We start from the raw sequence: 239,979 nt of genomic DNA, 5'->3' as shown, positions 1-239,979 counted from the left end.
GCCTTAAGCAAGGCATCACTGGCTCGTTTGGAGTCCCCCAGTCAAGGCATGTATGAGAAAGCAAACAATGAACAACTAAGGTACCGCAACTATGAGTTGATGCTTCTCATCTCTCTCCCTGTCTGTCCCTCTCTCTTCAGCTAAAAAAAAAAAATAAAACAAAAAACTCCCTTCCTCCCATTATTTTATATGCCTGGTGTAACAAACTAAGTATGCTCTGACAAGTACCCAATTCTAAAACTACTAAGAGGCTTGAATGTGAGGAAAGGTTGGCCTCAGAGACTTTTAAAGGGGATCACCATAGAAGGGAAAGTATTTTCAAATATTGGTGTCTGTAGGATCTGATTTCTGGATTAGACATCAGGCAGTGATTGGTCAAGGGAAGAGCAGTTGTGAAGTACTGTGACTGTAGGAAATACTAGCATGCTTTGTCCTGTTGTCTTAGCAGGACCTTTGGCTCAGTCCTGTTTTTCTCAAGAGGTCATCCTCAGTTGGCTCCATAGAAAGAAAGCTCTTGGAAAGGGTGGGGATTTGCCAGGGTCAAGGACTTAAGTAGGTTTCCTGGTTATAGGGGAGCCTGGTTAATATGGCATGTGGTAATCACAGGGTTTGGGTCTTGAAAACCAGTCATCACTCTGGCCAACGTCCATCCTGAAGCTGATTCTTCCAGGCTTTCTTTCGGCACTCACTTCTCCAACCGGTTCTTAGGTTCCATGTGGCAGGTCCCTTCATTCTCGGTTCAACTTCTGAGAGATGGGATTGTTCTAAGATAAGTCAGGACATTAGGTGCTTGTCTTTGCGCTAGTGTAACTTCCCCCAGTGTCTGGAAAGTGGAAGTCTCTCCTCACCACTCAGCTGGCCCTTGCACTAGAATCATCACCTCTATTTTTCCTTCTCTTTTAATACACACCTAGAGTCTTTCTTTTATGGGTCTTGAGGATTTCCATACAGAAATCCTTGATCTGCAGTTCTCTCTCCTGCCTTCTGGTTGTTGTGCTTCTTTGAACAAGGAGTATCTTTCATCAGTTTGTTGGATTTTTATAAATACTGCTTTTGTTAAAACCTCAAATGCTTCTGCTCTGTTCTGAATGTTTGTGGCCCCTCAAATTTATGTGTTGAAATCCTAACCCCTAAAGGGGACAATATTAGTAGGTAGGGCCTTTGGGAGGTGCTTTAAGTCATGAGGATAAAAACTTCATGAATGGGATTAGTACCTTATAAAAATAGGCTCCAGAGATAGTCCTAACCCCCTTCCACCGTGGGAGGACAATGAGAGGTCTGCCACCTAGAAGAGGGAGCTCAATCATGCTGGCATCCTCGTCTCAGATTTCCAGCCTCTAGAACTGTAAATAGTAAATTTCCGCCTGACCAGGCGGTGGCGCATCAGATAGAGCATCGGACTGGGATGCCGAGGACCTAGGTTCGAGACCCCGAGGTCGCCAGCTTGAGTGTGGGCTCATCTGGTTTGAGCAAAAAGCTCACCAGCTTGGTCGCTGGCTCGAGCAAGGGGTTACTCAGTCTGCTGAAGGCCTGCGGTCAAGGCACATATGAGAAAGCAATCAATGAACAACTAAGGTGTCGCAATGCGCAATGAAAAACTAATGATTGATGCTTCTCATCTCTCTGTCCCTGTCTATCCCTCTCTCTGACTCTCTCTGTCTCTGTAAAAAAAAAAAAAAAAAAAAAAAGTAAATTTCCTTATAAACCACACGGTCTCTACTATTTTGTTACAGCAGCCTGAATATTCTAAGCTTAAATTTTTACAGATGTCAGAGACTATAAGTATTTGTGGCTTCATTTCTAAAGTTTTCATTCTATGAAATACTAGTTACACATTCCAATAATAACAATACTACTAATAATACCTAATATTTATTGAATATGCACTATGCACCAGGAACATACAATGTCTGTAAAGCACTGTTAGAGATTTCTCCAGAGAAACAGAACCAGGAGGATATATATGAATGCATAGGTTTATTGTGAGGGATTGGCTCTTGCGATTATGGAGACTAGGAAGTCCCATGATCTGCCATCTGCAAGCTGGAGGCCCAGAAAAGCTGGTGTTCCAGTCCTCACCCACAGGCCTGAGAACCAGCTGTGTGAGGTGGAGTGGGGGAAGAGGTTACTGATGGTGTAAGTCCTGGTCTGAGTTCGTAGGTCCAAGAACCAGGAGCACCAGTGGTGTCCTGTCCTGGGAGGTCAGGAGAAGATGGATGTGTCCCAGCACAAGCAGAGAGTAGATTTACTCTTGCTCTGCTACAAACAGACTTGTTCTACCGAGTCCATTTAGGCCCTTAACAGATTGGATGATGCCCACCTGCATTGGTGAGGGTGATTTTTACTCAATCTATTGATTCAAATGTTAATCTCTTTCAGAAACACCCTCACAGACACACCCAGAAATAATATTTTGCCAGTTTATTTGGGCATCCCTCAGCTCAAAGTTGAAATAAAGGTAGCCATCACAAGCACTTATGAGGCAGATAGTCTTCTAGTCCCCATTTTACAGAAAAGAAAACTGAGGCTCAGGAGGGAAAGGTAACTTGCCCACGACCATAGAGCTAGCAGGTCAAGAAAACTAAGGATGGAATCCAGGTGGTCCAACTCCAGTCCCAGTCATCCTTTTACAGTGTTGCCATTGTCTTTTTTCTTGTCCTACTGGTTTTACAGTTTTTAACTGAATATTACCTCCCTCACCTTCTCCCCACTCCTCCCAATACTGTCTTTTTCCACTTAAAGCCAAATTCCAGACAAAGTCTCCTCAGTCCCTGCTGAAATGCACTCCATCTGGATTTAAGAGTGCATTCATCTGCTCTTTAGATTTTGATCCGAAGAGCCAACGCCTGTTCTTTCACAGCACCTAGGTCAGGGGTTCTCGGTCTTTGGTCTGCATAAGAATAACTGGGGAGGAGGGTACTTTTAAAAGCCAGATTCCTGTGCCATTTACAGAGATTTTGAAGTGGGTGTAGGAGTGCAGGGGATCTAGGCGTCTCCCTTTTTTGCTGGAAGATTCTGGTGCAGGGGACCTTCAGATTGGTCATATTTTTAGGAACACTGGTAAGTCAAATATTCACTTCTTTTGGTTTCCTTTCCTTTCCGAAGTGCCAGCCTTCAGCCAAGGGAGAAACGCTGGCAATGAGACCAGTTTGTTGCCCTCAACTCCTGGGAATATTTTTTAGTCCTTGTCTAGTGGTGTCTCCTCCTGAATCAATAAGAGTCCTTTGGTATGTGAGCTTCAGAAAGCTGGATGGCTCATCTCTGCCCTGAGACACAGCAGGGACCCCTCCGACCTGCTCCTCCTCATCGGCATCAACCCTGCCTGTGCCCTCATTCTGCTCCTTAGCAGGAACCCATCCATCACCAGGACCTGACCCTTCCCCCTGGTGGGTCCTGGAACAGATTTCCTCACAGTTACTAAGATTGGTACATCCTGGGGTGTTGTGACCTCTTCCAGGAGATGAGATCATTTCACTTTAGAAAAAAAGTTAATACTTGTAATGCCTTCATCAATTTAGTTTGAACCTTCCTGCTTCCCTGGAAGCGCAAGCTTGCTCTTGCTCCTGTTCTTCCCGTCCTGTGTGCCTGTGCACAAGCTTTTCATCCTCCTGTCTAGAGACTCCTCATCCTCTGAAACTAATTCAGAAGGAGGATTGTACAGGAAATAGACCCGCCATACTAGTCCCAACTGCACTGCAGCGGACAGACTGCTCTCCACTCCCTGATCAGGGCGAGGGCTTTCAGGGGAAGTTCAGACCAGAGTAGCCCTAAGCCTCCATCCTGAGCACACTCTGCTGTATCAGCATCCAGGCCAGGACAGATAAAAATAAGTACTTTTCTATTTATTGAGCATTTACTGAGTATTTATTATGATAGGTTCTCAGGAAGGTCCCTTCCATGGCAAATTGAAACTCTGGCACTCCCATGAGTTTTTCTTCTCAGGGGAGCAGATGAGATGACCAGAATGTGACCAGGGCCTGTGGTCTTTAGCAAGCTTCACAAAGATCTGTGTGCAGAGAACATAAAATCGGGTGTGTTCAGATGACCTCTTCTGTTTAAAAATCTGTTGCTGCTTGGTTTTTCCTTTCTTGCTTTTTTCTATTGGAAAGTAGTATCGAAACTTGCCCCTTGATTTCTCAGTAAGGTTGTAGAGCAGGCCCTTCCTCCCTGTCCTTTTCATCAGTGGTCTGGTTGCCCTGTCAGGGACTCGCTGTTTCCTATGGTGGCTCTAACCAATTGTCAGAACTGTGGTGATTAAAATAACAAATTAGTAGTAGAGCGTTGGCTTGGTGTGCAGGAGTCCCGGGTTCGATTTCCGGCCAGGCACACAGGAGAAGTGCCCATCTGCTTCTCCACCCCTCCCCCTCTCCTTCCTCTCTGTCTCTCTCTTCCCCTCCTGCAGCCAAGGCTCCAATGGAGCAAAGATGGCCCGGGCGCTGAGGATGGCTCCGTGGCCTCTGCCTCAGGCGTTAGAATGGCTCTGGATGCAACAGAGTGACGCCCCAGATGGGCAGAGCATCGCCCCCTGGTGGGCATGCTGGGTGGATCCCGGTCGGGCTCATGTGGGAGTCTGTCTGACTGCCTCCTCGTTTCCAGCTTTGGAAAAATGCAAAAAATAAATAAATAAATAAAATAACAAATTAATTCTTTCACAGTTCTGGAGGCCAAAAGTTCAAGATCAAGGTGTCAGTATTCAAGGTGTCAGTAGCACCAGGCTCCCAGTAGAGGCTTTGGGGGAGAATCCACTCTTTGCCTCTTTTAGTTTCTGGTGGCTGCCTGGCATTCCCTGGCCTGTGGCCCCATCACTGCAGTCTCTGCCTCGGCCTTAACATTGCCTTTTCTGTTTGCCTGTCCAGTCTCCCCCTGCCCCCCTCTTAAAGGATACAAGTGACTACAGTTAAGGCCCAATGGGATAATCCAGGATAAATACCTCTTCTCTAGATCCTTAACTTCATCACATGTCTTACCATGTAATGTTCACAGGTTCTGGGGATTAGGAAGTGAATATATCTTTGTGGAGGCATTTTTCTGCCTACCACACAGGTAGGGAAGTAGGTACCCTGTGTTGTTAGCTACCAAAGATCGAGCAAGACAAATCCACCCCATGTCCCTGGACCATCCAGAGAATGAAAGAATCTCAGTTAGCAGAAGGCAGAAAAGAAGTGAACCATTGGCATTTGATAGGAAATAAAGGATAAATAAAAATATTTTGTATATATTTCTGTATCCTGATGTCCTGTAATTTCTTTTTTTTTTTTTCTTTTTTTTTTTTTTTTTTGCAGAGAGGGAGGGAACAGACAGACAGGAAGGGAAAGAGATGAGAAGCATCAGTTCTTTGTTGTGGCATCTTAGTTCTTCATTGATTAGCTTGTTCATTGATTGCTTTCTCATATGTGCCTTGACTGGGGGGCTACAGCAGAGCAAGTGATCCCTTGCTTAAGCCAACAACCTTGGGCTCAAGCCAACCACCTTAGGCTTCAAGCCAGCAACCTTTGGACTCAAGCCAGCCACCATGGAGTCATGTCTATGATCCCAAGCCAGCGACCCCATGCTGAAGCTGGTGAGCCTTTACTCAAGCCAGATGAGCTCGTGCTCAAACCAGATGAGCCCACGCTCAAGCTGGTGACCTTGGGTTTTGAACCTGGGTCCTCCGTGTCTCAGTTTGACACTATCCACTGTACCACCAGCTGGTCAAGCTGATGTCCTATAATTTCTTAAGTGCTATGATAATAAAATAAAAATCTTGCCTTGGCCAGGTAGCTCAGTTGGTTAGAGCATCATCTCAAAATATCAAGGTTGTTGGTTTGATCCCCAGTCAGGGCACATACAAGAATCAATGAATGGATGCATAAATAAGTGGAATGACAAATCAATGTTTTTCTTTCTTTCTCTAAAAAATGAATCAATAAAACATTTTTTTTAATTAAAAAATAAAAATCTTATCTAGGCTACAGAAGAGAAGCACTGCTGATTTTAGAAAACCCTAAAATAGTGCTTTTCATACATTTTATCTTCATTTTATCCCCACCACAAGTGACTGTGTTCATTTTACAGATGAGGAAACCATAGCTCAGAGATGCTAAACCTGTCAGTGGTCAGACAGTAACTGGGATCTAACACAGTCACCGTCCCCACTCCCTGACCCCAGTACATCCTGACCCACCAGATCCCTCTGCCCAGAAGACCTGAGCTCATAGAAGCAAAAATGTATTGACCTCGATTTAGATTATATTTCTTTAAATTACCAAAGTTCAAAGGTGCTCTACCTATTCTTTCTTTTCTTCTCCAGAGGAGAAACCAAACTAAGTTGAGAGAGTTTTAAGGACTGAACAAACTCAATTTGTAAATATAGGTAAATCTAAGCAAATCTAGATAAATTTAGGTAAGTCCTTATTTAACCTTGGGATGAGACAGGGAACGCTTATCAAGACAGCAAAGGTAGTCGCCATAAAGGAGAGGACTAATAGATTTAACTACATGAAGATATCTATCTTCTGCAAGCTAATAAGGCTATCTACAGAGCAGAATTTATCTTCAGGGTCTTCCTGAGTGAAAGCTGACTGACTGTTTAATGCCTCCAGCTAGATATCCTGACTTGGACACTGCTATGGTATATAAGGCTCACCCTGTGTCATTCTTTGTTCAGTGTACTACCTGTGCAGCCATATACACAGTAGCCAATAGTTATGCTCTCATGTTGTCCCAAGTAAAAGATGGACCCTAGCCCATAAAAATTCCCCTTTACAATAATAACACACACACACACACACACACACACACACACACACACACACACACACACACACATAGATCTCAGCTTGTCCTCCATGGAGTTTCCTGGGTTACATCAAATCTCCAACTCCTCATACTCTGCTCTCCCTCTCTTCTTTTTGGGTCTGATCCCAACCATAACTCCAAAGGAGAGAAGGTAGTCAGAAATATAAGACAGTAGTGATGCTTAATATGTATACATCTTGAAAGTCACAGCTGAGGTTCTTTATAGCAAGAAACAGAACCATACTTCAAGTTACCCTAAGCAAAATGTGAAGGGATTCACTAGAAAGAAACTGTATGTCATTTGGGTTCTTGGCTGCTAGCAGTAGCCACTGAGGCAAGAGAGGATTGATTACAGGAGAGCCTTGGTAAAAGGACTCAAGACAGCAGGAGCCACTGCTGCGATTCTTCATCCTACAGCAGGAAAAGGCTGGTCACTGGCTGTCACTGCAGCTGCCACCTCTGACTTCCTGAAACTCCTCAAGGACTTAGAACAAATCCTGGGAGAGCACCCAACTGACTGAGTTGGGGCCATGCTGCACAGTGATGGGGAGAGGGAGGCCCTGGCTCCCAGGCTTCCAGAGAGAGAGAGAGGCAGGCACTTCTGCTCCCAAAGACTACTCACAAAGAGTGGGAGGAGTGTTTTACAAAGGAGAGGTAGAATGCTGAGAGCCGAAAATGACAGCCACCTCCAAGGCCAGCTCTTAGAATTCATGGGGAGAGAGATTCATGAGGAATGGGATCCAGGAACAACTTTTCTCTCCGTTCCTTCCACCTCAACTCCTGCTTATGATCTCATTTTTTTCTGACTGCAGACTTTCTCCCTTCATCATGCATGTGGCTCCTTCTGAGTTCCCAGTTTTGTTCATCCCAGCTCCATCCTAACACAGAGGTTAGCATCTCTCAGTCTCAAGCCCAGATTTTTGGGAGAGACCATCAGATTGGTTCAGCTTGAATTATATATTTTTCCCTTTACCAGGAAGTGGTCTCAGAGAACATGGTGGTTGTCTTTTTAAAATAGAGGACACCCCAAACATGTCTCACATATGGAGGAATAAAGTCAGGGTGCATCATTCTCACTAGGACTCATTTCTGTACAGATGGGGCTCTGTGCATGAATAGTTTGAAGAGAACCTGCTGAGTGATAAGTGATGTAGAGAAGTTGCAAGAGGAATGTTTAACCAATAAAGAAGACTGATTCTTTTCAAAGCACTTCTGTCACACTATATTTGCAAGCAGCTAGGTGCTTTTTAGATAAAATTTTAGCTCTGCCTTACAACAGGATCATGTTATTTTATGCATCTGAATAGAGCCAAACTGTACCATTATTTGGGCTTTCTCCTTGCCCTTCTTCCCAATGAAATTAAATTTTATTCTCTACTCGGTGCCCTTCTCTAAAACTTGAATCTGACAAAACCCTAGTCTAGTAGCTCAGTGGGTTGGAGCGTTGTCCCGACATGCCAAAGTTGTGGGTTCAATCCCTGGTCAGGGTACATATAAGAATCAACCAATGAATGCATAAATAAGTAGAACAACGATTCAAAATTTCTCTCTCCCTCTCTCTCTCAAAAAAAGAATAATAATAAAACTTGAATCTGACAAACTCCTGCCACATACAGTTCTCCCTTTAAGTCTTGGTTAAGTGAATGGGTGAATGCATCAATTAGTCGATCACTTCATCCAAGCCAAAGGTTTTTTCTCCAACACATATGGCTAAGTGAGACAGCAAGATATTTGATCTACTCCACCTGCTCTGTGGAATGCCCCTCTTACTTCCTCCAGCTTTATTAGCTCCATCCCCAAGTCACCATAGGCCAAGTCACCATCACGTCTCACCTTGACCTTCTGCTGTAGTTTCTAACCGGTCTCTTTGCCTCCACTCTGACCCCTTGCATTTCATTTTCCAAAAAGCCGCCAGAAAGAACTTGTGAAAAGTAAATCAGATCTTGTCATTCCTTTGGACTTAGCAGGCCTTACTTAGGTAGCTTCCCCACAATTGTTTCTGTATAGCCTCACCTCCTCCAATCCTCTATCTTCCCAATCTGCACTGTGGTCACAGTGTTCTTTCTTTCCTCACTCTGTCCGGGACCTTGACCTAGAGCACTCCCTTCCTTCTCTCTAGAACATGCTTGTCCCCTGCCACAACCTCAGTCTTGTCCAGTGAACTCCTATCTGGCCTTCAGATCTCATCTCAAATAGCTGTTGCTGTCCCCGGACCCCTGCTATCTGTTTTCACATCCACCCATTTTCTGTTCCTTATTACACACAGAGGTTTGTAATGGTCTGTGATTGGCTTGACTAATTCATAAGAATCAGTTCCTCCACTAAAGTGAAAACTTCCTGAAGTCAGGGACTATATTAGTTTTCTCAAACTGCCATAACAAAATATCACAGACCAGGTGACAATAGAAATTTATTTTCTCACTGTTCTGAAGGTAGAAAGTCAAGATCAAGTTGTTGGTTGGCAGGTCTGGTTATCTTCTGAGGCCCCTCTCCTTGGCTGGCAGATAAGTGTCTTCTCTCCGTGTCCTCACATGGTCTTTCCTCTGTGTGAGCACATCCCTGGTGTCTTTTTGTGTGTCCAAATTTCCTCTTGTAAGAACACCATAAAATTGGATTGGAACCCACTCTAACAGCCTTGTTTAACTTAATCACCTCTTTAAAAGCCCTGGCAGTTAGGGCTTCAACATCTGGATTTAGGGGAACACAATTCAGCCCATAACAGAGACCATGTTACTTGTGCTCCCCATTGTGTCTCCATCCTTCAGGATGGTGACTGGCATGTTGTAGGACTTGATACATACTTGTCAAGTGAATGATTAAATTAACTCATCCCCTGTCCCCACCCCCCCATCATACTGTGCTAGAGGAAAATAAAAGAGGAGGCACAGATTGCAACAGGAGAACCATAAATGACCACAGGAAATGTTTGCCATCCTAATCTTAAAATGACAGACCCCTCAGGGAGTGTTTCTCTTAATGCCTCCTTATGGGGCCAAACCAGCCACCTATCTGCAGCGGACTCTTTCTGCCCTGGGTCCCTGTGCCACCCCCTGGGCTGCTGAGTGTGTGTGTGTGTGTGTGGGGGGAGGGTTGCTGACAGTTGTGCACCCATTCACGTAGCTCTCTTTAGAAGGTGAGTCACCCAGCTGCTGGGAGTGCGGATCTACACAGCTCTGGGAAAGCAGTTCAGGAATGCATGCAAGGACCTAAAAAAAGGCATGTCCTTTTCCAAGGCTAGAGTCTAATCTGAGGAACTAGCAGAGGGGGACTGAGATGGGTTTCTCTCCCAGTTTTTATATAAAACATGGTTTTTTAGTATTATAATAGTGAGAAACTGGGAAGAGCCTAAATGTGTAACAATGGGAGAAAGCTTTGTGAGTCCTAGCACATTCATATGATAGAAAGTTATATAGCTACTAAAAATACTGTTTATAAAGAATTTTTAATGATGCAATAAAATGTTACATGAAATAGCAGGACAAAAATCTGATATAAATTCTTTAATCTACGTGCACAGGGAAAAGCCTGGACTGGTAAATACTCAAATGTTAGTACTATAGATTTTCTTGACTCAGAAATTTCTTTCTCTTATGCTTTTTGTGTTAAAGTAGCATGTGTGGCTTTTACAACCAGGAAAGACTGGGGGAAAGTTTCAAAGGCAGCTGGCGCTTCTAGTCAATGAAATTCCTCAGCCGGCGCTTCTCCGTGAAAGCGCCTGCCCAGCGCCTGCCCCCCAGCCTGTTCCCGCTGTCGCGCTTCCTACCCAGGGGTGGCTCCGCGGGAGGGTGCTGGAATCCCTCAGCCGGAGAGGGTGACGAGTTTAGCTTCGCGCAAGCCGGAGGTGGAAGGTCAGGGGCGGGGCCGATACCCGCTTCTGTCCCGGAGAGCGATCTGGATTGCTCCGGGCACCCACAGCCCTGGGCCAGCCCTGGGCCATCACGGCCGCCGCCCAGTCCGCTGTTGCATGGCCAGGTGCAAAATGTCGTGTCATTGGGAGAGTCTGCGGCCGGAGCATTGAATTACAGCTCAGCCGAGCCCGGTGAAGGCGGTGGAGGTGGGAGATGAGCAGACGCTCCTGTTCTCCGTGGGCGCGCTGACCAGCGGGGGAAGGGCGGCGCGGGCGGGGACCCACATAGCCCCCTGGAGTCGCCCGGGCTGGCCTGCTCCTCTTTAAGAGCAGTAGATCTGAGAACGGAGCCCGTGAACCGCCCTCTCCAGTGAGGGGACCCACGAGTGCAACTCGGCTCTCCACGACCTTCCCCAGCCTCCGCGTCCTGCGCGTGCAGGGCCCTAACTCGTGCCAGTCATGCTGAGGGTCTTCATCCTCTATGCCGAGAACGTCCGCACCCCGGATACCGACATCAGCGATGCCTACTGCTCCGCTGTATTTGCAGGTAGGAAGGGCCTGTGATCCCCGCTGGCCTGGAGGGCGGGGTCGGGATCGGGACGTCGCGGCTCTCGCTCCAGGAGAGCTCCGGGATGCGAGAGACAAGACGCCGCGCCCCGGTCAGGCTGACTTTGAAGGTTGCAAAGACACACGTCCTCGAGGAGGGGCAACTCAGGGGGAAACTGAGGCAAGGAGGGAGAGGTGGCTTGAGCGGGGCCAGGAAACTGAGCCTGGGTTGGGATTAAGGTGGGCCTGGAAGCGAGGCCAGCATCTCTCTTAACAGAGGTGTTTCCAGGCTGTGGGCTGGAAGGCACTGTGCGGCCCGGCTCCCCAGCTCTCCGTCCGGGAAGGCTGGGTCCCAGGCCTATTTATAACCCAGCTGGCTTCCAGCGGCCTGGGCCTGGCGCTCTGCTCAGCCTTTGCTATCGGCCACAGGCTAGGCTGGCAGGCATGCAGCCACCGGGGGTAGAGGCACCGCCCACCAGTCCAAGGGTCTTATCCTGGGTTTGGGCAAAGGACAGTAGGAATTTATCAGCTGGAACAGCTGCCACCAACACCAACTTCTAAGGATTTTCTCCGCCTACCCCAACACTGGAGCAAGTGGGAACTTGCTATCTGGGGGTGGGACCCTCACCATCAGGTTGGGCTTCCCGGAGCGGGGAGCCTGCTCCCCTATCAGATTGGGGTCTCTCACAGGATGCTCTCCACATGATTATGACGACTTTTCTTTCAGGAGGTGAGGGCTGGGTTCTGTCTGCTTCTTTTTGAACCCCTCAGGGTCAAGCCACAGCTGGGGCTTCACAGCTGGGTCTTTGGGTTTGGAGATACTGAGGGAGAAAGACCAGAGACAAGCGTCTGAGAGCTGCCTCTCCACCCACCCCGTGCATTCCGCTCAGCCTCCATTACTGTCATTCCCCTTCTCCCTGGAGATCTGGCTACATACCAGGCCCCTGGAAATCATAGTATCAGCTGATCCCTGGTCATCCAGCAGAACTTCCCTTTCAGTTTCCTGAGCTCCATGGACCTACCTGCTCCCAGATGCTCGTGTGCACATGTGCTCTCAGACACACGCACATCTGGGGTTGTGTGTAACACTTGTGATGTTCCAAGTAGACACTCAGAAAACGCAGGCATGTGTTCAAAACAGCACACAGAGGTGTCGACTCTCTCTCTCTCTCTCTCTCTCTCTCTTGGATGTGAGATTTGAGGCTTCTTGAGGAGTCTCTGAATGGCCTGTGGCCAGGAAAGCAGTCTAGACCAAGAGGTGGGACAGAGGAGGAATCAGAGGTGACACTCCAGCTGTGTTTTTTCCCCCCTAACTTGCCTCTTTGACCTGTTCTCCACCAGTTTCCCACAGCTGCCGGTGGAAACAATCTTTAGCAAGGTGTTTCTAGGGGAAGGGCAGGGCATGCATGGGGCCTCCATACTTCCTGTGTTCTCAGCTCTGGCGAGGCCAGGCCAGTGGTTCACCTGAGTGGCCCAAACTAGCAGCCTGGCTGAGGGCCCTGGACTCCACCTTGCACAACTCCAGAAAGCGCCATTTGCTCTGAAAATATCCCTATGGCTGAGAAGAGGGAGAAGATTCTCACACTGTGGAGGGAGGACAAGGCACCCTGTGAACTAATCAGCTGTCTCTCTCTCCGACACCCCTCCCCATCACCATCCCTCGGGCTGAGCAGGCTTTGTAAATAGTACCCTCTGGAGCTGTCCTGTGTACAAATGAACCCTGAGGGGGGGCCACCTTAGATCTCCTGTCTCTGTTCTTAAAGGTCTTGTTTCTTCTGGGCCCAGATTTTTCTCCTGCTTCCCTGATCACAGCCCCCCCTGTAAAGCCAGTAGCCAAGGCCACCATCAGAGCTGCCTGGCCTGTGCAGGTTCGCATTTGATTTGGACAGACAGTAATGAAACAACAGAGCCAAGAACTGGTGGGCCATTACCTTTAATCCTAGCTTGCACCCGGCGGGCAAGTAAAAACACACACTGGGCTCCAAAACCCACTCATTCAGTGCTCACAAAGCTACTGACTTACCCGAGTTTCCTAGAATCAAAGGTTTCTAGCTCACTAGCCGTATTCACCTCTGTTCCCCATCTCCTCTCTGCACAAACTGGCTTCTCCTTTAGCATTCTGCTATCTCGGCTGCTTCTCTTCTCCTCCATGTGGCCTTTATCTGCTCTTCTTTCTCTGCTCTCTCCTTTAATGCTAATCTCAGGAACTGAGAGAGAGCAAGCTCCCGGTCTGCCCCCATTTTATAGTGTAGAAATCAAAACCTTTAATCCAATATACAAATAAGGAAGACTCTGATACAAAGTCACTTATCTGAGGCATAATGGGATTCCTCATGAGTGTACACCACCCCACATCAAAAAAGGGTGGGAAAGGCTTAGTCCTAAAACCAAACCCCAGGCTACAAGGATCCTGCCAGCCCACAGCCCACCCCCAACATACATTAACACAATCACGCCCATCCCAAGCAAGAAGGGCAACCAATATTATCACCTGGGCGACAGGCTTCTACGTGGGCAGTGCCATCTTTAACAAAGTGAGCATAATATATTTTATCTGCCCAACACCCCCTCACCTTCCGATCCACCCCCCACCCCCAGTACACACACACTTATCTCATATTTTATGGTTCCCCTACCCAGGCCAGGCTCAGAACCCTAGCAGAAGAAAAGGAAGAATGAATAATGAATGGGGAAGCAAGTTCTAATCCAAGAAGTACTTCACCCACAGGAAGTACCGATGGTGTGGTTCCTCTCTTGTCATTTCAGCCTCAAGGGCTGTCTGTGGAATAGTCTCCCCCACCCTCTATCCACATCCCTGTCCCCTGACTGAGCCCCTCCCCTCCCCTTCCTGATCTCAGTCTGCGATTCTGCCCTTGTCCTGCTGCTTGGGCTACCCCCTTCCTTGGGGAGAAAGGAAGTTCTCTCTGCTGACTGAGTGCTCCCAGCACTCAGTGGAGGGGGCTGGTTGGAACACCCACTCACAGTTAACACAGTCATGGTCAGGCCATCATGGGGAATGCAGTCCCCCTCCCCCAGCCCTGGCCACATTCCACCTCCTGCACTAGCCAAGCTCTTAGCTGATGTCCAAATTTGGCCTCCCTGCGGCATTCAGTCCTGCTCCCAGCCAAGGCCAGGTTGGTGAATGATTACAGCGAAGATTCTGGTCTTAGGGACACACTACCCAGAGCAAAACACCCTTCTGGGAAGCCTTCCTCACCAGCTGGCACTGATCTGGCCTCCCCAGGACCTTTAGGCTTGGGCCCATAAAGCCCTTCCTTCAGCTACCTGATTATAATATCCCACAATGACACCTCTTGGCTCCTCCGTGCATGGAGAAATCCATTTCCTGATTATAACAACTTTGTGGGGCCTGTGGACCAAAAAGGACCCACAAACTAAACCTGATAAGCTCGTGGCAGCCCTTGCAAACTCAGAGACCAAAAGGAATCACATAGAATGGTATAAACATAAAAATTCCTAACTAAAAGCGAGTCATGTTGGTAGTCATGTCCTAGGTCTATAGCTTCCGTGACAAATGTCAGTCTTTACCTTAACTAAGCCTGTTTATTGCCTTTTTGCATCTAAGATAACATATTTTGAAATGTCACAACCCCTCAGGGCACAACCTTTCCCACATACCATCTCTATGTGCTGTAAATGTTAACTGTTAACTACTCTGTCCTCACCGGTGTAAAAGAGATATAAGCCTCTTCAGTGGATTCTATCCAATCCTAGGACACTTCTCCCACCCCCTCAACCCCGTTGCTTTCTTCTGCCTCCCTAATCTACCACTAGTGAATTTCATGTGACCCTCCTTACGACTCTTTCTTTGATTCTAATGTATAAAATAGCTGTAAAATCGCCTTTAAAATGAAGCATTTTCTCAGTCTGTTGAGATTTTGCTTCCTTGCAATTCTCCTCAGTTTGTCTCAAATAAACTCTATTAAATTTTTTCTTAAGGCTGGACATTTTATTGTAGACAGGTCCAAGGGCAAGGATAGTATTTCCCTTACCAGATGAGCAAACAGGCCCAGAGAAGTGCAGGGGGGCCTGGCTAAAGCAACCCTCCCCTCCCCCCCATCAGTCTTTCTGTTGCTATCAGCATCCATGGCTCATGGATGAGAAAGTGCTTTGGAACTCTGGTCTTGTAGTGCGACTGGTTAGAGCAGTGGTAGTCAACCTGGTTCCTACCACCCACTAGTGGGCATTCCAGCTTTCATGGTGGGTGGTAGTGGAGCAACCAAAGTATAAATAAAAAGATAGATTTTAACTATAGTAAGTTGTTTTATAAAAATTTATTCTGCCAAACTTAGTGAAAATCCAACATAAAGTACTTGGTAAGTAATTATTATTATATGCTTTAACTTGCTATAACTCTGCTTTATAAATTTTATAAAGTAAAGTTACTTCCCTACTTTATAAATCACCATTACTGTGGAACTGGTGGGTGGTTAGAAAATTTTACTACTAACAGAAATATAAAAGTGGACGGTAGGTATAAAAAGGTTGACTACTCTTGGGTTAGAGCATCATCCCAATGAACCAAGGTTGCCTGATTCCCTGTCTTGGCACATATAAGAATGAACCAATGAAAGCATAAATAAGTGGAACAACAAATCAATCTCTCTCTCTCTCTCTTTTTCTTTCCAAATATCAATTTTAAAAACTTTTCTTTTTTCTTAAAGTGCTTTGGAAAACATACCATGTGTTGCCCATACCTGGGCAAACCCACAGCCAGCACAGAGGAGGGCTATACTTGTGATAGGGGGAACTCAAGAGTTAAAGTTTTAGCTTGAGTAATGGTGGCTTTGGTTTTATGATCAATGGGCTTAAAGGTTAATGCAGGTAGAGGCTTTGTCCCAAGAGCTGGGATGCCTGAGAGCCCACATGACTTAAAGTGATCTGCAAGTAGTCCACCTTTTGTGCCCCAGGCAAAGCTTTTGTGCTTTAAGACCTGCTGATTATGATCCAATTAACTTTGAATGTGATCTGATTAACTCTCTCTTGAAAGTCTAAAACTCTACAGAGAGAGAGTCAGATAGATAGGGACAGACAGACAGGAACAGAGAGAGACGAGAAACATTAATCACTAGTTTTTCGTTGCGCATTGCGACACCTTAGTTGTTCATTGATTGCTTTCTCATATGTGCCTTGACTGTGGGCCTTCAGCAGACCGAGTAACCCCTTGCTTGAGCCAGCGACCTTGGGTCCAAGCTGGTGAGCTTTGCTCAAACCAGATGAGCCCACGCTCAAGCTGGTGACCTCAGGGTCTTGAACCTGGGTCCTCTGCATCCCAGGCTGTTGCTCTACCACTGCGCCACTGCACCACTGCCCATTCAGGCGAAAGTCTAAAACTCTTATCTACCCTTTTCTTCTTTTTTTAAATTTTTATTAATTTTAATGGGGTGACATCAATAAATCAAGGTACATATATTCAAAGAAAACATGTCCAGGTTATCTTGTCATTCAATTATGTTGCATACCCATCACCCAAAGTCAGTTGTCCTCCGTCACCTTCTATCTAGTTTTCTTTGTGCCCCTCCCCCTCCCCTTTCCCTCTCCCTCCTCCCCCCCCCATAACCACCACACTCTTGTCCATGTCTCTTAGTCTCATTTTTATGTCCCACCAATGTATGGAATCACGCAGTTCTTGGTTTTTTCTGATTTACTTATTTCACTCCATATAATGTTATCAAGATCCCACCATTTTGTTGTAAATGATCCGATGTCATCATTTCTTATGGCTGTGTAGTATTCCATAATGTATATGTGCCACATCTTCTTTATCCAGTCATATATATATATATTTTTTTCTTTTCTTTTTTTACTGTGATTAAAGCCTTTAAGCAAACTCTTGGCCAATACAACAAGAATCCATAAAAGAGTAGTGTCCTTAACATGTTCACCAAGTCCAAGTTGGCACCAACATCATTCCAAATCCCTGCGAATGCAAACCAACCCCAGTTCAGTTCATTAGGAGCTATCACAAGGAGCAGGAGTTGAGAAAAAGTCCACATCCAGGAAAAGTCCGCATGGCACTGGAATTGTTGTCACAATTCTATACTTTGCAGCTCACGTCCAAGTCCCAATGACCGCTGCTTCTAGCTGGTAATGATTCAGGTAGAGTGGAAAAGCCATCTGCAGCATGCGTGGAGATGGAGCCTCTGTTCTCCTCTGTCTGGAGAGATGAGACCAGGGTGCTTTTCCCTGGAGCTCTGCAACTGTGGCGTGGTAAAGAGAACCTTGGGATACACTAAGCAGTCTCAGTGTGGCTTCTTCAGTGTTCCTTGGTTGAAGAGTCCTCTTAGTTTAGTCCAAAGTTGGTTTTTCCAGATGAGAGTTCTTAAAATTAGTTTGTAATCCACTTTGGTTCTGGGAGGTGGGAGTTGGTACGTCCGCCTGCTCCATCGCCATCTTGTCTTCTCTATCCTTTTCTTCTTCTTATAGAAGGGTTGGCTTGGGATAAGGGTTTGTGAAGGCTTTGGGTACATGACCTCCATGTCCTCAGTTTGCCAGCCATCTGAATAAAGCACCCATGAAAGATTCAATCCCTGATTGTACTTATTTGGCTGAATTGGTGACAAGCAGCATAAAGGCCGATATTTCCGGTTTCCCTTTGGGTACCTTGCATGGGGAACATAGTATAAGACAAATGACCAAAAGATGGAGGATTCTGATTTTGAAAATGTATTCATCGCAAGGAGAGAGAATGGATATTCGTTAATCGTAAACAATGTACCATTTTCAGATGCTGTTTAAACCCTCACAACAATCTTATGAAAGAGATGTATTAACTGATATTGTGCTTACTAGGTGTCAGGCACTCTTCTAAATAGAACGCACTTACTGTGAGCTATATCATGTTCCAGTTAAATTTGTGTAAAGTACTTATATGTGGATGCTTAATCATTCTAGCAACCATATATGGTAGCAACTATCATCACTTTTATTTTACAGAAGAAAAAACTGAGGCACAAAAAGGTCAAGTTATACATTGGTAAGTAGTGGAGTTAGGATGCAAAACCACACAATCTGGCTCTAGAGCCCTGTCTTTACCCACTCTACCATCTGCCTGTGGTTTTAGCTCTGATTTACAAGAGACAAGCAGTAGAAAGGGTGGAGGCAGGATTTGAGTCCAGGTCTAGCTCACACCCTAGTCTCAGTCTGCGGCTGTCTGCTTACTCCTGCCATATCTCACACACTGTGTGTACTGCGACTTACTCCCTTTCTCTCCCAGGTGCAGACGGCCTCATTCTCATCCTCTGGTCTGGAGGACGCTTTCTTAGAGGGGTCTCCGCCCTTCTGCATCACACTCTCTGGATCTCATGGGACCATTCAGTCACCAACTGGCCCAGAATGCTCCCTCTAGGCAGTACCCTCATTCCAGGCCACCTCCCAGGCTCTGACAGGGCCATTGTGGCTGTTCAGGGTCTGATAAGATGAGGCCAGGACCATGGGTCATGGGGCACTAAGATGGGCACTGCTGTGGGAGTGACAAGTATCCTGAGGCCTCCAGAAAGGGGAGAATCTAGCCTCAGCCCCCAAGCTTAGCCAGTCCAGTGTCAAGTTGGATGGAAGGGCTCAGGGGTACAGACAGGGGTACAAGGTCAGCCTTGGTCACATTCCCATGAGATGAGAGCTTCAAACAAGGAGAGAAGGATGATAGCTGAGAGTATTGTCTCTGGACCCAGACTGCCTAAGATCTTAGATTGGGAATCCCAGCCTTGCTACTTTCCAGCTGTGTGTCTTTGGGCCAGTTACTTAACCACTCTGTGTCTCAGTTTCCTCACTTGCGAAGTGTTGATAATGATAGTACCTGCTTCATAATGGTTCTGAAGAGTTTGTGTTAATCTATATAAAGCACTTTGAATAGTGCCTGGCACTCAGCACATTTTAACTCTTATATTTATTGTAATTACTATTACAGTTAACATGTATTGTATACATACCAAGAAATCACTGCACACATCCAAGAAGTCTTTCACTATCTTTGTTTTTGCCTGGCCAGTCCTAACATCAGCTCTGTTTGCCCATCCACTATCTTACCAGATTGGGCACAGTGGGCTAAGTGGGGAGTGTGCCCCCAGGGACTGTGGTCCTGTCTCCTCTGGCTGCCCCTCCTGGAGCAGCCCCTTCTGAGCTGAAGGCATTTGTCTACCTGTGGTTCTCACTATGGTTCTAGGACTTTCTTGGAATAAATATCCCCCTGGTGACTGGGCCCACAAACCTTTTCCCTTCTCCCCAGGTCAGACTCACGCTCTTTCTCTAATACGTGAGTGCTAGTTTCTTTTCAGGTTGATTCAATAGAATGAAATGTTACCAGGAAGAACTCTGACATTGTGCACCTATTGTGCATCAGGCACAGTGCTGGAGGGCTAGTGTTTGGTTTAACCCTCTCAACACCTCTGTGAAAATATAATTCTCTTGATTCCACAGAAGGGGAAACAGACTCTGAAAGGTCAAGTCACATGCCTCAGATCACACAGCTAGAACAGGGTGGATGGTGTGGAAGCCTAGAATTATGGGATGGTTCTTCCCTGACAGTCACATAATCATGGCTGTAGCCAGACTCACTACTTCTGTGCTTTCTACACCCTTCGTGGACATGTAGGTGCCCTTTGATTCCACTGGTGGGATGGATTGGGGTATTCCGAGGACACGTTTTTTAGTGAATGTGAGGGGGGAGAGGGCAGAAAGATGTATTGGAATAAAGATGTATCTGAATAAAGCACCCATGAATCTAGGAATCCACACTCCTAGAAGGTTTGGAACTTTGGCAAATGTGCCCTGAAGGGATCCTGTAAACTCACATGCATGATGTTCACCTCAAGGTTGATGGCACTGAGCAGAAGGGCAGGGTCTGTTTGCTCCTTGGACACCCCATGCCAGGCCCCGGGAAAAAACAGACCTGAGCCAGAGAAGGCCAGGTGGCCCAGCTCTAACAGCAGAAAGGGGCCCTATTAGAAGTAACTCTTCCTTGACTGTCAGGGAAGTAGATCCCCAAGTAAGTAACAGGATAGGGGTCACAAACCCATATGCTTGTGGGAACCTGGCAGGCGGCATAACTTAGATAAAGCCAGTGGGAAAGGCACATGCGTAATGGTGAGCTGTGGCAGGTGCCGTGACTTGAGAAGGCACGCCCCACCCACAGGTGCCGGGTGAATAGTGTGTGCATGTGAGTTTACAGGCAGAGTTTGGGCCCATGTGCCAGCTTCTCTGATTTTTCAAGAGAAGCTAAAATCCAGATCTGTATGGGAAATCTCCTAATGTTTAATTTAGGTACAATATCGTTATAAAACATGTTGGTCAAAGACAATAAGTCGATAAACTGGATGTGTTCCTGGGGGCCACCAGGCAGCGTCTGAGGCTCAGTGTTTCATTTAATCTTGGAGACCTTGGCCTGACCTGTGGTGGCGCAGTGGATTAAGTGTCGACCTAGAATGCTGAGGTCACCGGTTCAAAACCCTGGGCTTGCCTGGTCAAGGCACATATGGGAGTTGATGCTTCCTGCTCCTCCCCCTGTTCTCTCTCTGTCTCTCCCTCTCTCTCTCTCTCTCCTCTTTCTCTCTAATAAAAATGAATAAATAAAATATAAAAAAGTAAATAAATAAATAAATAAAAATAATAATCTTGGAGACCTTGACCCTAAGCTCTCTGGAAAACAGGCAGCCAGTCTTCTCTCACTGGGATTATTAGCAGTACCTACCCATGATTTCATCGATGGGCTGATGGGGGAGAGCTTTAGTTCCCTCCTTACCTCTGTTAGCCCTGAAATGTCATTGTAATTAAAATGACATCTTAAATGAAAACTGGGCTTGCTATGCAAACTCAGCTTCAAAACAGGTCCCTTAACCCCCTTGCTGCACAGCGTGAGTTGTCAGTGGTGGCAGGGATCTGCCCTTGTCTGTGGGTTTAGGTGGGACACAGACCTGGCTGTTAGTAAGCGCTGACCAACGATGGTGTGAACACAGTAGTCTCTCTCAGTCATGTAATGTGTAAGCACTCCTGGTTGGTAAAGTTCTGACCCACAAGGCTGTCAAGAGCCCCAGGCCCTTCTGTCTTTTTGTGCTACTGTCCTCGTGCTGACAACATGTTTGCTGATGGCTCACCATCATAATCTATATTGTAGCAAGGCAGGCATTCCCCGTCCTTGTGAAGACACAACCTGGCAGTCACATACAAGCCTTCTGCTCACATCCTATTTGTCACCACTTGTTTTCATGGCCACATCTAGCAGCGATGGAGGCTAGGATATTTAGTCTTTCTATTTGGGTGGCCATATGTCCAGGTAAAGCTCTATGGAAAATGTCTGTGGAAGAAGGAAGAACATATGGGAGGGGGACAAATGGAGATCTCATGCCCAATTTCCATGAAAGCTGCATTCCTGACACAAGTGCCTGTGGGAAGAAGCCCCGTGGTGTCCTCAAGGGAACAGATCAGGGAGGATTCCAGGGCGGTGAACAGCAGCCAAGGTAGGAAGTTGGAGGTTGGGATGGAAAACAGGCCCCAGGAAGTGACCAGGAACCAGGCCACCGGCTGTTGCATTTCTGGTTTACAGAACAGGTGTGTGGACCTCCTGTTGCTTGAACACAAGCCAAGTGTTTTTAAAAGTCCCTTGGAAGATTTTCTGGAAATGTTCAATATGTACCCTACAGATTTCCTGCACTGACTGACAGGTTAGAACAGGAGTTGGGGGCAGGATGTGTTGTGATGGGGGAAAGGAGCAAAGCCAGGAATCACGGACAGTAAAAAATTATCCCAGACCATCATATTCAAAATGCCCCCTAGGGGGCAGTACTATCCTCTTCAAGAACCTCTGGCTTCGCCTTATCTTGGGTGGAAGGAACACTGGGAAGTCCAGTACAATGTCCACTACACCAATCCCAGGGGGGCCCTTGCTATGCACTGGAATGCTTGGCTGACTGAGGCTGCCATGGTCTGTCCCCTTATTGACTGACTCTACAGTCTAGCCAGACATCAAACAAATTACACTAATAGCTATTCCTTTTAATTGTGACGGTGCTAAGAAAGAAAAGGGCTGCTTTGTGTTTGTGTTTTTGTTTTTTTTGCCATGGGGAGCAACCTAGATCAGGAGATCAGAGACAGCTTTCCAGGGACGTGATGTTTAAGCTGAAGTCTGAAGGATGAATGAGGGTGGCCTTGTAAAGAGAATGGGGAAGTTGCATGGTGACAGTTACTAGACTTACCATGGTGAACACATTGTAAGGTATATAAATGTCAAATTACTACGTACACCTGAAACTACTATAATATTGTATGCCAACTCTATTTTTAGAAAAAATTAGAGGGAGGAAGGCAGTTGCAGGCGGAGAGGGCAGTAGAGCTTCACGTTGGGGAGGAGCTCAGCATAGGACAGAAACAGAAGCCACTGGAACTGGCGTTGAGAGTGAGGGGCTGAGTGGCCTATCCCCCTGGGTGAAGAGAAGGACCTGGGGTGTAGCCCGAGAGTCTGGAAAGCTTTTGAGGTGTTTTCATCCGGGTGGTGACCTGATCATTTTTGTTTTAAGATCACCTGGCTCCAGTGTGGATAATGGACCAAAGGTGTCTATCTCATTATGGAGGTGGGCAGGGTCACCCATGGAGAGTGAGGAAAAAGAGGGCTCAAGACATTCAGAGAAGGCACAACCTTTAAGGCTGAGTAGAGGACAGCATTAGATTTGTCACTGAGTGGGTGACAGTGACCAGTATTTAGTGCCCCAGTGCCAGTGGGCCTTAGTTAGGAGTACAGATAATTAATTCATAACAGGAGGGAAGGAAAAGGATTTGGGCCCAGAGGTGCATGGGAGCCAGGAGGCTGGAAGCCTGAGACAGTTCTCTGCTCTGTAAATAGGAGGCAAACAGGGTGAGGAGGAGGATGGGATGCTGTAGGTTTGGGCAGAGAAAGTATGAAGCAGTTGTCTAGGAGAGAGGGAGACTGGAAGAGGTAATACAGCATGATTGCCAGGCCGCCACCTGAGCGAGGCGTCACACATATCAAGTGATGGGGCAGGTTACCTGTGTTATTCTCCAACTCCTTTAGCGGTTAGGGTGCAGGGGAGCAGTAGGCAGAGGTGGGTTTCACCAGGCTATGGTTTTGCCACATGAAAATGCTGGAATCTCAAAGTAAGAGAGGAGGAAGGGCGCTGAGTTTTGGTGCAGCAGAGTCATAACTTGTCACTGAATTTAGGCTGAGAAAGGAGGTCAGTGAGGACTTGGGAGGTAGACCTGTCCGGTGCTGAGTGCTGGAGTGTAGGGGTAGAGAGGTGAGACGCCAGGGCCCCTGTGGTCAATAAGTTCATCAGCTGGAAAGGAACGATACATAACGCGGGAAAACGTGCTGTCACCACCCAAGACTCACGCTATAGTCAATTTCCCCAACGTCGGGGCGAGGGAGCCTAGAGATTGCTGTAGGAGATGACGCCAGGGACCGAGTGGGCAGAGGGTGGACCCTTGTACTCCAGGAACGCAACATAATTTGGACACAGATTTCTGTCTCCGGAGATGAGCTACTCCAGACTGCTCTGAAGAAGGCACAGAGGCGGGTTCGCGAGGGCTCGAGCCTTGGAGTCTGAGCGCGGGGCTCCCAGCAGCCTGACGGGCTGCCTGGGCTCCAAGCAGGGGAATGGGGCTGGCGGGGCTGGACCGCCGGCTCAGAGGCTGGAGCCCCCGACACAGCGCGCGCTCCATCGCTCCGCGCATTCCACGCACTCCTTCGGCGCTCGCGCCTATTTGCAGTTTCCCGCAGACACATTTTTCCCCCCTGAAGCTGGGTCTCCCCTTCTCCCGCCGTCGCTCATTTCTCCTTCCTCGTTATTTGCCAAGCGCCCCCGGCTTGCTGGCCGCCCAGCGCGCAGCGAGGAGGAGCGCAGCATTTGCGCCCCAGTGGGGAAATCGCACGGAGGCGTATGGAGCGCTGGAACCTGGGCTGGGCGGGCAGCCCGGACGCTGGGGGCTCCCGCGAGCAAGGCCGGCGTGCGCCGTTTTCAAGCTGCCGGGCCAAGCTGTAGTCCCGAGTCAGTGGCGCTGTCATTCCGGACGCGGTCGGGGACCCGCGGAGGGGGCGCCAGAACTCCAAAAGGCGCGCGTCTGACCCCTGCCCCGCCCCGCCCGCTGTGGGGAGGGTACGCCCAGTGAGTGTCCGGTTCCTCCCTGAGGCCTTTCCCAGGCCTTGGGACCTCTCCGCGGAGGCTCAGAGAAGGCGACAGGTTCCGTTTGGTGGGTGTCTGGGCTCGGTGCTCCCGCTCCCGTCCCGCCCTCGCGCCTCTGCGCTCCCCCGGCGCCCAAGCCATGCTGTGCTGCCTGCTGGTGAGGGCCAGCAATCTTCCTAGTGCGAAGAAGGACCGGCGCAGCGATCCGGTCGCCAGCTTAATTTTCCGAGGTGAGAGTCCGTGGCCACCGCGCCCGCGCGCAAGCGCGCCCGCATCATTTGACTCTCCGCATTCACCGCGGCGTCTGCGGCCCCAGCTCCAGCACTAATCCTTGTCCAAGACATAGTTTTCTTCCTCTGTCAGCAGGGACGGAAATCTCAGCCAGGTCTTCTGCCGAGAGGGTGAGGAGGATCAAACAGAGCACAGTAAATGCCCTAGTGGTCTGAAATTTTGGAAAGTGAATGTGATGTAATATGTCAACAGTTTCTACTTTTCTAAGACCGATACCTAGAGGGAATAAAGTGGGAGCCCTTGCTGGGGATAAAGATAGGTTAGAATAGGGGTAAAGGGTACAGAGAGGAATCTGGGTGTGTACGGTGTGCTTTGAAATCTTTATTTCATTCATTCTCTCACCTGTCTTTATTGAACACTGGCCATACTGAATCCACCATGTCTCAACTGGGAGTAAAAGGAACAGAATAGGCCGGATATAGCCTTTATACAAAGATTTCGAGGAGGGTGTCCGAGGATATTTTTTAAAATTCAAAGAGCCTAAGTGACTACATGTGGTGTTTAGGCAAGAAAAGGTCTCTCTCTCTTTTTCTTTGTGTTTGGGGCAACAAAGGACTTACAACCCCCCTCTTACCGGCTACCTTTAACCCCATATTTTAAAGCTGTCATTCCTATGGGAGAAGGTGTCTTAGGAAGGGAAAGGAAAGAGGAAAGATCTGTCAAAATTAAGAGGAGAAACAATGGCTGTGAGTCAGAACCCCAGTTCTGCAAAGAAAGATAAATAAGGAGAGACAAGAGAGTTTTCCTCTTATGAGGATTCATATCCTGTGGTTTTGTAGAATTAAAAATATGTGTATCACAAAACATGGTCAAACCTAGAGTAAGAAATGGCTGGTGGTGTTTTCATGGGGCTTGGAAATAATAGGGGCACTTTTAGCTTTGACCCATGACTTCCATCTGCTCCCCAAGCACCCCTCCCCCAATACTAACAACCACAGATGAAAAACAGTTTGGCAAAGTGAGAACTTTGTGCAGCTTTAATTCTTTGTTATGGGATAATTTACATTGAATTTCTCTTTTGAGAAGTGTGAAATGAAAATTTTAGAAAACTGCTGTTTTCATTATTTGGTGACATTCGTGGGTGCCCACTATGTAAAGCCACTTCAGAACAAGATTCCTAGTTCTCTCTAGTCCACCAGTGCAGTCTGCCTACACTGTTCTGTGGGGCCACCACTGCCTGGAAAAGAAGTTACAAGGAACCCTGAGCCCAGGGCCTTACATCAGCCTAGTTCTCTTGGGTGCTTTGGAACTCTTTTGGGTCTGTTCACAGCTGTCCTTCCCTGGTTCTGTAACAGTCTTCTGGTAGCTACTAATCTCATTCTGCAGGAAAGGAAATGGAAACCTGGGGAAGTTAAATGATGCGTCCAGGTCAGTGGTTGGAGTGGGCAGTGCCCTTGAGTCAGGTAGGTGACTTCATAGGTAATCTATTGAGGCCCCTCTTGGTTGTGGCTCTGGGCCAGGTACCCTGAGTGTGCAGCTGCTGTCCTCTCCCACCCTTTATGATGCCTTACTATATACGCACTGACAAACCTCAGGCAAAATCGAAATATAGTAGAATGTGACATATCCAATTGTTCCAAGTCCATTCATCTTTCAGAGCCCCGCCTGTGGCCATCACACAGTCTGGGGCAGTGGTTTTCCTGCTTGCCTGTGCCCGAGAATCCTCTGGAGGGTGTGCTTCAGAGACAAATTCCTGGGACCCAGCCGGAGAGGTTCTGATGCAGCAGGTCTGTGTGACCTGAAAATCAGCACTGATCACCTACTTGATACAGGTGGTTCCATTTTGGAAACATAACTTAAGATACATTGATGTGAGATGTGGTGAAAGGTGAAAATAATGGGATACCCCAGCCCTTCCCAGGGAGAGTTCATGTTGGAGTTTGGGGCTGAGCTGATGCTTAGGGAGGAAGGCCATTATAATCAGACCCAGAATTTATGATTGTCTAGACCGGGGTACTCCACCCTGGCTGCACATCAGAGGCATATGTGGAGCTTTAAAAAAACTCACTGCCAGCCTCTCTGTTCTCTCCTTTTTTTTTTTTTTTTTTTTTAATTTATTTTTATTTTTATTTTTTTTTCATTTTTTTCTGAAGCTGGAAACAGGGAGAGACAGTCAGACAGACTCCCGCATGCGCCCGATCGGGATCCACCCAGCACGCCCACCAGGGGGCGATGCTCTGCCCATCCTGGGCGTCGCCATGTTGTGACCAGAGCCACTCTAGCGCCTGAGGCAGAGGCCACAGAGCCATCCCCAGCGCCCGGGCCATCTTTGCTCCAATGGAGCCTTGGCTGCGAGAGGGGAAGAGAGAGACTGAGAGGAAGGCGCGGCGGAGGGGTGGAGAAGCAAATGGGCGCTTCTCCTGTGTGCCCTGGCCGGAAATCGAACCCGGGTCCTCCGCATGCTAGGCCGACGCTCTACCGCTGAGCCAACCGGCCAGGGCCTGTTCTCTCCTTTTTTGAAGCTAAGTCTCTAGAGGAGGGGCCCAGATAGGGGTGTTTCTAAACAATTTCCAAATATGTCAGATGCGCTGTCAGGGTTGAGAACCCCTGAGCCCAGCCCCCTGGTGGCACAGATGGGGCTGGGGCCTGGCAGAGCAGCCAGCCTGCACTGTGGGCTTGGCTCCCCCAGTGGCCCCAAGTGCGTGGGCCTGGCTGGCCCCACTCTCCATGCAGTTGTTTCCCCAGCATTCCAGCCTCGGATGTAATTTCAGGACCTGCCTCCCAAAATAGACTATGAGCTCTGGAAGGCCTGACTCCAAGGGTTCTTTTTTGGTTTTCCTGTCTCAGGGCTTCAGGGTAGAGGTGATTAATAAATTCATTTCATTCCTTTGTTCATGTATTAATTAATTAGTTAACTAAAACTACCATGAGTGCCTGGGCTGTGGTAGATATTTTTGACCAATTGTCTTAGTAAATGAGCAGCTTCGTTTCCTATAACATTTAGTGATCTGTCCTTTCTTCTGCCCCACCCATTTTCTGCCCTGTAATGTGACTATTATGTTCCTCTCTTCATGCATTTAGTTCACTGAACACATATTTATTGAGCACCTACGGTAGGTGCTATTCCAGGTGCTGGGATGCATCCAAGAACAAAATCAAATCCCCGTTTACTTGGAGCTCAAATCTTATTTCCTTGACCGTTGGATCTCCTGTGTCCTTACTTGGTGAATTTCTATTGGCTTCCCTGGGCTCACCAGCCAGAAAACTGAGTCACTACTGCCTTTTCTCTCTCCCTCATCCCTCCTCATGTCTCTCCAGTTAACCCCACCACAATTCACTTCTCTTCTTCTCCTCCCTTCTATCTCCTGGCAGGGGGTGTCTCTAGACTTTGGGCAGAAGTCTGGGGAATCTTACAGAACTGCTTGATGACTGAGACACACCTGAGGGCAGACCTGACTCACCTATGTAGAGATGGTGGGCTGAGGAAGCATTGAGAAGCGGCTTGAAAACATTGAAAATAGCCTTCTTCTCTCTTTAGTGAACATAATATATACTCAGTCTATAAAAGGAAATATTATAGAGGGGCATGAGGCAAAAGTAATAAGTGGCCCTAAATCCTGGCCCATTGAATTAATTTATTAATAATTTGATATATGTCCTCCAAGATTATCTTTTCAACTGAGGAGATTTTGTTCCTTAGGGGACATTTGGCATTGTGTGGAGACATTTTGGGTTGTCATCACCATGTGTGTGTGCGTGCATATGTGTGTGAGCTACAGGCACCTAGTGGGCAGAGGCCAGGGGTGCTGCTAAACATCCTACAGGGCTCAGGACAGCTCACCATGCCCACACACAATAAATATCCAGCCTTAAGTAGTATTAGGGCCAAAGTTGAGAAACCTTGATTTAATGAATAAATTATAAAAGACATATTCATTTATATCACCCAGATTAAGAAATAGAATTTGTTGGTCCCACCCTTCCCCCAGAGGCTGCTGATCCCTTGCCTTTCTCTCTAAAGTAATTCCATGTCAGATATCTTCTTTCAAATGTTTGTCAATTTACATTCTCACTCAGCAGTGCACCAGGGGCATTTTCCTATGTCAGTAGGTATTCTTCTCCACACCTTTTCAGATGTCTGCATAGTGGATGCACCATAATTTGGTTATTCAACTTCTTATTGATGCATATTTAGGTTATAGCAAACTTTTTATATTTATAGTCAAATTATATTAAAATTATACTGTCACTGTGAGAATTATCCTGGTGTCTAAATCTTGGCTCATTTATTTAATTATTTCCTTTGGGCAAATACCGTAACTGGCACTGCTGTGTCACAGGCCATGGGTTTAGGGCTTCACTGCATTTCCCAAATTGTCCTGAAAATCTGTTTCAACTTCCCTTTCCCATCAGCAGAGTGGTGGGATTGTTTTTTCAGAATCCTGCTAACAAGAAGCATTATCATGCAAATCTAATAATTTCTTAGGTTCAATAGCATTTGTGACATCTCAAGCTTATTACCTATTTGAATTTATTTTTACTGAATTACTTTTTTTTTGACAGAGACAGAGAGAGTCAGAGAGGGGGACAGACAGACAAGAAGGGGAGAGATGAGAAGCATCAATTCTTCATTGTGGCACCTTAGTTGTTCATTGATTGCTTTCTCATATGTGCCTTGATCAGGGGGCTACATCAGAGTGAGTGACCCTTTGCTCAAGTCTGCGATCTTGGGCTCAAGCCAGCAACCTTGGGGTTATGTCTATGATCCCATGCTCAAGCCAGCAACTTTGCGCTCAAGCTAGTGAGCCCGCACTCAAGCCAGATGAACCTGCACTCAAGCCAGCGACCTTGGGGTTTTGAACCTGGGTTCTCTGTGTCCCAGTCTGATGCCACCACCTTTTCAGGCTGAATTACTTTTTAATTTACTCATTTTGAGGGGGTGGGTGTTTGTCTTTTTCTTAATTAGTTGCAAGTGCTTTTTATATTTAAGAATATTCAGTTTTTGTCATTGATGTTTCAAATCTCTCCCTCAAGTCTATCTAATTGGCCTTTTGAGTTTCAAGATCAGCCCTCTCAGAGTAAATTCCACCTACATGGGTATATCGACTGGCCACATCTCCTTCCTGGATGCTCCTTTCCTAGAAAGTGTGGTTTCAGTTAGGATTTAAAGCAGATTTTTAAAAAATTTTTATTTATTTACTTTTTACAGAGACAGTGAGTCAGAGAGAGGGATAGACAGGGACAGACAGACAGGAACAGAGAGAGATGAGAAGCATCAATCATTAGTTTTTCGTTGCGCGTTGCAACACCTTAGTTGTTCATTGATTGCTTTCTTATATGTGCCTTGACCGCGGGCCTTCAGCAGACCGAGTAACCCCTTGCTGGAGCCAGTGACTTTGGGTTCAAGCTGGTGGGCTTTTGCTCAAACCAGATGAGCCCGTACTCAAACTGGCAACCTCGGGCTCTCAAACCTGGGTCCTCTGCATCCCAGTCCAATGCTCTATCCACTGCACCACCACCTGGTCAGGCCTCAGTTAGGCTTTAGGAGGAAGGAGATGGAGTGGGAGTTCTTGAGGGTGAGAAGGGCGGGGCTTCTGCTGGGTAGGGTGGGAAATGACACTTCCCAGTTCTGGGGGCCCAGGCCTGAGTCAAGGCAAAGCCTACCCTTTTTGTTGGGGGGTCAGTGCCGAGACGTAAGGCAGACTTCACTTCAGCAGCAGCCCAGGCTAGCTTTCCTCCTTTCAGCCGCCTCTGCCTCTGGTTGTCTGTTGCTATCTGAATTTCTATCACTTTCTCTGTCTGCTGGGTATTTTAATGAAGTGTCAAGAGAGTGCCCAGTACAGAGCAAGTCCTCAATAAATATCTGAGGAGTAAACGAGAGGTTGCGTTGAGGCTGCCTGCAGGATCACGAGGCATAGTGCAGCTCCCGACAGTAGGTCCTTTCCCCTGGGCAGAAACAACCTGTCTCTCTCTGGAGGTCCAGAACACCCCATCTCCTCTCATATCTTTTGTGCGCTCTCTCTCTCTAGGTGGACGGCACCACCAGCCCGCCACGCACCCCTGTCAGAACCTGAGACATCCTCTCCTACTCCCCTACCCTGTTCCCAACCCAGACACTGGCATAGAGCCCGCCACAGAGCCTGTGTCCTCACATCTCCCAAGGTGGGCCCTGGCCAGGTGACTCAGTGATAGAGAGTGGTCCCAGTGTGCCAAGGTTGTGAGGGCACAAGGAGAGACAATGAATGAATGCACAACTAAAAAATGGAACAACTGGCTCTGGTTGATGGCTCAGTGGATAGAGCATCAGCCGGTATATGGACCTCTCGGGTTTGATTCCCAGTCAGGGTACACAGGAGGAATGACCATCTGCTTCTTTCCCCCTCCCTTTCCACTTTCTTTCCCTCTTCCCGTCCTGCAGGCAGTGTCTTGATTGGTTCAAGCATGGCCCCTGGTGCTTAGTTGGTCTGAGCGCATTGGCCTCAAGTGCTAAAAATGGCCCAGTACCCAAACATTGGCCCCAGATGCAGTTGCTGGGTGGATCCCATTCAGGGAGCATGTGGGAGTCTGCTTCACTATATCCTCTCCTTTCACCTAAAAAAAAAAAAAAAATGAAACAACTAAAGTGAAAAAATGAGTTGATGCTCCCTCTGTCTTTCTCTTCCCCCCTTCCCCATCCCCCCCCTCTCAAATCAATAAAAAATTTTGAAAAAATTGTAGTAAAATGTACATAACATAAAATTTACCATCTTAACCATTTTTTTTTTTCAGGGACAGAGAGAGAGAGTCAGAGAGAGGGATAGAGAGGGACAGACAGACAGGAACAGAGAGAGATTAGAAGCATCAATCATCAGTTTTTCATTGGGACACCTTAGTTGTTCATTGATTGCTTTCTCATATGTGCCTTGACCATGGGCCTTCAGCAGACTGAGAACCCCTTGCTTGAGCCAGCGACCTTGGGTCTAAACTGGTGAGTTTTTTGCTCAAGCCAGGTGAGCCTGTGCTCAAGCCTGCAACCTTGGGGTCTTTAACCTGGGTCCTTCCGCATCCCAGTCCTATGCTCTATCCACTGTGCCACCTCCTGGTCAGGCACCATCTTAACCATTTTTAAGTGTACAGTACAGTGGCATTAAGTACATTCATATTGTTGTGCAACCATCACCATCATCCCTCTCCAGAACTCTTTCAAACTGAAACTCTATACCCATTAAATAATATCTCCTCATTCTCTCCTCCCCAAACCCCTGGTAACTGGCTTATTTCACTTAGTATAATGTCCTCAAGGTTCAGCCATATTGTAGCACGTGTCAGAGTTTCCTTCTTTTATAAGACTGAGTAATATTCCATTATATGTACAGTTCACAGTTTGCTTATCCATTTATCTGTTGGTGGATGCTTGGATTGCTTACACATTTTAGCTACCGTGAATAATGCTTCTATGGACATGGGTGTATAAACCTTTCCTTTTCACAAGGCTTCTAGCACAATCTCTCGAGCAGAGTAGCTGAACTTCTTACATGGGCATTCAGAGCTCCCAAAGGCATGACAGTAGAAGCTGCTGGCCCTACTTGGAGCCACAGGGCTGTCTCAGGTCAATGTGGAGGGGCACTGTGCAAGGATGCGATTGCCAGTATGCTGGTTCAGTGGGGCCATCCTTGGAAATATCCGGTCTTCTCCCCTGCATTTTCAGCTCCAGGGAGCAGGGACTGCTTCTCTCTCAGCTTGGATATGAGGGTAGGGTGGCTGTGGCATCTGCCCCCTTGAATTAATCCTGCCCCCAGCATAGTACCAGGCATGTAACAGGTATGCAGAAATATTTGTACACTTTTGTTACCATCATTCCCCTCATGAAAGTCAATCATTCACATACTAGGGACAGCAACTCACTATGTTTCACTTCTTGGCACCTTAAAGTTATTTTCATTGTGGTAAAATATACATAAAAATTACAATTTTAACCGCTTTTATTTTTTTTAATTTTTTAATTTTTTTATTTTTTTTCTTCTGAAGCCGGAAACGGGGAGAGACAGTCAGACAGACTCCCGCATGCGCCCGACCGGGATCCACCCGGCACGCCCACCAGGGGCGACGCTCTGCCCACCAGGGGGCGACGCTCTGCCCACCAGGGGGCGATGCTCTGCCCCTCGGGGGCGTCGCTCTGCCGGCGACCAGAGCCACTCTAGCGCCTGGGGCAGAGGCCAAGGAGCCATCCCCAGCGCCCGGGCCATCTTTGCTCCAATGGAGCCTTGGCTGCGGGAGGGGAAGAGAGAGACAGAGAGGAAGGAGCGGGCGGGGGTGGAGAAGCAAATGGGCGCTTCTCCTATGTGCCCTGGCCGGGAATCGAACCCGGGTCCCCTGCATGCCAGGCCGATGCTCTACCGCTGAGCCAACCGGTCAGGGCCTTAACTGCTTTTAAAGGTACCATTCAGTGGCATTAAACATACTCACATTGTGCAACCGTCACCACTATCCATCTCCAGAACCTTTTTATTATCCCAAACTGAGTCTCCATACCCATTAATTAATAACTCCCCATGGCCCCTGGCAGCTTCTATTCTACTTTCTGTGCTTATGAACTTGACTATTCTAGGTAGTTCATTTAAGTGGAATCATATAATATTTGTTATTTTCTGTCTGACGTGTCATTTAGAATAATGTTTTTAATGTTCATCCAAGTGGTAGCGTGTATCAGAACTGCCTTTGGCTGAATAATATTTCATTGTATGGATACCCCACATTCTGTTTATCCATTTATCTGTAATGAACATTATCTGTCAATGAGAAATGGACCAATATTTCTCAGCCTTTCCTTAAACCGTCCGTTGACAGGCATGAAACCCTCCCAGTGACAGACTGTGGTGTGCACCCTCAGTGTTCAGCTCTGCTTTAGAGTTTGTCTTCTCTGCGATCCCACAAGCCCCAAAGAGCCCATTGTCATCAGTGCTACAAAAATAAGCTTTTCTGTCTGTTCCCCAAGTGTACCATGACCTTTATGATTGAGTTGGGGGGCAGGGGTCTGCCCTATCCTGTCTGTTGGAGATTGGCAGCTAGTCAGGTGTTTTCTTCCATGCTGTAACCCCTGTATGGGTTCAGGCCCTGGCGGGCTAACAAGCACATTGGACCACTGAGAGGTGTCTGCCCCCACAAGATGGACCTGAGGCCAAGGCCACTGTGGGACACAGAACCCTGGCTACTAATGGGTAGACTTTACCAGGTGGGGAGCAGAAGGGCAGTGAGGTGTCTCTTTATGCAAAGCCATGGCCACACCTGCCACGTCAGTGTCGGGATATACGTGGGCTTCCTGCTCAGCCAGGCGGCTCCCAGCTCTGGCTGGCGCAGGATGGTCTGGCTTCTTCCCTTTCTCTGAGGCCTTCCTCAGTTCCCCTCCCTCAGCCCATGGTCTTACCGGAGTGGCTTCAGTGGGGGACCAGAATGGTGTTCTACATCTTTCCTGCCACACGACTTGGCTCTTAGCACTCAAAGGCCAAGATGGTGATTTCTTTGTTCTCTAGTTCTCTTTGGACAATCTTCCTTTAAGGCAATATTTTAAAAGTTTTTGGACTGCTACATGCAACAAGACTTACATTTACATTAAGATATAGCATTTATATATAAATATATACATGAAATTATAATAAAAAGTTTCAATAGTACTTTTCGGATGAAAGATGTACTCTGATGTTTTCTTCTTAGGTCTGTTCTGTCGTTAAAAGGAGATATCAGTCAACTCATTCAATTGATGTCATGGCCCTCTAATGTGTCTCAATGAGTAGTTGAAAATCACCACAAAGCATCAGTGGGGGGAACTCTGGTCAAGGAGTCTGAGTTAGAGTTGTTTCGTTGGCGTGGGGAATCAGGTGTAGAATTTCAATAGCAGACAGAAAAGTAGGTTTCTTCCTCTTCTCTGAGTCCTTTGGTCTGGAGGAACACCCACAGCTTCGGCATGATTCTTGAGAATGCCTGCTGGCCTCCAGTTCTGCGGCGCAATCTGGGGACAGGGCATAGTTCTTCCCCCTGCCCTGAACCCCAGCTTTGAGCTCTGAGCTCTCTTGTATATTTAACTATTGAGTCTGTTAAATTACATGTATAAAACCATATCACTTAAGGTCAAAATTAATTGGCAAGGACAGGACAGGTCTAAAGTCATGATGAGGAAGGAACCATTTTTTTTTAAACGGTTTCCTAATTAGCAGCTTGCCTTCCTTTTTCTTGGCGCCTGTAAGTCTTGTGATTTTGTGCTATGTTCATGTTTCTTTGTTGTTCCTCTTCGGGGCTGTAGTGCCCATCAGTAACCCCTCAATGTTAACCAGAGGGTCCCAGAGTTGGCCCTTCTAACCAGGACTTAGTGAAACCTTATTGAGGGCCTTTGTTCTCGTCATCTTCAGGGGAGGCAGGAAATGGAAAATTCTTAAAAGACATCTGCACAGGGCTTGGCACACAGACACTGCTTAGTTAATACTAGGCAGGAGCACCAAGAAATGCTTCCAGCTGGACCACTCAAGAGAAGCTGCAGATGGAATTTTTCATGTTACTTCTGTAGAGCAGAGGAAGTTGAAGTAGGGGAGGGGAAATAGGCGCTTAATAGCATCTTATGTCCTTTCAGAACCCCATAAAGAGGACCCATTAATTTGTTGCCAAGAGAGCTGAGGCCTAGAGGTGTTATAAGCCCTACCTAATGTCACACAGTAGTGGCTATTTGAATGACTTCAAAGCCATGGGATTATTGCCTGCTGGAGCCACACCAACAAAGCCCACAGGAAGATTTAGAATGGTTCAGCCAGGGCAGACCTGGACCAGTTTTTGGGAAGATAATTGGTGCCTCTTCAGGGCACCCCTCTTACTGTGCTTCCTTTTACCCCCTCCATTCATTGGTGCAGTCATACCTTTTTTTTTAGTGAGAGACAGAGGGACAGACAGACAGGAAGGGAGAGAGATGAGAAGCATCAATTCTTTGTTGTATCGCTTTAGTTATTCATTGATTGCTTTCTCATATGTGCCTTGATGGGGGGGGGGGGCGGGTAGGTGCTCCAGCAGAGTGAGTGACCACTTGCTCAAACCAATGACCTTGGGCTTCAAGCCAGCGACCTTTGATCTCAAGCTAGTGACCATGGGTCATGTCTATCATCCCACACTCAAGCCAGTGACCTTGGGGTTTCGAACCTGGGTCCTCTGCATCCCAGGCCAATGCTCTATCCACTGTGCCACCGCCTGGTCAGGCTGCAGTTATTATACTGTTAATGCAGTCTTATGGCGTATTCTGAGAGCAATGATTCTATCCTCTGGTGAGGAAGTGAACTTGCAACCAACTTGTGGAAGAAAATGACCCATTCATTCAGTACCTAATTTCTGGGGACCTCACTGTATACTGGGGTTAATAATGCTAAAGCCTGGCACCTGCCCTCTGAAGTTCACAGTCGAGTTGGGAAAACAAACATGCTGCTGTCTGGTACATATACTCACAGCTTACAGCCATCTCTGGGAAAGTCAAGAGAGGCTTATCAGAAGAGAAAGTGAGCTTGGTATTGAAGAATCCGTAGGAGTTCACTAGATGCATCAGAATGGGGCACAGAGGGGAGGGGGAAGAAACTTACATTTAATGAGTACAGTATGTGCGGGGCAACCAATCATCCTATCTTGTCTAATTTTCACAGCAACTCTAGGGCGGCATTATTATAATCTCACAGATGAAGAAACAGAGGCTAAAATGTTTAATAAATTTCCTAAGAGGTTTTTCAAGTGTTGTACATGAACCCCTGGGAAATCCCCAAGACTCTGAGCAGGTTAGCAAGGTCATAACTATTTTCACAATAATACTAAGATACTATTTGCCTTTTTCACTGTGTTAAATCTGCATTGACAATGGTGGAAGGTGAATGGTTCGTGCCTTAATACTAATGAAGGTGTTGGCACCAAATTGTACTTTTATTCACTCTCATCTAATTACAGTTTTAAGAAAAGCCAGTTTTGGCCTGACCAGGTGGCAGTCAGCCTGAGATGCTGAGGACCCAGGTCCAAAACCCCAAGGTCACTGGATTGAGTGTGGGCTTATCAACAAGACCCCATGGTCGCTGGCTTGAAGCCCAAGGTCACTGGATTGAGTGTGGGCTTATCAACAAGACCCCACGGTTGCTGGCTTGAAGCCCAAGGTCACTGGCTTGAGCAAGGGGTCACTGGCTCAGCGGGAGCCCTCTGGTCAAGGCACATATGAAAAGCAATCAATGAACAACTAAGGAGCTGCAACTATGAGTTGATGCTTCTCATCTCTTTCCCTTCCTGTCTGTCCCTCTGCCTCCCACTTCTCTCTCTAAAATAAAAAACAAACAAACAAACAAAAAACAAATTAAAAAACCAGTTTTGTTGAAGAATATCCTTAATAAGGCAGTGAAATTATTAATTTTATTGATCTTGATCCTCAAGTACATGTGTTTGTAATAGTTTGCTGTTGAACTGGGAAGTATGCATAGAGCATGTCTGCTACACACTGAAAAATGATTGTTGCAAGAGAAAGCATTGTGTGCCTGCTTGAGTTGCAAGCTGAGCTAGCCATTTCCCCAGCCACAAAATACTGTTTTTACTTGAAACAGAGCCTGAAAAACCATAATTATTCAGATGAAGGCATTCGACAGACATTTTCTTGAAAATGAATGAGTGAGCCTGTCACTTCCCCAAATCCTTCCCCAAACCTTGCTTGGGCCCTTGACACCTCTGCTCTGAAGCACGCTCCATTTTCTGCTCTGAAACGTGCCAGGTGGGGCCGACTCCTCAGGAGGCTGCACTTCCCAGAAACCAGACCAGCCCTGACACTGCTCAGCTTCAGGGAAGCCTCAGGGGTCCTGGAAGATGTTTCCAGAGGCTTAAGGGCTTTCCTGGTCCCCTCTGTAGAAGCTGGACAGGACAGTCCAAGTGGGGACCAAAGGCTTCTCACAGGAGACTTGCATGCACAGGTGGGGTGGTTGAACCATGTGATCTTTAAGATCCAACCCACATACATTTTTGTGTCTGGTGAACAGTTTTAATCATCCATTTGAACACAGAATTATTTCTGTTCTGATGCTTAATGGAAGAGTAGGACATGCTTAGCTGCTTCTGTGCCTCTCGTCCACGCTCTCGTACCCGAGGCTCCAGAGGAAGCGCTCTGTCTGTCATCTGGGGCACCGTGGGTCCGATCTTTGCAATCGTACTGCTAATTCTTCTTGTTGTCTACCCCAAACCATTCTGCATCAACCTTGTCCCAGCCCTCAGGAGCAGATAGAACTGCCTTGGGACAGACCCCGTCGAGACCAGGGTAAACTGGATTTTTAAAAAAAACAAGATAAAATTTACATACTCTAAAATTTACCATTGAAACTATTTAAAAGTGTACAATTTAAATAGTTTTTAGTATATTCACAATGCTGTGCAACCGTCATCACTATCTAAACACAGACTATTTCATCACCCCCAAAAGAAACCTCCATTAAGCACTGACTCCTTATTCCCATCTCTCCCAACCCATGGAAACTACGTATGTGTGGATTTGCTTATTCTAGTCATTTCATATAAATGGAATTATATAATAGGTGGTGGTGAATGACTTTAATAAAGAACAATATTCTCTATGAAGATATATATATATATATTTTTTTTTTGCGACAGAGAGATACAGAGAGAGGGACAGACAGAAAGGAAAGGAGAGAGATGAGAAGCATCAAGTCTTTCTTTGTTGTGGCATCTTAGTTCTTTGATTTCTTTCTCATATGTCCCTTGACCGGGAAGGCTATAGCAGAGCGAATGACCCCTTTTTCAAGCCAGCCAATTTGGGCTTCAAGCCAGTGATCTTTGGGCTCAAGCCAGCGACCATGGGGTCATGTCTGTGATCCCACTCTCAAGCCACTGACCTCGTGCTCAAGCTGGTGAGCCCATGCTCAAGCTGGCGACCTTGAACCTGGGTCCTCCACGTCCCCGTCCAATGCTCTATCTACTGCGCCACCATCTATCTGGTCAGGCAAGATCATTCATTCTTAGAGTCAGAAAAGGTACAACTGAAAATTTTTATTTAGGAAGTTAGGAGTAACAATAACAAACTCATTAGAATGAGTCAGCCTGGGTTATTTTCCTTTTAAAAACACCTTTCTGATGGGGCTGCTGTTTCTCCATCCGAGAGTTGAGGGACAGAAGTCGTGTGATTGGCTCTGGGCATTCATGCAGACTGGCGGGTTCTCAGGGTAGCTGCAGGTTTTGTAAGGTTCGAGTGAGCGGCAGTGCGTGTCTGAGAAGCCGACTCTGATTCGATGGGCGGTGCAGTGGTGGGATAATCTCTTACTCCCTCTTCGTGTCTCTCCTAGGTGTAAAGAAGAGAACCAAAGTCATCAAGAACAACGTGAACCCTGTGTGGAATGAGGTATGCGAGTGTGTTCACCCTGCCTCTCTTCTGCTCTCTGTGCTGCAGCTGCCTCTGCAGGAACAAGTCAGAGGGCTTGCGCAGGAAGGTGGCTTTCTCAGTGATACTGTCAAGGAGGGGACAGACTGGTTATTCAGTGTGCCACCTAAGTAAATCCTCCTGCTACTTGGAACCTGGGAGGATGGTTGGTGGCCTGGCGTGCAGGTAGACAGAGGCATCTTACCTGTGATGTGGGTGTGGCATGGGGAAAAGTAAGATGTCTTTGTTCCCTCCAGCTCTGGTCAAGCAGGGAGAGGGTGTTTAGGGGCTCTCTTGCCTGCTTTGTCTCCCTTACACAGGTCATTCTCCCTGACCAAATCCTACCTCTTTCCCACCGCCCTCCCAGATTCACCAGGTCCTCCTCTGGCTCCTGTTGGCCCCTTGCCCTTAACTGGCTCCCTGTATTCACTTCCCTGGTGGTCCCTGGGAAGCCCTGGATGCCTTGTGTGGGTGGGGTTGGGATGCACAGGGGAGCCTTTGCTCTGAGGAAGGTCCTGGGGCCTTTGGCTGGGCCTCCCCAGTATGGCACTAACTCATGCTGCCTACCAGGGAGGGGCCTGGCTTCTGGATGAGCACGTTGATCTTGATCTCAGAAAACCCTGCAGGATCACTGGGCATTTCCCCCCAGCCGTGCTTCTAGGCCTGGTGATTGGTGGAATTGAACTGGGGAGGGGTAATGGGAGTCTAGCCGCCTCTCTTCTGCTGCCTTCAGCGCTCACCGTCACTTTGAAGCTTTGGAACCCTGCCATTCATGTATTCATTCATTCACTCACTTATCTGTCCAACCACCAGCATCACTTATGGATGCCTGCTCAGAGCCCCTGCGGGACCAGGGTGGACCAGACAGTCTCTTCTCCTAGGTGGGCCACAGCTGAAGATGTCTTTTTTCCTTTTCTTCCAGGGCTTTGAGTGGGATCTCAAGGGTATCCCCCTGGACCAGAGCTCTGAGCTTCACGTGGTGGTTAAAGACCATGAGACGATGGGGAGGAACAGGTAAGGTGGGCAAGGGCTCTCTGTGGCTCACAGGTACAGGTAGGATTATGGTGGACATATATTCCAGAATCTAGGTCCCGGAGAGCTGGTGCTTCAACTCAGCATTTACTGAACACCACTTCTCCTGGGCCTGGCCCAGTGGTGGCTGTTGGGGAGTGACCTGGCTGCAGCCTCAAAAACTCAGTCATGGGTAGACCTGAGAGCTGCCAGGCTGCAGGGATGGAAGAGGGGCCAAAATCAGGTGTGCACGTGTTTGCACAGACAGCCTGTATCCAGGGAATGGGGAGGAGAAGGCAGTCTGTGTCCTGCTCCAGCCCAGGGCGCCTGGGCGTGGTTCTCTCTCCTGGCCCTGTCCAGACCGGTGAGGGCAGCAGCACACTGCAGGAGGCAGGCAGGCCACTGCGGGGAGCTCTCAAGGAAGGCTTTATGGAAGAGGTAGGCCTTGAGGTGAGATCTGTGGTTTGGAAGTTAAAACAATAATAATGGTGTTTTTTGTTGTTGTTTCACATAGGTAATGGGGAGGGTTTCCAAACAGGGGGAATAGCAGGAGCAAAGTTGTGGTGCAAAAGCAGGCTCTCTAGGCTGGCAATGGGTCCCTTCTCCAGTCATTGAGCTCCTGAGCCTCTATGGGCTGGTGGTAGGGGTGGGGGGTGCACAGGACCAACAGCATGCAGACTGATGGCCCTGTTGGTTGTGGGGTAGCGTGGCTTGGGAGACGCAGCCTGTGAGGCTGCACAGCCTTGTTGTCAGGGGTTCAGCAGTCCCTGGTGGGCACGGTGGGGTGCAGGTGCAGCTGTGTTAGGTGCTAGTAGGGGTGGGTTCATGCTCTTAGTGCCATTTACTGAGACCAAGCATAAGGATCAGGCATGATGGCCTTGCTGTTTTGTGATCTGCTTACAGGGGAGCCTTTGTTTGGGAACTGGGTCAGTGATGTCTGAGTCCTGGGAGGCCTGGCTGTGTTACCTTGGGGTGGGGGAGGAGAAAGAGGGAAGGAGGGAGGATTCAGAGACCTGGGGAAGGTTGACAAGGGTCTCAGGCTCCAAAACAGTTGGAAAGTTTGAAATCTTAAAAAGCTTGGAAGTTTCTCTGTGAGTCTGCTGGCCATGGGTACAGGGCATGGTATTGTGTGGAGTGTGGGGGCACTTTTGCTGGGCCTGCTGAAGGTGAGGCTGCAATGGGTGGGGGCCCAGGGCCTCAGCAGCGCTATTTGCACAGGAGGCAGAGGCTGGAATCAGCTCACACTAAGCTATCTCAACACAGGCAAACATTTTGTAGAAAACATGACAGCCTCTAACAAACAAGAATGGTGGATCTGCAGGTCAGGAAAGGGGTGACGCTGAGCACTGGGTGGTCCTGGAAGGCATCCTGGAGGAGGCCACACAGCCTGACTTAGAGGCTGGGGGTAAGCTTTAGAGAGGTGAGAAAGGGAGGGCATTCATTCTGTGTCTGGGTACAAAGGGCAGCCAGGCTAAGGCCATATAAGTGGGACTAAGTCACATGACATATGAGCCCAGTGAGAAGGGAACAGTGGGCCCAGATTGATAGTGGCCTCCAGCACCAGGCTGAGGATAATATTAGCAAAACCACAACAACTGATGTTTACTGAGAACCTAGTTAAGTGTCTGGCCCTGTGCTGAGTCCGTATATACAAGGTCTTTTCTTTTTAATGAAAATATTTTATTTATTGATTTTAGTGAGAGAGGAAGGGAGGGAGGAGGAGAGAGAGAGAAAGAGACAGAAACATCAATCTGTTCTTGTATGTGCCCTGACCATAATTGAACCAGAAACCTCTGTGCTTCCAGATGAAGCTCTAACCAACCGAGCTATCTATCCGGCCAGGGCTGTACAAGATCTTTCTTAATCAGTTATGTACTACTATTATAATTATCATCATTACAGATGGAGAAGCTGAGGTTCTGAGAGATTGGGTAATTTTCTCAAAGGCTAGTGAGCCTTACTGGTGGTGGTACAGTCGTCAGAGCATTGACCTGGGATGCTGAGGTTTCATGTTCGAAACCTTGAGGTTGTCGGCTTGAGCATGGGCTCATCTGAGTGCAGGGTTGCTGGCTTGAGCCCAAAGGTCACTGGCCTGAAGCTCAAGGTTGCTGGCTTGAGCCCAAGGTTGCTGGCTTGGGCAAGGGGTCACTCACTCTGCTATAGTCCCCTGGTCAAGGAACCTATGAGAAAAGCAATCAATGAACAACTACGATGCCTCAATGAAGAACTGATGCTTCTCATTTCTCTCCCTTCCCAGGTGATTTGTCCCTATCTGTCCCTCTCTCTGTCTTTGTCACACACATACAGAGAGGCTAGTGATAGTAGAGCTGTGATTAGAGGGCTCATCTGCAACATGCTCATAATCATTGTGCCTCTCAGAGGCTCCTGGAAGCCCCAGGAGGAGGCGGGGACCTTCTGAAGAGTTCAGTTCCCTGATGCTGGTGTGGAGAGAGAGAGCTTAGCGGGGAGAGGAAGGACAGTCTGGTTACTACAAGGCATGTAGAGGAAATACATATTTCATTTTCATTGTCAGATTCAGCGTTTTACAGAGCCTGTGTAGAGATTTCTAAGACCATGAAGTCAGCATTAGAGCCGGGGTCATGGACATATGTTTGATCAGTTCAAAGGTCATGCTGATCTTCAGGGTGACACCAGACCAATGCCACACGTAGGCTGTCCTGATGCTGTGGGTCAGAGGTCACCTCAGAAGCCAGCCTGCATTGCACATTGGGGCCCTATTGTTGGCCCCTGTGGTTGTCCTTTAGCTGCTGGAGGGAAGCTCCCTTTCAGAAAACCAGTTCCCAAATGACTTGTTCACTTCTTGGCCAGTGTGCTAGTAATCAGTTCCTCAAACATCAATTTAAAAAGCAAAAGCAAATTCATGTAAGTTCCCAATTTACCAGAAACTTCTTTCTGATAACCATTTGAATATAATTTTTGACTTTTCCAAACATTTATCTCAATTTTGCATTTTTGGCAATTAAAAATTAAGTATTAACTAAGCCAAATTTAAACTTACAGTCATAAATATCTGAAGAATTTCAGAGGTTGCCCAAACAATGCTGTCATGTGTGCAAATGATAGAATTCTGGCTCTATTGTAGAAGCCCGGGGCGGGCGGGACACAGCTTTGATAGCAGTTTGCTTGAATGTTAGAGCCATGAGGCGAACCTGCTGGAGAGGGCTGGGCCGGCAGGATACCTGCACAGTAGTTCCATGATGCCTCCACAGTTAGACCTCACAGTTCTTTCACCTTACACATGAAATGTGAGGAAAGAATCCAAGATTAAAAAGTCGAAAGCTACAAAAAAAAACCCAAAACCAAAACCAGAAAGTAACTAACAAGAGTAACCCTGTGACATTTTTCATTTTGAAAGAGAGAAGAGAAAAAAACTCAGTGAACCCAATTCAATGAACATTGTAAATAGAACACCTACTGACTGACCTCCAGCTGTCACTATCTGGTCAGGAAGCAAACAGGGAAATAGTAGGTGTGACAGTGACTTTTGTCATCTGATTGTCCTCAGGGCTTCAGTGAGGTCCCATGGGGTCACCATGCAGCAGCCCCGTTCATTTCTGGGAGTATTGGGTGTGTGTCCTGTGAGTTCGCGGTCCTCCTTGGGTCTTCTTCTGGGCAGAAGGACCACAGCCCTCCACTGTCATGTGCTCCTGCGGTCTCCCTCTGTCTGGCCTCCTCTCCCTCTTCCCAGCCTCCTTCCTCTGGCTCTGTCTGCTTCTAGAGCAGCGGTTCACAACCTGTGGGTCGCAACCCCAGCGGGGGTCGAACGATCAAAACACAGGGGTCGCCTAAAGCCATAAAATATGTATTTCTGATGGCTTTAGGCAACCCCTGTGTTTTGGTCGTTCGACCCCCGCCGGGGTTGCGACCCACAGGTTGAGAACCGCTGTTCTAGAGTTTCCCTCAGTGCAGTGGTTCTCAAAGTGTGAGCCAGGGTGCGCTGGTGTGCCCTAGAAGATTTCCAGGTGTGCCCTATGGTATTCCAGAGAAATATGTGCCTGTTGGGGACCAAAAAAACCAACAGGGTTTTTGGAGTTTAAATTTTGGGGGGACAGAGGTGTGAGGAATTGGCTATAAGCTGACAGTCTGCCCAACTCCCCACTCCACTTGCCTGATTAGGTTGCAAAAGGCTGTTAAGCTGTGGTGCTGGATTGTTTACACTACCCCCCATGTTCCCCAGAAAGACTGGAGGCAAGTTTCTTATATCCTTTGTTTGGTGTAAAGTTTAGATGATATGTATGGTGGGGGTTTTCTGCACTCAACACAATTAAGAGTAAAAATAGAGGAATTCTTCAATGTATTGACGAGGAAATGAGAGTTTGCCTTTCAGATATGTGCCCAAACATTGAAGAAATTGCTAGGACATATCAGGCTCATGTTTCTCACTAAACACAAGAATGAAAAAACTTAACACATTCATACGGGGACCTGCCGAATTTACCAAATCTTACTAAGAATGTATCTATATATATAAAAAGGTAACTTTTTTTGTAGTTTTTAATTTTTTTAACCCCTCTTTTTTATGAATTCTGAAAAGCATAACTCAAGAAAAGTAACATAAAAATATTTTTTAATGTCAGAATAAATTTAATTGTCATATTTATTTTGTTTAATTACCATAAAAGCATGCTTGGACTTTATATATATATTTTAATATTTGACTTAATTATTATAACATATTTCTCAGAAATTTGTATATAGTGTGCCTACAATTATTCATAGGATTTTAAATGTGCCCCGACTTCAAAAAGTTTAAGAACCACTGCCTTAATGCCTTGCTTACTCTTTAGACCAGGGGTCGGGAAACTTTTTGGCTGAGAGAGCCATGAACACCACATATTTTAAAATGTAATTCCGTGAGAGCCATACAATGACCCGTGTATGCTATGTATTATCCAATGAAAATTTGATGTCCTGGAGGACAGCTGTGATTGGCTCCAGCCACCTGCAACCATGAACAGAAGCGGTAGAAAATGAATGGATTGTAATACATAGATAGACAGGGATAGACAGACAGGAACGGAGAGAGATGAGAAGCATCAATCATCAGTTTTTTGTTGCGAAACCTTAGTTGTTCCTTGATTACTTTCTCATATGTGCCTTGACCATGGGCCTTCAGCAGACTGAGTAACCCCTTGCTTGAGCCAGCAACCTTGGATCCAAGCTGGTGAGCTTTTGCTCAAACCAGGTGAACCCGTGCTCAAGCTGGCGACCTCGGGGTCTCGAACCTGGGTCCTCTGCATCCCAGTCTGACGCTCTGTCCATTGCGCCACTGCCTGGTCAGGCAGAATGTTTTATATTTTTAACATTATTATTATTTTTATGAAAGATTTGTCTGTGAGCCAGATGCAGCTATCAAAAGAGCCACATCTGGCTCACAAGCCATAGGTTCCTGACCCTTGCTTTAGACTCAAAGTCTCTCACTTTGCTTCTTTCCCCTTCTCATCCCCCTGTCCTTTTAGTCTTTCTCTCTACCGAGTCCCCTCCTCCTCCACTCTCCTCTTTCTCCGTAAGGCTTTTGGGGCATTGGACACTTCTGCATTTCTTCTGATGGCTGATGGCAGTTTTGGGTAACTGGTTCTACGAGACTGGTCTGCTGGCCTGGAGTGGGATCCTGGGAAGCCTCAGAGGGGAGTCTTAGGCTGGACCTGCCTCCTGGCTGCTCAGCACTCCCCCCAGCCTCAGCCCGAGGGACCCCACCGCCTACTGCAGGGGTGAATAAACTTCGTGTTGATAAAATCAGATTTGGAATGTACATAAAAGGCAATGCTACTCTTATGGATGGGAGACAGTCATGGAAAACCCAGCTGGACTGAACAACTAACTTCCTGTTTACTCTGGGCTGAGGAGGGGCGGAGGTGACCCTGGTCCCTGACTGGCTGCTTTCAGCCCCAAGGTTCCTAATCCAGCTACATCAAATCATGCCTGGCAGCTTTTACAGCACCACTGTCTGGACCCACCTGAGGATCTGATTTAATTGGCTGGGGGCAGGGCCTGTGCATCATTACAAACTCCCAGGGGTTGGGTATTTCTACTGTGCAGCCTGGGGGGAGGCCCTTCATCTCATCTCCAGACAAGATCTACCCAAGAGAACTTGTTGGCTAATGTAACTGAGAAACTGAATCTTAAATTTTATTTAATTTTAATTAATTTAAATTTAAATAGCTAGCGTGCTTTGTGGCCCTTTGTGTTGGATGTGCAGCTCTAGATTTTTGGAATAGCATTCCAATTCTGGCTGTGTGTTAGAATGACCTGGGAGCTTTAAACTAGATCAGAGTCTGGGCTCTGCAGCAAATGGAGTAAAGGACAAACTCACGTAGGATGCAGGCGTGAGCACTTCTTGACACTGTCCAGGGTAGGCCAGTGTGCACCTGGGTTGAGCACCCACTGCCTTAGAGCAGTTCTCAGAGGCCAATTAAGGTCAGTTGAGGCCCGGGCGCAGAAGAAAATATCGGGCCCCTTAAAAAGAGAGAGACAGGAAAAATTAAAATACATGTTAACCGTTTTTTAAAAATAGATAAGAAATATCATGTACTATTAATGTTAAAATTGCACATATAAAACCAAACTTGGTATCATTAGAAAAAAGTGTAAAGTTGGGGTTTTGCAGGTCCCTTCAGAAGTCGGGGCCCAGGGCATGCGCCTGGTGCACCTGCCGTTAAACCAGCCTCTGGCAGTGCTGGCACTTCTGCAAGGAATTGCTCCCAATTTTTTTCATTGACTAACTAAGAAATAAATATACTCTGTCATCCTGGTAATAGCTTGTATATGTAATTGTTGGTGGAAATAATCACCATACAATAATCATGGCTAAAACTGCACATGATATAATTGTTAAGGGAATGAAAACCAACTGGAGAATCTTGTTGGCAACTGTAAACGCTGACCTGAAAAAATGGGAAATTTTAAAAAATATTTTTGTATTTTTTCTGAAGTGAGAAGCAGGAAGGGATAGAGACAGACTCCCTCATGTGCCACACCGGGATCTACCTGGCATGCCCACCAGGGGGTGATGTTCTGCCCATCTGGGGCGGTTGCTTCGTTGCAACTGGAGCCATTCTAGCACCTGAGGTGGAGGCCATGAAGCCATTCTCAATGCCCGGGGCCAACTTTGCTGCAGTGGAGCCTTGGCTGTGGGAGGGGAAGAGAGAGACAGGGGGAAGGGTGGAGAAGCAGATGGGCGCTTCTCCTATGTGCCCTGGCTGGGAATTGAACCCGGGACTTCCACACGCCATGACGATGCTCTACCACTGAGCTAACTGGCCAGGGCCAAAAATGGGATTTAATAGAAATAATTCTACAAAAGAAAACTCAGAATGGAAGGGAGCTTTATTTAGCTTGGTGTGAACCAGAAATAAATAAATAAATATTTTAGCTAAATCTGTGTTGGGAAACTTAAACAGAAAATAATTGTTATCAATGACAATGATTTTGGTAAAATAAAAACAAAGATTAAGAAAAAAGGAGATTTTAATTGCATTGTTTAGAAAATGTATCAACAAATTAAATTGGCTTAATTTGTTCTGGAAAATGCCTTTCCAATGAAAATTAATTAATGTGTGTGTATTTTTTTTTAATTAAAAAAATTTTTTTTTTTTTTGTATTTTTCTGAAGCTGGAAACGGGGAGGCAGTCAGACAGACTCCCGCATGTGCCCCACCGGGATCCACCCGGCATGCCCACCAGGGGGCGATGCTCTGCCCATCTAGGGCGTCGCTCTGTTACATCCAGAACCATTCTAGTGCCTGAGGCAGAGGCCACAGAGCCATCCTCAGCACCTGGGCCATCTTTGCTCCAGTGGAGCCTCAGCTGCGGGAGGGGAAGAGAGAGACAGAGAGGAAGGAGAGGGGGAGGGGTGGAGAAGCAGATGGGCGCTTCTCCTGTGTGCCCTGGCCGGGAATTGAACCCGGGACTCCTGCATGCCAGGTCGACGCTCTACCACTGAGCCAACTGGCCAGGGCTGTGTGTATATTTTTGATTTAAATGTTTGGCAAATGTAAACATGGAAGCAAAAGTTTCTATAGGGCCAAAGCACCAAGGTCAAAACGATGCTCACTTTGACTGCAGCAACTCGCTGGCCCAGACCTGACTAGGCCCAGGGCAGGGTGGACGGCTTCAACAAAGAGTCAGGATACTGCCTGACCAGGCGGTGACACAGTGGATAGAGCATTGAACTGGGATGCGGAAGGACCCAGGTTCGAGACCCTGATGTCGCCAACTTGAACACGGGCTCATCTGGCTTGAACAAAAGCTCACCAGCTTGGACTCAAGGTCGCTGGCTCGAGCGAGGGGTTGCTCGGTCTGCTGAAGGCCTGCGGTTCAGGCACATATGAGAAAGCAATCAATGAACAACTACGGTGTTGCAATGAGAAACTGATGATTGATGGTTCTCATCTCTCTCCGTTCCTGTCTGTCTGTCCCTATCTATCCCTCTCTCTGACTCTCTCTCTGTCCCTGTAAAAAAAAAAAAAAAAAAAAAAAAGAGTCAGGATACTCAGTTAAGTGTGAATGGCTCCAATATTGCATGGAACATACACTGAGAAATGATTCATTGTTTATCTGGATGTAAACTTAACAGGGAATTCGTATTAGATCTGACAAGCATACCTCAGAATGAATGTGTGCTCAGCCCCCTTTCCTTTTGCAATGGCATGGATGGAACTGGAGATTATTATGCTAAGTGAAATAAGCCAGGCAGAGAAAGGCAAATATCATATGATCTCAGTTATATGTGGAATCTAATGAATAAAATGAACTGAGGAACGGAATAGAGGCAGAGGTGGGGTCACCGGGAGCAGAGGGACAGCTGTCAGAGGGAAGGGGGATAAGGGGATGGGAGCAGAGAAGGTGAAGGGATTAGTGAAATTATATATACATAACACAGAGATACAGATAACAGGACAGCAACTCCCAGAGGGAAGGGGGGAGGGAGTTAGGGGGAGGGGAGCAAAGGGGGTATAATGGGGAACACGGGGGTGGGGGGTGAGGGTGTTATATTGAGTGGGACACTTGAGTCCATGTTAACACAATAAATTAAAATAAAATAAAATAAAAGAAGTATAGAAGGAGACCTAGATTTACACCAAGAACCAGTTGGGAGGCACTACTGCTTTTAAAGAAGCTTTCACATAGGTATTCACAATAGTGTTTTCTTTGGAATAGTGTGAGCCACTTGCAACATTTTAATGACCCGGTGACACTATAAAGTGGGGCATTGAGGGGTTTCTCACCTGCACACAGAGCCTCCTTGCCAGCCTCACTTTCCCCACAATCTGTGTCGTCAGTCGTGGCACCTGCACTGGCCGGGGGCCCAGCTCCGGAACCTCCTTCAGTGCCACTGCTCCTTCTCTTTCCCCCTGCAGCTGCTGTGCCTCCCACCCCTATGCTGGGCTCTGTGAGCTGGTCCAGTGGAATGAGGGTGGACTCTGGCCAAAGCTAGGGTGCCATCTCAACAGCCGTGGGGCCTCGAGCGGGTCACCTAAGCTCCCTGAGCCTTTCTTCCTCCTTAGGGAGTATTGAACCAAATGCTAAATCACATCCAAGGGACCTGCCACAAAGGGCTGCTCAGGAAACGTGGTTCCTTTTGGTACATCCTCTTTTCCTTCTCCTCTTGTGCTGCCCTCCTGCTGACCCCTGCTGCTTCAACTCCCACTGATTCAACCCTTTCCCGTCAAAGGCTCCTTTCAGCCAGCTATGGTTTGAAAAGGGACTAATTCATACTGAAGTGTTGGTGGCAGCCTATGGTTCAATGTTTTGCTCCTCTTAGGAACCCAGTGGATGCTGTTTTAGGTGCCAGACTGCTTCCCCTGGTCGGCAAACTGCGGCTCACGAGCCACACGCGGCTCTTTGGCCCCTTGAGTGTGGCTCTTCCACAAAACACCACTTGCGGGCGCTACCTCAGTAAGGAATGTACCTATGTATATAGTTTAAGTTTAAAAAATTCAGCTCTCAAAAGAAATTTTAATCGTTGTACCGTTGATATTTGACTCTGTTGACTAATGAGTTTGCTGACCACTGGGCCAAAAGAATGCTAATGGTGAGTGTCAGGCACCCTAACAGGTTATGAGGAAACACCTTGGGAATGGTGGGCCTTCCTGGCACAGGTGACTATCACCCGTTGGGCTGTCACTGAGCCTGGAGTAAGCTTTGGTGCCTCCAGGGTGGATGTGGGGGTGTCCGGGTGCCTCCTCGACCACGGGCTTAATATTTTGGGGGATGTAGGCATTTCCAGGAAGGAACTGAACACGAATCTTAGTCCTCTTAATAAGAGGACCTTCATGCAAGAGATGCCTGCAGGGGAGTGTCACAGATGACACTCCAGGTCTGGTCAGTCAGTGTCACACCTGGAGTGTGTTGATGTGGCCAAGGGGTTCCAGCCTGGTAGCAGCTGGTGGTCTCCATCCCCCAGGCTGTCCATCAGAGCTGAGCAGGGCAGGGCAAGGCAGGTGGCCTGAGAGGAAGGGTCAGAGGCCTCTCTCAGGGACCCCACTCTCCGTAGTGAGTCTCACCTTGGCACTGTCTGTGACTTGGACCTCTCTGAACCTCTGTGTCCAAGGCAGTAACAGTACATACACTGCAAAGCTGTTACAGTGTTTAAAATGAGATAATGCATGGATATCAAATGCCTACTCAGTGCTTGGCACATTGAAGGCGTTCAGTAAGTGGGAAGTATTGGTCATAGTAGGATCACAGTGATGTACATACAAAAACCACACCTATGAATATGACACTGTGCTCAGGCCCCATGTAGACATGTGGCTAGACCTGAGTGCATACCAGCATATTGTATACATATAGGCACACACATTTTTTTAAAAAAACTAAAAAACCCTACAAACATTAAAAATTTTAAGTATTTTTATAGGCACACATAAGCTCCATTCATGAAAAAGTGCAATTCTCTCACCGTCCTCCTGTCTTCCCCTTCCTTCCAGTGGTGCAGTGTTAACATTTTATTATATAACCCTCTGTACTTTTCCTAAGCATGTGCAAACATCTGTTTACATACATTTACTTATACAGAAATGGAATCAGGCTCTTCATATTGGCCTGCACTTTGCTTTCTGTCACCTCATGAACCTTTTTCATCAGTGTGTACTGATAACCCATGTTAAACGGTTGTGTGTATATTTCACTGAGTAGCCTTATTGACTACTATTTAGTTACTTTCCAATTTCTTGTTCTCGGATGATTAACTATTGAACATCTTTATCCAGACGTTTCTATGTCCTTAGTCTATTTCTTCTTTCAGACAGGTCTTTAGACATGGGATTACTGGATCACAGGGTAGGAGCATGTAACATTTTCGTAGTTTCTACCAGATTACTTTTCAAAATGTCCTAATTTATGTCTACCCACAGAATGAAAAAAGTGCCTGTCAATTATTTATTTTTGTTAGCACCATGGGAGGAAAAGTCGTTATCTTATCATTTGTGTTTCCTTGACTACTTGTAAAGTTTAGCATCTTTCCGTGTATTTATTGCCTGTTTGAATTTCTTCTTCTGCAGTTACCTATCCTTTTTTGAGTTGCTTGTCTTTTTCTTAGCCATTCTCAGTGGTTTGTATATTTAACCCTCAGTCTATTTTATGTGTGGAGGGTATTTTCTCCCTGCCTGTCATTTGTCAGTTGCTTTATGACAGTGTCATTGCACATGGAAATGTACACTCAGATGAGTGTGTGTGTGCGTGTGCATGTATGCACTTACACACTTAAAAAGGCAGAGAGGTGGTTTGCTGTTGTTAGAAGTTGGGGAAATAAGGCCTAAAGTTCCGCCCTTGGGATTCAGCACAGCGGCTGGCAGCCCCCCTTTCTGGTATCCTGGGGAGGCTCTTTTGGGCACAAATATTTGCAGCTCACCGTCCCATTGTTCTCAGCCTGCTCGGAAGTGCTGACCTTATCCTTATTTTTCCAAGGATTTTTATAACTATATTTTGTCCTGGAATCTATCCAGGGAATCCCTGGCTTTCAAAATAGGGTTTATTGTTGTTGTTTTTTCTGTCTTCTCTGGATTGAAGTGGAAAATTATTTAGTTACCTTTGGGCAGCCCCGGGGAATCAAATATTGGTGGGAAGGCTGCCAGAGGCCAGGGGGGGTCAGGGGGTGGGAATGTCCGGCTAACCCTCATTTCCTGTCTCTCGTGGCCAGGCATACATGGCTGAGGGCTGGAGGGCTCACCGGTACTTAAACCTCCCCTGCTTGCGTGCGTATGTGTCCGGCTGGGACACGGGCTCTCTGACTTTCCTGTCACAACTGACACATTGAATTTAACGAGAGGAAGGGGCGGCTGAGTCAGCGATGAATGTTTCTACCTGTTTTTGTTTGATATGTCCTTTTCTTAGTTTAAAAAATAAAGAATGAGAAACTGACCTGTGGAAACCCTCTGGAGCTTTTTAAAGAAAATAATTGTGAAATTATAGAAAAATTGCAAAAACAGAATTAAAATATCCATATATTATTTACTCAGATTTACTTATTGTTAACTTTCTATCCATTTGCTTTATGATATTTTCTCTCTTTCCCTTCTGCCTCCTCCCCTCCTTCTCCACCCTCCCCCCTTTCTCTGTCTCTCCTCTTTGGAGATAAGTTATATTCATCATGGCCCTTTATCCCCAAATACTCCAGTGTATATTTCCTAAGGATAAGGATATTATTTTACATAATTAAAGTACACTTATCAACTGCAGTACATTTAACCCGGTTGCCACACTTTAATTCGCTATTTTTATCAATTGAACAAATGTCTTCCGTAGCAATTCACTCCCCTCTGCCCCCAGTGCAGGATCTAGTCTAGATTCCCATATTAAATTTAGTCATCATGTTTCCATGGCTGCTTTTAATCTTAAATATTTCTGCAGCGTTTGTCTCTGTTATGGCAATTCAAATTTTAAAATAATACAAGACCCCAATTTAAAAAACTGGAATGTTCCTCATTTGAGATTTGTCAGATGTTTTTCTCGTGATTAGATCAGGTTACTAATTCCTGGCCAGAATAGGTCTTAGGTGTGCTGTGCCCCTCAGGACCTGGGGGCACATGCCGTCACTCACTGGTGGTCTTCATTCCTATCACCTGGTGAGGTATTGTCTGATTTTCCACTGTATATTTCCTGTTCTTTCCCCCAACTTTGAAGTCAAAGAGACACTTTAAAACACTGCAAATACCTTGCTTCTCATCGAAATGTGCCCTAGATGTGGCACCGCAGATGATTCTTGCCTGAGTCGGTCTTCACCAGGCTGGTTTTCCATTGCCAGCACTCCCTGCACGTTTACCAGCCTGGGCTGTGTGAGCCTTTTCTGCAGGAGGCTCTAGAGGTGACATCTGTCCAGCTCCACTGCTGTCATGTATGGATCCTGCCCTGTGCACTCATCACCCATCAGCAGGTTGATGACCTCTGGGTCCTCAGGCCAGGAGCCTCATCTCCATCCGTGCAGGACAGTGCTGAAGTCAGGAAAAATCTTCTGTTAGAAAGTTCTTCCTGTTATTGAGCCTCAGTTTTCCTTCCTGAGATTTTGAGGGTCTTATTTCTATTCTACCATCAGGAATGACCAAAAACTAATCTAACCTCTTCCATATGATAATGTTTCAAGTCACGAAATAATGGAGTTCTCACAGGATCGGTGGGACAGGAACATGCAGAGAAGGATGGGAAGGTGATGAGTGGGGTTGGGAGGAAAGGAACTGACATTGACCAAGCCCCGTTTGTGCTCCAGGCACATGTAGTGGGTTAGGTAAGTCAACTTGGATTTTACAAAAAGGCTTACAGGTGTTGAAGCTCCAACAGTGCAGGGGTGGTTGTCCATTTTGTTCAAGCACGCACCCCCAGTATTTGCCTGGCCCATGTTAGGTGCTCACTACATATTTGTCAAATGAATAGATGACTTTTACAGATGAGGAAACAGGCTCAGAAGGATTATATAGCTTGTGCCCAGCCACAGAGCTGTCAAGAGGCAGAGCTGGCTTTTAAACTCAGGTAGGATGACTTGAGCACTCTTATTCTTAATCATTCAATGATAAAAATTTACTTTTGGAAGATAGTTGAAAGGAAGGATGTTTCCAAAGTGTTGCTGTAGGTTGAAAGGGACTGTTATGAAATGCGGGGAGTGAACCAAGGCGGGAAGATGATGGCTGCATGTTCTGCCACTGGGGTGTTCCATGAACCCAATAGAATCATAGCGGTATGTCACCTTCCTTGGGGGGACTTGGGGGGGGTTTGTCTTACTGTCACGTCTTTGTCAGTGTCCATCTGAGTGGCACCCATGTCTCTCAGCTCTGGCTCTCTAACACGGCTCCTCGCAGCCGGGGCTCCAGCACTCTCTGGGCTCCTGCGGCCTTTCCTCTTCAGCTCCCAGCATCATGGCGTGGGGGAAGGCCTTGGGTTTCTCTGCCGGCATGGAGACCACTTTCAGTGGAAGAGTTGCTCTCTTAGGGTCCTTTGGCTATCCAGAGAGAGGCAACCCTGTCCATGGTTTCTGGCTGGTTTCTCCAGGCATTTCAGCCAACTGCCAAGTTGCCAGATCTGGACTCTACCTAACTGGACCCCTGTCTCTTTCAACTCGGTTCCCTCTCCTCAGGGCCCAGCCTTCGAGGCCACCGCCTGACAACTCCGGTGCACAGTGCGGGCTACTAGAGCTCCAGTCTCCCCATCATATGAGAGTTTTGCCCATCTACAGAGTACAATTAGTGAGCTCTAAGAAATGACCATTTACCCCTAATCTTCCCAACAAAGCATTAGCAGACTTGTGACTTAAAATATAGGGCTTTTCTAATTATTATTCAGCTTTGGTGAGGCCAACAGATTAGGAGATGATTGCCTTTGGAAATCTTATTGGTTCCAATTCCCAAGAGGAAAGGACCAGCCATGCCAGGCAGGGCCACTTGGGAAGCACAGGGTCAGCCAGGAGGCAGAGGAGTAAGAAAAAATGTGGGAAGGAGCCTTCACTTGGCTCCTGGGAAAGGACTTGCAAGGCCGGGTAAGAGAGTTTAGGATTGGCTAGTTTCAATAATTTTGGCAGGTTCTGGAATGTAGTGGCTGCCTGGAACTGTGTGGTGCCTGGCCCTGGCGTGATCGGGGCAGGGAATAGTGCCCTGGAGTATAAGAGCCCACACTGGTGGGGCTGTGGGCCTGGATTGGCTGGTCTGCATGTGGAAGTAGCACGTGCAGGTGCATCATTTACTGTTTCTAGAAACTGGCTAGCCCTGGGAGAGGCAGCCTCTTCAGGGTCAGCAGGCCTCAGACATCAAAGCATCAAAATACAGAAAATAAGTCATGGTTGATACAGCTTGGATTTGATTTTTTTTTTCTTTTTTTTTTTAGAGACAGAGAGAGAGTCAGAGAAAGGGACAGACAGGAATGGAGAGAGATGAGAAGCATCATTCATTAGTTTTTCATTGGGACACCCTAGTTGTTCATTGATTGCTTTCTCATATGTGCCTTGACCGCGGGCCTTCAGCAGACCGAGTGACCCGTTGCTCGAGCCAGCGACCTTGGGTCCAAGCTGGTGAGCTTTGCTCAAAGCAGATGAGCCTGCCCTCAAGCTGGCGCCCTCGGGGTCTCGAACCTGGGTCCTCTGCATCCTAGTCCGAAGCTCTATCCACTGCGCCACCACCTGGTCAGGCTGGATTTGATTTTTTAAAGAGTTGAACCAGATCAAATTTATAGGCTGGGTTCCTTTTTCTAAGGATAAAGCAACCCAAGGACCTTTGTGTTTCTTTCATTTTGTGTTCATGGGGCTCTGAGTTGTCCCAGGTGGGCTGGCACGGGGTGCGTGGCAAAGCCTTGAAATAGGATCTGCCTGGTACTTGTGTGAAATCAGGCAGGTCAAATGCCTTTCTGAGTCCCAGTATCCTCATTTGTATGGTGGATTGATCAAGGACAGTGCCCGCTCCACAGGGCCTAGTGCCAGTGAGATCGGTGTATGTAAAGCGCTTGGAACTGTAGCCAGTACACACTTGGTCTATAGGAGGAAAGTTGTTCCTGGAGGTAAATTCCACGCCCATCAGGGGGCGTGTTTTGCTAGATATACTAAATAAATATATTTTTGAATGAATAAATGATAAGATTTTAAAGGTTTTATGTTTCATTTTTAAATTTAGTTTTTGAGTTGGTAAAAATTTAAATTTTATTTGTTACCAAAACAAAAACAATAAGAAAAGAATGCAGCAGAAATTCTCCCTGTCATTTCTGTCTCTCATCTGCCTGGGTCTCACCCCTCCCCCACAGGTACCACTGTTCTTATTTTCTTATCTATCATTCCAGAATTTTTATATAATTGCTTAATCACCAATATAGAGTCTGACTTTCTTCTTTTTTCACACAATAGGTAGCATATATATATATATATATATATATATATATATATATATATTTTATTTCTTTTTTTTTTCTGTAGCTGGAAACGGGAAGGCAGTCAGACAGACTCCCGCATGCGCCTGACCGGATCCACCTGGCATGCCCATCAGGGGGCGATGCTCTGCCCATCCGGGGCATCGCTCTGTCGCGACCAGAGCCACTCTAGCGCCTGGGGCAGAGGCCAAGGAGCCATCCCCAGCGCCCGGGCCATCTTTTTGTTCCAATGGAGTCTGGGCTGCGGGAGGGGAAGAGAGAGACAGAGAGGAAGGAGGGGGGGAGTGGAGAAGCAGATGGGTGCTTCTCCTGTGTGCCCTGGCTGGGAATCGAACCCGGGACTCCTGCACACCAGGCCGACGCTCTACCACTGCGCCAACCGGCCAGGGCCAGCATATATTTTTTTAAATAGTTTTTTTGTATAATGGTAAAATATGTATCACAATGATCATCTTAACTATTTTTAAGCTTGTAGCTCAATGGTATTAAATACATTTACATCACTGTGCAGCCATCACCACCACCTATCTTCATAACTCTTTTCATCTGTAAAACAGAAGCTCTGTACCATTAAGTAGTAGCTGCCCACTCTCCTGTTTTCTCAGCCGGTGGCCACCACCATGCGTTTTTCTTTTTTAATTCAGTGAGCAGAGGAGAGGCAGGGAGAGACTCCCACATGTGCCCTAACCGGGATCCACCCAGTAAGCCCACTAGGGGGTGATGCTCTGTCCATCTGGGGTGTTGCTCCAGAGCTTGGCAACCGAGTTGTTGTTATCTTCTTCTTCTCCTTCTCCTTCTCCTTCTCCTTCTCCTTCTTCTTCTTCTTCTTTTTCTTCTTCTTCTTCTTTCTTCCTCTTCTTCCTTTTCTTCCTCTTCCTCCTCTTCCTCTCCTCCTCCTCCTCCCCCCCCTCCTCCTCCTTCTTCTTTTGACAGAGACAGAGAGAGTTTCAGAGAGAGGGACAGATAGACAGGAAGGGGGAGAGATGAGAGGCATCAATTTTTCATTGTGGTGTCTCAGTTGTTCATTGATTGCTTTCTCATATGTGCCTTGACCAGGGGCTCCAGCTGAGCTAGTAACCCCTTGCTCAAGCCAGTGACTTTTGGGCTCAAGCCAGTGACCATGAGGTCATGACTATGATTCCACACTTAAAGCCGGCAACACCATGTGCAAGCTGGTGAGCCAGCGCTCAAGCCAGATAAGCCTGAGCTCAAGCCAGTGACCTTGAGGGTTAAAACCTGGGTCCTCTGCATCCTAATCTGATGCTCTATCCACTGCACAACTGCCTTGTCAGACCCAAGCTCTTCTTAGCTCCTGAGCGGAGGCCATGGAACCATTCTCAGCACCTGGGACCAACTCGCTCTAATCGAGCCATGGCTGCAGGAGGGGGAGAGAGAGAAAGATATATATATATAAAGAGAGAGAGAGAGAGAGAGAAGTAAGAATGGGGGAGTGGAGAAGCAGATGGGTGCTTCTCCTGTGTGCCCTGACTGGAAATTGAACATGGGACATCCACACACCAGGCTGATGCTCTACCACTGAGCCAACTGGCCAGGACATCTTTTCTTTCTTTCTTTTTTTTTTACAGAGACAGAGAGAGAGTCAGAAAGAGGGATAGGCAGGGACAGACAGGAACGGAGAGATGAGAAGCATTAATCATTAGTTTTTTGTTGTGCGTTGCGACACCTTAGTTGTTCATTGATTGCTTTCTCATATGTGCCTTGACCGTGGGCCTTCAGCAGACCGAGTAACCCCTTGCTTGAGCCAGCGACCTTGGGTCCAAGCTGGTGAGCTTTTTTTGCTCAGCTCAACCAGATGAGCCCGCGCTCAAGCTGGCGACCTCGGGATCTCTAACCTGGGTCCTTCTGCATCCCAGTCTGATGCTCTATCCACTGCGCCACCGCCTGGTCAAGCGCATCTTTTCTTTTTTTACTACCGTGCTTTTCATTACTCTAAGTGTTGGTAGCATATCATACACACTTTTAGCACTTTAAAAAAAGAAATGTAGTAATATATCTTGAAGATTTTTTGTATAAAAGTCTATGGTAGCCCTGGCTGGTTGGCTCAGTGGTAGAGTGTCGGCCTGGCGTGCAGAAGTCCCGGGTTCGATTCCCGGCCAGGGCACACATGAGAAACGCCCATCTGCTTCTCCACCCCTCCCCCTCTCCTTCCTCTCTGTCTCTCTCTTCCCCTCCCGCAGCCAAGGCTCCATTGGAGCAAAGATGGCCCGGGCAATGGGGATGGCTCCTTGGCCTCTGCCCCAGGCGCTAGAGTGGCTCTGGTCGCGACAGAGGCTCTGGTCGCGACAGAGTGACGCCCCGGAGGGGGCAGAGCATAGCCCCCTGGTGGGCGTGCCGGGTGGATCCCGGTCGGGCGCATGCGGGAGTCTGTCTGACTATCTCTCCCTGTTTCCAGCTTCAGAAAAATGCAAAAAAAAAAAAAAAAAAAAAGTCTATGGTGTTTTTGTTAACCACTGTCACCCCAATAAATTCAATAAAATGAAAAAAATTTATATTAACCCCCCCAAAAAAGTGCATGGTGTACTTCCCACTTTCCACGGCTTGACTGTACTATACTTCACTTACCCCTCTTCCATGGTGGGCATTTGACTTTTCTCCCATGGCTTCTTCTTACAAAGTGTGATAGAAAATGGCCCAATGTTTTAAAATAAAATTGTTTAGATTTCTTTGTTTTTTATTAAAATAAACTTACTTGGCCACCTTAATTCATACCCTCCCACTTAAGGCTCAGATTTGGAAGCCACCACCCCAAGAATCCATTCCCTACTGCCCTGCTGGACCGTGAACTTCGGAATGGATTCTTTTTCCAGGGAGGAAAAATGTGTGCCCGGTCAATAGGGAAACCACTTTGATCTCTTCTCTCCCCTCTGCTAATTCCTGCGTCATGCTGTCTTTGGAACTGCAGCAGCTCTTTCAGCCCCTACACTTCTTCTGCCCCCCACATTCCAGGAGCCCCAGAGGGCAGACCGCCAGGAGGGAGTCCGGGTCTGTGGAGGCTGGGTGAGCAGTGGCATTTTTCTCTGAGTAGGCTGCAGAGGGTAGGGTCAAGGCCCGTGGGGGTTTCTGTACAACCAGCCAGGCTCTGCACACACCCAGAGCTACAAGGCAGCCTGTGCAGCACCCTGGGGCCCCCCTGCCTTTTTTGAGCCCTACTGAATCCTGTCTGCCACCCGTAGCCACTGGTTAGTGCCTACTCAGAGTGGGGCACTCCTGATTTGGAGGGCCTCTGAGCCCTAGGGTCTGTGTCTTACTTACTCTTGATCTCCAGATGAGGTGGGAGTCCTCTAGGTTCTGGGCCCTCCCATAGTCCCTCCTCTCCTCCCCCAGGCCTCCCTCCCAGACCGATCTGTGCCGCCCCATCAGGGGCAGCCTTCTCCTGAGGCTTTGGGACTGATAGCCGCCCCCCAGCCCTTCCTTCTGGGGGAGTGGGGACTGTGAAGCCACCCAGCTCCTCAAAGGAACTTTTAGAGTCTATGGCAGGGGTGGCAGATGGGGGCAGTTCACAGCTCAGAGAGACATTTAAGGGAGGAAATAACAACAGTTCTTCATGGACTGGCAGGGGTGGGGCGGGCGCTTCCTTCTGCATTTCCTTCCATTGTTCCTGCCCCTCTTCCTGGAATTCTCCTGGGGGTGGGGAGGGGGTGCTGGGCGGGCTGGGTGCCAGAAAGGGAGGCAGAGGAGGCCTGGCTTTGCTCAGGCCTCAGCGTGTGTGGCTCCTGACCAGGCCTGCTGCTCCCTCTGCTCTCCGCTGCCCTGGGCTGACCCATCAGGGAATCTGGGGACTGACTCTCCAGGCAGGCTCCCTAAGATGAATTGAATTGCTCAAGCAAGTCTCTCCACTCTGCTGTCTTGGTTTCCTCATGAAGGACAAGGTGACTCTGATTGCCAGTGTCACATGAATACATGGATCCTCCATACCCACTGTCAGGTCTTTTTTATAATGCCTGGGTCCTGAGGACACTTCAGGCAACACACTGGTGACAGATATACCCCCTCCCTCACTGGCTAGGGGATGGAAACACTTGGGAGCCCTAGCTTAGTGAACTGTGGTATAAGTTTGTTCCATACTGATAAGATATATTACAGAAAACAGTCCAAATTCTAGAAAATGTGACGCTACTAGCAATGTTCTCTACTAGAACCCGGAAATGAGTATTAATGAACATCTCAGTTTAGTTCTTTTTTTTAGGAAATGTTAGAAAAATTGGCCTTGCCCTGGCTGGTTGGGTCAGTGGGTAGAGCGTTGGCCAGGAGTGTGGACATCCCAGGTCCGATCCCTGGTCAGGGCACACATGAGAAGTGACCGTCTGCTTCTCTTCCCCTCTTCTCCTTTCCCCATTCCAAGTCAGTGGCTTGACTGGTTTGAGCATCAGCCCTGGGCGCTGAGGATAACTCAGTTGGTCTGAGCATTGGCCTCAGGCACTGAAAATAGCTCAGTTGATTCAAGCATAGGTCCCAGATGGGTTGCCAGGTAGATCCCAGTTGGGGTGTATGTGGGAGTTTGTCTCTCTATCTCCCCTCCTCATACTTAAAAAAAGTCTTGAACATATATCAGGCTATTGCCGTGTTAGCAAGGGAACCTGTGAGGTAACCAAGAGTCTACTGATTCCAAGAGGGCTGGAAATGGAGAGATTTTATTGTCCAGAAGCTTAGATAAGTAGCTCGTTTGCTTACTTATTTATCATGGTAAACCATACATGAAAAAACTTACCATTTTAACCACTGTCAACAAAGCAAAGTGTTATGAGTTTATTTGAACCAAGTTTTGAGGACATGCCCAGAAATAAAATCTCAATGAATTGAGAAAATGCTCCGGAGAATGACAGTTTTGCAGTCTCTTGTATACACTTAGAATTAAAGGAGAAAATGTTAGAAACATACATGAAATCCATTGGTGATAGATTAAGGAGGTGGAAGAAAGCAAGTGGGGAAGTTTCTAGCATTGGATAAAAAGCAAAACAGAGAAACACTTCTACATTGGTGGGTATGGAATAATCAACAAGAACGTGTACGGCACATGGAGATCGGATGCAGGGAGCAGATAACAATGAAGTGTTCTGTGGTTTTAGTGTCTGGGGTTGTGTCTTCAAGGGGTAGGAAAAGAAAATTACTCTAACAAGTTAGATCATGGTCCCCATACACCAAGGCTGTGGGTCCGATCCCCGGTCAGGGCACATGCAAGAATCAATCAATGAATGCATCTTCTCTCTCTCTCTCTTCCTTCCTCTCTCTCTAAAATAAATGATAATAAAAAAATGACATGTTATCCTAGATACATAAGAAAGGTAAACAAGGCTTCATTATGGTAAAGACTGACTTTTGTTAAGGAAGTTGTAGGCCTAGGATGTGACTACCCGCTTTGACTTGAGCTTGTCAGGTTTCTTACATAGCACCCTTTTTGCTCACACCATTTAAGCGTACAGTTCAGTGGCATTAAGCACATTCACACTATTGTGCTATCACCTCAATCTATCTCCAGAACTTTTTAAAATAAGGTTTTTATTTAACTTGATTGAACTTCACCTCTACTTTCTCTATCCCATGTTAAACATCTTACTTTTCAACACACTCATTACTTTTCTCACAATATATGCCCAACAGTCTTGAGGTAAGAACACCAGAGTGGCTGACCTGTGGTGGCGCAGTGGATAGGGTGTTGACCTGGGATGCTGAGGTCGCCCAGTCAAGGCACAGTCCTGCTCCTCCCCCTGCCCTATCTCTCTCTCCCTATCTCCTCTATCGAAAACCAATAAATAAAATCTTAACAACAACAAAAAAAAGAACACCAATGCTATCACTAAGAATATAATTCCTGAGAACAGTTTAGGATATTTTTGCAGTTCTTTTTGTCCTTAGTGATATATAATCAATAACTGTTTTAAAGTTACTAGCTAAAGTGACTTGATACCAATGTTGCTTTTGATTGTTTAGGGATTTGTTTTCTTCAGAACTTTTTTGTTACCCCAAACTGAAACTCTGTGCTCACTAAAAAATAAGTCCCCTTTCCGCCTGTCTACCCAGCCCTGGAGAACCATTATTCTACTTCCCATCTCTGTAAACTTGCCGGTTGCAGGCACCTCATATAAGTGGAATTATACAATATTTACCTTTTTGTTTCTGTCTTCGCTTAGCATAATGTCTTCAAGGTTCATCCACATTGTAGCCGATGTCAGAATTTCTCTCCTTAAGTTTGAATAATATTCCTTTCTTTGTATATGTCACATTTTGCTTATCCATTCATTTGTTGACAGACTTTTGGGTTGCTTCCACCTTTTAGCTATTGTGAATAATGCTACTATGAACGTGGGTGTACAATTATCTCTTTAAGTCCCTGATTTTAATTCTTTTGGGTAAATACCCAAAAGTGTTGCTGGATCATATCGTAGTTCTATTTTTGACTTTTAAAGGAACCACCATACTGCTTTCCACAGCGGCTCCACTTGTTTTTATTCCTACTAACAGTGTACAGGGTTCCAAGTTATTCACATTGTCACCAACATTTGTTGTTTTCTGGGGTTTTTTTAATAGTAACCATCCTAATGGGTGTGCTGTTGTAAGCAGTCAGTTTTAAAAATTAGTTTATTATGTCAGGATTGAAGTTTTATGTTGTGAAGTCGTAAAAACCCATATTTAAATCAGTAGGTACAAAGACCAAAAAAAGAAAGGTCTCAGATAACAGCTGTACTATTTATACATTAGGAATAAAATTAAGACACAAATGATGAAAGGACACCTGTGGCTGTTTCTTATTTGTGTGCAGGTAGCATGCAGAAGTTCAGTGCAGGCACCAGGCTATGACTGTGATTGACACGGGCTATTTGCAGCCCCTGAGGGCCATCTGCCACTGTGGAATGCAGTTTTCCCATTTCATAGCTCAGGGCAGTGGTTTTCAGTCGCTGGTCTGCCAGAAATTTTGTGGCTCTCCACGAAAGAGTTAACCACCCTGATGTTGTGTGAAGATTATGGACCCAATGACTATAGACTCTGTAATCTTCATACAACATCAGAACTTTTGTGGACCGGCATAAAATTTCTGACGTACCAGCAGTTGAAAAACATGGGCTTAGGGAACATAACCATTTCCCCCGACACTTTTTGCAGGGTCCCTTTACTGATCATCACATGGTAAATTACTCTATCCTAAGAGCCTAACCATTTATGGGACCCCCTTCCCTCAGTCAGAGAGGTGGCCTCAGCTGTGTGGGCTGTGGCCGTCCTAGACCTCTCTTGGGAGTGGGGCACGTCTCTCCTACCCCAACTTTCTCTTCCCCCTGTTTGAAGGCAGGAAAGTCTGTTTGTTCTTCATTTATGATCATTGTTGGCCAGGCTCTGGGAAACCAGTATAGATAGCTGTGTTAGCATGGCCGAAGTAGCTGCTTAAGTGTGGGATCACTGCAGATGTGATAGTGGAGAAAGTGCCTCTGCTTTCAGGAGATGCCAGTCTGGTGGATTGTTGAGGTCTGATAGTCAAGACAGCCCTCATGTGGGGCACCCAGACAGAGAGGAGGGTGGGGCTGGGCCTCTGGGGAGGGGCCTAAAGGGGTCAAAGTTGACCTTGGGGGAAGGGAAGGTATCCTTTGTCTCTCCTGTGCAGAGAGAGGGGTCCGGCCTTCCAGGGATGGTGCACAGGGTGACTGGGGGAAGGGGGAGCTTTGATGGGTCCTAGGTGACTCTGGTTTGTTCTAGGCAGATCAGCTTTCCTGGGTGGTGGTGGTGAGGATTATGAAGATGATGGTGGGGGAAGAGCCGGGCACATTAGACTAGTTTTCCTTAGTCCACTTTTTCCTCCTCTCAGGTTCCTGGGGGAAGCCAAGATCCCACTCCGGGAGATCCTTGCCACCCCCAGTCTGTCTGCCAGCTTCAATGCCCCACTGCTGGACACCAAGAAGCAGCCTACGGGGGTAAGTGCTCATGGGGCCTCTGCCTCAGGCCAGCTTCTGGACTCAGGGTGCCTGGAGGGCTCCGGGGCGGAAGAGATGGGAGGGGGAACAAGAGGGAGCCCAGCCCCACCTGAAGAGCTCGAGTCATCTTTGCCTCACACCAGCTTGGCCTGCCCCTGCGTCCCTTCCTGCGGTTGGTTTTTCACTAGAAATTGATGTCTTCCCAAGCTTCCCACAGCCTTGGTTGTGCCCCCACCCCAGTCTCCCTGGCAGCCATTTCTCACCACCCAACCCCCTTCTTCACATCCAGAATATCTGACTCATCTGGGTCATAGATTACAAGGGAAAGGAGACAGACAGACATCCCTCTCCCTTGTCACCGGGACCTATCAGACTCCCTTCCTCTCCTCCATTGTCCTCCCCCAGCCTTCCCTGTGCTCTCCCCATCCCTGCAGACAATTCCCAGCCCTCATCTCTGGCCGTCTGTTATTTTTAGTAAGCTAAATATACCCTGAAGGGCTCTTTCTTCCTGGTCTGTAGAGTTCCTGACCTTCCCTCTGGGTCAGCCTCCCAGGATGCACTGGGGGAACTATCGATTTGGAAAAACTTCTTCCCCGTGACGCCCACAGGGATTCTGGACTGAATTCTTTCAGACGGAGTGGGGCTACCTTCCTCCATGGAGTGTGTGTGTGTGAGTGTGTATACGGGGTGCTCCTGGCTGCCTTGGTGAGTCAGAAGTGGCCAGTCTGGGTAGAGCGCTGAATGGCATCACTACTGGCGCCAAGACCTAGAGAAAGAAGATGACTGACTGACGTCACCCAGTGAATTGATGTCCAAGTGGGGACGTGAATCTGGAGGTGCAGCTACTACACTCTCAGGGGTGGAAGGGACTTGAATAGACTCCTGGTTTACTTCCCTCCTGAGGCAGGAACTTTTTCCTGAGGAGTGTTAGGCCAGTGAAGGCTGGGGTGCTTACTGCACAGGTTGATGCCTCTTCCCAGGGGAATCCATTCCTTTCTCCACCTGTACTCACTGGTAGGACACTCTGGTTCAGTGCAGCGTTCAGTCAGCCTGTCTCCTGAACCTCCTCTTGACTTCTCTTTGCACTCTCCAGCCTCCTAGTTCCTAATTGTTTCTAGTTCCACCTTCCAGCATAGGTGTGTGGGTTTTCCCCCTATACCACTAAGCAATTCTCTGACACGACCTGGGTGTCCTACAGTTCAACTCAGTTCTGACCCTACCTCCCTGGGGATAGCGTCAGATTACCCAGGGTAAGGGCTCAGTCCCACAAGACTGCCCCCCAACTCTCAGATGCCAATCGCAAGTCCAGGTCGTCACTTGTGCTTCTGACCGACTAGTGATAGATTGAAAATTACAACAGCGTCTAGGGCCATACCACCCTGAACGCGCCCGATCTCGTCTGATCTCGGAAGCTAAGCAGGGTCGGGCCTGGTTAGTACTTGGATGGGAAAATTACAACAGCTCCGTCCTTGGGTTCAGTTAATTTGCTAGAGTGGCTCACAGGACCTAGGGAAACTTGTCACTTACTAGAGTACTGGTTTCTTAGAAAAGGGACGAGCCAGATGGGAGAGGTACGTAAAGCGAGGTGCAGGGAACGGGCTGAGGAGCTCCCTGCCTCTGCGGGTGCACCGCTCTCCCCGACCTCCGCGTGTGTGTTTACGGGCCCAGAAGCTCTTTAAACCTTGTCCTTTTGCAGTTTTATGGAGGTTTCATTACACAGGCATGATGGATTAAATCGTTGGCCATTGGTGATTAAACTCAATCTCCAGCTCCTCTTTCCTTCCTGGAGCTTGGGGTGGCTGGGGCAGGGGCAACGAAGGGACAGGGAGAACATGGGGTTGGAAGTTCCAATGCTCTAATCACATGATTGTCTCCACTGACCACCAGCCCCATCCTTAGATGCTTTTCAAAAGTCACTTCATTAATGTAATGAAAGACATCTTCATGCTTTTATCATTAGGAAATCCCAAGGGTTTTAGGAGCTCTGTGCCAGAAACAGGGTGTCAGACCACATGTATATTTCTTATAAATCCCAATAGCATATCACTGTAGTTAAGAAGGACTCCGGGGACCTCTGGAACACCCCTCAGGATGCCTGGAAAGGGCTGTGGCTAACTCTAAAGGTGTAAAGCGCTAATGGAGAAATGGTAGCATCCAGGCAGCTGGTGAGAGACATTGGAATCAGGGAACGTGGATGGTGCTTCTCCATCACAGCTCAGGGATGGGGCTCCCACTTTGTTGTGGTCTGGCCCTCAGTGCCTCCAGCCAGGGTTTGACTTCCTGGTTGAGCTGCTCAAATGTTTCTCCACTCCAGCTCTATGTGCATCCGTGACACCGGTGGTTCCTGCAAGTTTTGCACCTGCTCCACCCCAAGCTCAAAGGCACATCTGCCCCCTGAGACAGTGTTTCACACTTGGTCCCTGTCCATGGGGCTGAGTCAGGCTGGTGACATTCCAGAGCCCTCACCTCTCCTCCTCTCAGTCTTGGTTCCCATGATCTGTCTGCGCTTGGCTCACCTGCTAGGAACATGCTGCTTTCTGTATCCTGGGTTGGGATTCCTGGTTGTCTGCAGAGCTTGTCAATCTTTCACAACCATGTCTCCAAGAAGGGTATATGCAGACCAGAAGGTGATGGATAGGAGAAGAAGGCTGGGCCCTGCTTGGTTTAGCCACCACTGAGCACAACTGGGAGAGATGGGGCCTCTCTCCCTGCTGCCCAGGAGGCAGGTCTGGCCTGTGGGGAGTGTCCAGGACCATCTTCTAGTCTCTGTGACAGCACTAAGTCACAGTGCAGCCCCAGGTATGTCCCAAGAGCCTCTGAGCTGGGGCTTCCTACCTGGATCTGGGGCTAGCACAGAAAACCGGGGATATGACAGAAGGGACAGAGAGACCTGCCAGAAGCTATAGATTCTCACTGGCCTTTTATTGCAGCTGATTTCTGGGCTGAGTCCAATGGACAGAGCATGCCAGGCGTCCCCAGCTGGGTGTAGCTCAGCTTGCCTCAGAGGGCCACTGATGGAGGAACCTGCTGATGGAGTGGTAGAGGGCCTGTGGGATCCTTAGAAAACCTTGGAAGGGGGGAGCTGCTGCAGGCTGGGCATGGACTCCGTTGGCCTGTCACTCAGTGTTCTCACCTAAGTCCCTTCAGATGTAGCACAGTGGGCTGCGTGCCATGAGAAGATGCCAAATCTATCCTCAGACAGATTCTAGACTGAAGAGGAAAACACTGTCCCCCTGGGGGAGTCTCCGGCCCAGGGGGGTGTGGACACACATGGAGGAAAGAAGTAACATGCTCCCAAATAGCTTTTGAGAGAGAGCAGCTTGCTCGTTGGGGTACGGCTACCCCAGGAACGTGGTGTCGGCATCCTCACAGCCTTAGCAGCCAGTGTCGGATCAGAAGGAACCCATTGGATGACGAGAACACATGAAACCTAGTGGGTCTCAGAGCCAGGAGGGCTCTGTGTGTTGGGAACAGGGGCCAGAGGTGGGCAAAGTGTTCTGGTGAACTTGAGTTTCCTTCAAGCAGTTCAAAGATGCTGCCACCTGCCCCCACCCCACCCTCTGCTCAGCTCAGGGCCACATTTTACCCTGCCAGCTTCTGGATACTGTCTGAGGGAAAGGTAAATACGATCCAGGCACATAAATGGAATTCTTGTTCATTCTGGAAGTGGGTGCCAGGGAGGTCTACATTAGGTTTTTTCCGAGTGCAGTGTTGGAATTGTAGCCCAGGAAGTAGGCAGCAAGCAGTGGGGCTGAGCGTGGTGGGGTGGGGGAAGGACCCCAGAGCCTGGCCGCATAGCCTGTAGGAGGATCTGAGGAGTTGTCCCCTGTCTTTGCCTTTGCTTTCTTGGACCCTTCTAGCCTGGGGGCCAGACCGGACCCTCCAGAATTCCGTGATATTGTTGACTGTGACCCCAAGATGGCAGACATGGGTGACCGAGGTTCCTGGTGCAGGCCAGCATGTTTTTCTGGACACATGACTGACTGATAGAGGTCTTGTAATAGGATGTCTGCATAGTGGTGCTGGAGTGGGAGACATGAAGAATGGGGCCCATCTCCCTGAATTTAGTGTGTATTTTCTCTGATAAGAACTTTCTCCTACTGATCCATAACACAACCTTCAACACTGATAAAATTAACATTGAGATTGCACTACATCCACTGACATTATTCGAATTTCATCAACTTTTTCAACAGTGTCCAATTAAGGACCATGTGTTGTGTTTGTTGTTTTGTCCCTGTAGTCTCCTTCCCTCTGAGTATTCATCAGTCTCTCTTTGACTTTTCTTTCCTTCCTTCTTTCCTTCCTTCCTTCCTTCCTTCCTTCCTTCCTTCCTTCCTTCCTTCCTCCCTTCCTTCTTTCCTTCTTTCCTTCCTTCCGTTTTTCCTTCCTTCCTTCCTTCCTTCCTTCCTTCCTTCCTTCCTTCCTTCCTTCCTTCCTTCCTTCCTTCCTTCCTCCCTTCCTTCTTTCCTTCTTTCCTTCCTTCCGTTTTTCCTTCCTTCCTTCCTTCCTTCCTTCCTTCCTTCCTTCCTTCCTTCCTTCCTTCCTTCCTCCCTCCCTCCCTCCCTCCCTCCCTCCCTCCCTCCCTCCCTTTCTTCCTTCCAGAGAGAGAGAGGGAAAGAAAGAGAGATGAGAAGAATCAACTCATAGTTGTGTTACTTTAGTTGTTCATTGATTGCTTTCTCATATGTGCCTTGACCGGGGGGCTACAGAAGAGCAAGTGACCCCTTGCTCAAGCCAGTGACCTTTGGGCTTGAGCCAGCAACCATAAGGTCATGTCTATGATCCCATGCTTAAGCCAGTGACCCCATGCTCAAGTTGGTGAGCTGGTGCTCAAGCCAGATGAGTCTGCACTCAAGCCAGCAACCCTCTGCCTCCTAGTCTGACACTCTACCCACGGCGGGCGCCACCACATGGTCAGGCCCAAACTTTCTTAACTAGAGCATTTATTAGTTTGATTGATAGAAAGGCTGCCCCAGGAGGCCTGCTGGATTTGGGGTTCCAGGGAAGGCTCGGCCAGGCCCCCAGTGGCCTAGGAGCTGCGAGGCTGGAGAGCCTGCTGCTACTGTGCCTTTTCTCCAGGTTCAGGCGCCCCTTTGAACAGGGGTGGGGCCAGGTGGGCGGGGGCACAAGGCAGAGCTCCCTCATCCATGTGAATGATGTGACCAGTCACTCCCCTCTTGGCTGGTCAGAGCTGAAGCAGCTGGACGTGAGGTGGGGTCAGAGGTGCGTCTGGGTGGAAAGAGCAGAACATCCTAGAGCAGAACAAGGCTGAGCTCTCTGTGGAGACACCGGGTGGGCCGGCTCATGACTGAGCAGAGTGGTTAAGGGAGCTCCTTCCTGAAGACAGGAAAAGTCATGAGGGAGAGGCTGGAATGCTGAGTCACTTACAGAAGCTTATGTTGTGCTCTATCAACTCATTTAGTCCTCACTGGGCCCCGGGAATGGTGCTATTGCTATTACTACCCCAGTTTTATAGAGGAGGAAACAGGCACAGAGAGGTTACAGCTTTTGCCTAAGTTTGCACAGCACCTGGGTGTGGAACCTGACTTCAGATTCTGTGCGCGTGACCACCTGATGAAGCTGATGGAGCCCTGGGAGTGGCTCTCCTGCAGACCCGACCCCTGTCAGAGCTCTCTTCTTCGGTGGAGGGAATGATAGGAACAGGAAAGACGGTGGAGGGCGCTGGTCTGAGACCAACAGCGGACCTGCTGCCCCACACCCCCCTCTCTTCCAGGCCTCGCTGGTCCTGCAGGTGTCCTACACGCCGCTCCCTGGAGCCGTGCCGCTGTTCCCACCCATGACTCCTCTGGAGCCCTCCCCGACTCTGCCTGACCAGGATATGATGGCTGGTGAGGAGCCCCGTCACCTCACCTCGGCGGGGCCCAGGGGAGGAAGCCCAGCCAGCACTCCGAGCCTGGGGGTGGGCCACAGCCAGGCTTCAGCTGCATGTGCTGCTTTCCCCAGGTGGGGGGAGAAGAGAGGGCACTGGTGGGTGGGAATCCTGGGAGCTGCCTCTGCCACGCAGGGAAAAGGCAGGCAGTGTGCTCCCGTAGGCGTCACTAGGATTAGTGTGAGGATGTGCTCCCCCCTCCAGCTGTCCAGGGCAGGAGCTCTGCCTGGGCTGGGTGCTCGGCACCGTGTGGCTCCAGATGGGTGGGTGCTTCAGAGAACATGCCTGGCTGGGATGGGGTCCGCTCCAGCCGATACCTGGGGCCCCACCCTCCCCCAGTGCCCAGTGCTTCCATGCCCTGCACCTAGCCGGCCTTTGGTGATGACATATGACAAAAGAGCTGGATTTCCCTTGAAAGAGCTTTGGGTTAAAGACAGGGAACATGAACTACAGTCTTGTCCTTGACACCAAGTAGCTGTGTGACTTTGCTCTTACCACTCTCCCTCTCTGGGCCTGTAGTTTATCAGTTGTGAAAAGAGCATACAATTAGTGAAGTCCCAGAGTTGCTTCAGCTCTCTTCCCTTGCCTCTGCTGGGCTTCTCAAGGGAGGACCAAGCCCAGGGTGGCGGGCTTACCAGTGGTGGGCCTGTGTGTCCAGTCTGTGGGAGTGGGCAAGAAGCTGCACAGATGGGCGGGAGGGGTGTGTGTCCCACCCAGGGGAAAGGGCCTACAGCTTCTGTCATGGTGAAGAGACTCAGAGGCAAACAGACCTTAAACCCGAGTGGCCCGTCCTCATGTGCGCTCAGCCTGCCCCGGGGCCCAGCCCTGGGGGCCCTTGTGAGGAAGGCAGAGTAGGGCCCATCTTGGTGAGGCTTGCACCATCTGAGCTTGGAGATGGGGGTCACTGTGGACTGGGGTATAGGCTGAGGGGGAGAGGGGGTGTTCCTGGTGACAGATGGTGGAAAGCCCTGGGGCCCTGAATGTTCTGGGACAGCTTGTGAGGTGGCGTTGACAGAGTTAGGTTCATGCCGTTCAGCGGAGTCTCTTTGAGGTGACCAATCCCCAGTCCTGCCAGGAAGGTGGTGAGAGGGACAGTCCCCTACAGACACGGTGTCTGTTCCCGAGCTTTGTGTCAGCTGGGGTGGGTAGGGAGAGCGGGGCTGGGTGGGAGAGGAGCTGGGCTGGTTCCCACACCCCACTCCCTCTTCCCCTCCTGGGGCTGTGCCCTGCCATGTGCCAGGTGGGGGACAGAGCCGGGCCGAGACTTGGTCCCTGCTCAGTGACAGCACTGTGGACACAAGATACTCTGGAAAGAAGTGGCTGGTCCCCACGGGTGAGACACAGCCAGTGCTGTCCTGATCCCAACCCTATTATTACCCATAACCATCTCATTGCTGCCCTCGTCAGCTCACAAGAGTGAGCCGAGGTGGTCAGAGGGGTTCATCTTGCAGCACATTGGGGAGGGCGAGGGCCATTCTCCTTCCTTCCTGCTGACTAACTGGACTGACTGCCCCCACATCTGAGCTGTTGAAGCTTCTTCTCTTCCTTTCTCATCCATCCTGGCTCATTGGCAGGAGAGGGAGAGGGGCAAGGGAGGGGGTGGTGGGTATTGATATCCATGCACTTTGGATCCTCCATTACCAAGGCTGGATCCCAAGGGCAGGGCCAAAGGGACCCAGAAGTCATTGGCACCCTTTCCTCCCAGACACAGGAGAGGAGGACACAGAGGACCAGGGGCTCACGGGGGATGAGGCAGAGCCATTCCTGGATCAGAGTGGTGCCCCAGGCCCGGGGGCTCCAACCACTCCGAGGAAGCCAGCTTCCCATCCTCCACCATACCACCCTGGCAGTAAAAGGAAGAGAAGTGCGCCCACACCCAGGAAGGTGCTGTCAGACAAGCCACAGGACTTCCAGGTAACGGGCTTTCTATGACCACAGTCTCCTCCTTGCTAGTGCCAGGTGCCTGCTTGTCTGTCTAGCCTCAGGAAAAATCCCTAAATCGCTTCTGGGGGAAGTCTGTTTTTTCTGGGTCCTGAGAAGATGCAGAGTGTACCCATCTCGGGGCTTCACAAGTTCACATCTTGGGGCCCCAGAATAAATCTCTGTCCACTCTTGGTTTTGCTTTTAAAAAGGGGGGGGGTGCACTGTAGAGATTCAGCTTACCTTCGTACAAATTATTTATTGATTTGAGAGTTAGAGGAAGGGGGGAGAGAGAGAGACATGGGGGGGAGGGAGAGGGAGAGATAGATTTGTTGTTCCACTTATGTATGGATTCACTGGTTGATTATTGTATGTGCTTTGACCAGGATTGAACCCGTAACCTTGGCATATGGCGACAATGTTTTATTTTTTATTTTTTTATTTTTTTTGGTATTTTTCTGAAGCCGGAAACGGGGAGAGACAGTCAGACAGACTCCCGCATGCGCCCAACTGGGATCCACCCGGCACGCCCACCAGGGGCGACGCTCTGCCCACCAGGGGGCGATGCTCTGCCCCGACCAGAGCCACTCTAGCGCCTGGGGCAGAGGCCAAGGAGCCATCCCCAGCGCCCGGGCCATCCTTGCTCCAATGGAGCCTTGGCTGCAGAAGGGGAAGAGAGAGACAGAGAGGAAGGAGGGGGTGGGGATGGAGAAGCAAATGGGCACTTCTCCTATGTGCCCTGGTCGGGAATCGAACCCTGGTCCCCCATATGCCAGGCCGACGCTCTACCGCTGAGCCAACCAGCCAGGGCAGGGACAATGTTTTAACCAACTGAGCTATCTGGTCAGGGCCAGATTCAGCCTGTCTTTACATCTGTTATCTGTTTTTCAACTAGAGTTTATCTGGCAAGTTAGCTCCTACTGCTCAAAGTGTGTGGTCCTTGGACCAGCAGCACAAGCATCAGTCATGTGGAGGCTGGTTAGAAATGCAGAACCCCAGACCTGCTGATTCTGAATCAGAATCTGCATTTTAACAAGATCACCCAGATCTATGCAGCTCTGTCTGTCTATCTTTCTCCTCTGTGTATCCATGGCCTTGCTTATTGCTGTGGATTTTTCTGAAAGTCTGTGAAACTTCAATTTGTTCAAGCTCTTCAGAGAATAAAACTAATATTAACCCTTTGATATATTTTAATTCAAAACTCTTATTTGCTTTTTAATTTTGATCCTTTGCTTATTCCTTTGCTTTTCTATAAAATTTCTCATTTTGACATAGTTGCATTTAGTGATATTTAACTCTTCAGAACTACTTTTAAAGTTAAAAATAGGAAACAAATTTTCATCAAGTGCAACAAATTGTAAAAATATATTTTCATTCTAAATCATGGTAATTTAGGTGAAAGTGCTAGCTATCAGCACTATGTTTGCCTGAAAGACAAAAATTTAACTTATTTTTATTATTCCTCATATTTTTTTTAAGTGTGTGCATGCGCAAGACAGGGACAGACAGACAAGAAGGGAGAAGGATGAGAAGCATCAGTTCTTTGTTGCTGTGCCTTAGTTTTTTGGGTTTTTTTTGCGAAAGAGATCTTTTTTTTTTAATTTTATTTATTCATTTTTAGAGAGGAGAGAGAGAGAGGGAGAGAGAGAAACAGAGAGAGAGAAGGGGGAGGAGCTGGAAGCATCAACTCCCATATGTGCCTTGATCAGGCAAGCCCAGGGTTTCAAACTGGCGACCTCAGCATTTCCAGGTCGGCGCTTTATCCACTGCACCACCACAGGTCAGGCAGCTGTGCCTTAGTTGTTCATTGACTGCTTTCTCATATGTGCCTTGGCTGGGGGGCTGCAGCTGAGCCAGTGACCCCTTGCTCAAGCCAGTGACCTTGGGCTTCAAGTCAGTGACCTTTGGGCTCAAGCCAGTGACCATGGGGTCATGTTCATGATCCCATGCTTAAGCTGGTGATGACCACGCTAAAGCCAGTGACCTTGGGGTTTTGAACCTGGGCCCTCAGCATCCCAGTCCGATGCTCTATCCACTGCGCCACTGCCTGGCTAAGGCTTCCTCATGTTCTTATTGCCTTTTTTCTCCTCAGAAAGTTAATATTTTTATTGTAGAAAATTTGGAAAAGGTGGCAAAAAGAAGATAATTAAAATCACTTACCTACCTTTCCATTGTTATTAATAATATATTCTATAGCTATTTTTAAAAAGTCAATCAGTATATAAATAACTGCTGATTAGAAATTAGAACCAGTAAACATATTATTTTTTAATGAAAATTGTTTTAGTATTTTAAAATTTCGTATTTGTAAATATTTTACCAAAATTTGGAAGCAGATATTTTTGAGACTTTTGTTTACTTACAGTTCAGTGGAGACAACTTTTAATTTATTTCTTAGAATGTGAGACAGCATTGAATCTTAAAAAGGATAAAGAGGGACCACTTAAGTATTTGATTTTGATCTCTGAAGGAATTGTCAGTGAAGAGTTGTTCAGGCCACTTCAAAATATCAGCGTCAAAGGACCTGAGGTGCTGATGGCTACACGGACCTGGGGCTGGGTCCTTGATTCCGTCCTGGGATTTAAAGCTGGTATCTTACCTGGGGTAGCTGGCAGCTCTTAAGTGACACAGTGGGATTTTATAGGCACAAGGGACCTTGGTTGGAAAATAGGTTTTTACAAGGCTCTCCCAATTCTTTTTTAATACCCTTCCCAAAAAGCCAGCAATGAGGACGATCCCCAAGATTTCTGACAGTTTTGGGGCGGGGGACGGGGGTAGGTGCTTCTGAGCACTTCTGCTTCCTCCTGCTCATGCCCGCTCCTGGCTTTCAGATCAGGGTCCAGGTGATCGAGGGGCGCCAGCTGCCAGGGGTAAACATCAAGCCTGTGGTCAAGGTCACTGCTGCCGGGCAGACCAAGCGGACCCGGATCCACAAGGGAAACAGCCCACTCTTCAACGAGGTGGGAGGCACTGCGTGTCCGGGCTCAGGCCTCGGAGGGCCCTCTGAATGGGAGCGCACTTTGGGTGGAGGGTGGGCCAGCTCTTGAATAGGCTTTCTGAGGAACTGGAGAGCCAGTTTTAGCTCTAAGTCCTGCCTGGGGCTCCCACAGCTCCACATCCCTGTCATCCTGTAGGGCCAGCCACTCACCCTGTCCCTGAGATGGCAACCTCTGTGAGGTCAGGGGAGGAACATCTCAGAATCTGTCAGGTCCCCAGAGTTCAGTGCTGGCCTGAGCTCACACCACAATTTCTGTGTGGACCAGACCTGAAGGCTGGGGCTGACGGCTGACCCTCTCCCTGGCTGGGGGATCAGCAGGCACTCACTGTCCCCCATTTTTCCTGAATGAACAGACTCTTTTCTTCAACATGTTTGACTCTCCGGCGGAGCTGTTTGACGAGCCCATCTTTATCACGGTACGTTTGGGCACTCAGAGCGTTCTCTGTGGGCTGTGTGTGCACACGCAGGCCTGTCCTTGTGAATGTGTGTGTGCGAGAAGCCTGGGGGCTCGGGGGATGGGTGATGTGGAATGCTCACCCCAAAGCTCTGCTGGTCACAGAAATGCCTTCAGCAGTTCAGCTGGAGGCAGCAGCCGTGTGGGGAGACCCCACGGCTCAGCGCCCCAGGCGTCTCGGGTCAGGGTTCTGAAGTCATTCTTGCAGTGTCACAGTGGTTTTCATCTCACAGTGTTTGTTTGTGTGCCCATTTCTGGCCAAGATTTTTCTTTCTCAGCTCTTTGCTCCTTTCCCCCAAAAGGCGATAGAGTTTCTTAGTTAAAAGGATGGGCTCCAGAGCCGAACTAAGTGCTCTCTCTGCCTCTGCCATTTAGGGGTTGTGTGATTCTGCACAAGTCCTGTGATCTTTCTTTCTTTGTCCCTGTTTCTTCATCTGTAAGATGGGGGTAATGATAGCATCTATTGTTAGGGTTCCTGTGTGGGTTAAACACGGGTTAGCACAATATCTGGAATAGAGTACGGGAGGGAAGAGCTATTGGGTTGGGCCCTGTGTAGGCCAACATTTACTTTTCTTTTTCTTTTTTTTAAATTTTTTAAAATTTATTTATTCATTTTAGAAAGGGAAGAGAGGAAGAGAGAGAGAGAGAGAGAAGAGAGAGAGAGAGAGACAGAGAGAGAGAAGGGGGAGGAACAGGAAGCATCAAGTCCCATATGTGCCTTGACCAGGCAAGCCCAGGGTTTCGAACCGGCAACCTCAGCATTTCCAGGTCAATGCTTTATCCACCACCACAGGTCAGGCAACATTTACTTTTCAATGAGAGTTTTCATTTATCTTTCCCTCCAGGTGGTAGACTCCCGTTCCCTCAGGACTGACGCTCTCATTGGGGAGTTCCGGGTAATTGTCTATTTTCTTTGTAAGCAGTCAGTTCTTGCTTTGCTTGTCCAATTTACTAGAGGCTCTGTGGATAGTGCACTAGATTAGCACTCCTGAGATCCTGTCTGTCTTGGTCTGTATTGGTGAAAAATAATTAACAAAACAAAACAAAATTTCCCAGCCCAGAATTCCTCTCCACAAAGGTAGCAGGGAAAGAGAACATTTTTTTTTTTTTTGCTGAATAATCGTTAAACCAGACTGTGACGTGCATCATAGGCAAACCACTAAGTGATTGTAGAGACAGAAAGAAATCTTTTTATTTATTTATTTTATTTTATTTTTATTTTTTTATTTTTTTACAGAGACACAGAGAGAGTTAGAGAGATAGACAGGGACACAGACAGGAACGGAGAGAGATGAGAAGCATCAATCATCAGTTTTTCATTGTGAAACCTTAGTTGTTCATTGATTGCTTTCTCATATGTGCCTTGACTGTGGGCTTTCAGCAGACTGAGTAACCCCTTGCACAAGCAAGTGACCTTGGGTCCAAGCTGGTGAGCTTTAGTTTTTTTTTTTTTTTTTTTCTCAAACCAGATGAGCCCGCGCTCAAGCTGGCGACCTTGGGGTCTCGAACCTGGGTCCTCCGCATCCCAGTCGGACGCTCTATCCACTGCGCCACCGCCTGGTCAGGCAAATCTTTTCACATAGCCAAGCAGATAGAACCCATTCCATCCATGCTGTCAAGATGAACCGTAACTAGTCCTCAAATAAGTGGCCTTGACAGCACCCTCGGACACATATTGTTCATCCTAACTTGACCTGGTGGTTGCAGTGACCATTTGTGTTAGTTAATTGACTTTGTTCAGAAGGAAAAACAGAAAACATGCTCACATTTTTATGCCAGAAGGTAGTTTTACAACTTGGAGCAAAGTGTGCCTGAAGTTAGGCCCTGCCCTTCTCACAGAGATGGGGAGCCTTGAGCATGACACTTCTGGGTCATAAAGCTGACTAAAGGCTTCTTTAGTTTCTAAAATGATCCACTTCGAAGAGACAGAGAAGGTGCTCCCATTTATAAGTTTTTAAAGTAAACATTCTGACAAAAAAAGGAAAGAGAAATGTCTTCCCTTATTTCCAACAGGGATAGTTCAGCTTCTTATTTTTAATTTGTATGTGCGCTGACAAGTGGGCCGGCAGAGGGCGGTCCGCGTTGAGGCAGCGCTCCCCCGAGTTCTGACCTTCTGACCGCCGCCGTGGCCAGTGTGACACTGGCGCTCCTGCCTGAGCTCACCGTTGCTCTGGGGTGAGAATGAGCTCAGCGGTGCAGGGAGGGAGTCGGGGCGGGCAGTGGAGAGGGGGAGCCTGCCCCGCTCCTCTGTCCCGGACAGCTCGGAAGGGAACAGGCCCTTGCGGAGAACCGAGGACTCACTGTACAATTCAGCTCACAGGCCTGCTTTCACACGCCACCGAAACTACAGATACCAGCCACGGAGACCTTCCCTGAGTGCTGTGTTAGTGTAGTCCTGATTGATTTTCTCATGTTTGCATCTTCTTGAAGTAATCATCAAATGGAAAGGAAGGGCATATTTCAACCTCCCCTGCTATCCAGATAAAATATGGCCCCCTTTGCTGGCAATGAAGTTCCTAGATAGAAAACGAAGTCTTGTTTCCTGGGGAAGCAGTTTTAAAATGGGTAGGCTTGAGCCTGAGTCATTCTGTAACAGTGGGATCTTAATTACATTTGGACTTTGTAATTTTTGAAACATCTCTGGTTCTGAGAACCCACAAGTTAAGGTAAAAAAAAATTATTGTTTCTAATTATAAAAGTAATCCATGATTTAAAAAATATATTTCGTAGGACAGCTTTAGGTTCATAGCAAAACTGAGTGGACAGTTCGGCGTTCCCCTGCTCCTCCCCCAGTCTCCCCCACTGCCCACATCGCACTCATCCATGATCTTTGAAATAGAAGATTATAAAATACAGAAGAGAATAAAATGGAAATGGAAACCACCCAGATCCACCACCCAGAGAGAGCACGGTTACAGTTTTGTTGTGTTTCCTATCCTCCTTTTCTGTGCACAGATATACTTTACCAAACTTCAGTCAAAAGGTATTCAGCTTTTTTCTCTCTCACAATTTGTAATATCAAATCATGAACGTCTCCCCAGGTCTCCAGATGTTCTTGAAAACATTTTTTTTTCGACGCTCTAACTGGCTTTATTAAACGATTCATGAATTGGCAACACCCCACCTAGCAACCAGAGGGGCACTCCCTTCACAATATGGTTTTTAATGGGATGATATAATGCACCACTCCAGGGGCAAGAGGTTAATGTGTGTTTTCTCTGTTTGATTTCAGATGGATGTGGGTACTATCTACAGGGAGCCCCGTGAGTCGCATTTCATCACTTTGGCCATGTCCTTGCATTCTGGGTCTAGAGGCTGCTTGGGGGGCACCCACGTGGCACATTCACGGTCCTCCCTGGGGTTTTAGGATGTAGAGGTGGAGCTTGATCCTGGAGGTGAGAGCTGCAGGAATGAGGGCAGGCAGGCTCTCATCTCCCAGGGAAACAGGCCCTCAGGTAGACCCTCACGAGGGTCTCGGCTGGTCCGGTCAGGGATACTAAATCTGGAAGACCCCAAGCAAAGGTGTCTGGAGGCTGGGGTCACCTCACACAGGGGTGAGTCAGGTTGTTTGGATGACAAATATAGGATTTCTCCACATCCTGGTTTCTGCTTTGCCCTCTTCGAGGTAAATGGCCTCAGGTCTGGCTTTGGCAGCCTCTTACAGGAGTTTCTGTTAATAATTCTGACTCAAACATCTTTGCCCACTGCAAGTGTCCTTTATTGTAGAATTTGAGACCTGCCCCCATGTCCCAGGGTACGAGTAATTTATCTAACCCAAATGTAGTCTGCCCTAGACTCCTGGATGCGGTTGCAGACTTGGGTCCTTCCAATTCTGTGATCACCGATGGGTGCTGTCTCGCTTAGGACATGCCTATCTCAGGAAGTGGTTGCTGCTCTCGGACCCCGATGACTTCTCTGCTGGGGCCAGAGGCTACCTGAAAGCCAGCCTGTGCGTGCTGGGACCCGGAGACGAAGCGCCTGTGAGTGTCTTTCCCTGGTCCTCCTCGCGCACCTTCCCCGGGTAGTGGAGGACCAAACAAACAGACAAGCAAGCAAACAAAACTTCAGTTTGTCTGACTGAAAAGAATACATGGTAATCCTGAGAAATGTAGAATATGTGGAAAAAAGTATAAATAAAAATGAGTCACTCATAATTCTACTACTCAGAAAGAGCTGTTATTAATATATTTTTGCATATCCTCCCAGAAGGATATATGGGTGTATTTTTCTGTTCTTAATAATTTTTTATTGAGGTCTAATTGATATTTGTATATATTGTGAAATGATCACCATAATAAGTCTAGTTAACATCTTTCACCTCACATAGTTACAGAAGAATCTTTTTTCTTGTGATAAGAACTTTTAAGATACAGTCTATTAGCAATTTTCAAATACACACTACAGTGTTATTAACTGTAGTCACCATGCTGTATCTTGCATCCTGGTGACTTATCACTGGAAGTCTATACCTTTTGACCATCTTCCCATTTCCTCCACTCTCCCATCCTCTGTTTCTGGCAACCACAAGTCTATTGCGTATTTTTCCTTTTTGCCAATGTAAGATTATTTCAGGAACAAAAGTTATAAGTTGGAGGTGGTAGAATGAGAAAGGGGTTTAGAGTTGGGGAGGTAACAGCATCTTTGTGTGTTTGGAGAGAGGATAAAGGTTTGGAATAGTTGTTGTGGGAGAGGAATGAGACATCATTAGCTATAAACAGGAGGATTTCTGAGCAGACATAAGAGCGCCTACTCTGGGCTGGAGAGTTTGTGGCACAGCCTCATAATACTCAGAGGCCTAGAAGCAGAACAGAGGTGAATGGATGTTGGAGGTGTCAGGTGTGGCTTAAGGCAGGACTGGTGGAAGCACAGAGCTGAGTTGGCCAGGGCATCTGAACACGGCTGATGGCTCTGGGCAGGGAGAATGCAGAACAGGGCCTAGAGCTGATGAAGGGAACAGAGGATAGTGAATGCACATTTACAGAGAGCCTGCTTGTGTGCCAGGCTCTGTCTCTCTGCCGGATGTCTCACTCTGTGTGAGTTGGGGTGGGAGGAGGTGGGCTGGTTGCAAGCTGTCTTCTGGGAAGGGTTTCAGCGGTCAAGATTTTGTTAGAGGAAGGCTCTGTGTGGTTGGAAGTTGGAGATATGACCGTGCCCTAGCAGCTGAAGAGAACAGGAGATTAAGGTGCTGTTGGTGGAGGACCAGGAACTGTGTTGGTGAATGGCTTGTCCACATGGGTGTTGATTATCTTATGGGAGAATTGGAAATCAGAGAGACAAGTGGTGAGGCAGGCACTGAAGTCATCAAGGGCAGGTGAGCACGTGACCTCGGCCTGGTTGATAACAGCAGTGAGAGCTGGGGGAGAGAGCGGTACATGTGGGTTGTGTGGACTTCCGGAAAGGAGAGGTGGGGTGGTGGTGGGCAGCTGCAAGGTGCGGCCCTCTCTTCCCAGCCTGTGAGGGCCAGGCCGAGGGGGAGAGACAGGAGGGGGAAGCGGATCCCCGGGGGAAGGGTGGTGGGAGGTGGAGTTGCCCAGGGAAAGCCACGTGTGATTGTTGAGGCAGAGGGCAAGTCCTATACGGACCTCAAGGATGGGAAGCTGGCTCATGACAAAAGCTCAAGAATCCGCAGCGGCAAGGTTAGGAGAGGGAGGAGCGGGCGCTCTGCAGGACCGCGGGCGCTCAGGAGCACCAGCCCCGCCCCAGGGCGCTTGTCCCGCCCTCTCACTGCGCTCCAGCCCTGCCCCTCTGTAGCCCATCTCTCCGCCGCTGTACTTCCTGCTCCTTCTATGTGGCATCTCTGAATCTGTTTTTCGTTTGTGAAACAATCCTTCCTCCTCTTCCTATTAGTTGAAACCTTGGTTTTCCCTGATGAAGCCACTCCTCTTAGAGCCAGCTCGGGGGGTGAGGAGGGGCTGAGACTGGAGGGGCAGCATCTTCTGGTTTCTCACTGCAGCTGTCCGACCACGGCAGCCCTTCCCCCCACCCCTTGTGGCCCTCTGGGCTGTTACGCACCCTTGGCGGAGCTGGTCCGGGAGGGTCCTGGTTTGTGGATTTTCATCTTTGCTACGAGGTGTGACAAGTTCTCACTGATGAGCCATCGACATCTGATCTTACTGCTTTTAAGATCCAGAGCTCGGAAGTCCCCCTCTCCACCGGTGTCTTTCTGCCTCTTTTCCTCGCTCACCCTGCTGAATGACACTTCTTCCTCACTGAGGTTACAGGCCCCGACCCCTCTCAGTGTCCCAGTCAGTCCACCAGCTCCCTCCTGCCACACTCTCCCCTCCAGCCTGGACCCCATGATCCTAAATCTCACTATGTGCTCATGAGCTCCTCGGTCTCCTGCATCTCTTGTGCCCCTACTTTTCCTACCACACTGTCCACTCCAGTCCTTGGTCCGTTTTGGTGGCAGAAGTCACCCAGCAGTGCTAGTTGGCATGGGTGCTGCCAGTGTCTTCCTTTACTTGGGTGCAGTGTATTCCTGATCTCATTCTGCACGGTGGCTGTGTCTAAACCGTCCCCTCCCTCCTGAGCTCCAGCCTCAGCCTCCCTTAGAGAGCCACAGCTGCACGGCAGTGGGGACCCGGGCTCCTGGACCTCCCTCGTTCTCTGCTCCTGCCCACCTTGCTCGTCCTTCACCCCCACTCTGCCGCCTGCTTTGCCATGTGCTCGCACCCTCTGCCATCTCACTCTACCTGCCCTTCCCGGTCTCTTTCCTTGTTATGATTGTCTCCACTGCCCATATGAGGAGGAGGCTCAAAGGGAGGACCCTACCTGGGATCATGCGCTAGTAAGCGGCAGGGTGATGCTTGCCTTTCTTCAAAATGCACCATCTCCGTGCTGTTGGTTGAGGAAGGAAAGACGTTGTTCCAGGGAGTGCTGTGAGGAATCACATTTGGTCTGTGTTGTAGCCCGAGAGAAAGGACCCCTCTGAAGACAAGGAGGACATCGAAGGCAACCTGCTCAGGCCGATCGGCGTGGCTCTTCGAGGAGCACACTTCTGCCTGAGGGTCTTCAGGGCTGAGGACTTACCACAGAGTGAGTCTGGTGACTTCCCTGGGACTAAAGCCCCGGATAGGCTGGGGACCCTTGTCTGGGCCACATCAGCTCCTTGGAGGGAAAGAGATGGAGGGCTGCTCTCTGCTCTCTCTGTGCTTCCCGACGGCCTGGCTTCCTCTTTCCTAGAATCTACTAGATCAGGGCCCAGCCCAGCTCTCCCTGCGCTGTGTCCTTTGGGGAAGCCTCAACCCCTCTCTGGGTTTCCCAAGGGTTTTTACTGTTCTGAACAGAAAAACAATCAGAATCAGTGAAAAGTAATATAAATGCTGGTAGAGTCACAGATGCAAGAAATCTTAAGACGAATAGCTGCTCCGGTGCCGTGTTGCACCCCCTCGGCCTGGCTTGGCTGTTCGGCCTCTATGGACCCATTTTCTTAGTTCTCACTGGGGAGTTAGTGTCGTCTGGACTCTCTGTTCTGTGCTCAGGGCTGGACCTCATTGATTTGCTTTCCTCCTTGAGGAAGCCCAGCCTGCACGTCGGCAGACCCTGGACTGGGGAAGCAGTCACTGAAATGTTGGAAGGGCTCGGTGTCTTCACAGATGAAGAACGGGTGTCCGACTTGCCTCGGACTGTCCTGGTTTTAGCACTGACAGTCCCATGCCCCAGGGAACCACTCAGTCCCTGGCAAACTGAAACAGTGGGTCCCTCCAGTGTTGCATGTCCTCATCCTCCCAGGAAGGCCAGTGTGGCCACTGCCTGGTTTCTCAGAGTGGCTAGCTCTGTATTGGCCCCATCCTGTGTGCTCAGTAAATGCTGGGGGAATTACAGCAGATCCTCGAATAATGTCGTTTTGCTCAACGTCTTTTGTTATAATGTTGATGAGGTGCCATGCGAACTTAACTCTTGTTTATATCAGTTTATGGTAAAATTGGCGTTGTTATATGTTGGTTTGCTTATAGTCACAGAACCTATTGATGACGTTAAGGGAGGACTTATGTATACTGAATATTCTAGAACTATGGGTATCAACCCAAGCTGCATGTTAGAATCACTGGAGGAGCTTCCAGGTACAGACACCTGGGCCCCATCTCCAGTGCCTCAGATTGACCTGGTTTGGGGTAGGGCTCGAACATTGGTAGTTTTGCAAGGCCCCCGAGGTGGTTCAGTTGTGCTGTGGATTGGAGGCCACTGGGCCACTGTTTTGGAGTGTGGCGTGGTGGCATAAGCCAGTTGCTGTTCATGACAGAGTCAGTGAGAACACAGGCTACTTGGATCTCTGTTTACAAGTTTTGCATAAGTTAATTGTTTGAGGGTTTCTGCTTTGGCTAATGACATCAATAAATTAAATGGGTTCCTCTGTACTTATCTGAACCAAAATCATGGGGAAAGCTTTAGATAAGTAATGGGTACTAAATGGTCATTAAAATGCATGCTTAAAAATATTCTGCATTTGCCCTGGCCGGTTGGCTCAGTGGTGGAGCGTCGGCCTGGCGTGCGGGAGTCCTGTGTTCGATTCCCGGCCAGGGCACACAGGAGAAGTGCCCATCTGCTTCTCCACCCCTCCCTCTCTCCTTCCTCTCTGTCTCTCTCTTCCCCTCCTGCAGCTGAGGCTCCATTGGAGCAAAGATGGCCCCGGGCGCTAAGGATGGCTCTGTGGCCTCTGCCTCAGGCGCTAGAATGGCTCTGGATGCAACAGAGCGATGCCCCAGATGGGCAGAGCATCGCCCCCTGGTGGGCATGCCGGGTGGATCCCGGTCGGGCGCATGCGGGAGTCTGACTGCCTCCCCGTTTCCAGCTTCGGAAAAATGCAAAAAAAAAAAAAAAAGCGGCAGGGTGATGCTTGCCTTTCTTCAAAATGCACCATCTCCATGCTGTTGGTTGAGGAAGGAAAGATGTTGTTCCAGGGAGTGCTGTAAGGAATCACATTTGGTCTGTGTTGTAGCCCGAGAGAGTTTTAATCTGCATTTAATGATTAAAACTACACAGAGTGAAGCTGATGAGATTCCAAAGGGAGCTGGAGAAATAGAAATGTTTGCTTTGCTGAAGGTGAAGGTGCTCTATGTTTAATTCTCTGCAATGTTGCTTACATATAAATAAAACAAAATATGTGGGTAAATAGGACATAAGTATTTGTTCATTGTTATCTGTTGTAGTCATGTAGACATAGCGAGACTATGATCTTTAACTCTCCCTCTGCTTTCTCATGCATATACATATGTGTGTTATAGATAACACATCAATATGCATACATTCACGCGTACATATCTATCTATCTATCTATCATCTATCTATGTGTCTCTATATGTAAATATGGCTAATTTAGAAAAATATTTGTTTGGAGAAACATAGATTAAAAATTCATTAAAAAAAGAATAGAATTGACTTGTTGGTTAACCTTTGGTAAATCATTGTGCTATTGGATATAAAGAAAAGTGTCAAACAGATGCCTGTGGTGGGATATTATTATAAAACTTCCAGTTTTCTTCTGGGTGTTTACTGCCCTTATTGATGTAGATTTCTAACCAATCAGTTGGCGAACCTGTTCTGAAAGACATCGAGAGCAGGGGGGGGGGGCAGTGACCACGTGTTGGGGTCTGGGTGAGGAAGTAGTGCGGGGCCTTTGGGAGCTGCTGTCCTGAGAGTTTCCTGGGTGCCATGGAAAGTCGGGGGTTTGGAGGCGGGACAGCAGATGGGCAGTGACCAGCATGTCTTTCTCTGTAGTGGATGATGCCGTGATGGACAACGTGAAGCAGCTCTTTGGCTTTGACAGTAACAAGAAGAACTTGGTGGATCCCTTCATGGAGGTCAGCTTTGCAGGGAAAATGGTAAGGAGCAAAGAAGCGGGAAGGTTCTCAGGGAAGGGCAGAGTGTAGGACAGGGTGCAGACTGCTGTCCTAGGCGACCCCCATCAGAGGTGTGCGCGCAAATGTGGCCGAACGTGGGACTCAGGGTGGCACTCTCACAGACCTAGCTCTCTGGGCTGCAAGGCTCACGCATGTGGATGGTCTGCTTGCGGTGTCTGAGATTGATGCATATTTGTGAAGGGACACAGACAAGACAGATGGACAATGCATAGATACAGGAATATTTGGGGGGAAATTAAGCAACTACATGGAAACTAAATATGAAGACAAAGATAGGAAAACTTTAAAAAATATGTAATAAAAACATAATGATTATTTTTGAAACTTTGTGTGTTGGAGGTAGAGCAGACAAAGTCCACTTGGGCGGGGCCCCCGGGATCACTCATGCATTCCTCTCTTCCTTGCAGCCCACCTTCCTGCCCAGAGGCAGGGCGGTCTCTCTAGTCCCTGTTGATTTCTTCTTGGGCCCTCCCTCCATCCCACCTCATAGAGGATGGAGGCCCCCAGCACTGGCCCCTTCCAGCTTCAGCCGTCACCTCTCCACAGGAGGACGCCCACAGCTCTCTTTAACTCTGACCCTCTCTACTGCCCCAGACTTCTTGTGCTTCCTTCTGTATCTCTATCTGCTGCCCCTTGGGCCCTTTAAAAGAGTCATGTTCTGCCCCAACCTGCCCACTGCCAGGAGCCTCCATCCTAACCAGGTACCACCATCAAAGGCAGAAAACGTGGGCTTGCATTGATTTTTGCCTTTTAAAACATCCCTACATCAAACATGCCACTCCTAACCCTCGACCTCAAACATGTCCGGGGGCCCGTCCCTTCTCTCTGCCCCCGTAGCCACTGTCATCTCCTCCCAGGACCTCACAGCAGCTTGGGGTCCCTGCTGTTGTTCAGGCTCTCCCAGTAGAAAGTCACCAGAACACTCAATCTAAAACATAGCCCTGTGTGTACAGTAAAGCTCAAAACGCATAACCTGGCTGACCAGGTCCTGCCCAGTCAAACTTTCCTCATCACCATGGTCAATATTAGCCCACGTGGTCTTTGTGGGAGTGAGAGAACAGCACACCTACTGGACAGATACAGCACTGCAGCTGGACTCGGATCATGGAGTTGGGAGGGCTCTTGTGAGGGTATTATTAACTTAAAAATAAAAAGGGCCTTTCAAAGTGAGGGGGGGGGGGAGTGAGAGGCAAACACATTTTTATTTGAGAGCAATAAGAATAGGTGTTTGGGAAGCTCTGATTCAGCCAGAAGCCCACATAATGTTCTGATCAGGAGACAAAGGCAGGAGGTCTTTATGAGGAAGGGAAGGGAAACAATTGCATTAGTAGAAGGGAGGCGTTTCTTTTGCTACAGATATAACCTATGATGCTGATTCTAAACTGTTTTAAAATTTTAGTCTGGACTGATGTCCAGTAGTCACAATAAATGCTTTCTTGCACTATTGTAAACATTGTGTTGGGACATAAGGTTGCTTATACCCAGTCTAAAGGTTAATTTGCCCAGTTTTAACAATCCAAGGTTTGAGGTGTTATAAGACATGCAAGGCAGTTGGCACGGCAGCTCTAGCTCTATTTTAAAGTGTCTTTGTTTATATTACTGCACAGACCACGCAGCTCTCTCTGTGGCTGTGTGTCCTTTCTCATCTGCCCTCTCTCTCATTTCCCCACGTGGTCACACCTCTCACCCTTGCTCATGCCTGTGCGCCCTGGTGCCCTTCCCGACCTTTCCCCCCCAAATGTGCTGCATCTTTCAACGTCCAGCTTCCCACAGCTGGGGACTAGTTCAGACCCCAAGCCGCCACACGCATGGCCCTCTTTTAGCCTGTTTTCCATTCTCTTCCCATATTTGTTAGCATCTGTTTCTCCGACCTGTGTGGAAGTAAGAACCGGCACTTATGGACTCCAGCAGCTCAGAGCAGAAACTGGGGTGGAAGGGCCTGGAAATGTGGGAAAATGACACACAGGTGGGAGCAGACTCTGCCCCTGCTCAGCTCCCAGCCCCCCTGTGGAGGAGCCTCGGGGCTGTGAGCCAAGTTCAGGGCGTTGTCAGGGTGGGGTCTGCACCCTCCCAGGTCCTGTCAACCTTTCGAAGAGTTCCACCAGGGCTAGGTGGCTTGAGTCGGATGACGTGGGGGTTGGTGGGAAAATTGGAACAGGGAAGAGGAGAGGGCTGAGAAGTGAGTAGGGTGGACAGAGGGTGGGGCCCTGCAGCTGACACCTCCTTTGCTCCTGAGGCAACCAGGAGATTTAGGACAATTGGAGAAGAGTCAAAAAATTTAACAATAAACACTGGAAGGCAGGGGTGTGTGTGTGGAAGTGGTATGGGTTCCCATTCACAACACTTTGTAGTTTTCCTTTTGCTGCATCTCTCCCTAAATTCATATTGGAAAGAAGCAGGGTCTGCCTGACCATCCCACCACCAAAGGGACCCCTGAACTCCAGGAATGGAGCCTGGGGGGCAGGGGGCGGGGCTCATCGATGAGGCGCAGGTGTGGTTCCAGGACTGGGACAGGACCTGGAGCCTGGTGGCAGGGGGCGGGGCTCATCGATGAGGCCCAGGTGTGGTTTCAGGACTGGGACAGGACCTGGAGCCTGGGGGCAGGGGGCGGGGCTCATCGATGAGGCTCAGGTGAGGTTTCAGGACTGGGACAGGACTTGGATACTCATAGTTCCTCCCCCTTCTACCTGATGTTCAGGCTGCCTGTTTTTATTATTGATGTACATATTTGTCAAGGAATTTTGAAAAAAATACAGAGAAATTAAATTCAATTACTTGAAAAGCACCATACAAAGTTCATGTTTGGTGGCTTTCTGGATTTTTCCTTATATATAAATGATAGACCTTTTTCTTATTCTTTACTACTTTATTAATTATTTTATTTATTTATTTATTTATTTATTTATTTATTTATTTATTTATTTTGTATTTTTCTGAAGCTGGAAACGGGGAGGCAGTCAGACAGACTCCCGCATGCGCCCGACCGGGATCCACCCGGCATGCCCACCAGGGGGCGATGCTCTGCCCATCTTGGGGCATCGCTCTGTCACAACCAGAGCCATTCTAGCGCCTGAGGCAGAGGCCACAGAGTCATCCTCAGCGCCCGGGTAAACTTTGCTCCAGTGGAGCCTTGGCTGCGGGAGGGGAAGAGAGAGACAGAGAGGAAAGAGAGGGGGAAGGGTGGAGAAGCAGATGGACGCTTCTCCTGTGTGCCGTGGCTGGGAATCGAACCCGGGACTCTTGCACACGAGGCCGACACTCTACCACTGAGCCAGACGCCCAGGGCCTATTCTATTTTTTATTTTAGCTCTTTATTTTAAAACATAAAGAAAAGTTGGAAGCATAGTTCAGTAAACATTCGCCCACTGGTATGAGCTCCACTTAAATAAGTTTTAACATTTTGTGGCATTTACTTTCTCTCTCTTGAAGGAGATACTTTTCTTTTCCTGGCTAATTTATTTGAAACCTAGTTGTTGACTTTGCCTCTAAAGACTTTTAGCATGCATCTCCTGAGAAAAAGTAAATTTTTTTTAAAATAAAGTTTTCCAGTGATTTGAGAGAAAGAGCAAGAGAGAGGCATCAACTTGTCTCACCTAGTTGTTCTATTTAGTTGTGCCTTTGTTGGTTGCTTCTCATATGTGCCCTGATCGGGGATCGAACTCGCGACCTTGGCCCACTGGGATGATGCTTTAGCCAGGACCAAAGAAAATTCTTTATAACTACAATAACATTATCACACCTAGGAAATAATAATTATTTCCTAATGTTGTTAGTTACCGGTACATATAGATTTTCTCTGATTATCCCCCAAATGGAATTCGTGCTTTGCTTTTGGCTGTTACGTGTCACAGTCTCTTCTGTACATGTCTTTCACACCTCCCCACCCCAGTGTTTCTCTCCCCATTACATTGAAATGTTGAAGAGCCCAGGCCATTTGTCCATGTACTGAATTTGTCTGGTTGTTTCATTTTGGTGTTTAACTTGTTCCTTTGGGCCATGTACTTCCTGTAAACTGGAATTTCGGTCTCGAGACCAGATTTGATTCAAATGAAATACTTTGGCAAGAACGCATCATAGGTGATGTTCCATGCATCATGTTGCATCACACCAGGAAGATGATTGTTTGATTACTTGGTTAAGGTGGTGTTTCCAGATTTCTTCCTTGTCAAAGTACATGCTCCTCTTTGTAGTTTGCAAGTAATCTGTGGGTGACAGCTTGGAGCTATGCGGATATCCTGTTTTCCTGCAACCTCTTACCTAATATTGTATGCAACCTTGACCTCCATGAACTTGGGATTGCAAAATGGTGATTTTCCCATTATCATTCCTTCTGTTTATCAGCTGGCATTTTTCTGTTAAGAAGAACTTTCTTCCCCCTCTGCCTTTTTGAGTATTAATATAGGACCTCAATAATTTTTATTAATTCTAAGTGTTAAAATCAGTCATCATGGGGGGGATATATGAACAGTCCTGAAGTTGACCATGGGAAGTTGACTCCCCATGCCCAGTCTAACACTGTGTCTCAGTGCAGATGTATGTGGGAGAGGTGACTTGGATTGTAAACTCACTCACAGTGAGGCCTAAGTGCTCACTGGGGTCCTTAGCCAAGTGCAGTTTGCGTGTGGGCTAGGGATCAGGGTCTGATGCCCTCTTCCTGGCTCAGGAAGGATGGTGACAAGAAGGCGGGAAGGAAGCAGGAAGTCTTGCTGTACACTCTTGCAGGACACTTAATCTAAGGACTGGGACCAAATTTTCCAGTTTGATAGATGGGAAAGTCATGTTTTGAGATGGTTTTAGTCCACATTCCCAAGGATGGTAGGATGCTTTGATGACAGTTACAGCCAAGACCAACCTGTCTTCAAATTCAGTGGCTTTCTTTGGAGCTAGGTCTCGGAGTGCTGGGGCCTCAGGTCGGTCCTGGGTCCTTGTCAATGCTTTTATCCCCCTATGTCTCCTGTTCTGAGATGCCCATGGCTGGTATTGGGGTTTTTTCCTCCAAATGTCTGAGGAGGGTGAGGGAGGTAGGAAACCTGGCCAAGGTAAGGGACTGTATATGTAAAGCTGATTGGTGGCTGGGCTGATGTGAGAAGCTGCAGCCTCCATTTCCCCTCTAGAAGGTAGAGGCTTATGAAGGAGGTGCTTGAGACCTGCCCTCTTGAAAGCTTTAGCCTGATGGTCCCAAGCCTCTGTGTTCCACCTCCCTTTCACCACATCACTTCGTTGTGGTTTCCTCCACACTTTCTCTGCTGTCCTTACTTCCTGTCTCATTCTGCCTGTCTTTCTCTCTCAGTCTGCTTGTCTCTCACTTTTTCCCATTTCACCTTAGTGTCTGATGTGCCCACCCACCCTTCTGACACTTTCTGCATTTCCTTTTATGGACACTTGGTGGCACTATTGTCTAAGATGTGAACCATACCTGATTTGGCCAAGCTGCTGGGGGGAGGAGAGAGAGAGCGAGAGAGAAGGAGAGAGAGAGAGAGAGAGATATACAGAGATAGAGATGTGTGTCTGTGTGTAGATACTTGGAGGGCAGAGTGACAGGCTTTAAAACTTCTTTTTCGGCCCTGGTCGGTTGGCTCAGCCAGGGCACACAGGAGAAGCGCCCATTTGCTTCTCCATACCCCCCCCCTTCCTCTCTGTCTCTCTCTTCCCCTCCTGCAGCCAAGGCTCCATTGGAGCAAAGATGGCCCGGGTGCTGGGGATGGCTCCTTGGCCTCTGCCCCAGGCGCTAGAGTGGCTCTGGTCGCGGCAGAGCGACCCCCCGGAGGGGCAGAGCGTCGCCCCCTGGTGGGCAGAGCGTCGCCCCCTGGTGGGCGTGCCGGGTGGATCCCGGTAGGGCGAATGCTGGAGTCTGTCTGACTGTCTCTCCCCGTTTCCAGCTTCAAAAAAGAAAAAAAAAACACAAAAAACAAACAAACAAACAAAAATTTCTTTTTCTATGAATACAAGAATAAAACCTATTAATTGTAAAAAAAAAAATTTTTGAAAACAATCAGAGAAACCCAAGGAAAACAAACAAAGAAAAAAGAATCGTAGTTTGGTACCCTACCTACACTACCCTGGAGACAACTACTACTGTTAACATTTGTGTGTATTTCCTACTATGTTTTCCTTTTTGTAGTTCTCACTCCCCCTGTTGGCTTTATGCCCCCCCATCCCTGTAAAGAAAATTGCATTCAGGTTACAGTTGATTTTCATTATTTGCAGATTCTGTATTTGAAAATTTACCCATTTGCTAAAAGTGGTTGTAACTTCAAAATCAGTGCTCAGGGCTCACGAATCACCTGTGCACAGGTGCGGAACGGCAGCAGGTTGGAGTGGGCTGACCCAGGTGTTGTCGGCTGAGCTGGGACAAAGTGACGTCTGCCTTATTGTTCCAGGTCTCATCCTGTAAATGTGTCCCTTTCTTGGTCTATTTGGTGACACGTTTTTCGCATTTTATTGGCGATTTCACTGTTTAGAACAGCCCCTAAATGTAGTATTGATGTGCTTTCTCCAGTGTTCCTAAGTGCAAGAAGGCAGTGAGAGGCTTCACAGAGAAAATCCATGTTAGATACGCTCCGTTTAGGCATGAGGCACAGCGCTGTGGACCGTGAATCAACGTTAATGAATCCACAGTACATGTTAAATAAGATGCCTGTAAACAGAAACCCACATAACACAAAGTTCTGTATTGATTAGTTGATAAAAATGTTGTGAACCTAACTAACCCTGTATTTCCCCTAGGAGCAAAGGTTCAGCATTCGCTAATTAAGTGTTCTTGGTGACTTAAAGAACATGTAACTACCACTAATAATGAGAATCAACTGTACCTATGCAGAATGGTAAACTGCTTTTCTCATCTAATATTTCCTTAGGTTATAAATAGCCTTTGAAATCAATTAAAAATTATTTGATTGATTTTAGAGAGAGGGGGGGAAAGGAGAGAAACATCGATTTGTTCTTGCACTTATTTATGCATTCATTGGTTGATTCTTTTTTCTAATGTTTATTTTTATTGATTTTAGAGAGAGAAAGGGGGGAGAGAGAGAGACATGAACATTAATTTGTTTCTGTATGTGCCCTGACAGGGGATCCAACCAGTAACCTCTGCTCTTTGGAGTAGTGCTCTAACCAACCAAACTATCTGGCCAGGGCTTTTTTTTTTTTTTTTAAATGTTTATTGTTATTGATTTTAGAGAGAAGAAGGGAGATAGATAGAGAGAGAGACATTGGTTGATTCTTGTATGTGCCCTGACAACGGATCAAATCCGCAACCTTTGCAAAGCTGGATGACACTCTAACCAACTGAGCTACCCGTCCAGCGACCTGAAGTCAATATTTATAATGACTGTATACTGTTCCATTAGATGGAATATAACATAATATTTAACCTATTTTTGGATATTCTTTTATGTTGTTGCAATTTTCCTCTTTTATATATAAACAAAGCTGTGACAAATCAGTGTACAGGAATCTTTGTCCACACTCTGACTGCTTTTCCATAAGGAAGTTTCTAGAACCTGGTCAGAAGGCATGCTATGTTTTAGTATTTAATGAAGGTGGCCAAAATAGCCCTCCAGAAAATTTGTACTAATTACACTCCATCAGCAAGTGAAGGAAGGTTTTTAAAAAAATGGCTTAGAGAAGAGAAGGAGAAGAGCTTGGTGTTGCCTTGGCTGAGTGTGGGGAGTGGAACAGGGTGTGGGAAGGATGTCGGGGACTTTAGGCCCAGAGGCAGTGCTGGCCTGGGTGTGGTCCTGGGGCCAGCTGTTACTCAGGTTCCCAGGCCCGCCACCCAGTGGCTGTCTCAGAGGCAGTCAGGTCGAAGTGCTTCCCTTGCTGTGAGGAGGTCTGCGACTTCCTGCATGGCTCCTGGGAGTTGGGGACGGCGCGGCCTTCCTGCTCCAGGGATGGTGTTGGCAGGGTCTCTCAGCTGTGTCTGCTTCAAGAGTTCTTTATTTTTTACTTTTAAAATTTTGTTCATCTAATTTTTGAAATTTGTAATGCATTGATTATATATCTATATACATCTATTGTCTATCTCTCTCAGTCTATTTCTCTGTCTAATCTATCATCTATCTGTCATCCATCAGGACAACTCTCTCTCATTCTGCACTCCTCCGACAGCTTCATTTCATTTCCTGCCGGGCAGGGCAGAGCAGCCGCTGTGGTCTGTGCTGCGCGTCACTCTGCTTTCATGACGCACGTGCGCGCGAGTCGGCCTGTACATTCTTACCTTTTATTTTTTTAACACAAATGTTTGCACATTGTATTTACTATTCTGCCCCTTACTTTTTCATTTTCCCGTTTTTATTGAGATCTATAATTGACATACAGAACTGTATAAATTTGAAGCCTACAGTGTAATGACTTGACTTAGATTGTGAAATGATGATCACAATAAGCTTAGTTAACATCCATCATCTCATACAGATGCCACACCCTAAAAGAAAACAGTGTTTTTTTCCCTTGTGATGGGAACTCTTAGGATCTACTCTCTTAACAACTTTCAAATGTACTACACAGCCGTATTAATTATAGGCTGCATGTTGTATGTGACATCCTTGGTACTTAGCTTTCCAATGAGTGACTTGGAGATGGTTTTATATCATAGAGCAGTTCTCAGTCTTTTTAGAGCCACGTAATACTCCATTGTGTGGATGGACCACCATTTATTTAACCCATTTTTTATACCTACCGCCCACTTTTGTATCTCTGTTAGTAGTAAAATTTTTTAACTGCCCACCAGTTCCACAGTAATGGTGATTTATAAAGTAGGGAAGTAACTTTACTTTATAAATTTTTTTTATAAATAAATTTTTATTTTAATGGGGTGACATCAATAAATCAGGGTACATATATTCAAAGGAAACATGTCCAGGTTATCTTGTCATTCAGTTGTTGCATACCCATCACCCAAAGAGAGATTGTCCTCTGTCACCTTCTATCTAGTTTTCTTTGTACCCCTCCCCCTCCCCCTCCACCTCTCCCTCCTTCCCTCCCCCTGCCCCCCGTAACCACCACACTCTTGTCCATGTCTCTTAGTCTCGTTTTTATGACCCACCAATGTATGGAATCCTGCAGTTCTTGTTTTTTTCTGATTCACTTATTTCACTCCATATAATGTTATCAAAATCCCACCATTTTGTTGTAAGTGATCTGATGTCATCATTTCTTATGGCTGGATAGTATATGGTGTATATGTGCCACATCTTCTTTATACAGTCTTCTATTTTATTTTTATTTTTTGCAGTGATTAAAGCCTTTAAGCAAACTCTTGGCCAATACAGCAAGAATCCATAAAAGAGTAGTGTCCTTAACATGTTCACCAAGTCCAAGTTGGCCCCAACACCATGCCAAATTCCTGAAAAATGCAACCCAACCCCAGTTCAGTCTGTTAGGAGCTGTCACAAGGAGCAGGAGTCCAGGAAAAGTCCGCATGGCACTGGAATTGCTGTCATAATTCTATACTTTGCAGCTCACGTCCAAATCCCAATGACCGCTGCTTTTAGCTGGTAATGATTCAGGTAGACTGGAAAAGCCATCTGCAGCATGTGTGGAGAAGGAGCTTCTGTTCTCCTCTGCCAGTCTCTGTGTGGCTTCTTCAGTGTTCCTTGGTTGAAGAGTTCTCTTAGTTTAGTCCAAAGTTGGTTTTTCCAGATGATAGTTCTTAAAATTAGTTTGTAATCCACTTTGGTTCTGGGAGGTGGATGTTGGTACGTCCGCCTACTCCAGCGCCATCTTGTCTCTCCACTACTTTATAAAATTTATAAAGCAGTTACAGCAAGTTAAAGCATATAATAATAATTACTTACCAAGTACTTTATGTTGGATTTTCGCTAAGTTTGGCAGAATAAATCTTTATAAAACAACTTACTATAGTTAAATCTATCTTTTTATTTATACTTTGGTTGCTCCGCTACCGCCCACCATGAAAGCTGGAACACCCACTAGTGGGTGGTAGAGACCAGGTTGATTACCACTGATTTAACCCATCTACTATTGGTAGACACCTAGACACCTGGGTTAGTCCAAATCCTCGTCTGCACAAGTCATGCGCAGTGAAGACCCTCAGGCGTTAGCTACTCTGCACATGCGCAGGCATTTCTGTAGGAGAAATGTCTAGAAGTAGAACTAGTCAAAGGGCATTTGCATTTGTCGTTTTGATAGTGGCCAGTTGCCCTCTGGAGGGATCGAGTTTCCACAAAGCCTTGCCAATGGAGGACAGCCAGACTTGAGAGATTTTTACACACCTGACAGATGAGATGTAGTATTTTGTTCATGTTACTTGGGTTTCTTTCACTACGAGGGAGGTCGAGCATCTCTTTATGTGCTTTACAACCCTTTGTAAACACATTCCGGAGAGCTGTGTCCCACTCTGCCCGTTGTTTTGTCGGGTTGTTGGGCTCACTTCTCTCCGTTTGGTCTCCCAAGAGCTACATCCTGGCACCCATCCCTGCCCCAGCCTTTGCCTGGGCTCTTCTCACAAGAAGCGGGGAGGGTGGGGACAGGGGCTGGCACTGGGGGGACTAAGGATAGACACTCTTGGCTGCACCATTGCCTCACGGAGGGACTGAAACCCCTGATCTAGGTCAGCTGCTCATTAAATGAGACAATGCATGAAAAATGCTTCACACGATGCCAGGCCCACAGTAAATGCTCTGAAAAGGCTGCTCAATATTCGTATATGTAGGACATGCAAACCAACAGGACCTATATATCTGAAACTGAGTCTTTACCTGCTGCCCCACGAGGGTACCGGATGGCCTGAGCTGGCTAAGGGGCCTGGCGCCACCCTGGGACTCCAGGGCAGAGCAGAGCAGTCGAGTGGCTGGTCTGGACCCAGTTTCCATCTCTGCCAGGTTTCTTGTTTGTGGAAAGCCAAGCCTTCAGAGCAGGGCTGACCTAAGGCAGACTGTGGCTTATGGGGTTTGTATGCTCACTTAGTTTCCCTCTTTCTCAGATGCTGTTGCATGGCCCTGGGCCAGCCCCTCAGCTCCCTTCTCCCCCTTCTCACAAGGCCCTGGGCCAGCCCCTCAGCTCCCTTCTCCCCCTTCCTTCCCCCATCTCTAAACTCCTAGGGCTCACAGTCTGCCAAAGGGGCAGGTGATCTGGGCTGATGGGCAAAAGGGACTGCCTCAGGCTGTAGGGTTCATGGGAAGCCAGTCTGGGTTCAGGGCTCCACTCTTTAGGGTCATGGCCATAATGGGAGATGGGAGAGGGGGAATTCCAGCCAGAAATATGAATTAAGGGTGAAGGGCTGTGGCATTCAGACAATCTGTTCCCAGCTTTGGATCTGACGCCTCCCAGCTCTGGGTCTGACCTACCATTGAGCTTTGTTACTGCAAAGATTCCCTGTGTCTGGGCCCACTGCACACGGCCCCGGGCATCAGGGTCTTTTGTCCAGTGTAAAGCCAGCAGGCAGGGCCAGGGCCACTATCAGAGCCGCCTGGCCCATGCAGGTTCGCATTGGATTCGGACAGTCGGTAAAGAAATAAAGGAGCCAAAAACTGATGGGCCATAGCCTTTAATCCTACCTTGCACCCGGCGGGCAAGTAAAAATACACACTGGGCTCCAAAACCCAGTCACATTCAGTGCTCACAAAGCTACTGATTTATCCGAGTTTCCTAGAATCAAAGGTTTCTAGCTCACCAGCCTTCTTCTCCTCAGTTCCCCATCTCCTTCCTTATCCCAGATACAAACTCTACACAAACTGGCATCTCACTCAGCACTCCGCCATCTTGGCTGCTTCTCCTGGCCTCCTCCACGTGGCCTCCTTTAGCTGCTGGCTCTACTCTCTCCGCTCTCTCATGCTAACCTCAGGAACCAAGCGCCAAGTCCCGTTCTGCCTCCATTTTATAGTGTAGAAATCCAAACCCTTAATCCAATATACATAATAGGGAAGTCTCTTAATACAAAGTCACTTCTCCGAGGCATGATAGGATTGTACCACCTTACACCAAAAAGGGTAGGAAAGGCTTAATCCCAAAACCAAGCCCCAGGCTACAAGGATTCTGCCTGCCTTTAGCCCACCCCAACACACATTAATATCACCTGGGCAACGGCCTCTTTAACAAAGTGAGCATAATACATTTTATCTGCCCAACATCCAGCATGACAGAGAATGGCCACTGGCTGAGGTCCCCAAAGGAGTCAGAGTCCCTGCAAAGCTCCATCCACCTCTGTGTTTTATAGCTCTGCAGCAAAATCCTGGAGAAGACGGCCAACCCTCAGTGGAACCAGAGCATCACGCTGCCCGCCATGGTGAGCCTCGCCCCAGAAGGCCCAGCCCGGGGGTGGGGGGGCCCGGGCTGCTGGCCTCCTCCGCATTCCGCCTGCATCCCAGGCTTCTGATTCTTCAAAAGAACTCCAATACCAACTTGCATCTCTTCTCTCTATAGTTTCCCTCCATGTGTGAGAAAATGAGGATTCGTATCATAGACTGGTGAGTTCTGAGCCTCAGGGTCTTTAGAGGTGGCTGTCCTCTCCTCAGGGGTCACTGGGTCCTTGAGTTTCCTTCAGTTCAGTCAGCACACAGTGGGAGAGCGTTTGGGTGACTCAGTTGCCTCTGGGGGAGGCAGAAGAGGAGAAGGTGTGGGCCATTCCCGGGAAGCTTACTCACAGACCTGCTTGGAGGCAGATAGGAGGACAGCCAGGTGGGACTGGGAGGGCTCCAGGAGCCCGAGATTTCTGAGGCAAGGAGGGGCCAGGAAGTCTTCCTGGAGCGGGTAGCATTTTGATAAGGACAAGATAAGGGCATTCCAGTAAAGAGGGGATCATAAGCAAAGGCAAGGAGGCTGGAAAGAGCAGAGCTTCTGGGAGGTGGGGCGTGGGGAAGGCGGAGCGGGAAGCTGTGATGCCCCTGGGTAATTCGAATGGGATGAAAAGGTCTCCAGGCTGGAAAGTGGCAGGGATGCCACTGTGGGCTTGCAACAATTGGGGGCAATAACCGCACGGACCTTTCAAGAAAGGACTAATATCTACCACTTGTTGAGCACCTATGACAGGCCAGGCTCTGTGCCCAGCAAACGGTTTGTGTGCACAGTCTCAGCTGATTCTCAGCTTGACTCCTTTGTTACAGATGAGGAGGAAGGTTTGCAAAATTGAGCGATCTGCTGGAGGTGGCAGCTGGGAAGTGCCCAGGCTTCCTGGGGAGAGCTCACACTCTGAACCTGTGGGCTGTGCTGCCTCCTGATGTGTTGTGGTCTTTCTCACACCTGAGGGGCACTTAGGAGTCCACACACTGATCTCCAGGCTTGAGAGGGAGAGGGAGAGAGAGAGAGAGAGAGAGAGAGAGGGAGAGAGAGAGAGAGAGTTGTCCTTTCTCTGCCCCCAAAAAGTCTTGGCTGTGGGTTCCCAGTGTGTTGTCCTTTGGTCTCAGGCCCAGGGCACCCCCAGCCAGGAGGATAATGAGAGACTAGGGAAAACCCCCAGGCCACAGAGCCATTAAAGTGAGTGCCAGTTCCCCAGGCCCAAAGAAAACAGCTTGTGAGAATTAGAGAGGAAGGGAGAAGCCAGGAGGGCCGGGGGGAGAGGCCTCTCGGGCCCTGACCGCCGGTATGTTCCGCGGGGAAGCGGTCTGGGGGAGTCGGGCTTTACGTCCACAGATGATCTCTTCATCTTAGCTCGCAGTGTGTGCACACGCACATGTGTGCGCTGTTGACTGGGGGCAAGCACTGCCTGTGTCGGTGCATGTGGACGCATGTGTGCATGCGTGCACACTGGCGTGGTTGCCTCGTGTGTGCGGGGTCGAGCTTTGCCTGAGCCGCTGTGAGCTGTGTCAAAGGCATCAGCATACTGTACAATCCAAACACATTACAGAATCTGGTGGTTGCATCTCTGGTTTGGGTTGAAGTGGCATTTTTATTGTGAGTCTATTTTCAGACTCGCTGTATTTTCCAAAAGCAACCCCAAGCCCCAAAACCCAACTGTTGGCCAGAAAGCATTCCGCTGCTGCAAGGTCCTATCCAGAACAGTGCTTTCTTCCGAGAAAATTCAGATAAACTTGTGTTATTACCTGAATCCTAGAAATATGATCTAGACCATATGGCCGTTTCTCTGTAACTTAATCTTCTATTTGTTTCTTTAAGAATTTCTTTTTTGTTAAAAAACAACCCCCCCCCCCAAACTACCCTCCTCCGCTTCAGCTGAAAACAAAACCTTTTCGTTCTCTTTCTCTCCTTAGCAGACTCAGGTAAGACCAGAGGCAGAAGTCCCATTCCTCTCCAAGCACTGCCTCTTCTAGGGGTTGGTCACGGGGGCAGTTGAAAGGTGTCCTCACAGTCCGTTATCTGGTGTCGATGATCTCACTGTAAAACGTTTAAGGGGATTTTAACTTTCCAATTCAGATGAGCATCATTTACCAGGAAAAGTGATAGAGATCTGTGACGACAATTCATTTTTCCTTGTATAGCCCCTGCCCTGATGGGAATATTTAAAATGGAAGCTTAATCACTTCCCTGGGAAATAGCAAGAGGAAGGGCGGGGCAGGCAGCAGAGAGCCAGTGTGGATGTAAGAGGATGAACACCACCCTGCCAGGTGTCCTTCACCACGGGCCTTGGGCGTATCAGCACCCGGAGCCGACATATGGGAAGCGGGGAGAGAGGGCCTTCAGGCTCTACGAAAAGAGGAAAGATGTACCCAGGAAACTTCCAGAAGGGGATAGGTCTTGCTCAGCCCAGCGTTTCTCAACCTCAGCGTGATGACATTTGGGTCAGAAATGTCTTTCATGTGGGAGACTGTCTTACGCACTGTCGGATGCGGAGCAACAGCTGTGGCCTCTCTGTACACCCCTCACCCCAACACCAAAATGTCATTGCCTTTGGGGACCCAGATCACTGGATTGAGAGACCCTGGTGTAGCCTGACAAGGGAGTGGCAATCAAAGCCCTGCTTTCTATGCAAATTATTTAACCTTCTAAACAGCTTTCTCATCTGGAGTTGAGACAAATTGTAGTACCTACCTCATAGGGCTGACATGAGCCAGGTCACGTGATAGCTTGCGCACAGTGTGTGGCTTCAGGAGGTGCTGTTACTTTATATTGCTATCAGAGGGCGGGTGTGGGCCTGCACGGGGCATTGCTGACTGAGGGGTCCACCAGTCAGTGACTATGTGGTTGGGAGGGGGAAGCCCGACAGGCTCCCACACCACTCAGCGCACTCTGTGCCGTGCCACACCAGAGCAGGAGACAGCACACCAGGCCTAGTTCTGGCTCTAGTCCAGGCTGACCTTGGACAAGGACCTTCCTGGTTCTAAGTCTCAGTTTCCTCATGTGTGCAACAGAGATGATAACCAAAGTACCTGTTTTTTAAGGTAGTTAGGTGGATCCTGAGAGATAAAGGACGCTAAGAGTGTTTGTCACATAAAAAGCCAGATACAAAAAGAAATAAATAGTGCATGATTGTTGGCTAATTCAAGACCATGGCCTTGGAGATAGTGTCTTCCTGGTTACTTGGCTTTTTCCTTGGTCTGGATATTTCTTGAGTTCCCAGAGCCTGGCCCTCCCTGGGTCTGGGGGTCTGGCTCCCTGAGTAGCCCGCTGCCTCCTGCCTCTGGCCTCCTTCTTCTCACCTGCAATGTCCCCAAAGACAGCCAGGCTGGCAGCCCAGTGTTGGCTTGATGATGGGTGCTGACTGTTGTTGAAACGGACCAGTTTCCACCTGAGGAGGCCTGAGCAACACTTCCGGTCTCTTCTTCCCTGGGATTCCCAGGCCTCGGTAACACACCCAGTGTGAAAACTGGGACCCCTAATGATGTACAACCAAGGCCATTTCCTTCTGGGTGGGATGTACTCTTCAATGCCCTTCCTGTTCAGATCCGTTCTGTCCCCTCTTCTAGGGACCGCCTTACCCACAATGACATTGTGGCCACTACCTACCTGAGTATGTCGAAAATCTCTGCTCCTGGAGGAGAAATAGAAGGTGAGTTCCCCCTCTGTTCTGCCCTGCAGTCCCCTGTGCTCTCCCTCGTCCCCCCCTTCCCTTTCATACCTCCAGTTTTGCGAGGTTGCAGGAAGGGGAAGATTATAAGGTCTTTGCTGCCCATTTCCTAGGAAGAAGGGCTTTGGTCAGTGAGAGAGATGGGCTTGTGGACGTTTAGGATTCTCCACACCTCAGAGGGTGGCTGCACTGCCGGTGGGACGGACAGAGAGGACAGTTCACCCCTGCAGAGAGCAGTGAGGGCGGCAGCGGCACCGTCCATGGGCTGTTACGTGGGCCGACTGTGCTCTAGCCGTGTCTATTTTGAAATAACTTTCATTGGTCTGTTAAAAATAGTCCATGACCATTTCATAAACTTTAAAGGAACAATCTGAAAGAAGATTATAAAAGTTACCTATGAAATTACCCATAAACCTACCCTCTATCCAGCCTACCTTGTATCTAGACAGGTACTAACTTGATATTCTGGGACCTTTTTGTATATATGAATGCACTATACCTACATGCACAAAAAACATTGTTTTGAAAACATTTTTCAATTGCTTTGAAAATTGCTTTCTGTCACCTGGAAATACAACATAGGTGTTTATTCATGTTATTAAATATTCTTCTAAATGAATACACATGTTCCATGTATGAATGTACCATAATCCATGTTAACTAGCTGATGTTGAATTGTTTAGGTATTTTCTAATTTTTCCACATTATAAACAACTAACTTTATATTGAATATTTTTGTAGCTGACTAGTTCACAATTTTCCTTTTGGAGTAATGCCTAGAAGTGGAATTGTTGTGTTGTAAGGATTTGAACATTTTAAAGCTTTTGATATATGTCAACGCTGCCCTTAATTTAAAAAGACTGGACTAATTAATCACTAACATAAACTTATTTTGCTGCCCCATTCACCAACACACAGAAGAATAATAACATTAAAACAGAACTTTCTTAATTTGATGGATGAATTTCATTGTTGCTTTGATTTTCATTTTATTTCATTGATAGCTGATGAGATAATGCAAATTTAAAAATACTTTAATAATTATATATATTTCTATACTTTATTCTGTTCTGTTGTAAATTGCTTGTTCATGTTCATGTACATATATCTGATGATATGACTGTCTTTTTCTCATTTTTTTTTTTTTTTTGCTTTTGTATTTTTCCGACGTGGGAAGTGGGGGAGAGGCAGACAGATAGACTCCCGCATGCTCCCGACCAGGATCCACCCGGCATGCCCACCAGGGAGCAATGCTCTGCCCATCTGGGTCATTGCTTCGCTGTAATCGGAACCATTCCAGCGCCTGAGGCAGAGGCTATGGAGCTGTCCTCAGCGCCAAGGCCAACTTTGCTCCAATGGAGCCTTGGCTGTGGGAGGGGAAGAGAGAGATAGAGAGAAAAGAGAGGGGGAAGGGTGGAAAGCAGATGGGCGCTTCTCCTGTGTGCCCTGGCTGGGAATCAAACCTGGGACTTCCACATGCTGGGCTGATGCTCTATCACTGAGCCAACTGGCTAGGACCTTTCTCATTGTTTGTAAGAGTTCTGTATTGTATAGATGTTAAGTTTTCCTTGTTGTAAATATGGTGAATAATTTTTTTGTCAGTTTTATTTTACCACTTAATAGTTTTTGATGGATAGAAATTTAAATTTTTTTATGTTGCAAAATCTGTTAATTTTTTTTTTTAGTGCATAAGGCAAGAATCTAACCTTGCTTTTTTTCAGAATTGTTCTTTAGTGATACCAACACTATATATTGAATAATCTATTCTGCATATTTGGAAATACTACTTTTATCCCTTACTAAATTACTAAATGTATTCTTGGGCTTGTTTCTTGATTTTCTATTAGCTTTAATTGGTATGTGTGCTTATTATTAGGTTTTGGTATCTAGATTATGTTGGCTCTGCAAAATTAATTGGAAAGATTTAAAGTCTTTTCTAATGTCTGGAACAGTTTATATAACATAAGAATATAGTCTTTTGAGTGTTTGAAATAATTCACCCATAAAACCATATGGGCTGGGTGACCTTTTTGAGTGAATGTAATACTAGAAACTTTTAAGTTTCTCCAGGGATCATTAGTATTTTCAGTTTGTTAGTTTTACTAGAGTCAGGATTTTTTTTTTTTTTTTTTGAGAGAGAGAGAGAGAGGAAGGGAGAGAGATGAGAAGCATTAACTTGTAGTTGTGGCACTTTAGTTGTTCATTGATTGCTTCTCATACATGCCTTGACCGGTGTGGGGGAGCCTTCAGCTGAGCCAGTGACACCTTGGTTAAGTCAACGACTTTTTGGGCTCAAGCCAGCAACCATGGGATCATATTGATGATCCCACACTCAAGCCGGCAACCCAGTGCTCAAGCTGGTGAGCCTGTACTAGAGCCGATGAACCCACACTGAAGCCAGAGACCTCAGGGATTTGAACCTGGGACCTCAGTGTCCCAGGTCAACACTCTATTCACTACACCATCGTTAATCAGGCTATAATCAGTTTTGATAATTTGTATTATTTTCCTAGAAAAGCATTTATTACATTGAGGTTTTCTAATTACATGGTGTTGTGCAGATCAATACTTAAAACAATTCTCTATTTGTGACGTTTTCTCCTTTTTTATTGCTATTGATATGTGTTCGAGTTTTCTTTTTTTTCTTCTTCACATAATTAGTCTTGTTAGAAGTTCTTTTCCCCCTAGTACTTTATTGAATATTTCAAGGAATCAGTTTTTGGATTTATTTATCAATTCTAATATTTTTTCTAGTTTTTAATTCTCTCATCTTTTTTACTCTTTTCTTTAACTCTCTTTAAACTTATCTTGTTGTTTTCTATTTCAGCTTTCTAGTTAACTTCTTGTGTTTATTTTCAGTATTTCTTATTTAAATAATGTAAGTATGGTTTCCGTCCCAGGTATCATGCTTTTGGCCTTCAGCAAACCCCAAGGTTATATTTAATTCCATTTTTTACTTTTCTTCTTTACATCTAAACATTTCATCTACTTTGAATTTATTTTGGTGTGCTTTCAGAGAACAGTCTGGTTTGATTCCTTTATGGATAGTCTATATTTTCTAACTAGATGCTGCTTATAGGAATGTATCTTTTTATTTTTATGGTAGTTGAAAAAACTACTTTGATCTATCTAGATGCAGGACTCTTTATTGAATTTTTTCCTGAGACACGGTGAATTCTTAGATCTGAGTTGAGGAATCATTTCTTCTAATGTTACAACACTGCGGCTGACAGTGGGTGGGGGGTGGGGGTGGGGGGAAGAGCTGGAGTTCCAGAACCGGGAAGCTTAGGCTCCAGTTCTACTTCTTGGTAGCTGAGTGAGTTGCTCCAGGCTCCTCTTACCAGTCTTGGCAGAAAAGTTTGTTATAAGGATCCAGTGAGATTGTAATTATAAAGTTCTTAGAGCATCTGGTACACAATAAATCCTAAAGCAAGGTGTTGTGTTTAGTGTCATTATTATTGGCTTTCTGCATCATTGATTTTTTTCCCTGTATTAATTCTGATTTTTTTTCCCAGTGTTAATTTTGCTTTTTATGACTTTCCTTGTGGTTTAAAATTGACTATCACATTTTTAGTTTCTTGTCATGCCTTCCTTTTCCTCTATCATTCCTTTGAGTATTTTCTTTTCCCTCTTATCTGTTCTCTCCCAAAAGTTTTGCTTTGTTCCACAAAAGCTATGTCTTCTTGTAGTCTATTGAGGATTCAAAATGTCTTCCTGAGAATTTCAGGTGAATGCTCTCCTGAATCTTACAGATGCTGTCTCCCTGGTTGGCACTCTGTTATTCCTCCTCCCCCTTCTACTCTCTAATGAGATCTGTTCAGTATTGCTGTCTTTCTACAGACGGGGTCATAGGTCTCTGTCCATCCATCATGTCAAGATCTTTACCCAGACAGGTTAATATGCCCAGTTTCTGGAAGACTCCACTTCGTGCTCTTGAAGTTGCCCTTCTTCTAAGTTCTCTGAAATGTAAAAAAAAAAAAAAGAACTTTTAATTATAGAAAATTCAAGCACTCATAAAAGTAAAGGATTGTATAATGAATTCCCAGGTGGCCTCTGTCAACTTTAACATTTAGCTACTGTCTGCCATTCTGATTTCATTGTTGAGCCTCGTAATTAGTGGAATACATAAACACTGCCTCCCAGAAGGCACTGCTATCAGGGCTCCTCCTGTCCCAGCCCCCCACCCCCCCCCCCACTGTGGGAACTGCTGTCCTAGGATGTGGACCCCCTTTTCTAATGCTGTTCAGACAATTTCTGAGAATTGGTTGTAGGAAGATTGGAGGTAGGGAGGCAGTGAGTGCATGGTAAGGGTGGGGTGGGGAGTGGGTATTCTGACCCCTGCCACAGACCGAAACTCCTAATATGGAAGAAACCTCTTTTCCAGTTTCCTGACCTGTGTGGTCTCGTCTCTGTCTCTGAATCCCTACCAGGGACAGACCCTGGGGGAGAGACAAATTGACCTTCTGACTGTTTTTCCGACAGTTACGGTTTCATCAGGCTACAGCTGTGCCTGCCATCAGCCACCTGAGTGAGAGTTTAGATCCCTGATCCCCCCATCAGTCTTCCTTCTGGTGGTGATAATAGCCTTGATCTTTTTTCAGGGTTATGAGTATTTTAATGGGAATGTTGAGAAAGATGTTTATTCCGCCACTAGATGGCGCTCAAGCCATGGGCAGCCCAGTGCGGTTCAGGGAGACATTCAAAAGCCGACCGCCGTCTCCCACGGATTGTTTTGGGACTAAATGAGAATCTTCCTGCAACCAGTTAACCAGTTTTAAATGTGCGGTGAAATAGCCTGATCTCTGTAACAATAGATGAGTTAAACTTACTGTTCAAACTGGAGCCGTTCTGCATGGCTGCCGGGATGACCCTTCCCATCCCACTCAGAGGCGTCCCTTTCTGGGGCCCTGAGGTGAGCGCTTGCCTGCTCCCTGCGGACCTCCTCCCACGTGTCCCGAGGCCACCTCAGAACACATCACTGCACATTTCAGTTCAGCTCTTTGTCCTTTTTCTTCACGTTGCGGTGTTTTAGCACGGCAATGCATGACACTATTTTGTCACTGCTCTCAAAACCCAGACTAAATCGAACTGTGAAAACGGGTTCTTTCTCTGTATTTCACCAGATTATTTGGTCCAACCAGGAGTTTTTGTGTTCTTGTTTATTTCCAATGAGGACAGGAGCTAACACTAGCCTCTTAAGCACTTCTGCCCACAAGTTTGCCTGGGCACACTTAAGTGTTCCTTGGACCCGGTGTTCCAAAGCATTCAGTAAGAATGTTGTTTTCTAAAAGGGACTGCTTTCCTTAGAAGCTGCAGTTGTTTCGAACGGTAATGGGCACACGAAGCCCGTACACCTACATAGGTTCTTCTATAATTTTATACATATGAAAGTCATGCTACACGCTTGTGTCCTACAGTTTTCCCACGGCGAAGAAATCTGAAGTTAGTTTCCTTTTGTCTTTGGAACGTAGGTGATAATGATTTCCCAGCAGTTCTCGGTTTCTCCTCCCGCCTGGCCTGGCGCAGGCTGGTGTCAGGCAGCCAGAGCGTGGGTGTGGGAGGTGTGCCGAGAGGCAGAGGGAGCAGGCAGGCTGGCCGCAGGTAACCGCCTCGGCCTCTCCTGGAGACACGGCTGTCCCCCAGGACTGTCTGGGAGCTGTGATGTGGTGTTCGTTGGGCTGGGAGGGCCTGCTCTTGGTCTCCCCTGGCTTCCCCCAGGTGAGAGAGTTGGGCTGGGCTGCTCAGGCCACAAAACTGGGAGTATTCATCTGTGTTTTGGGGCTTCCTTGGGCTAAAGGAAAACACGCCAAAACACTTGTGTTTTGGCAGAAGGGTATAAGGACTAAATAGAAGCATTGTCTTGGGTGCCTTCACTGGTCACTCTGACCATGACTTTATGAGCTGTCTGCAGACATGAGGGAAAGAACCTGGGGTGATCCTCAGCACCTGGAGACCTAGGACCCTGTCCCTAAATTAAGAATCATTGGCCTAAGTTGTCCGCAGGGCTATGTCTTACAAGGTGCCCAGCACTGTGCCTGGTTACATCTGCTGGAAAAAAAGAATGAATGAAGGGAATAATGAGAGGTACTGTTAGTAAGTAGGCTAATCTGCAGCCACTCTCTTGGTCTTCCTGGTCACCAGAGACAAGTGTTGGTCAGATGGCTGGTGGGTTTAGGGGACAGTTGTGTCTAGGCTGGGCACCTGTTTGCAGCAAGGATCCAGTCAGCTTGTAGGTGGGAAGGCGAGTTTGTCTCTGCAGCAAGCACATGGGGTGGTGGTGGTGGTGTCAGATTTATCACCTTGGCTTCATTAGCCTGAGATAACTGGCTAGGCCTCTTTGTAATAATTTAAGAAATGCTTAAAATGGAATCTGTGTGCTCTTGGTGGGCCCCGGCCACTGCTGTCCTTGGTGTTGTAGCTGGGTCCAGGTCAGTTCTCTTGCTGTTGCTGAAAGCTTGCCCTTGACCAGAGAGGCCTGGCTCCCCCACTGATGAGAGTCTATGCCTATGGATATAAAAATGGCCCTGAATTCTGGTTTCTACAGCTGACTTCTGCCAGGCCATGTTCCTAGCTGAGGCCTGAGTCCCAGGGCCTCAGGCCCCCTGAAGCTGGGCATCACCTTCCTTGCTGCCATCTGTGCTCAGCTGGTCAACCCTGTCCTCACACCCAGACTTCCAAGTTCCCCTGCTTTTTCTTCTTCACTCTCTTTCTCTGTCTTTGCTCATTCTCCTTTCACAGTGTTTTCCTGAATGAACGCTTGGCTCTTAGCTGCAGTCATGTAGCTATGGGAAAATAGTCAGAGACGTTTTTTTTAAAAGGAGACCAATAGGTAAGGCTGACCAATGAATGACAATAATCAGAAATTTCACCAACCATGTCTCCAGGCTTGGTCATGACACCAGACTTAGTTACACTTAGCTGGTTGGAGGAGGAGATGGGGAATATTGGAGTGTGGAAGGGGACTTGAGAAGTACCTACTCTTTTGGGGGCATCTTATAACCGCCTGGAAGTGAGGAATGGAGTCCAAGAGCCTGAAAGTGTGCCAGAGAATCTCCTTCCTTGATTCTCTTAATAGACATTAACAGCATTTAGGGACATACCTATGTGTGTAGAACCTTCAGCTAGTGGACAGCATCTGTCTCTGGGTTTCACTGGAAGATGCAGGTGCCAGAAGCCAGGTCCCAGTGCTCACTGTTGTGAAAATGCAAGTGCCCTCAGTGGCAATACTAGAAATTGCCACTAGATGGAGATGTTGTGCCTTGAAATGCCACCTCTCCGGGAGCTGGGTCCCGAGTGTCAACCTGCCTGTTGGGTGGAGTGCTGGGTGTGCCTGGCTGCCTAGCTCTGGCCCTTTCGTGCTTCCCCCACCCTTTCTTTGTGTCTGTACTTTGTTTCCCTCACTTTTCTGGCTATAATATGGAAAAGCACATTTTTTTTTTCTGGGTTAGTTCTTGAATGTATTGAGTCAAGTTTTGGGTCCAATTTTCAATTGGCAAACAGAACACACAAATGTGCAGGCAGACACCAATGTGGAGGGCCGGAGGGCTCACCATGGCACTGGGGGCTGTGTTTGGCTGGGTGGCTCAGTGATGACTTAGTTGGTGATAAATTCACAGCTGGGCTGGGAATAAGGATTCAGGCCACATCTGTTTCCCACACGGGAGCTGTCTTTCCCTCTGTCTGTCTGCCAGCTCTCCATCCACATGCCTGTTCACGTAACCAGACCTCCTTCCAGCCATGCCCATCCTAACCCCTTTTCCATTTCTTTACGCTTCAGAGGAGCCTGCAGGTGTGGTCAAGCCTCCTCCAGCCTCTGACAGTACGTGCTTTGGGGACAATGAGGAGGGGGTGGGCCTGGGGATTCTGCTGGAGGGAAGAGGGTGTTGGTTGCTGGGCATTTTTGATTTGCCTAAGGGGGGTCTGAGATTCCCCACCACGGTCCCCTAGCTTACCTCTGACTATGCCTCTCAGTATTGGTTGAATATGCAAATTGCTCAGAATGCTTTAAAGGCCATGCCCTCCCACTCCCCAGACCCCTTCCTAAAGCTGCTGGGCTCCAGCTAATGCTCAGAGGAGTCCACCGTCTCAGGCAGGGAAGGGGAGGGGCCTGCGTGGGTGTCCTTGGTGGGGCAAGGGACATCTTGAGGACCAGAAGAAGAACAGGGTGAGCTGAAAACTCTTGAAGTTGAAATTTACAAGGTAAATTGTAATTGAGATGATTGTTACAAACCATTAACAATGCTCATGTTCCATCTGCCTGGGCTTCCCACCTCTGTCTCAAATGCCGCAGCCCTGCCTGTGTTGCGGACTGGAGGGAGGGTGGCGATGGACACAGGGTGGCCCCTGGCTCTGAGGGAGGCATGCTGTTACTTGGAGAGTTTCTTATTTCTCAAGCCCTGTCCCTGCCCCCACCCTGCCCCCTCACCAGGGGCTCAGCATTCACAGCTTATGTCCTCGAGTCTGGCTCAAGCATTTCCTGGCCGAGGCCGTTTATTTTGTGCTCACCCTGCCCTGCCCTGCTTGTGTGGATTGGATCTTCCCAGATAGCTCCTGTCTCCCCTCTCCCCTGCACCCCTCGCACCTCCCACCCCCAGGGTTCTCAGAAAACGGCCAGTGGAGTCCCCTCCTGGGAAACTTGGCTGTCAGCTGGAAAATAATGACATTAACAAAAGAGGGCCCCTAAAAAGAATGCTGTGAAGAGATATTCTCTGACCTTTAGTATAATTCTTCTGACTCTCCTCCAACCTGCTCCACTGAAAGACTGTTCTTTGGACAATGCAGGGAGGGGGAGAGGTTCTAGCTCGAGTCAAGGCTATTAGGTGGTCTGTTGCAGGGGTGGGGAGACATGTGCCCAGGGCTTGCCTTGTGGGGGGACACCTACCTGGACCCCCTCCCTGGTACCCTGAGAGATGTTCTGGGGCTGCTTTTGTGTCTCTCCACACTCATCTGCGGGTTGGAGAGGGGATGCAGGATGGGGTGTGATCTGAGAGGGGTGGGACAGGGGAGCAGCCTGGCCCCAGCTTTATGTGCTGGCTTAGTGTCCAGACTTTGAGGTGATCTGGGGTCACGCCACATATGAGTCATGAGTTCCTTTGCATCCCTGAGCTTCAGTTTCCTCATCTATAGAGTGAAATCACAGAAATAATAAAAAATCTCCACATGTTGGTATTGTGGTGAGGACTAAAAGGACTTATGGGGGACAATGGGAGCCATCATCAGCGTCATTGCTTTATACATGTATGAGGCTGTGCCCTCCCCTGTGCAGGGCACTGAGGCCCAGGGACGGGCTCAGGCTGAAGGCGGCTGGGCTGAGCACTAAAAGCTGCCTGGGCCAGCTCCTCTGACCCTGCCTGTGTTCCCCAGTGGACGACCGTCTGGGCTTCCTGCCCACCTTTGGGCCCTGCTATGTCAACCTCTACGGCAGTCCCAGGGAGTTCACCGGCTTCCCGGACCCTTATGCAGAGCTCAACACTGGCAAGGTGAGCCAGCCAGACGCTCCCTTTCCCTTGATCTCCAGGCCTATGGGAGGGGCCTTCCAGCCTGGCCTGGGCAATATCTGGGGCCCGCCTGGACTGCAGGGGCCTGACACGGCTTGAACGGGCCCCGGGACGGGCAGCCACCTCCTCAGAGAGCCCTCTGCCAGGCCCGTCCTGGCCCCTCCCTCCCGCCTCCCTCCCACTCCTCTCCCTTTGGCCTCTCCTTCAGGGCCAGCGTGATCCCCTACTTTCCTGTCCCCTGAGGGGCCCAGGGCACCCCCATCTGTCTCAGGTTCTCTGTCTCCTCTGGCTGGGTCAGAGTCTGGTACTGACCATTGCGGCGGCTTAGCCTGTCACCCGAACTCCCTGGGCATCGTTTCCTTACTGGCAGAGTGATGGGGGTGGCTCAGGGAAATAGCAACCTCAGGGCCGGATCAGGTCCCTCTCCTTCTCCTCCTCTCCATCACCCCTGCTCCCAGTGATCCAACCTTCCCTCCCAGGGGGAAGGTGTGGCCTACCGAGGCCGGGTCCTGCTCTCCCTGGAGACCAAGCTGGTGGAGCACAGTGAGCAGAAGGTGGAGGACCTCCCTGCAGACGACATTCTCCGGGTGGAGGTGAGGGCATGGCTCCCTGAGGCATGACAGTGGTGGCCGAGCGGGGCTGGCCTCGAGGTGTCACGGTGGAGGAGGGCTTAGCTCCATCCACACTCACGTCCCATCGCCTTTCTGGGCCTCAGTGCCTCAGCTGGGAAGTGGGAGTAACCACGTAACTCCCCTGCCTCCCCGAGGAATGTTCAGATACTCAAAAAGGATAAATAAAGGCTACTGCTCACAAAAACTAGGGGATATTTTATCACTTCATATTCATTTTGAAAATCTCCTAATTTTTATGAGCAGTATATTTTAAGTCTAGAGCTCAATACAGTCTGAGATGCTATTTTATAACAATAATGTAAGAATAACTAACACTTATTAAGCACTCACCATGTGTCAGGTGCTGTGCTAGTGACATTCCCATGTCACTGAGTCCTCCCAGTGCCCACGAGATGGCTACCGTTAATAACTCCATTGTACAGATGAGGAAACCGAGGCTCAGATGTATCAAACAACAAGTAGGCGAGCAGCTGCGTGGAGGCTGCAGAGTGGTTCAGACTTCCGGGCTCTGCTGTCAGAAGGCGCTCGTTTTGGTCCTGCCTCGACCACTTACCAGCTGTGTTGGTTTCCTTACCTATAAAGTGGGGGTGATAATCATACTTACCTCATAAGATTGTTGTGAGGGTTAAATTAATTCATACTCATACGCAGTAAGCACCCAACCAGTTAGCTGTTACTACTATTTACATCAGGGGTCCCCAAACTATGGCCCGCGGGCCTCATGCGGCCCCCTGGGGCCATTTATCTGGCCCGCTGCACTTCTGGAAGGGGCACCTCTTTCATTGGTGGTCAGTGAGAGGAGCATAGTTCCCATTGAAATACTGGTCAGTTTGTTGATTTAAATTTACTTGTTCTTTATTTTAAATATTGTATTTGTTCCCGTTTTGTTTTTTTTTTACTTTAAAACATGATATGTACAGTGTGCATAGGGATTTGTTCATAGTTTTTTTTATAGTTCGGCCCTCCAACGGTCTGAGGGACAGTGAACTGGCCCCCTGTGTAAAAAGTTTGGGGACCCCTGATTTACATCATCCAAAAACCTGGTTCGGTAACTCCTTTCTGCTTTCCATGAAGGGGATCCTTAAGTCTTCTTGGTTCTTGTGACGGGCGCTGCCCATGGCCTCAGCCCCTGCCTGCTGCCCAGAGGGGGAAATGAGATTCCTTCGTCCCAAGCGCGTGGCCATCTGTGGGCCCTGCAGGGCTGCCATGGGGAGGCCCTGAGTGGGTGGGTGGGAGCTCCGGGCAGGGGCCTAGTGGTTATAGCCTTGGCCCCTTCCGACCAGCGCATGCAGAAGCCCAGGCTTCTTGGGGTGGTGGTGCCATGGCTGCTGGTTTGGATTAAGGAGCAGCATGGCCTTGGAGGCGCAGACCTTATTAGAGGAACGTGGCCAAGCACACAGGCCTGGAATGAGTTTTCTCAGTTAGTAACCAAATCTGGGCGCTGTTGCTTAGCTGGACCATTTGCCACCCATCTGTCCAGCCAGGATTTACTGGGCGACGGTCACAGCCAAGGCCTGCCAGACATGTGACCCCTCTCCACCCCGGTGTCTCCCTTCCTCCTCCCTGTGACTCTCTGGCCGCCCTCTCTGTTTCCAGAAGTACCTCCGGAGGCGCAAATATTCTCTCTTCGCTGCCTTCTACTCAGCATCCATGCTCCAGGATGTCGATGATGCCATTCAGTTCGAGGTCAGCATCGGGAACTATGGCAACAAGTTCGATACGACCTGCCTGCCGTTGGCCTCCACCACCCAGTACAGCCGGGCGGTCTTTGATGGTGAGGCCAGAGGCCGCGTGCCTGGATGGAGCCCAGACCATGGAGAGGGGCCGGACCCTAAGTCCTGCTTCCCATTTGAAGTTGCCAGAGGTCCCCTGGTGGGCTTGGCCTGGGCAAACCTGCTGGGAGGGGCTCCCTGCTGTGCTCCCTCCCCTCTTACCTCCCAGGGGTCCCTGCTGCCAGGACCGACAGGTTGGTCTCCCGAAACTGGCTGTAGTTGGCTTTGATTCTGACCTACGGTGATCAGGTATCACACAGGCGCCATGGGGTTTGGCGTAGAGATTGTGGAGAATGCACGTTTCCCAGCAGCCTTCCCTCTGTTTTGACGTGTTAGGAGCCTGCACAAGAGCAGCAGCTAATTCAGTGCCTTGTCTAGACCTGTGGTTGTCAACATCAGGGTGGTTAACTCTTTCTCCGACTGGCATGAAATTTCTGGTGGACTGGCAATTGAAAATCACTGGTCTGGACACTAAGGAATACTGGCCCCAGGAATGTGTCTGAGGGAGTTCTTAGTGGGAAGAGGGAGCAGGTGCCTGAATCCATCTGTCCCCTCTGTCCCCTTCCCGCCCGCCTTCCACCCCTGGCTCAGCACCAGGCCCTCTGTGTCCTTCCAGGGTGTCACTATTACTACTTACCCTGGGGCAACGTGAAGCCTGTGGTGGTGCTGTCATCTTACTGGGAGGACATCAGCCACAGGATTGAGGCTCAGAACCAGCTGCTGAGGATTGCTGACCGCCTGGTGAGTGGAAGCAGCCCTCCACATGCACACAGCCTGGGCCTGCACTCCCACACGGTGTGTCTTCAGACTGGCCCCGTGGGTGCCCTTCATGGCATCTGAGGTCCCCTGTGGTCCTAACAGCGCCAGGCCTCTGGTCCTGTCCTGCATCCTGGGGAGAGAGGAGAGGGAGTGAGAACTGTCTGGGGAAGCCGTGGTCTGATGGAGAAGACAGCGCAGAGGAAGGGTGGAGGGGAACCAGGCGATGAGCACCAGGATGGAGCCCCGACCCATTCATTCATTCTTGTCTTGAAGGCCTTGGACTTTCACCACATGGAAGGACTTGTGCTGGAAACTTCTAGATAGAAGTTAGATATGAACAAGGAGCTGACCTGCCTCCAGGGAGTCAGCTTAGTCAAGGAGAGCCGAGGCTCACCCATACAGAAGTCCTGAGCTTAAGTTCAGGTGGTGCTCCCATGGGTCCAGGAGTACCAGGAGGAGAAGGGACCAGAGGAGGGAGAGTGCTGAGGAGCGTCAGGAGGGCGTCTCAGAGCTGAGGAGGCAGGAGCCCAGCCCGGCACCACCACAGTGGCCCAGGGCAGAGTGCTGAGGACTGGAAGGAGATGCCCTGGGAAACCATAGGACTTGGGCTAAAGGACCTGGTGGTCCTTTGGATGGGGCAGGACGGAGGGTTCGGAGGAGTGAGCCTGGTGGCTGGGAATTGGGAGATTCGGAGAGAGGTCAGGTGGTGAGCCCTGGTTTTTCCTGTGACCAAGGGTTTGCCTGTGGAGGCTGGGAGCAGCAGGCCTGGTGCTTGGCCAGAGAGAGTGGAGGGAAATCAAAGTAGGCAGAAGTGTAGAGGTCAAGGGCAGGGAGCTGGTGCTCCTGGCAGTGGCCCCAGGCCGTTTCTGTTTGTGCATGGGTGGAGGCTCACCCACAGGCACGTGCCTGTGGGAACGTGGAGGAGGCTGGTGTGGCCATGCTGCTGGAGCAAGTGAGGAGCAGCGTGTGGATGGAAGGGGTTAGAGAAGCTCGGGCCTGTCTGCGGGTGAGAGATGCGCACAGTGAGAAGGGAAGGCGGGCGAGGAAGGGGAAGTCTGGGGTGTTGGGTGGCTGGGAGAGGGTACAGGCGCCGGCCGAGGGCCGTGGTGTCCACACCCTCCCTGAGACTGACAAACTACGAGGTGCAGGAGAATCTGGAGTCGATTCCTTTCAAGTTCAGACTCCGACCTCTGGATCAGCCATTCTCTCATAGGATGGTCCTTGAGGGTGGGAACTCTGTTCTTTCCAGGGCCTGTCCCCCCACTGGCAGCCCGAGGGAGGCAGTGGGTGGGGCGGGGCGCGGGGGACAGAGGGCAGTCCTTGGCCTGATGGCTGTTGTGGGGGAGGTCTCTGCCTCCCAGCTCAGGGCCGAGGACCATGACAATGGCTGGAGAAGTGCTCCGTGGAGGACAGCAGCTGAACCCCTGGCAGGGCCCGGTCCTGGGGCTCTGTAGAGGCAGGGACTCTGTTACTGAGGGTTTCTGATGCTCCTAAAAGGAGGAAGCCATGGCCTGAGCCTGGCTGGGGGAGCGTTTGGGAAGGAGAGAGCCTCCTAGGCAGTAACCAGAGGGGCTCAGATGTCCCCTGTGAGATGGCAGACCTGGCTTCAAGGGGCCTGTGAGGAGCGAGATCCACTCCTGTTGTCAAAGCCTCCACACAACACCTGACCTCTGTGTGGCCACATTTGGAGCCCTGGGCTTCAGAATTTGAATCAGTTTGGTGTGGGAGGCCCTGGAATGTTCAGGGCTGGCTGTGGAGACAGGCCTGGGGCTGGGGTCCACTGTGTACCTTCTGTCCGGCAGTCACCATTCCGACTCTTGCCTGCCTGTTCCCCAGGAAGCCGGCCTGGAGCAGGTCCACCTGGGCCTGAAGGCGCAGTGCCGCACGGAGGATGTGGACGCCCTGGTGGCTCAGCTGATGGATGAGCTCATTGCAGACTGCAGGTAGGCTGCCGGCCCCCACGCCCACGCTCCTGACTCCACGAGGCCCTTTCCCTGGTAGTGTTCGTGTGTGGCGGTGAGCAATGGCACGTCTCCCCAGCCATGCCTGGCCAGCAGTCCAGCCCGTGCTGAGTCCAAAGGTGGCGGAGCCAGTGCGGGGAGTTGCAAAGGTGACATTTAGAGCAGGTCATAAATCTCCCTGCAGCAGCGGCAGCTGTGGGCTCTGGGCCGCCCGGCTCACCTGAATGGGGAGCATTGTGTCTCTGATCCCCGACCTCTTATTTCCCTGATGGAATCTGCAGGAGGAGCTGGTGGTGGGGGGGGAGGACCGGTCCCTGCATTCCTCCTTCCCCCAAGGCCATGTCAGGGACCATGGTTTCTGCTTAGCCTTCTACTGACATAGCTGATTGTCAGGAAAAAGGGGCCTTGGTTGATGGAGAACAGGGACTCTGAGAAGCAGACAGGTACAGCTCAGCATCTCCTTTGCTGCGGGGGATTTGGGGACCACTACCCACCTGCTTTGAACCTTGGTTTCCTCATCTTTAGCCCAACATTGAGAATCACTGATTTGTCATATCACATGAACAACGTGCCTGGCTCTTAGGAAGTGTTCAATACATGGTAGCTATGATCATTATTAAGAAGAAGCAATGTCAGGAGACTTAGGTTCTTGTCCCATTGATCAGCTCTGCAGCTTTGGGCAGCTTCACTTCTCTGGACCTCAGTTCTCTCAGCTGTTAAATGGACTGAATAGAGTTGTCTTTCTACTTTCCATGGAGTTAAGTGTGAACATATGCAAATGTGTTCTATGTCCCCTTCTAACTTCTATCAGTCCACCCCTGTTGAAGGTATGAGACTGGGTCACCATCCCGCCTGGTGCAGTGTCCTTCTAGTCCTTTGTACCTCAGTTGGGAAGTATGTGTTTACCAGACCAGGCATTTCCCCAAAGAACCGCCCCCCTCATCCCCTACCAGTGGTGGAATTGCAGACCGGTCTTTCACTCATTCCCCAAATGAGAGCTTTAGCCCTCATGTGACTCATGCAAAAGTGAGCAAATAAAGTCAAGTGTGTTGGGGGTTGGAGGCATGTGCTGGAGGAGCCCAGAGCAGGTGCATGTAACTCAGATCTAATTCGGGATGCTTCCTGGGGGAGAAGATGCCCGATGAGGATTCCAAAAGAGAAGGACTAAGAGTCAGCCTTTGGAGAGAGGATCACCCAGGCAAAAGCTGAGAAGCCTGCAGTGTCTGCTGCTTCCGAGAGAGGGTGATCACCAGGGATACTCAGACCCAGATGGGACAGGCCTCAGGGTTCTGCTAAGGTAAACTCAGCCCTGGGACCATCTGTGGTTCAGATGCTCACTCTGGCTGCAGTTCCAGGGGTGGGCTGGGGGTGGGGGAAGACTGGGCAGGGCATCTCCTAAGGAGGGACACTGGGAAGGGTGGGGGCCGAGGGAAGCAGAGGGCAGCGTGGACCGTTCAGGAGGCATTAGGATGACAACAGCCTCAGAATGAGTACATTCTGTGCTAGGAGCTGTTCCGAGAATTTTACACAGATGAGGAAACCAAGACATGGAGAGGTTAACTAATTTGCCCAGATTCATAACCCTAGTAAGTGGCCAACCCCCTTGGTGCTGTACTGCTCTTTAATGGACAGGACTGATGGTGGCCTGGGTGCGGGGGCCCAAGGATGGTCAAGAACGACCCCCTGGCTCTGGCCACAGCAGCTGGGTAGATGCAGGGCCATTCCTGTAGAGGTCAGCAGAACAGCAGCCTTGGGGAAGATGAGGAGTTTGGGGCTGGCCACGTGGAGTGGGAGGCGCCTGTGGGATGTCCATCTGTGATTTGGAGGTCAGAGGACAGAGTGAAGCTGAGGGGCACACATGGATGGCGAGGGCCTCAGAGTGACTGGCTGTATCCCATTGGCCTGGCAGTTGGGGTACAGAGGGTGGACCAGAGCTCTCTGCTCATGACACACGTCATGACCTCGGCAGGTCTGAGGTGCCTGAAACATCTGAGATGAGTGGGACCCAAGTCCTGGGTTGCCGTTACTGCCCTCTCAGGGTTCTTGGGAGGATTTGGCTAAAAACGCTTCTGCTAAAGCCTGGCCCCTTTAAGTCAGCCTTCTCAGAATGAAAGGGGGCCTCGGGTCTTCTGGGGGGGGCACTAGTTTCGAGTCAGGAGCTTTGGAGGAGGTGCTCATCCTCTGGGGAATGCACAAATAGCTCTTCGGGAAGGAATGCCAGTCATCAGAAGTGATTCCTGCCCTGGCTGGTTGGCTCAGTGGTATAGCATCGGCCTGGTGTGCAGGAGTCCTGGGTTTGATTCCCAGCCAGGGCACACAGGAGATGTGCCCATCTGCTTCTCCACCCCTCCCCCTCTCCTTCCTCTCTGTCTCTCTCTTCCCCTCCTGCAGCCAAGGCTCCATTGGAGCAAAGTTGGCCCAGGTGCTGAGGATGGCTCTGTGGCCTCTGCCTCAGGTGCTAGAATGGCCCTGGTTGCAACAGAGCAATGCCCAGATGGACAGAGCATTGCCCCCTGGTGGGCATGCCGGGTGGATCCCTGTCAGGCGCATGCGGGAGTCTGTCTGACTGCCTCCCCGTTTCCAGCTTCAGAAAGATACAAAAAGAAAAAAGAAAAAAAAAAAAGCGATTCCTTCGGGCACTGCCGGGGCCACCAACAGCCCTGGGGCCACAGCAGGAGGCAGCCTCTGAGCATCATCACGGCTCTCAGGTGGGGCAGCCAGGTGTGGCGTTTCCAAGCCAGCTTGCCGTGTTGACCGGTCCTCAGCCAGCCCCTGCCCATGCCTCCAGCACGAGTGTCCTCTGTTCCACCAGACCTTCTTCCTGCCTCATCTCCCTGGGCGTCCCTCTCCCCCCACGGCCAGTGGTGTCCACTCTGTTCTTCCAGCCCAGCCCTCTCCTCTCTAGGCTCGACCACACACATCTCCACCTGGACGTCCTGCTGTCACTTCCAGTTCATTCTCTGTGATCTTCCTAAAACTGTGCCTGCCACCTCCATTTCAGACCTGTGGTGTCTTCCAGTTAGGAAAAGTCCCAGCTCTTATCCTTGTGGACAGGCCTCTCTGTCCCTACTTCCTGCCTCACGGACCCCAGCAGTCCCACCCCTGCCCCTTCAGAGCCACCCTGCACGTTTCCTCCTGCCTGAGGCTTCGTCTTGAGCGTATACTACTCTTTCTGTTGGAACACCCTTCCTGATTTGTTTTTGGCCTATCTGTTGCTGGCCCTGACAAATGCAGCTAGGGGCCACTTCCTCCAGGAAGTACTCCTGACTCTGAGGCTGCTCAGTCAGGACTCCCTGAAGGTAGGGCTGGACTCAGCCCTCAGGAAGGACCGGCAGAGCTGTGCTCATGAGGAGTGAAACGAATGATCTGAGGCCAGTTCATCTTTCTGGCTGGACACTGCCCCTCCTGGTGCTGTCCCTGGTAAAGGCACTGCTCACAGAAGGTACAGGCAGCAATTTTGTGAGCAGCCCAGCTCCGTCACCAGCCTGTGCTGGGCCTGTCCACCACTCTCAAGTCAGCCAGGGTTGGCAGGCAGCTGCCCTGCTGTGGGCTGGGGGTACAGTGTCACCCAGCCTCTTCCGGATCTCCCTTTCTTTCCATACCCCGTGCCTTGTACTTTTCTGGGGGCAGAAAAGGTCCGTGAAGTCTTGTTGGTGGCAGTCACGGGTCGGGGCTGTTTCTCGAGGAGTCTTGGCTGGGCTGGTGGCCTCTGTGAAAATCTCCCTCTGGTGGTCTGTATGGCAGCCCCTCCCCACTCCCGACCGTGGCTGGAGCATAAATCACTCTGGTTGGCTGAGCTCTCCGTATCCCACTCCAGACCCTCCTGCCCCCGCCCTCAGGCCCACTCAGGCCTCCTCTCCAGGCAGGCTGCAGCCAGGACTCTGGCCCGGGCCCCCCTTTCCCCACGAGCATGCCCCTCCGCCAGTGCGAGCCGGCTGGGGATGGAGGCGGCTCCTCTCCTGGCCTGGGGCAGCCCCATCCGCGGCACCCTCGGGGCAGTAAATATTATATTACTACAGGGTGTGCAGTACGTGACCTGAGACAGGTCCCGGGGCTTAAGTTTCCTGAGATGGAGTTTGCGTACTGCTCCCCCCACCCTAAAAATTCAATTAAAAAAAATAACAGGAAAAATGTAGTGCGCCGAGGGCCTGCCAGAGTGGTGTATCTGGCGGCGGCGGTGCCGCTGCGCTCCGGCGGTAATTGGTTCTGCATAGCTCGGGGAAATTGGCAGAAAAATAAATCAGCCGGGAGCCGGAGTCGAGACGCTGCAGGGAGGGGAGTATGAGCTGGGGGGGCTGCAAGTGGTGGGAGCAGAGCTGGCGGAGCGGGTTTGACTGATGTCCTGTTTGGGAGTCAAGGGCTCAGCGGAGGTGGGGCAGCCTCCCATACCTTCAAGCAGGGATAATCCAGAGGGGTCCTGCTGGTGAGGGAGGGCACCCGCTTCCCCCGCCCACCCCGTCCTGCAGGACCCTCTGCCTGTACTGACTGACCTTGGAGGGTTGGTGTGGCAAGGAGAAGCCCTGTGAAGTACTCTCCGAGAGCCCAGTGGGATGTGGGGTCAGAGTTCTTTGCCTCCAAGCAGGATGGAGTTTAAATCCAGCCCCTCAGTTGGGGTCTAGGCTTGTTGTTTCTGGGACTGTATGTCCCCCCCACCTCCTCTCCAGAGGCTTCCCAAATGAAGGGCTCTAAGAGGGGTGATGTGGGCCGCCCCGAGTCGACACATCTGTATTGCTGGCTCTGGGCCTCCCCACAGCGTCTGCAGTGGCTTGTCAGGGGTCCATAAATTTCCTTCTTGAAGAAAGTGTGCGTACAACAGAATAGATTCGTTTCAGCCAAGGGCAACTTAGTGCTCGGGCCTCTGCTCTAGGAGGATGCAGGGGGAAGGGAGGGACCCACCCGGAACTTCAGAGCAGAGGCATGTGGCCCAGTGTGGTGTGGAAGGCTTCCTGAAGGAGGTGAGGATGGAGCAAGTCGCATGAAGCTGACTGTACACGTGGGATCAGGCTGGACAAGGTACCCAGCAGGCTGACTGGGGCCTATGTCAAGGGGGCCTGTGCACCACATACGTGCGTTCGTGCCTGTGTGTGCCTAGACTTGGGTGTACAGTGAGCTCTTGCTCATCAGGGACATCCCATCTGTCCTCACAGCCAGCCTCTGGGCAATGTCCAAGCGACACCGTCCGCCACCTACCTGGACCAGTACCTGTACAAGCTGCGCACCCGTCACCTGGCTCAGATCTCTGAGGCGGCTGTGGCCCTGAAGCTTGGCCACTGTGAGCTCCCCGCTGCTTTGGAGCAGGCCGAGGACTGGCTTCTGCGTCTTCGTGCCCTGGCAGATGAGGTAGCTAACCTTGAGAGGCGCCTTCCTTCCTGCCCAGAACATCAGAATGGGGAGGGATGTGGGGACTGTCTGGACCATGATCCATCCCTGGCTCCACTGCTCAGTGACCTTGGGCTGGTGACTTAACCTCTCTGAACCTCACTGTCCCCATTTGTAGAAGGAGGAGAGAGGAAGCATCGGGAAACTGGGTGTTGTGGGGCCCAGCACAGAGCTTGGTGTGTAATAGGTGCTTAATAAATGTCCCCAAATGTGCAAAATAAATGCTGCCAGAGTATGTCAGAGACAGAGCTGGGATGAGAACTCAGGCCAGTTGGCTCTAGGTCTAGATCTGGAGCCTGCTTTCCCAGGACCCACTCCCCCATGCTGACCAGCATCTGTCTGCTCCTGTCCTCCTGGATGCCTCCGAGCCCCAGGCCTGAGGAGACTGCATTGGCAGCAACTTGGAGTCATCATACCTAGTCCGAGAGGAGAGGCTCCTGTGTGTCTTTAGGGACTACCTTTTCCCCACCTGCTCCAACCCCACTCAGATCAGATACACCCACCCAGCTCCTTGGGTAACCAGGCAGGTCATGAATTTGTCCAGAATGAGGACAATGCTCCACTCATATGTCACAGGCAATCAGCAGCTGCCCACTCTAACCAGAGCCATGTGGGACCCCCAGGGAGGGGGTGGTGATAGTAGGAAGGGTCTTCCCAGAAGGAGTGTGCGGAGAAGGGTAGGGCCTGCAAGGGGCTTCTGGAGGAGTGAGTTGTTGAAGGGGAGAGGGAGTCCCAGGAGCTGGAAGGGATGCCCAGGAAGGAAGGCTGCCAGAATTTTGGTCCCCTTGAGTCAGTTCCTGAGCAGGGTCTCAGACATATAGGTAGCCACATGGGGGAACACCATGTTGCCCAACCCCAGGCTGACGATGGCCATGAATTATCTTCTCAGACTAGTCAAAGCATGCCTCCTAAAATCATCGCCCAGACTGACCCCAGAACTCTCAGCACAGATTGTGATAGGATTTAGAGAGGTTCAGGTCAAACAGGTGCTGATGACTGTATGGGAACCCAGAGAGACTTTCTCAGATTTGAGTGTGCATCAGAATCCCTGAAGGGCTCATTAAAACAGCTTACAATCCCCCCCTCTCCATCTCACATATCTGGGGAAGAGCCTGAGAATTTGCATTTCTGCTCCGGGAACCACATTTTGGGATCCCTGGTGTAGTGGTTAGTAAAACATATTTGGAGTCAGAAAAATTCCGTTCCTAACCTCTTAGAGCCTGAATTTCCTCACATGTGAAATGGGCTGCCCTTCTCGGCATCCTGGGCTGCTGTAGGGAGTAGGTGGAACAGCCTGTGAAACGCTGAGCCCGTGCTCCAGGAGCCTGAGCCCTGGTCAGAGACCCCCTCCTCCTGGTGCGCTTTGGCCACCATTCTTGGAAGTTGATGGACCATCTCTGCTGTGTGTGAGCTGCGAGCAGCTGTCACTCCCAGCCAGAAGCTCTGAGACACAGGGGGCTTTCACTTTCAGTTTTGTTTTGAGCGAGTCACCATTTTCAAAGCCCACTGTCCACAGGCCCAGAAAGAGTCAGATCCTAAGGCCCCTGATGTCAGAGGGAGCAGGAGTGAGTTCACGCTGGGAAGGGCACACCTTTCTGTGGGTTTGCTGCTGCTCTTAGGGATGAGGAAGGGGGTTCATCTTAAGTGCGATGTCATCTTTCGGGTCAGATGAAATCCTCCCATGTCAATGCCTGAAGCATCTCTCTACCCTGTGTGTGGGGGTGGGGTGGGGTGAGGAATGAAAGAACTTAAGCTCTGGGCTCCAGGCAGGAATGTCTTTTCCCAGAAAATGTGAACTCAGCTCAGTGATTTTTGGCAGGGCAACCTCATGCCCTGTCCTGGGGGCTCATGGCTGCTGAAGACAGAGGTGCCCAGAAGAAATTGGGAGGTCAAAGGGGCGGCTGGGGGGTGGGCAGCTGAGGGACAGAGCCAGGGTGGTCATGATGATGGGCTGTGAGCTGTGGGCCCAGGCATGTCACTATCCCCACTCTGACTTTCACCTTCCCGCCAGCCCCAGAACAGCCTGCCCGACATCGTGATTTGGATGCTGCAAGGAGACAAGCGAGTGGCGTACCAGCGGGTTCCTGCCCACGAGGTCCTCTTCTCCCGGCGGGGCGCCAACTACTGTGGCAAGAACTGCGGGAAGCTGCAGACGATCTTTCTGAAAGTAAGTTCTTTCTCCTCAAGTCATGATCACATTCTCCCATCCCAAAGCCTGTCCCCATCCCCCCCCCCCCCCCCCCCCGCCGCCCCTTCTGTTTTCCCTCTGGTTCTGACTCTGTCTCAGAGTCCTTGGTCTCCGCTCTTGGGAGCGGAGGGCTCTAGGTAAAACTACTTCCCTTCTCCTCTTTCTCACAAAGTTCTCTAGACACCACACACCTAGTCTAGAAAGTTAGCAGGTGAGGGCTGGAGAGGCTGCCCCGAGGCTGGGCTTGCTGTCCCAGGCAGGCTGCTGGTAGGGGGTCCTCAGCAGTCTGCCCTCACCCCCCACCCTCAGCCTCCCAGAGCCTGGCACGGACCTCCTCCACACCCTGCCTGACTGCCTTTCATTCTTGCTGGAGGCTCACTCAGGTTCAAATTCCTTTCTGTGGGAAGGCTGGTGTCTGGGCACCAGGTGTGCCTATGGCTCAGCCCCACCAGAGAGCTGAGAGCAAGTATCCTGCATTCCTGCTCCCTCTCCATCTTCTCTCCATCTTCTCTCAGGGGGCTCACTAGCCTTGGGGTTGGGCAACAGGGAAGTGAGTGGGTACCTGGGGACCCTCTGTTCTCTCTCTGGGTTAACGCGAGGACATGGTGCCAAGGCTGCTTTGGTTGGGGTATCATGGCCGGTGGTGAGGATATAATTTGGGGAAACTCTTCCCTGTGCCATGGCTGCCCTGGCCCAAGGAGAGGGTGTGTGTTTGGACGGCTGTCATTGAGGCTGTCCTGCTAGAGGAGGAGTGGCCTTGGGGAGCAAGCTGACCCCTGACCACTTACCATTCATTCCAAATGGTTCTGTTGGCCTTACAAACCGCCTGGCGTAACCCTTCCCCTCCCTGTGTCTTTTTGTCCATCCACACCAGGACCAGCTCCCACCTTATCTCTTCCAGGAAGTCATTGTTGACTAACCTTTGCCTTAAACCTCCGAGTGGCTGTTGGTCAACCCATTCATATATTAGCCAGTCCTTGTCGCTGCCCGAGGTGGGTAGAGAGGACGCGTTACAATGGCACAGCGTGAGTGGACAGGTTGCAGTGCGGGCTGTAATCCTGTGTGGCCCGAGCCAGATTCCCTAATCTCCCTGAACTGCTGGCTGTCTCCTCACCGGTACAATGAAGGGCAGGCTGCCTACTCCATAGGTTTTGAGAATTGAAACTAGGATCAGTGAAGGTTAGTGTCTCTTACTTCTTCTCTTGTCCTTGTGAGCTCCCCTGCTCCCTGTGGAGAGGAGGCTCTACTAGGACCACGACTGGGGTCAGGGATGTGCACGTGCGGTAATTGATACATCAGATGAGAGGCCAGTTTTGCCTAGAAAGAGGCGGGGTTTGTGTCAGGCACTGGGCCGCTCCTCCCACCTGCTCACATGCCACTGAAGGCGGGCTCCCTTTGCAATCTTAACCTTCAGCAGCCTTTCTTTTCCCTGTCCTAAGCCAGCTACTCACCTGGTAGGGCAGAAGGGACAGGAAGTCAAGGGGCTGCCGCATCTGGCAGGGTGACCCAGGGATGGCTGTCTGGCTCAAGTGGAGGTCTTGGAGGGCGCCTGGTGGACGTTCTCCAGCGAGCTGAGCTCCAGGCTCTGACCTCTTGGCCATGCAGCTTTGGGGAAACGCAAACTGCAAAATTTCCCTGATTCCAAGAAAAAAAAATAAAAAAAAGATATAGAATTGTTTCTCGAAGTCTTCCCCACTGAGTTTATGAGCCCCGCCAGTAGCTCCTGAGCAAGCTGTACAAAAATGTTGGCAGCAAGCAGAGACCAAGAAAACATTGGTGTTTCTTAACTTAAACCAAAGTTGGAAAAAATGAGCACGAGCAGAGAGGGAGAGGAGCCCCAAACTAGACATTTCTTTATTTGCTGTTGCTATTTTGGGTCCGGCAGGCTGGCCCCGTCTAGGGGAGGGCTGGGGAGAGACTGGGGGTGGAGGGGAAGGGGGGCCAGGCATTCCTGCCATCTCCCTGGGGCTGGTGGTTTAGAGGGGAAAAGGCTGCTAGCCACCCCAGGGAACAGGACAGCTGAAGGGAACAGTCACGGGGAGGTTTCGGGGAGGGGGGTGACACTTGGGTCACGGGCTCCTCCAGGCGTCACCAAGGATGAACCAGAAGCAGAGAGGCAGAATGAAGCGTGAGGCTGTCGTGGCTTTGGCATGACACCCCTTCCTGATTCTCCCACCTGACCGGGGGTCTCTCTCCAGGCCTCCAGGTCTCCTTTATCACTGAATATCCCTACCTTGGCCTCTCTTTCCTTTTATTCAACCCATCAAAACTACTATGTCTCATTCTGTCTCAGAGGAGATAGTCTTCCAAGCTCATGCACACAAAGCTTAGGTCAGTGGTTCTCAAACTTTTTGAAGTCGGGGCACATTTAAAATCCTACAAATAATTGTAGGCACACTATATACAAATTTCTGAGAAATATGTTATAATTAAGTCAAATATTAAAGAAAAAATATAAAGTCCAAGTGTGCTTTTATGGTAATTAAATGAAATAAATGCAACAAAATTAAATTTATTCTGACATTAAAAAACATTTTTATGTTACATTTTTTGTTATGCTTTTTAGAATTCGTAGAAAAGGGGTTAAAAAATTAAAAAAACAACAACAAAAAAGTTATCTTTTTATATATATAGATACATTCTTAGTAAGATTTAGTAAATTCAGCAGGTCCTGGCACGAATGTGTTAAGTTTTTTCATTCTTGCATTTATGAGAAACATGAGCCTGATGTGTCCTAGCAATTTCTTCAATGTTTGGGCACATATCTGAAAGGCAAACTCTCATTTCCTCGTCAATACATTGAAGAATTCCTCTCTTTTTACTCTTAATTATGTTGAGTGCAGAAAACCCCCACCATACATATCATCTTAACTTTACACCAAACAAAGGATAGAAGAAACTTGCCTCCAGTCTTTCTGGGGAACATGGGGGGTAGTGTAAACAATCCAGCACCACAGCTTAACAGCCTTTTGCAACCTAATCAGGCAAGTGAGGTGGGGGTTGGGCAGACTGTCAGCTTACAGGCAATTCCCTACACCTCTGTCCCCCAAAAATCTAAACTCCAAAAACCTTGTTGGTATTTTGGTCCCTAACAGGCACATATTTCTCTGGAATACCATACGGCACACCTGGAAATCTTCTAGGGCAGTGGTCCCCAACCCCCGGGCTGCGGACCAGTACTGGTCCATGGGCCATTTGATACCAGTCCGCAGAGAAAGAATAAATAATTTACATTATTTCTGTTTTATTTATATTTAAGTCTGAATGATGTTTTATTTTTAAAAAATGACCAGATTCCCTCTGTTACATCCGTCTAAGACTCATTCTTGACACTTGTCTCGGTCACATGATACATTTATCCGACCCACCCTAAAGGCCAGTCCGTGAAAATATTTTCTGACATTAAACCAGTCCGTGGCCCCAAAAAGGTTGGGGACCACTGTTCTAGGGTGGACCAATGCGTCCTGGTGCACACTTTGAGAACCACTGGCTTAGGTACTTAATACATTAATTACTTACCCTAAGGGACAATGTATTTTTCCAAGTGTAAGCAGCGTCTGCTCCCTCAGGCTATATCTGGCCCTTGATTTCAATCAAATGGTGAAGTAATTGGGGAGAATAAATTTTTTATGTGGGTTGTTGTGGTTCTATTTTGGCAGAGCTTCTGAAAGTTTTAAGCTAAAGAACAGTTGAAGACTAGTGAATAGTGGTTAACATGCTGATATACACTTGAAAAGGTAAGGAAGTCAGATAATACAGTGGTTTCTAACCTTTTTGGGGCCACGGACCAGTTTAATGTCAGAAAATATTTTCACGGACTGGCCTTTAGGGTGGGATGGATAAATGTATCCCGTGACCAAGACAAGCATCAAGAGTAAGTCTTAGATGGATGTAACAGAGGGAATCTGGTCATTTTTTAAAAATAAAACATCGTTCAGAATTAAATATAAATAAAACAGCAATAATGTAAGTTATTTATTTTTTCTCTGTGGACTGGTATCAAATGGCCCACGGACTGGTATTGGTCTGCGGCCCGGGGGTTGGGGACCACTGAGATAATACACTAATAACCAGCCAACAAAAGCCCCAGAAAAACAAACAAACAAACAAACAAACACCAACTGAAAACAATGGGGGAGGCTTTTACCTCTTCACCTTCCAGACCTGGAATATTATTATACTTCCTTTAGAGACTTGTTCTAGAACTGCTCTGTCCAATATGGTAGCCACATGTGGCTATTTATTTATTTACTTATTTAAGTGAGACGAGGGGAAATAGAGAGACAGATTCCCGCATGCACCTCAACGGGGATCTACCTGCAACCCCCATCTGGGACCGATGCTCAAATCAACTGAGCTATCCTCAGCTCCTGGGGCCGACGCTTGAACTAACTGAGCCACTGGCTGTGAGAGGGGAGGAGAGAGAGAAGGAAGAGATGGAGAGGAAGAGAAGCAGATGGTTGCTTCTTATTTGTGCCCTGACTGGAGATCGAACCCAAGACGTTCATATGCTGTGCTGACACTCTATCCACTGAGCAGCCAGCCAGGGCTTATATGTAGCTATTTAAATTTAAATTAATTAAAATTAATAAAGCTAAAAATCTAGTTTTTCCATCACACTAGCTACATTTTAAGTGGTCACTTGCCGAATGGGGCTAGTGGCCACCATAGTGGACCATGTAGATATAAATCATTAACATTGTAGCAGAATGTCCCACTGAACAGCACTTTCTAGAAGAGAACAGAAATGAGGATGTGGTGGGAGAGAAGAGAATGGGGGATCCTCTCTGCAGAGAGCACATAGGTGGGGAAGATGCAGTCTTCTCCTTTGGTAGGAAGGAATCTTGGCAGGTGGGGAGAAGGTATCCTTATCACATGCACCTCTTCCATGAAATTCTGATAAGTCCTTCAACAGGGCACACACTTGGTAGGGTGTCAGGTTTGTATGCCCATGCCTGGAGGCCCCCTCAAGTTGGGACGTGCTGAAGGGGACTGTGGTTTTCTTTCCTTCTCTGCCACCTAGTATCCAATGGAGGGTGTGCCCAGGGCCCGGATGCCAGTGCAGATACGGGTGAAGCTCTGGTTCGGGCTCTCTGTGGATGAGAAGGAGTTCAACCAGTTTGCTGAGGGCAAGCTCTCCGTCTTCGCTGAAACCGTGAGTGCCTGCCGGCCCACCCCATGCTGCCTCAGCTCCCAAGCTGCCACTGGTCCCCCTCACTTCTCTCTGCTTGCTCTCCAGTATGAGAATCAGACCAAGCTGGCCCTGGTTGGGAACTGGGGCACAACGGGCCTTACCTACCCCAAGTTTTCTGACGTGACGGGCAAGATCAAGCTACCCAAGGACAGCTTCCGCCCCTCGGCCGGCTGGGCCTGGGCTGGAGATTGGTTTGTGTGTCCAGAGAAGACGTAAGTCATGGGCAAGGAGGGCTTGGGGACCCCTCTGCCCCAGCCTCTTCTTGGAAAGGCCTTGGTCCTATTCATCCCTCTGCCTGCTCCCACCACCCATACCCTCATCTTAGAGACCTCCCCCCCCCACTCCGAGCCTTCCCAGAACGGGGGGCTCACTAGGCAACATTTCTTTCTGGAGGGGCTCTATCAGCCAGAAGCTTCTTTATTATCAAACCAAAGTTGGCCCCCATTAGACTTTGCATCCGACTTTGCTTCTGATGGCTGCAGCCTTCCCCTCCAAGGTAGCATGGAGAGAACGTCCTCCTCCGTGTGTGAGCGCCTCTCAGGCCTGGGCTCCTTTCCTTCTCAGTGTTTCTCAGCACAACATCCTTCTCCATCTCACTGACATCTCTGTCTCTTTCTCCTCTCATTTCCAGCTTGGTTGCCATTCAACAACTCTTTTTTTTTAAACTTAAGATAATTGAAGTATAATTTATATTATTGCCAAGTACTCAAAGATTAAGTACACAGCTTGGTAGCATTTTCCATTTCTCCAGTTCTCTACTGAGCTTCAGCTGCCCTCAGGCTTACGTGTCTTCAGTTGATCCTCCCTTTTCTTTCTTTATCTGGGAGGTGATGTAGTGTCCGGGAGTGTCCCTAGGTCTCCCCTGTCTTCCTTCTCTCTTTCCCCTTGACTCTGACCCCTCCTCACTCTCTCCTCTCTATCTGCCTTATTGTGGGTGGGGGTGAGGCTGACGCAGAAAGGTTGGCCCAGACCTAGGGCTGCTCTGCTGGTGGTTGTGCGGGGGTGGGGTGGGGGTGGCGCTTATCAGCAGAGGTGCTGACTGTCACCTGCCCTCAGCCTGCTCCATGACACTGATGCGGGTCATCTGAGCTTTGTGGAGGAGGTATTTGAGAACCAGACCCGGCTCCCTGGAGGCCAGTGGATCTATATGAGTGACAACTATACAGACGTGGTAAGTGGGTGCTCCAGGGCCAGGTGAGCTCTGCTTTCTTGGAGTTTTTGTAAATTTGGGCCCAGGAGGGACCTGTGACTCAAAGCAGAGCGGGACATTTTCTCCTTGTTTCAGTGTCCCCAACCTCTATGCTCTGGTCGCCAGTGGGACAGTGTGAGGTCCGGCTCGGATAGAACACTGATCCTGAGTCACACCTGGGGCTTTGAGAGTATATGTTGTCAAGTAGCATCTTTTCGGCTTCCCTGATCATGTCTGTCTCTTCTCATGCTTGCCTGTCCTGTGTTGCCCAGAATGGAGAAAAGGTGCTTCCCAAGGATGACATTGAGTGCCCACTAGGCTGGAAGTGGGAAGATGAAGAGTGGTCCGTAGACCTCAATCGGGCTGTTGACGAGCAAGGTGGGTAGCACGTGAGCCTGGGGAGCCCCACCCTGGTGAACGCACACAAGGTATGCTGGTGAGGACAGCTGAGTGCCGGGCCCGCCGGCCTGGGACACTGGCTTTCCCTGAGCTCCTTTCTCCGGGGACTTCCTGGGTTAGCTCTCACTTCACGCTGCAGGCTAGAGCCAGTGGCTGCTTGGGAGTCTGTGAGCATGTTCCAAATGAAGAGCTATCCCCTGGAGAGGTGGGTCGTGGCTGTGCTGTGAGTGATGGGTGCCCTTCCCCCAGGCTGGGAGTACAGTATCACCATCCCCCCGGACCGGAAGCCGAGGCACTGGGTCCCTGCTGAGAAGATGTACTACACACATCGGCGGCGGCGCTGGGTCCGCCTGCGCAGGAGGGACCTCAGCCAGATGGAGGCACTGAAGAGGGTGAGCCTAGGGGTGGGGGGTGAGGTGAGGTATGCACAGACACACACAGGCATGCCCAGGACATGCACAAGGCACATGAGTTGACTCAAGATGCTCACAGATAATACCTAGCACACACACGGATCACACTCAGCACTTGCACAGATGCTCACAGACAGAACACATCCAGACAGACCCAGAAGATGCAGAGACATACCTACAATATGTCTGTGACTGGGTGTCCCAGAGGCCAGGCCTGAGACAGGATTTGCTACCTGTGGTTTACTGAGGCAGTGCTCAGTTAGCTTTGACTGGAGCTGGGGCTTGGGGAGGGCAGACCCTGGAGCACCACAGAATCAGCGTCACCTGGAGGCAGGGGGCTGCTGGGGGTGGCCTGGGGCACGTGCCCTCTCTGGGAGCCTGTGCCCTCTCTGGGAGCCTGCTCCCTCAGCACGGGCACTTGCTGGGAGGAAGGGGCCGTGGGAGCTGGTGGCCGCCCCTTCCCTGGCAGCTGGGGATGGGTGCACTGTGAGTGCATCCGCTGATGAGGAGGTGGGCGGGCTTCGTCAGGATTCCCCAGAGGACATGCACACAGCACACACAGACACTCTCACGGCAGTGCACAGATACCCACGGGACACGGGAAGGCACAGAGTGAGCCTGTGTGAGCACACGCAGTGCCTGCCCCTGCTCCCGGAGCCCCACGGGTGCCTGTGTCCGCACAGCCTCAGATCGCCGCCCGCCCCCTGGCCCTCTTGGTCTGCGTCCTTCCTTCCCAAGCACACATTAAATTTTGTCCCAAGAACCAGGTCTCCCCCAGCCCAGGAGTAGCCTCTGTCAGGATCCATGTCCTTTCCTCTCTCTTTGGGCACAGAGAGATCTAGAGACAGATGTCCCTGGGTCCAGGGAAAGGCACGGCTCTTGGGCAACCAGCTGTTCCTGGTGCCATGAACGAGACAGACTTCACTCTTCATGAAGGGGACCCCAGGGGACAGAGGTGAAGCCTTGCCAGGCAGAGTGCCTAGCCCTCTCACCACCAGCGAACCTCCTAGACAGGGACAAAGCTGGCCTCTGGGACTGGCGCTGGTCACTGAGCTCGTGGCCCAGACCTGAGCCAGTGCCTGAGAACAGTCCCAGGTCACTCTTTCTTAGGAGCCAGAGAGGAAGGGGTTTCCAGGGCTCCCTCCAGGCTTGGTAAAGGGTCCCCTTGGAGGAAGAGCTGCAGATCTCTCCTTGGCTGATGTAGCCCCAGCCACGGGAAAAAAAAGCAGAGGCTGGAAAAAAAGGTCTTCATTTTGCCTCTAATTGCAAACCCACTTCCATTTTTATGAGCTGGGATGTGAAGAAGAAAAAGGAAATGATAAAATAACCTTAAATTCATGAAATCCACCCCAAATCCAAATAAACAAACAAACCTGAAGTCCAGTCATCACTATTCAGTCTACCTTCCCTTCTGGCTCCTCACTTCTCCCCACAGCATAGGGAGTATCTTCACCTCCTGATATTTTGACCCAGAGCTCTATCACTGCAGAAGCTGCTCAGAGCACCCCTTCCTCCAGGCAGCCCTCTCAGGTTTTCCCACCTGCACTGTGTTGGTGTGAGGTGGGTCAGGAATTGTGGAGGACAGGAAGGGCATAGCTGGAGCGGAGCCTGGGATTCCCTGCAAACTGCCAGCAGCCCCTGAGTCGGCCCTGTTCTCCCCTTGCAGCACAGGCAGGCGGAAGCCGAGGGTGAGGGCTGGGAGTACGCCTCGCTCTTTGGCTGGAAGTTTCACCTGGAGTACCGTAAGACGGATGCCTTCCGACGTCGCCGCTGGCGCCGCCGCATGGAGCCGCTGGAGAAGACAGGACCTGCAGCTGTGTTTGCCCTCGAGGGGGCTCTGGTACGTCCCTGTACCCAGCCCACTGGGCCTGGGTTGGGTGGGGTGCGGCTTGGGTTCCCAGGGCTGTTCAGGGCTGTTCAGGAAACGGGCCTCAGGACAGAACTTTGGATGTAACATTGACCAGGCATTATGGCTTCAGTTCCTTAGGGGTTGCATGTGAAGAAAGTGGACATGAGTCTTAGTGTCCTCCCACAAGTGTCTTTTTTGGCACCAGAAGACCTGCTGCTTCTTTGCAAAGTCAGGATGGGAGCAGGGGGAGGGGGCCTCGGTCCTTCGATGAGGCTGGCTGGAATGGGATGGGCTGGGGAGGCTTTGGCCTAGCCCATGGGAGTAGCCAGGGAGGTCTAGTGACCCCTGAGTGTCCTTTTTGGACACGAGTCCACCTGGGACAGAGGCCATTGCACTGGCATCCCCAGGAATTTGGGGAGATGTGTCTCCAAAGGTGAGCCCAGGTCAGCTGTCCTGCTCTAGTGTGTACTTTCTGGAGCCAGTGGGACTGTGGTCAGCTCCAGGTTACCCAGCATCAGCATGATGCATTCCCCCAAAGAAATGAGCAGACCCTATTGGACATTCAGGGCCAGGATATGGCCTGTCCCCTGCTCTGTCAGTCTGAGGTTCTGGGAGGTGGAGTGAGATGCCCAGTGAGACACCCGCTCTGAAATCCAGCCACCACTGCTCACCCCCCTGGGGGAGGGGCATTTGGGTTGTGCCTCTGGGAGCAGGTCTCCCCAGCTGTGCTGGCTGATGGAATCTGAGGCTGTTCATGTGCAGCCAACTGTGTGTGTGCATGTGAGCGTCTGGTCAGGGTGAGGAGCTGTGGGTCTTGGCGGTGGGCCAAGGCAAGGTACCCATTTGTAGGGCAGCACAGCTGTTAAGGGCTGGGGCAGAGCTGGCGTTCTGGGACTCCCTTTGCCTTGTCAGACACAGGGCAGGGCCTGGCAGTGGTCATGTGGCTCCATCTGTGGGACCAGGGGCATAAAGACCGGCAGACCTAAGAATCAGGGCCAGGCCTGAGGAGGCTGGGAAGGCACCCTAAGGAACCAGGACTTGTTTTCATCAGGTGGAAACTCAGCTCAGATGCCGAAAGAGAGAAGAGAGGTCTCAGGGCTCAGATAGCTGGGAAGAGCACAATAGGTGGATGAAGTATTAGGCTTGGTGAGAAACAGGTTCACAGAGTGTCCCAGGACTCCATGTTTCTGACTTGGTCTTCCTGTCTGGTCTTATTGTTACACTGGCTCCTTCCATGTGGTAGCAAAGATGGCGCCTGTGACAAAAGGCTGACATCATCTTTATAGCCAGCAAAGCCTCGTGGATAAAATAGCTCAGCTCTCCCGGCAGCCTCTGTTTTCCTCACAGCTGGAGACGATGAGGAGAGGAGAAAGCCACTTTCTTGGTAGGGCCTGTTAATAGTCTTGTGTGTGGCTGACCGGCCCCTGAGTCTGGGTGAGGATCAGAATGTTCTGATTGGCCATGCTGGGTCAGGTCCCTTTTCTGTGGTTGACAGCACCATCAGGTTGGAGAGAGGAAAAGAAAACCCCAAACAGTGCTGGGCAAAGAGCACAGATGACCGCGGGACTCTGTCAGTGAGCAGCAGGGAGCAGTGTGGGCTGCTGAGTGGAATGCACTGGTCAGAGCTGGGCTTTAGGCCCATTAATCAAGTAGCTGTAGAGGATGGTTGGGAGGGAGATACTCCCATCAGGCATCTTGATTAGAGACCCAGGATGAGGTGGGCATCTGGGATGGGAGCAGTGGGACCAGAGTGGGAAGAGGTGGTGTGGCAGGGTTTGGGGAGGAAAGGGTCAAATGGGTCTCAGGGGCTCCACTGGATGGACAATGGGGTGACTCCCATGGCCAGGCCATGGGGTGGGGTGGGCCTGGGCAGCGATGAGTTCACGGTTGGCCCTGGCAAGTCTGACACACACGGTGACTTGCTGTGTGAAAAAGACGGATGTGGCGGCTGCCTGCCAGGCGGCTCGGGGCAGGGAGGCTGGGCATGGGGGCTGGGCGTCCGTGGTGGTGGGGCCAGGAGAGAGTGCACGAGGCCAGAGGAGCTTGACGATGTGTGGATGGAAGTGTGGGTAGGCTCCGGGGCTGGTGGGATATGGGGGAAGAAGACAGCAAGGCTGGGAGACCCCCTGCCGTGCCTTCATGGCCTGGTGACAGAATGAAGTGGGGCATTTCCCAGAAACAGAGAAACCAATTTGTTTATTATTTCTGTGGAAGAAAATGTCATGAGGGAGGATTGAAATCAAATGTCAAGTCAGCAGAACTGAGAAGAAGGTGGTGGGTTGTGAGTCCAGTGTGACTCACCTGTGACATATGGAAGGAACCACCACAGCGAAGCCGTTAGTCTGGGGAACTTGGCTGACTTAGAGAACCAAGGCAGACGGTGGGTGGACGTGCTGCAGCCGTAACATGTAGTTGGAGGGCTACCGAGTTCTGAGTGGTCTTTAGGTATGGCCGGCATTTAGGCAGGGAGGGCCCTAGGCCCATTTGGCAAGAACTGTTTGCCCACCTCTGTACTTGAGTGAATTGAACCTTCTCTGCACACACACAAGCACAGACACATACATATATGCATACACATGCACACATGCATATACATTCCCCTTCCATGGTTATCTTTACATGCTTCCTTGCCAGGACCAAGGCCAGCCTGGGCTCCCATCCCTGAGCTTGCTGTTCTTTGTCCTGGAATGTACTGATGCCCAGTAAGGCAGAGGGCAAGAGTCCACGCTGTGTCATGTGGGCAGACGGTTGGGTTTCCTGGGTGCCAGGACTCAGCTACTGTTCCAGGCACTGGTCTTTGCCCACTGGCCACCAATGCCTGTGGATTCACTTGGCGGGAGTGGTGGGATGGGTGAGGCTTCTGAGTGGTGCAGGTTTGGTTCCAATTCTGCTCCTTCCCTTCCTAGCTGTGGACGAGTCATTTAACCCTTTGGTGACTCTGTTACCTCATCATGAAGGTTACTGCCTTCTATGGTGTAAGGATTGATGTATGTAAATAAGTGCTTCTCAACCCTAAAGGACACAGAAGCCATCTGGGGATCTTGTTAAAGTGCACACTCTCGATTCAGTGTCTGGGTGGGGCCCGAGAGTCCCCATTTCTTTTTTTCTTTCTTTTTTTTTTTTTTTTTTTTTTTCATTTTTCTGAAGCTGGAAACAGGGAGAGACAGTCAGACAGACTCCCGCATGCGCCCGACCGGGATCCACCCGGCACGCCCACCAGGGGCGACGCCCGAGAGTCCCCATTTCTAATAAGCTTCCAGGTGATGCAGTGCTGCTGGTCCAAGGACCACCTTTGAGAATCGAGAATGTAAACTACACAGTGCATCCTGAAGAATGAGGGAGGTGGTCGCATTGCCCCCTCCCCCACCCCCACTTGGATGACTTTCTGAGAGAAGCAGGGTGTGTCCATTCTTGGCTGAAGGTGTGTGGCCAGGGTCCTGGAGAGGGAGGCAGGGGAAGATGACATGTTCTCTCTGCTCCTTGGTGGGAGAAAAGTGTTCTTTACTTCTAATGACCCCTAGATCTGATGGTGGAGGCCTGGCTCAGGGGGAACACCTGTCTGATTAGGAAGAGAGGCATTCACAGGTGAATATAAATAAACCCAGTGGAATTTGCATCTTTGAAGCACAAGGGTGCAGAATAAGTCATTCCAGAGTGACAGTGTCTAAGAAGGGAGGCTTTCTGGAGGAGGACAGTGGAAGGACTGTGGATGGTGGCCAGGTGGCTTTCCTGGTAAGCTGACATTTCTGGGTTTCTCGGCCCAAGGACCAGGCCCGTGGCACCCCTTGCTTACTACCTCCCCTCCCCTGGCCCACGTGTTCACCAGCAAGCTGGGTCGAACTTGCCAGCTCTCTTCCTGAAGACGTCGCGCTGGAAGGCAGGCTCTGTCTGCTCATTAGCACGGGCAGCCTTTCCCTGAAACCTTTTGCTGGGGCCAAGCCTGGCTCCCTCCACAGAGCAGGAGGCCCTGGCTCCGTCTGCTAATCGTCTGCTGTCTCCATCGTGAGCATTATTTTATTTTCGTATTATTCTTTTTCCAGCTAATATCCTGGCATTCCCAAAGACACCGGGTTTCATAATCTCCCTGGCGTTCCCAAGGAGCTGGGAAGTGGAGCACAAAGCTGCTATTATAGCGAGTTCCATCCAGCCGCTCTCTCCTTGCCCCACACCCCTTGCTGCCGCCACTGCGGGCTCCCACCCAGTCACCCCCTCCTGATGCCACCGGCCTCTCTGGGAATTCTGGTGACGGCTGCCGGGATGAGCTCACAGAATCCGTTCTGTCGCCCTTGCCCTGGGCCTGCCCTCCACGCACAAGGATTTTTCCAGAGCCCGGTCTCTGAGCTTGGCCCTGAGTGTCAGGAAGGGTTTTCTGAGACGCCTGATCCTGGGCAGGGAGGGAAGGAGATGGAGATTTGGTGATTTGTTCTCGTAGCCTTTGAGTTTCAGAGCTGGAAGGAACTTCCGTGTTCGAAAGGTGCTCTGCACCTGGCTTTGCAGCTGCCGGAGCCTCTTAACATGGGATGCAAAGCTGTGGGTGTGCTGTGTGACTTGTGTGTGCACACGTGTCTGATGTGTAAGCACACATGTCATAGTGTGCACGTGTGTGTGATGCGTATGTGCTGGTGTGAGCATCGAGCATATGTGTCTGTGATGGGAAATCCTGGTGGAAAGTCTGTAGTTTTCTTCAATTTTAAGGGGGATCCAGGACCTCAAAGAGGAGAGGGCATTCTAAAGTCCATTTTACCATGCACCAAAGATCAGGCTGCGAGCTTCCTATACATTGTCTCATTCTCTTCTCACAATGATCCCCAGAAGGCTGGATTCTATTATTACGCCCATCTTTATAGTTGGGGAGACTGAGGTTCAGAATCATACTGAACGGTAGCCACTAGCTGTATTTGACTATTTAGATTTACATTTAAAGTAATTAAAATAAGGAAATTCAGTTCCCCAGGCACAGTGGCCACATTTCCTCAATAGCCACACCTGGCTGCCACGTTGGACAGTGTAGTTATAGTTACAGAATAGTTCCATTCCTGCAGAAAGTGTGTTGGATAGTGCTGCTCTAGAACAACATGGAGCTCCTAATGTTACCCCGGAAGAAACTGACACCTGAGCAGGGGTTTGCCCAATGGCACAGCATGAGTCAGTTCTAGAACCAAGGCCAGAACAGCGGCTGCTCTGCCCTCTGTCCCCAGGATCTCCCCACTCCTATTAGCGTATAATGTCCTTGGGCGGGGTCCTAGGGAGGGCCCTGGGCACCTGGCTAGAGCCCTTGGCTGTAGCCATCACCCTCTTGTAGCCAAGTGGCTTGGCCTCCCTGGAGCCGTCCAGCAGCTGGAGGGGAGCTAGTACCCAGCCCCCCTCCCCCCCAGAAGCCAGGAAGCCTCCAGTTGGTTGGCAGAGGTCTGAGTGGTGACCGGAAGTGAAGAGGCTGTACAGAGACAGGCACTCCAGGCCCTGGCCAGGGGGCGGGGAAGGGCAGCTGGGAGCCGAGTGCTTGGAGGGGGTCAGGGAGAGGCTGATACCAGAAAGGAGTAAAGTGAGATTTGAACTGAAAAGGAGAGATGTGGGTGCAGAGGGAGGAGCCCTCTCTAGACCTGGATGGAGCCCTGCTGTGTGGAGGGCGCCTAGAGTGGTTCCCAGAGTGGCCCTCTGAGCAAGGGCAGCACCGGGAGGTGAGAGGGCTTTGCCTGGTTAAGTAACCAAGGCCCTTGGCAAGGTCAGGTGGCTCTGGGTGTCCCTGGGCTCTCTTGAATATGAGCGCCTGTTCTGTAGTTGGCATTGTGCTAGCAGGGCAGCTTAAGGGCTAGCTGCCCTCTCAGGCAGGGGCCTCCTTGCCCCTCCTGCTCCCCCACATAGAAGAACATTTGGGTAATTCCTCTAAATGTACACACCCTGGGTCTGTCTAGCTCAGGGTTTGGATACTGATGTCTGAAGGGCCCAGCTACATATGTGTCTGTGCGACATGGGAGTGTCTGAGTGGATGTGCTGGGTGCCCCCACGCATGTCATTGTATGTGCATGACAGTCTGCATCCAACATTCCTAGGGTGAGCTTCTCATGCATTGTCTGGCTGGGGACACTATTAATAACCATGCTGGAAAACAGTTGGGCTGTTCCTGGCAAACTGGGACACACAGTTACCCTAATTACTGAGGCATTCTGTCACGGATAAAACCTGCTGGAGCGCTCCCTGCAACCTCCACAGGCGAAAACGTGGAAGCCCTTGAGGGACACGTGCACAGACACTCGCGCCAGCCCACACGTGGCATCGTGGATTCTCCAGGTTTCCTGATTCCACTCCCGCTCCCCAGGAGCCAGCCGGTAGTTTTGCAAGGAGTTTAGCAGCTGCTTCCAAGTCTTGGCTCCAGCTGTAAATTAAATGGGGTTGCACCCTCAGCTGCTATTCCACTTAAGGTTGCAATCAGCCCCAAGTAGGAAGGGAGATCTGTGTGTTCCCAAGTTCCCGCTTTGAAAGGGTTCCCCTCCTCTGGCCTGGCCTGCTGGCCTATGTGGGGTTTCCCTGGACGCTGAGGCCAGAGTAGCCCGGCAGGGACATGGGCCCCGTGCTCCCCAAGGCCCTGACTTGGCACTTGGCCCCGTCCTGCCCAGTAGTCCTGTTCAGGTTCTGAGTTCCGTGAGGACGCAGGAACTGGAAAGAGCCCTGAGGGGGTGCCGGCAGACCCCTGGCTCTGCCAGCTAATTGGCTGTGCTACCCTTGGGAAGATTTTAACCTCTCTGGGTTCCAGTGTTTTCACTTATCAGGTAGAAGTGAAAACAACATAACAAAAACAATCTCCCCTTATAGAGCAGGGCTCAGTGCACCAGGGCCTCAGGCCAGCTCTGGCCTGTGCCTGTTCATGTAGACTGGGTTTCACCCACACAGCCGTGCTCCTCCGTGAGTGAGTGCGCGGTCTGTGGACGCGGCCTGCTGCGGTGGCAGCTCAGTGGTTGCGGAAGAGACCAAGTAGCCTTCAACCGCCAAAGTGTTTACTCTCTGGCCTTCCTGGACCAAGCTGGCCAGCTGTCCTAGAGCACATGCTCTGTGTCAGCATCGTCCTCTTTCCTGTTCCTGTATCATCTCACTTAGCCCTCGCGGCAATCCTAAGAGATGGGTTTTATTCGTAATCCCATTTTGCAGGTCAGCAAACTGAGGCACAGAGAAGACACATAATAATTATTCTAGCTGTGTTTTCACATGTGAGTATTGTGAAAAATCTTATGGATAATGATGGGGCAATGCAGTGTGTAGCACTCTACCATGGTGTTCTTGGGCTGTCCCAGCAAAGACCAGAGTGAGGAAGAGATCCTGGCAGGCCAGCCTAGGGCTGTGCAGGTCAACGTTTAACAACAGGCTCTCCAGAAAAACCCCAGACAACAAATTCAGCCCTGGTTTGTAGCATTTGTTCATTTCCATGGTGTAAATATCTCTGCCAATCCTCTTCCATGCCAGCAATGTGACACCACTGATCGTGGAGATGGGGAGAGATGGGCAGAAGCCCATTGTACTGTACACCCCACGGACATACTAGACATAACCTCAGGAGCAGGATCGCAGCACAAGGTAGTAAAATAATTAGGAAGTGATGTGTTTGAGTATTTATCACCTTTTTGTAGAAATCATTTCTGTAGTTATACATTTATATCATTTAATTTTTACAAATGGCTGTGTTTAACAACTATCTTGCAAAATGGCTGAAACTTTAATGATCTGTTCTCATGAGCCATGTAAGTGGGCTCCAGTACTTACTGTGCGGGGGTGGGGTGCGGGATGGGGTAGCGGGTGGGGCCGAGATCCTGTTTATGTGAGAGAAGACATGGGGCCTTTCGATAGCAGCTCCCTTCCCAGGAGCTGTCCCCTGTGTTCTTTGGGTCCCTCATACACAGGAATTGAGTTCTCCCCATAAAGCAAGGAGGACAGCTGCCCCCCCCTCCCCCATGCACATCTACTTGACTGTGCTGGCTGGGGAGGGGAGTGCCCTGCTGGCCCCCAGGATACTGCTGAGGCTCTGTTTTTCCCTTCCCTACTGCCATGGTTGTGGCTGCTGGGGCTCTGTCCTCTGCCAGCTTAGCCCACTGCTCAGCCTGTGTCCTTTTGTGTCATCTACCTCGGCTCCTGTCCTTCTGTCCTCCTCCTGCCTCCACTTTATGGATGGAACCCTACCTCTAGGCCCTGGGCGGGGCAGTGCGCCCGTGCCAGAGGGAGGAGGTATGTGTATGAGTGACAGCTGGTGGTGCCCAAGGAACCTCAGACACCGTAGTGGCCTCGTGCTGGTCTTGGGTTCAGTTTAGGCCAGTTGAGGAGTTCCCTTCACAGACTGCTTGCTTCCCTAGAACCTGCCCACCTCTTCACAATGTGGTGGCCACCCTGAGGTTCTGGGGCAGATCCATCAGCAGGCTAAGGTAGGCTTGGTTATGGGCTCTGGAGACCCCTGGAGGAGCCCCATGGCATCTGGGAGGGAGAGAGTCCCTCATTTCTAAGCTCAGGTTCCTCCAGGAGCCGTGGCTGCCAGCTGGGAGGCAGCAGCTGGAGGCTACCCAGTCCCCTGGGCCAGCGGCAGGATCCCTTACACAGCTAGCCCCGAGGCACAGTGCACGGCCGCAGACCGCGTGGCTGCCAGCCCCAGCCGGGAGTCTCACTGACATGAGCTATGGAGGCAGGAATGTGACTGTGGGAAACCCAATGCCCTGGGCCTGGCCCTGGGCTGAGGAAGAGTGTGCCTATGGAGTGGGAGTGAAGGTTGGGTGGGGGGAAACCAGAGCATCAGCCTCCCCTGCAACCTGGCTCTGCCCAGGGCTCCAAGAGAGAGCCAGCCCTCTTTCCTGGCTGTGCCTACCCCGGCCCCTGGTCACCCTTCTAGCCAAGCCTTTCCCCTAAGCTCAGGGGAAAGCACGCAGCTGCTCTCCCTGTTCTAGTACCCTCCTCTTGCGCCTCCTCCAGGGAGCCTTCCTGAATGGGATTTCCCAAGGGCCCACCTCAATCCATTTCACTCCACAGATGGCCCCACCCTGGGGTGCAGTGAGTCCACGTCTCTTGTCTTTTTTGTAGTGCTGTCAGATCCTGAGCCTCCTTGAGGGTGGGAGGGTGCTGTCTGATGCACACTTTCCTGTCCCTTTCCCTGGGACCCTAGGACTGAGTGCTGCATTCCTGGTTTAGGGTGGGGAATGCTGGGGACTTAAGTCTTCAACTGGGTCCTAAATGCCAGACACTGCGCTGCGCGCAGGGGTTAAAGGAGCATGTGTGTTCTGACTATACACATGGAGAGATGGATGCAGGGGAGAGGCTAGGAGAGGCTGGGTTGGGAATGCTGATACAGGCAGGGCAGTCAAGGAGGTGTCAAGACCTCAGTGGTTACTGAGCTGAAGGAAGAGCTCAAGTTAGCTTATCAGGGAGGACACTCTGGCTGGAGAGAAGAGCCCGTGCAAAGGTCCTGTGGAAGAGAGAAGATGATAGAGTCCAAATTTACGGAAAGCTGAAGGGAAGACAGTAAGGAGGGGAGGGTATTGTTTAACACGAGATGGGAGAGATGAAAGAAGTACACTGACACCATTAATACCATTTACTGAGTGCAGGGACCTGCCAAGGCCAGTGGGTGCATTTTATTTTTTACCAGTGGGTCTCAACTGGGGTGAATTTCTATTCCCTACCCTGCCCCTAGGGGACATTTGGCAATGTCTGGTGATGTTTTTGGTGGTCACAACTGAGGGCTGAGGGGATGCTATGGGCATCTGCTGGGGAGAGCCCCTGGGTTCTGCTAATCATTCCAACAATGAACAGGACAGCTTCTCACAACAAATAATTATCTGTCCCAAAATATCCATAGTGCCAAGATCGAAAATACCTGCATTTTTAATAGTCCAATGTACTGGGTGTTACCATGATTGTCACTTTACAACAAGGAGAACGAGTTTTAGGAACTAAACTTCCTTGTGGCACCCAGCTCTGCTCCCCTGACCCACAGTGTGAGTCCTGGGCAACCAGCAAGCTCCTAACTCCTGGAGACTCAATTCAAAGGCCGAGGCTGCTGGGAGAGAGAGCCGGCTTCCCGTCTGCTCCCAGGGTCTGAAGGGGATTCGTGGAGAGCTCAGGTCCCTCTAGGAGAGTCAGAGGATGTGAAGATGTTGGCCAGCTGTGACGGTGGATTTCTGCCCTGGGTGGGAGCCAGGGCAGCCACAGGACTCTGTTAGTGGCTGTCCCTCAGCCCACCTCCTGTCTCTCCCTGATTCTTTCCAACAAACCCTGCCCATCTCTGTGAGGTGGGGGGAGAAAGGAGGGAGGAGGCAGGTCCTCACTTGGGTTGGCAGATGGGGTAGGGGTTTGGGGTGGGGGTGGCAGAGGGCCCTGTGGAGTGGCAGAGCCGGGTGGTGGCGGAGGCATGGGTGGCTGCCCGTCCTTTGGAGGTAGGACAGATGGAGAACCCCTGGCAGGGTAAGGGGCATTCCTGGAGAAGACACCATACACCGCTTTGAAGAATGGTCATTCTCAGTGCCAAAGCCTGCTGTGGGCCAGGCACTGAGCTGGGCCTGAGATACCTGGCCTGTGCCTTTGTGGAAATCCCAGGGAAGGGGACACCTTTTCTGATCGCAGGCGGCAGCCCTGCCCTTGGACAGAGACGCAGAAAGTGCTGCCAAAGTCTTAGAGGCCTTTGGTGGGAGTGGCGCTGATGGGAGACCCTGGGGGAGGCCATCTAGAGGAGGTGTGAGGTGAGTGCGGATGTGCCCCGGCAGTGATTTGCAAGCAGGGAGGTCCCTGTAGGCACCTGGAGAGAGAGAAGAAATTCTGGGGGCTGTGGAGGGCAGAGGCGGCCTCGCTCCTTGTGCTTGCTCCAACTACTACCTTTTGGGGGGCACACGTGTGCTGCCTGGCTAAGGTGAAGGGGCTGCAGAGTCCTGGGTCTTCCACCCCACTCCAGCCGAACCTCCCTCACCCCCACCAACGTGCATTGAGCTGCATGTGCTACGCGTTGTTGCACCCGGGGGCTGGCCAAGCCGTGTCCAGCGTCCTGAGTTGCTTTCCTTGGCGTGCCTGCACCTCACGCCTGCAGTGGCCTGCTGGGCCCCCCAGGTCCAGCCCTATGTGTGGCCTCGCAGACCCTGAAACCGGGAGCCATTAGCTGCTGGACTCGGTGCGTGCTCTGGCAGGAAGCCAGTGTAGCACAGCCAGGCCAGCCGCCTCTCCTGGTTGGAGCCCTGGACACTCGGGTCCGCACCTGCCTGGGCAGGGGCGTTAGGCATGGGGGCCTTTGGGTCTTTCTATAATAGGCTTCCCTGTTTGCAGTATGATACCTCTCCCTCTTCTCTTGCTCTAGTGTGTGTGTGTGTGTGTGTGTAGAGACTGATTGTTTGATTGATTTTGATTTCTGCCTAGGGCTGTGGCTTCTGAAATGTTCACTTTTCCAGCTCTGAGAATAATTTTGAACAAATATGGTAGATATGAATACCACCCCTGAGCACAATTACTAATTTTATAGTGTATGACTCATCCTCCCCTGTCCTGCCTGTGCCTTATTTCTCTCATAAGATGGTCGGTAGCAAACATTTATTGAGCAATTATTATGGACCAAGTGGTATTCTAAGAATAACATGTAATTTACCTCCTTAATAATCATAGCCACTCTCTGAGACAGATACTGTAGAAATATTCCAAGTTTACAAAGTCACACAGCCAGTAAATGGCAAGGCCAGAATTGGAATCCAAGTAACTTGGTTCTAGAGCTTGTGTCAAAGTTGTGGCCAAAGGAAGGGGCCATTGCATCTCCTTGTTGCAGGTGGGGGCACCCTGTGGTGGGAGCCAGAGCCTGCCCCGCTGTCAGAGAACCTCGGTGAGTCCCCTGGGAGATGCACATGTCTTTCCTGCGTGCATGTTTCATGTGCCCCTTTCAGGGACGGGGCAGAAGAAGGCTGGCCTGCCCTTAGGATGCATCTTTGTTGACCCAGAGTGACCAGGCAGGACTGGGGTGTTGATGGCTCTTCTGGCAATGGGATCAGGTGTGATTCTGGGCCATCCTTGGGGAGTGTGCCCTGCCCGAAGCTGAGGACTGGGTTTGAAGGAAGTACACCTTGGTGTTGGGTGGCGGACATGGGACAGGTCACTGAGGGTGTGACAAGGACCCTTCAGATAGTGAGAGCCACAAAAAGATTTGGAGAGCCAAATGGTGACTGTGGGTAATGACACTCGTTCTGGCTCTTGAGTGTAGGCATATCGGAAGTGTGAGGGCCAGCATCCAGGGACCCTTCCTGGACAAGGGGACTGGGGCTAGGCCCCAAAGGTGGGCATGGTTTGCAGAGGAGGGGCCCAGAAGTGGCCATGTACTTTGTATTTGGAGGCACGGGGTAGGGGGGGGGATGGGACTGGGTAGTTCCAGAGTCCCCTGCGAGAGGCTCAGGTTCCTGGGAAATGTTTGTAGGTGGATGGGGATCCGAGCTGGCCAGCAGAGTGGCCCTGGGAAGTAGCCATTCTGGGTGGGCCTAAGAGGGATGAACAGGTCATTCAAGGGGATGTCAGGGTTTCCTTTCAAGGGTATGTGTGCTTGTGAGTTGGGAATAGGGACTGGACAAAGAATGGAGCAGGTGTGGGGGGAGGGGCGAGGGAGCTGGAGAAATCTGAGTGACAGCAGAGGGAGCAGGTGGCGTGGGAGTGCCGCCCAGCTTCTCCCAGCCCCTCCGCTGCGCTCCTAGCCAAGGAAGGCTCCTGGGCTTGATGTCATAGGAAGCCAAGTCTGGGAGGTTGGGCTGGGGTGTGACTGGAGCATTTTCTATTCTTGTGTGGCCCTTGGTCACTATGGGGTCCCCAAGTCCCCCAAACTGTACAGGACCCCAATGAGGGGTGGCAGTGTGGCAGAGGTGGCAGTGAGGGTATCAGTGCATCAGGGAGGTGGGCATTGGTCCAGGGGAGGGGGTTTATTAGCAAGTGGTTAGAGCCCAGGGCTAATGAGGACAAGGGGAGGGAAGTGACTGTCTAGCTTTATGGACAGACTGGTTTCTGAGCCTGGGTATAGACCTGCACTGCCTCCTGCTCATGTCCCTGCCTCTGGCCTCAGCCTGAACCTGGGGACCCGGCTCAGTGCCTGTGTGTCCCTGGCACCAGCACTGTCCCAGTCATACAGAGGTGGACCAAGATGCTAGATAAGGTTCTCCAGACTTTGGCTCTTCTTAACCCATCCCACTGGGCAGACCACTGGATTTTCCCTGCGATTCTCTTGAAAGTTTGTCCTTCTATCACTCCAACCTTTTGGACTGGAATAACTCAAACTTCCATTCTGGCTTGTCTGGTGTCCCCTAAGGAGGGAGAAAATTTCCCTGTGGACTTGATACTGAAGTCTGTGGACTGTAGGAGGGGATGAGCTACCCTAGAGTGAAGTTAGCGGCTGATGGCCCAGCTCGCAGCTGCTGAGGGGCTGTCTAGAGCTCTCCTGACTGGGGAACTGGACTTTCTGGGTCAGTCTCCCTGTCACTCTCAGGCCTGGGGTCAGAATCTGTTGTGACCATCTCTGTGTCTCCAGGGCGGCGTGGTGGATGACAGGAGTGAGGATTCCATGTCTGTCTCCACCCTGAGCTTTGGTGTGAACAGACCCACCATTTCCTGCATCTTCGACTGTAAGTGATGCTTCGAGGTGACTCTAGGGCAGGGGTCCCCAAACTACAGCCCGCGGGCCACATGCGGCCCCCTGAGTCCATTTATCTGGCCCCCGCCGCACTTCCGGAAGGGGCACCTCTTTCATTGGTGGTCAATGAGAGGAGCATAGTTCCCATTGAAATACTGGTCAGTTTGTTAATTTAAATTTACTTGTTCTTTATTTTAAATATTGTATTTGCTCCCATTTTGTTTTTTTTACTTTAAAATAAGATTTGTGCAGTGTGCATAGGGATTTGTTCATAGTTTTTTTTTATAGTCCGGCCCTCCAACGGTCTGAGGGACAGTGAACTGGCCCCCTGTGTAAAAAGTTTGGGGACCCCTGCTCTAGGGTGATATGGGTGTGTGTGTGATCTTACGCTTCTGTTTCTATGGGGCTATGTGGTCAGGTGTATATGTGGGTCTGTGCAAAACTGAGTCTGTGTGTGTGTGCTTTTTGATGAGTCACTGTCTTTTGGTGTGAGTGTGTGTATGTGTGTGTGTGCAGATGCACATGCCTGTCTATTTATGACATGTGTATGTCAGCTCTAAGCTTCAAGGGCATTTAAGATCTTCTGCATTCTGGATTCTCCCATCATCCATTTAGCCTCTTTCCCTTCTCCTCCTCCTCTACTCTCTCTCTCCAGCTCTCTCCAGGCCCAAGGACATTACTCAGGTGTCCACCTTTGAGCTGCAGTCTATTCTGACTCTGAGTGGTTCACTTCTGCAGAATGTGACATGTGTAATTTCTATCATTCAGCCCCTCTGTCTGCCGCCCTTCCTAGGGACAGACTCCACCCTTTCCTCTAGCCCCAGCTCTTAGCCACCTCCAGCCCCTCACCTGGTATCTCTGTTTCTTCCTTGGTGCAGACGGAAACCGCTACCATCTACGCTGCTACGTGTACCAGGCCCGGGACTTGCCCGCGATGGACAAGGACTCTTTTTCTGGTAGGTGGAAGAAAGGCAGAGAGCCGGGGTCAGGGACTGAGAGCTGGGCACTGAGCCGTTGGGCCTTCGGACCATAGGGAACATAGCCCGGGCTTGTCCTGCAGGTGGAGGGCTCTGTTTGCTGGGAATGTAGCAGTGGCTGTTGTTGCCAGGGTCACTGTGGCTTCCTAGTTGTCAGGTGGCTTGCTTGACCCTCTGCAGGGTTTGGTTTTACTGACCATCCTCTCCTGAAAGCCACTCTGGCCTTGGCCCGCAGGGCACCCTCTCTCCTGGGTCTCCTGCAGCCTCCTACTGCTCTACCTACTCCTACCCAGGTGCTTCACAGCCCTCTGAGTTCCCAGGAGTCTATCTGTGTCCTCTTCTCTGGGCACTGGGGCCCCCCTTTCCCCCAGCTTTAGTGACAGCTCATGTTAGGGAAGCTTTTAGTTCCTAGGAGCCCCTTATGTCCAGCCACATCTTAGGTACCCCCCAGGATGCCCTAGGAGCCCCTCATGTACAGCCACGTCTTAGGTCCCCCCTCCATACCCCAGAGGCATCTCAGTTCATCCTGTCCAAACTGAACTTATTTTTTTTTTTTGTATTTTTCTGAAGCTGGAAACGGGGAGAGACAGTCAGACAGACTCCCGCATGCGCCCGACCGGGATCCACCTGGCACGCCCACCACGGGCGATGCTCTGCCCACCAGGGGGCGATGCTCTGCCCCTCCGGGGCATCGCTCTGCCGTGACCAGAGCCACTCTAGCGCCTGGGGCAGAGGCCAAGGAGCCATCCCCAGCGCCCAGGCCATCTTTGCTCCAATGGAGCCTTGGCTGCGGGAGGGGAAGAGAGAGACAGAGAGGAAGGAGGGGGGAGGGGTTGGAGAAGCAAATGGGCGCTTCTCCTATGTGCCCTGGCCGGGAATCGAACCTGGGTCCCCCGCACGCCAGGCTGACGCTCTACCGCTGAGCCAGCCGGCCAGGGCCTGAACTTCTTATGACAGCAGCTCCCTCCAGTCCAGGCTTCTGCATTTCCCACTTTGGTCCTGGTGTCACATGAGCCCGTGCTATTACCCATCAGTCAGTCACCTAGTCCTGTTGATTCTGGTTCCTGAAACTTTCTCAAAGATGTCCCTTTGTATCTGGACCCTCTGGTCATCTCCTGACATCCCTGCTTCATTCTGCACTGCCCCAGACAGAGCTGGTCATGTCAGTCCCCTGATTTCACATGTAGACACTTACAGGTAAATTCTCAACTCTTCAGCCTGGCAGAGGGCTCTTTTGTGATCTGACCCCATGGATCTTGCCAGTTTCATTTTTCCCTGATTCCCCTCTGTTCACTGGCTCTGGCCCCACCAACTTTTGTCAACATTTGTCATATTTCTCACCTCTGTAGTCAGCGTTCTCTCTGCCTAGAATGCATTCCCTCCCTATTTTTAACCTGGCAAACTCCACTCATCCTTCGAGACCCAGCCCAGACGCCCTCCGACTCTTCCCCAAGCCGAGCTGGTTGTTCCTTTCTCAGCACTTGGCCAGCACCCCTCAGAGCCCTGACCCACTCACTGCACAGATCAGTTGCCATCTATCTCTGCCACACGTTCCCCACTATGACCCTGAGCTCCTCCAGCAAGGGGCCTTGTCTTACCTTTGGACCCGCAGCACTTCATATCTGAAGAACTAACACTCATTGAAGTGCTCACTATGAGCCCAGGCGTTTTACTGACATTATTTCATGTAACTGTTATAACTCTTCTGTGAAGTAGGTATTTAACACCCCCTGTTTTATAGACAAAGAAACTGAAACTCAGCTTAATTCAATTGCTGGAGTTTAAATACCTGACAGGTGACATATCACCCTCCGAATGCTTGAGTAGAACTGAGTCCTGCTTTGAGAATGATCTTCTGTTCTTAGAGTGGATCTGCAGTTTATACCTACGTGCCTGTCCTCCCCAGCCCCCTTCCCCGTTCCCACGCGGGGACCTCTTTAGTTCCCCTTGCCAACAGCTTTGCTTCTCTGCATTCCCCTCTTGTTGGGGGGGCCTGTTCTCCAGCCTCTGCAGCCACGTGCAGGGTGGATGGGGCAGTTTCTCCTCTGTGGTTTGGGTGCAGGGTCCTGAGAATGCCCTCTGCAAGGCACGAGCAAAACCAGCAGGCAGGGATTGGCAGGCCGGGAGCCGGCAGCTGCAGCTCCTGGGGAAATTCTGCCAGGAGGCTTTCTGACACTCAGAATGTGCCCTGCAAAAAAAGGACGTGGGGCTAATTCACAACCTTGTTTCCTTTTCGTTTGGGGTGGGTGGAGCGGTGGGGGGGGGGTGCAGGCAGTCGGCTTGTGCTGGGTGGACGGTGACGCGGGCTCAGGTGGAGAGCCCTGGCTGGGCTGTGTGGGCCGCTGGCAGCCCTCGCCCTGCCAAGAAGGAGCTGCTCCGAGGTGCGCGCAGGGAGGCAGTGTGCGCCGCTGGCGACGTAGGCCCGCGTCAGCCTGGTACCCGTCTGCGGAGACGTCACACTTTCCATCCTGGACCCGCCCCTCCCCCAAATAAACATCCCTTGAGCGCCGAGGGCACTGCCCAGGGCTTCCTCGGAGGCCGCTGGCTGCTGAATGAAAGGCCTGATTGAGCAGCTGCTGGAAAGGAACACAGCAGTCAGCACGGTGAACCTATAAAACCCGGAGTGTTTATTTTCACTCCCAAACCCTAAACCAAAGCAATTTCTCCCCTGGAACTGACCCTGGGGTGGCTGGCGGCCGGAGGCGGTGTATGGCCACCGGCTGGCATTTCTCAGAGGAAACTCATGTGTGAATCCAGAATGTCTGGGGCCAGGGGAGGGTCCAGCTCAGAGCCCGCTGTGTGATCCCGTCTGCACAGGGCCGCCCGCCAGGGTCTGGGGCAGAGTGGCCTTTCCTGGGGAAGTGCTGTCAGCGCTGGTGCGGTGCGCTGGGCCTTTCCCCACAGGGTGGGCTCCTGCTTGGCCCCCATATGTGGGCCTAGGGGCTGCCTGGAGACCCGGCGGTGTCTGCTTCCCTCTCACTGGCCGAGGGTTTGGGGAAACATGCAGGAATTGCCCATGAAACATTGGTGGAATAATATTAAACTCAGTCAGAAAAGGGAGACAGACTTGTGAACACACTGCTTTCCAGGCTGCCTGAGGATGTCACCTCGAGTGGGATTTGAGCGGATGTCCAGTGCAATTCTCTGGACCACTGGAGGGCCATGCGTGGCATGTGGTTATGGGTATGTGGCCCGTGAAGCACTTGGGCCCAAGAAATGTAAAATGATGTTTAATTCAAATGACTTCTCTTTGGTATTGGGCTGGAGTGGCCACTGCTTGGCAAGTACCTAGAGAAGGTGCTGGGATTACTTTAAATGGAAAAGCTGTGACTTGAGAGGACTTGGAAATCATGTCCTTAACACCATACCTAACGGGTGGCATCACTTCCCAGAAGTTGCCCTTCACTGTAGACTGATATTTCTCAAAGGCAATTGGGGAGACAGCAGTCTGCTTTGTCAAATTGCCCCCCACCCCCGGGAATTCTGCTTTACCCCTCCCCCAGTCGGGCACCAACACTGCTGTGGTTTGAGAGAACCATGAGCTCTGTTTACAGAACTGCCATCAAGACAGACAACTCTTGGGCAGCTCTTCTTTGAGGTCACTACATTCCAGAGAATGGCCACTAGCAGGTGGGACCCAGAGACTTGTCTTTGAGAGTCTCACAGGTAAGTGGGCTCAAGGGTGCCTACCTGGCTAACTAAATGAATGAGAGATGGTGAGTGGAGCAGATGCTAAGGGTTGGTATCTGTCAAGAAAACAGAAGGTCCTGTGCCCTCTTTGTTGGCCTCGTGGTTCCTGGGAGGTCAGAGCTGTGCCAGCTGGGTGGTCCAGAGGGGGGGTATCGCTGCGAGGCCAGTCTGCAGTGAGGGCTGATGAAACGTGGCTGCCCTGAAGCTGAGGTCACTGCTGTGGGGACCAGAGCTTTAATGTTCCCCCAAACCCAGACCCTATCCTGGGTGAGGCTGGATATCCTTGGGCTTTCCATGTCGGGACTCCAGTCAGGGTCCACCCCCCTCTTTTGAAGCACAGCTTTCTGTTAAGGCTGGTTCTGGTTGGGGGAATTTTCTAGTTGAGCTTAAGGAACTGTTTTCCAAGGTGCATTGGAGGCTTGTGAAATGCTCCACTTAAAAAGGGTTCCTGAGAAAGACAGACCGGGAAACACGGCACTCTTTGCGATTTACAACGTGCAGTGGCATCGAGAGGCTCTGAGGTGGCTGCACAGAGGAGCCTGTTTGATTATTTAAGCACTCATTAGCTCCCCAGCGGATTTGCATGTTGAAGGACATATTTGGGGAAACAGCGATCGATCTATCTAGGACTCAGTCCAAATTGCTCAGCATGACTCCAGGACGTTTGTGATCTGCTCGCCTCCTGCTCCCTCCTTAGTCCCCACTGCCTTGGGTGCTTGCTTCCCCGCCAGCCAGACCAGCTCCTTGCTGTTTCCTGAGCATCTGTGCCCTTCGGTGCCTTTCCTCACCTCTGCTGGGTGCCTAGATAGCCTCTTTCCCTGGGTCTGCTTTGGTAACTTCCATGTCCTTGAGATGCTGGGTAGGAGACCATCTTTGGGAAGATTGACTTGGTGCCACCAGGCTACACTGGGCACCTCTGAACTCCAGCATCTTATACTCTCCACTGTTAAGTTGCACATTACCTTGTATTGTAACTGTGGTTTAGTTACCACTTCTAATTGGTAGTCATGATCTTAAGAGCCTGGTTCGTGTCTCATTCATCTATCTTTATATTCCTAGCACTATGCTTACCTACCACATTCTCGTTAGTCAATAATTGTATACCGAATGAATGATGGATGACAAATAATGCTAGAGTGAACATCTTTGTACATATAGGTTTCTGGTTAATTTGGATGACTCCCAGGAATATGGGAAATAGGGTATAAACAGTTTTATGTTTCCCTGGGCATGCTGCCCAGTTGCTTTCCTGAAGAGTTGCTGACTTGCGTCCAGCCATAGAGGAGAGTATACCGAGTTCATCAAATATTTGCCAACACTGGGTTTTATAGCTCTACCTAATTTTTCTTAATTTTATAGCAAAACTATTTTTGTATTGTAGTTTGCATTCGCATTGCCTTACTACTGATGCAACCTACTCTCTCTTAAGGACTCTTTTCCTGTGAACAGGCAGAGGAGCACTGGGCTGAGTTGTAGCTTCTAGTCCTGGCCCTGTGTGAGCATGGGCTAGTGACTTAGACTTCCTGGGGCAAAACTCTCTCTTCTGACAAGTGGGATGGTGCTGCCCACCCTGTCCCCAATTCCGATGCTCTGAGCTGGTTGGTGGGAAGGCCCAGGAGGAAAGCTTAGTGTACTGTGAGTGCAGGTGTGTCCTCTCTGGAGGTCCAGGGAGGTCTGAGCAGCAGACCTGAGATGCAGGGCTCCAAGTCCAGCAAAAGGATCACCTGCCTGGGGCCTCTCGTGGGGATGGGGTTCGGCAGAACCTCTATGTTCGTGGCAGGAACTGCACAGGGCAGCTGTGGTCCCCAGGGAGTGCCAGTCCAGCTGCATTTGGCCTCAGCTCTGGGGGTGCTCTGCGTGGCTTGGCGGGTAAGGCCTGAGGGCCCATGCTGTTCCTCTCCTGTGGGGGTGGTGACCCTGCAGAGAGTCTTGGCTGGGCTGGGGTGCTCAGGGAAGACATAGCCCCTCACTGTCGTTCACTGCTTCATGGGATCTGCTTCTCCCTGCTCGTGGCTTCTCTGGAAGAGGGATGTGTCTGTGTATCTGGCTTTCCTTCATCTGACCACCTTGCTTCAGCAACACCCACCCCCACTTGTTTCTTTTTCTAGAAGGGGCTGAGCCCTGCATGGGGAGGCCAGGCCCCAGCATACAGTAGCCCAGTGTCTGAGGCCCCAGGCCTCCAGGCCTGCTCTTTACAATGCCTTTGTTGTGTGTTTTTTCCTCCCATGGGCGGGCGGGGCACGTGTGTGGGTCTGGGTGATTTTTGTTTGAAAGCCACCCCCTCCCTGTCCCCCAGCACTGAGCTCATTGCCTGCGCTGATGGGGCTGCTGGAAAGAGTCGGCCTGCTCAGGGGCCAGCGTGGGGGGTGCTGCCAACACCAATACAGTGTGCACAGCCGCTACAATGTGCAATTGTGATCTTTGTGTAAACGCGGTCGGTCTGGGACTCGCACGCTTATAAAAATAAAGCGTTGGGAAGCACAGGGGGTGGGAACAAAAGGGGCTTTTTCGCCGGCTCTCTAATATGGTTTTATTTATCGGAATGGTCCCTCTTTCCCTTACTGGAACCAGGGAGAGGTTCTCTGCCGAGCTTGGAGCTGATGGTATCACAGCCAGACGGTTTCATTAAATGCACAGACGCCGCTGGGCCCTGCCAGAGGCAGGAAGGGAAGGGCTTGGGCCAGGCCTGCCAGGCTGGTGCATGGAGGGGGAGCCCATGCCAGGGCGGCTCCCACCAGGTAGGGGCGGTGAGAGGTGGTGGCACTTCTCCTCTGCCTCTTCCCCTGCCAAGAGCCTCCCACCAGGTAGGGGCGGTGAGAGGTGGTGGCACTTCTCCTCTGCCTCTTCCCCTGCCAAGAGCCTCCCACCAGGTAGGGGCGGTGAGATGTGGTGGCACTTCTCCTCTGCTTCTCCCCCTGCCAAGAGCCTCCCACTGCCCTCTTCTACCCCCAGAATCAAGTTCCAAACCACTTTTCTACAGGAAGTCCTCCAGGGTTGACCCATGGTACTTCAGTACCTGAGGCCAACCAGCTTGTCCAGGCTGGTGGCTGCCTCCTGTCAGCCAAATCTAGCAGTGTTCAGCCCACGCTGCCTCCGAACCTAGCTACTCGTCTCCCTTCTTGGGTGACAGCCAGAATCTTAGACGTTCCTCCCTCCATCCCATAATGAGAGTCTTCCTGTTGCCCAGCTCAACCTTCCTACCTCTTTTACCCTCTCTCTCTGCCACCTCCTGTGCATTGGCTATGACAGGCCACTTGGTCTCTTGAAGGCATGGAGCTTGTCCTGCTCACATGTTTGTGGGGAAATCCTATCTTCTCATCCTAGCAACCTTCTGAGGCTAGCAAGGCACAGACCATTAGGTCCTTTTGAGGTCACATTGAGAGTTAAGGACAGCATTGGGGTTGAGCTGTGAGGCTTAGAGGATGCAAGGTATTGCAGGATGGAGCCTGTGCGGAGGGTGCAGGGCATGTGGTAGAGCATTTGGGCTCCTCTCTCACAGATATTTAGCATTCACTGCCAGCCTCCTGTATCCCTAGACTTTCTTGTCACGTACCCTCAGCGTTTGGTATTTTGAATCTTATAAAATGGCAACAAATTATACCCTACCCCCAGGCTGACGCCCCAATGAAAGAAGCCAGAGGAGCCTCTTCTCCAGGCCCTTTGCTCCTCTCCTAAATTATAGGCACTCAGGTCCATAGGTCCTTCTCTTGCATTGGTTTCCAAAGTGTGGACCTATAAGGTAGATCAGTATCACCTGGAAACTTGTTAGAAATGCAAGTTCTCAGGCCCCACCCCAGACCTGGCGAATGAGGCTCTGGGGTGGGACCCAGCAGTCTATATAAGTCTTCCAGGTGGTTCTGCTGCATGTGCACATTTGGAACCACTACCCTAGAATCTTTTCTAGTGACGCCAACCTTCCCTTTGGGACTAGGCAGAGAGAATGACCAGTGGGCGGGTCCCAGGCCACAGGACAGGGGCTGGCATGCTAAAATGTGTTTGGGGACAGCAGGGAGCTGCAGAGGCCTTGGGGTTCTTCTCACACCACTCACTACTAACAGCCCTTGAGTCTACATGCTCTTCTCTAGAGCCTTCCTGCCCATCTAGCCACCACCATCTCACCCAGACTCTCCCAATAGCCTCATAACTGGTCTCCCTGCACTCACTGTACCCCCTCCAGCCTGCTCTCCGTGTGGCAGCCAGAGTGAGCTTGCTGAACGGTAGCGCTAAGCACACCCTTCTGATGGCACCAGCATCTCTGTTCTGCTCTCCCTTCCTCAGAGAAGCCAGATTTCTCCCTCATACACTCTATCAGACCTTAAATCTATTCTTCAAAGCACTGACCAAAATGGTACTTTTATGTTCGCTCATATGGATTATGGTTTTGTTCCAATTGTATTCTCAGCTCCTAGCACCTAGCCTGGCAGGCAGAGGGAAGTCAGTAAATGCTTGTTGATGAATGAATGAACAAATGAATGAGCTATCCAGGGGCTCACTACTCCAAATGGACTTTGCCCCCTGGAGGCCAGCCCCTGAAGGAGCCCAAAGGGGAAGTTCTCTGGATTTCTGGGGCCTTTTGCCTGGATCCAGGCTTCATTTCCCTGTGGTGGCCCACCAGTCTGCTCATGGAGGGCAGGGAGAGCCCCAGGGAAATGGACTCCAGCCTGAGGTTTTTGCACAAGAGGGGCAGCCACAGATCTGTTCCAGCTTTGTGGCCCTAGTGACTCCTGAGCTGGCAATACTCACAGTCTCCCCTTTTTGCACCTGGTCCACACAGATCCCTATGCAATCGTCTCCTTCCTGCACCAGAGCCAGAAGACGGTGGTGGTGAAGAACACCCTGAACCCCACCTGGGACCAGACACTCATCTTTTACGAGATTGAGATCTTCGGCGAGCCGGCCAGCATCGCCGAGCAGCCGCCCAGCATCGTGGTGGAGCTGTACGACCATGACACCTATGTGAGTTTGCTGCCTTCCTCCCTCATCCCCTCACGGCCCACTTCCTCCAGGGCCCAGAGAGAGATGCTGCTGCAAGGGACAGACTCCTAACCAGATGGGTGTGCCCGCCCGTTGGGACTGGTGGCCTCTCCCCTGAACCCACAGACTACAGAGTGGTTAAAACTACTTTAGAGTAATTAAAAATGGATTGCTAGCACATCTGCTATGCCCATGACAGAGAGAGGGGACAGAGCTGCAAAGGGCCATTGGTTGTGGTCAAGAGCCTGTGTTTTCTCTGCCTCTAACTTGCTTACACGATCCCAGGCCAGTCCCATCTCCTCATCAGAGAGCTGTGTTCACTCTGCACACATTTATTAAGTACTTGTGTGCTGGGCTGGGTGGCCCCTCACTTTGGGTCCCAGTCTAAGTGGGAACTGAGACTCACCCATGGACAGAAAATCCTCCAGGGAGACAGTGGGTCCCTGAGTGTCACATGGCTCTGAGGCATAGCCAGGGACCTCTTAACAGAACTGTCCCACAGAACGTCCTTTGCTGATGGAAATACTCTGGGAGCCATGAGTTGAGTGTGGTTGATCAACAGTTAAAAAGTGGCTAATGCAACTGAGAAACTGAATTTTGAATTTCATTTAGATGTAATTAATTAAGCTTTAATTTAAATAGGAGGCTAGTGGCTCTAGTATTGGACAGTACAGTCTAGAAGCTTCCCAGGAGGGAGCTCACGGGGGGGGGGGGGGGGGCTGGAATTTGCCGGATGGCTGTGGGAAAGGTGCAGGCCCTGGAGGCAGTGTGTTCTTGGGTGCAGGGAGGAGGCAGAAGAGCAGCCCAGCAGAGCCTGCGGACCAGTAGGAGCCAGGGAGGGAGGAGGGCAAGTGAGAAGGAGGAGAAAAGAGAATGAGACAGGGGAGCTGGGGAGTGACAAGGTCAAAATAACATTTTAAAAAAAGGAGAGAAAAGAAAGGCTGTATAAGCTGATGGGGCGTGTGGCAAAGAGGTCACCTCCTGGGTTGAGGGCAGCAGTGGGATGAAAGGGGAGGAGGCAGGGTTTGGAAGATGATTCCAGAAAGAGTCTCCATGCCTAGGTGTCAGGTGTCATAGGAGGGTGTGGTGATGGTGTGGGGGATGGTGAAGCTGTTTAGGGTACTCCCCAGGTGGTGGGGGCCAGCTGCCAGTGTGCACGCAGGTCTGGGCTGGGGAGGCCAACCAGCAAACTCTTCTTGGAAGGAACAGCTGGCTTTTTTGTGGGGGGTGGGGGTGGGGAGAAGCAACTGGAGTCTATTTGGGACTGTTTGGAGAAGAACACAGGGCTTGGCACCTTTATGGCAGGAGGAAGGAGGAGGTAGGTGGTAGGCAGACCAGGAGGCTGTTGGGCCCAGGGACTAAGCCAAGGGAGCAGGTGCAAGCCACCCTCTTCGGGGCGGATGGGCTCCAGGGTCCTGGGGAGAGCAGAGTCTGTGCTCATGGTTAATATAGTCAAACAAGTCCATACTGCTGGCATAACGCCCATTGCCCTGAGCTCCTGCTCTCCTGGCTGCCTGAGCTCTGCAAGGACTGCCCTTCCCGCAGCCTCTCCATAACCCTTCCCCCAGCCTCTCCATAACCCATCCCCCAGCTTCTCCATAACCCATCTCCCAGCCTCTCCATAACCCATCCCCCAGCTTCTCCATAACCCTTCCCCCAGCTTCTCCATAACCCATCCCCCAGCTTCTCCATAACCCTTCCCCCTGCCTCTCCATAACCCTTCCCCCAGCCTCTCCATAACCCATCCCCCAGCCTCTCCATAACCCATCCCCCAGCTTCTCCATAACCCATCCCCCAGCTTCTCCATAACCCATCCCCCAGCCTCTCCATAACCCTTCCCCCAGCCTCTCCATAACCCATCCCCCAGCTTCTCCATAACCCATCTCCCAGCTTCTCCATAACCCATCCCCCAGCCTCTCCATAACCCTTCCCCCAGCCTCTCCATAACCCTTCCCCCAGCCTCTCCATAACCCTTCCCCCAGCCTCTCCATAACCCATCCCCCAGCTTCTCCATAACCCATCCCCCAGCCTCTCCATAACCCATCCCCCAGCCTCTCCATAACCCTTCCCCAGCCTCTCCATAACCCTTTCCCCAGCCTCTCCATAACCCTTCCCCCAGCTTCTCCACAACCCATCCCCCAGCCTCTCCATAACCCTTCCCCCAGCCTCTCCATAACCCTTCCCCCAGCTTCTCCATAACCCATCCCCCAGCTTCTCCATAACCCTTCCCCCAGCCTCTCCATAACCCATCCCCCAGCTTCTCCATAACCCTTCCCCCAGATTCTCCATAACCCATCCCCCAGCTTCTCCATAACCCTTCCCCCAGTCTCTCCATAACCCTTCCCCCAGCCTCTCCATAACCCTTCCCCCAGCCTCTCCATAACCCATCCCCAGCCTCTCCATAACCCTTCCCCCAGCCTCTCCATAACCCTTCCCCCAGCCTCTCCATAACCCATCCCCCAGCTTCTCCATAACCCTTCCCCCAGCTTCTCCATAACCCATCCCCCAGCTTCTCCATAACCCTTCCCCCAGCTTCTCCATAACCCATCCCCCAGCCTCTCCATAACCCTTCCCCCAGCTTCTCCATAACCCATCCCCCAGCCTCTCCATAACCCTTCCCCCAGCCTCTCCATAACCCTTCCCCCAGCCTCTCCATAACCCATCCCCAGCCTCTCCATAACCCTTCCCCCAGCCTCTCCATAACCCTTCCCCCAGCTTCTCCATAACCCATCCCCCAGCTTCTCCATAACCCTTCCCCCAGCTTCTCCATAATCCATCCCCCAGCCTCTCCATAACCCTTCCCCCAGCCTCTCCATAACCCTTCCCCCAGCCTCTCCATAACCCATCCCCCAGCCTCTCCATAACCCTTCCCCCAGCCTCTCCATAACCCATCCCCCAGCCTCTCCATAACCCATCAACAGGACAACATGTGGCTTGAGTGCTTTGGGAGCTCTCCCAGTGCTGTGCCTGGTGTCTACTCTGAGCATTTGGTGCTGGACTATCATTTGCTAATGTGGCATTTATGCAGCAGTTGGTGGCTACTCCTGAATGGCTCTTTGGGATGTCCCTAGCAGTGAGGTGGCTGCAAGTGGGGATCCCCCCCAGTCCTGTTCTGTGTTTCCCCAGATGAAAGTCTTGAGCAAGTCGCCAGGGCTTGTGAAGGCTGCAGCACCAGCTGGCTGAGACCCACATTCTCCCCAATGCCCCACCCTCAGGAAAGCTTACCAGCTAACCTCAGACCAGAATCCACAGGTCGGCAAGGTCACAGGGGGCCATGTCAGAGCCTGAACTTGGGCGGGGCTGTGAGTTATGACCAGCAAGGGCAGAGGGCAGAATGGCTGGAGATGGCCCATGCAAAGGCCATGGGTGAGAGGCCAACAAAGACGAGCAGGCTGGAGCAGAGGCTGCATGGGGAAGGAAGGAGGAGGGCAGGAGAGGTGAGCAGGCCCCAGTGAGGGGCCTTCCATCCCAGGAGGAGAATTCAGACTCTATCCCCTCAGTAGTGGGGAACCATGGAAGGTGCCTGAGCAAAGGAATAACAAGATGAAGCAGCATTTTAGTAAGACTCAAATATTTGATGAGTGTGATCAGTTTCCCTATTTGGAAGGTGGTAGGATTTAAAGACAAAATGAATAAAAGTAATTGGAAATGTCAAATACCTATTCTGTGAGGGCATTAGAGACAAGCTGGGATCCTGTCACTGTGGTCTTGATTAAATTAAAACACTGCCAGTGCTGGTTGGACACGCAGAGGGTCTTCCCCATGATGGGAATTCAAATCTAGCAGCAGTGACTAGGGCCACTGCATGTTTTCTCGAATACTTTTAAGGGGCAGAGCTCACCAGGCAGCATCAGAGACTTCCCTTTAGAGTTCAGAGGCCCGATGTAGGTCTGGTGATCCTTCTGAGGCCACCAGAGCCCTGGGCTCCGGGATGCTGACTCTTTTTTCTCCACCTCTGTCCAGGGTGCAGACGAGTTTATGGGACGCTGCATCTGTCAGCCGAGTCTGGACCGGATGCCCCGGCTGGCCTGGTTCCCCCTGACTAGGGGAAGCCAGCCGGCAGGTGAGCTGCTGGCCTCTTTTGAGCTCATCCAGAGAGAGAAGGTGAGGCCAGGCCCCATCCAGATCCAGGAGGGGGGAGTGGGGGGCACAGGCAGGGATGGCTCGATGGAGGGCAGGGGGCTGCCTGTACACCCTCCCCCTCCACCAGGGGCCTGCACTCAGTGGGGAGCACTGCACAGAAGTCAGGCCTCTTGCTGAGATTGGTTTCAGCCACCTTTTCTGTACCCCAAATCAGGGCAGGATCTAACTCTGGGGGCAAATGCTGGAGTCTGGACTGACTAGAATGTCTGAGTCCTCTGGCCATTGGATGTATTTTTCCCGGGGCCATATCCGGAGGTTGTTTCTGGCAGGAGGGTCTGGTTTGGGTGCAGGGGATGGTCGTGGCGGTGGTGGTGATGAGGGGAAGACCTCTAAGGACAGGTGAAGGCAGGACGTCTGCCCCAGCGCTGGCTGTGCCACGGCTTGGCTGTGTGATCCTGGCCCAGCCACCCCTGCTGTGACGTAGGGGGTTGGGGTTAGAGCGATATCTTTAAACTTACTCTTCGTGTGATGTGAGCCCCAGTGTGTAAACCAGACAGAAGTGGGGCTGCTCCAGGTGAAGTGTCTGGAGGGGGACACGGCATACTGCCACCCTAGCTTCCCCTTGCACAACCCCACCCACTCCCAGGAAGCTCTGAGGGGACCCTAGGCCTCTGAGGAATAGAGTCTGTGGACCCTGGCCTGTCCGGTCACTGACACATTCCATGAGTGTCACTTTGTGGTTGGAGATGTCTTTCCCTGGTCAGGGTGGAAAGGAGGGTGGAGGGGCCCGGAGTACCAAGCACCTGAGCAAAACTCTTTTCCTTCCCCCTAGCCGGCCATCCACCATATTCCTGGTTTTGAGGTAAGCCTTGCTTTCAACTTTTCTTCTTCGAACTCCCTGCTGGCCTTCCTGTGTTTGCAGCTCTGTTCCTTGCTAGAAGGGGAAGCAGGTGTCTGTCCACCACCACTGTCCTGCCCTCAGGCAGAGGAAGGCCCAGTGAGGCCACAGGGGTGGGACAGACAGGGTCTGGGGTCCTGGCCCACCTCAGATCATTTCTGCCCTTTGTCCCTGAGAAGATCACACTCTCAGATTGAAGGGACCTCATTCTCACTCAGCCCAGTGTCTCTTCGCCAGGTTGCATGTTAGAATTCCCTGGGAAGTTTTAAAAATCCTCGGTGCTCAGGCCCTACCCCAGACCAAACGAAGTGCAACCCATCAGGCATCGGTAGTTTTCAAAGCTACCCAGGGGATCTTAACATGCAGCCGGGGCTGAGAGCGTCGACTTAGCCCAGCGGTTCTCCCCGCCGCGTCACCTGGGATGTTGTTGGAAATACTTCTTGGGTCCCACTACTGACGCCAACTCTGAGGGGCAGCAGCTTGTGTGTTTACAAGCCCTCAGAGGGTTTTGACACGTACTCGGGTTTCAGAAGCTCTGATTTAGGCTACAGTTCCCAACTCACTGTTCCTAGCGTGACCGGGTTCTTTCCTCTGCTAGGATGGGGTCTGGTTCCCTTGTCTCTGCCCTCCTCCTTTCTCCTGGGCATCACGGTAGAAAATGCAGACCTTTCACTGTGGTGCTCAGGCTCATTTGGTTCAGGAAATCCTGTTCTTGGCTAGGCTCCACTGCAGCTCTGAGACGTGGTCATCCAGACTCTGTTTGGGTGCCTCCTCCCCTTATGAGGCAGCCCACAGGATTTGCAGACAGCTCTTCCCGTGCAGGTCCTCCTTCATCCCTGCCCCCACTCCACCCTTTGTCTCTCCCCCCACCTGCCCTTGTGTCTTTCCCCATCCCTCTCTTGCCAAGTCCAAGCCCCCGATCTCAGTCTGCCAGACCCCGGGGATCTGGTTGTTTCTTCTTGGCACCCCAAGTTCACCTGCTCCGATAGGAAGAGCAGCCCAGGACCTGAGGCCTCTTCTTCCTGGGGCTGCTGCGCAGGTCCGGACCTTCCCACCACCTGTTTGCCAGCTTTCCATGTCTCCTGTCACTTTCAGAGACGCCTGGCCTCTAGGCTTGTTTTGGCCTCCTCTCCTAACAGTCCCTCCGCATCAACGTCCGTCACACCTTCTCTCTCAGGGACCACGTGCAGGGTGTGGCTAGAAGCACAAGGACCTTGCCCTGGATGGGAGGTGTTTTCTGTTGGCCCCTTTTAGGTGGTGTCTGGAGTGCTGATTTCTGCCCGAGTCCAATGCTCCTTGTCTCTAATGGTGAACTTTTATCCCTCCTCCCCTCTTTGTACCATCTCCTGGGTGTGGAACGTCCCATGATGTGGTCCAGGTGCAGGATACATCCCGGCTCCTGGAAGAGGTGAGGTGGGCCCTAATGGCTGTGGCCGTGGCTGGGGGTGGGTGGGCAGAGACAGGGGAAAGGGAAAAGCCATCCCCTGGGCACAGGCTCTGGAGCCTGTTCCCCAGTGGGCATCTGTCACATGGAGACCTATCTGGACTTCATTGCCCACACTATGTGGATCCAGGGCTGCCTGGGCTGTGTCCTGGAATGATTCTGGCCTCAGAGCCTGTTGGAGGCCAGATTCAGCTAGACCTTATGGACAGACATATACTCACAAAAATTAGGGGATATTTTATCGCTTCAATTCATTTTGGAATATCCCCTAATTTTTGTGAGCAGTGTACATCATCTCATCTGGCTGAGGACCAGGTGGCATGTTTTCAAAAAGAAAATGTTCATAAGAGGCCAGAGTAGCCAAGGAAGCCTTTCTGGTGGAGGTGGCATTAGCCAGACGTAGTTGCAGGAAGTAGGTGGGAAACCTGCCTTTGGTCCAACGGACCCAGCACCAGTTTAGGGCCTGAATGGTTTAGGGGCTGGGCTGGGTTGGGGATTCCTAGGTTCTAGAAGGAGTTTGGGATTTGCATTCAGATGAAGCAAGGTTTCATCCTTTGTCACGGCATGGGGGGTGGTGGTGCTGAGGAGCACATTCCCTATGGCTTCCGTACATCTGTGAGAGGGTCCTCATGAAAGAGCAGGGCAGAGGCCTGGGCGGAGAGACAGGAATGAGAGCTCTAGTCAGATGGGGGGCTGGGCAGAGGGCAGCTACTTCCTGCCGTCAGGGAATCCCCAGGCGAGGAGCGAACACCATTTGACATTTTCAGTGCAATTTGGACTTGAAGTGCAGGGTCAGGATGTGGGATCTGCAGGCCCCGCACCCCTTACCTCACTTCCTTTTGCTCCCAGACCGAGGTGGGGTCTGCCAAATGAGCTGGCCATAATTGTGCCTGACAGGCAGCCTCCTGCTTTTGGCTGCAGTTGGAAAGACTGCCGATTTGGAAAGGGGAGCAGAGTCCTGTCCAGGGAAGCAGCACGGAGCCCTCTCTTGATTGAGAGTATTCTGTGGCCAAAACCCACAGCCTGCTCCGAAGAAGACCCAGCCCAGGGATGAGTTATTATAAAAAAGTTAAAATCCTTAATAACTGGATTTGTAATTTATAACAGTGAAGGCTCATATTCTGAGAGCAAGGATCTGGCTATGGTCTCCTTGTCAGGAAGCAAATCCAAATTTGCAGCTTTTGGGCCAGAGCCCAAAAGAGGGCCAAGTGTCCTGCTGCAGGGCCGGCCACAGGCTAAGGGTAGGTGTGGGTCACTAGGGCCAGGCGAGAGCAAGTCCTGGGAGTGTGGGGCCCAGGGCCAGGCTAAGGTACCGACTCCCGCTCCGAGGATAGAGGGAGTAACACCTCGTCCAGGGAACCACCCTAGAAGATGACCTTGTGACCCCCTCATCCCCTGGGGCCCCCACCTCATCCTGGGGCTGTAACTCATCCATTCCCCTACTCTTGAAGGCTAAGCCTCAGGCCAAACTCCTGGGTCCTGTTTGGTTTTGAGAACCTTTGGTACTGGGTGGGGCAGGTGGTTCTGCCACTGCTGCTGGCCCTGTAGGAAGCTGGACGTCTGCGCAGGGTTTTTCTGTCTTTGCATTTGCTAAGCTCTTGCCTATATCCCTCATTCAGCCCCGTCCAGGCTCCCAGCCTGATCGCTGTGGGAATCGCTCCAGCCATCCTGGAGGGCCATGATAAGCCATGCCAGTTTAGATTCTTGGACCAGAGAGCGCAGATGGGGGGTTAGGAAGTTGTCTGGCTATAGGGAGTGTGGGCTGGGAAGCACAGGGCAGGAGGAGAAACAAGCTAGGAGCCTGAGGTGACACTGAAGAATGGTTTAAGGATGGCTTCTCAGTGGGGAGTGCCTTTAGGCCAGTGCAGCCCAAGGTTGTGTGGGACACAAAGTGTCTGTGAAGGAGATGAAATGCCATCTGTTCATGCCAAGGGCTCCCAGAGCAGATGGAGGACAGTGGGAATGGCTTCCTGGAAGAGGGGACACTGAGCTCACTTCTGAAGCAGGGGTTGGCAGAGGGGTGAGGGTGGGAGTCCAGGTGTCAGTACCTTGGGCTGGGGGCATGTCATCACTTGGGGTCAGTGTGCTGGGTGAGATTTTTCTCTCCCTCAGGCTTTATGGCCGCCTGGAGGGCCCCTTTCCGGGGCTCTTGGCAGGGAAGGTGAACTGTCTCGTCCTATCATTGAGACTGGTGACCTCCAGGAGACCCGGGTCGCTGCAGGGAGCATGGGTGGAGGAGGCTTTCCTTCTGGCTCCGCAGCTTGTCTTTCCATGTTGCCTGAGTTCCCCTCTCCCTGAGCCGTGCTCGCCTTCCCCTCTTCCCGCTCTCCCTTCGAGTTTCCCTCTGCCTCTGTTTGCTCCTTGGCCCTGGCTCCCTCTCTCCCTCCTTCTCCCGCCTCTTCTGAGCCCTCTGTCTCGTTTCTTTTCCTTTTTGTCTGGAGAACAAAGGCAGTCCGTGCTGCCAAGGGGAATGAGTTCAAAGAAACTGCAATTTTAGATTTCCTGAGAACTGGAGAGTGTGCACATGTACGTTTGAGGGTGTGCGAGTATGTACACTCGCAAGAACACGCACACGTGCACGCACACGCGGCAGAAGAGGGGATGGCTGATTCCTTAGTGCCCAGCGCCCGTGGCTGTGGCGCGTGCAGAGGACGCCCCACCTGGGGCTCAGGCAGGAGCGGGCTGTGGTCCTGACTGCTGATGGAGGTGTGGCTGCAGTAGTGCCCTTGGTTCCACCGCCTGCCCTGCCCTGCCCTGCCCTGCGGAGGGGATGCCCTGGCAGAAGGGACTTTGGTGCTCTGTGGCTATTTTCACTGGGGGCTCAGCAGGCCAACCAGATATTCCTCCCTCTTCTCTTCCAAGTCCAGGCAACAGGGTATGGCTTTCAGTCTGAGATGTACACGAGGAACTCTCCTGCACCCCCAAGTCCACTAGAAGGAAAAATTTGGTGTTTTGCAATCAGGAAAATAAACCCAGTGGTCCCCCATCCCCCATCCCTCCCCCAAGGCCTTAATTTAAAACACTGTTTTTCCTCCGGAGTGTAATTAGAGCAACATGTTGTTCCTAACGAGCTGGGTGGGGCAGGCAGACAATGGAGCCCTCCCAGCCTGTCTGGCTGCCCCTGCCTGGAGCTCTCTGAGGACCCAAGATCTGAATGTCCAGAGGGTCCCCTGACTGTTCCCTCCTGGGTGGGGTGGGGGCCTATGGGCTGCTGGTGGCAGGACGGACCTAGGTGGTTGGGTGGACTGGCCATCACGTCCCCCTGCCCTGGGAATGAATGTCTGTCTAGTGTGGTGGCTCCTGGAATTTGGGGAGGAAATCCCCCTCATGGTTCAGGGCCTTGGCCCCTTGTACTGAACTGACCAGCAGGATGGACAGACTAAGGGGGGCATTAAGGTGGGTTCTGCTCTGAGGTGGGAGAGAGCCTCGTTTGTCCTTGGGTCCTCATGTCTTGGTCTGAATGGCTTGCACCCTGTAGAACTCTGCTAGTGGAGCAGCCCCAGGTCTGCCCTGCATTCAGAGTTGGGTGGGGAGGGTGATCAAGGAGGGGTTGGTCAGATGTTGCTTTATTTAATAGGCTTATATTCTTAGGGTGCCTTTGAGGTCTGTGTTCCTTACAGCCCCCTGTCACACACAGGACAGTGAACCAGGATGTCCTGGTGGCACGTTCAGTCTACATCTACTCCTGCCTGGCAGTGCTGATATGCTTCCCCAGATCTGTTAAGGGCCACTGCAGCCCACCCCTCCTCAGAATCACGGCCCTGGCGGAGGTGTTGGACCTCAGGTTGGCTGGACTAGAAAAACCTGAGAAACTCAGGCATGGAGCTGGCCACCTGGCTGGGGCCACAGGACTTCTACATGTGAGACGTCAGGGACCTGCTAGGACCTTGGGAAACCAAGCACGGGGTCACTGAGAATTCAAACAAGTCAGAGAGTAGGCTTATAAGAGTTTTCTAGTGTGGCTGGGGAGACTTCCTGGAGGATGAGAGCTTGAACCAGGCCCTGAAAGATATGCTGATTTAGGAAGAGGGCAAGGGAAGCCCATTCAAACAGTGGAGCCATGAGCAGGCCCAGGGGAGGGGAGCTTGTGAGGACCCAAGGAGCAGGCTGGAACAGATGAGAGTGTTGGGAAGGAGCAGAGAGTATATTGGAGCTGGTTCTTTTTTAAAAATGTTATTTACTGATTTGAGAGAGAGAGAGAGAAGAAAGGAGAGAGAGAGAGAGGAACTTTGATTTATTGTCCCACTTATTATGCATTCATTGGTTGCATCATCTTTTTTTTTTCTTACCCCATTGGTTACTTACTTCTTGTTTGTGCCCTGACCAGGGATTGAACCCACAACCCTGGTGTATGGGGACAATGTTCTAACCAGTTGAGTTACCCGCCAGGGCTTGGAGCCAGTTCTTATTTATTTATTTATTTATTATCCCCTCCCCCCCCCCCCCCCCCGAAATGAGAAGCAGGGAAGCAGAGAGACAGACTCCCACATGTGCCCACTAGGCAAGCCAGCAGGCCCACTGAGGGCAATGCTCTACCCATCTGGGGCGTTGCTCTGTTGCAACCACAACCAGAGCCATTCTAGCACCTGAGGCAGAGGCCACGGAGCCATCCTCAGTGCCCGGGCCAACTTTGCTCCAATGGAGCCTTGATTGCAGGAAGGGAAGAGAGAGATAGAAAGAAAGAAGAGGGGGAAGTGTGGAGAAGCAGATAGCCGCTTCTCCTGTGTGCCCTTGCCGGGAATCAAATCCGGGACTTCCACACACTGGGCTGATGCTCTACCACTGAGCCAAGCAGCTAGGGCAAGGAGCCAGTTCTTTATTCACACATTCACTCACCCATTTATCCCTTGGCCTCCCCTCCCTCCTTCCCTTCCTTCAACTATCAATTCATAATCCTTTATTTATTGGACAGGGGATTCAACTGTGGTCCCTGTGTGCAGAATTGCTGGTTTAACCGGGGACATAGACAGACGAGTTCATAGAGATGGCCCAGTGTGATGTGTCTTTCAACTGGAGAGGGTCAAGTTGCTATGGGAGCCATGGGGGTGCTTAACTTAAGCTTAGGGCCCTGGGGAAGATTTAAATAGAGACCTGAAGCTGAGTAGGAGGTAGCTAGATGAAGTGGGAAGAGAGCATTCAGACAGAAGGGCCCACAAGCTTCAAGCCTCACAGGTAAAGACAGCATGGCATCTCTGGCAGCCTCCCAGGGCAGGCATTGAGCATAGTCGTTGGGATGGCTCCTCACTAACTGGGGTCTTAGAAGGGAAAGTTATCTGGTAAGAGGTGAGATGGGAGAGGTCAGAAGGAGCTAGAAGATGAGGGGTCTTAGAGGCTGCACCAAGGAGCTTGAACTTCATCCTGAGTGGGTGGGCAATCTGATGGGTCTTAAGCAGAGTGACACCCCCTGGCTGCAGCCCACAGCATGCCTTTGTTGTGGGAGCGGTGTGCAAAACCAGATGCAAGGAGACCACATAGCAGGGTGCTGGGGAATCCAGGCACGACAGAGTGGTGACCCCAGCTGAGGAAGAAAGACAGGTAGATGCACATGCAAGAGATTTAGTGGACAAAATTGCCAAGGCTGGGTGACCAATCAGAGATAGGGTGGCAAGGGGGAGGAGAGCTGAGGATGGCATGGGCCTTTTTGACCTGGTTGTCATGGTGGATGGTGTGCTGGGTTTCTGAGGCATTTGAGAAGAGCAGGCTTTGAGGGGGGAAGTTAAAGAATACAATTTTGGACAAGTTCAGTGTGAAAGGCCACTGGGACACATGTATGAACTGAGCAGTAAGAGGTCGGACTCGTGGGTCTGGAGCTTAGGAGAGATGTTTGGGAGCAGAAAGCCTAGGAAAGGGCTGGGCAGAGGAAGGGTCTCAACAAGCAGAGGGCAGCGGGAGGAGGGCCTGTGTGGACCCAGGGAGACAGTTTTAGCTGGCCAGATGCTGCTGAGGGAGCGAGAGACAGGAGCTGGTGAGGGGCCTGTGGGTGAGTTGCAAGCAGGTCCTTGTTAACTTTGGAGATAGAAGTGTCCAGGGAGGGGATGCAGAGGACCGAGCTCAGTGCATCGGACAGAGGGTCGTGTGGAAGCGAGAGGCAGCAGATGCAGGCAGTTCTTTTCAGCAGAGAGAGAGGGGAGGGAAGGAGCTATTGGAGAGGACACAGAGCAGGGTTGGATCTGAGAGACCCTTTTTTTTTTTTTTTAAGATTTTATTTATTGTTTTAGAGAGAGAGAGAAGGAGATAAAGAGAATGAAAAAGGCAGGGGGAAAGGAGCAGGAAGCATCAACTCATAGTTGCTTCTCATATGTGCCTTGACTGGGCAAGCCTGGGGCTTCGAACTGGCGACCTCAGCGGTCCAAGTCAATGCTCTATCCACTGCGCCACCACAGGTCAGGTGAGACCATCTTTAAAAGTGGAAGGAAAGGATTCAGCAGGCAGTGTGGAAAATTGGGGAGGACCAGATGAGACTGAGTTATGGAGCCAGAGAGTGTGCAGGCATCAATGCGCAGTGATAACGTTGCAGGTGTTTACAGTGATAACTTCACAGGTATGCACAGAGGAGAGGGGGATATACAAAGGACCATCATGGCAGCTTGCAGGCCTGGTGGAAGGGGGGCCTGCAGAGGCGGGGGTCCTGGGGGGTGGCAACAAGTGACAGGGAAGAAGGATGTCCTGGGACCCCTGGGGACAACGAGGTGGGTGGAGATGGCCTTGGGATGAGAACGGTGGCCTGGCGCGGAGGAAGCTGCTCCAGGGACACGCTAACCACTGTCTCTGCTTGTCTCTCCCGCTGCCTGCGCTGGGCCTGGCGCTCCACAGCTGTGTGCACCTGCCTTCTTCCTCCAGGGCCTCCTCCAAACGGTACTGGAGTCTGTCCTTCTTGAGGTTCTTGTTCCCTGTCCTCCTCCATGAACAGATTCCTGAAAATGGGGGGCCTGGTCCTCAGCATCTAGAGAGAAATGTCATCAACTTGGAGCTCAGGAGATACCGGAAAGAAGGGTGGAACATGGAAATGAGGGATAAAACGGATCAGAGGGACGCTGCCCAGAGTTTGGGCGCTGGGAGAAGAATGTCTGGGAGGAAATGTAAGAATGAGCTTTCCTGGGTGATTTAAGGAGAGTGAGAGGAAGGCTTATCTTTCGGTCTGCCCACTCAGGAGGGCTTTGGGGGGGGGCACAGTTCCCTCCCTGATACCTTCTTTGGCCCTGGACCCACGTTGGCCTGGGCATCAGCCTCAAGCAGGCCACAAACTGACCATGAGCAGGCCTTCAGCTCTCACCCTTCCTTTAAAGAGGCAGCCATTGATGAGCAGCCACTGCAGCTGGTGGCCTTGGAGTGCCAATGACAGGCACTAAGCCAGGTGTCCCCATAGCAGCCAGGCCATCATGGTGGCTGTCCAGGCCCTGCCTGCACCTTCCATGGGCACCATTCATGAGGACTGTGATGTGCATAGAAGCCCCTGGAGTTGTGCCCCGTGGCAGCCCTGCATGTCACCCTTCCCTTCTTCTGATGGCATGTCTCTCAGACAGTCTAAAATGAAGGTGCTTCCTACATCATGCCATCTGCATTGTGGGTGTGGAGGAAGATAGTGAGTTTTGTCACTTTGTTCCCTGGTGACGTAGGGATAGTTGTGAAGCCAGTGTTGTCCTGAAAGGTGCTTTTGGTGGCTTGGCTCTCTCACACCGCTCTGCCAAGTCAACAGCAAGACCAATGGTAGGAATGGTGGCACCAACAGTGATACAGTGATCATATGGCCACTGCTCTTTATTAAGCACTTCCTATGTGCCAGGTACCCTTGGTACTTCTTCTCTCGTTGAATTCTCAGAGCAACTTCGTAAGGGTATTGTAATCCTGGATCTTCACATGAGGGTATGAGTCTCAAAGGTTGAGAAATTTGCCCAAGGTCGAACAACTAGAAAGTAGCATGACTGAAATGAGAACCAAGGCCTAGGCTCATTCTAGAAATGAGCTTCTGACCACTATAGGTTGGACAGCATCACATCATCGGTGTGTCATTAGGCATGATTGACAGCCGGGATTAGTTGTGAGGTGATGAGGTGGGAGTGAGAGGTCGAGTGTCTGTGCTCCAGCTGCTCCTGTGATCGATGTCGGAGCATCTATAGATGGAAACACTGTCCTTTGAGGTAGAACCCAGAGCAAGCCACTTGGAGAAGGACTCCAATAGTTTCCTTGTTTATTAAATAAGATGACATGAGGCGAGCCCTGTAAGTGTCCAGCAGAGCCCTTTTCTTTGTAGTTAACATTTCCTGAGGGCCGAGAACTCCATGTGTGGATGTGCAGGCTGTGCATTTCCAGTGCCGACATCATATATTGGTATTTATTATAACAACCTTCCAGTAGGTGGCAGTAAAGTGTCTTGTTCTAATAATCTAGTGAAATACGGCGATTTTCTGTCATGGAAGTTAAGATCTTTGAGAAAGGGACATATTTCTCTAATTGTTATGAAGGTGCCACGGGGGCTTGTAGTCCTACCTTTGAGAGTTTACATGAATCAGGCACTATTCTAAATGTTGTATTAACTTCTTCAGGTCTCACACTAACCTTTAGAGGTTGATAATTTTATTTTATAGATGAAAAAATAAGCCATAGAGAGGTGCAATAACTTATGGAACTCAGCAAGTGGCAGAGACAGGATTTATACCCAGAGCCTGTGTTATAATCACTGTGAGATGTGGTAGTTGGCTCATCCATGGTGGTACCTACTTCCCTCGCCCTGCCTGCTTCCCCAGGTAATTCTTTGTGATTTGGGGGATTCTTGCTCACGTCTTTTGGCAAATCCTTAGAAGGTCAAAGTTGACATATGCTGCTCTCAACTCTGGTCTGTGGTGAAGAGCCTCCCCAGCGGCGCCCTTTGGTGCCTGTAGATGTTGGCCATTTATGTCCCTTTCTCCTATTGGTCAGTGCGCTTTGGCCCCCAGTGCACATGCTCTGTCCTCAGGGTAGGCAGGTATGAGAGGGCTGACAGGTGTCTGAGTGTGGGTGTGGGGGTGGGGCTGGAACTCTGGGTGGATTGTAAGTGGGAGAGTCTGAGGCAGGAGGCAGGAGAACCAGGCCAGGGGGGGCCACATGTTCTTCTCTGGGATTGAGAAGGAATGTGTCAGGATGGAGAGGGCAGTGCATGTGCGTGTGTGCGTGTGTTTATGTCAGAGATGGGGTGGCCCTGAGCCAGATGGTTGGTGCATCAGAGCCTGAATTATGAGAGGAGGGGTGACCTGGGGTTCATTTGAAATAGAGTAACCTGAACCCTGGGCCGTGGTACTTGAGTTGTGGTCCTAGAGAAGACGATGCCTGAGAAACTGACTTAGCTCCCTCGTTTCTGCCTGCCCATTGCCCACCTGTGTGCCCTTGCTTCTCTGTTTCCGTCTCTCTCGTGCACGTCCTTCTTTCTGTCTCACCTGCCCTCCTTTCTTGTCTCTCTGCCTTGCTCTTTCTTTCACCTTTGTCTCTGTTCCACCTGATGTCCCCTGTAGTCGGAGGACACAGACCTGCCCTACCCGCCACCACAGAGGGAGGCCAACATCTACATGGTTCCCCAGAACATCAAGCCAGTTCTGCAGCGCACCGCCATCGAGGTGAGCCTGGCTCCCGCACGGGGAGTGGGAGGGCAGCCGGGACCTCCTTCCCTGGGGGCCCAGGGCCTTCCCAGCCTTCCTCCTCACTCTGTGTCCCCAGATCCTGGCATGGGGCCTGCGGAACATGAAGAGTTACCAGCTGGCCAGCGTCTCCTCCCCCAGCCTCGTGGTGGAGTGTGGGGGCCAGTCGGTACAGTCCTGCGTCATCAGGAACCTCCGGAAGAACCCTAACTTTGACATCTGCACCCTCTTTATGGAAGTGGTAAGCCTGAACCCCCTTCTGTCCCTTTCCATTGTCCTGGTGTCTAGAATCTTCTTGTGACCCCAAGAGTATGGGGTCTACTCCAACTCTCTGTGGTAATCTGTACAGGTCATGAATCTCTCCCACCTCATTGGTCTGTGACAACGGGGAGGAAATGCTCCCACTATTCTCACTAGAAGGGGCGCAGCCTGTGAGCAACACGGATGGGGCCGGCTTGCCCCCTCACGCCCAGATCCTAAGTCCACCGAAGGCCCAGGGACCCGTCATCTGTGGCTGCTCTCCCTATCAGGGCAGGTCTCCATCCCTTGAAGCCCCTCCGGGGTCCTGCCAGGGCTCGGATCTCCCATGACTCCTCCAAACCTCCCATGCCCTGGGCCTCTGCAGACGGGCTCACCCCTCCGGCCTCAGGCCCCCGACCTTTCCAGCTCCTGGGCTGCCTGGACCTCGTGGCGGGAGCAAGGCGAGCCTGAGGAAAGGAACATGGTTTGCAAGATGAAAGCACTATAGGAATTCCAGGCCCAGTGGCTGTCAACAGGAGCCTCCTCTTGGCTGAGCCAAACCCGCCACCGAAGGAGAGCATATAAATTATTTCAAGTTGTGTTCAAAGTGCTTTAGGGGCTGGGGCGGTGGGGTGGGGGTGGGGGGAGAATCTGGGTCTGTAAGCCAACTCTTGAGTATCCACTTGGGGGGGACTGTCTGCAAGAAATGTTGAGTCCTGGGCCAACTTCTCCCCTCTTCCCCTCCCAGCCCGTGAGGGTTCAGGGAAAGGAGACTTGCTTTCACTTTGGGCTGAGCTGACGTGGTTGGAAGGTAGAGCTGAGGGGGAAACGTCAGCTTCCATGTGCAGTGTGCCAGGGCCGGGGGGAAGGTGTGTGTTTCCACTTCCCTGGCCTGCTCTCAGGCGGCTAGCCACCACTCTGGAGTTATGACCACTGGAGATTATCTGTGGGTTTATAGTCGTTCTCTCTTTGGGGGCTTGTTCGGTGAGGAAGGGACCCTCCCTCCTCTGAGACTTCCCAGAGATGGGTTTCAGCCACTGCTCAGAGCATCCCTCCTCCTCTGTCTAGATGCTGCCCAGGGAGGAGCTCTACTGTCCCCCCATCGTGGTCAAGGTCATTGATAACCGCCAGTTTGGCCGCCGGCCTGTGGTGGGCCAGTGTACCATCCGCTCCCTGGAGAGCTTCCTGTGTGACCCCTACTCAGGGGAGAGTCCATCCCCACAGGGTGGCCCAGGTAGGCGGAGGGGCTGTTGACGTGGTGGGCTGGGGCAGGCGGGACTTCCCATCAAGATGTGTCCTGAAGCCCCCCTTTTACTGGCACCCGAATGAGAAGGTGATTTCTGCTCAGCTGGTCAGAAGGCCGGGACCTCGTCATCCTCAGGGCATAGCCCCGATCTGGGCTTGGCACACCGGGAGCGGGCACCCGTGCCTGTGGGCTGCGGGCTGAGGGCTGTCGTGGGAGGGGAGAAAGAGATGCTGGGAGTTCAGGGGGATGCGGAGGGAGGAGAGGAAGAGTGAGAACTGACGAGACAGGGAAAGTGAAGGAAGATGGGGGGACAGAGATGGGAGTGGGAAGAACTGCGTGGGAGGGGGAGAAAGACACAGACCGAGAAGTGTGGAGGACAGAGGGGTTTTGTGTCATTGCTCCCTGCCTGAGTCCTGTGGAAGAGGAATGGCAAGACCCTGGAGGACACCGCTCTCTCCACAGATGATGTGAGCTTACTCAGTCCTGGGGAAGATGTGCTCATTGACATCGATGACAAGGAGCCCCTCCTCCCCGTCCAGGTAGGATGGTGCTGGTTCCTGCTGAGAGACACTGCTCCCGCCCAGAGCTGCCATGGTTGCCCCCATCCCCTCCTCAGACCCCCCACTCCTCCTGCTCTCCCTTCCTTATCATGTGGCCTCTGCAAGAGACCGCCCTCTGTACCTTGGTGGCTGGGCGCTGTACAGGTGCGGGGACCTAGGCGGAGCTTTCAGTCTGGTTGGGGGGAGGCTCTGTGTGGTTTTCTGGGTACGACCTGATATTTTCCCCAAAGCATATGAGAAAGAGAGCTCCTCTGCCTTGAAGGTCATGTTGAGGGCTCCCCACTGGAGAGCACCCTGGAAGTCAGGGTGGGAAGAAAAGCAGACAGGGTGGGAGTGACTGGGTACTCCCTGGGGCGCTCCGGTCCCAGTACCTTGCCTCGGCCAGGACCCTCTGGACCCGTGCTTGGTGGCACTTGGAGGCAGTTCAAAAGGGGCAGTCTGTGTCCAAGCCAATAGTGTCCCCACCTCCTCCATCCCTCCGCCTCTAGGTAAAGGAAGGGAGAGGGGCAGGAGAGGGCCTTGTTGCAAGAGTACCCAACCCTGCAGCATGTAAGAGGCGGCCCTTTGCTGTGTGCTCAGTGACACAGGGCCAACTGGTGAGTCAGACACCCATGCTGAACAGCATGGCAGGAGTCCTGTGGCATCTCTTACTGAGCCGGGCTTGGCTCTGGCTCCTGTAGGACTGAGACCACCTAGTCCCCCCTACAGTGGAGATGGAGAAAGGCCTCAGGGTGAGCACAGGCCTTGAACTGGCCATCTGTTCTAGGTTGTCACCTTCCTCTCAGCTTTGCATGATGCTGATCACACCTCTGGCACCTGGGGCTCCCAGGGCTGCCTGGAGGCAAAGTCTCCTAGTCTAAGTAGATGCACTTGGGTCCGCAGGCTCGCGGTCTGTTTATTAACTCAGGGATGGCGTAGCATTTCAGAGGATTTTGCTTTTTTTAAAATCATCAATCAAATATTAGCATTGAGAACAGGAGAGCAAACTGGGGTGTTGGGCTCAGGATCTTCAAAGCTGTCCCTGGAGCTGTGTTTACAGGGCTTCCTTCGGACATTCAGGGCTGACATCAATGTCTTTCTCACTGGCTCATTGTTCACTTCCAAGGGACTATCTCTTGTGTTCAGTCCTGGGCCTTGCTGCTGCCAAAGCAAGAGGTCTTGCTCTATAGCTTCACTGATGTTGAGAGTCCTCAGAAGTCCCAAGTTCACCATTTCTCTCCTGTCTGTGGCTCTCTAGGGCTCTGCCACATGGCCCTTTCTTCTGGGGACACCTCTAGCAACTTGTGGTCATTCTTTAAATTCGACTTAGTTGTGGTCACCTCCTTCCAGCATTCTTTCCTGGCTCCTCCTCTTTTCCTGCAAGTCTTGTCTGTATCTCGGTCATCGCACTTACCTTAGCTCGCGCCTGCTTGTCTCTGTAAGTGGCAGCATCTTCCCTAGACGAGGCTCAGGGTAGTGACTGGGCGCATTCCTCTTTGTGTCCTTAATGCCCAGCAGAGGGCCTGACTTAGTAGGAGGTGTTCAGTGAAGTCTGCCTGGATTGATGGGTGTGTCGGTGCGTGGACAGACGGAGGATGGATGACCTGCCTACTCTCTGTAGGGTGATCTAAGAAGGAGCTTCTCTTGACTGGGGAAAGCCAGGTGGAAATTTCAGATGGCTTCACAAGGACTCAGCTACACTGGATGCCAGTACTTTCCGGCCCAGGAGGGTGTTTGTCACTGGATTAGGCAGATAGTTTGCTCCAAACTCCAATCTACCTGATCCTGGCTCCCACTTTCCACCCTCTCAGGGAGCTCTCTGAGTCTGTGCGGGGAAGCTTGGGGCTTGCCTAGCAGGATTTCTGATCTGTATGTGCTGATCTCTAAATGTCTACAGACTCAGAGGAGGAGGGACTATTTTGGGTCCTGCGGGCTACAAGCACGGCCAGAGGCAGATGGTGGGGAGGCCCAGTCTGGTCATCCTCCTGGTGTTGGCGTCATGAACTGGGGCAGGGTCTGTCCTCTCTGTGGGAGCACATGGCCACTCTGCTAGAGCTGCTGGCGAAACAGAGGGTGGAGAGCTGGGATCAGGGGTTTTGGGTGTGTGCCCACATGGGGACAGGCTCGCAGGATCTCAGAGGTGAGCAGGGAAAAGGAAGATGTGAGATCCACCTGCTGTGATGGAGGAGGCTTGAGCTCTGCTCTCATTGATCTCCCCGGCCGGTGGGAGAGACCTAGCCCTCCTCAGGGAGCCCGGAGGCCAGAGGAGAAACCCGTCCTGGTGTCTAGGAAGCTCTGCCCTGATGGGGTCTGATGGGAGGTTTGGGGAAAACTGCCTTTGTATTGTGTTTTTCTCTGAGATCCATTCGTTCACTTTGGTTGGTCCAGGAAATCTGTTACTCACTCCGTCTTTCCTGCACATCCCCTGGCACTTGGGAGGACCAGGTATTTGTAGGCTGATCCAGGAGGCAGTGGGTTCCAGTTGCAAGTGGTTTGCCATATAATTCTGGCTGGGCTATCTCCCCTCTCCACTCCACCAGTGCAGACAGAATGGAGGGCCCTGGCCTCTGGGGACGGGAGCGACAAAAAGTCTGATAGAATTTGGATTTTTCCCAGCTTCTGTTTGTTCAACCCGTATTTCTCAGCAGCCTGTTTCTTTCTCTCCACGATGTGGCCCCACTGCTGTGCTCACCAGGTCCCGGCTGTGGGGACCCAGCTGAGGGTCCTCCCCAACTTCAAATATGCTCTTGCCAGATCTGGCTTCTCTCTTGGTTCCTGCCGCTCCTTCCTCAGGTGCGCCTTCTCTGCCGATGACCTTTCCCACCATCATCTGCCTAGGTTCTGGGATGAGCCTGCCACAGGTTAGAAAGTATCACCTGAGGTTTTCCTGATGCTCAGGTCATTGGACTGACATGTTTCTCAAGGTTCTAGAAATGTTTTGGGTTCTGTCAAGAGTGGCCAATTCTAGAGACATTCCAAAATGTGTGAATAAGGCAGATCTCTCTACTTTTATATTTCAGGGCTTGTAGGTCAGCACCCACCTGTGGGGGTGAAGATGGTCCCTCGAGGGTGGGTGCCTGACTGTGTGAACTTTTCTCTGTTATGATGAGGGCTGCATGAGATAGGCTCACACTGGTTAACTCCACAGTGCATTCTTGGTCTGTGTTGCTGTCTTTTATGTAGATTTTAGACCTGTAGCCTGGGCGTGGGGGTAGTGTGTGTGTGTGTGTGTGTGTGTGTGTGATGCATGCACATGAATGTGCATGAGAGGTAGGGAGAGGCTAGGAGCAGGTGTGTGCGCAAACTTTCGAGGGTGTGTCTAGTCTCTGGTGGTGTTGCAGGAATCATGGCCTTGACCTTTAACATTTCTGAGGGCAGGCCTGGGTGTACCTCAGAGAAGGGACATGGAGGAATTTCATTCCATCTAGTGCACTGTCTTAAAAGAAAGGGCGTGTTCTTCATTTTTATCTGATTATAAATATACATTCGTTATATAAAATTTGGAAAATATAGGAAAATGAACAAATATCATTGCCTTCAATTAAGAACGCAATCTGATTGAACCGCCCCCAACACAACATTCTCTATCCTTGCATTCCCGGGCTTCTCTTTCCGTCTCCGAGTCTGTTTCTGACTCTGAATTGAACTCTATTTCTATCTTTAAAACAAAATTGGGGTCTTTGTTTAGTAAGCTGCTTCTTCATTAACTTAATTCTTGATGTTCTGATTATGGAGATGGGGAGAGAAATAGCATGCAGGAGCACTCTGAGTGTCTCCCCATTTCCTAGAGAGGAACTTAAAGCTCAAAGTAGAGATGGTACCTCTGTCCACTCCACATGTCACCCCTCTTCCAAGCACTAGATGCCCCTGGGGTCACCTGGTGAAGGGAGACTCATGCTTGTCACTCTGAGAGACCACCTGGGTAGGGAGTCTCCTTTTGAAGTGTCCAGAGAAGGAGACTTTCTGGGGGTGGGGTGTATGTGTGTTGAGGAGTGATGAAGAGGAGGAGTACACTGAGGACGTTCTCACTTGGAGTGGGAGGCAGATGAGAGATGTGTAGCAGATTTAAGATGAGATGCTCCGAGTTAACGTCAAAGTGATGAAATGGTTTATTAACAAGGACACCAAGGTCTTGGATTCTCTTGGTCTTTGGAGGTCAGTGCGGCCAAAGTAAGCAGGAAAGCTTCTCCGAGGAGGTGGGGCTGGACCCGCAGAGGGGAGAGGAAGGCTTTCCTGGTAGGTAGAGTGGTGGGACAAAGGCTTGGTAGTTGGACTGTGTGTGAGAGACAGAGAGAGAGAGAGAGAGAGAGAGAGAGAGAGAGAGAAGAGAGAGAGATGGGCTTGCAGGTTATAAAGGAAACCCAGGCCAGCATGGAGGAGGCTTCCCAAGGCACGTGGACCTGTTGCCCATGCCAGTGGGGTGGGGTGGGTGGGGTGCTGGGGCTGGCTGCTCCCTGCCTCCCTGGCTTGGGCTAATTTTGAGCTGGCTGCTCTGGTTATAGTCTTTGGGACGCCGTGAAGGTGGAAATGTGCTCCCTGAACCGGAGCAGCAAATTATGCCCGATTCCCAAAGGGGAACGTGTAATTTCGGAAGCTGGACCAGATCTTTGGAGCACTATGTTTAGCTTTATTTTTTCTCTCTCTTGCCTTGGTGAACTGCCGGTTTCCCTCTCACCTTTCTAAAAACGAACTGTATTAAAAATAACAGTAAGGCTTCTGTGAGGTTCAGGATGAGAATAGGAGGGGCAGAGCTGCTGCTTGGCCTACCTAGCCAGTCTCTGGGCAACTGGGGGTTTCACACGGAGTTTATTCGGTCTGTTCTGGGGTCACACCACACCCACCAACCTGTGGCCAGCCCCCCAGAGCCATCCAGCGGCCTGGCTGCGTGCCCACCGGCTCTTCCGCCTTCCTGCCCAACTCTGGCTCTGAGCAGCCCTGAGGGCCAGTGTAGGGGAGTTGAGGGTTCCCTCAGTGATGCCTCTTCACAGAGCAGGGGTGGGTCTGTAGCTCCCAATTCCCCTCCAGGTCCTAGGGGGCTTCCACGTCCAGGTATTCCTGAGCCCTTCCTGGCCCCAGGTGAGTGTATCTCTCAGGCTCTTACTGCCCGGGACGGGAGGAAGGCCTGGGGCTTGGCCTTCTGTGCACTCTCCAGAGCCCCCTGCTCAGGCTCAAAGGAAGAGAGGGTCTAACCCTGGGAGCCCTGGGTTCAGCTGGTCTCCCACCCCTCCAGCCCGTGTCTTTGACCTTGAACCATTCCCTCTTGAATGTGTTGTGCTTCTTTGTTCCTTCACCCTTTGCACTTGCCAGCCGCCCCCCCCCCCCCCACACACACATCTGGAAAGCATCTCTTGGCCTTGTCCACCTAGCTTTGTTCTAATCCATGGAGAGACCCATCTCTGGTACTATTGTAACGGCCTCTAAAAAAGTCACCTGGCTCCAGTCCTGACTCTGAGGCCCACTGAACCCTGTGGCCCAGGGACTCACCCTATGAAACATTGATTCACAGTCCCAGAACATGGCAGGCAAGGACCTGATGCCAGGAAAAGATGCAGAAAACTTCCTATAGTATAGGAGGGTATGGTGGACATAAAACAAAGGCGCCCTTATACAGGGTTTTGGGAAAGCCGCATGATGCCCTGGTTCTTGTTCTTGAGGAAAGAGGACTCAGCTGCTCCAGCTTAGGAACCGTGCCCAAGCAGGGGTTGGTGTTGCTCAGCTGGTGGGAGAAACCACCAGGGATACCGGGGAGGTTTTTTTTTTTAACAGAGACAGAGAGAGAGTCAGAGAGAGGGATAGATAGGGATAGACAGATAGGAACGGAGAGATGAGAAGCATCAATCATTAGTTTTTCGTTGCACGTTGCGACTTCTTAGTTGTTCATTGATTGCTTTCTCATATGTGCCTTGACCGCAGGCCTTCAGCTGACTGAGTAACCCCTTGCTGGAGCCAGCGACCTTGGGTCCAAGCTGGTGAGCTCTTTTTGCTCAAGCCAGATGAGCCTGCGCTCAAGCTGGTGACCTCGGGGTCTCGAACCTGGGTCCTTCCACATCCCAGTCCAATGCTTTATCCACTGCGCCACTACCTGGTCAGGTCCGGGGAGGTTTTTAAAAGGAGTTGGTGGCATGTGAGAGTGTCACTCAGCCAGTGGTGCCAAGGGCAGTGAGAAAGCAGGCATTGGCTGAGCGCCTTCCATGTGCCTCACCTGTGCTAGCTGTGCACGGCCTTTATGCCATTCTTACCGTTGCTGTGTGAGGTGGGCTTGGTGCCCACTGCCCAGATGGGGATGCTGACTTGGAGAGATCAGGGTGCTTGGCCAAGGTCATGCAACTGGTGAAGCCATGGGGCCAGGATTTGGAGCCAGGCTTGTTCAACTCCAGAGCACATGTTCCTTCCACCACTTTCACACCGCCCTGGGAGGAGAGCAGAGGGTGTCTGGTCGGACAGAAATACTTCCTCGGGGCCGTCGAGCCTTTCCTGAGGTGGCTTCGCTAATCCTGTTGCTAACCAGCGTGTTTAATTTGTAGCTTGCAGATGGTCTGTCGGGTTCGGCCCCCACTAACATGGCATCTTCTCCATCCAGTCCTCATGTATGTATTGTTTGCCTATTGTGGGTGCCTTGATTTCCCTGGGGGGCTGGGAGCGGGGCAGGGATGAGGAGGGAGGTGTGGAGGGGAAGAAAGGAAGTATTTCCCAAGCCCGCAGAAAGTAGTTCTCTGCCCTGTGCCATAGAGCTGGCGGGGACAGAGCTAAAAGAATTACAGAACCAGACATCCCTGAGTTATCTCTTGGTGCATGCTGGGGTTTTCCTTAATCCTGTTTACCTGCATGAGGACTGGGGTGGGGGGCTGGTTGGGGTTGCATGGACCAGTGGAAACAGAGAAGTCTCTAGATTAGACCCTGACTGCCGGGACATGGAGCCTGAGGGGCCTCTGTGGGCAACGGCAGGTTGACTTTCTCTGCCCCTCCAGAGGCATGAAGGGTGTGTGTGACTGAGGAGCCCTGACTGTCCCCAGAAGCTCCTGAGAGGTTGGCCAGAGCTCCTGCAGTTCCCAGCAGGGCTACTTCTGTCCACCTGCACTGATTTCCTACATATCATCTTGGTGGGTGGTAGATCCTTCCAGAAAGAGGACTTTGGTGTCTCACCTTCCACATACACTCAGGAAATCCCAAGCTGAGGGCCAAGGGGAGCCCCTGACCTGTAGGGGAGGCAGAAGAGATAGGACCTGCCAAAAGTTCAGTTCCATTCATGGTGGCAAGGAAAGGCATTGCTGTATGGGGTGTTTTCTGGGCTTTTAGGAGAAGGCAACCTATATTTTAAATTTTTTCCTGATTTATCTATAGAAAACACAAAAAACTTAAGACCACTTGTGTTCCTACTTAGTTGGATATAAGCACTGTTAAGATTTTGATATGCCTACATTTTTAAATATCCTTTATGCATATATGCATACCTTTATTTTACAAAATGAAATCATATTGTACTTTTTAATAATCTGCATTTTCTTTTACTTAAAAGTATATTGCAAATGTTTTTCCATATCTTTATATTCTTTTAATATATAGCAGCATGTCATTTCATTATATGGACATCCTTAAGGTTTTAACTATTGCCCTATCATTGGACATTTAATTTCTTAATTTCTACTATTGCTTTATTTTAGGTACATTAGAGGAGTTATTTTTTATTTACTTTATACAGATCCATTCCATTTTTTTGGTTAAATTTATTCATAGATATTTTACAGACTTTGTTGCAATGTAAGTGGAATATCTTTTTTTCCTTATGACTTTGTCTAACTGGTTATTGCTAGAATATAGGTTATATACAGGAATATATTTTTTTTATATATTTACCTTGAAACATACTCTTTATTAAGCTCCTTTATTAGTTCTGACAGATGTTAACTGATTCTGTTGGGTTTTCAGGTAGGTGAGATTGTTTCCTTTAAACAATAATAAATGTCACTTTTTTTCCTAATAATTATACTTTATTCTTCTTTCCAAAATAACATTTGATAACTGAGATGCTAGTGAGAGAACTTAGACTCTGCAAGAAGTCCTCTGCCACTTTCCTATTGATTATGATAATGATTGGTAGTTTCAGATAGATGGTCTTGATTTTGTTAAGGTTGTGTCCTTGACAAAAGGACACAGGTATAATCAGGTATAAGAGTTTCATTTCATCCGGTGCTGTTTGGCATTTATCAAGTCCATCATTTTGTTTTCCATTGCTCTATTAATATAATGTATAATTGTCCTGCATTACTGGAATAAACCCCAACCGGTCAGTTGGTCGTGGTACTATAGTTACTGCAACTGAAGTCCTCTTATTCAATCAATCAAGGAAGGTAGGTGGTTGGCTCATTGGAAATGTTGAATAAATAGGAACCCATGAAAAGTCATATATGTGTGCCATAAGCATTTCTAACCATATCCATGTTTCTTCATTTGTCAATTGTTTGACGTGCCAAGGCCTCTTTGAATTTGGATTTGACATTTGAGTGTTGCATCATTCTTCTAGTATAAACCGCATCCAAGGTGCATCACCTATGATTTTTTCCTTTAAGTTTATTAAAGTCTGATGAGCTTTTAAGAATATCTGCAAAATATACATATTTGTGTGGAGTCCTTTTGAAGTTTAAGACCCCTTCCTTTTACCTCTTCTGTTATCTCACTTATTTTAACATTCATCATTAAAAAAAAATTAAATTAGTTTTCATAGATAAAATGACCTTTCTTTTTAAACTCAAATTTTATATATTTTTGTATTATTTATACATTTCTGTAATTGCTGTATTAATACAACCAGCATAAACAGGTTTAAGAACAAGCACAATTGACTCTTGGTCAGCACACAGCGCATCTGCTTAGGGCTGCAGTGGACATCCTAGGTTAGCTGCAGGTTTCAGCTGGCTCTGGACCACAGTTGTTAGTTAAGAGAATGAATAGCATTTGTTAGTCCTGGTTAAGGGCAAGTTTGAAGCTAGAACTTCTAAAATATATTATTGAATTAGATTTGCTATTACTTCAGATTTTTGCATCTCTATTAATAAAGGATTACTTTTAGGTTATCTTTCGAGGTTTTGATAGCAGGGTTATAGTAGTTTCATAAAATATATATATTTTTTGTGATGTTCTTTCATTTTATGTGCTCTTGAATAGTCTATGGCATTATAGAATTATTATTTCTTAAAGGGTTGAAGATAACACTTCTGCTACTCATTATGAATTTGAATTATATAAGTTGGAAATTACATGATATAAATATTTTCATGGCCTTGCTTATGTACAAAATATGTAATAATATATATAAATCAAACTAAATAAAAAACGATTTACAGTTGTATTATTTACAAGGTGGTGGCCAGGTGAATTGTGTTTATGGTTTAGCTGATAAATAGGATAACCATTATCTTTTCTGGGAAAGTGTTATGTGAATTTTGACTTATTAAAGATCTTCAGGAATACATATCTTGTATAGTTGTACAAGATGCATCAATACTGTACTCCTTTGTCCAATTGGGCCTAGCACCTGTTGAGGAGGGGATTCTTTGATCACCTTCTACTTTTTAGTCAATTTGATGGTTTAGATGTTCCCAGATATTGCCTATTAGTACATATTATTACAACAATAATAAAAAAACCAGTATCTGTTCTGTTTTTTTCTCATTTCTAATTTTGTAGGTTTGTGTTTTTAATCTTTCTTATTAGACTTAATAGCATTTATTAAACCTAATTTTATCTATTTCATAGTTGTTTTTCATCCAAAGAAACAGCTATTTGAAAATTCTGTTAGTTTAGTTCCTTTAATCTCTAGATTCAAGTCATTTTTAAGCTCTCTTCCCATGAAATTCCTTTACATATGTTTTAGATATCTTGGGCTATCATTCATCTCTCTCTCTCTCCATTGCTCCAACAATTATTTTAAAGAACATATTTGTATACATTTTCTTCTAAAAATTCTAAAGTTTTGCTTTTCACATTTAAGTCCTTAATCCCTCTGAATTGATGTGTGTATGTGTGTGTCAAGTGTGAAGTAGAGATTCAATTTTTCTTTTTCCTCAATAGATAATTATTGAATTCATACCATTGATCTATAAATGATAGCTGTGTCATGTGTCAGGTTTCCATTTAAGTATGGGTCTATGTGGGTTCTTTTTACTGTTCCACTGGTCTATTTGTCTTTCCTTATACTAATACTCCACTGTCTTATTTATTATAGCTTTATAATAAGCATTGATGTCTGGTAAATAAAATATTCCACCTTGATCTTTTCTAGGAGTGTTATAATTATTCTTGTCCTTTGCTTTTCTACCTCAGTTTTGGAATCAGCCTGTCAGCTTCTTTTAAAAAACTATTGTGATTTAGTTACAGTGAATTTCTAAATCAATTTGTGGAGAACTGACATTTTTATAATGTCTTTTAACCATGAACATGATATAGCTCTCCATTTATTTAGATGATCTTTAATGTCTTTCGATAAACATTTATAATGTTCTCCAAAAAGTCTGGTACTGCTTTTATTAGATTTAGTTCTAGCTAGTTTGTGCTTTATTGTTAATTTTACTTGATTTTTTTAAGGTCCATTTTCTAATATTTTTGTTCATATATAAATGAAATTAATTCTCATATGCTGATGTTATATCTAGGTTTTTGTGTAACTCTCCTGTTAATTCTACTGATTTGAGGATTCTTAATAAGTCATACAACTTGTGGTTAATCACAGTTTTGATTCTTCTTGTATGTTTTCTTTTTCTTTTTCTTGTCTTATTGCACTGGCTAGTACCTTCAGTTTAATATTCTATGAGCGATGTAAGTGATAATAGAGTTTTCTTATCTATTCCTAATTTGAAAGTGCATATTGTTATTTTTCGCCAATGAGTATGAAATTTATTAGGTAAATGATTACTAGTTAGCAAAGAGTTTTTATCAAGAATGATGTTAAATTTTATTGAATGTTGTTTTTGTATATGTTGAGGTGATCATATAATTTTCCTTCTTTAATCTGTTAATGTGGTAAATTACATTAATAGATTTTTTTAAAGTACTGAAACAACCTTGCATTTCTGAAACAACCTATCCTAGTCATGATATATTATCTTTTAAAATTTTTTTGCTAGATGTAGTTTGCAGATATTTAGTTTAGGAATTTTTTTACATCAATTTTTGTAAGTCATAATGGCCTGAAGTTATTTTTTCTTCTAATATTCTTTTGAGATTTTGATATTTAGATAATACTAATCTTAAAAATACTTGGGCCACATATGTTCTTTTCTAGTATCTGAATGAATGATAAAAGTTTGACATTATCTGTTGCCTGAATGTTTGGTAGATTTGTTTGTAAACCCTTTGGACTTAGCATATTTCTTGGGAATAGTTTAAACTGCTGATGCAATTAAAAATGTTTATAGGACCTTTGGGATTTTCTGTTTCCATGTGAATCACTTTTAGTGATATATATATCTCTCTCTATATATGTGTTATATATATATATTATATATATCATATATATAATATATATAATATATATATATATATATATATATTTTTTTTTCCCCCCCAATGAGAGGAGGAAGCAGAGACAGACTCCTGCATATGTCCAGACAGGGATCCAACTGGCAAGCCCACTAGGGGGAGATGCTTTGCCCATCTGGGGCATTGCTTTGTTGCTCAGCAACTGAGCTCTTCTTAGTGCCTGAGGTAGAGGCCATGGAGCCATCCTCAGCAACTAGGGCCAACTTGCTCCTATTGAGCCATAGCTATGGGGTGAGGGGGAGAGAGAGAGAGAGAAAGAAGCAGAAGCAAGAGGGGGAGGGGTAGAGAATCAGATGGGTGCTTCTCTTGTGTTCCCTGTCTGGGAATCAAGCCAGGAACATCCACACACTGGGTTGATGTTCTACCACTGAGCCAACTGGCCAGGGCCAGTGATATATATTTTTAAGAGTTTATCTATTTCTTCCTAAAAATCATTGACATATTTTTAGAATAACATCTTTTTTACTTTTTCAAACATTTTTTTCCTCAATCTAGTTATGTTTTCTTTTATTCGTAAAGTAATATTTTATTAATCATGGCAGAAATTCAGATTATTTTTAGTTTTTTTCAGAGAGCCACTTTTTAACTCTGTTCATCTATCATGTCCTTGCTTTCTAGTATATTAATTTCTTTTAAAAAATTATCTCCTGTTTTGGGGAAGTTGTTATATTTTTAACCTCTTAATTGCTATACATAGTTTAGTGATTTTCAAACTTTCCTTTTTTATTTTTTTAAAATATAAACACTTAGCACTATAAATTCCCTCTAAGTACTGTTTTACACATTCAAAAGGTTTTGATAAGTGATATTTTTGTTATTTTTTAGTTCTGAGTATTTTCTGATTTGTTATATTTCTTTTTGACACCTGAATAGTTAAAATTATGTTTTAGAAATTCTGAACTTATGTTTTAAGTTATCTTTTTATTTTTGGTTTTAGCTTAACTGTACTATGGTTTTGAGCATTTGGTCTGTGTGTAGTGTTTTTGACACTTGCTTTATGGTCTAGTACAAGGTCAATTTTTGTAACTGTTCTGAATGTGCTTGAGAGGAATATGTATTGCCCAAATATGTTTTACATGTAATATATCCATTTAGATGGACTTGTTAATTGTATTAGTCAAATCTATTTTTTTTTCTGATTTTTATATGTGCTTTGTCAATTTCTGAAAGAGGTATATGAAAATATTCTGCTTTTTTGTTGGTTTCTCCTTATGATTCTGTCTACTTTCCTTTATATATTTGATGCAATGTAATTAGGCACAAACAAGTTTATAATACTTATATCTTCTTAGAAAATTGAATCTTTTAATGATATGTAGTAAGACTTCTCTGCCTTTTATAATTTTTTATATATTTACTAATGAGCTTTGCCTTTAAGTCTGTTTTGTCTCGTGTTAATATAGCTATACCAGCTTTCTTTAATTAGTATTTTCTTCGTATAACTTTTTCTATCTTTTCACTTTCAACTTTTCTGTGACTGTTTCAGGTGTTTAGTTGTTTCTAATAGTTATTTAACTCCATCAATTGAGTTTCTAGTTTTAATGTTAAATTTTTTATTTTTAAAAGTTCTTTTCCCCCAAATCTGCTTATTTATTTTTTGAAAGTCTTATGTATCTGTGCCATATATATATATTTTTTTGTATTTTTCTGAAGCTGGAAACGGGGAGAGACAGTCAGACAGACTCCCGCATGCGCCCGACCGGGATCCACCTGGTACGCCCACCAGGGGCGAAGCTCTGCCCACCAGGGGGCGATGCTCTGCCCACCAGAGGGCGATGCTCTGCCCCTCCGGGGCGTCGCTCTGCTGTGACCAGAGCCACTCTAGCGCCTGGGGCAGAGGCCAAGGAGCCATCCCCAGCGCCCGGGCCATCTTTGCTCCAATGGAGCCTCCGCTGCGGGAGGGGAAGAGAGAGACAGAGAGGAAGGAGGGGGTGGGGGTGGAGAAGCAAATGGGAGTTTCTCCTATGTGCCCTGACCGGGAATTGAACCCGGGTCCCCCTCACGCCAGGCCGACGCTCTACCATTGAGCCAACCGGCCAGGGCCTCTGTGCCATATTTTTAATGCCTTTTATTTTTTTAAACTTTTTTAAAGTCTTATTTTTGATAATTCTGCTTTCTGCTCTCCTAACAGGTCTGATCCACAGTTGGTATTTCTAGCCGACTCTCTCTCAGACTCTTACTCATGGTGCCCTGTTCCTTGTGTATTTCACTATTTTTGATTGTGAACTCATGTTCCTTGGAACTTTATCTGAGAGTTCTCTGAGGTCTGGATGAGAGTCACATTCTTTCAGAGAGGACATGTGTTTACTTTTACCAGATGCCTGGAAAGACTACAAACCCAGATCCACTGAAAACCTAATGCTCGTCTTGGACTTTTTGGGCCCACAGTTAATTTGCATTTTGGCTCCTTATTGCTCTGAATTTTTACTTACTCATTTGCCCTCAAAGTTGTGTTGTGTTTTTTTTCTTTTTTTCTTTTTTTACATTCCTGTCAGCTCATTCATTTAAAAAGGATTTTAAATATATCTGTTAACTTAGGTATTTTTACCTGGAGGATTCCTCTGGTCCTCATTTTGCTTATCGTGGTTTTAAATTTGAAAGTCACGTTTGTCTTCATACAGGTTATATTTCCTTCAGGCTGCAAACTCTAACTTATCTGTGGTATCCTCTTCAGACTTTGTATGAGGCATAAATTAGTAATTAGTTTTCTTCTGTCACTCAAAGTGGTTCTTTAACAAACTACTTGTCTTAATCCTCATACTGATCTTATTTCAAGGCTTGCTCTCTTATTTCCATGTATCCTTGAAGAGGGAAGTCTTTGCTTGTCAAGTACAGGCTAGATGGTTTCTGTCTGTAGTGCACAGGCTCCTTCTAATCTCAAACTTAGATAAAAGGAAGAAGGAAAAGTCAAAGGTTGCTCTATTTTTACTTGGCCAGTTAGGAATCCAGCAGGGTGGAGACATAAGAAGGGAAGCAGGATCAGAGGCTTTTCTACTGAGCTGGAGAGTCTGTTTTCTGTTTGTTGTGGCCATCAGCTGTTAGCTAGCTGGGTCAGAGCCATAGTGCTTGCCTATCAACTACGTAGGAATCTTTTAAGTAAAAGAGACCTGACTCTCTCCTAACAGGCTAAGAGGGTTGTTCTTTTTAGGGAAGTTTCTGCAGTCTTGATGGGGTAGACCCTTAACCTGGTGGGTTCAGACATCTGATAGATCAGTTTTCTTAGGGCTGGATACATATTTGTCAAGTCTCTAAACTGAGGTTGCCAGTGTATGAGATTACAGTGAGAAATACTTCTACCTGGGGGATATGACCTTGGATAGTGGTCCAGCTGTGGTTTCTTTATAGGCTCAGCGATTGGGAAGCCAAATTGTGATTGGAAATGAGTAAGGAATCAGAATGAGGAGAGAGAATTTTGTGATTTGAAATTTAATGGCAGCTGACCAAGATGGATGGATACATCTACCTTCAAAGGTGGGGACAGTTTTATTCCTAAGCTCATGTTCCCTCTCTCCTGATGGTGTGTTGTGAACAACTGTCAAGAGCGAACCTTTACTCTCCCTTTCCTCTATTTCCAGAACTGACCAGTTCCTTTTCTTTCATGGACATATTCTTTCTCTAGATGTATGAATAGAATCTACTCAGGGTTAAGGCTTAGTGTAGGGCTGCTCTTCCCCTGTGAGGTGATCTTGCCTCTCCTTGCTTTGAACCACCATGCATTCATTTCATGGTCTAATTCTCTAAGGACAGACTTATTTCCCTCAATTCTGAGTGTTGCGGGGAATGCCTCATTGCAGCTCATGAGTACTGACAAAAATTTATCCAGAGACTTTGAAGCAAAGGTTTTCTGAGCAAAGGAATCAATTATAGGGTGTGGCTCCTAAGTGAGGAAGCATTTCCAGAAGGTATCCGTGGCAGTTCCTCTAAGAACTCATGGTTGCACCGCTGAACTCAAGAGTTTGAGGGAGAGTATTTTAACCTTAATAACATCAGTGGTTTTACCTGTACTATTGTGTGTATCAGTTGTGCTAATTAGGAAGATACTAATTTTCTCCTTAAAGTAGGTTTCTTAAGGACATGTGTTTGGCAATATTACTTTAGCAAGAATTACCGTATGTGCCCGAAAGTAACAAAAACTGTACTTCTTTAGAAATATCTCAGGTTCAGATGTGTTGCCAGTTCAGCCTGCCCCCCCCCCCACGCCCATTAGTTCTGATTAAGGAGGTTTGATGCCTGTCACTGCGTGTGATCTGGACCTTCCTTTGTGAGTCATTCCTTCTCTCATTTTCTCAGAGCAAATACAAATCGCCCATCAAATGACAAGTGAAGGCACAGGGGAGGCAAGGGGAGGGAAATCAGAGCCGAAATCTGTTAGCTATTTGGAATAATTGGTTATTTGCTGTGTTTGCTGGTTGGGAAGTAGAGCACATACTTTACGGTCTCTCCTGTTACGGGGGCTGGAGTCACCCGCCGATATTGGATCCTCGTTGCCGAGCCCTTGGCTCAGGGCGCCTTTCCCCTGCTTGGCATTCCTGTGGTCTCCTCAGGGGTGCACCCCTCCTCCCTGGATGCACACTGCAGGGGGGGACAGCCCGGGGTGAAGCTTGTCTGGCAAACTCCAGGGTCTCATCAGGAAGAAGGAGGCCCCAGCCCCCTCCAATCATCATCCTTGCCGCCGCCTCTACCCCACCCCGCTCCCCTCTTCCCGAGAGGTCTTTCCCCTGGTCCACGACAGACCTGGTTTCCCATCCAAAGAAGAAAGGTTCTTCTCTTCCCAGAGGGAGATTCTCAGCTATTCCTGGAAATCTACAGCACAAGAAGTTCTCTCTGAGGTCTAATATAATGCCTTTTTTACCCCTCTGGGTCCTGTCCCCAGCCCTGTTCTCTCCTGCCCCCTCATCTTGGTCAAAACAGTGTGCGGAACTTGCTGCTGAGTACAAGTCACTGAGGTTGTTCAGCGAAGCTTATAACCTACCTAGTATCTTTAACACTTCTCAGACATTCACTGAGGCCTGCGGAAACCAGACTGAATTAGCAGCAAGTTCGAAATATAAAATCTTTAAAAAGTAACGTGATTGTGTGTATGGAAATGCACACAGTAACCAGAAAGTCGGTTGACTTTGGCACATAGTAGGCACCCCCAAAATACTTTTTAAATTGAATTTAAGATAGCTAAGATTAGTGTCTATAGTTTGATGAATGCTGCTGTAGTTCTGGGAAGGCCTTCAAAAATAGTTTTGTTGGTGGGGACTCTTGTTAAGCAAAATTGTCTCACAAGCAGAATGAAAGTAAGGTAAGCTTTGGCCCAGGCTCTCCTGGAACCATCTCAGATTCCGAATTAGTGATGTCTCATTGCTTTCTTTACGAACTTGAGGACTTTGATGGGATCTGCTGTCATTCAACTTACTGGATAGATTCTGTTTCTCTGGGCTTTCTGCATGGGGGTGTGTGGTCACGCTGTCCTCTGAGGACCCAGTCATGGACCCATAGGAGGCCTTAGGCTCCTGTGCCGGGGAAGGTCCAGCAGGCTGGGATTCCCCACAGGTTGCCCCACCCCATTTAGGTCCCCCGTCGGGAAGAGGCCAACAGTCAAGTTGACCCTTCTCTGCTTACCATCTGCTTGATTTTGGAGATTTCAGGCACATTTATTCACCGGGACTTTTGGAAACAGTTCAGCACTTTGGTGATAGGTCTTTCTGAGCCTCCCACCTTTGCTGGTCCAGCTTCAAGTAAGAGTGAGCAGAGCAGTGATCCCCTTCGACAGACACAGGGGAAGGACTGCAGAAAGTGTCAACAAGCGGTTGAAAGCCCAGTGTTCTACTTGTGGGAATAACTAAGTCATTTTTGTTATGAGTGTACAGAGTTCTGCTGAATCAACGTGGTAGCTGGCTGTGGGCATATGCTTGTGTGGTTTGGGGAGTGCGAGAGGTTTAGGAGGCATGGGGTAAGGTAGATTTAAAATCGGGGTGTATGTACATGTGGGGGTTTGTCTGATCTACAAGTAGTGCTGAGTACCGGAATGATGTGTTTGTGTTTGTATTAGTGTGTACATGAGCAAACTCAGTTTCTTAAGACTTAGGACATTAATACAAGAATTAGAAGAATCATCATATTATTTCACTTATACAAATGTCAAGCTATGGAGCTGCAGTATTGGGGAATCAGACTCTGATGATATTAGCAATATCACCAAGAGCATTTATCATGGTAAACCTTACTGGTCACTGAATACCTTGGTGACATCACCAAATATCTTGGTTGATGTCACTGACATCAACTCAAGGCCGCAAAATAATCTGAGTGTTGGGTTGTAGGTCATTACTATCTTGATAATAATGGTTTATGTTATGAGAGAAGTTATTTTCAACACAGTCTAGCTGTCTTCCTCTGGGTTGATATAGGCAATGAGAGCCTGCTTAAAATTATATAAAAACAAAAATAATGGACTTCTTTGTTTAGAGGGGGGTATATAGTTTAATATAGTGACCCAAGGTTTAACATTATAACTTTAGTGATAAATGCATTTGACCAGAAACATTTCTCATTGAGTCAAGAGGTCATCATGGGGAGAGACCCCAGTGGTATGACCCCTCCCCCCAGCACTTTGATCACTTTACAGAAAGGAAGGCTTAGATTATTTTTGCCAGTTTTGCTGCCCATATTCATAAAATGTGTTAGTCCCACTGAATGAAAGTGGGAGATTATATGTTCGGAATGTGCTGTGCTGATTCGGGTCTTTGGAGGGATTAGAGTTCCCATTAGACTGGATTAAGCCTGGAGAAGCATGTCTTTGTTACATGGCTCTGGTTGCTCAGGAACTGAATTTTGGTTATTAGCTGAAATTGGAGAGGCTGCCAGTTCGTGCCTTGATCAGACTTTTTTTGTTTGGCTGGCTGAATGATGAGGGACCTTGAACCTTGGACATGGGAAAATAAAGTTTTAATGGTCAGACTTCTTGCCATAGCCTGAGATGACACTTCAACCATCAAGCCTTTTGCATTTGTTTCTTCTCCTTGTCATGGTCCAAGACTGGATGCCTAGCTATTACAAAAGGAGGTCAAGAGCACACCCGGAATTAGAGGACATCTGACCCTTTTGGAGCTTTGGGTTATGGGATTCCACTAAATCAGAAGGTTGGTTGGCTTTGGGACATCTGGGTTAAGACAGGACAGGGCTGTCTTGTTTTTGTGGGGCTTGTTGTGATGGGTATGCTAACTTACTTTTGGACTTCCTGAGGAAGAGTTGGAAGAAGTGGGCTTGAGATAACTTCATTAAAGGCCACATAGTGAAATAGCAAGGATGATATTTTCAAGTCACACCTGTGAGTGTGTTAAAAATACATTATCTTTCTGTAAATTAACTTAAGCTCTCTGTTGAGTTCATGTTTTTCCTGTTGGCAGAAAAGTCCTCATGTGGATGTCCTGGGTTCGATCCCCAGTTAGGGCACACATGAGAAGTGACCATATGCTTCTCTCCCCCTCCCTTTTTGCCTTCTTTCCCTCTTCCCCTCCTGCAGCCAGTGGCTTGATTGGTTCAAGCATCAGCCCTGGGAGCTGAGGATAACTTGGTTGGTCCAGGTGTCAGCCTTAGGTGCTGAGGATAGCTCGGTTGATTCCAGCATCGGCCCCAGATGGGTGTTGCTGGGTGAATCCCAGTTGGGGTGCATGTGGGAGTCTGTCTTACTATCTCCCCTTCTCTCACTTAAAAAAAAAACAAAGTCTTGGTATTCTTCATCAGTGTAGACTTAATCTTAGTCAGTCTTGGGCTTATCTTCCTTGTCCTCACACCTGAGAGGCAGCTAAAGTTTGGATTAGGCTCCCATCATGCCATGGCTTCCATAGGGAAGGACCCTTGGTCACCAGCATGTGTCCTCCCTGGATCAGTTATAGGTTCATTGATTTCTGAGCATGCAGACCACACAGTCCTGTCATATTGGCCATAAGATTCTCACAGGTTCCCCTGGAAGAGAGAGGTTCTCTCTCTTGTCCCACTTTTAATCCCTTCTGGAGAGCATGGTACAACTTGGCAGCTCTTTCATGAACTCTGGGATCTACAGGAAATGATGCAGTCTTCCTTAGGCTCTTTCTCTCACAACACCCATGCAGCCATCTTCTGCCAAGGGCCCAGTTCCTCTGGCAATTTCTAAGTGATTCCTCTTTGCTAGATCCCCAAAGTTATGGACGGATATCTTCTATATATAGCTTTGGGCTAGCCTGGGGGTAGGGTGTTGGGGAGCCTTATCAGAAACCATCCCAAAGTTCTAGCCCTTGTTCCTTCTCCCCCTCTATGTTTTTATCTCACCTGTATATGGTGACAACACTGGCTGGACAAAGCATCCTTCTAAACTTAATGATATATCATCTGCTTTTGGAAATTTAAAAGCCATTGTCTACCAGTCCCCCTGCTATTTAGGCATTCATCTATCCATCAAATAGTCATTCAACTGCAGGTATGCGCCAGGCCATGTTCTAAGTACTGGGGACATAGTGTTAAAAAGATAAAGATCTCTGCCCTCACGGGGAAGGAGACACAATAAACCAACACCTAATAAAATATATGCAGTGTCAGATGGTGTTGGTTGGTAAGGAGAAAAAACAAGGAAGGGGGAACAAGAATTGCTGGGAGGAAGCTGTGATTTAAAATGTGAATAAAGAGAGTAAAACATTACATTTAAGTCAAGACTTGAAGGAGGTGAAGAAGCCACTTACGGATCTGTGTTGGGAATAGAAACCCTCCCATGGGAAGAGCCTGCAGGTGCTGGGAATGTTCAAGGACCAGGAGGGTCGCTATGGCCGAAGTAGCATGAATGAGAAAGGAAGTGGAAGGATGTGAAATCAGGGAGGTGCAAAAGCCTCATCATGACAGACTTTAGCTTATTGTTGTAAGGGCTTTAGCTTTATTCTGGGTGATTTGCCAAAGCATTGGAGGGATTTTTACAGAGAGATGAGGTGTTCCGATATGTGTTGAGACAGATTTGGTGGCTGGGGATAAAACAGGGAGGCCATTAGAAGACTGGTGTGATAATCCAGATGATGGGGAACCAGGGACAAATGGTCTGATTCTGAATATGTGCTGAAGATGGAGCCAATAGGATTTGCTGATGGCTTGAATGCAGAGCATGAGGAACAGGAGTCCGAGGTGACTGCATTATTTTTGGCTTGAGCATTTGGAAGGAAGAAGTTGGCATCTACTTACAAAAGCAGATTGTGGAAGGAGCAGGTGGGTGGGGGATGATGAGAAATTGGATTCTGGACAGGGTACATTTGAGAAACTTAGTAGATGTTTAGTAGGATGTGTGAAAGAGGTAGCTAGAGGTCAGAGGAGTCATCCAGGCAAGAGCTCATTGTGGGATTCATCAATGTACGTGTTATTTAAAGATGTAAAACCCAAGAAGAATCCTAAGGGAGGAGAGTTGATGGGGGAGGATTGGAGGTCTGAGCACTGAGCAGGTTGGGCACTCACTGAGTGACAAGGAGGACTTAGCAAAGACTGAGAAGGTTAGGCCAGTGAGGTGAGAGGATCATGGCTCTGTGTAAGGCAGGGGAGGAGGGGATGGATGGTTCAAGGACAGAGGAGTGACTGCCTATAACAAATACTGCTACTAGTTGGATTATGTAGGCTTGAATCATTGTGACTTTGACAAGCATGTTTTGGTAGAGCAGAGAGAATGAAAAAGCAAGAATTAGAGACAGGTGTAGGTAATGTTTTCTATTTTTTTTTTTTTTTTTTGTAAAAGAAAGAAGGAAATAAGGTGGGAGCCAAAAGAGAAAGTGTGGTCAGAGATTTTTTTTTAAATGATGGGGAACTGGTGTCACATGTTTGGATGCTGATGGTAATGACTCAGTAGAGAGGGAAGTCTAATGATGCATAAGCGGGTGAAAAGAATCGTGGAGTAGTGTCCTCGAGTAGACCAGAAGGCATGGGACCCAGGGCACCAGGGCAGGGTTAGCCTTGGGTTGGGGTGCAAGTAGAACACCCACAGTAATAAGAGGGAAGGTACAGAGTCCACTAATCTACTTTTTGTCTCAATAGATTTGCCTACTCTGGACATTTCCTACAAATGGGATCACACAATTTGTGATTAACTTCTTTTCTTTAGCATGTTTTTAAGGTCCATCCATGTGATAGCATGCATCAGTTCTTCATTGCTTTTTATTAACAAATAATATTCCACAGCATGGATATGTCATTTTCTTTAGCCACTCATCAGTTGATGGGCATTTGAATTGTTTCTTTTTGGTAATTTTGAATAGTGCTGCTATGAACAGTCATGTACAAGTTTTTGTGTGGACATAAGTTTTCATTTCTCTTGAGTATATAACAAAGAGTGGAATTGCTGGGTCATATAGTAACTTTCTGTTTAAATGTTTAAGGAACAGTCAGGGTCTTCTCCAAAGTGACTCTCCACTTTACATCCCCACCAGCACTATGAGGGTTCCAATTTCTCCAGATCATCACTAAGTCTTGTTTTCTGACTTTCTGATCAGAGCCATCTCAGTTTGTGTGAAGTGTTTTCTCACTGGGGTTTTAATGAAAAGTTCTCTGGTAGCTAATAATGTTGATTATCTTTTCATATGCTTATTGACCATATGTGCATCTTCTTTGGAGGAATGTGTATTTAAATGCATTGCTCATTTTTTATTGTGTTATTTGTCTTTTTATTATTGAATTGTGTGAGTTTTCTATGTATTCTGGTTACAATCTTTTATTAGATATACAATCTACAATATTTTCCTTCATTCTGTGAATTATCTTTTCACTTCCTTGGTGATGCTTTTGAAGCATCTTGCTATTGCCTTTTATTTTAAAACACTTTAATTTTTAAAATTATGTAGGGAACACATGTACACAATGGAAAATTAGAAAAAATTGAGTGAAACAGCAATAAGAGGAATAAACAAAACATTTCTAATCTTATTCAGAAGTAATTGCTGTGACCATTTGAGGTTTCATCCTTTAATTAAAATAACGTCACATTACTCATTTTTTAACTATTTGTAAATCTTATCAGTTGTAACTTTCCGTGTCAATGAATACATTTCTCTAGCATCACTTTTTATGTTGTATAATATTTAATCATATGGATACTCAATTTACCCAAACAGTTCCTTACTGTTAAACACTTCAGTTGTTTCCAATTTTTTACTATTATAAATGAAGTTAATTCTTTTTTTCTATAAATAAATTTTTATTTTAATAGGGTGACATCAATAAATCAGGGTACATATATTCAAAGAAAACATGTCCAGGTTATCTTGTCATTCAATTCTGTTGCATACCCATCACCCAAAGTCAGATTGTCCTCCGTCACCTTCTATCTAGTTTTCTTTGTGCCCCTCCCCCACCCCTTCCCCTCTCCCTCCTTCCCTCCCCCACCCCCTGTAACCCCCACACTCTTGTCCATATCTTAGTCTCGTTTTTATGTCCCACCAATGTATGGAATCCTGCAGTTCTTATTTTTTTCTGATTTACTTATTTCACTCCGTATAATGTTATCAAGATCCCACCATTTTGTTGTAAGTGATCCGATGTCATCATTTCTTATGGCTGAATAGTATACCATGGTGTATATGTGCCACATCTTCTTTATCCAGTCTTCTATTTTTTTTTTTTTACAATGATTAAAGTCTTTAAGCAAGAAGTTAATTCTTTATGTGTACCTATGATTACTTTCTTTGGATGGATTTCGAGAACAGGAGTGATCGGTCAAAGTGTAATCCACTTTTTTAAGGGTGTGGAAATATGCAGCCCAGTTGCCTTCCGGAAAGACTATGGCCAGCTGGGCTCCTGTTGGCCATTGTGACAGAGCTAGCATCCTCCTTGGACAAGAAGCTAACCTGGTCCAAGCTAAAGAAACAACACTATTATTGGTATTAGCAGTAAACACATTGCACTTATGTGCTACACATTGTTCTAAGCATTTTATATGCATTGGCTTATTTATTCCTCACAGTAAATTTATCAAATTGGTGCTATTGTTTTTCCATTTTACAGATAAGCTAATTGAGGCCCAGAGAAGTTAAGTAGTTGCACAGGGTACAAAGGATTTGAACCCTGCTAGTCTGGCTCTCAAGTTCTGGCTCCCAATTCCTCTGATTTTACTGCTTTATATCCATATCACATGAAAATTATTGGCAGAGGCAGCCTTATGTCCAAACACCCAGAAGGGAGAAGGCCTGGTACTATTAAGCACAATGCTGGCTATTCCTTTAAAATATTCATATTATGTGAAGAATACCTCCTTTTATTCTTAATTCACTGAGTTTCTTTAGGAATAATTGAAAAATTTTATAAATTCATCCCTGCTTCTTTTCTACCTGTTATGGATCAGAAGTTTACAAACTTTTTCTTAAATGTCCAGATAGTAAATATTTTAAGTGAGAGGACATAAAGTCTCTGTCACAACTACTCAGTTCTGCTTTGTAGCTGAAAAATAGCCACAGGCAATATTTAAAACATAAAACCATGTGGCCAACCAGTGGGCCACAGTTGCCAAACTTCTGTTGTAGATGATCAGGAGGGTTTTCTGTCCTCACTCAGTGATACTGAGCCACTCCTGCATACTGGAATAATTTAGCTTGACTATGTCAGATCTACTGCAACAATCTATTTGTAATATTTTATTCAAGATCTTTATATCTTTATCCAGGAATGGAATTAATCTCTCTCTCTCTTTCTGTGTGTGTGTGTGTGTGTGTGTGTGTGTGTGTGTGTGTGTCTTGAGTCTTCACAAAATGAATGAGGAAACTTCATCTTTTTCCTATGCTGTGGACCAAAGAATGATTTATTCTTTGAAAGGCTGGTAGGATTTTCCCTCCAAAAGACCCATCTTGGCTTGGTGTCATTTTGGAAGTAGTTCTTTGAGATCTCTTCCACTTTCAGGGTTACTGAACTCTTCATGTTTTCTATTACTTCTGAGTCAATTTTGGCAATTTATATTTTTCTAGAAAATTATCCACTTCATGTAGATTCTCCAAGGTTTTGCCATTGATTTGGGTGTAGTAAACCTCTTAATGTTTTTATTCTCCCTATAATACCTTTTAATTTGACCTTTCTGATTTCTAATGGTGTACCTACTTTTTAACATTAGATATGATAAACGTTCATTTTAACAGTCTTTTAAAAGTTTGCTGTGGAGTTTAATTATTAATTGTAATTTCCTATTTCTTTCTAGTATATGAATTTATATTTGTCATTTTCAATTTTTGGTCTTTTACTTTTTCTGATTTCTTGAGTTATCAAATTATATTCATTCCTTTTATATAAAAGCAAAAATGTTTAAGACTGAATTTTCTTTTGAGTACATACTTAGCTAGCACTCACAAATTTGAGGGCATAACCCTCTCACTGTTGGTATTTTCTAAGTATCTGTGATTTTAGTTTTGGTTTTTCTCTTTGACTTAGGAGCGTTTTAAGAGTGTGCCTTTAAATTTCTAAGTTTGGGATGTTTAATTTTTAAAATTCTCTCATTAATTTCCAGTTTTATTGCATTATAGTTAGAGAATAAGATTGATCATGAGTTTATTTTTTAGACTTTATTGAGATTTGCTTTGTGGCTTTTAATTTTTCTAAGTGCTCCAATGATGCTGAACAAGAAGGTATATTTTCTGTGTTTAAATTACATAATGCTTGTCTTTTTAATTGACAGTTAATGGTATTATTCAGAGTCTCTGTCTCCATATTCTTTTTAAAAAAATGTATGTGGTTTTTCAAGACTGAGGGAAGTGTAGTAACTTTCCCACAACTGTTGTGTTCCTGTCATTTCTCTGTACAAAAGACGTTGGTTGTCAGCCTGAGTCATACATTCAAATCTTTAAGTATCTGAGCCGAGGAAGAAACTAAAAAAGGAATCAAACAGCTAGATGAAATTCCATTCTAAACATTTCTACCTATGTTAATGTGTATATTCTGGGGAGTATTTGTGCATTTTAGTGTATATGTACCCCTCGGGCATGTCTGTGTAACTATTGTCTGTGTTGGTGATTATGTGAGCTCATGCTATATGTTGGTGTATGTTTATTGATCCATAGTATCTTTTTCTTTAAATTAAACTTAAAACATCAGGGCTAAGGTCTGTTTTGCCCTATTCTGGATGTTTTAAGAGTGGTTAAGGTAAGTAAGCTCTGCTACCCTATGTCTTAACACATCTGAACTTCTTTTCCTCTCTTTTGGCTCCAGAAGATCTTCCTGGTAAGACAATGACTCTCTTCAGACTCAGCCTCACCCTGACACCTGCTCTCTGTGCTGTGTGTCTAGGAACTACATTCTGGCCAGACAGAGGGTGTTAGGGCCACACTTCCAGGATTGTTGTGACTCTGAGAACCTTATTCCACCCTTTCTCATTGTGCCTGTTCAGATTCCCGTGGCATTTCCTAAGACTGTGCTCATCTTAATATGTCAGAACTCAAAGGACTGGGGATTGGTTTAAAGGGAGCCAGCAATATTTCCAGAAACTCAATGGCAGACAGTCAACTCATGTTATAGAATCAGAGCAGGCTCCTGGAAATCTCCTAGCTTACCCTTCAGACAGAGGAGGAAAGCAAGTCCCAGGTGGGTTACCCTTATATTTATACCTCGTCCTTGGCCCTTCCCACTGGACTGTTGAGCTTTAATGGACTCACAAGCCCAGACTGGGTACCCAGCCCCTTGAAATTTTAGGGGGAGGCCTGGGAAAGTGTGACTCTCCCACATTCAGGAAGCTTGCTTGCTTACTCACTGGGTGACAGGACACACACACATAGACAGGACACAGCTGGAGGAGCATTCTAGACACGAGAGCTCAGAGGTCCTATAGACACAGCTGTTCAGGAGGAGTTAAAAGGTGAAGAGACCAGTGTGTGCCCAGCAGGCTTGTCTGCCTTTTCCTACAAATACGAGTACATGAAAGAAGGGCTGGGCAGAGAGTGGGTTGTCACAAACGTCTTTTCTTCTCACCTGATTTCTCCCATGTAGCATAGTGTCTTTTGAAAAATGGGTCCTTAGTCAGTATTTGTTGCTTTTCAAGGATTTGACTTTGGGGAGTCTGAGTTCTTATTTCTGATGTTTCTTTTCTTTTGCTGTATGGAGGGTGGCAGGGTAGCCCTGTGGGGGTCTGATTTTTCCTGGGTCTACTGCATTTTATTCATAAATAACACATCATTGCATTTTCTCCAAAGAGTTACCCTATATACCATAAAATTTTAGCCTTATCTACCATGATGCTATATGTCCACTTTACAATAAGGAAAGGGAAGACTCCAGGGCTTAACAGAATCAGACAATGAATGGGGGCCAGGGACCAGCCTAGAACCTCTGCCTCTTAATACCAAGCAAGTGTTCAAACCATTTTTCCAGTCTGTGCAGTCTTGGCCCCTGGAGAGATGGGGAGTTCCAGCTCTCTGATCCCCTGAAGTCACCCAACAGGGGAGCTTTGAAGTCTAGGCCAACTCATAGGCCTTGCTTGGTGTTGAGTCCAGAAGGACCTTGCTTGGCAAGTTCTGTTTCTGAAATGGTGGGTGTCTTTCTCTCTGCTCAGGAGGAGGAGTTCATCGATTGGTGGAGCAAATTCTTTGCCTCGATCGGGGAGAGGGAAAAGTGTGGCTCCTACTTGGAAAAGGACTTTGACACACTAAAGGTGAGTCCTGTCCAAGTGTTCTTTTCTGTCAGTCCCCAGCACATGTGATGGGCAGTGGGAGACACAACTGGAAGAGAATAGATATTCCTTATTTGGTGCCTGAGGGCTGAAGAATCTGATGAACTAATTGAGGTAAGAAAGGTCATCCACAGATTTAGAGCAAGAAGTCATTGTGGGCTGGGATAACTAAGAAAGTATTTTTGAAAGAATGCTAGAAAGTACTGAAGTATTTTTGGGTGAAGTGATGCCTAGGATTTGTTTTAAAGTACTAAAAAAGGGAGGGGGAGATAGATGGTGTCGGTGGCCCTCTGATAGATTTTCAAAACATTAAAAATTATTGAAATTGCAAAATATTGAGTTGCTAAAGCTTAGAGATGGGTACTTAGATTTTGTCATACTATTCTGTATCTTTGAAGTTATTTGAACTTTTTAAATTTTTATTTTTTTGGTGAAAGGAGGGGAGGCAGAGAGACAGATTCCTGCATGTGCCCCGACCAGGATCCACCTGGTAAGCTCACTAGGGGGCGATGCTCTGCCCATCTGGGGCTGTTTTATTGTTCAGCAACTGTGCCATTTTTTTAGTACCTGAGGCAGAGGCCATTAAGCCATCCTCAGTGCCCAAGGCCAACTCACTGGAACCAGTTGAGCCATGGCTTCAGGAGGGGGAGAGAGAGAGGAGGGATGGAGAAGCATATGGGTGCTTCTCCTGTGTGCTCTGACTGGTAATTGAACCTGGGACATCCACACACTGGGCCAACGCTCCACCACTGAGCCAACTGGCCAGGGCCTGAACTTTTCCTATAATAAAGTTTTGTATCAAAGTAAAAAGGAAAGTCAGCTTGAGAATGTTGCTCAGATCACCCCACATCTACAAGGGGGGCAAAAATTACCTAGTAAATATAAAAATATGCTCAACACTTTTTCTATGAAAAGAAGAAAAGGAGCCCACCCAAACAAACAAAAAAACAAAACCAGAGATGAGTCAGACAGTTTCTGGTATTTTGAGGAAATTCTACAAATACAATTATGCTGTTTAAAAGTAGGCTACTTCTGCCTGACCAGGCAGTGGTGTAGTGGATAGTGCATTGGACTGGGATGCAGAGGACCCAGGTTCAAAACCCTGAGGTTGACAGCTTGAGTATGGGCTCATCTGGCTTGAGCACATACATACCAACTTGAGCAAGGGGTCGCTGGCTTGAGTGTGGGATCAAAGACATGACCCCATGGTTGCTGGCTTGAGCCCAAGGTGAGGACCCAGGTTCAAAACCCTGAGGTTGACAGCTTGAGTATGGGCTCATCTGGCTTGAGCACATACATACCAACTTGAGCAAGGGGTCGCTGGCTTGAGTGTGGGATCAAAGACATGACCCCATGGTTGCTGGCTTGAGCCCAAGGTGAGGACCCAGGTTCAAAACCCTGAGGTTGACAGCTTGAGTATGGGCTCATCTGGCTTGAGCACATACATACCAACTTGAGCAAGGGGTCGCTGGCTTGAGTGTGGGATCAAAGACATGACCCCATTGTTGCTGGCTTGAGCCCAAGGTCACTGGCTTGAGCAAGGAGTCACTCACTCTGCTGTAGCCCCTTGTCAAAGCACATATGAGAAAGCAATCAATAAACAATTAAGGTGCCACAAAGAGGAATTGATGCTTCTCATTTCTCTCCCTTCCTGTCTATCCCTATCTGTCCTTTCTATCTCTCTCTCTCTGTCACAAAAATAAATAAATAAATAAATAAATAAATAAATAAATGTAGGCTATTTTTGAAAAAGACAAGCAGAGGTGACTTAAAATTGCTTCCCAGAGGAGGTGTGTGGTTTCCTGGAGAGGGCTGCCAGATAAAATTCAGAATAATCAGGTACACTAGAATTTTGGATAAACAATGAATATTTTAATATAAATATGCTTCAAATATTGCATGAAACAGTCTCATCTAACAATTATTTGTTATTTATTTGAAATACAAATGTAACTGGGCGTCCTGTATTTTCATTTGCTGTATCTGGTTGCCTTAATTAGGGAGGATGGCAAAGGTTGTCAGACACATGGGAGAGGCCCAGGAGCACTGGACAGGGGCTCGATGAATGGGATTGGGGCCTAATTGGAGGAGGCGGTGGGCTTGGGCTTTCGGGTAATGCTGCTGACTGAGATCCTTTGGAGCAAACTCTGGAGGATGGATTCACAAGGTGTCAAAGCTGTCTCAGGTATCTGGGAGGCTTATGGGTAAGTTGTGTCTGGAGACGTGGATGCGTGTGAATGAGGCCTCAGGCAGCAAGTTCTTCACTGACTTGGTGGCAGCTAGGGATCTGAGGTTAGACAAAGAGAGAACTATCTGTGTGCCAGGAAGAAAGTCCGACACATTAGATCTGGCATATTTTTAGTGTAGACTGGCCAAAAAATGAGGAAAACCAAGTAAAAATGAGAACTCCTGCCAAGATAGCCCAGCACCCCGGCCCTTGTTGCTCCCTCAGATGCCGGATCCTGATTGGCACTCAGCTCTTCAGCTCGACCTCTCTGAGAAGACCTCTGACAATGTGCACGTGAGATGGGCTGTCTGACACAATGCACTCAGCCTGTCATGGGGGAAAAGCAGGCCTAGAGAGAACACTGTTCCCTTAAAGATAAGTCAACAGAAGAAAACCACCAACATGAGTCTTTGAAAAAGAACCTGTGTGATATGGAGAGAATAGAGTACACAAAAATAAAAAAATATTTTGGTAATCATTAGCATAGGGGAAAAAACAACTCATAGTCTCAATATCCAAAGATAGGAAACAAAAGCTATGTTAAGAAAGCATTAAAAAACAAAACAAAACAAAAAACCCAGTAAGCCTAGAAAAATATAATAGGAAAATAATAAAACGTATTAATTTTCCTAACAAATAAAATGGATTAAATACCTCTATTAAGTGATAAGATCTCAGATGATATCAAAGTCAAAATTCATTATACTGTCTTTCAAAGACATGTTTAAAGCAATATAACTTAGTTAGAATGCCTGAAAAGTAAGTATCTTGGCAAACAAGATCAGCGCAAACAAAAGAGGAAGAGGTAGAATTCAAAGTACACAACAAAGGTAACAAAATGCAGTATTTTAGATAAATATAATGTGTGTATTTGAATGAAGCAAACTCCCAAATGTGTTTACATAGAATAATAAGGCTTAGAAATACTTAAAGCAAAAATGAGAAGAATATATAAACTAATACCTCACACAAGCTGAGGCATGAAATGACAGAAATTGAAATCGCAATGGGGATTTTAATGTGCCTTTCTTCTAGACAGATGAAGCAGAAAATAAATAAATAAGGAAATAAAAGATATAAGTAACAAGGTAAATGTTTTATTAAAGCTACATTAAAAGTAGGTTTAAAAATAGAGAATAAAAATAATTTTTTTAAAAAATAATTTTATTTTTTTAATGGGGCGACATCAATAAATCAGGATACATATATTCAAAGATAACAAGTCCAGGTTATCTTGTCGTTCAATTATGTTGCATACCCATCACCCAGAGTCAGATTGTCCTCTGTCACCTTCTATCTAGTTTTCTTTGTGCCCCTCCCCCTCCCCCTTTCCCTCTCCCTTTCCCCCCTCCCCCCCCCTAACCACCACACTCTTATCAATGTCTTTTAGCTTCACTTTTATGTCCCATCTACGTATGGAATAATGCAGTCCCTGGTTTTTTCTGATTTACTTATTTCACTTCGTATAATGTTATCAAGATCCCACCATTTTGCTGTAAATGATCCAATGTCATCATTTCTTATGGCTGACTAGTATTCCATAGTGTATATGTGCCACATCTTCTTTATCCAGTCATCTATTGACGGGCTTTTTGGTTGTTTCCATGTCCTGGCCACTGTGAACAATGCTGCAATGAACATGGGGCTGCATATGTCTTTACGTATCAATGTTTCTGAGTTTGGGGGGTATATACCCAGTAGAGGGATTGCTGGGTCATAGGGTAGTTCTATTTTCAGTTTTTTGAGGAACCACCATACTTTCTTCCATAATGGTTGTACTACTTTACATTCCCACCAACAGTGTATGAGGGTTCCTTTTTCTCCACAGCCTCTCCAACATTTGCTATTACCTGTCTTGTTAATAATAGCTAATCTAACAGGTGTGAGGTGGTATCTCATTGCAGTTTTGATTTGCATTTCTCTAATAACTAAAGAAGATGAGCATCTTTTCATATATCTGTTGGCCATTTGTATTTCTTCCTGGGAGAAGTGTCTGTTCATGTCCTCTTCCCATTTTTTTATTGGATTGTTTGTTTGTTTGTTGTTGAGTTTTATGAGTTCTTTGTATATTTTGGATATTAGGCCCTTATCTGAGCTGTTGTTTGAAAATATCATTTCCCATTTAGTTGGCTTTCTGTTTATTTTGTTATCAGTTTCTCTTGCTGAGCTAAAACTTCTTAGTCTGATGTAGTCCCATTCATTAATTTTTGCCTTCACTTCTCTTGCCTTTGGAGTCAAATTCATAAAATGCTCTTTAAAACCCAGGTCCATGAGTTGAGTACCTATGTCTTCTTCTATGTACTTAATTGTTTCAGGTCTTATGTTTAGATCTTTGATCCATTTTGAGTTAATTTTAGTACAGGGGGACAAACTGTAATCCAGTTTCATTCTTTTGCATGTGGCTTTCCAGTTTTCCCAGCACCATTTATTGAAGAGGCTTTCTTTTCTCCATTGTGTGTTATTGGCCCCTTTATCAAAAATTATTTGACTATATATATGTGGTTTTATTTCTGGACTTTCTATTCTGTTCCATTGGTCTGAGTGTCTATTTTTCTGCCTCTCTTCTAGACAAATGAAGCAGAAAATAAATAAATAAGGAAATAAAAGATATAAGTAACAAGGTAAATGTTTTAAAGCTACATTAAAAGTAGGTTTAAAAATAGAGAATAAAAATAATTTTTAAAATGGAGAAAACATTTTTCCCTAATGTTCAGAAAGCACTTACAAAATTTGATCATATGTTAGTTTAGTAATAAGTTACCAAAAGCACAAATCATACAAGACAGATTAAAATGTAATGAGATGAGAAATTAATAACAAAAGTTTAAACAAAAAGACCAACCACTTGGAAATTTAAAATGTATTTTATTGGGACTTCCAGTATGAACATGGCTGCATACGTCAGCATTTTCCCCCTTTTCTTCTGGAAATCATTCAAACCCACAAACTCCATTTTCAGTAAAAGTTGGAAACAAATAAAACTCGCAGACTCTAAAATACATGTAAAGGTTGTCCAAAGGCAATGAAGATTGGGTAGAAGCCACTCGGCAGTAAATTAAGAGAAGATGCATGGAAATGATGAAAGGCCATGGTGGTAGCAGATCTCAGAAAATCCCATACTTTCTAGTAAAAGAATGCTGGTAATTATTTAAGATAGGTTATAGGTACATGGGGGCTTATTATCTATTCTCTTTACTATTGTGTTTGCTTGAAAATTTTATGATAAATTGTTAAAAAAATATAGTTCCTGAAATTGAGGTTTAACCATAATATATAAAAGTTATATCCCTTGTTCACCATAGTGGATGTGGGAACTGGGAAGACGGGCGCAGGCTGGTGGCAGAAGCCTCTAAGAGCCAGTTTGGTTCAGAGAAGCAGAGAACGTGGAGCAACACAGGAGTCCCAGACGGGCCATATTTGCAGGAAGTCGTCTGCATCAGTGGTAGAAAAAGAAGTAATTTGTCCAGGAAAATTCGGAACATTTAGTGACAAGTAATAATAAAAGAAATGACACTGCATTAATTCAAAAATGCTATGAAAAAAGAAGACAAAATATAAATCATAACTTTACCAAAAGAAGAAGCTATGCTCTGACCAGAAAAATTTTGCCAAGGAGTAGACAAGATGAAATATTTTGATATAAATTTTTTAGAAATGAGCAGTCAGAGTGCAAAGCAGAAATGAAAGAACTCAAGAGATCATGAGATGAGAAGAGGCAAAATATGAGCTGATAAGATTCAAGAAAGAATGAGGAGGAAGCATGAAATTATAAGAAGCCCAGGGCAAAAAGGCCACAATGGTAAACATGGCCAGGAGCATAGAGGACAGAAATGATAAAAGTAAGCAAAGCAAAGTAGAAATAAAGAAAGAGTAATAATAAAGGAAGAGAAAATGACATATAGAAGTCAGGGTAAGGAGATCCAACATTTGCATAATTGGAGTCTCTGAAGAAGACAACCAAAACAATTAAATAAAACAAATAAACACTTAACAGTCTAATAAAACTTCACAAATATGGAAAAATACTTGAATATACATATTAGAAAGTCCAGTTTGTGTCAGGAAATATTTAGCCTAATTGATCAGTCCTGGGACATATCCTGGTATATGTTATTGGACTGCAGAGATAAGGAATGTTTTGGAGTAGTCATCCATCTTTCCTTCCAAAAAACATTGTCATTTAAAATAAGAAATAAATCAAGGTGGCTTCAATTTCTCTTGATCATCAAGGACAGAAAGGGTGACCAAGGATTTTTACTTAGCCAGGCTGCCTTTCAGGCTCCAAGGCATGCTGTTCAGGAGCAGATAGTGTGGCTCCCAGGAGCCCATCCTGAGGAACTCGTAGGGAATGAACTTTAGCCAACGAGTAGATAACTGAGAAGACCACAACGAAAAGACGGGTTGTGATCATGTTTTATCTTAGACCTATAATCAAAATAAGTGAAAAGGTGAAGGTAACAGGACAGAACGTAAATACATATACTGAACTCTAGAAGTGACGAAACTGACAAAACTTGGAGAACAAAAGGTAATGTGATACAAAGTGAAGACACTGATTGCTATATTATAGAACAAATAGTGTTGACAGATCGTGTTTAAAATTGGCAAATCAAATAATAAGAGTATAAGCAAATTATAAGCAAACCATACAGGGGTAAATATTAAGGAATCTAATAGTGTCTAATAGTGAGTGATGGAAAAGGAAACAGCAGGAGATAAAATTTGATTAATTTATCATTGCTATAGTAGGGAATTTATAAATACTGTCCCTAATGACATAAAGGAATAAGAATATTATTTATATATGATAAATTTATAATAATATTAGAATAGAAACTCAGGTCACTGTTTATATCAGAAGAAACAAACACAAAACTGACCATAAAGGCAAAGATTAAACAAAAATCTATGATACTAGAAAACTATAAATATGTAACTATGTAAATATAAGTGTGAAAGCAGACAAAACATGTGTGTCATATCAATCACTTATTAATAACAGAATTTAAGTCAGATCTCAAAGCAAAATCTAACTCTAAAATAAAGAGATTCATAAAGGCTGAAATAAAAAACAGGGAAAATGTGTCATTGTCAACTGCAAGTAAAAAGCAGAAGTCACAATCTTCCGTCTTGCTATTAGACACAAGTGTATTCAAGTTTCCAAAAGTGAGACAAAGGATGGCACTTAATAATGCTAATTGGTGCAATTCCAAGGGATGATAGTTTTAAGAATACCTCTATGCTGAATAATGCAACATCAATCTTTATACAACATCAGTATTTACACAATAGAAATTATAGAAGATACAAAAAGAAATGGAAACATGCTGGTAGGTAGGGGGAGATTGTAATTCTCTTCTCTCAGTTCATGTCAGAACAAAGGGACAAAACTGTGAAAGGATATAGAAAAACAGCACAATCATTAATTTGGTTAAACTCTGTAGCCTGAAAGCAGAGAATACAGTTATAAAAACTGACCATGTAACAGGCCAAGAAAAAAACCTTAATAACTTTCAAAAAGTGGCAATGTCATTGACAATTTTTTTTTATTATAATTGCTATAAAACTAGAACTTATCCTGACCAAGCAGTGGCGCAGTGGATAGAGCATCGAACTGGGATGCAGAGGACCCAGGTTCAAAACCCTGAGGTCACTGGCTTGAATGAGGGTTCATCTGGCTTGAGCATGGGCTCACCAGCTTAGCATGGGGTCGCTGGTTTGAGTGTGAGATCATAGACATGACCTCATGGTCGCTGACTTGAGCCCAAAGGTTACTGGCTTGAAGTCCAAGATCATTGGCTTGAGCCCAAGGTCACTGGCTTGAGCAAGGGGTCACTTGCTCTACTGTAGCCTCCCAGTCAAGGCACATATGAGAAAGCAATCAATGAATAACTAAGGTACCACAAGGAAGAATTGATGCTTCTCATTTCTCTCCCTTATTATCTGTCTGTCCCTATCTGTCCCTCTCTCTGTCTCTGTCATAAAAAAAAAACAAAAACAACCCCCCCCCCACAAAACTAGAACTTAATAACAAGATCTGAAGGCCCAAATCTCTACAATCTAGAAAAAAAAAGTTAAAAACCCTCTTTAAAAATTTTTTTATTTTTTTTTAGCAATTCTTGGTGAAGAAAAAAATACAAACCAAAATTACAAAATATCTGGAAAACGATAAAATGCTTTATATTAGGATTTACTTAGCCCTGGCAGGTTGGCTCAGTGGTAGAGCGTTGGCCTGGCATGTGGATGTCCTGGGTTTGATTCCTGGTCAGGGCACACACAGGAGAAGCGACTATCTTCTTCTCCACCCCTCTCCTTTCCCCTTCTCTCTCTCTTCCTCTCTCTCTCTCTCTCTCTCTCTCTTTCTGTCTCCTTTTTTCTTTCCTGCAGCCGTGGCTGGATTGGTTCAAGTGCATCGGCCTGGGCACTGAGCATGGCTCCGTGGAGTCTCTGCCTCAGGCGCTAAAAATAGCTCGGTTGAGAGCATGGCCCCAGATGGGCAGAGCATTGGCCCCAGACAGGGGTTGCTGGGTAGATCCTCATTTAAGGCATATGTGGGAATCTATTTCTTTATCTCCCTTCCTTTCATTTGGAAAAGAGAAAAGAAAGAATTTACCTGTTATAGCTAAAGCAGTGTTCAAAGGAAGTTATAGCTTTAAAAGCTCATGTTAATTAAAAAGAAAGAATGAAGACTAATAAAGCATCTGAATCTTGGATCAAATGATAAAAGTAAAACTATGATTATGGAATTCCAAGAAAATGAAAATGAAGGCATAATACAGCAAAAACAAATGGGGCAATGCCAAGGCAATAGTAAGAAGAGGCATTTTCATAGCAATAAGTATTTTTCTAATCAGACTAGAAGTAGCAAGGTAAATAAAAGTTCACTTGAAATTAGAATTAAAACAACTTGAAGTAGTAGAAAGAAAAAATTAAAATTAAATCAGAAATAAGAAACTAGACTAGAGAAAATGGTACAATTGACAAATAAAAACACTGGTCCTTTGATTGAAATAAATCAACTATCTAAATACGTAGAACAAGAAAAAGTTAAAAATGATACTCATCAGGCCCTGGCTGGTTGGCTCAGCGGTAGAGCGTCGGCCTGGCGTGCGGGGGACCCGGGTTTGATTCCGGGCCAGGGCACATAGGAGAAGTGCCCATTTGCTTCCCCACCCCCCCTCCTTCCTCTCTGTCTCTCTCTTCCCCTCCCGCAGCCAAGGCTCCATTGGAGCAAAGATGGCCCGGGTGCTGGGGATGGCTCCTTGGCCTCTGCCCCAGGCGCTGGAGTGGCTCTGGTCGCGGCGGGGCGATGCCCCCGGAGGGGCAGAGCATCGCCCCCTGGTGGGTAGAGCGTCGCCCCTGGTGGGCGTGCCGGGTGGATCCCGGTCGGGCACATGCGGGAGTCTGTCTGACTGTCTCTCCCCGTTTCCAGCTTCAGAAAAAATTAGAATTTGAAAATTAAAAAAAAAAAAAATGATACACATCAAATGTTAACCAAATAATTAGTTTCTACCTTTGGGAATCAAAATATAAGGCAAAATAATGTTTTCTTTATATTTACGTGTATTTTGTAATTTTTAATAATGAACCTACATCACTTACATAATTAATTCTTTCTTGGAAGAGATAGAACTTGAGCTAGACCTAAATGAGAAATAATATTTAGCAAGAAGAGAAAGGAACTTACCTGAAGTATCTTGACTGTCAGATTCAGATATAACCAACTTAGCATGGATGTTAAGTTGTTGAATCTCATTATTAGGTATATTTATTTTATCATCTACAATAGAAAACCACTACTTTGTTTAAATCTAAGCAATTCCAAAACACTGTCTTAACAAATAAAAGTTATTGCCTGTTTGAGAGGAATGAAATAAATAAATTGAGTTCACAAATTTAAAGTGATGCTCCGAAGACATACTTGGTCTTGTTTTTGATACCATTGCCATTGAGACATCCTGGACAGTGAGCACTGGGGCTTGACATGCTGACCCATGAATTTTCCAGAGTTCTGCTTTGATCTTCAAACAAAACGTCAGTTAGCTTTTTATGTGTTTGAATATGATCTTACTCTCTTAAAAAATGCACCACCTATGTATATATTGGCTCTCAGAATACCACATTAACCAGAAAAGCTGAACAAATGTCTTTCTCTCTTCCTCCCTTGTCCTGGTTTTGTTCTCTCTCTTTCATCTCCACTGTTTGCATTCTCATTATCTGTCCTTGTTCTTCCTTCCCTCTCCTGCTTCTCTTCCTTCTTGGACCCCATCTCTTATTGCCGCCACTCCCACCTGCCTTCCTCTTTGCCTGTCTTCCTCTCATTTGCTGTGGCCTTTCCCTCTCACTTTCTTCTCTGTCTCTTCTCTTCTCTCTCTCCCTTCCCTCAAACACTATCATGTTTCCTCCCTTTTTTTTTTTTTTTTGGCTATTCCTCTCTCTTCTCTCTTTCACTGTCCCCTTCTTTTGTTCCTGCATATGGCAGGTCTATGACACACAACTGGAGAACGTGGAAGCCTTTGAGGGCCTGTCTGACTTTTGTAACACCTTCAAGCTCTACCGGGGCAAGACTCAAGAGGAGCTGGAGGATCCGTCTGTCATTGGGGAATTTAAGGTAAGTCCTTGAAGATTCTTCACCCAGGGAGGCCTACGAGGGGCAGTCAGTGAAGGGGGCAGGGCAGGGGTGCTGTAGTAATGTCCAAAATGGCTGTAGTGCTGATGTTGGTGACCAGCTGGGTGATGGAGGTGGTGACAGTGATGCTGACGCTGTTGATGCAGAATCAGATGGTGGTGATGGGATGGCATTGGGCTTGGTGACCTCAGCAGTGATGACTCTGGCAGAGGTGAAAGTAATGGTCATAGTGGTGATTGTGTTGGTGACAATGATGAGAAAAATGAAAGCTGACTCCTCCTTCTTTTTAGGGTCTTTTCAAAATTTATCCCCTCCCAGAAGACCCAGCCATTCCCATGCCCCCAAGACAGTTCCACCAGCTGGCTGCCCAGGGGCCCCAGGAGTGCCTGATCCGCATCTATATCATCCGAGCATTCGGCCTGCAGCCCAAGGACCCTAATGGGAAGGTAACATTTCTAGAGCACTCGCCTTCACCCAGAGGTACAAATGGGCTGCAGAACCTGGACACAGCTCTGCCCTAGGGAGTTCACAGCGATCTAGGGAAACCAGACAAATATACCAAACTGAGATGTGGCTGGATGGAGCTTGAGCACAAGCCAAGTGCTCTAGAAGTTCAGAAAAGGCCAAACTCAGTACGGGACACTCGAAAAATGAGGAAGGCTTCCTGGTTGGCAGGGAGGGAGAAGAAAGTAGTATTTTAGAAGGCATCAAAAACCTCAGCAGGCCCTGGCCGGTTGGCTCAGTGGTAGAGCGTCGGCCTGGCGTGCAGAAGTCCTGGGTTCGATTCCTGACTAGGGCACACAGGAGAAGCGCCCATCTGCTTCTCCACCCCTCCCCCTCTCCTTCCTCTCTGTCTCTCTCTTCCCCTCCTGCAGCCAAGGCTCCATTGGAGCAAAGATGGCCCAGGCGCTGGGGATGGCTCCTTGGCCTCTGCCCCAGGCGCTAGAGTGGCTCTGGTCACGGCAGAGCGACCCCCCCGGAGGGGCAGAGCATCACCCCCTGGTGGGCAGAGCGTCGCTCCCTGGTGGGTGTGCCAGGTGGATCCTGGTCCGGCGCATGCGGGAGTCTGTCTGACTGTCTCTCCCTGTTTCTAGCTTCGGAAAAATAAAAAAAATAAACGAAAAAAAAAAAAACCAAAAACACCTCAGCAAAAGTTGGCCAGAAGACTTGTCAGGGTGCGTTTAGACAAGGATAAGGCGTGAGGACAGGCGACATGAAGGCGCAGGCAGGGACTGCACTTTGCAGGACTTTCCCGGGTGGGGGAGAAGGAGCAGTGGGAGGGAACCGGTCACCCTGCCGTGCCACGATGGAGCCTGGGGCCCAGAGAAAAATCAGTAATACTGATCTTGTCTTCATTTAAACTTTTGCTATTTTGTTACTTATGGTCCGTTGGCATTAATTTTAATTTTTAAAATATTGCATTAAAATATCGTTTATCTTGATTACTGAGTTTTTTTTGGCCCTCCCTGCAGTTGTGTGCCTGAGGCAGGTGCCTCAGTGCCTGTCTAGCCCTGGCCCTGAGTGAAAGAGGGGAGCTTGGAGGAGGGCCAGAGTCTGGAGTCATTGGGAGGGGGTGGGAGAGAGGCAGAGTCAAGCTGGAAAGAGAGAGAGGGAGAAAGGAGGAGAGGCAGGGGTGCGGGCGATTGGATTTCAGAGGTATGAGCCGAGGTTCATCTCCTGCCCCCTTAGATAGGCACAGACCTAGCATATGTTCTTGTAGTTGTGGATAAAGGCCTGGTGTCCTACCCTTGGAGCTCTGCTTTCATGGTGAGAAGTCACATGCCCTTTCCCTTCTGGGAGGTCACAGAACAGAATGGAGCCATTCCCAGCACCAGTGGTCACCATGGTGTCTTTGTGGCAATGGTCAGTTCATGTACTTCAAGACCTCTTGATGCTGAGACTGACCCTGAGCACTGTCCGGCCCCAGCTGCTTCTGGAGGCCAGTTGAGGGATGTTGTTGCTTGCAGGAGGCGTTCAGGGAAGGCCAGCCGGGGCTGGGTTGGGTTGACCAAAGCTGCCTATCTTTCTCCCTTTCTTTCTGCTGAAGCAGAGGTCACAGAAAGGACAGCAACATGGCCCAATTACAGGTCATACACACTGGTATGCTTCTGAGGATATCAGCCTGGCCCCCACCCACCTTCTCCCAGTGGGAAAATGGATTAGGGGTATGGAGGACTCAGGTACCCCCACATCCACTACTGGACGATGGCTAGAAGCCCACTTCAGGGCCGAGTGGTGTCGCATGCAGGATGGGTCCCCGGCCAGGCAGCTTCACAGGATGGCAGCTCCTTGATGGCTGACCGCCTAGTCCCATCCTGAGGCAGAGGACTGAAGAAGCCACAGAGGCATGTGGGGAAAGTGATTTCACCAAACTCTTTTTGTCTCCCTCCTTCAGTGTGACCCTTACGTCAAGATTTCCATAGGGAAGAAGTCAGTGAGTGACCAGGATAACTACATCCCCTGTACTCTGGAGCCAGTGTTTGGAAAGTAAGTTGGCGGCAGCCTGGGTCTTGGGAGGGAGGTGCCAGTCTGGATAGCCCACAGCCCAGGGAGGCAGACGTGGCTGCTCCTGGAAAGCCCCCGGTTCTCAGAGCAGAGCTGTATTCCCTGAGCCTTGCCTGTCTGGGGGGCCGGACCTCAGCTATTCATTGTGTTCAAGGCTTGAGTTCTGGCAGAAACTCCTAGCTCAACACGTAAACAACTACCTCAAAGATGAGAAATCTAAATAGAATCCCAGAGCATGCATTTGCTAATTAGTCTCTCTCTCTCTCTCTCTCTCTTTTTTTAGAGTAACTTTTCCTTTGGAATAATTTTAGATTTACAGAAAAGTTACAAAGATAGTACAGTTTCCGTGTGCTCTTTTTCCAGATCCCCCGCTGTCGACATCTTATCAAACCATAGCATATTTGTTAAAACTAAAAAAATTGATATTGGTACATTACTCTTTACTAAACTCTAGACTTTATTAGGATTTTATCAAATTTCCCATTTATGTCCTTTTACTGCTCCAGGATCTAATCCAGGACCCCACGCGGCATTTAGTGATTACTCTTTTTTAGGTTACACCTTTGTCTGTAGTGGATAGATGAAGGAGGATGTGCACTCCGGACAGTAAAACGCTTCTTGCAATCTAAGAGCAAGGAGAGGGAAGATGAGTGTCCATGGCATGGGAGTAGCTACCGGCGTCCTGATTTGCTTGCTCTTTGGATGCAAGCTTATTCAGGCCGGAGAAAGAGAAGCAGAGGGAGGCTGGTGGCTGTTTCCCTAGCACTTGTAGGAGTTGGTGTGTGGTGGCCTCATACTGTTAAATGACACATTGAATTCATAAACCAGCATCTACTGAGTTATTTGTGGTCACTCAGCCCTGTAACAAGGACCCAAATCAGCCTGGGGAAGGGCTGGGTTTTTTTTGTTGTTTTTTTTTATAAATAAATTTTTATTTTAATGGGGTGACATCAATAAATCAGGGTATATATATTCAAAGAAAACATTTCCAGGTTATCTTGTCATTTAGTTCTGTTGCATACCCATCACCCAAAGAGAGATCGTCCTCCATCACCCTCTATCCAGTTTTCTTTGTACCCCTCCCCCTCCCCCTCCCCCTCTCCCTCCTTCCCTCCCCCCATCCCCCCCCTCCCGTAACCACCACACTCCTGTCCATGTCTCTTAGTCTCACTTTTATGTCCCACCAATGGGAAGGGCTGTTTTGAAAGTGAAACAGTCTTGGGCAGTGATGAGCCGCCCGCCAAGCCGGAACTGGAGGGAAGGGCTGCAGAGGGGTTTGGGGTGGGGTGGGAGCTCTGTTTGGTGAACTCCAGTGGCGGAGATGGGGGCACAGGCTCATGGCAACTGAGCGCAGACAGGGCCCGTCCCACGGTGCGGGGTGATGGAGGTTGGCACCCAGGGCCAGTGGGAGAGTGCGTACAGAAACCCACGCCTCCCACTTTGTCTTACCAGCCCCTCCAAATCGTGGCCCAGCTGGTCTGCCTGGGGTTTCAAGCCTCCCTCAGGTCACAGCAGAAACTCTTTTTATAAGTCATGTAAGAACAAGCACAACTCAGGGGATATAATGCAAACACAACTTTGTTTTTGCCTGCCGGTACCCTGTAAACATTCTGTGGGTGTTACCTTCCTCATTCCCTAAGTGGAAACTGTGGCAGGCAGGCAGGAAACTTTCCTGCTCATGTTTAGACAGTCCACTTTGTCGTAAACCCACAGTCTCAAGCTGATAACCAGAATGCCCATTCACGTGTAATTATAAACACTCTGGACAGCTCGGGGGGGAGCTGTGCCCCTCTCCCAGCTGGTCCACTCTGTGCACAGCATGTGGAGGTGTGCGTGGAAGGATGGCTTTGTTTTTCTGTCTAGTGTAGCTCCCCTCCCACCCCGGCTAGCCACCGAGGTCCCTGACTCGTGCAGGGCCAGGACTAGGGTAATGTGTTAGAGGAGAGAGCCCACCTCACTGGCCCTGTCATCCTGACACCCTCTGGGTCTCCAGTGTTTAAGCTGATTTACTTTCTTGTGGTGGATTTCCAGAGAGCTCCTCTGAGTCTTCCCACTGCAGCTCCTGGGATTTGGCAGATGCTGTGTCCCTCTGGCTGGTGGCCTCCGTTCCCTGGTTCCCAGACGGGCTTCCCCACAGTCTCACTGTTGGATCCCCAGGTCCCATGGGGCAGAGTCAAAGCGATTCTAGTCTGTCCTTGTGGCCCAGCCAAGACGGGAGCAGTGCAGCTCCTTCCACACGGAGCCGCTCTCTCCTCCGCCACAAGCTCTCTCACCTTTCCTGAGTGTGTCAGGCACTAGGCTTTTGTCTTCCACCTCCAGGGAACTCATTGCGGAGCAGGACCAACACCTCCAATTTGACCCCCGTGGGGCATGGGGGTCTTAGAGCATAGCAGGAGCTGTCTCCAAAGAAATTTCTTCACAAACCCTCTCTCTATACTACTCTGGAAATAGGTGTGATTCCCCGAGAGCCCTGAAAATGGGTCTCAGGACATCCCCTTGGTGAATTCCAGAGCTCTGGTGCCTTGCTCTGGACATTTCTTGTCTCCTGGTGTCCTGGTGGAAACTTCAGTTTCAATTCATTTGTTCCTTCTATGGTCCCTCAGATGGCTGCTGTGTGCCTAGCCCAGATTGTTTGGGGAAATCACACATACACTTACACACACACATCTCAGACTAGCCCGGTACCAGTAGTGGAGTGCTGTGGGTGTCGTGTGTTAAGAGCTCCACGAGACCCAAGGAGGGTGACCATCCTGGGAGGGAGGAGGAGGCCAGGGATGGCTTCCAGGCCCCTCTTCTAGCCTTGCTGCCCTCCTGAGTGCCCACTGAGTGTGTCTAGGAGCCAGCATCGTCTGCCCTAACGTCTGCCCACTCCTGCAGGATGTTCGAGCTGACCTGCACTCTGCCTCTGGAGAAGGACCTAAAGATCACTCTCTATGACTACGACCTCCTCTCCAAGGATGAAAAGATTGGGGAGACGGTCATCGACCTGGAGAACAGGCTGCTGTCCAAGTTTGGGGCTCGTTGTGGGCTCCCACAGACCTACTGTGTGTAGGTGCACGGGGCAGGCTGCTTCTCTGACAACAGTCCTACCCCCTGACTATCGAGCACTTCCCATGCGCAGCTCTGGGCTGAGCACTTCACAGGTGTTCGCTCGCTCAGCCCAGCTGGGGTCTTGCCCTGACTCCACAGATAAGGAAACTGAGGCCCAGAGATGTTATGGCTTATAAGTGGTGGGATTAGGATTTGAACCTGTTTGTCTGACTCTTCATGATATTGTTATAATCCAGTTCTCCATAAGGCGCCACTGAAGGCCTATGGAGGGAACAAGGAAGGGAGGGTTAGAAGTGGAGTGACAAAGGGACACATGAGCCCCAGATGGACCCTAAGGGGATTTATGCCAGGTGAAGTCATGTGTGGACAGCCTCAGTCCACTTCCTACCAACTTGGCTCTTATTTGGGTCTGATTTTCTAAATCTGGAAATTGAAAACATCTAAGTTCTAGTTCTCTGTGTATGTGTCCAAACAAGTCCTGTGATCTCTGCCTCAGTTTCTCTTTCTGGAATGTGGAGATCACCAGTCATAGTGGGCGACCAGATGGGTGCCCACTGTGACAGTGAAGGTGACTGTGTGTGTTGGCACCCAGGTCACTGCACGCCCCTCTGTCCTTGTCGGTGTCCTGGAGCGTCTCATCTCTGTCTTGTGTTTGGGCCTCAGCTCTGGACCAAACCAGTGGAGGGACCAGCTCCGCCCCTCCCAGCTCCTCCACCTCTTCTGCCAGCAGCACAGAGTCAAAGCCCCCGTGTACCAGACAGACCGTGTGATGTTTCAGGACAAAGAATACACCATTGAAGAAATAGGTGAGCTGTCAGATGACCCTGAAACCACTGTGGACAATTCCTTCGTCTCCTTCTGTCTGGTTGGTCCTTTCCTGTCATAAAGGGGCTAACTGGACACAACCTACATCAACCCTGGGCAGCACAGACAGTCTTGGTACTTTGGGGATCGGTATTTATCTGTGATACTGCTATAAAAGTAAGAGGTCAAGGTGGAGTCAAGGTCAGAGCTCGGTCCAGTGCCAGGTTGGGGCCCATCTGAGGGCAAGGTCAGCGGTGAGTCTGAAGCCATGGTTGGGTCATGGTTAGGCTCAGTCTGCTTCTGGCTTTGGGCAGTTGGACTTGATCAGAGTTTGGGGTACAGTCCACCTCTGGGAAACAGTTTTCTCCCTTAGTCACACTGGCCTGCCAGCTTGTCCTTGAAGGTACGTTCTGAGCCCCACTCACGCTCCTGCACCTAGAGCATCCGCAGGGCAGGCAGGAAGCCCTGCAGCCCCTGTCTCTCCACCTCAGGTCTGCCTAATGCTCGTGTCTGAGAACCCCCCTGCATGCTCCCTGCACGTCTGCAGTGCCCACAGGCCTGCGTTGCCCACCCAGAGCAGCTCAGACTCCCGTGGTGTTTACAGACCCAGCTGGCCCCTTGCCTTCTGCTGGTGTCAGAGATGGCTGATGTCAGAGCTGGTGCTGAGGTTATAAAAGGGGACCAATGGCTTTGACTCCTCCATCCCAAATCCCCTCCTTCTCTTTCTGTTTTTCTGACTCCCAGTTCATGGCTGAGCCAGCTCCTCTCCATTAGGCCCTGCCCCGCCCCCGTTCTTTTCCCATAGAACAAGCCTCTGTTCTAGGGGTGGTCTCATTTCCTCTACTAGTCTGTGAGCGGCTTTAGCACAGGGGCCAGGGTTCATGGTCGTAAATTTGTAGGAAAGGAAAGCCAGAAAGCTAGTTGATGAGTCTGACATCAACCTGTTTTTGCAGATAAGGCTATTGAAGCCACAAGTTTTTACTGACCTGCCTGAAGTCACCTAGCCAGTTAGGAGCAGAGCCAGATTTCTGGCCTAGTGGTCCTTCTGTGATGCCCTGTTGCTTCCTTGGTGGCACCTGTTAAAGAGGACAGGACAGGTTTGAAGAATGAACATGTGTGTGTGTTCCCGCATGCACACACAAGCCTGTGAACTTGGGCACACCTGAGTGTACATACCTGTGTGGGTATATGTGTGTAGATATGTAGACCCCCCCCCTAGCCCCAGTCAGTGTCCCTCATGGGAGTTTCAGGTTCAAGTTGCTGGCTGATTGGCTAGGCTCATCAGGGTGAGAGCCATCCTGAGTCCTCACCCCGTCCAGCACCAGTCCCTGGCAGGTCGGAGCTGTACCTGGGAAGTACGGGGGGAGGGGGAGTGTTCATGTTCAGGCATGCACCTTTCCTGAGTGAGCCTGTGTTCTCAGTTGCCCTGCTGACCAGCTGGGTGACTGCTCTATCCTTCATTTCTGTCACCTGTAAAGTGGAGATGATAATAGCACTTACCTTCTAGGGTTATTATGAGAATCGAACCTGTTAATATCCGTAAAGAACAGTGCCTGGTTCCTGCTTTATAAGTGTTTGCTGTTATTGCTATTATTTTAGCTGCTGCTACTAATAGAACAGCTTGAATGAACCAGAGGATAGCACTAAGAGCATTTAGATGCCCAATCTGGGAGTAAAGTTTACTAAGGCTCAAAGTTGGGAGCAGTCAGGGAGGGCTTCCTGGAAGGAATGGGTTTTGGCGGTCAGGTGGATTTGAATTGGTGGAGAAGAGGAAGACCTTTATAGAAGAGGCTAGGTAAAAATAATGGCAATGAGGAACCTGGATTTTAAACCTGGAGTCCATGGACAGTAGATTTTCCCTAGATAGAGATGCGAGGACCAGGAGTAGGTTTGGGCTCGGGTGAGGCTGCAGGGGTTAGAGGCATCCCTAGGCCCCAGGTTGCCCTGCCATCTCTTGTTCACTCAGCTGTAGAAACTCTTTGTCTTCTCTGCGGCAGAGGCTGGCCGGGTCCTGAACCCACATCTGGGCTCAGTGGAGGAGCGTCTGGCTTTGCATGTCCTGCAGCAGCAGGGCCTGGTCCCTGAGCATGTGGAATCTCGGCCCCTGTACAGCCCCCTCCAGCCAGACATCGAGCAGGTAGGATGTTGACCTTCAGGACCCAGACCCCCCAGCCTTAAGCTAGCACCACTCCAAGGACAGCATGGACGTCCTAGAGCCACCAGGGGCTTACCAGGGTCTGGCCAGTCCCTGCTTGAGGGTTTTTCTCCCCAGTCTGAGAAGTCATGACTGTTGGTCTTCCAGGGGACCTCATGGGCCTGGCCTCCTCTGGCCACCTGCAGCCCCAGGGCCTGGGGAGTGAGCCTGAGTGGCCCCTTTATCCCCATGTAGGCCAGAGCTTGGGCTCCCCATGAGTCATTGCTGCATGAGCCAGGCCTCAGGGTGCCCTCCTCCTCATCGGCCAGTGACATCCCCGCTGGCTGGCCTCGTGCTGGGCTGCTGTGGGGAGTTCAGACAGGGCGACCAGCACCCTGTGACAGTGGCAGAGCAGCCACAGAGAGCAGTCATCAAGAGGGACAAGGGTGTCCTGCTGTGGATGAGGAGAGTGAGCAGGAGGACAGCAGGCCCAGGGTGGGTGAGCTCAGGAGGGAAGGAAGGATTTCAGGCAAAGGAGGGCCCAGGTTGCCACGGAGGTGCCTTTGAGAACGTGCAGAGGACGCTATCTCTGCTGTTCGGAACTGAGCTCTCTTCTTGGTCTTGTGGCCGCCAGCTCCCCAGAGGGACACAACAGTTGTTAAAATGTCAGCTCTTGCATTCCCTACCTCTGTGACCCTGAAGAATTTACTTCAGCTCCTGCTCCTCCTGTAAGATGAGGACAGAAACAACACCTGGCTTGCCAGGGACACAGGGAGCTGAGGGTGGCAGGTGGCGTGGTTTCCTGTTGTGGGGACCCTGAGACTCTGTGAGGAAACATGCCCTCTGACCCTCCAGGGCTTTGTGTGTGTGCCATTCCCTTGGCCTGAGATGCCCTTCTCCCCTTTTCTACCTGGTGCACTGTGACTCAGCTCAGATATCACCATCTTGGAGAAGCCTTACCTGACCCTTGACCCTTGACCCCCAGGTACAGGCCCAAGCCATAGCCTGTGGACCAGTGGGCTCACCTTTGCAGTTGACCCTGTGGTCCCATGTAGGGTACCTCCCCTACTGGGCGATGAGTCTCTCCATGGCAGGGCCTAGGTTTTCTCTGCCATGTGTCCCAAGGCAATGGTTAGTAGGTGTTGGTTGAATGTGAAGGGTGGTGAGACAACAGGTCGTGTCTCCTCAGGGGAAGCTGCAGATGTGGATCGACCTGTTTCCAAAGGCCCTTGGCCGGCCTGGACCCCCCTTCAACATCACCCCACGGAGAGCCAGAAGGTGACTTACCCCAGCTACAGGCTTGGAGCTGAGCTGGGTGGTGGGATGACCCCAGCCAGCGTGGGTGGGACAAGAAGGTTGATCTTGGGCCAGGCTTTGGACCACTTGGGCCACAGGCTAGCAGTCTGTGGCCAAGAGTCCAGCCAGGCAAGCATCGGAGTCGTCTTGTATGAGCAGGCTTCTTGGCTTCTCAGTCAAGGACCGCCCGACTGTTGATGGGAACTTCAGCTGATTTTAATTGTTCTTCTTCCCCACAGGTTTTTCCTGCGTTGTATTATCTGGAACACCAAGGATGTGATACTGGATGACCTCAGCATCACAGGGGAGAAGATGAGCGACATTTACGTGAAAGGGTACAGAGTCATCCTCCTGCCCACTGATTCCAGCTCCACAGAGCCACCTCCTGCCCCTCTGGGGCGGGCCCGTGGGGGAGGGGCACTGCTGATGGGAGGGGGAGGAGAGAGAGGAAGAGGGTCTGTGGGTGTGGCCTCTGCCTCTGGGGAGTTGTTCCCCGGTAGATTTCTTCTTCCACATTAATATTTGGGTTGAACTTACAAGGTTGGAGGATGTCTGTCAAGAGAAAATTTAGAATATTTAATAGTTGTGGCACATTTGGTACATCACGGAGATTTCCTGGGAATTATTTTTCCTTTATCATTTACCAAATTCATTGACCTTCTTAATTCTTGGTTTGCCTCAGTTGAGGGTGCATATTGTGGTGGAAACCTAAATTAGAAATGTTCTCTAAAAATGTGTGTGTAGCTGGATGGTTGGCTTTGAAGAACACAAGCAAAAGACGGATGTGCATTATCGGTCCCTGGGGGGCGAAGGCAACTTTAACTGGAGGTTCGTTTTCCCCTTCGACTACCTGCCGGCTGAGCAAGTCTGCACTGTCTCCAAGAAGGTGGGTGCTGTTCCCCCGCAGGCTCCGGTCTGGGCTTTCCAATGTCGGCGCCCTGGCACTACTGGCTGCTGGCATGCCGTCGGTACTCCCTCACCACTGCCCCACCACTGCCGGGACAAGCACTGCCTTCATTGCAGAATGACCACCACCACTGTCCCCTCACCACCAGTGCCACCACCACCACTGTCCCCTCACCGCCAGTGCCACCACCACCACTGTCCCCTCACCGCCAGTGCCACCACCACCACTGTCCCCTCACCGCCAGTGCCACCACCACCACTGTCCCCTCACCGCCAGTGCCACCACCACCACTGTCCCCTCACCGCCAGTGCCACCACCACCACCACTGTCCCCTCACCGCCAGTGCCACCACCACCACTGTCCCCTCACCGCCAGTGCCACCACCACCACTGTCCCCTCACCGCCAGTGCCACCACCACCACCACTGTCCCCTCACCGCCAGTGCCACCACCACCACTGTCCCCTCACCGCCAGTGCCACCACCACCACTGTCCCCTCACTGCCAGTGCCACCACCACCACACCACTGTCCCCTCGATGCCCCCCGTGGCCACCGCAGCCCTCTGGCAGCCCCCCACAGCCCCTCCCTCCCCCGTTGCCATTCCACAACTACCCCAACCCAGTGCCACACCTAAGTCCACATTCTGAAACCACTGCCTTTCACCAAATCCTAGATAAACCAAGCAGGGAGAAGGGTCATGGGGTCAGAGGGGGAAGAACATGTGTAGGGAAACCCAGTATGGCCATCAGTGCGCAGTGGGCAGACCCTGTCGAGCTTCCCAGGGGCCCTGCCTGGCACATGGTTTGGGTCGTCCATGATATTGGGTGTTGCTTAGCTAGGTTCCTCCTGCTACCTGGTTCCCCACATTTATGTGTCTGGTGGCTGTGCTTATTGTCCAAGCTGGACAGTCAGTAGGGAGTGACGCTGCCCTTCCAGGCCTGGAAGCCATTGTCCTCCTCGCTCCACCTCCCTTTTCTCACCCCAGGCCGAAGGCACTGGGAGAGCTGTCAGCACCAGCAGAGGGAGGGGTGGGTCCAGGGACCTCTGCTCTTTGTGTCTCAGCATCTTCTAGTGTAGGTCTCATCTGGGCTTTACTCCTGCCATAGGAGTGAAGCAGGTGGCCTCCTTCCTGGTGGCTCTACACCTGCCCTTAGGGAGCAGAGCCAGTGTGGGGGGCAGAGGGTGCTGTGGGCAGGGGGGGCCTCACAGCCAGGCTGGCTGGAGGTGGAGGGCCCCTCTGATGGAGTTTCTGACCACAGCGTTGCACCTAGAATCAGTGCTGGAGATTCCCTCCGATTCCACAAAGTAAACGCCTCTCTGGTGTTTTAGTTCTGCTGGCGCCATTTCCTTCCAGAGGGGCTCAAGCCTCCTCTTTCTTTCCTGAGTGGTCAAGTGGCTTAAAGAAGGGAAACATATAATGTACTTCAGCCGACTAGGTCTTCTTACTTCTCTTCATTACATCCCTTTCACATGACCCCCTCCTGACCGAACACACAGGATTGCTTGTGCTATAGAGAAACCAAGTGTTCTGTAGAACATTCTGAAACCATCAGGCAAAAGAAAATATGGGTTAAACAAGGTTAAATGAATTATTTTATCCTGAGATTGCTGCGTGGGGCTTGCCAGAAAGTAGAATTTAGCCACAGCCCTGCATTCTGTGCAGGCAAGGGAAACCCAGCCTACTTTGTAGGTTCAGTCTGTTTTCTTTGCTCAGTGTGTCTGTCTATCACTAGATGTTTCCATCCCAAAGCAAATGCTGCATTTGGTGGGGAGGACTCTCAACCAGACCAGCACTGTGTCTCTTTGCTGCGGGCAGAGCAGCTGTAGGAGCTGGGCACAGGGAGGGAGGGCTGAGGCAGCCTGCACACCCCCTCTGGGGCTCACCCAGTCCTAAAGGGTGCAAGGCGTGGATGGGAAACTGAGGCTGGGAGACACGGACTGGCCTGCTCAAATGAGAGGTGGGGCAGCCCCTCCGTTGTGACAGGTAGCGATGTCAGTCAGCAAGGAATTGTAGGAATTGCAAGAAGCAGGGGCTTCTGTATTTTCTAGGAAGTAGGAGGAAAGAGAATTTCCTGGCTCTCTGGCAGGTGATTTGAGACAAATGAAAAAGGCTAGAAGTAACTGTTAGGTTGAGTGAAGGAGAGAGAGAGAGAGAAAGAAAATGGGAGGAGGGGAGGGAGAGGCAGCAAGCTCATTGCTGGTATAGAGCAGAGTTACCTGGAAGTTCTGAGGGCCCAGCTGGGGCTGCTGGTTAAGGATCTGAGGTGGCTCCATTCTGACGATGATGGGGTTTCCTCTTTGAGTTATAGGCATTGGCAAAGAAGACGGAGAGAGTTCGCTGACCCCTGGTGCATAGCCTGGGCGAGCCATGAAGGGATGAGAGGCCCATGGGGAGAGCAGGGTGGAGAGGAGGCAGAGGATTGGGAGTCCAGAGAGGCACCCAGGAGTGGGGAGAGCTGCCTGAGAGGGTGGCTGGAGGGAGGGATGGAGGGGGTTGGGGAGGAGCCTGAGACACAGAGTCCACGGGCTTCTGAGGTCAACCAGGAGAGTGAGGTGGACCGGCTTGACCCAGGCAGAGCCAGTGGCCCTTCTGTGGGAAAAGGGGCCCCTCTGTGGGGAAAGGGGCCCCTCTGTGGGGAAAGGCTTTGGGAGGCCAGTGGAGCTGGGCCCATGCTGGGCACCAATGAGCTGCTCTGGGCTGAAGGACTGGGTCTGGGGGTGGGTTTCTGTGGGGGCGCTGTACAGCCTCTGGGCTCCTCGGTCATGCCGCAGAGCCAGCCCTCTGCCGAGGGGTTCAGGGCCTCTGGCAGGCAGGCCCTCCAGGGACCCCATTAACCAGACGAGACTGTCGTAAAGTACAAGGTCTCCTTTCATCCGGCTGCTTTGAACCACCGCTGGTTGCCCTGGCCGGCTCCCCACCTGGAGCCCAGCACACCCACCGGGGCCTGCCTGAGCGTCAGGCACCCACCCTGCAAATAAACAGCTAGTAAAAGGGCCCAGACCGGGAGCATAATGAGCGCCTGGGACCTGGGGGGCCATTCCCCAGGCTGGAGCCCCAGCCCAGCTGCTCCCACCAGGGGCCGTTTGAACCTCTGGCTCATTACTGAGCCCATAAACCAGGCCGGCCAGAGGAATGGAGGCTGCTGGCGGCCTGTGCAGGCGGGCCTGCGGAGCTGGCCATAAAAGCCCCGCCAGAGGAGGGAGGCACCTGCAGGAGGGCTGGGGCCCGGAAGAGGGGGAGGCACCAGACATGGGCTGGGGGGCAAGGGCTCAGCTGGGGACCTGAGCCCCTTCTGCAACTCAGGCAGCAGTCCAGACCGAGGCCGGGTGCTTTGTATGGTGGCATTCCTTACGGGACATGGTCTTTGGTTCAGGAGCTCTGTGGCTCTCCAGGAGCTTGGATGGCCATACAGCAGACACAGCTCTGACTGCCAAGCGAGGCTGTGTGTACAGGGCACCCAGGGCCAGACAAACCCTGTGTGGTCAGCAGTGCTCCTCAACTCCCCATGGAGTTTGTCCCTCTGAGACTCGGTCCAGGCCCCTGCTATAACCTGGCACTCAGGACCTTGCTCCTGTAGTCTGGCAGAATATACCCTGTCCTTGTACCCTATCAGGTAAAGCCACAAGAAGAGGACTGAGAACAGGCATGAGCAGGAAAGCCCCAGTAACAGTCCTTTGTGCTGAGTGTGTCTGGACCCAGGGTAAACCCAGACCTTGGCATGCACAGGCTCCACCAGGCGTCCGTGAGAAAAGGCCTAAGATGAACATTGTTTCAGGCCACCTGGTCTGAGGAAGGTGGGGTTGGCAGAGCAGGAGGGTGATGAAATTTCCAGCCCCAGAGACTTTTGATTTGCCCCAGGGCAAGCTCTTGAGGGTGATGGTGGGTGGGTTGGCATGGTGAGGGAGGCGCTGGGGCCACTGCCTCCCCAGTGTCAGCTCCTTACAGAAGTGTGTCAGGGGGATCCTTCTGGTGACATCCAGGGTAGGGTGGGGGATCTCAGCTTCCCAGCCAGCCCATCCCATTCCCAAGATCACAAGCAGGTGGGATCAGGACTCTGAAACCGGACTTCCCAGGTGTGAGCTCTGACTTGCCACTTCCCAGGGGAGTGACTCACAGGCTACTTGCTCTGGTTTCCTCAGCTGGGAGGATAGCATCTCCCTTATAGGTTATTGGAAAGATAAATGAGTTCACGGTGGTAAAGGGCTGATGTGTAAGAAGTGCAATGTTAAGGGGGAATACAGGGACAGAAAGGGACTTTGCTTGGGTGATGGGTGCACGATGCAATGTGCAAAGGATGTTTTGTTGAGTTGTATACTTGAAACCTATATGATTTTGTGGACCAATGTCACTCCCATAAATTCAATAAAAAAGTACAATATTAATATTATTATTATTAGCTGTCAGATCTTGGGAAAAGTCTTAACTTCTCTAAGCCTCTGTTTCATCATCTGTAAAATGGGAATGAGAACATTAACTCATGGAATTGGGAGGATTAAAGGAGCCAACTATATAAAGGGAAGCTGCATGGTACCCCCTTGAACCCTGAACATTGCTCTCTGGGGTCTTATCAGTCTTCCCACCAGGACCTGGCTCTGGCCAGTCCCTAAGGGATGTCCCACTCCACTGCCTCCTCCAGGCTGGAAGGGACCACTTCCTCTCTCTAATCTCTTTCCTGCTTCCTTCTATTCTCCCCCTTTGGGCCAGGATGCTTTCTGGAGGCTGGACAAGACTGAGAGCAAAATCCCGGCGCGAGTGGTATTTCAGATCTGGGACAATGACAAGTTCTCCTTTGACGACTTTCTGGGTGAGCACTGCTCCTGGTCAGCACAGTTTGCACATTGGGGGCTGCCCCGGAACCCCCACTGTGTGTGTGCACCACTCTGGGCTGGCTGGAAGGAGGCAGTCCTACTTTCTGCCCTCTGGGAGGACAGAGTCACTGGTCCCTACTACTGAGTGAGATTTTCAATGCAGAGTATTGAAAAGTGCCGGAGAGATCAGTAGGGTGGGTCTGCCAGCAGAGGTGGCATTGGCACTGGGCCATGATGGGTGGTAGGACTCAGATAGCTAAGGAATAGATGGAAATGCAGGTTGAAGGCAGTGCAAGCATCTGCTGGCCACAGCTGGCTGTCTGGCCTCAGGCGTGACAGGATGCCTTCTACTCCATTCCTCAGTCTAGATGCAGACTGAGTCTAGCAAATGAGGGGGCTCATGACACTCTTTACCTGTGTGCATGAGTGATGACTGAATGAATGGACATGGCTTCATCCCCCAAGCCCCAGACAGGACTCTGAGTGGCAGAAGTGTGCCCGAATCCTGAGCTGGGGAGCAAGGAGGACTGGGCTGAAGGGTGTGGTAGAGGCAGTGCTCTCGTAGGGGTGAGATATGGGCCGGCAGTCTGGACTGTAACAGCCCCATCACAACTATACAATTTAACCAGGAAAATGTGGTCTGTTTTTACAATGGCGTGCTATTCAGCCATAGAAAGAAATGTAATACTGCTGCATGCTACAATGGGGACGAACCTTGAAAACATGCTCAGTGAAAGAAGCTAGGCAACAAAAGGACACATATTGTATGATTCCATTTATATGAAATGTCCAAAGTAGGCAAATCTGTATGCACAGAAAGAAGGCTCATGGTTGCTAGGGTTGAGAGGAGAGGGGGGTGGGGAGTGACTCCATGGGTGTGGTGTCTCTTTTAGGAATGATGAATTTTGAATTAAAATGACAAATTTTATGTCAGATAGATTTTACCACAATAAAAACAATTAAAAATTGATGGATGGGCCTGACCAGGTGGTGGTGCAGTAGATAGAGCGTTGAAATGGGAAGCGGAGGATTCAGGTTCAAAACTCCAAAGCAGCTGGCTTGAGCATGGGCCCATCTGGCTTGAGCGCGGGCTCATCCAGATTGAGAGCTGGCTCACCAGCTTGAGTGCAGGGTCTCTGGCTTGAGCCTGGGATCATAGACATGACCCCATGGTTGCTGGCTTGAGCCCAAGGTCGCTGGCTTGAGCAAGGGGTCACTCGCTCCACTGTAGGCCCCTGATCAAGGCACATATGAGAAAGCAATCACTGAACAACTAAGGAGCTGCAATGAAGAATTGATGCTTCTCATCTCTTTCCCTTCCTGTCTGTCTGTCCCTATCTGTCCCTCTCACTGACTTTCGCTCTGTCAAAAAAATTTTTTTTTGATGGATGGTAGACATAGACAGTTGGTGAATGAATGGATCCGTGTATAATAAGATGAGCAGGTGAGTGGGTGGGAAGCTCTCTTAAGGCGAATCAATGAGGTAGATTGGGGGCACATGTAGACAGATGAGGAGCTATATCGATGGAATAGGAGAGCATGGATGGGGAGCTGGAGTCTGAGGGGTCTGACCTGCAGCTGAGCCCATGGGAGGAGGCTGAGGAGGTGACAGTGAGTTTTTGGGGAACCTGTGCAGCCCCAGGGCAGGCCCTGGCTGTTGGGGCCTGGGAAACCGTCCTCCACCAAGGAACCCCTCTCTGCTGTAGGCTCCTTGCAGCTGGATCTCAACCGCATGCCCAAGCCTGCCAAGACAGCCGAGAAGTGCTCCCTGGACCTGCTGGATGACACTTTCCACCCAGAGTGGTTTGTGTCCCTTTTCGAACAGAAAACAGTGAAGGGCTGGTGGCCCTGTGTGGCAGAGGAGAGTGAGAAGAAGATATTGGCAGTAAGTCTGCTGTCCCCAAACCAGTGGAGGCGTGGGGGCTGCTCTTTGGTAGAAATCGCTGGGCACATACGTGTTCCTTTTCCCCTCTGTTGCCTTCCCTCTGTCTGTTTCCAAGGTGCCAGCCCTCTTCCCTTTCCAGTTCCCAGCCTTCCTCTCCTTGGGCTCGCATACCGGGGAAGCCTATTTAAACTGAAAGATGCACTGATCTCCCTCTGACCCTGTTTGTGCTCTGGCTCCTGGGCTTTCACAGTGATCTGAGTGCTGGGATCCCCTCTGGCCTGGGCCTTCTGTGGAAGACGGGGTAGTGCCTTTCTCACTTGACCAGGACCCTGCCAGGGACCTTCCTTGCCCTCCCGTTCTTACCTAGAGGTCTGCTCAGTGGTGTGACAGGGGATTGTGTTGTCCCTGGAAATGAATCCCTGAACAGTTTATTTAAAAATAGCAGACAGTCATTCATCCCCTAAAGTGGACCTTGAAATAAAATACCTTTGTAAAACAATAAATTATAACAAGTAACAAGAAATAACTAACGCCTCAAAAGAAAAATGAGCAAAGGGCATGCATAGATAATCAGAAAAGAAGTACAAATGGACATTAAACTTTTAAAAAGGCTTACTTCCCCTCGCAGTGAAATAAAGGCATATTTTTAAAATGTGAAAAACGGTTGCCTCTTAAATTAGAATTTAAAACCTAGAAGTGCTCATTGATGGTGAAGATGCAGAGGCAACTCCGCATTCACTTCTGCTGGGGTGCTAGTGGTTTTACTGTCCGCGGAAGCAAGAGATTTAACAAGATTTATGCCTTTGGCCTCTGTCATCCCACTTCTAAAAAGTCTCTCCTAAAGAAATAACTGCTATAATAAAAGAAAATTAGGTTCTGGGGTGTTTGTTGCAGCATTATTTATAATATCACAGAGTTGGAAACAACCTAAATGAACCAAAATAAGTAGTTTACGGAACACAAATTATGGTCAACCATCCCATAGAATGTCTTACAGCCATCACAAAGCAAACTTAAAAGACCATGTAATTATATAGTAAAATTGAATATGTTTCTAAGTGAAAGAAGCAAGCCATAGAACTGTATATATACACAGTGTACTGGTTCAGCTACTTGCAGAGAAAAGAGCTCTGATGCATGCAGAAGTTAGCAGCGGAGTTGCTGTCTGCACACAGTGGAGGTGTGGCTGGTGACCACCTTCCTTTACACAGGCAGACCTTGGAGACCTTGTGGGATCAGCTGCAGACGACCGCAATAAAACGAGCCCCTTGAATGTTTTGGCTTCCCAGTGCATATAAAAATTCTGTTTACACTACTGTAGTCTAAGCGTGCAATAGTATTACGTTTATAAAAAAAATGTACATCCCTTAATTTAACCATACTTTATTGCTAAATTATACTAACCATCATTTGAGCCTTTAGCCAGTCAGAACCTTTTTGCTAGCAGAGGGTCTAGCCTTCGTTTGTAAAGAACGAAATGTCTGCAAAGCGCAGGAAGTGACACACAATAAAACAAGGTGCACCTGTATATTTCTGTGGCTTCTAAATGCTCTACAGGGAGTGGCTTTTATGATCAGATCAACCCAATATCATTAAGACAATTAAATAAAGTGGTTCTTACAATTGTCCTGGTCTGGCTCTTCTCCAGGCCATTGGGCAGAGCCTTCGTGTCCTGACCAGGTTCTCTCTGTCCCCGCAGGGTAAGCTGGAGATGACCTTAGAGATTGTAGCAGAGAATGAGCATGAGGAGCGGCCTGCTGGCCAGGGCCGGGATGAGCCCAACATGAACCCCAAACTCGAGGATCCAAGGTCAGTGCCCAGCTCCTGACCTCTGATGCCAAAAATTGTAGCCACGTTTTAGGAGGCATTTATTGCATAGTCCCTTGGAGGTCACAAGGCCCACACGGCCCAGCGAGTGCTGCATCATGTTAGGGGCAGATGACGGGCGTCATTCCAGGAACACTGGGCTCCTTAGCTAGTTCCGGAAGCAGGCGCTGTTGGGCAGCTGCTGGTGTGTGCCAAGCAGGCTGTTGGATGGAACATGCATGTTGTGCTATGGCACCTTCTCTGCTTTTATCATCCCCATTCTACAGCTGAGGAAACAGTCTGAGCAGAGTGGAATAAGGAAAGTGGTGAGGCTGGAATTCTCATACTTGATCTGATTGGCTCTGGAGCCCAATCCAGGTCTTTCCCTTGACCAAGCTGTCTTCTGTGGCTCTCCTGTGGTATAAAAGTGGCTTTCAAATAGTCTTTCAGCCTTAATTTTCCCCATCTACGAAAAGGGGGAACCAGTCCCTGTCTTCCCTACTTCATCGGCCCCTAAGTGGATATAGGTGCCTTGAAGGCAGTGGCTGGAGGCTGAAAGACTGCTGCTGGGGGTGGTGGCGTCAGGGTGGCTTCTGCTGGGTCCTTTGTGGTCTGCTCGGCTCAAGTCAGAGTCGCACAGACAGCCCATTCTATCATGGTGCTGTCTCAAGTGCCATGGGGCTGCAGAGCAGGGAGAGCCATCCCAGCGCAACGATCTTGGGATCTGGGTACAAAGACAGGAGAGGCCCAGGAGACCTAGCAGCATGCAGTTAAAATGGCCATTACTGAGACATAAAACCTTGCATGCTCTTTGCGTTATGAGGCTGACCTGGGGAGGTTTTGGGGTTTTCGACTGTGAAAGGAACTCAGCTGTCTGGGTTCACTTCCTGTCATTGTTCCTTGAGCACAGACCAGCCAGGTGCATCCAGGCAGGTGGCTTGGCTTATGTGGGGCGCGGGGCTATCGCTCACTTGATGCGACAGCCCCTTGAGGTTCTGCCTAGCTCTCAGATCTCTAGTCTGTGATTAAACCCTGGGCCAAGAAGGAAAGAGGGCCACAGAGAAGGTGTCCTGAACAGGGTGGCAGAGAACTGGGCCCCTGAGGGTGACACCAAGAAGAGGAGGCAGCATGGGTGGGGCTCACACTATCGCAGAGGCTTGGAGGAGAAGGGACTGCAGGTAGGCAGGGCTGAGTTTTGGGGCAGGGACTGGGGGCCTTGAGGCTGGGCAGGTTCTGGGGCTGCTCTGGAGGACCAGGGCGGTTTGGGAGCAGGACTGAGATAAAGCAGCCGTGGTAGGGCTGCCCTGCTGACCTCTGGGACCTCACTTCCAGGCGCCCTGACACCTCCTTCCTCTGGTTCACCTCCCCGTACAAGACCATGAAGTTCATCCTGTGGCGGCGGTTCCGGTGTGCCATCATCCTCTTCATCGTTCTCTTCATCCTGCTGCTGTTCTTGGGCATCTTCATCTACGCTTTCCCGGTGAGCAGACCTGAGCAGGAGGCGCAGGCCCTGGCTTGGCGGAGCTCCCGGTCTGGTGTGTGTGTGGGGGTACAGCTCTTGACCTCCCTCAGCATCTGGTCTCATGGAGAGTCTGTCCTTGTCCTCAAAGAGCCCAGTCTACAGCCTCTGTCCTTGAAGAGCCCATGGTCTGATGAGGGAGTCATGACCATTACCCTGGGGAGTCCGTAGTCTGGTAGGGAGACAAAATCCTACAGTTGGGGGCTCTTAGTCTAATAGGGGAAACTGAGCTCTGACCCTCGATGGAGAGACACAGCTGTCTTCAGCAAGCCCCTGGACTATGTAGTCAAAGGGTGGGTAGAAGGTGAGCCCCCTGGGCAAGGGTGGGTGGGGGAACCTTCTTGAAGGAGGGAGTGGAACTGAGTGAGGAAGGGAAGGTATGGATGGCAGAACAGAGAAGTTCTCTCTGTTTATGAGGATGGCACCTGCTGAGGTCCAGATGAAGAGAGGACCTGGGGCCAGGAGAGGGTCTCATTGTCCATCTGAGGACCGTGATAGAGTGTGTCCTGCCTCCTGCAGTAGGATAGGCATAGAGGAAGATGTGGGTGTTCAGGAGGTGGCCTGGGAGCCTCTCACTTGGCACAGTGCACATTGGGGTTCCTTTCACCTGGTCAGAAGCCAGCTGCTGCCTGCTGCCCTCAGCTCCGTAGGGCCCCATTCCTGGAGGAGGATCTGGGGCTGTGTTCTTGGTCTGAGTTCCCCTCGTCCTCACAGCTCATCAGGGGAACCCTGTAGATGGCCCAACCCCCCACCCTCACCCAGTGTCTCTGCAACTTCAAACCTTGAAGGGACCATAGTGTTACCAAGCTGATACCTGACTTTTAATATTCTTTAAGACATTTTTACCTTTTAAAATGAAATTTTCAGACTGATATGAAAGTAGAGAGAGTGGTATAATCAACTCTGTATCACCCTGATTTCAATGGCAAAGAAAGAGACACCCAGAGAGGTGAAGGGACTGGCTCAGACCACAGGAAGTCTCTCCACAGCTCCTGATCTGGGGTTCTGGGCACTGTGGGCCTCAGTCCTGGGCGACACCAGGCCACTGGCCAAGCACAGTATTCCTGCAGCGGGCAGTCTGCTCTGGGAATCACTCGCCTGTGTGCATTTTGCTTTGTGACTCGTCTAGGAGGAGGGGCAGGAGGAGAGCTCTCTCCCAGGGACTGGTGAGCCCTTGAATTAGCAGGTTTTTGATTTGTTAGAGATGCAGTTTAACCTTGTTTCATTATAATGTTATTGAGATGCCATAGGAACTTGACTCTTGTTTATATCAATTAGCTGATGGTAAAACTGGTTTTGGTATATGTCATTTTACTTAAAGTGATAGAAGCCATTGCTTTTGTTAAGTGAGGACTTACCGTTTCAGCGGAGTGCGCCCCCTACGATGAAGACAGTTACAACCACAGAGCCATCCTCTTCCGCCCCTAATATGGACTGTGGGGAACAGCAGAGGGGACTGTCTGGTCTGGGCCCCGTAGGTGACAAAGGAGGGTCCATATCCAGGGTGGCCAGTGCATCTGGCTGCAGGCCAGGCCCTCTAAACTGGCTGGAGCCGGCCACCTTGCCGAGGTACGTTCTGAGGCTCAGCAAGAACAGTCATGGCTGATTGGTCAAATAGACTGCAGTCCAGGCGTCCGTCCAGGTTGTGAAGAACTAAAGCTTATACAATTTGGAGGGTGCTCTTGAAGCAAAGGAAGACGAAATTACAAATACAAGGCTAGGTACTGGGCCACGAAAGGGCACGTGCAGTTGTGGCACCTGGAGTGTGAGCTGCCCGGCCGCCCGGGGATCTGGGGTCGGGCCCGGGACGCCGCCACCATGTTCCCCAAACTGGGCAGGCCCTGGGTGCTGAGCCAGGAAGGCGAGACGCCACCTGCCCTGCATCCCTCGGGCTCACCTTCTTTCATGTTAAGTGTGTCAGGCCATATTCTGTTCAGGTGAAGACTTTATTAAGCCTGTGCTGTGTGTCTGAGAGGCGGGCGTGTATCATGGTGATGAAGGAAAGGGTGATGAGGCTGGTGCCACTGGGCAGCTCACTCCTCCGGGACACACTGAGGACAGTGAAGGAGGGAAAACATGGGTGCAGTCAGGGGCTGTGTCCTGAGGCGCAGGCTGGGGCATTCAGGCAGAGGACAGCTGGTGCAAACTGTCCTGGCCCTGGCCCCTCCTTTGTCCCTCTCGGCCCAGACCAGACAGTCCCCTCTGCTGTTCCCCACAGTCCATGCTAAGAAGGAAAGGAATGGCTCTGTGGTTTTAACTGTCTTCATCGTAGGGGGCGCACTCCGCTGAAATGGTAAGTCCTCACTTAACAAAAGCGACGGCTTCTGTCACTTTAAGTGGAACGACATATACCAAAACCAGTGTTACCATCAGCTAATTGATATAAACAAGAGTCAAGTTCTTATGGCATCTCATCAAGGCTTTAAGGAAATGATGTTCAACTGCACTTCTAACAGCTCGAGGAGCAGCAGTGGCAGCAGCCCCAGGGAGCTGGTTAGAAATGCAGAGTCCTGGGCCGGCTGCAGGTCTGCTAAGGAACACCTGCACTTGGGCACATTCAGGGCAACACAGGATGGAGCTCTGCACTTGGAGTCAGGAGATACTGGCTGGCCTCTGCCTCTGCCAGTGACTTCCCGTGTGCCCTTGGCAAGCCCTCCCACCTGCGCCAGGACGGACGGGGTCGGGCTGTGTCCGCTCTGCCCTGCACTGACCGGCGCTGTGGTTAGGGGAGCTCCTTCTCCTTCCTTGGGGCTTCACATCAAGCCAGCCTCCTCCTGAAGAGCTAAGGGAAAGGCAGGGGCAGGGCCAGGGCCAAAGGGACACTGCCACCGTCCTTTCCATGCCTAGCTCCTGCCCCTGGCCACCGGGCCCTTCCCAGGGAGGCATGCGGGCAGCAGGCCAGGCCTTCAGGTGTCGGGAAGGAGGCACTGCTGCCTGGCTGGGAGAGAAGAGATTTCCAGTCGCTTCCAGCCCGTGGCCCTTCCTTGTCTCTGGGGCAGCCTCACCCCAAGCCCTGTGGGCGGGAGCAGAGGAGTCTTTGACCAGTAGCCCTAGTCAGAGCCCCCCTGTTTTCTGGGCCCACAACAGCAGCCATCACCCTCCTTTGAATTCTTCTGTATATTGTTCTCTTTAAAATAGCCCTGTCTTTCCTCTCCCAGAGCTGGTGTTTGGAGTTCAGACCCTAGGCGAGAAGTGGCAGGCTGAAGGGGCAGCCGGGGCCTGAGGCTGCAGACTGGCTCTGTTGGCAGGCCTTCGCTGCCCCCGGGCAAATCCACTTCTCTCCAGCCCTGCTGCCCACTTGCCTTCACCTGGCCCTTTGGCCTTGTGGGGGGACAGAGGGCCTGGCCATGAGGGGCCAAGTCCAGAGCTGCTTCCCTGCAGTTGGTCTCATCTCTCGCCCTTGTGGAAATTCCCCTGGGAGGGGGACAAGGCGGACGGTCGGTCTGAGTCCTCCAGTCTCCCCGCAGCCGGCCGGGAGCAGGGCCAGCGCGGGAGGCGGAGGCAGGAGGTGATCTGGCGGAAGGCTTTGTTTCCAGAGTCGGCTTTCCCGGGCTGGCGCTGGGGAACATACTGTCCCAATTAGGAGCCCTGTGTTGTGTTGTATGTGTTTTCATGGTTTGGGGGGGAGGAGGGGGGCCAGGAGATTCCTTTCAGTCCTACAGCAGCCAGGGTCTAATCAGGGGTGACCCATCCCAGGTGCTGGCCTATGTCATGGGTCATCCCCAAACACCCAGCCTCCCAGGTTTCTCTCTCTCTCTCTCTCTCTCTCTCTATCAGCTTTCTGGAGAGGGTCATGGTGACCCATGAGTTTTGGGTCCAGGTGGGAGGGGGGAGAATTGTGGCCATGCCTTCAGACCCCCACCTGGTGGAAGAGGCCGGGGCAGGCCCTGGGGGTCAGAATCTTCTCGGCCGCTGGCTGGAACGTGAGGTTAGGCCCTGGATTGTGGGGGAGAAGACAGAGCAGCTCAGGCCCTGTGGCCCCCAGGAGGGAGGTTTCCCCAGGAACTTTGAAGGTCTGGGTTTGTATGATTGGCAAGAGCTCTAGGAGGGTAGTGTTGAGCTGAGTGAGGTGTGGGGAGTGGGGAGGGCAGGGTGCAGGCAGGTGGATGAGTGGGTGAGCCCCTCTCCCTGCCCTGTCCCTCCTGGTAGCTCTCATCACAGGCCCCTGCCTCCTCCCTCCCTCTAGAACTATGCTGCCATGAAGCTGGTGAAGCCCTTCCGCTGAGGACTGTCTGGCCCAGGACTGGCTGCTTCCTCTGCCTTGCTCAGCCGAGCTTCTCCAGACCTCCAGGCCTGTCCATCCTGCCAAGGTGGGCAGACAAACGGGTGGGCTGCCACATGCTCCAAAAGTTTGGTAACATCGAGCCCTCAGGTCACCTGCCTTTATCATTTCCTCCTCCCCCAGGCCGACCCTTTTGGGATCAGCCCATGTGTATTTCCGTATAAAACAGTTGGAACCACGAAGCTGTGTTGGTGTGTGTATCTCTTCAGTACCTGAATGAGGTGTGACTGTGCAGGGCATGTGTCTGGTGGGTGGGTAGGAGCGGGATGGATGACATCTGAGTGGAACTGTGAATTCCTTGACGAGGCTGGTTGGGGGTGGGGTGGGCTTTGAGGTGGGGCCTGCCTGCTGAAAGACCCAGCGTGTTCTGTGTCTCCCGGACTGCCCCTCACCCCCACCTCACTCCAGCATCTCCTCTCCCTTTTCCGGGTTCCCCTTTGCTTAGGTGGTAACCTGTACCTTCTGGTTTCTTTGACTACATCTGGGAAGGGATTCCACTCTACGCAAATGGAGCCCCAAGGAATAGCCTGGGTCAGGAACTCTCCAGATAGGGAGGGCTGCTGGTCCCCTGGGTGTGATCTTGTCCCCAGTACTCTTGGATTTCTTGTGACTCCCCTCCCTCTGCTTCCTCACTCTGCCTTCAAGAGCTGGTCTGGACAAACACACCTTTTTCTTGTGGTCTGAGGTTTAGCATTTGCCACAGGTCTGACATCTGTAGAAATCAAGCTTAATCTAGGCGAGCAGCAGGAATATACTTAGAGAAGAAGCAAAAAGTGTGAAAACCTTGTGTTTCTAAAATAGAAACCTCTGCCTCTCTCCCCGGAGGAGCTGGAGCTCTGGAGTGCAGCCTGGCTGCCTCTTCTCCTGTGACCAGGGTCGGTAGGGGTGGGGGTGGTGGGTAGGGGTGATTCTCCAATCTCCTGCTGTGAGCCTGCTCCCCTGGCCCAGGCCCCAAGGCCCCAGAGTGATCCTTCCGGGCCATCTGGCTCTTCACTGCACTCTGAGATCTAGACAGAGGCCCTGCCAGGTCCCCACCTGATTGGCAGGACTGGAAGTGATTGGCACAGGGGTGATGGATGACCTGAGTCCTCTGGGAAGATGGAGCTACACCTCGAATGCTGAGTGATTCTCTTTTCAGAAGAGGCCAGCTGAAGGTGGCCTTCAGGGTCCAGCTCTGCATGGACCCTGAGAATTTGGGTGGCTAGTCCTGCGACCTTGACACTGAAACCCTGGAGCCAGGTGGCCACACCTCACACAGAACACGGAGCAGGGTCCAGGGTCCAAAGCTTCTGAGAAAGTCAGTCTGGTGACGAGCTTTCCCCAAGTACCTGGTATGTGCCTGTGCAAAGAGCCTGAGGGACACCATCCTGCAGAGAAAACTTGAAGTGAAAGGGAGAAAGAGGTGGGTCTGTGGCCTCAGGAGGTGCTGAGAGAGTTTGAGAGGAATAGAGACCTGAGACTATTTACTGTAGAGAGGAGAAGCCACTGAGGAGGGGAAGATTAAAGACACAAGATAGAATACAGGGTAATTAATGGAAGCAGTTTCTAGAGAAGGCGAGAAAGGGGTTAGCTTTGCAAGGAAAGTTGTTTTCCTCTAGGACAGGAAAGCGGGTGGTAATAAATGCACACCATGCAGCTGTCAGATGAGTTAGAAGAGTTTTGGGGGGATGCTGATTGTGCCCACTCATTAACTTTTTTCATTCATTCATTTGCTTTTTCTTGCTGTTCTGAGTTGCAGATAATGGAGCACATCACTCACTAGTAAAGGGAACTTAATGGCTTTTGCAAACAAAATGTTGAGAAGGACTGGCTTTAGGCAGGGGCTGATCTAGCTCCTCAGCTAGGTCACTAAGAGCTTGCATTCTCTCTCTGCTCTGCTCTCATCAGGATAATTTCAGTCTAAAGGTGGCTTTACTTCTAGACCTGGGCATGAAGCTGCTCTATGGTATAGGCCACCAAACAACCAAGGAGAATGGGTAGTAGATGGTGTCTACTCCAGCAAACATTTATTGAGATACTCCACATGACAGCCCGAAAGCAGGTTCTGAGGATACAACAGTGAGTTACATATGACTTCTGACCTGCCTTGGCTTCTAAGAAGTGTATTAGGAAACCCTGGATTTTGTACTCTTTTGGGAGTAGCAGAGAAGGGCCACCCGAGGCCGTGGGGAAGGGAGAACAGGAGACCCTCAAGAAGAAATATCTTCTGAGTGGAGTGTTGGACAGGCCCTGTGGCTAAGAGGGGAAAGGCGTGCTGAGCCACAGAGGTCGAGGGCAAGTCTGGGATGTCAAAGCTGGGCTCGTTCAGGACATGGCTGAGGGAGAGGTAGCCTGCAGGGAAGCAGCTGAGAGATGAGAAGGGAGAGGGGTTGAAAGGGCAAGGCCAGGTGTTGAAGAGCAGTGTGCATGTAGTTTTGAAGTTAGAACTTTATCCTGGAGGCAAGGAAGAAGACTGAAGGACTTAAAACTAGACTGGGAAAAAATTCAAGCTTTAGAAATGGGAGTCCTATGGGTATACACGGTGCACTTCAGGCTATATAAGTCTTATGGCCTTTGAGAGTGATCTCCCCCAATTCTCAACAAAATCTGGTCCCAGATGGTGAAGAATAATTGCTTAAGATGCTATGTGGCCAGTTGCTGAGGGCTGTTCTATTAGTCCAGCAGCCAACCGGGGAAGATCTGAAGGACAGGGTAGGAGTCATTCATTCATTCATTCATTCATGCCTTTTATTGGCTATCTGTGTACTAGACAGAGTGCTAGGGTCTAGAGATACAATGTTGAGCAAGATAAACATGGTTTCCAGAGCTCACAACTGAGTAGAAAAGAGACACAAGCAGATAGTCAATTATAATCCACCGATGGACAAGCAGGGGTTGAAGGATCAGGGCAAGGGCGGAAAAGGTGAGAAAGGTAACAGAGTGTTCAAAGACTGCCACAACCAGAAACAGGTTCAAAGACCTAGAAGAATTTCCATGTGAGGTGGCTATCTCTATTTATTTCCTCCATTTCATCCCTGAAGGGGTCTCCTAAGCATCGAGGACCTTTCTTTTGCTGTAACTTGTTTCCTGAGCCCATTTCTTCTATGGTTCACTTATTCTACCTCTGTGACTTTCTAAATAAACTTTCTCTTATAATTGGAAAAAAA

At 49.2% G+C, this 239,979-nt stretch overlaps 1 protein-coding gene across 16 annotated transcripts; it reads left to right on the top strand.

Moving 5' to 3' along the window:
- The first annotated feature begins 10,262 nt into the window (after positions 1–10,262).
- DYSF (dysferlin) lies at positions 10,263–237,015 on the top strand. 16 transcript variants are annotated; one of them, XM_066378018.1, is made up of 57 exons: positions 10,263–11,171; positions 38,871–38,926; positions 39,867–39,958; positions 64,127–64,232; positions 69,970–70,084; positions 71,366–71,458; positions 71,831–72,039; positions 74,877–75,005; positions 75,397–75,459; positions 76,343–76,393; positions 78,730–78,760; positions 79,362–79,477; positions 82,406–82,532; positions 85,215–85,318; positions 97,536–97,604; positions 97,742–97,785; positions 101,179–101,261; positions 109,057–109,098; positions 110,643–110,758; positions 111,256–111,369; positions 113,005–113,182; positions 113,797–113,921; positions 115,776–115,882; positions 121,048–121,240; positions 123,291–123,446; positions 128,491–128,622; positions 128,707–128,873; positions 129,718–129,832; positions 130,123–130,228; positions 130,499–130,641; positions 132,329–132,502; positions 146,016–146,109; positions 146,996–147,073; positions 155,559–155,740; positions 159,722–159,862; positions 160,674–160,703; positions 162,118–162,147; positions 171,669–171,770; positions 171,871–172,032; positions 173,100–173,265; positions 173,740–173,816; positions 180,341–180,403; positions 200,863–200,961; positions 211,689–211,817; positions 212,126–212,281; positions 214,231–214,322; positions 217,218–217,388; positions 218,055–218,197; positions 220,193–220,332; positions 221,519–221,607; positions 221,865–221,960; positions 222,370–222,511; positions 227,238–227,337; positions 229,048–229,226; positions 230,926–231,035; positions 232,365–232,512; positions 236,738–237,015. In XM_066378018.1, exons 1-57 carry the CDS (start codon positions 11,084–11,086, stop codon positions 236,774–236,776), a joined length of 6,402 nt encoding a protein of 2,133 aa, XP_066234115.1. In that variant the 5' UTR covers positions 10,263–11,083; the 3' UTR covers positions 236,777–237,015. The 16 variants fall into 16 exon arrangements, with proteins under 16 accessions (XP_066234115.1, XP_066234122.1, XP_066234117.1 ...); XM_066378017.1 differs by lacking the exon at positions 10,263–11,171 and adding an exon at positions 24,339–24,548; XM_066378025.1 differs by lacking the exon at positions 71,366–71,458.
- The last annotated feature ends 2,964 nt before the right edge of the window (positions 237,016–239,979 follow it).

This window comes from Saccopteryx leptura, chromosome 3 (assembly GCF_036850995.1).
Source record: "Saccopteryx leptura isolate mSacLep1 chromosome 3, mSacLep1_pri_phased_curated, whole genome shotgun sequence".
NCBI lineage: Eukaryota > Metazoa > Chordata > Mammalia > Chiroptera > Emballonuridae > Saccopteryx > Saccopteryx leptura.
Note: the sequence above shows the minus strand (reverse complement) of the source record. Positions and strands in the feature narration are given on the sequence as shown.

What these genes read in the sequence shown, in the direction of transcription:
- DYSF (XM_066378017.1), top strand. Translation starts at nt 24,458, where the DNA reads ATGCTGTGCTGCCTGCTGGTGAGGGCCAGCAATCTTCCTAGTGCGAAG. An exon ending in TTCGTGCCCTGGCAGATGAG is followed by an intron (nt 121,241 to 123,290) that starts GTAGCTAACCTT and finishes CCTTCCCGCCAG; the next exon opens with CCCCAGAACAGCCTGCCCGA. An exon ending in CATTTCCTGCATCTTCGACT is followed by an intron (nt 146,110 to 146,995) that starts GTAAGTGATGCT and finishes TCCTTGGTGCAG; the next exon opens with ACGGAAACCGCTACCATCTA.